At 40.3% G+C, this 243,793-nt stretch overlaps 3 protein-coding genes and 1 long non-coding RNA gene across 6 annotated transcripts; 2 read left to right on the forward strand and 2 right to left on the reverse strand.

Annotated features, from left to right (window-relative positions):
- Nucleotides 1–21,960: 21,960 nt before the first annotated feature.
- On the reverse strand, nucleotides 21,961–32,302 carry LOC137150150 (uncharacterized). 2 transcript variants are annotated; one of them, XR_010918931.1, is made up of 4 exons: nucleotides 32,155–32,302; nucleotides 29,428–29,569; nucleotides 25,881–25,982; nucleotides 21,961–22,303 (listed from the first exon to the last, which is right to left on the reverse strand). It is a non-coding gene; the product is annotated as an uncharacterized lncRNA (long non-coding RNA). The 2 variants fall into 2 exon arrangements; XR_010918927.1 differs by lacking the exons at nucleotides 21,961–22,303; nucleotides 25,881–25,982 and adding an exon at nucleotides 24,765–25,842.
- On the forward strand, nucleotides 31,578–203,100 carry PPM1L (protein phosphatase, Mg2+/Mn2+ dependent 1L). The gene is made up of 4 exons (XM_067543622.1): nucleotides 31,578–32,988; nucleotides 140,995–141,169; nucleotides 195,790–195,951; nucleotides 201,675–203,100. Exons 1-4 carry the CDS (start codon nucleotides 32,590–32,592, stop codon nucleotides 202,016–202,018), a joined length of 1,080 nt encoding a protein of 359 aa, XP_067399723.1. The 5' UTR covers nucleotides 31,578–32,589; the 3' UTR covers nucleotides 202,019–203,100.
- A 7,968-nt stretch (nucleotides 203,101–211,068) lies between these two features.
- On the reverse strand, nucleotides 211,069–227,389 carry B3GALNT1 (beta-1,3-N-acetylgalactosaminyltransferase 1 (Globoside blood group)). Of its 2 annotated transcripts, none has more exons than XM_067543721.1 (4): nucleotides 227,238–227,389; nucleotides 221,497–221,595; nucleotides 221,019–221,161; nucleotides 211,069–215,651 (listed from the first exon to the last, which is right to left on the reverse strand). In XM_067543721.1, the coding sequence occupies exon 4, from the start codon at nucleotides 215,556–215,558 to the stop codon at nucleotides 214,593–214,595; it is 966 nt and encodes a 321-aa protein (XP_067399822.1). In that variant the 5' UTR covers nucleotides 215,559–215,651; nucleotides 221,019–221,161; nucleotides 221,497–221,595; nucleotides 227,238–227,389; the 3' UTR covers nucleotides 211,069–214,592. The 2 variants fall into 2 exon arrangements, with proteins under 2 accessions (XP_067399822.1, XP_067399899.1); XM_067543798.1 differs by having other exon boundaries at nucleotides 227,190–227,389.
- An 8,653-nt stretch (nucleotides 227,390–236,042) lies between these two features.
- ARL14 (ADP ribosylation factor like GTPase 14) lies at nucleotides 236,043–236,746 on the forward strand. The gene has a single exon (XM_067569036.1). It carries the CDS (start codon nucleotides 236,043–236,045, stop codon nucleotides 236,628–236,630), a length of 588 nt encoding a protein of 195 aa, XP_067425137.1. The 3' UTR covers nucleotides 236,631–236,746.
- The last annotated feature ends 7,047 nt before the right edge of the window (nucleotides 236,747–243,793 follow it).

Raw genomic sequence — 243,793 nt, forward strand, 5'->3', positions numbered from 1 at the left:
TTAAGGATCACATAGGAGAGCAGAATGCCTGAGACAATTAGTGATAACAGAAGTAATTAGTTCTGGGAAAGCATTTGGAGAATTAGGTGGTTGCATGAAAGTCACTTTTTACTTTTTTAGTTATTTCTGTACCGTCTCCTCTTTAGTCCAACCCCCATTGGTGTTGCTGAGCCCCAGCCCACACCCCTCCCTAACTAACAAAGGATACTCCAGGCAGTTTGCGTTCATTATTCTGGACGCAGAGAGAACCCCGCTCCTGGCAGCCCGGAGCTCTCCCTAACCAAACAACCGCCTACAGTAAAGCATGTGGACGCCGCACGAATTCTCTCCGCTTCCTCCCAGGCCCCAAACGTAGCGCTACCCCCGCAAGCCTAGGAACTCCCTGTTGGGGCTCTTGAGCTCCAAGGTCTGGGAGAGCCGCTTCAGGCGGGCTCACTGACCCGGGAACAGCCCACCTTGGTGCTAGAAGTGACCAAAGGAGAGCAGGGCTGCCAGCGATTCCTGAGAGAGACGGTTGGCCCCCACCAACGGCATCACAGGCCTCTGGTCTCCCAGCGCTATGTATCCTTCGGGCCACGCCCCCACCTGCCTGGAGCTCACGTCACGCCAGCACCGCCTCACACGGCGCTCTCCCGCCTCGCCTCGCCTCACCCCTGACCAGCCCAGCCCAGCCTCCGCGCGCTGCTAACCGCCTCTCGCCCCCCACGCCTTGTTCCGAATCCTCCCCCGGCCGGGCGGGCAGGGCTCGGTCGCTTCGCCCCCTCCTCGCCAGAGCCGTCTACAAGCCCCAAGAGTCTTTGCGCTTCCGCCTCTCTTGTGATTGGCATGAACCAGCCCTGAGCCCAACCGCAGGGCACCTGTCGGCGGGGCAGGCTGAGAGTCTAGGATTGAACCTGCCGGGCTCCGCTAAGCAGCATGCTGCGGCTGGACCTAGACAGGGTCTGTGCCCTGATGGGTGATTGGGCCCAACCCGCAGCCTCCCTCCCACTTTCACAGCTCCTTCAGCAGACAGTGCAGGGACTCAGGCCCAGCGCTCCGCTGTGCAAGGCTCCCTGCAGCTCACTCTCCAGGTGTAAGTGTCCACCTGCTCAGTGCTTAATTTTTGCCAGGGCTCAGCCCTGGCACCTCTTAGCTTGGCACTTCATAGCCACTGCAGCTCTGGGCTTGCTGCATCAGTTATGATTGTCAAACAATTGCTTGAGCCCCAGAAGCTCTTTCATTACAAATTAAGGACTGCACATGGTGCTCCCAGAGGTCACCTCCAGCAAGACTCTTTGGCCATTAATCCACAGCCTGCAGTCACACACAGCCTCCCTCCTCACATGGGTGTGGGAGTCAAGCCATTCTGGGCTTTTTGACCTTTGCTGTAGCGGGCTGGTCAGAGGGTATCACAGATGTAAAGTAGGCTGGTGCTGTCACCGTGGCAGGGGGTGCCATTGTTTGGTATGGGGTAGGCAAGGCTTCTGGAAATGCAGAGTGCTAGGCAGCTGCATGGGATGCACAGGCCTAAGTCTGCAACCAAAGCAAGTAGTGCTGGGGGAGACAGCATTTGAAAGCCCTAGATCTATCCTTCACCTGTCCGTGGCAACTGGCGTGAGTCTGTATTTTAGTTTAATCATGTTTTGCTGCTGTAATATGAAAAATAGATTGACTTCCCCTTCCTCACTCTCCTGCCCCACACACCTCAGGAACATGGATCACTAGAGCCCTGCAAATCTGCGGATATCTGCAGACTTTTTTTTCAGATTGCGGATGAATGCATATTCAAATGTAATATTTAAAGCCCTGCAAATCTGCAGCTATCCGCTTTATAGCCACAGATCATTTTTGTGGATCATGGATTAGATGTCAATACAAATTTTATATCTACACGGGGCTCTATGGATCAGGCTCTGCTGTGAGAGGGTTCGCTAATTTTCTCCTTTTTTCTAATCATGCCCCACAGCTGGTTCCATATTACTAACTGTCAGGAAGAAAGAGAGAGAGAGGGTGTGGGTGTGGAGAAAGAGGCATAAAGGGGAGCATGGGTCATGGTAGCTACCAGCTGCCCAGGAACAGATAACAGCTACAGTTTTGATACCCCCACTTATCCTTGGTATATGTAAAATGACAGAAGTTACAGTTTCTATGCTGCATATTTCTCACAATCTCTCTCATTACAGCAGCAAGTAGCATAAGAAAAATACATTAGTGGCAGCATAATTATAAGGTTTCACTAATTTATGAGCTATTCAAGGTGGGATCATTGCCTTCTTTGGTGTTTGTACAGGTCTCAATACATTTGTGTAGGCTGCTGAGAACAAATAATTTAAAAACCCTGATGACTAGCACCATGGTAGCAATACTACATGTTATCATATTGACTTAGAGTCTAATGAAAATTAAAAAATAAAATAAAATATTAAGCGATTCCAAATGAACCACTGTACAAATGGAACAGGGCAAGATTTCCAGTTTCCAAAGAATAAAATCCATTTTAAACTAGTATAAGCAAAAACTATCAAGTAGAAGTTGTATAGGAAAGTGGTTTGTGACTGGAAGAAAGATGATAGCTATATATTATTTCAGCTGCAAATTATGTGGTATGATTTTCTGACTCTTAGCAGATCTATGGTAGGATCTGACTACCAACTTTAAGGAGTTATCAACCAACTTTAAGAAGTATACTGCTTCACCTAACAATTTACAAACCATATACTGTAAGTCTAGATGAAAAGTGTATTGTGGAACTTCTAGAAATATACTGATAATATAGCTGACAAGCAATGCTGGAGATACACCAACCATTTTTTTTTTCTAAAAGCAATATCTTGCACTTGTCTCTCAACTCCATCAGAAAAGTCCCCTTCGACATATGTTTGTAATCCACAAGGATGTATCTAAGGAAGAGGAAACTTTCTTGGCTAGTTCTGCAAAGATCAGCATACACATATCGACCTAAGGAAAATCAGATGAGTCCCCACTCAGTGTGTGGGTGAGCTCATGCACAAGTGTGCATCCAAACAGCAGGAAGTTAATGACTAATGTTAGGTATAATGATGATACTACACTGCACTTATATAGCACCTTTCACCTGAGAATCCCAAACCGCTATACAAAAAAAAATATTATCCTGTTTTTACAGATGGGGAAAATGAAGCTTTAAAAGGTCAAGTGACTTGCTCAAGGTCACTGTTCAGAAACAGAATACAGGTCACTTTGACTCCAAATCCTATGTATAGCTAGCTGAGGGTATAGCCAATCTGCAAAAAGGAACAATGTTGATCCATGCTGCGATCCATGCTGCCTTGACCAAAAAGGGCTGCTTTCTTGACTCTGGCCACTAGGCCTTCCCACCCTGCACACCAGGGACACACCACCCTGAGGGAAAGGCAGCCACATGGACTCTGGCCATTAAGCTTCACCCCCTTAAGCTAAACTGATCAGGGCACACAGCTGTGGGACTATAGTGACCCCTACCCACAAGTGGAGGATGGTCATGCTTGCCCCATGACCAACTCTCAGAATGTACAAAGTCACCAACGTATGTTTTTAAAATGTCCAAGAGAAATGAGGGCACTCCCAGTGCTGCAAGATAGGGCCTTTAAAATGTCACCTACTTGTCCAAGTGACCCTGCCTTGTTAGTCTCCTGTACTGTGCCATGCCCATCAGTGACACTATGTAGCAGTCATGAATAAATTATGGTGTCTACAATTTGATAGTGTTTTTAAGTAAGTAACCACTGCTTCTGACAGAGCCCAGAAAGCAGTGCAATTGGCAATAGCCAACCTATTTAAGCAAGATGACTCCTGCAGTTTCTGCTGTCACACTCATTTGTATTGACACAAAGATTTCAGTTTACAGCAGTAAGTTATATGTGTGCACTGTGTGTGGATCATGTCCTTTACTTTGACCCCCTGAACCTACTGTATTACATATTAGATCTCGCTGTTGGAATGTGAGACTCTAACTCCAATACTTAAGGAAAAGACCAATACACACTGAAGATACAGCTAAGTCACAACATATTGCTGTCATGTCTAATACTAAGGAACTAATAATACTCCTGTTTTACAGTTGTCGCACCTCAGCCAGCAACTTTTACCAGCCCTTTTGAATTGGATGCTTTAGGAGTCTACACTTGCCCTATCACCTCTCCTTGTCACAACACTGATTATCCTCTTCACAGTGAAACTGCACAGCAGAGATACATGCTGTCCATGCTGCTGCTGCTATTGCTCTTTCTGTATCCACTAAACTGACTCTGATTTCTTCCCCAGGACACTGAAAAGAGCACAGTAACTGCCTCTATTGGCTGCACTGCAGGCAGAGCTGACAGCCAGGATTTATTCTGGCCGGAATCTTGACCTCTGTAGAAAATGGACACAGACTGTGCTCATCTCTCTCTCTCTCTCTTCTGAAGTGGCAGTACAAAAGAACATTTTTTTCATGCTCTCTACTGGCTCCTATAATGCTTTGTGGTCTCTTTGTTAAATATCATGAATGAACATTGCGACCTAATTAAGAAGTCTACACAAAAATTTAATTTCCCACTAAAACTAATGGTGTAAAAAAAGAGAACCTCAAATCCAACCCCTGTTTTTTGATTCAGGGCAGTGGAGAAGCATAAGTAGGTGAGGTGTCTAACTGCAAGCTTTGGTGTATAACAGATGCATTGTCCTGGGGATATCCCTGCAAGATTCCTAAACAGAACTTTACAAAACTACAGGAGGGACTGTCCCCAGAGATTTCCTCCCAGATTTTACACTGAGCACAGTGGCTGCCAGGAAAGGACTTTGCGAGTATGGTCAGTCCTATGTGAATACTCATATAGCACAACACAGCCTATAGTTTATGTACCTCGCTATCAAGTCTCATTGCCTTGATTTAAGGAGCTGCCCAGTAATCTAGAATACAAAAGTTTTCAGGTTCTAGTTTGCATGGGAAGGCATTATTGGAAGAACAGGTTCTAGAAGTATTTTCCTCACATCAAGGAATGAAGCGCCTAGCCAGCTCACTCCCTAATGACACACTCCAATCCATAGGGTCACTCAGAACAGCAGTAACTTGCAATGGAAATGGCATCCCAAGTTACTATGCATTTCCAAGAAGACGTACTACAGGAGGCTGTGGATCCTCCCCACTCCTCCATCAGGCGTCATGGACACTAACTCACACATAGTAGCTATAGATGTGTCGAAAGTGGCTACACTGGGAATGTATCCTTTAGCTACCTTTCCCTTCCATACAGCCCACTTGCCTTTTCCTGTATGATCAGTAACTTGCTTTTTGCATCACAGTGGAGAGCAGAAAAGAGATCATAAGGATATAAAAGCTAAAAATCAATATCTTGTTTCAATAACAATGAAGGGTTGGAATAATAGCCCTCAAGTATCTGAAAGGTGTAAACACAAACGGGGGAGGGTATTTAAGATAGTATATAACTAGGAAAAGGAGGATAAAATTAAGAAAGAGGGAATTTATACTTAATATCAGGAAAATTGTCCTGACTATTCCACCATAAAAATATTATAGAATAATCTCCCAAGGGAATGGTGGAAAACCACTCATTTGAAATTTTTATAAGTAGACTAGAAAAAGCACTAGAAAACATACTGCCTGGAACAATCCTGCATAGGCCTTTTTCAGGTGATAGGCTTATTTTCATCTTTATTTTCTAGGATAATACTTTGCTCTTATAGAGTAGTCCTCAGACAACCCTAAAGCACTTTATAAACATGAATCAAGCCTCTGACTAAAGCTCCAAGTCCCATTCGTTCCACAATTCTGTGGTCAAAGAATATGATAGAATCTACCCTTTTCTGAAAAATTATTTTAGCTGAAATGAAGTGGCCACAAAATATTTTTCATCATATCTAATATAAGTGTTCTTGTTAGCCATATAAATGTACAATCCTTTTCTGAATCCTAATAAATTCTTGGTCTTTATCTTCTGGCATTGAATTCTACAGCTTAATTATATGCAATACTTAAAATGTATTTCCTTTTAGAAGTTTTAAATTTTTTGCCTTTAAATTCCGTTGAATATCCCTTTGTAGGAAGCCACCGTGGCCTCCCACGGAGCCAGAGCCTGGGGAAGGACCCGAGAGCTCTGATTGGCCCAACGCACACCCTGCCCCAGAGTCTGCCCGGCAACAGGAGACCCGGGCCGTGATAGGGCCACCCGGGCAGGCCAATTGGCAGCCGCGGGGCGGAGCCCCAACAGGAAGGGGAAGGATAAAAGCCTGGCCCCTGAGCTCCGTAGGGCCCAGACTGCTGCTGGAGGCAGATGTGCTGCCCCGCCAGCAGAGGCCTAGGCCAGAGCCTAACCACCGCCGACAAACCCCGGCCCCATCTGGGCCTGGGGATTGGATAGGGCCCTCAAGGAGCTGGACTAGGCAACCCGGCCAGGACGACTGGGCCGAGTTACCCCGACCTTGAGCCCGGGGCCGTGCTCGGGAACTGCCAGTCTGGGCTGAGACCCCAGAGCCGCCCGAGTGGCGGGCACCCCCGGAGGCTGGACCAGATTTGGAGGAACTGCCGGCCGCCGAGCCACTCCCTGCAGCGGGGCAGGACTTGGAGGAGCTGCCCGAGGCCGAGCCGCTTGCTCCAACCTACAACGACCTGGAGGAGCTGCCCCCTGAAGAGGAGTTTCCTGCCTTACCCCTGGTCGACAAGGAAGGACTAGCAGCGCTAACAAAGGTGGACTATCCTTGGGACACGGAGGCAACAGGTACTAGGGTCAGTGGGGAGGAAGTAGCCCAGGGACAGCCACGACCTGTGGCTGAAGCCGCCGTATTGCTGGTGTGTTGCGGCGGGAGCCCTGCCGGCACAGTGGCAGCCGCTTCTGCCACTGCTAGGGCCCTGGGCTGGGACGCAGTGGAGATGGGTGGGCCTGCGTCCCCCTCCCCTTCCCCCGTTCCCTAGCCACCCCAGGAGAATTGCTCTCCTGACCCCGCCTGAAGCTGTTGCCTCCTCTGCTCACCCTGCCTAGGGGTTGGAGCACTAGACTCCTGGTTCGCTCGCCTTGCCTGAGGCCTGAGCGATCTGCCTGCTCCCCCTGCTAGGGGTTAGAGCAATAGACTCCTGCTCACTCGCCCTGTCTGAGGGCCTGAGCGATCCACCTGCTCACCCTGCCTAGGGGTTGAGCAATAGACTCCTGGTTTGCTCGCCTTGCCTGAGGCCTGAGCGATCTGCCTGCTCACCCTGCTAGGGGTTGGAGCAATAGACTCCTGCTCGCTCGCCCTGCCTGAGGGCGAATTACCAAGACTGATCTCTCGCCAAGAGCGAGCTATTCCCCATGTAGGAAGCCACCGTGGCCTCCCATGGAACCCGAATCGCCTACACCCTTGTTCACATGAGGTGCTTTATCTATTTTTGTATGATTTAGTATTGATTTATCATGTCACCTCTGATTCCTCTCCTTTCTAAAATAAATAGTCCCAATTGTTTCTCTCTTCAAATGGAAGAGACTATAATTTCCTTGCTCGTCACTGATCCCCACTTCTATTTCTGCAAAAATTGTGTGATAACTTTTTTTCAAAAAGGAAAAAAATCACTTTAAAGACAGTAAAATTACTAAATATTTTACTATTACCTTTCCACTATGTACCATATACAATATTGCTAAGCGATCATGAATGGCAAGGGACTTGGTCTGGGTAATTATGAATGTGAGTGCAAGTGGTCTATGAGTCACTCTATTATGGTATGGTTCACCATGTGAAAATGTTTGTTTGAGAACCCCTGATTTAATTAAAAGAGCATCAGGACATACTGGTTCAGATAACTACCATCTATAAGCACATTAGCAGGATGTTTCTGAAGTAATATTAGTATTTAAATAGTATTAATGAGTTTTCAAAGTTGATGTACTTCTGAGACAGATGAGAGTTCACATTTCCTTCTGTGATGCTTTTTAATCCTTCTGGAGGCAAACTCATAAAAGCCAGACTATGCAAATTTTGGATAATCAAGGCCTTGGATGGTTTATTTAAAGCCTGCAGAGCATGTATTCCTGTGCCCTTGCCAAAGGCCTGCTGGTGTCAGAAGTGATGATGGGAGGAACCAGGAAGAGAAGTTGAAGCTGCCTGAAGCACTCTTCCTCTTCCCCGCTACTCTGTCTGGTACAAATTTCTATGCAGAAGCCCTATGCAGAAGACTTTCTCTAGCTCCTGTCCCTTTCCTGCCCCCTTTCTGTTCCTCACTGCAATGAGCCAATTGGCTATTTCCATTGTCCAGGCCACACTTTTTTCTGAAATCAGGGTCCAAGACCACGTGAATGACAGGGGCTTTTTGATAATTTAAGATACTCTACCACAGTAGTTATATTGCAGTGGATATACTGTACTGCATTGGTTTACACTCTGCAAGTGGTTTTCACTGGCAGATAGAGAAACTGATTTTTCAAGTGAAAGCTTAGAAGCTGAGAAAAATCATTCATTCATTGGAACACCCTAAATCTGCAGAACTTGTAGATTCTTTGCGTGCTTATATTTCAGTACTACTTCTGTCTCTTTCCTTTATCTATATCTGTATATCTGAAAGGCTAATTAAAGCAGATCAATAAAACTCTTCATAAGTAGAATATACTGCATCCTACATTAATTGCTGCTTAAAAGATGGGACATTATTCATTCAGCTAGTTACCTTCCCCAGTGTATGGCAGCTCAAAGCTTTTCAAAGAGTTTTCTTCAACAAAAGTTGGTGCTGTCCATCCATAGTAATTACTAATATCTTAAAGAGAAGGGACTCTTCCTTTGTATATTATTCTTGTAATGATTAAGACAAAATAAGATTAATTGTGAAGGAAAATTTGAGAAGGGTTTTTCTTTATCTTCATAAATTATCTACCAGCAACTTTCAACAAGTCTTTGAACAAGTATTTCTGCACTGCCAATATAACCTGTAGTGTTGCTTTTTCTTTTCAACTGATGTAACAGAAGTTCAGCTTCCCCTCCCCCATATGAATCTTGAACTCATTCATTATTCAGATATCTTACTATATCTGTCCTAGTTTCACTAATCCTACAGAATAATAGAAGTAGAAAACTAGTTTTGAACAGTAAAGTCAAAATTTAAGACTGATCATCTGACAGCTCTGAGGAATTTTATATAAAAATATGAAACAAAAAGGCACACTCATTATTGTGTACATTTTAATCTCTTTCTAGCTCTTCAAAGAGACTCATTTACTATCTTTACATGAATCTGTTCCTTTCCTACAGGGAGAATGAGAGGTCATCTATACTGCTGCGAAACTGTCTAATTAACCGTAACTTTACCTTCACAGCTTTACCATAAAGATCCCAGGTTACAGCTGTATACCATTTCTACAATGCATGTAAACTGGACACGAGTCTCTACAAGTTGTCAGTGCCACAGGATGCCAGTCTTAAAGGAGGACTCACTGGTGAGCAGTGCAGGCACTCACTCCTTCAATGTGAGCAGCTGCTGGTCAATGAGTGAACTTCTCTATAGCAACACAAAATATTATCACTTGGCAAGCCATGAATTGATGGTGTCTTTTGTGTAGGTCGAAACAGATATGAATTATTTTCACACACCAGCTTTAACACTTTATTTGTTATAAGTGTAAGCCCTTTGGCTAGACACTTCAGAGGGAAAGTGCTCTCAACACCATCCATTGATGAAAAAGGAAAAGTGCTGCCTTACAGTGCTTCATTTGCATGGGCTACTTACCTACAATCCTCTAGTGATATTTGGGGAGTCACCATACTGTACAAAAGCCTGCATTTTGGGAAGTAATAGGTTCCCATAGTGCATTCTTATTTTGTGGTAAGAAGCCTGTTTCCAGACAGTCAGGACTGTACTCAAGGGTCATAAGCATGACTAGTTTCCTGCCCAGGGGAACTTTACTTCAAGAGATAATATAGATTGAGGACTTTGTTGCAAGAAATGATGCAGAGGACAGGAGCTGAGTGGACTCTGGTGAAGCTATGCCTACCCACCACATTAATAAAGCTGAATTGCTAAACTGGGTTAGGTGATGGTGCATCCAGGTGGGGGATCAGGCAAACAGTTCCTTTGGAACTGAAGATAAATCTGCAAAGAGATAGTTGGACTTCTGCTACTTACTGATCCAAAATATGAGTGGGGTTTGGTGAGGTGGTGCAGTCAAGGGACATTCTTGTTGTTGAGTGGGAAGAGAATTAGTGGAGTTACCTTCTTCTAGTAACTTTGGTAGTATCTGAACATCTTACTCTGTTGCAGGCTTTCCCAAGTTCAACTGCATTCCCTTTAACCTAATAAAGATTTTATTGTTTGTATACAGTCTCAGAATGCTTGTGATGGGGAAGTTCTGCCTATTCAGAGCACCTAAAGAGGGTGCTTTTAATTTTCCCAGATTTCTGGATGGGAGGTAGATCTTCTTTATTTTTCAATATGAACCCTAGATATATTGAAGCTGGCCCTTCTTGCCGCCTTTAAGCAGTTGGCAGAAGGGTTACATAAATTTAATCTTTTCAGCATAGCTCTTGCCATGGCTATTTTGGAGGAGGTGGTAATCCATGCGCTCTCACATACTGTGATATCTTAGTCAATGATGATCAATTAATGCTCAGCATTCAAACTAGAGTTGAGATGGGATGGGAGTCTGGGAGACCCTTTGGGAGTGTTCTGTGATTTACAGAACTAAGTTTCTACAAATTATGGCCCCACTCCAGCAAAACACGTAAACACATGAATAGTCCTTCTGACTTCAAGCATGTGCTCTGGTAGATGGGCCTCTCTGGCACTTGTCCTGTAATGTAGACAGGTGTCACCTGAGTAGTCCTATTGATGTCAATGGGACTACTCACATGAGTAAAGCTACACTGGTGCTTAAGTGTTTACAGGCTCAGGACCTGTTTAGCTTCCAAGCTAAGAGCCTCCAGATTATCTGCAAATGTAAAACATCAATAGTATACTAAACACAATAAACACTAAAATGGAAAGATCACTTACTGCAGAAATAGAAAATGTAAATACTGTACAGTGTTATAAGACAGCCACTGAGAGCCTTTCTGTGTTGCTGTGAACTATCTGACCAATGTTTATGCTGATCTTACTGCTTGCTCACTCGTTTTATTTAAATCAAATATAACTTGTTTTAATAGTTCCAGTGTCTGAGTCACACAGGTCCACACAATGGATGTTAAAAACCAAGAAAATAAAATACTAGTCCTATCAGGCATAATTTTTCTGTGATGCTGCTGAACAGTAATATGCATCATTCACTTTTTTCTCTTAAATAGCCCTCTACCTCACAGATTCTCAACCCACGTAGGCTGAGAACTGATGCAGAAGGGCATAATCACCTTCTTTGTTTATATGGACAGATGTTGGTCCTGAAGCTTTTTTAAATTGTAACCTGGGGTCAACATGGAAAAAGTTGAGAACCATTGAGCTTTTATTTATTTTTTTGTATTACAGTAGTTCCTAGAAGCACTAACTGAGATCAGGACCCTATTGTGCATGGTACTGTACAGATAATTAGTACCAGTCTCTTTCCCAAAGAACTTACATTCTAAATAGACAATACTGAAGAGTTAAGGCAATTTTATACTACAAGACAGGGGTTTCAGGTAGCCACCTGTTTCAAGCAGGCTTGTATTTGGCACAGCTCAGCTGTGCCTCCCCTGCTACTACCCATACTACCTCAGCTATACTGCTATTTGTACTTACACTAGCTTGAGTATCACAGGAGCAGAGAGGTGAAGTGACTTGCCTAAGGTCATGCAGCAAGTCAGTGGCAGAGCTAGGAATAGAACCTACATCTCCTGCTTCCCTATCTGGGTCACTAACTATTAGATTACACTGCCTCTAAAGCTGAATCCTAGTGAAGGGCTGCAATTATGCAGATGAGAACTTTTAGGGTTGTTTTATTTTTTAAATCACCACATTCTGACTGATTGAGGGTTGTTTATGTCACACTGGCTGGATGGGGGGGGGGGCATTTATTATATTTAACATCAATATGTCAAAATCATAATTAATATGAGATATGCCATGTCAGGTACTGTTAGAAAGGCTATAATGTGCTAAGTAAGATGATATTTATGTTCATGTGTTGTGTGTGTAATGGAAGTTATGGATATATTTGATATATCTGTATTTCAAATTGTGCTGAGTCTGGGCGACACCCCTGACAGGATGGCTGCAGCACTAGCCTGCTTAATGGCCCATTAAGAAATTCACAGGTACAAGGGGCCGAAGGGGAAAAGCCAGGGATATACCTGATGAGTCACCAGGACGTACTCATGTACTCTGGACTCCATTTTATTCCTGTAAAATTCCACATGCAGCATGGCCAAGGCCAAAGGACATAAAAGGGAGCTGCACCACATCCATTTTATCTTTAGTTTATCTTTAGTTTCCAGCCTACCTCTGAATCAACTCATCTACAACTGAACTGAAGCTGTGAAACAAAGGACTGAGACCCATCCAGGTACTGGATGTACACCAGAGGGATTATACAAGCCTGCAAACTCCACAATTCTTCTAGAAACCTGATATATTTGGACTTTCAAATCATTTGTATGATCTGATTGCTTGAATCCTTTAACATTTCTCTTATTGTTTGTTTCTTTTTATAATAAACCTTTAGTTTTAGTTACTAAAGGATTGGCTGGCAGCGTGGTATTTTGGGTAAGATCCAAACTTATACTGATCTGGTACTGTGGCTGACCCCTTGGGGTCAGGAGGAACCTTTTTAGTAAAGAGCATAGAGTTTAAATAACTGATCTCTTTACTGGACCTAGTGCTGATTGGGAGCTGGAGACTGAAATGCAGTAAAAGGGGGCTGTGTATATTTTTATTTTGGCTTCTTGATAACCAGTGTGGGGAATCAGAAGCACTGTTTGTGGCTGGTTGGGAAGTCTGACTTCAGTGTCACCCAACAGTGCTGGGAGAATCTGCTCTCCTTTTACAGCCTGCCCTGACCTTGGCATTTTCAGGTAGCTACCTTAGGCACGGACGGGTCACAGTTTAAAGCCATCTTTTTACCTTTACTTGGGTTGGATTAAGCTTCTTTTCCTCTTTACCACTTTAAAAGCAAAACAGCAAGTTAGCATTTCAATTACTAGATTGAATAGTGAGGGCAATCCCTCACTACTAAGATAAGATATAGGTTATTTAAAATAAAGGAAAACTGCAAGGAACCACAGAAGGACTTTACAAAATTCCACACTGGAAGACTTCCACTGAAGGAGCGGAATATCCAGATAATCTTCCCTATACATTGAGTGAGAGAAGAAAAAAAGCAGAAGATACTGGAGGTGAAAAGCTGACTAGGTAAACAGTATAGGGGAGAAGGTTTTGGTTCTATGGAACACTGAGGAAACTTCTATGAAAAGAAGGGATTGTTCTGATGACCTCCATGTCAGTAGTTGGGGTACCAATCTCCTGAGTGATTAGCCAGTAGAGTCAGAAGGGTGGTAATGGGGCAACCATGGTACAAAAATGCAAATATGTGTAACAGCTTCATGGTATCATGCATATTACTAATCCAAGCACAGGCATGTAAAGAATACATTTTTAAATTGTCTATATACTAATCCTAGGACCTAAGGTATTAAACAAGGAGTTGGAGATGCTCATATATGAGAACACCTGTGACATGGTTGTATGCAGTATTGTTGTAGCCATGTTGGTCCCAGGATATTAGAGACAAGGTGGGTGAGGGAATATCTTTTAAAACCCCCTCCAACTGCACGCCCCTAGTTGTCACCTACCACCCTACATCGTAACCCATACAGGGTATCATTGAACAACTGCAACCCATATTTCATAGGGACCCTATCCTGAAATAAGTCTTTCCTGAACCCCCTCTTCTAGCCTTCAAACAACCCCCCACCCTCAGCAGAAGCAAGCTCCTGACAGACTAGGAGACACCAACTCAAAGCAGCACCAGACACTACCAGAACAGATTAAAACCTGCAGACATATCTCCACTGCTTCATTGATCAACACCCCACTCAACACACCTTTCAAGATACATGGGTCCCACACATGCCATACACCTATCACAACATGTGGTCTCATCCAGTGCACCAGCAACTACGTGGACAAAACCAAACAATCACCATGCTCTTGGATGAACTCCCAAAGGAATATAAGACAAAATAACACCTGTGGGTGAACACTTTTCACAAAGCAATCACTCTATATCTGACCTATCAGTCCTTATACTGAAAGGAAACCTGCATAACACTTTCAAAAGCTGAGCCTGGGAGCTTAAATTCATAACTTTGCTAGACACTAAAAATCATAGACTAAATAGAGATACTGGATTTATGGTTTATTAACAATCTGTAAATCACTCACCACCATCTTCCTATCCTCCCTGTGACTGGAGAGGTGTTAACAGGCCACTTCATCTGGAATGGTCCCTTGAAATATGTATTAACTACTTATGCTAAACACTCTGTTCAAATCTTGTACTTAGCAATGACACTGAGTAAGTTTCCCAGACATTAAGAGCTCTTTGTGAGCTTGTAAGCTTGTCTCTCTCACCAACAGAAGTCGGTCCAGTAAAATATATTACTTCACCCACCTTGTCTCTGATACGATATATGGTGATATAGGTCTGTCACAGGATTCTTACTCGCTGTTGTATGATGCCCTCCTTTGGGCAATTCTGGGAATTAGCTCCACCCAGTTCAGCACCTCCTTCTCTTCTCCTCTATTGTTGCACTCCTCACTCATGGAGTCAGAATACAACTGCTTCGTGACTCAGCCCTCCAGCCAGGTCACATGGTCATTTCTCTTTCAGAGGGAATCTTTCAAAGTCTCTCTCCACTAGCACCATCAGGCCATCCTCACACCTACTGCCCTGACTATTTCACTCTTGTAGTTACTCAGGTTATTCACTACCCTACATAATATCACTCTGCAGTGGATGGTAGGGGAATCCAGGCCCGCCCTCTTCTCTAGGTTCCAATCCAGGGGCCACTATTGAGCATTTAAGGTCCACATCCCCACCAATCTTACTGCTCTGCCCCAGACACCTTCCTACCATGTTGCTTCTCCCCCTTCTTCCTCTTTTACCACAGGGAATACAAACTGCCCCCCATTGCCAGCCTCCTGACTTTATAGAAGTCCCATGTGTTCCCCCACAGGTGAGCTTCCTCCTATGTAGCAAACTCTACACAGTCTAAATCTCCCAATTTTGCAACTTAATTGGCTGGTTAGGCTCATCTGGCCTAAGTCAGCTCTTGCAGGGGTAGTGTGGGGAGTACACAGGAACATATGACTGGAATGTTAAAATCGATGGTTACAACATGAACCATAAGGAGAGGATGGGAAAAAGAGGATGGGGTGGTACTTTATATCAAAGACACTGTTGCTATAACAGAGTCATGGATGATTCAGAATCATATGACCTTGAATGTTTATGGATTAAAGTTCTAACTAGTAAAATTAAGGCTATCTGTTACAGATCACCTAATATCATTAGAGAACAGAACAAACTGCTCTTAAAGTATCTTTCTGTAATGTGTAGGAAGAAAACTGTGTTATGAGGGATGACTTCAGTCCTATATTATTGTGCCGGGGAACATTTGCTGGGAACCTCAGATGGCCCGTCACAAAATTCCTTAGTTTCTAAAAGGATTAGATCATTCTCCCCAATTCTCTTGTCACCTTCAAGGGATATATTCAAGAGAGGCTCTCTCTGGCTATATCAGGAGTGATGAAGAATGGATGGCTGAGTAAAGAGATTTCATTTGTCTTTAAAATAAGATCTGGTATGCCAATCATATAGGAAGACAAGTCAGGGACAAATGTTTGATATAAAAATTTATGAAACATAAAATGGGTTCTAACAGTAAGTCTATTATACATCTGAAACAATAAGTCTCGCTGAAGTGTCAGGGTCCTGAATAATTTTATGGTACTCTGTAGCTGTAAAATGATGAAGTACTGTATGTGAGAAAAAAATTAAAAAGATAATTGAATACTGGTTCATAAATCCATGAAGATTCAAATGCCACACTATGGGTATTAAACAATTCTTGCTGAGAAATATTTTTGCCTAGTTAGATTGTAAAGGTTAATAATAAGTAAAATCTTCTGCCTAAGATCTCTGGTTTATATTTCTTATAAGACATGACACCATTGACCCTCAGTTATGTCATTTGATGATGATGCCTGCATTTGCCAGTAAAGGTTGTTCTTCACTCTTTGATTAAATTAGAACATGATCTCAGACTTTGATTAATCTAGAGTAGAAATATCTCATTTCCATTGATGAGAATATGTCCTAATTTAGGATCAGGCCAGAAAGTGGAGTGAATGTGCTTCTATAAGTTTTGAAAGGAGTCAGACTTAGAAGACCACTTGTGATATTTGCATTATTAATCGTAAAGGTGGATATTGCATATGTATAAGAGAAGGTATTTTTAAACTAGCAACAAGTTCTACAATAACTAATGGCCACTAACAAGAAAAGGGTACAGTCACAGGATGATTGGCCTCTGTAACTGAAGTAGATCTTGCACCCCTGTGCCAAAACAGGTGCTCCCAGTTGGGCCAATTAAGGAGGGAGGGCTGCACCAGAGGCTATAAAAAGTCAGAGAGAGACCTAGTGAGTCACAGCTGATTGAGAGAAAGCAGTACCACTGTCACCAGGGTCCCTGGGGAGAAAGGCAGTGAGAATGTGCAATGTAAAGGGTGAGCTCAGGAACTGTGTGCTTAAGTTTGGACAATAAAACTGCCTAAGAGATGGAGTAAGGCAATAAGTGAGTCCTTATTAACCTGGCAAGAACCCCTACCTCATAACAGATACAAAAGATGTGTATAAAATGGTACTTTCTTTCAGATATTATCATATTTGGTGACAAAAGAAACAGTTGATTGCTTTTACTCCTGATATACCTGTAGAGCCAACACAGCTAAAACTAAATGCCCTCCAGAGTCTGTTGTGTCTTGTGTGTCATCAGTGAAATAGCTTCCTAAATTCCAACAAGTTATGAAATGGGGCTATTTCTGCAGACCCACCTTTGAGACCAACTCTTGACTAAACATTATGTAAATGCAAAGCATGATTAACAACTAAATAGCACCCAGTAGACATAACACTCAGTCTCCAGTTTAACCATCAGATCACATTCCCCTTCCAGAGCCAGGAATAAAACCTAAGAGACCTGATTCCCAGTATTCTATTATTGTCTAGCAAATAGTTATGGCTCTCAAGTGCAAAGTATGTCTCTGCTGGTTCCCACCAAAGATAGCAGCCTACTACTGCTATCAGCTAATGGAGCTGTTCCTTTAGCTCCAGTGGTAGGGCTTTCAGATCCACCCCATGGAGTTCTAACTTCAAATGATTCTGATGACCCATCCAGGAATTTATTACAGTTTCATACAATAATTTTTTTCCAGTTTTCTTTTTACAAAAAAACAAACAAATATGTTACATTAGAGGAACACTTAAAAGTAAAACATTCAAAATTTGGAAATTCCAGAATTAAAGCTCCCTGTGCACTGTCAATTCTGCCCCCTTGTGCAACTACAGTCTTCAATTATGGAATCACATACTATTTGTGCACAGTTTGACATTACGAAGCGTGTGCTTTTTAGCTGAACATCACGTTTTTATATACATTTTCAGAATGCTTCTAGTTATTCAGTTTTTATTTTTGTCTTAACTTTGATTTGGCATTGATGCTGAAAGCCAATTTCCTGTTTTCATTATTCAACAGTATTAGTGAAACTAGGATATGTGATAAAAGGAATATCTGAATAAAAGGAGCTTAAGATCCATGCATAGGGAAAAGACTGAACATCTGTCAAGTTCACATGAAAAAGCACCATTATAGATTATCTTGGCAGTGCAGAGATGCAGAAGACTTGTTGCTGAAAGTCGCAGTTAGAAAAATTAGAAGATAAAAGAAAAATTCTTCACAATTTTATTTAATGTCAATCATTACAAGAATAAAATATGAAGGAACATCTATAAGATATTACTAATTAGTATGGATGGACAGCATCAGCTTTTGTTTAAGAAAACTCTTTGAAAAGCATTGAGCTGACATACATTGGAGAGAAGCAGGCTGTCCCCTCTTTTAAGTAGCAGTTAATGTAGGGATGCAGGATATTCTACTTCTAAAAAGATTTATCATTCTGTTTTTATTAGACTTCCAAAATTGAAAATATGGGCAAAGGAAAGAGATAAGCATGGTCATAGAAATTCATGCACAGAGAAGATACACAAATTCTGCAGATTTAGCATCTCTACAGAGGATTTTAATATTTTTCTAAGGACTACTACCTTTCAGAATGGTAATTAACACCTATAAACAATTGGGGGTAGGAGAAAAAGGGATGGGGAGAGATAACAATAAACAATGGGACAAAATTGCAGCATTTGGTCTGTTCTTCCCCCCCCTCCCGTTTCCTGTTTAAGATTTGTGGGGGGTTTTGTATGGTCAGGCATACAGTGAAATAGGCAGTCCCAAAGTATCTCTTAAGGTGGAAAGTCAGCTGAGAGTAGAGTGCAGGAGTGATTGGCTATTAATAAAGCAGTTCACAGCATCTGGTTGCAGCCTTCGAAAGAGGGGCTCCAAGAGCAAACTGCACTCCCAGGAATGAATCTGACTCCCTCTTACTCTTTGCTTTACTCTGTGTCATCATGGATTGCCTCAGATAATGTGATTGTGGCAAACTTGCAGACAGTTGGGGTCATGTGAATGCTGAGAACAGTCACCATTGCAGGGAGGAAATCTGGATTTAGTATTATCTTGATACCACCTACTCTTAACGTATGGTTGATCAGAACTGAATATGGGTTAGTAAGATGCGATGGTAGGGAAGTTTGCAACCGTTGCAAATCCATTTCCTGAGCTGGAATCCCCTTCACAGTGTGGTGCCTCAGGAGACCTCGTATAGATATGGAATTAGAAAGAGAAAATAATGGCAATAGAAAGAAAATTAAAACAAAGACATAAAATTTTATTCTGCTCAGATGATTTTTGCCATTAAAAATATTGCTGCTGTGCTGCAAATCTTCCGTGGGGTTAAGCCTATGGTGCTGTAGTCTCTTAACTTCATAAAACAGGCAAGGTTGAGAAACAGCTGAAGATACCAATCATGCAATTATTTCAGTTTAAGCCATTCAGTTCAGATCTCCCTGTACACATTACCTTGGATCCATAAACCCATGAGAAGGCCAGGAAAAAATAAAAGAAGAAAATCTGTCACAGATAGTCATCTAAGGCACACGCTCACAACATACACATTTAAAACATTTTTGAGTGGGAGTGGTGGTCCCCAGAGTTCCCCACTCTGCTTTCTTTACCTCCTATCTAATCTAATCACTACTGAACCTGCCATTCTAGTATCTATAAAGGTATATCTACACTGACGGCGGCAAAGTCGCTGCCATCAGATTGACCTATCTGGATCGGTTGAGCGGTCAGTGAAGACTCGCTCAATCGATCCAGAAGTTGACGCAGTAAAACCACCCCCTCAAGTGGCGTAGCGCTGCATTGACAGGAACGCGGTTCCTGTCAGCGCAGTGCAGTGAAGATACCATGCAGAAGGGAAGTACAGCAGTCAATGGGAGTTACGCAAGGTACTCTGCTTAGCTTGCGTAACTCCTGTCAACTGCTGCCGAATCGCCAGGTAAGTGTAGACCAGGGCTAAGTGCTTAGCAGAGCAATTAAAAGATAACTCAACTCAATCCTCTCCCAGTTAGGTTGTTTCTGTGGGTTGTCCCAAAAACTCTCCTTTTAGTGAGGAGGACTGAATGTTCCAGAGACCATCAGTGGTACTCCCTTAGTGAGCCTCAGGCAATCTAGACAGAAATGCACATCCATTCCACCCTCCCCCTTTATGTTATTTATAATTTACAGTCCCAACTGCTTTACTCCTCACTTTCCCCCTCCATATTATTTATAATTTACTGGCCAAACTGATTTATTTACTGATTCATTTTGATTTCTCAAATGTGTCCATCTCATGCATGGGGCATGACTACAAATATTTCACAACTAAAACAACTATGCAAGCAAAGTCTTAAAACAGTAGTAAATTCTCCAAAATCCCCAAAAATAAGTTCTCCCATGACTCTTAAACATCTATCTGTCTGCACCAACAAAAGTCTTGCATAATAAATAAGCCTTTCAGCTTGGGCTTTGATCAAACAAAATAGAAAATGAAATCCACAGTTGACAACCCCCTTCCCTGAAAATACTCTGCCTGCAGCCCCTTTGCAATTACACTGGAGAGTGTTAGCTTGAGCACTTCAGATGAGTCCATCTGTTACCATGACACATGGAAAGGGAGGCAGTCAATGAGAGCTGCCCACACACTTCCATAGGGCCCTCATGCTGCCTGCTTTGTGCCACTCAGGAATTGTAAAATAGCCAAAGAAAGAAACTTGACATTCTCCTAGACTTGGGGAAATCTCCAAAGTTGCAGAGAGCTGTGTCAGCTCTATACCACCCCTGTCCCAGTGCAACCCAAGAACCCCTTAATGACAACTGACAAGGGGGTTACAGGGTTATATCCTGACTCCGGTGTGTTGTATTCTAGTTCATCAAAGAATGTCATGTGAGATCTCAAATGAAAGCTGCTGTCACTCTGGGGCTTAATATTATAGCGAAATATATGTACATATACTTTTTAAGGAGTCGTGTGTATATACACTTAAATATGATTTAAAATCTGTATCAAAGTAATAGTCACCAGCAAAGATGGAAAAACAGGTTGACCTCCAGATAGGAGGCAAAAAGTGTATCTCTCTGTTGTTGTAGCTATGTTCATCCCACAACATGAAAGAGGCAAGGTGGGTGAGGTAATATCATTCATCTTGTCTCTTGGGATGTAAATTAAGCATTGTAAGCTAACAAAATGGCTGTCCATTTACATACGAAATTAACAAGAAAGGAACTCACAGGAAAAAACAAGCTATGGAAGGTTATCCTGCCTGTATGCCAACATGATGAACATTGTGGGTGACGTTTTTCTAGAAGGCAAGAAGACACCCCTTCTTCCTGCCTTACAAAGTAACTGGACAGTGCATTTACATTAATGAAAACAGGGTCTCAGCCAATCCTGGCTGAAAATGCTGCAGAGGACTTTTGGTGAGATTAACTTCTTTAGGCAGGAAGTTAAATTTAGTTTCTAGGAAGCATTTTTGTTTTATATGTAACCATTTGTTTCTGATGTTCTTACTCACTATCACTTGAATCTTGAATTTTTGATAAACTTATTCTTGTTCTCACTATAACTATCTCAGCATTGTGATAAGCAACGTGCTGATGCTCAGTTGATGTGTTCTGTTCTTTTAGGAACAGTGGACCTAGTAGCTCTGTGAGTAGCCAGTGTTAGGGGATGGATATCACAAGAGAATGCTTCAAAAAGACTTTGGGGACTGAAGTGTACCTATTGTTAAACTGCAAGGCAAAGTAAAGGCTGACATAGCCCAGAAGAGAGTGCTTGAGTGGCTAACAGGCTAGTTGGTAATGATAGAAAGCTAACACCCTGCACAAGCAAGTCTCCCTCACACTAGAGACAGAGCGTAACAAGGTGACTCATAATCCTGGGTGCTCCAAGAACCATCACACCCAGGCCTCACCATGTGAGGTATGTTGGGAGCATGGTAAAGTGAAGGTGGCATGGATGGAGTGCTGCTTCAGTCCCTTCAGGCCTGTTGCAATAGAAGATTCCTGAGGTAGCCCAGCCAGCCTTAGCATTGGAGGGGGGGAGAGTATAAAGGTGGCATCAAGTCACGTTGGTCTCACTCTCACCTCAGATCTGATACCAAGCAGAGCTCAGCCAGACTAAAAATCTAGCCCAGAACATAGCCCATAATATTTTACACAGAATGTATTTGAAGGAATTAAAGGTTTAAGGAATTAAAGCTTGTAAATCAAAGTTGTGCATGTTGCATAATGCAAATTAAACTATGTAGTGTGCTGTACAGGAAACATCTGCTAAACCAAGTAAAAATTAATGATGAAAATTAAGATTTTGTTGTTGATTTCTATCTATTTGTGCACATATCTGAGAAAGATGTAATAAGAAAGCTACCAGTTCACTGACAATTTAAAATGACTCTAGTCTAAACAAATATTTTTGCTTACACTTCATTGATTTTTTCATATAATTGGTAAAAATATGATTCATTATTCCACCAGCCATTGCTTTGACACATTTCCAAATATATCTTCACTTTGTAGCAATGCAAAGATAGTGCTTTATAAATATTTAATGAGATAATGCATTAGCACAAGGCTTTGGCAGTCAAGATAATCTTCTGATTCACCCATTGAGTTGTTTTGTGATATCCCAGTCATGCACCAATCTCTGGTGAATTTATATCTGGAAAATAATTATAAGAAAAATACACACGTTGAATAATTGCAACATCAAGGGCCTAATAATGGAAGCCTGTGGGAAATGAAAGGGCATTTTGAAATTAGAGGGCTTAGAGGTTATGACCATGATCAGAGAAGCAGACTGGAAATCAGGACTTCCAGAGTGAAATTCTGGTCCTTTTGGGGTCCATGGCAAACCTCCTACTGATTTCAATGGAAGCAGAATTTCATCCCTGGTTTCTTATTCCACTTTTGCCACTGTGTAACCTTGAGTAAATAGCTTAACCTCTCTGTGTTCCAGTTTATCTGGAAGTATCTGTTATAAATCTGAATAGATTTGTAACTACCTCTGACTACTGAGACTACAGTAACTCTTCTTGTCCTCCCTTCTAACTTCTTCCTCCCTATTTCTCTATTTCCTGTCTATATCATGGACTGTGGTCTCTTAGGGACAGGGATGCTATTTGTTATCTCTTTGTACAATAACTAATACAATGAGACCCTAATTCCTCTTTGGGATCCTATGGTGCTATCACAATAATTAATAATTAATTCCTTGGTGCCTTGGATCGTATATGCTAGAGGGTGGTGAATTTCACAAACTATCTGTTATACAAATACCGGGCTAAATTCTGCCTTAAAACAACTGCATGCATCTTTCCTTGACTTGAGTGTTTCTCAGGACAAAATTTGGCCAGGTGTGAAGGGGTGCCCGCCCCACACAGAATTGGAAGGGGTTAACATGGCTAGGCAGACCAATTAACTCCACAGGCTGCACCTGGAGGAGGAATCAGGTTCAGCTGTGCAGGAACAAAAAAAGGGCTGGGGCCTGTATAAAGCCCAGGAGGAGTTGGAAGCAAGAAAGGGACTGCTGGGAAAGAAGAATATGACACAGTCCAGGAAAAGAGGGAATCCTAGAGCTGCTGAGTTGAGGGTTCCTGGAGTGGAATACAGAGTATAGAGTGGGCCTAGGTTCCTTTACCAACCCCTGAGGGAGTGGCACCAGGCGGCAGTGGGAGGGAGGACTGCTAGGGAGAAGAGACTTTGTGTTGTCCCCTTCTGGGATAGCAGAGTGACTTGGCCAGAGGGCTGAGTCACAAAGATGACACAGTGGTTTCTGGAGTGGGAGAGGGGCTGCTGACCAGAGGAAGAGACAGAGTGATGGCATGCAAACTGTAGAAGGGGGGGACATCAACCCAAGAGCAAATCTCTAGAGTGACCCGGAGGAGTCACCAGACCCAGTGCTGAGTGGTGTGCCATGTGACACTGTTATATGATGAATGAAAATCATGTGTTGCATTTTTTCAGAATCAAAAATGTTTTTAACTGAATTCCTAAGGCTCAAAATTACTCTATCATCTATGCAATATATATATATATATAATCTCTCTGCTACCCATCACCATAGTTTCTGAATCGTGTATTTATGTTAACAACTAATTTTCTGTTACAACTAACACCTAAAACAAACAATCAACAAACTTAGTAATTCATGGTACATGTAAGCAGTAGAAGGAGCTGTTGAGCAAGAAATGCCTTTAAATTTTCAAAGGTCATTATGCAATGACTATTACTATCAGTGTAGTGGAGACAATTCAATTATGATTCATGTTCAGAAACAAACAAAATGCAAAAAAAAACCAAAAACCCAAAATTTTCAAATTCATTATCAATTTGCAGCATTGGTATGGGTAGGATAGGATCCTGTCAGTGTCTTTCCACTTACCCCACTGCTATAGGAAGGTGCCTTGCCTGAGTGAGCAGTGCAGAACTGAACCCAGAGCATGCATTATAAAACACTTAGATGTTCAGTTATTCATGTTGGATGAGATCATTGGACTGACTGAACATTCCTTCTGAATTCCTATAGCATTGCATGTAAAGTGCCTTGCTGTGGAACTTGTGCTTAGATTGTTCCATTTTAACTATTGGACACTTCCATTTGAAGTTGTGCTGAATGGGAAGAAGACAGGGCCCTGTAATACTTGTACAGCATTCTCTGAAGATGTCTCTGTTTTTATTGCAACTACTTTCCCAAACTTTTCAATTGTACCAATTTAGCAGATTCAGGTCTGGTCTGTACTCTGTAGTTTCCCTTGCCTCGCATTCAGTTCTACATGCTCTAATCCACAGTTTGGGTTCCAGAGCATTAGAATCTCATAACCCAGATGAGTTTGTAACAACCCAAGTTCTATGGCAGGTTAGAAGATGCACAATTCAGTATGAGGCAAGTAACAATGTCTTGCTATCAATGGCCAGATTCAGCATGATGTGGAGCACCTTCTACTTCCATAGGACCTAATGCAGGGTCGGATTAAGGTTATGAGAAGCCTGAGGCTAATGAAAGGGAAGGGCCTAAGTATGAATTATATATTGCAAAAAAAAAAAAAAAAAAAGAAGAAGTAATCAAACATTTATTTACATACATATTTACATATTTATTTATGTAAAATTAACACATTTATTTTACTCTCACTCCACTCAATTCTTCAAACAAACAAATTCTTTTTCCTACCTTTAGCTATGGCAAAGTCATGAATGATGTTCTCATAATTCAAAGACCTGATGATTTCAATCTCAGTGCTCAAGAGGGACAAAGCACTGAGATGCTCTTGTGTTATGGTGGATCCGAGGACGTTTTTGACCCTTGTTAGAAGAGAGAAGGAACGTTCTCCGCTACCATTAGTGATCATTAGTGACAAATACTGCCATAATTGCAGTTTCAACATTTGGGGAACAGTCTATCACATTGGATTCAGTGATAACTCGGTACATTCAAATAGATTTGCTTTTGTCATCTTTTCTCTATATATCTGAGAGTGATGTGAATTCAACAAATTGAAGAAATTCTTTAGTAAAATCTACTGGGAGATCGTCTGAGTACTTCTGACACAGACGTATGGTACCTTCATTGACTTCAAAACTTGAAATGTTAGGCAGAAAATTTGTCAGTACATTAAAGGTTTTGTCAATATTTTCATAAGCCTTGATCTGATGGTCTAATGAACTCTTCAGTTTGTCGATGATTGTGAAGAAGGTATTTATTAACTCTGATGGCCTTCTTGTCACTGAATGAGTGGGCATACTCATCAAAACTATCTCACATTTGTTGAAGAACAGTTCCAAGACCCCTCATTAGATTTATAGCAGTGGAAAGTTCAATTTGAGCACATAGACGGCACCTGCTGAATGGCTGAAATATATCATTCCAGACCTCACACAGAATACCAGTTTCCAAAATTGCATCACTCAGGATCCTTGCATCTTTTCTTGTTGCTGCTTTTTAGATTAAGCATCCTTGATGCTCTCTAGTGCTTCAAGGATGTTGGGGTATCCCAGAACAACTTAATTCACATCTTCAGCATTGGCACTCCACTAATAGTGACATTATCCCTGATAGTGATTTGGGCACTGGGCATCCCTTTTGTAGTGAATCTCTAAGAATGACTGATTGATGAACTACACATCTGAGAACGTTCTTCCAATAAGCATGAGCTTCTAAAAACTAAGTTTTCCATCTGAGTATTCGCCTGCACTTCCTCACTGCCAGAGAGGAGAAAAAAACATTAGGAGAGGAGTACCTTTTAGCACTGCATCTTGTCTTTGCTGTCTTTCTTTGGCTTCCTTCAATTTCTGCCATCCTCCTTCCTTCAACATGTTTTCTGTTGTCCAGTGTAGGCCTACTGTGTACAAAGTTCAATATTGCCTGGGCCCATATACATTTACTTAGCCCACAAACACAAAATCACAACCACCATAAATTGAATTCACTATCTTGATGGATTAATTTGTACAAAACACTATCTAATGAGACAAAACAATTTCCAATGGCCCCGCTACCATCACTCAGCTGTTACTTCAATATGGAATGGAGGGCCTAAAGTAGGGCCTAAAAATAGGAGGGCCTAAAGCTATAGCCTTATTAGCCTACGGGTTAATCCGGCCCTGACCTAATGGGAGATAAGGGTACTCAGCCCTCATTGAATGAGGCCTCTAGATAAGTGTATAGAATACCAGTCACCCAAACCCGACATACCAATTCTGGGACACATACTGGTGGCTGGGACCACTACGCAAGACGTATGATTCGTGTATCCTCCAGGATGGAACCATTTTGGTTCACTTTGCAAATCCTACTATAGCCTGAATTACATCTGTCATGGAATGCAACTTTTATACAAGCAGTGGTACCTGCAGAGTACCATATATATTTTTATTTTATTTTATTACAATGAAAATTAAATGTGCAATGACTTATTTGGGTTATAGTGAACATTATTCTCTGCATTTTTTAATTTATTTTGTTAAACCGTTAACACAAAAATAAACATAATTATATGTCAAAAAGAGAAGCAGTAATTGAGCAGTTATTAAAAACAAACATTACGGGTGTTGCTGTAGCAGACACAGGAATCTTTCTCTTAACGCTATCCAGCTAATATAATAAAACAATTCAGAAGGGAGTTACTGCAGCAGATACAGCAAAAAGCCAGGAAGAAACAATTGGCTCTCTAAGGGCCCATCAACACAGGCAAATTGACCCTGTCAGGGGATTGTGTTATAAAACTTTTCCATCTTACCTATTTAAATGGGACTAAACTGGGGTCTGGTTTACACTTAAAAATTTTGCTGGCATAGGGTGTGATTCCCCTCCCCCCCCATCCTAATAGATACAGCTGACACAGCTGTATGGGCAAAAGCCTCATTGTAGATGCAATTATACCTGCAAAAGTCCTTTTGCTAGCTTAGCTTATTTTGGTTTGGAGTCTATTACAGAAGTGGGTGGGTGAGATTCTGTGGCCTTCAATGTGCAGGAGGGTCAGACTAGATGATTATGATGGTCCTTTCTGACAAAGTTTGAGTCTTCTGGTAGAGCTAAACAAGGCCTGTATTACAATCATGTTGCAAAGCATGGGCCTAAATCTTGGGCTGCTCCAGCTAAAGAGCTTTTCGCCCAATGCAGTGAGGGAGGTTTAACAGGATATATGAAGTAGATGACCCTCCTAAAAGAAATTCTGCTTACTTCCTATAATTGCTTTTATCATGAGACTATACATATGAACAGAACTGTATTGGTTGTGTCAACAGCCATGAAATGTAGTTTTTGTTTATATACATTGGAAGACTTATAAAAAGGGCGAAAGAGAGAGGTTAATATCCGTTCTTGCTGAGACAAAAGAACACCTTAATTTGGAAAATTGTTTAGTTTCCTTTTGTTCCTGAGCTGAAGGTAAATAAAGTTCAAAGCAATTCTTGGGGACACTTTATGTAAATATAGTGGTGATATTGCTGTAATAAATGAAAGTCATGTCATATGTAATGAAAAAGGACTTAGTTTCTTGTCTATATATTCTCCTGATGCGAGTTTTGAAATATTTGATGTTTTTACAAAGTCCTGGCACCTATAGGGAAGTGATTACATGAGAATCTCAACTTGTTTGTTTCTAGCCCTTGTGATTGTAGAGAAAATCCTGAAAATGTGAACCGAGTGCACTTCAAAAGGCTCAGAAACCAGAAGGCTGGGACAGTGTGGGGGAAATTTGGGAGGGGGTGGAGGGGATAGAAGGTGAGATATCTTTATCACTGCGAAGTTACATTACAACATTGGTAAAATCTGCAACATGCCTTTTTATCTGGTCAGCACTAAAACAATATAATTTGATCAGCTGCTTAACTGTCATCCCAGTACCATATGGGTTGTGCTCTCTGTAGGGAAGCTGCATAGACTAGTGATTAAAGAATGGCATCAGGTAACCTCGGTTCTGTTACTGATGCTATTCTGTCAAGAGTCTACTAATTTTGGGTGCCCAACTTGAGAGATACCTAGGGCCTGACTTTGAGGTGATGAGCATCCTTAACTCTCATAAACTTCAGTAGGAGTTGCAGGTGCTCAGCACCTCTGAAAATTAGCGGCCTGATTTACCACTGCATTTCTCCACTTAAACAGCGTTGTAACTCCATTGAACTCACTAAGTGTCACCAGTTGAGGCACCCAAAATGTAATAGAGGTGCATGAAAATTTAGGCTGAAAGGATTTCTCAAGGTTACACAGCAATCCAGTGTGGTTCAATTTCCCATGTATATAATACCAAACTTTGTATAGTGCTTTGAGATTCTTGACTCAAAAGTGCTGTATGAATGTTAGAATTCAATATTTTTATACCCAGCAGTAGACCTTAACTTTCCTGCTTCTGATCCCTATATGTGAATCAGATATATACAGCTAGGAGTTGCTGGTTACTACTAGATTAAGCTGTTTGACATAACATGCTTAAACTGATCTTTGCAAAATAAACTAAGAAAGCTAGTGCTTGGATACCTCATTCTAACTGACAAAGAAGTGTGAGGAAGGGAAGGCTGCTTGCAGGCTTGGAAGGCATGGTCCTAAACAGCGGGTATTAGCCAAAAGACATTCTGTGATGTTTTTCAGTTTGAATTGTTGACTGGTTTTCCTGTCTCTTGTAATTCTGATTAATTTTCCAGTCACACTTAACCCCCCAACTAACACATATATTGGCTATCATACTCCTTTAAGCTTGGTTGATAAATCTGGTCAGTTTCTAAAAGCACCATCAGTCAGCTGGCTGGAAATCCACTGCAAGAGAAACAATATACAGTGTCATTTTTCTTCCAGCAACGTTCTCTGAAATATGGTCACCACTTGGTAACTTTTACTGGTTTCTAATTGATAGACACCTCTACTGGCTAAAGTTGGTCAGAAAATAAAATAAATGCTTTGAAAATGATGTGTTTTTCACTGAAAAGTCACCTAGATGGAAATTTTCTAACCAGCTCTACTAGTAGTTTAATCATTAGAAAACTGAAAATCTGCTACCTTTATTCTTCTTTCACCTGTCTGTGAGTATGATAATTAGGGACCCATTATTAGGCTCATCCAACAATATTAATACTAATAAACTCTCTTCACCTCCAGGCATCTTTTGGCTTTTAACTTAACTAGATCTTGAGCCAGTAAGATCCAGCTAGGAGTTGCTGCCATTTGAAATATTCATAATCAGTCACAGCTGAGATTATGCTTCCACTGCCATGTTCCTCTGATGCCACTTCCTACTGAGATGAGGATGAGTCTGAAGAATCTGCAATATTGAAACTGTAGTATAGTCTTACCTAGCATTTTGCATCCATTTTCACTTCCATGTCCCTCTTTCTTTTAAATGCATTAAAAATATGCTTTTTTGGCCTCTGCCAGACATGCAAAGAGCTGACCACTTGTCTGACAGTATGTCTTCTCCCCTGTGAACAGAGGTGGCTGCAGATGACAAGATAAATCACAAAGTCACAGAAGTGTTCGGAAACAAAATTTGATCCACCTTTTAAAACTAATTTTCTTCTCTTTACTAAGATGTTATACCAGAACTACTTAGAGTACTACTACTAGTACAGATTAGTAGAGTCAGTGGTGTTTATGACCAAGCCTGGTGATTAAAATCTGAACAGTTTATCCATTTATTTTGAGGGTTTTTTTCTGAGTGAGTCCTTGCTACATTGGGTGTGTTTTGGGATTTTGAAGATGTTCATGATGGGCTTTTTAATCACTGTGAAATTTGTGCTAGCCTTTATACTTGCCATTTTCATAAGCATTATGAAACCATTCTCACCCACCCCCCCACATTAAGGGATTCACAGAGAGGGGTGCATATCACTTAACCTATCAATGCCTAAATGTGTAACAAAGATCCAAATGAAGAACAAAAAAAAAAAAAAAAAAGCTCAATGAAGAAACTCAGTGTTGGGATTCCTTCCTGTAGCATTAATGACTTTCTATAACTTTTGTTTGATTCTTTAATTCTGATGTAAAGAGTTTTCAATAGTAAAAGTGAAGGGACATCAATATTGGGTGGAATGAAGGTATCTGTGGAGGACAATGGATAAGATCCTCCAAAATAAAGGCCATGTGGGGGGTCCTGGAGGGATGGGGAACCCAGCCTTAGCTAGATGGACCCTCGCAAAGCCTCCTGTGAGGCTTGGTGCCTGGTCCTGTCTGCTGAAGGAGCTGTGGATGGGAGGCTGGAACTAGAACAGGTTGGGAATTTTTCAACCAAACATTTTTTCATCAGAAATTTCAATTAGTTGAAAGCTAAACTTTTCAGTTTTGATAAAATTTCTGTTGTGTAGATTTTTCAGCTTGGGGATAGAATTTCTGATCAGAAAGAGTCCGAGATGCCCCAATTAAGCTCAGCATACCCATGTAGGGGAGATGGAGGCTGAAGTCCCTGCTCTGAAGCAGGCAGGACAGAGATGTGAACCCGTCCAAGGCAAGCTGATTGCCCGAAGCCTTGGCTGTCTTGGGCTGAGCTCTCACATTTTCCTGTGAAAAATGGGAGTTAGAGGTCTCAATTTCCTTCTGACAGGAATGGAAACTGATTTTAAAACCACCTCCCCATCATTTTCTGACCAGCCCAGGGTAAGTCCACAGCGCAGTCACCCCATCGTCAGGCTCCAGGCCAGTGATCTTCACTGTTTTTCAAGCAGGGGCCACTTTGGTAAAAACCCTTCAATGTGAGAGCGACATCAACTACTAAATTAACACATTAATCTTATGGCTTTATTGTGGCTGCTACTTTCTCCAGCTGCCTTGTTTTCTGTAGTTGTTGTAGATCTGATTTTGTTCGGTTAGTTAATATCCACAGTTATGTTCTTATCTGCTTTATCTCCTGTTTTACTTTCCGATTTTCTCCTCAACGGAATTAAGAATCTATCCTTTCTTTCCAGTAACTGAGGGGGACCAAACAATAATATATGACACAAACAGCTGAACACTCCCCCTTCTTCATTGGTTGCTATGGTAATATTATGGTTATTATACAACAGATAGATGTACTTATTGGGGCATAGCATACCATGTGGTCAATGTGACATGTAAAAAAGGCAGACTTTGATAGGTTCCCTGCATGTGCTAATGTGAAAAATAAAATAAATTGGAATATACACAATTAGTCAGGGAGCCACATTTAGGGTCGATGGGAGCTGCCACTGGATCACAGGCCTTGCAACGAACACTCCTCTAGGCCCACCCCAGCCTGCTACTAGGCCCGGCTCAATCCCCTCTCAGACTGCTCCCCAGACTACAGGGCCCAGCAGCCTTTGGGCTGGTTCCTGCCAATCACAAGAGATGCGGAAGCGCAAAGGCTGCTGGGGCTTGTAGGCGGCAGGTTCCCCCCGGTGCGCTGGGAGGAGGCGGTCGAGCCCCGCCCCGGCCGGGGGAGGAACTGGCGCAAGGCGTGGGCTCTCCGCGACTGAGGCAGGTACATGCGCGCAGCCGTTGCTGTGCCATCGCCGCTGCAGGCGCCAGACCTGGACCGCTGGCGCCGCGGCCGGGCAGGGGTGAGAGCGGCGTCTGCGGCCGAACCGCCCGCAAGTGGGGCTGAGGCCTGAGGGAGCTGGCGCCCGCGTGACCTCTAGGCGCGCAGAAACGGGGGGCGGCTACGCAAGTGGGACCCGGCCCCTGGCTTTGCAGCCCCCGCGGATGAGCCCCGCAGCGCCAATGCCACGCCGGGGAGCCGGCCCTTGCGGGACGTGCAGCGTTAGCAGAGCGTGCCCTGCTCCGGGCGTTAGACCCGTCCCTGCCGTCTGAGTGCCGGAGCCCCGCTGCCGCTGTGTTTGCATGGTGCGCTGTTCTCGGCTGCCTTGCGCTTCCTCCGTCCTAGCCCCCGGGCTGGGCGGCCCCCACGGAAGCTGCAGCGGCGTAGGTGGCCCTGGCTGACCCGCATTAGTAGAACACGAGTTGATGTGCTGCCCTGCATCGAAGCTGGTTGCAGCCATACCTGTGTCAGGCCCTTGAGCAGCGGCCGCCGGAGGAGCCCGACCCTGCCTGTGCAATAGCGGAGTATGTACCTTGTTCTCGGCTCCCTGGCGTTAGCTCTCGCCCGGCCATCGGCCGCTGTCGCATCAGAACAACCCTGCCCTGGTGGGCTCTGTTTGGAGCACTAACAGAGCGAACGGTTGGTCTTTGCTATCTCACATCAGATCTGTCCCCAGCTATCTGTGGGAGCTGGCTGGAGGAGGAGGAGGCGGCAGCTAAGCAGCCTTGCCCTGGTTGGGTTATTTTGTAGCACCAGCATGCACTGATCTCTGCTGTTTTGCGTCAGACCCATCCCAGAGTGAGTGAGCCCCTACTTGAAGAAGCAGCAGGACGAGGCTGCGGCTAGCCCTGCCCTCGCTGGGCTTGCATTAGCAGAGCATGCATTGATTTGCTGCCTTGTTTTAGACCCATCCCAGCCATCGGGGTGCGTGGTGCATGGTGTGAGAGATATACACTCTCTTTAATAAATGATAGAGGATACAATGACTTTGCTGTCTCTGTTGGGCCGGATCATGCGTTACTTCTTGCTAAGACCAGAGACCCTGTTCCTGTTGTGCATCAGCCTGGCCCTCTGGAGTTACTTTTTCCACACAGATGAGGTGAAAACCATCGTTAAGTCCAGCAGGGATGCCGTGAAGATGGTCAAGGGCAAGGTGGCTGAAATCATGCAGAATGACCGGTTTGGAGGGCTGGATGTCCTGGATGCGGAGTTCTCAAAGACCTGGGAGTTCAAGAGCCACAACGTGGCTGTCTACTCCATCCAAGGGCGGAGGGACCACATGGAGGACAGATTCGAAGTGATCACTGACCTGGTCAACAGGAGCCACCCCTCTATCTTCGGGATATTTGATGGGCATGGAGGAGAGGTAAGTTTGTGGGGTTACTAATGCTCAGAAGGGAGAATGTATGGATGAGTCCCCATTTCTGAGGGTTCTTTTGAGCTGGGCGTTCACATAATATTTTTTATTTTAGCAGAGAGTTCCTAGGCTGTGGGGCAGGGCTAAGTTTGGGGTCTCTTTCTCCACCAGTACCAGAGATCTTGGAGGAAGTGGGGAGAATCTGTGCATCAACACGCTTTGCAACAGGGAATTGTTTGGTCAGTAAAAGCTCTGCACAGCATAATTAATACAAACTGTCTGGAGTAATCTTTTTTGTTAAGGAATGGTGTGGGCTGGGGAAGGGGCTGGGCTCTCCATTCTGTGAGAGACTGCGGCTCAGCAACAGGAGTTAGAGGGGAGACAACACAGAATAAACTTTTTTTGAGTGAATATGAACAACTCTTAAGTTTTCGTGCATAGGAAGAAGGCTATTCTCAGTAACCCACCCTCCTAATCAAGGCAAGATAAGCCTACAAAGCTCATCCTCCTCATCTCTAACACTTCTCCTGTTAATGACTTGCTTCTCTTTTCCTTTCGTCACTGAAATTTTCTGCTTGCTGGTGCTAAACCTTTGACTTCCCAGCCAAGGACACTTTTCCTTTTTCTCATTGTTTTCTGTGACTTGTATTATTACTTGATGAGATGCCTCTTTACCTCACAGGTAGCTTTGAAAACCTTTAGCTTTTTCCCCATCTAGGAACACGCAGCTGCCATTTAGCTGGTTTGTGTTGCACACAAAGAGCAATTTCTTGTAACTGTGGCTTATTTCAGAATGGAAAGGAAATGTAGAAGGATGGTCCCTTTGTGACATCCTGGTTCCAGCCTCTGTTACCTATATCCAGTTTGTGTATGATAGGGGTAGGAGTTTTTTTTGGAGGAGTTGCAGAAGAGATGCATGTTAACATTTCATTTAAAAACATTTCTCACCAGTTGAAGAGCTCTGTGGGTGTTTGTTACTGTGTTATGACATGAGAGCTTTGGATTTTCTTCAGCTGCTCTGAAATATCAAGCAGCCAAGGTATCTTACTGGAAAAGCTCTGACAGAGATCAGGCACTCACAGAGCACACAAGGACAGCAGCTGCTGTCCCTCTAAACCTAAATGTGCTGTTTCTAAACCCCATGCATGGGACAGATGGGAGAAAACTGCCTTTATCTCCCTGCAGGCAACATGATTGAAGTCTGCATTACTCCTGTCTTGCCTTTGTTAGGATTTTGTCACCTAAGTAATAACTTACTGTAGGGGTAAACTTAAAACTTTGGTTATTAAAAGCTTTTGTCAGGTTTTTATTTTTGGTTGTGACAGATCCCATATTTTTCCTCTTGAGTTGAAAGTGGGGGTGCCTGGTAGTGCCAGTTTCCTAGCCATCCTCCAAGGAGTGGCAGTTAATCGATATAGAGCACAAATTCATGCCTGCTCTTCCCTCCCCAAGCCGGATATAGATCATCTCTGAACTGCACTGCCTTCTGAGCTATGTCTGAAAATAGAATGTGGAGTAAATATGAAATTTTTAAAGTGTGTTTTTTTGTTTTTTTTGAAAACTCTAAACAATTTTCTTTGTTTATAGCAGCCAGTCAAATCATGTGTGGAACATCATTGAATTTGGTTTAAAAAGCCTAGGGTAGACAAATGCATAGTACAAGCATTTAGCCCTTGGCATAGTACACAGTAGTGATTCTCTTGTTCAGTTGTATCATATATATTTGGTCCCTCTCCTCTATGAGGACTGGAGGTGCTGGAGGAAAACTAAACACTTGTTTCCAAAGCTGAAGATGTCTTATTTAATAAGATAGGAAAGTGCAGCTAAATGGCATGTATATTAACATAAGTACTTAGACTCTTAATGGGCATAGGTCTAACCTCAGGTTCTAATAGTATGTACATATAATATATTTAACTATTAACTTTAGATCTCTGCAAACCTCATTTACCTTCTTTACTACTATCCACCTGCTGCTGGTGCCTCTGGGAATTTGTTCTACTTGATTAACTGTGTTTTGGTGGGGGAGGTTTCAAAAGAAAAAGTTCTAATTTTGAGGGCTTTGTTTAAAGATCTCTCCAAATTTCACTCCAAGCTAGTACAGGTTCCAGTTCCTGTTATCTAGCTTTCAAATTAAAGTCTCAGATACTTATGTGGGTTCTTATTTACTACTTTTCTTAAAAAGCACGTGTCTAAATGCTTTGTACATAAAGTTTTCTGTTTCTGTGGTGTTGCATAAAAGAAAATAACTTATCAGAGCATGAAGTGCCTGGCAGGCTTGCATTGCATTAAAAACCTTGTTTGCATAAGTTAGTTTTATCTACATATGCCTTATTGATTTGAACAGAGTTGCACAGTGCTTGCTTTGAGTGCAAAATATTTGTCTCATTTTTGAGTCTTATGTTTAAAGCATTTTTCTGGATGTCTGGGCTGGGGAGGGCAAATCCTAAAATGAAGTTCATGGCTTCTTGGAACAGGGTATCTAAACATGTAGCAAAGCTTTTATAATGACTATATTTCCCTATGTTTTTGTTTTTTGCCAAGTAGCTGCTGTAAAGCCTCTTGTCTTGCATGCAAAGGACAAATGAATGGCAATCCCTGGATTATATGTGGAACAATACATAAGGCACATTTTGCTTTTCTTAACAAAGAGCACTGAAAATATAAAATGCTGAATTAATTCTTCCCTGCCATTATGTCATCTCTTGCCAAATCAGGTGAAGGGTTGAAGGACACAGAAGCATCAGCCAAGTAATATTAATTGCTAGATAGAGTTAACTTTATTCAAACGTTTAAAATTTAATATTGTTAGTTTTGTATAAGCAATGCTTTTCTATTAGTAGTGTGGGTGATTACAAGACAAGAGAGACAATCTGAATGATTAGTAGCCACCCACTGCAAATTTTGGTGGCTGCCTTAACAGTAAGTAGACCAATACGAATATATATTAGTGCCATTTGTTATAGTTAAGGATCTGGTTTGCTCCTGCAGTTATAAAAGTTAAAAGGAAAACTTCTTTGGGGAATGAAACTTGATATGTTGTGTGTAGTGCAGACTTTTCCTGGGTAAAAATGGATTGGCTTTTCCTTGAAGAGCAATATGAACTGCTTCTACAGTATGTGTAGAGTAGTGATAGTGTATTAATGGTTAGGGGAGGTAACTTGGCAGAAGAAGATATGAAATCAGTTTCCCTGACACTATGATGTGACTGGACAGTTCTCTTTAAGGTGATCTACAAATGGAAAAACAACGTGGTTGGTGCCCTTTTTAATTTCTTTATGGAACATAGAGAAGGCCTGAGGGCTGTTCATGTTTTTTTTTTTTTTTTTTTTTTTTTTTAAATTCAGGTCCTATCTAGGCTGGAAGACTGTGGAATAGCAAACCAGTTAAATGGTGTGAAAAAAACACTCCCCTGAGTTGACATAAGATTTGCTGGGATAAGGGAGAGACCCTCCTCCTCTCTCTCTCTCTCTCCTTTCTCCCCCCCCCCCCCCCCCCCCCCCCACACACACACACACACACACACACACACACACACACAGCTACTGCTATGGTTTTATTATGTTGGCAGGAGAGCTTTTGCCAGCATAAGTGCTAGTGCAGACAAGACCTTATTTAAAATACTTGCAAACTACCCAATAAACCTTTTTATGTCAGAAAACCTAGAAATTAGTGTCCAAAGTAATCAATAGGAGATGCTGGTAATTGATTAACTTAGTTGGTGCTGCAATGTGTAAATTGGGTGGTGGGGAGGAGAGTGGTGGCCAACAGATAATGTTGTAGAGTCCTTACTAATATTCTCTGAAATGTACTGTGTATAGGTCACACTGCCCTTCCAGCCTTTCGCAAATAATAGAAAAACTTCCTTAAATTCTATGCCCAGTAAACCAACTAGCAATGACTGACTGCTAGAAGGAAAATAATGTTCTCTTTTGCCTTTTTGACAACAAACAGGAATTTTTCTTAAAGTATTAGTTTTTATCCTAGTAATGAGAGCTTTTGGTGCAGTGTAGTGTAAGAAAGACACGGGGCTGATCAGTTGTTTTGCCCTTACTGGTATCTATTGAACACAGAGCTTGTCAAAAGTTTCCCCTGACACAGAGATAATTGTCCACTTCCTGTAACACTGAAGATAGTTTCATGGCTAACATTAAAAAAAAATTAGCTTACCTTGGCTGATTTGATTGACATTCAAGGTTCCTGTTCGCAGACTTTATTCTTGCATTTTAAAATTTTTTAACTTGAGTTATGTCTGAAAGAAGTAAACGAAATATGCGCTTTGATTTTATTTGCCAATAACATTATATCCCATTTTTAATGTAAATTTTCCAAGTCAGAGTTCATATTAGTACAAGGAATTGTTGAGGTAACTAATGGTTTTCTTTTATGGTAACTTCCTTCATTTTCAATCTGGGATCCTTTGCAAAGCACTTAGTATTTCAAATAAATATTTACATTGATGGGGTTATGTTGATACATGTGACAAATCTCTATTGTCCCCAAAAAAAATGAAATATAGCAAAATTTCTATTGTTGGATAGTAAAACAGTCTTAGCTCATGAATATGTCAGAGAGCTATACTTCCCACACTGCAAAATAACTTACATCATTTCTAACTACACTTACCGTCAAATTCAGCATCTCTTACGTCAACTTCCTAAAGTCCGCTCTGAGCGCCATCTTCACTAGGCTGTGCCAATGGGACATGCATTCCTGTCAACACAGCATTACTCTTTTTCTGGGGGTGGCTTTATTAAGTTGATTTCTAGATCGATTGAACAGATTTTCACTTCCGCTCAATCAATCCCGATAAATCAATCTGACAGTGGTGAATTTGCCGCCATCAGTGTAGACCATATCCTAAGACTTGCTGTGTCCCATACTTGCAGTAGTTGAACTAAAGATATTTAAGCCTGTTTAGTTAAAGTGGTGCAAAACCTAATGTGTAGAAATTTACTTTGATTTTTAAACCAGGTTTATCTGTTCAGTTTGCACTAGTAAACTTACAGGTGAAAGCCAAACTGAGAGAAACTATTTTAATCCAATAAGTGAGTCCATACAGGGGCTTGCATTGGTTTAACTAAATCAGTTTAAACATACACCTTTAGTTAAATCCATGCTAATTGGTATGTAGGCCTAATGACTTGTCTACACTGGGAAATGAATGGCATATTAATATGTTAGTTAACATAAATTGATGTTTTCAAATAGTTGACACCTAGTGGTAGAAATGTTAGCTGGTCATGGTTAACCCTACTTTTTACTACTCATTTCCCCAGTCCAGATAAGCCGTAAAGCAGGGGTTCTCAAAATTTTTTTTGCTGGGACCCCCTTTGGAAAATATTTCCGGCTGTGATGACCACCCCCCCCCCTCACAAAAGTGATGAGCCCCTCCATGCCATACCATCCTTACCCACATGCATGGGGACTGATAGCTTGTGACCCCCCCCCCAATAATCTCACGATCCCCTGAGGGGTCGTGACCCCCAGTTTGAGAACCCCTGCCTTAAAGGGATTGCAGTAGAATTGATGATTGGTATTGGAATAGTGATGGGAGTTAATTCAGCAGTTCAAAACATTTTAAACTTTTAATCTGTTTTCAATAGAACTCTTAAGTTTTTCTAAAAACAACGAGAGTTCTGTAGCACTTTAAAGACTAACAAATTTAATTTCAGCAGGCATAAGCTTTCATGGGCTTCAGCCCACTTCCTCAGATGCAGTTGGTAGCCTGGTAGTTAAGTATTTTTACATGGTTTAAGCAAGATTTGTTTTGTTCTCTAAGTGGTAAAAATTTGTGTCCATTAACGGACTGTTTTTTAGTAGCATGGGGGAATCTCTCATGAAGGAGCTAAGGTTTTTGTGGGTGGGAGAGGGATAAAAATGCAAGAAACAGTGCGGGAGTGGGTACTGCAGGGCGGGATGGCAGTGAGATTAAAAAAATAGTCCCGTGCAGGACTCTAGTGTTCTGCTTCTAGATATTGAGTAAGGAGAAGAGGCTTCATCTTTTCTATCTCTTCCAGTATTTCCTGGCTGTTACAAGACAGATGATTTTCTACTCAGTTTTTTCCAGCCTTTTTCTAGTGGCTTTGCTCCTCCATAAATTAGCTCAAACAGCAGCAAGAAATTGACATGATTCTTAACAGTTTCATTGCTGCCCATAAATTCCTAGTAGTAGCTAGTGAACCTGACCAGTGTCCTGTTAATTTCACTCAATTGACTGGTAAACTTATGTGCCATTAGAGACACTAAAGCTGTAGGAAGGCAGCGCAGTATCATCAGTTTACATTAGTTTTTGTTATCAAGACCCTTTGGATCTAGAATGGCTAATAACTTAGAAATTTTAAAAATGAAAGTTTTTAAATTTGTTAAACTGATGATTTAGGTCCCCACGCTTGCCAGTGAAAGCTTCCCCTATTCTTTGAGTGGATTTTTCAAGCCCTTTGAGCAAATGCACTGAGTGTGTTGTATGAGCACCCTTCTGATTTTTACATCCTTTAGATTGTTGTTAAAGGATTTTAAGACTTACTGTCAAATGTAAAGACTTGATCAGAAAAGTGTAGAAAATTTTAAAATCTGACATAACTTGCAGGAAAATGTGTCTGTAGGTATCAGAATATTAGCAAATAGTTCAGCTTATTCAATGAACGGGTGGAAAGGGATGGTACTTTTTTTAATAGCAGTTGGTAAGCTGTCCATTTATAACATAATGCATTGTAAAATGTTATAGCTCTTCTTGGACCTGTATAGATTATACTATTGCAAACTGCCTATCTGTTCAGTAAGTTAGTTCACAAAATAATAAAACAGAAATACTTGTTATGACTGGTAGGATTTCAGGTCTAGAATAACAGAACCCATAAAATATTCTGACTGAATTTTCTTCGAAACAATGAATTTTCATTCTAGGAAAGTAGCTCAAGGTTGAGAGGATGCTCAGGTGGGACAAAGGCTCTAACTGAGTAGAGAAACCCCAGGATTGTCAAGTACTACAATGAAGTGGGGGTAAAAGGGGAAGAAGCAGCAGCATAATTCTTTTTGTTGGGTGTCTTAATGAACTTCAGTGAGAGAGCTGCATGACAGTGTGGAGTACCAATCATACCGTTGATACAAATTGATTATTATGATGCTGAAACATTGCCGGCTCTCATCATCTCCGACCTTGTCTGATTCACAGCTGTGTGAGCAGCTGACATCTCCAGCCAGACAATCAAAGTACGTGTTGTAACTGCTAAACCACAATGTAATTATTCACTGCACCTCATGTCGGCAAACCTCAAAGCTCCCCTGGAGAAATGAGCATTTATTTGCATTTACTTTCAGTGTTAAAATTTGTTACTACTTGCACATTTTCTAGTCGTCATAAATTTTGGTAAATCTTTTTTTAAATCCCCTTTAGGGGTAAACATTAATTTTATTAAGCTCTGTTTGTAATAGCAGAGACTGTCAATCAATACTGCATTCAACCAGTACACTTTTTAATGAAATAAATCTCTTTACCTTTTCATCCTCTACCAGTTATAAAACTGCTGGAGGGCATTAAGCATTTCATCTGATAAGGGGAAGTGCATGTCCCATAATATAGTTCTCTGATCCATTACAGGTCACACACCTTTTTAAAAAAATAAAAACAAAAACCTCTAATTTACATGAGACTGTGTTTGTTTGCTGGTATTCTAGATGGCTCTCTGAACTGAAATTGCCTAAATCTTCTCTCCCAAATCGCAGTGAGGTTATTGTATTGGGATAGCTGGTTGTGATTAAATGTTACGTAAAATATAAATCCTGGGTTCTGTGCATGTAGCGTAGAAACTTAGGCGAATTTAAAATTTTTTTTTGAGTAAGATATGCTTTTTAGACTTGAATTTTAATTAAAATATTATAATTTGACAAGACCTCTGGATTCTCTGTCTGGTTTAAAAAGTTGTTTTATAGGACATTGAACAACGCTGTGAGGGATGTGGGAGATGCTTGAAATGTTTTATGAATATTATGTTCATCTGTTTGACTATTGTTGTCTTGTTTGCTGTATGACTCCCATTGACATAAAGTGGCTACCTGAGAGTTCTTACAGTGGTGCAGCTACGCAGCTGGGCCCCTGTATGCTCTCTAGTGTAGACATAACCAAAGCTATTTTCATTACTGGCTAGGCACAATTCCCAAAGGTGTCAAACCCAATCAGACCTGCTGAGTAATCAGTACACATGCAGACATGAAATAGTAGTGCCTACCGAAGTGCTTCACCGTAACTCCTCCATGTGGATGCTATAGGTGCAAAACAGGTTCCGAGTTCAAATTAAGGTAAACCTCTTCAAAGAGGGCTATAGTAACGTGAATTTAGGAACTTTTTAGTTCACACCCGCAGCTCCACGTGGGGGAGTTACAGGGCAACACTTCGGTATGCGCTGCTGTTCAGTCTTAGTATGAACATTGTAGACAAGCTGTAAGAGTGGGAGAAACACAAGCTGTGCCCCAGGACAGGTGAAGACAAGAGGTCTAATATGTGGAGGAAGGGGTTCCGAGACCAGGGAAAGGTCTACGGTGCAGCTAGCTCTGAACTGTGACACAAATGATGAGCCACATTTTGTCAAGTGCATGAAAAGTGATGTAGCCACTTTCTTTTCCTCCATAAGTGGATGTGTATGCTACTGCAAGCTGTTTTTAACATGCACCTGCTAGTGCACCTACTAGCAAGCTTGCCATACTACCATTATATTTCAATAGAGGCAGGGTAGTCGAGGAAGGTGTTTGCATAGCAGCCATTACTGAGTCAGGGAGCATTTGTCTGTTGACTTGCAGACCATGCCCCAGACACCTTGGCTGCATTCCTGCCTAAAAGGCCTGTGGAGCAGCATTTCCAGTGTCAGCTTTCATGATTCTGGACACTAACTTCTGACCTGTGATCCTACTGCTGGCCATAAGTTTGCTGTCATGTGCCTATACACATTACTCAGGACTTGGCTCAGTATTTTGTTTTCCATTTGCAGTTGACTGTCACAATTCCCAGGACTGTGTCGCACTTAATGCTGCTTCTCTTTCAGAAAGAAATGGGAAGACAAGATGCTATGTAGATTTATAAACAAAGATGGGCATGTTTTCTTTTCCTTTTTGGAAGAGAGGTAAATAAGTGTTCTAAACATGGACTTTTGCAAGAGTCTTATACGCAAGAGGGAGAAAACAAAACCATGCAAAAAGATGTTTTTAATACACATGAAGCCAACACATGTGGGTAATGTAATACAGTTCAGTTTCTCAATGCGATCGCTATGTAACATATTGAAAATGACTGTTGTAATCTCTCATTTGTACAAACAAGATGTACTATGGCTATTGAATAGAACTTGCCTTAAAACTACTAATTACAGCTGTGATATTGGAAGAAATAGTAGACCATTCAGAATGATTGATTCTCCTTTGGATGAACATTGCAGGGAAGAGCCAAATACTATAGTGGGTTGGAATAATTTTTTAAAGATAGTAGTGGTATTTTTAAAGCTATGGGGAAGAAGCAATTTCCCTATCCTGCTGACTTCCCAAGAAACATTTGATGGTCTGCTTAAATATAAAATAGTTGTTTAAATATCAATTAAGATGGTGGTTGCATGCTGGATGTGGAGCTCCATCTGGATTGTGTTCAAAACCAGCTTTACTCTTGCATCATCTTTGAATTACTTCACTGGGAGAATATGCAGAGTGAACCTGAAGTCTTCATTATAATGGGTCTTTCCTTTTTATTTTTTTAGTTGCTTGGGTTGAAGTTTAACTTATGTTTAAGTATTTGTAATGTAAACTAGTGTCTGAACTAGATTGGGAATTCCTATAGCTGGTTCAGATACACTAAACAGCGTTTTCAGTTAATACCATGAGAGAAGAACCAAATGAAAATACATCCAGAGTAACAGCAATTTCTTAAGAGGCTGGCCTTGACCTGCACTGGTTTTTCCAAAGAAGCTTAAAAGCTTTTTTGGCAGGTGGAGTATGCATCTCTTCCTTCATAGACAGGTATTTTAAAACCATGTTGCTGAACAACATGAAAAGGCATATCCTAAACGCCATTATGATTAAAACACAAATGAAAGAGAGAGAGCTGAAAATAAGATCTAGTTGTTACTAGAAATGTTGAAACTAAGTTCATGAGCATTTTTTAAATTACCCAACATTCCATTCCTTGGCAAGTTAATCAAGAAAGTGGTAGCATCTAAGATCCAGCATCACTTGTCCTCCATCAGCATTGTGTATCCTTCACAATAATTTTTCAGGGCAGAATATGATACAGAAATGGTTGTACTGGGGCTGATGTATCTAATGGCCACAGATGAGAAACAATGCTGGATGTCTTTGCTGGACCACTGTAGAGTAGGTGCCTGGATCCCTTGGAGTCATGAAGGACATTTTGCTTCTAAGCAAGCAGTCATCTGTTTTGTGGCTCCCCATAATACACAATATTCATTCCTCTCTAAATATCTACGCGAGACCTCTCAGGATGTGCAATACCATGGACTCATGCTACCAGTACTTTTGATATGAAGATGATGGTTAACTACTTTGCCAGGTATGCACTTCTTGCTTATCACCAAATATCCTAATATCTGGAATTGATAAATGGAAGGATAAAGAGCAGGGGGCTAACACTCAACTGGAGAAAGACATAATTACTTATAATAATTGGAGTTATGAACTTTGATGGCTATGTCTAAAATACAGCACCTCTAAGTTGTGAATTGTGTGGAATGTTCAAAAACGTGGGGTATTGTTTGTTAATCCAAGCTAGTTACTTAGTTTTAAAGATTTGTAACTGCATTGTGCTTACAGAGATGTAATAACAGAAAGGTGGACTTCATCTTACATACAGTAGTCTAATCTCACAAACAATAGACAGCATCAGACCAGATCGTCAAATTAGTATGAAGTTCAAGTCATGCAGGAGTTCTCCGTCCTACTCCCATAAGGATTTCTCACAATGGATTTCTTTCTTATCTGACTGGCCAGGCAGGCTGAAACACTGTACCCCATATACACCCTTAAGGTGTGATTTGTGTATCATTCATGTACACCCTTACAGTGTAACTGTATGGTCTGATGCAAAATATGTCATGTAAGGTGTTCTTGGAATGCTCATGATGTACTAGACATTGTTGTGGTAGCATGTTCCCTGCAATGTCATACATGTGTACAGATATGAAATCCTGCTATATCATTTCCCCAAATGTGTCTCACATGGCTTGAATAGAGGCAGACAAGCACAAAGCTGTGTTTCCACGGCCAGCAGAGGCATGCATACAAGAACAATCAACTGGCCTAAGCACCTTTTGAGCACTTTGGCTCAAGAGGGAAATATCACACCCATTGCTGGACATGGATGATCATCTGACCCCAGGGGATGTCGAGGAAACCTGTTGAAAACAAAGAGGCATCTTTGTCTTGAGACTTTCCCCTGGAATCTATCTTTCAAGCAACATCAAAGACAGCCTGTGTGGTAAGCTAATGTCATAGAATGAAAGAGACTGGAATATTAATCTTAGTTTAGGATATGAGTTATCTTTTAATTGATTGTGACTAACTCCTTGATTTATGTTAAACTGACTTGGATTCACTTAAAATCCTGCTGTAATCATTAAACTTGTTTGTTTGTATCTAAAACAGTGCATGTGGATTCAGTGTGTATAGAGACTTCACTTGGAGGGACAGAGCTGATGCATATCAATTTCTTTGATAAATTGACGGACAAATGTAGATGAGCTTGCAAGGTGCAGTGTACAGCACTGAACCCTGCAAGATGGCAGTTCCCGGGGTTGCATCTGGGATTGAGGGTGTCTGCTGGGGGTCTGTTCCATGAGTGGCTGGCCAGAAGTGCTCCTTCACCAGTTACTTGCAGGGGGTTGGGTGTGGGCTGACCCAGGAGTGGGTGGTTCATGCAGTAAAGCGGGGTAAATTGGGGCCCAGGAGTGAAGAATTGGGGTGACACAGCTACGCACCAGACCAGATTGTAGAAAGTCACATTGCAGGACTTCTCAATTCTACTCCCACAGGGAAGAAATCCATTGTGAGAAATCCTTATCTGACTGGCCAGATAGGCAACTACACTTTCCACATTGGACTACTGTTTTTCATGAAACAGAAGCCACAGTCTCCTTATAACTCTTCACATCTGAACTCTGTCTTCCCTGTTCACTTCTGTACAGAATTTAAAGTACTGACCCTAATCTACAGAACTGTGAGGGGCAAGGGGGGACCTGGCTCCTGGGCAAACTGCCTCCACTTCCAAGGCTTTCCAAAGCAGTTGCACTCTAGAGTACAGTTGATGTAGCTACAATGATCTAAATTTAGGCTCTCGGTTGCTGGGGACAGAACTTTCCTACTAGGACCCTGGCTATAGAGTTTTTTGCTTTAATAGACTGGATAGATCCCAACCCTCGCTTTGTTTATATTGAAAAGTAACATTTAGTCTCCTGTAAAAAGTCTCTTCTGTGGGACTGATGCTAATAAATAAATAATTTGCCCCTTAAAGTGACTCTACTCTGTTTATTATAAGCATATGAAGCTGAAATGTAGTTACAGGGTGTGGTGGCTTGCAAGAAAAATACCTGTGACCTTCCTCCCCCCATCTCTCTCTCACACTCACACACACACACGTCTAAACTGATTATTGCTCTTGTACGCTGTAACTTTCTGAATCAGGCTGAAAACCCCAGATGCAGCAAGGAACCAGAAGCATAGGTTGTTGATGAAGAATGTGCTTCTACTTCAAGTTATTTAATACCATAGAAGACCAATGAACAACAAGGAGTTTGCCTCTAGCAGTTCCAAGAGCCTCAAGTCTATAGTGAGCTTAACTCCTTATGACTTCCGTGGATTTAACCAGCTTTGGCTTCCAGTTTCTCTCTTGGCTGTTCTGGTCAGATAGAAACTGAGCTAAGTCTTGTGCCAGTTCTTAGGTATATCTTCCCCCACAAAAACCCTTTACTCCTTCCTCAGGGTAGGGGATTTAGTATCTCCCTCCCTGAGGTAACAAGGATCTTTGGCCATAAGGAGATGAAGGAATGACAATATAAAGGAGGATGAAAGGCCATTGCTGGCTAATTCACTATGGGGCTAGCAAGGTAAACCAGCTACAACTCAGGTTTTCCAGAGCTGCCAGACACAGCTTCCTTCCTTCTCTCCATCTGCCTGCTGCCGTACTGATGAGTTCAGTAAATATAATGATCTTGTGGAGGCAGTAATCCTCAATAGTAGCTTCTGCTTGCTTCTTCCACAGGACTCCGAAAACCTGCAGCCAGTACTGAAAATGACTGCCTGCGGCCAGGGGTCGGGTATCCTCAGCATGAATCAGGAAATAAAGGTGATGAGTCAGATTAGGGATTAGTATAATCCATTGTAAGGCCTTTATTAAAAGGAAATAGACCAAAAGAAGGTGATGTCAATGCATTTTACCCCCACAGTTTTTAAAAGTACAAAATTAAGAGTGAAAACCTGCTTTATGTGGGTTTGGTTCATTGGGATATTACATCACTGATGGGAATTGCACCAATTAATGAAGGTGATTGCCGGGTGAGAAAGGAAAATTGAAGTGAACAGTATATGGAAGTTAAATGGATTTGAAATAAGGATAGAGGAAAAGTGTGGGAGGCTGCAAAACTCCCCATCTGTGGAGAGAAACCCAATGAACTGAATAAAAGAGTGCTGAACATGTCCATTATCTTCATAATAGGGATGTTGGCATTGGTGAAAGCTAATAGTTCAGGGAACTCCATGGTTTACTGGAGAGAATCCTGTGTGTGAGAGACAGAGCATATGCTATACAGTACATCAACGCTGTATATTACTGTAAAGCTTCTGGTAAAGAGGAAGAGTGCTAAAAGTGGTCAAGTTTTTGTAGAGAAAAGTAATTCAAGAAACACTCAGAATAAACTTACTGAGTAAGGCTATGAGGGTTTCAACCATTGGAGAAATTGTGCTCTTCAATATACAGTTTCAGGGATGCAAATTTATGCAGCACATCTGAACCCAAATCATTAACCATTAAGCCTTCATAGCCAAATATCAAATAATTAGCAGAACTAATTTAAATATCAAAGTGTGGAGATCCGTGTCATGAAAGTCAGCTGTACAGGCTAAAGAGGAGACAGATTAAACACCCCTGAGTTCAGCTAGCTTGATCACCTTCAGGAACAAAAAAAGCATCATATTTTCTTCCTATCTTTGTGGATTCTTGCATGGTGGTACTGTCAGGGCTAGCAAAGGTAATATCAGGCAAGACTTCCTAGACATAGAGTGGAAACTTATTTACTGTATGACCTTTTGATAGGTATAGTAGAGAATGCCTTCAAATGATAAAACAGAAGTTACTTATCTCACCTAAAACGTGCTAGGCACTTTACAGGCTTTTGGAGAGAGAAATTATTTTTGTGAGGAGCTTAAAACTGTAGTGCAGACATAACACACACAAACAAGGGAGTTGGGAGGTCTGAGGAACTAGGAAGGAGAAGGGTGGAACTAAGCAGCCAAAAGAAGGGAAGAGGAAGCAAAGTGAGGGTTTAGGTGATGGTAGGGAGGAGTGGGGTTTGTGCAATCGCAGAATTAATGTTCCCTGCAGAAGACACTTTTCACCTACCAGGGACTGATATGCCTCCAGAACAGAGGGCAGCTGGATCACGGGCCAGAATAGTTAGCCATGGAGAGGAGGGGGCAGAGGCTGCCTTCCTCACAGCACCCTGCCCATGGGGCTAGATGAGGAGGCACAGGTTGTGGGCAGATGGACAGACTGGGGCTGCTTGGGTGTCAGACGGGGGTTCAGAAGGATTAGTGGGGTGGGGTAGGGACATAGGCACAGGAGCTAGTGAAGAGACAACACTGAGCCACAGGGTATCGGGGAGAGGAGGGTGCAGGAACACATGGGGATAGAGGCAGATGTCTGACTGAATAGGAAAGGCTGGGGTCACCCAGGGTCTGCATGAGGGAGGTTCCCCAACTTCCTAATAGTCCCTCTGTTTCCTCCACTCCTCCTTGTCACTCCTCCCCCCCAACAAAAACAAAACAAAACATGTTTCATCTTTCTCCCGTCCACATCCAACAATTCTCCAGGTTCACTCCCAGGCCCTTCCCAGCAATTCAAATGAATTATTACTCAAAGTTCTATATTAAATACATCTAGTAAAGAATCTATTTGCTACAAAACATTTCCTGAATCTCTTTTGTTCTCTGTGTTGTTACAGACATACTTGCTGATAGGTATTTGAAAATAAATTACCAAAATAAATATGGTGTGCAGAATTTTTAATTTTTTGGTCCAGAATTCTTCCAGGAATATTAGGTGGAGGGAGCAACTAGCAAGTGAGATAGCTTTAGCAAAGCTAAAGCACTTTTGGAGTGGGAGGAGCCCTGTTGCAACATGTGTTAGCAGGCTTAAGCCTGAGTTTAGTTGAAATACAGTTCTGCTCTGTATAAATAGCACTGTGGAGTTCCACACTTGTGTGGAACTTTCAGAAGCACTGAAGTCACTTAGGAACATAACTCCCACTGTATTTGTGCTCCAAAGTCACATAAGTGCTCTTTAAAATAACAGCCATTTTTTCTCACTGGATTGTAGATCAAACTGCTTCAAGCCAAGCCTCTCAAAATGGGTGCCTAACATTATGTTCCTAAAGCCATATGCAGACACCTAAATAAGTGGCCTAAAATTGTTGAGCACTCATTATCTTCAATAGGAGATGCTAGGTACACTCCATTCCTGAAAATCAGGCCAAACTAAGGATTTAAGACTATAGGCATCCATTTTGGAAAAGCTTGGCCTCAATTTATAAGTAGAAAGATGTTTTTTCAGACAGCTACATCTGTAAAAACTCAGCCTAGTATCTGAAACCTAACCTGGGTACTTTCTGGATTGGGCTTCACGAACAGTAAAGAAATGTTGAAGTTTTCTCCTCAATTCTCTCCTCAATTACTCCTGCAGCTCCATTGTCCTCACTCAGGTATATCTAGTGGCAGAACAGGAATTGGAATTTAGTTAACAATCTTTGGTGCATGAGCCAAGGTTTAATTGGATTAGCTGTGTTGACTCAGAAGTACTAGCAGGAGTAAAAAACCATAATTTCTGTCACTAAACTTAGAATAGTCTTCAGATATTCAGGGTTAGATTTTTATGTGATTGCTTTTTCAGATTAGAATTGCATTTACATTCTGGCCTTTTTGGCACTTTAAAGTGAGAGCCAGATACCTTAAATTAAGGGGGGTTAGAATAAAGTGACAAAGAGAAACTGTTGTTCAAACAAAACATTTTAACATGAACTGATATTTTTTTTTTAAATAAACATGGTCTGTAGGATGTCATTTAAATCTGGTTGTATTTTATACCCTCTCTTTTTCCTGAAGAACCTGAATTAAAATGTCATACAAGATTGTAACCTGAATAGAATGTACTTCCCTCTGCAATCACCAACTGAATGGCTGATATAGGATAATGATTCTCAGATTGTCTAATTAGCGTCTCTTCATTTCATTAGCAGAGGTTACAGCCTTGTGTGATACTACTACTTTTTAAAAAAAGAGATCAGTTTTATCCACCTTAATGAAACACTAAAAGGTAAAAATAAATGTTTACGTCACATTTCATTTCACTACAAGTAAAAGATCTCCAGATTTGTAGGCATCGCAGCCTGTTTTGTTAGTATGATTCCCAAAGAATTAGGATTTATTTTCTTTTAGAAATAGAAGATCAAATTGCCTTTCAGTTTTTAAGTGACCCTGGAAAGACTTGTTGATTGAATTGAGTAAGATATGGAAGTCAGTGTTGTGTTGGAAGGCTTTTTTAATAGGATGTTTAGGGGAAAAAGCAGCTCAAATGCCAGATAAGTGATTGCTATAAACCAAATCTTTTTTTAAAACAAAACCAAACCTGCTTAAAGCTCATCATGGGCCAATTGAAGTTCATATGTACCTGGGAAATTGTTGCAGTAACAGTCAGTGTTTTCTGTCTGGAGGGTTATTCATTGTGTTGCCTGCATCCTGTGTACGTTAATGGTCCTACACTGGCTACAAGTGATGGAGCTGCAACCATAGGGAAATTTTTAGGAAAAAATGTACAGCAGACTTGACCTTAGATCCTAACCTTTTACTTACAATTTATATGGAATTCTCAGTTCATTAAGAAATAATTCTAAACACTGAAATGAAAATGAGTGATAAACTAACAGAAAAGTCACATCCTTTGACAAAGTTATAGGGGCAACAAGGAAGAAGAAACTGGAAGTCCTGGTACTTGCATTGCTAATTCAAGCTATAATCATGGCTGTAGGGCATAAAATCGGTACTACATGACAATTTGAACTATTATACAAAATACTAAATGAAGCCGTTATGCTTAGCAGCCTCATGCAGCTTCAATTACTGTTGACCTTCTAACATTTGCCACGTAATGCATGACTGCAGTGACTATAAGTATCATCAGTTGTAACCTGTGAAAGGTGCTAGTGTATAACAAAAACATAAACTGTATTGTAATTTGCAAGTATTGTACTTTATCTAGCTGAACTGTTGTACAGTGTTTAACACAGTGTTCAAGCATTAGAGTTTGTGTGGCAGGTTTCAGCAGACCAGCTGTAGCTTTTCACCAGCAGATGTTCTCCAAGGAAGTTCCTGAGTTTTCTGGTGTCTTCATCAGTTCCAGTTTTTTACAAAACCTATCAATTTGTGTATTAGTTGTTTAGAGAATGCTAACGAAAAAGAGTAGCAATCCATTTTGAGAGTTGCAGGTGCTCTCTGGATATCTTTTGGATGCACTTCATAGTATCAGGGTATTATGATGCCATAATTGACATGGTTTAAGAATTTAGATGGATGGCAGATGCAAAAATACAATACAGATGCAGTTTCAAAGGTCTGTTGCCAATACAGCCATATTAGAGATGAACAGGTTGCACATTAATTGCAATGCACTTTGATATTGATAATTTGCTTAAAGGTTTGGAAAGAGCCAAGTCTTGCTCTGTGATGTAACACCTAATCAGGGGAAAAAGGCAAACTTCCCAAAAAGGCAATGTAACCATACTGCGCCCCTGAAAATCTAAAATAATATGAATTGTATCAGTATAATTAATCTAGACATTAAAATACTGGCAAAAATAATTATTGTAAATTAGCTACTTCTAACCCCATAATTACTTATTCACATTGACTAAGCTGGATTTATTCTAGGGAAAGCCATAAATCATAATACTTAATGAACATTAAACATTCTTCACGTTAAACAAACAAAGCTAGCTGCCTTCCAGCATTGGATGCAAAAAGGCATCCAGTAGAGTGCTTTTGGATCTATATTTGTAGTACTGGAGATGTTTATTTATCTGACATCAGTTTATAACCTCCATCAAACTATTCTAAAATTCTCCATGTGCACTGGTTTATTTGAAAGCGTCCATTACAGACTTTTTCCTTTGAATATGTAACTAGGAATGCTGGGTGGCTCACAAATGAAGTTTATTGCAAGCTACTTTTGGCATTTTTTTCTTCCTCATTCCCTCTTTGCATGCCCCCCCTCCTCCCGCACACTTTCCTTGCACTGAATTATGCTCTTGACTATGTATTGTCCTTGTTGTAGTCTGTTTGTAGTTGAGATAATAATTGAAAATATCTTATTGTAAGATTCCCGTTGATGAGTGATTTGATTCTGCATTCAGCTCTTTGTCTTCAGGAGACTGGAAAATATAGCTCTCTCATAAACCGAAAAAAAAAGGGCTCCCTGGGACTTTATTGCAAGAAACAGAAATTCTCTCAAACAGAAAAGCTTCTCTCTTTGGTTCTTTTGCTGTGCCTCAGCTAACCTAAATTTATGTATAAAATTAAGAAAACGCTTCTTCTGGTCCCATTGAGCATAAATATATGGAAAAATCTTAATTTGAATAATTTCCACCTGTCAAGGAACATGTTTGGGTTTTTTGGGAGGAGGAGATTGGTTTTATTTTGCCATATCACAAATTCCATGTTCCTTTCACTGCTAAGGAGCACAGATATCTGCAACCTAATCCACTTTCTCTGGAGGGCAGTGTGCCTGAGACTATCTTATTTCCATTAAAATTACAAATGTAGTTTATAGAAAGATTCTAACCCTATACGCTGATTCAGTGGCTACAGACTTAAGAGAAATCTCAACTAGTTACCAATACATTTTGCGAGTGTTTGATTTGCTTCAGTAATTGGTTGCAGCTGCATATGTGTGATATACAGACTTTCTTATTTGAATACTCATTTTTAAGTACAGAATTAAAAATTCTGTGTGATGTGTTGCAATGTCTTACATAAATGTTACTTTTTGTAGTGCCAATATGCTAGACAAAGATGCATTGCAAATTTGTCGTAACTTCAGCTCTGATTATGGCAGCAACAATAAACCATTGACATGACAGCTTGGATTTTGCACTATAAGTATATAAGGTTGAGTCTCTTCAAAAATAACGAGTACCACGTTGAACAGTTTGCCTTTGGTTTGACAGCAGTTGGTTTTATCAGCAGACATCTCATAGACAGTCTCATCTTCATTAACTCTATGGATGAAATCATTTTTCATCTTAGGAGGTAGTCTAAATGGTCACTGCAGTCTTTGACTCATATTGTTTTGCAAGCAAAACTAAGTTACTTAGTCTCCTTACCTGTTTATGTTTGTGCACATCAGAAAAAAAAATTCAGTGCAGAGCTTCAGCTGCTACTAAAGAGGCTCTCAAGTGTAAAAGACGTGTGTGTGGTTCAAGTCAGCACCAATGTGCAGTGGCAGCATTGTGTGAAGAAATGTGAAAAATAGTTTATTGTATGCTTCTCTGAAGCTATTCCCTAACTTTGTGAAATAGAATTTTTAATAAGTAGATTTTTTTTAAATATTAGTGAAAAAGCTGAAACTCTTCTTATAAACTTTAGATGAAAACATTTGTCTGAAGAATCTTGGAAAACTTGTCATATAATAAATATATTTACTTAATATATTAACTGAGCACCCAAAACAAGTATGACTTGTCTCTTCCAAAAAACCAAAAACAATTACCGAGAGAACACTTTAATAACTGAAGACAGCATAAGTGCTTAATCCATGGTAAGTAATGTTACAATATAATGCACTGCAGGTTTTTGTAATTTAGACTGGATATTGTGTAGAAATTTGGCATTTTTGCACCTTGCTGCATTTTGATTTGAAATTGTCGTAGACCGTTTTTTGCAAATTACACTTTGCACCCTGCTTAGGGCTTGTCTTCACAAGAACGTTCTATTGGATTAACTTTAATTTGTTCACACTAAAGTTCCGTGTGTCCACACATGCACATTTTTAAACTGAGTTATTTGGAGTCTTAAGTCACAGTAATGAATCCTCCTTGAAACAGGAATAATTCCACTTTGTAGTGAGTTTATTTACTTTAAAGTTTGTGTGGATGCATTCCGAACTACTCTTCTGGCAGTCTTCCCGCTGCTATCCCACACTGTATTGCTTCACTCCTGAACTGGTGTGTCTGTGTGCCCTCCATTGTTTTGACATGCGGGCACTCCTGGAGCTGCTCTCAGTGCTGAGTCAAAGCAAAACAGTTCTAGCAGAAGTAACTGAAGGCAAGGCACAAGATCATTCCAGTAATGCTCCGTATGAACAATTGGTCTGCATTTTTTTCAAGCTGTGCCACCACCACACCCAAGAATGGTGTAGTGGACAGTTTTCCACAAAGCACAGCAGCGTCAGGCATCCAGAAAATGATGGAAAGCACCCTTGACCTCACATATACCATGGTATCTGATCAGGAGGAGATTTTTCTAGGATAATCAAGAATTGTACAACATGGAAAATATTGGAGATTATACAAGAACTCCATGCAGACAGCCATACTGAAACTGTTGTGAAAGAGAGCTCTACCAGCAGCCAGCCTGAAAATGCTGTGGTTGATCTTGCCTAACTACATCACATTAAAAATATGTGCCTTGTCTCAGTATGATGTTTCACCCAGATAACCAACTCACATGATTATCTTGCTGTTTTAACACCCGCCTGCCACACAAAAACCAAAACCCCTTTTTTTTTTATACAGAAGATGTAGACTTCAATTTAGTGTGCTAACTGGTGCAGACTATGAGCTGCCTATCTTCACTGAGTTATTTGGAGTCTTAAGTCGCAGTAACGAATCCTCCTTGAAACAGGAATAATTCCACTTTGTAGTGAGTTTATTTACTTTAAAGTTTGTGTGGTTAACTTGAGTTAAGAATGCACCTATTTTATATAGTGAAGACAAGCTTAAGCTTCATATCTCCTTTAAGTCTCTACAAAAGTCTTGGCCTCACCTACATCTCTGCTGGTGTTTCCTGCTCCACCTTTTGACTCTTTTGATGTTATACCATATGCTTGGAATAGCAATCCTAATCACTTTCAACCTACTCATTATCTCACTATTTTAGTTAGAGAGACAAGATGGGTAAGGTAATGTCTTTTATTGGATCAACTTCTGCTAGTGAGAGACACAAGTTTTCAAGCCATAAAGAGCTCTTCTTCAGGTCTGGTAAAGGAACTCCCAGCATCACAGCAAAATGCAAGGAAAGGTTGGAAAAGATAGGGACCATGTAGCACTGACTCTAAGCAAGCTTTTATGGGGCTTTGTAAACTTAGCCTGCAGATTCTCTCCTTCATGAAATGTGTGTCATATTAAACTGGATTCTCTATGTTGAAGCTGTTGCGATAGTTGCAGGAAAGCTGTTTTTGTTCTTTATACTTAGTTAAAATATACTTAGTTAAGAAATATATTGTTCTTAAGGTTGAACACAGTTTACAAACTTTTTTCCTCCCAACGCTTTTGTGAAATAAGTAGTAGTATTCCTATTTTCAGATGGGCAAATGAGTCTGAGAGTGAAGTGACTTGTCAATGGAAACGTGTCAATGGAACTAGAAGTAAGGATTTTCTGAGTACCAGACTCCATAGTTAGACCCAGGGTTGTTGAATGGTTTATAGGATGTTTACCATACCATTTAATATTTGGACGGTTATCACCAGGGATGATGATACATACATTCCAGCCTTTGTGATGGTGGGGCACTACTAAGAAATATTATCATTTTAGAAATAAAATATGGTGTGCCAAGGCTTGCTGAGAAGGGAGAGCAATGAACCAGTCTTACAGTAGTGCTCTGCAGTGCTATGAGGAAAATGGACACTCTGGGAGAGGCAATTTATTATTTGTAGTACAGTAGTATCTAGGACCATCAATGAGGGTTGAAGCAAGGATTGTTCTAGGGGCAGTGCAGACACATAAGAGATTGTACAAATTAGGAAGTAATGTTGTGTTCCTCATAGAAAATGGGATGGCAAGTGAGTGCAGCAAAAGAGGAGCTCTGGTTAGTCTTCAATAGGAAGGATGGTGGATTCAACACATTTCTTCATCGTGTGACTGTCCACAGATCCATTACAGTGGGTATTACTTGTCCCACCCCCTTGAAGTTCTCCATCAGTTTTCTCTGCCTGCCTCCCCAGAGCTTTCCTGAGGTGAAGTTCCAAATGTTGTTTCACATTTCTGACTAGCAAATCAGCTAAGTAACGTGTCTGTCTAATTCCCAGCCGTGTCCCAGGGCTGTGTTTGCCTTTTGGCAACTCTGATTCCCCTTCTGTGACATTGCGGTGGCTGTTTTCCTTGTAGGCAGAGTGCACTTTACCTTTAATTTGACTGATGTCATCTTGGCCCTCTGGCAGGGGAGGAGGCAGGATTGGACTTGGCAAGATGCAGGCACTGTCTTAGCAGCATAGGCCAGACAGGGGCATCTGGGCACACCTCCCCCAGCCAGAAAGTAGGTGTACAGGGACAAACTCCAAAAGGAGAAATAGATAAAAACTGTTCCTGGTTCCCCTGCTCTGTTTCACAGAATGCATTATTCCTCTAGGAAGTAGTGGGGGCCATTTTTGGAAATTACTGACTTCCCACAATGCCCCATGTGCCCAAAAGCATAAATAAATTTTCTCACAATTTACTGGGAAAGAAGCTAACTGCAGCACAAAGGAGCATAGGCTATGTTCCAAGAAGTCCTAGAGACACATAGATGAGTGAAGCACCAGCAAGGACACAGTAATTCATATATGGCTTTGCAGAGTGGCTGATTACTCCTGGACTAAGCTAAATTAGGTGCACAGACCCTGGTGCAAATCACCTGAGATAACTTTCCAATGAAGACATCTTTGGAGAGTAACTTTTATTTGTTAAGGAAACAATTTACGCATTAGTAGTTTGTGCCTCTCGTTATCTTATTCTTTTCACTGCACTTTTCACTATATTACATTTTCCTTTCCAAACTTGCTTTTTATGATCTTGTGCTTATTGTTGAACATCTTACAATTTTTATTATGGTTCATTTTCATAATGTAGTCAAAAGTGTCCATTTGCCCAAATTAGCTTTCATGCATCTTGACAGCTTGAATTGTTTCATTTCAACCATCTTTTAAATTATAAAGAATCTAGTCTTTAATAAACCATTCCAAAAGTAGGTCTACTTTTGATGTTAGCTATCGTTTTCTTTCCATATGACTTTCCCCTAACCTTTAAGTTAGAGGTTATCAAATCATATTTGTAAACTTAAAAAATGTTCACCCTCCCTTATCCCGTATAGGAATTGAAGGTGGTTAATATTCCTTGTACTCTACACAAGTAACTGGCTGGTAGGCTGTTACTTAACTGTGTTTTGACACCATTTGGCCTGAGTGGCCAAGACTGTAGAAAATTTTTTTTTTTAAATAAACAAAAGGAACCCTCTTAGGTGAGACTAAATTCTAGGGTTATTTGTTTGTTTTTTAATCTCATTATAAATCTTCCCCTTTGATGTAATCAGTCTGAGCTTAAAGTTGGGCAGCAAACAGCTCTCCAGTTGTTACTAAACTCAGTTGATTGCTTAGTATGGTTGGGAGCTCTGTTTTAAAGAGATACAGAACATAAAATGAAAGGAAAACCCTTTTAATTATGAAATTGCAAAAAAAAAAAAAAAAGGTGATTTGAAATTAGCTTAATTGACAGTTTCTGTTTTGGAAAATTTATAGTACTGGTTCAGGTCTTTAAAATCTTCATGATGGTAGCATTTTTGTTAGCTTTTCTTGGAGAAAAATACAAATTGACTTGCTTTTTATTGCTTCTCAATTTGTGCTTTAATGTTTTTAACGAGATTTTTTTCAAATGAAAGTGTGATGTCAGAAATTGGCTGAACAGGAAAAATATTTGAAAATCATTTTAAATGTGCTCTTTATTTTAATGATAGATGAATATTCATACTTTTCTATCATTTGTCTCCAAGTATAGAATCATATTAAGATTATTGTGGTTGAAGAAATATCACTCTATTGATAGTCTCAGACTGTAGTCAGAGACAGTGGCAACCTTCCAAGCTATTGGTTTGGAATTAAGATTTGTCTGCAGAAGTGTTTGTCTACTTGGTATTTTCAGCTCAAGGATCCAGTCAGGAAAATAAATAAAGTAACACACTCTTAGCCTGGCAAGATCATTTGAAAACCCTTATGAATTACAGAGCCACTTAATACTGATTTTTAGTTTGTCTTATTTCAGCTGTGTGGTTTATAAGGCCATTAAGGTATGGTAAAACTGAATGGTGACAAACAGTAGCAATATAAAAAGGTGGACAATTCAATATATGGTCATCTTAGAAGACTTCTTTGAGCTCTGTTTGGAGCGTGTCTTCTGTGAACCTAATATGTGTAATCTGCCTCCTGAAGAAGCATTACTGTTTATTGACTTTTGTAAGAAAAAAAAAACAGGTGATGGCAGGTGAATCTGACCAGCTGAAAATAAATATTTTCATGTTTTTTAAAAACTGACAGTGTATTTATTTTAATAAAAGTACCTGTGGTGCGCTAGATGCTTTATGGATATATCTGAAGACAGAAGTCCTGTCCCCAAAAGTGTACAGGAGTATTAACATGTTAACTTCTCATCATTTTGCTTTAACATATTGAAGAGCCTTGGAAAGCACAGAGATCAGACTAGAAATGACTTTCTACTCCCATTTGTTGATTACCGTAGTCACAAATGAGCTGGCTTTGTTGAATTCATGTTGTGTGACATAAGGTGGTCCAGCTGTTAGACAGGAAGAAATGGATAAATAAGATGATAGAAATCTCTTGTATGCATTGAAAGCTGTTTTAAGAGGCTATTTTATTGGCTAAAAATCTACAGATATTACAGATATAAATACTCCCAAAGTGATATTTTTAAATAAAGCATCTATTTTGTTAGCATACGTTCAAAGTTACATAGAAAGCGTTTTTAAATGATAAAATTAGCTAGTGAAATAATGACACTAATTTTACTATTGATTCTTCTTTTGCACATTTCCCCTTTTTTAAAGTTTGAAAGACTAGTGAGTTCATGGTGAGTACAATTTTATTGTGGATTTTCTAGGTTTTCCTTTTCATAATCTAAAGATAGTTGGTTTCCTTCTCAGCTATGACTACTAGAAATATGATCCTATTTTTTATTACTTGCTCATAAATAGAGATTTAGGTAGCACATGTATTATAAATGGCATCATTTTATAAACCTTTCAGAGAATTAAAGAGAATTCTCTCTGGAGAATTAAACTAAACTGTTTCAATTCATACTCAAGCAGTGAAATACAGTGAAGTACAAAATAGGAACAAAACTTGAGGACCAGAAACAGTTACTTTAGAAGACCTCTTAATTGCTATAAGAAGTGTGAAGGAAAATTAGATCTGCTTAATACATACATAAATGTTTCTTTTTAAAAGTTTGCCAGAGAAAAGAAGCTCTTCTTAATCCTGTAATTAATTAAATATCTGTTTGTATCAAAAACTGTAATTACTGTTTTATGTGTCAGCATGTAGCACAGTCTCCTCTGGCATAGGTACACATTTTTAATGCATAGAGTTTCAGCAAGGTGATTTGCTAGGGAAGCTACTTCAAAAAACCAGTTGGTTTATTCAGTTCCAGTCTACACTATAACTTTAATGTATTGGAGGACCAGGCTATAACTAGGTAGTGACCTGATGATTAAGAGTTCATTTATAAGTGTAGATGAGATTAAACAAACTTAAGTGTTTCTTTCCAAATTGTACTACAGCCCTGCAAATTGTGTGGTTTGTCTCTTAAACAATTTGGTCCATTTTACACTGGCAAGACTGAACTTTAAGTGTAAGAACAGTACTTTTTGTAACCAAGCCATCTAAGTGGTAGCATTATAGTATGTTATTGCTTCCATGTTAATACTTTTACCTCTTTGCAGGGCTCCTTTGAGGCTGCCCCTTCTTGGACATACAGAAACCATCAGCATCCTTGTTTCTTTCTCTGCCTGGGATGCTGTGTTCCTTGTTTCTCCTCATTTCTGGGAAATCAGCCTGCATTCCAAATGCTCCGTTCCCCCTTTCCTTCTTAAAGGAGAAGCTACATTTTTGCTCAAATCATAATGGCATTTTGGCAGGGAGGAGATTTGCAGTGTTTATTCACAGTGGTTCTGGGCTGTCATAGAGTCAGCACACTAGCCAGAATTTGATATGAAAGTAGTTACTTGACAGCAATAAAAGAAGCCACATCAGAACATTTTCAGATATTTTCCTTTCTTTGTTAGTTTTGCATATTAACTTCTCATGATTATAGTTACATCCCTTACCTGATTGTGCTTATCAAGTCCTGATTTCCCTTAGTGGCAGAATCTTTATTCAGTGCCTAATTAGAATTACTGTATTGCTTTATCACTTAAGAATACAAATCTGAAACACGGTCTGGAAAAAAAAGTATAGTTAAATTTGTCACTTGTAAATGTTGAATGAGTAGTTTACCTGTAAAATTCCATGATTGCAGACACCTAAAATGAACATTTTTGCATCATGGTTGAACCTCTTACAATTAAACAGCTGACTGTAGTACAATTCAGTTGAGAAAAAAACAAAGTTGAATCTGACAATGCTGTATCAGTGTATGGGTTTCTCATTTTGATCACTCATACAGAATTAGCAGCTATAAATTGAGAGATGCTAATTTGATTAAGAGGCTGTGGTTCTGCAGATAATTGAAAAAATATATCACTCTACTAAAAACACAACTTCCCTCCGACCCAATCCCCAAGAGACAACAATTGTGCTGTTGGTAAGAAATAAAGGAAAAGAAAATAGAGAAGAACAATGATGGATTGTGTATAAAAAAATCTCCCTATTTAGCATGCTTTTCTAATAGAAGGCAATTGTTCCTTTGAAAGCTTTCTGCTCTGTTAGCTTCCTTATTCTCTTGCAGTAATGGCAGTGCCTACTCTGAAGCAGGGTATGCTGCTTTGATGAAAGAAAGGGCTTTTTTTGTTTGTTTGCATTCACAAGTGTTTTTGGTTGTCAGGTCTTTTTAAAACTAATTTTTACCTTTAATATTTGGAGTGAATTCTTCCTAACATCACTTATTTTTGTCTTTTAAATCACAGTAAATTAATTCAGTGTTATCTTTTTAGTTCTGATTCTTATACAGACAGCAGTTTTTGAGAGAGTGACAGAATGTAAACAGAGAGAAAAAGCTGTGTAGTGCTGGGTGACGATATATATTTAAATATTAAACCTGTGTTGGATGACTTTGGTGGGTTCCCTATGCCTGAGCTACCCCTAGCCCCCTCTTTTTCATCAGTTCTTTACTCCTGCTTTAAAGTTTGCCTATTGTGGCAGCCATTCTTTCAGGATGCTGCACTTTGCAGCTAAGCACAGTACTTCTTATGGGGCTCCATCAGTGCTTTTCATAAGGTGTCTCACCCAAAGTTTTGTTAAAATAATGGAAAGGCTTTCATTGACTTCAGTGGGTTTTGGATTAGGCCCTAACTGCTTTGTGGCAGACAGACATGATTAGATACTCTCACATAAATAGTAAAATGTTAGGGCCAGCAAATCATATAGTGACTTCTAATTGTGTGTAAATGGCTGCAGGATGTGAATTGCAAACACTTTGCAGCTTGTCTAGGACAGCAGAACCCTTAGAGCAGGTTATAACAAAACATTTCTGTATTTGCTCCCTCAGCACTGCTTAGGGATGGTTGTTCATTCTTTTTCAGCATTCCAGTAGGTGGATGTGCATACTTAGAGAAAATAAAATCAGATGCTGAGATGTAGGCATGTGAACAGCTCCCTGGGACTCAGTATTAAAAATGAAATACTTAAAGGTTTTCAAACTTAAAGCAAGTGATCATAGACCTATGTCTATCTAATTTAAATGCTTCCACAGTTGTATCCTTCAATTTTCATTTTTTATTAAGAGCTATGCTACGAGCATGAAACACTTCCTGTTTAACTTCTAGACCATTAGGTTTTAAATATCATGTAACCACAGTTGGTTAGCTCCTGAAAGTCTGATCCTGGAAAGCTAGGGGAGCAGATTCAAGATCATGAAGAGGATTAAACTAATATATATATGTTTGAAAAAATGACACTGTTCATATAGTGAACTTCTGGGGCCTGATTTAATTATCATTTCATGAAGAACTGCTTTTTTTTTTTTTTTTTTATTAGCTTTACTATCTTTGCTAGTTTGGTGTATGTTACACATAAATGTCTCGATACTCATGGTATTTAAATAGGAAGAGGTATAATCCTACTTTCCGATTCGTAATTTTGTATTGGGTTGATAATACAAATGACATACAGAGGCTGTCTGTGCTGCTTTTTTGTTTTTTTCACATGCCTTCAGTGATTTTTAATGAGATTTTATTTTCTTAAAATTGGTGAAGCTGATATTGGGTGATTGATGTCCTAAAGTGAAGAATTAAAAAAAAAAAATTGTTACCGCATATTTATGCCTTCCAGACATAAAGAATTGTAAAAACCTTTGGCTCACCCTTCTCTGTCCACAATTCTTTAAAACTGGGAATTCTGTGGTAGCCATATGCCCGGGTATCTGGAGCCCATCTCCTTACATACCAGATGGGACTCCTTCCCGAACATATGGGGGGTTTAAGGCACCCATCTATTGGTATTACACTGCTCCCCTTTTCTATTGTACTTGCTGGCTCATCAGTTCCAATGCAAATAAGTACATAGCTGCATATTCTAATCAGCGTGCATATAATCCAGATGTTTCAATTGTAGTGAAAATATTGAGTTATCCAAGTCCGAAAAATAACGTAGTAGGCAGATTATATCAATCAGTAAAAAAAAAAAAAAAAAAATAGAACACTAAGTGCTATATTTTAGATTTATGTTAAGTTAAAATAAACAGGTAACTCTTGTATGTCCAAAATAGCAAAATTGTCATACAAATACATTATCAGATATGAAAATGACAGTTGCATAAATCAATCTAAATGTATTGAATTTTAAAATGAGATGGTATTCTCAGGGAGGTACCATAAGAAATTGAGAAATACAGCTTTCTGCGTACGCATTGGGCAGAGTCCTAAGAGATTATTTTCACCTCCCTTCTTTTCACAGCCCACTGCATATATTGTGATCATGTTTTCTTTACAGGAAGAATAGAAATCTAGTTGCAGATATTAAACCTATTGCTTCTCCTCCAGTGAATGTGAAAGTCTTTTAGAAGACCTGAACAAGCACAATTGAGCATATATTTTGCTTTGTCTTGCACAAAAAGGAATGTAATGCATATAATATATGGAGAATTGGTGGAAATAAAATTCAGAGTACAAAGTCTGAAGGTTTACATGGGGTCTCTTTGTGTAGGTTATACTCTTGCTCTAGATCTTTGAATTTCTGGCTTCAAATTTGACATACAGGATTCAAGTGAAAGTAGTTTGTTCTGTAGTAGGTGTTGTTCCCTTCATGAAATGACCACACAATTCAGCACAAATGGCAGTACACATTTGGGAAATGTACAGCACTGAAAGAACGGAAATGTTGCAGGTCAGATTTCTGTTTGTAATTGTGGTAGGAAAAGTTGACACAGAGTCCTCCTGCTGTGTGCTTGGCACAAGCTTATGCTAAGGGCTTCTTATTTTCAGGAATAGTAATGTTTTATTAAATGCACCCCAAAATGGGGGGAAAAATCTTGTAAAGGAAAGTATAATTGGAATTGTCTAGAGGAAAGCTTTCAAAAGAGCTCTACACTGTCCCTGCCTGCATCCAGCCCACAGCCTAGTAGTGAGCCTATCGGGGGCATACCAGAGTGCACTTCTCTGGGGCTGTGGGAATAGAGTATAAATCGGAACAGTTCTGAGGCTAAGCTAACTTGTGCCTGGAGAGGAGCAAACCCCTACATTGCCCTAACATACAGGGAATACAAAAGTGTCTTAGTCATCTTTTCCCCTCCCCCTATCATCATTACCTGAAGTGCAGGAACTGAGTAAAAATCAGGCCCTGTGTATCTTTACAAGACTTTAAGTCAACATCAATGTAAATAAAATTGCCTGTCTGCTTTTCCTAGCCAAATAAATAAAAATTGGCTTCAGTGTAACAGTATCCAAATAATTGCCTGTGCCTGAAATTCTGATTGTTTAAAAATATTATTTTTACAGTATACTCATTATACAGTTTCATTAGAGTGACTTTTTGAACATTGGGTTGGAGGTGGGAACATATAGCAAGTCACACCTCACTAATAGGAATATAAATCTTCCATGTGTGTTTGTTTTCCCTGACTTCATTTCCATAGACAAAAATTTTCAGAAAATGATACTTAGTTTTTCTTTCCTAAAGAACATCTTTTCTCTCAACATAGTTGTTCAAAATACATCTCTTCTCTGTATTACGTGTATATGTCCATGTATTTTCCTCATGATTCTAAAATAAAAATCAGGTGCTTTTGGATGTCTGCTGTAGATCACGTTTTCTTTGAAATGTTTCCTGTTAGTCAGCAGTGGCTAGTAAGCCACCTCTAGATATTAAATATCTCTGGATTCCTGATTCTTGGACATAGCATAGCCTCTATAAGTTTTCAAAGTGGTGCAGAGAAATTTAGCCATTGATAGGCTCTCGATAATAAAGGGTGTATTCATGGCTAAACCCTACTTTAGGCCTCTGGGCCAGATTCTCAGTTCTCTATGCTGCTCAGGTGGCACAAAATGAGTGGTAACTGACTACAAACCCCTAGTTGATGATTCCCCAGGCATGGAGCAGTTTGCAGGAAGTGTGGAGCGAGCTTCTGTGCCATCTTCTCTATATTCCTCAGCAAGTGCAGCTCTGTGGCAAGGACGGAGAATGCTCCAGCAATTTCCAGCTGGCAGATAGTACTTCATGAAGTTGGGGGGTTAGCCCATAGCATAGGTGAGGCCAGACAGAGAACCAGAACCAAAATGATCCTGGGTGCAGGAGAGAATCTAGCCTGGTGTCTCTAAGTGACATCATCACTGATCTTAATGTAGCTTTACTGGAACTTTCTACAAGGGTCTCATGTTTCTATTTTGAATAAAACAACAATGTAATGGATTTCTGCATGTCACTGTACCACTGAGCTGTAGGAGATAATCCAAATGATTACTGCATTTTCCATGTTGCCTGTGACTGTCAGTGAAGAGTCCTCTACAGCACAGAAGGCAGCAGATTTAGCTAAATAGATACCGATTTTATCTCTTGCTCCAGGATGTCATCAGTATGAAACTGACTGCAAGTTCAGGACTTGGTTGCTATCTGTACAGAGTAAATTTACTCCCACTATATGAAACTATTCCGATGGGATTAGAATGATTTTTGATGGACAACTAATTACAGAACTCTCCAAGTTCCAGTGTTTAAGAAACACTCAGTTTTAAATGTGTTATAAATGTAGACTGTTCTCAGTTTCTCTCACAGGGTCAAACTCTAAATGCTGGAAGTAACTGAAGATTAGTTAGGATGTTTTTTGAGTAATGAATGACACTTTTAGAATGTATGACAAGTGTTTCAAAAAGCAAGACATCAGATGATAGGTTACGCACCACAGTTAGCATATAATTTAAATCACCTTCTGTAACAGATAATTGGAGGATAGCTAATGTGATGCCAATTTTTAAAACAATGCTCCAGAGGTGATCCCAGCAATTACAGGCTGGTAAGCCTAATTTAAATACCAGGCAAATTGGTTGAAACTATAGTAAAGAACAGAATTATCAGACTCATAGATGAACACAATTTATTGGGGAAGAGCAACATGGTTTTTGTAAAGGAAAATCATGCCTCACCAATAAACTAGAATTCTTTGAGGGGGTCAGCAAGCATGTGGACAAGGGTAATCCAGTGGATATAATGTATTTAGATTTTCAGAAAGCCTTTGACAAGGTCCCTCACCCAAGGCTCTTAAGCAGAGTAAGATGTCATGGGATAAGGGAGAAGGTCCTCTCCTGGATCAGTAACTGGTTAAAAGGTAGGAAGCAAAGGGTAGGAATAAATAGTTTTCAGAATGGAGAGAGGTAAATAGTGGTGTCCACCAGGGGGTCTGTACTGGGACCAGTAATGTTCAACATATTCATAAATGATCTGGAAAAAGGGGTAAACAGTAAAGTGGCAAAACTTGCAGATGATGCAAAACTACTCAAGATAGGTAAGTCCAAAGGAGACTGCGAAGAATTACAAAGGGATCTCACAAAACTGGATGGCTGGGCAACATAATGATAATGACAGATGAACTTCAGTATATAAATACAAAATAGTGCACACTGAAAAACATAATCCCAACTATATATATATAAAATGATGGGGTCTAAATTAGCTGTTACCACTCAAGAAAGAGCTCTAGGAGTTATTGTGAATAGTTCTCTGAAAACAATCACTCAATGTGTAGTGGCAGTCAAAAAAGCCAACAGAATGTTGGAAATCGTTAGGAAAGGGATAGGTAATAAGACAGAAAATATCATGTTGTCTCTATATAAATCCATGGTAATCCCACATCTTGAATACTGCGTACAGATCTGGTCGCCCCATCTCAAAAAAGGAATTGGAAAAGGTACAGAATAGGGCAGAAAAGGTACAGAATAGGGCAACAAAAATTATTAGGGGTATGGAACATCTTCCCTATGAGGAAAGATTAATATAACTGGGACTTCTCTGCTTGGAAAAGAGACAACTAAGGGGAGGGATATGATAACAGTCTATAAAATTATGACTGGTATGGAGAAAATAAATAAGGAACTGTTATTTACTCCTCCTTATAACACAAGAACTAGGGGGTCACCAAATGAAATTAATAGGCAGAATGTTTAAAATGAACAAAAGGAAGTATTTCTTCACACAATGCACAGTCAACTTGTGGAACTCCTTGCCAGAGGATGTTGTGAAGGTCAAGACTATAACAGGGTTCAAAAAAGAACTAGATAAGTTCCTGGAGGATAGGGCCATTACTGGCTATTAGTCAGGATGGACAGGAATGCAAAACCATGCTCTCAAGTGTCCCTGGCCTCTGTTTGCCAGAAGCTGGGAATGGGCACCACGGGATGGATCAGTTGGTAATTACCTGTTCGGTTCATTCCCACTGAAGCACCTGGCATTTGTCACTGTCAGAAGACAGAATATGGGGCTAGATGGACCATTAGTCTGACCCAATGTGGCTGTTCTTATGCTAATGCGGTAGGAATCAGCTGGAAATAAACAGTGCTGAGGAGGAAAGATTTATAATCTAATCTGAAACCAGATAAAACCAGGACAGCCGAGAATCCAGAAGTGTAAAAGAACCGGTATTTTAAAAAAAAATTTCTTCTGTATGTTTTATACATTAATTTTGCATTTTTAAAAAAACTTAATATTTTGCAAATGCTGTAAGAAATATGCAAAGAATTCTTGTTCCCTCCTTTCCCAAAAAGCAATGATCTATGATGATGTTTAAAAAAAAAAAAATTGCAGCTATAACAGCTGCTGTGTATTTTAGGTATAATAAAAGTAATAGTTTGGAGGAAGACAATTATTTCCATCCATTTTCTTTTAAAGGTGTTTCAGTAAGAGTGTTTTAGATAGCAGTGAGCTATTTTTATTTTAGTAGAATTCTGCTCTAAGGAGAGGGGATGGATCTTTTACTGCACCTATTCAATGAAAAGAACACAGAAGCAAACATCTGAAAAAGCAGTGAGGCTTATGGCATTTTCTTGGCTTTTGAAGGAGCAGTTGTGCCTGTTTTGCCCAACTAGTCTGAACAGGCCTTTTATTCAATATGCTTTGTAGTAGTTGTCAGAAGATTAGAGAAAGTGAGACCCAGTCTGGATTTAAATTGGTTAAATCAGTCCAAGTACCAGAAATTCAAAATAATTCTTGGGCACTACTACTGGGTCTGCAATTGGCCAAGGGCACTTCCTGGGCACACCTCTAAGTAGAGAGGAAAGGAATGTCTCCCTTCACACCAAAAATCCCAAGAGTTGCAACTGGCCTGCTATATTTCCAGATATAACCAGTGAAAAGTAGTAATCCTATAAACACATCATTATTTATTATCCAGTAACTTGAAGCCCCCACTTCCTTCTGAATGCCTTCTAAATGGTGCCACACTATATCATTACTATTGGAAACTGTTGGCACATGTTCTAGCTTAACATACTTCTCTTGTAAGGATATGTTATCCTCTCATAAATGTGGCTAACAAGGAAAAATATCTTCTCAAGGAAAATGTATGTTGTTTAATCATTATGACTGATTGTAAGCGTTGTGATTCATTCATTTCTGAAGCAGTTTTGAAACCTCCTTGCATTAGAAACGATGCAGCACTTCATACGTCTCATGTATTCTTGTGTATTAATTTTCAAATCTGACTTTTGGTGTGTTTGCTGCTATTGATTCCCATTGATCAATACAAATCTACCTTTCCTCCTGACACATTTCAGTTGTTTGTTTTTTCTGTCTCTATCAGATAATCTCCTCTTGTATTAAAAAACGGAAGGAACTGGATTCCCACTGTAATATTCCCACATTTTAACCAATGGTGTAATTTCAGACTCATTTAACCTCCTCAGAGGCAACAAACAGGGTTGTCCACTGTCTTCTTTCTTGTTCAGTCTGCCCCCTTGAGCCCAGGGTGATTGGTATGCACACTCACCCAGATAGTCTGGATATCAAGGTTGGCCGATCTGAGTACTGATTGATACTATATTCTAATAATGTGCTGTTTATTTATAATGATCCCTAAAACTACAGTCCCTGACCTGTTAGCCTTAAACCTTGGCTTAACACTATAGAATGAACTGGAAAAATCTGAACTATTTGTGATCTCCTGGCTGCCTTGTAGTGGGATTTTTTTCCAGGGGAACTTTTTTGTAGGCAGACTAAGGTAATTAATACTTGAGAATAAAAATACCACAAAATCTTGAAAAACTTGCAAAAAGTGAATTTAGAACCAACCCTTCTTGCAGAAGACATCAGTTGGTGGCAAACATCTTTTCTGAGCCTCTAAGGAAAAATCAACACAGTGAAGATGAATGTCTTACCACCTTTTTTTACTTTTTGAGTGGTTTACCTCACCATTCTATTTAAAAGATTTAATACGTTTTATCAAGACCTATATATGGGACCCAAGAGAACTTCCCAGCCTATCTTAAAGGAAGCTTGAGCTTCCCATTGATACAGATGGTTTCAGACTCTAGAACCTTGAGAACTTTCATGTTGCCTCCCATGTCCCAGGCCTCTCACTAGTTCCAACACACAAATTATAAAACCCCCTTATGGGTAGGGACCAAAAAAAACCCTAATGAAAACCATCAACCTATCTAGGTTCTTGGGATCCTCATCCTGCCGAGTACCCTCAGGAGTGGCCATCAGGAGTGTATGGACTACTTTGGCAAAGAGATTCCCTTTTCACCACCAATACCATAAAAATACGTCAATATGAGGTAATTCTGATTTACAGGAATATAACTAACCAGTCATATGGATACAGAGTGTTGGGGGAATAGTTCCATTCCAGGTCCTTCAACATTAATATGACTTCCTGGCCTCAGCAATATGGCAGCATATACAGCTGGAACCTGTATTTACCTATCACTTTGGCCCAGATGATTTGTGGCTGCCTGACACCTCTGAAGTACAGAATGTAGTAGAGATGCTGCACAAACTTTCCAGACCCATGTATGCCTTTTTTAATGAAAAGGACTGAGTCTTGAAAATATTGCTAAAAACTGGGATAAACAGCTGGAGCATCCTTTGAAAACTCCACAATGGTCAATTGTATTATGTAATGCAAAAGTTGCTTCTATAGACCTATGTTTACAGTTAGTCCACTGAGACTTTATTTAGAATGTATTGGATGCTGCAAAGACAACATAATTACAACTCTTCCTTTGGATACATGTTCGTGTTGTGGTAAAGATAAGGGTATGCTTCTGCATACATTGTAGGAAAGTCCTCTGATTAAATCTGCAGAAAGAAGTTGACACTAGAATTAGAATGATTTGGGGGTTTTAACAATCTAACATTGGTTGAGAATGTTAAGGTATTTACCCATGAATTTGAGCTTCTCAGTAAGCACAACATTCCTGGTTTCTGAGAGCAGCAATGATCATAAAATGAATGATTTTACGGAGGTGGAAAAGTTAAATCAATGCACAGAATAGAACAATGGTATTCTGACCTAGCACGACCCTAGAGAAAGGGTCATTTTCTGCCACAAGTCTGAAGAAATCTGGGTTCCATTCTTAGTCAACAGTTCCTAAGACTTAGTCTACACTACAAACTCAAGTTGGTAAAAATGCGTTGCTCAGGGCTATGGACTCTTTCCCACCTTTCTTTTTCCCCTGCTTGCACACTTCTCCCCCCTTCCAACCATACCAATACTTTACAACTAACGGGGGTGGGGAGGACAACACAGACAAGGTAGGGAGTGGAAGTGTGTAAGCAGGGGGAAAGGAAAGGTGGGAAAGAGTCCATAGCCCTGAGCAATGTAGTTATACCAGCCTAGCACTTTGTCAACAAAAGGGCTTCTCCTGTTGACATAGCTACTGCCTCTCAGGAAGGTGGAGTACCTACACAGGTAGCATCTTCGCTAAGCACTACAGCGGTGCAGAGTTGCGCTGCTGCAGCGTTGTAAGTGTAGATAAGCCCTTAGGAATGCTCAAGGGCCTAGTGGTGATCCAGACCTCCTTCCCCTTCCTCTTTCCTATCTTTCTTTTTCCCCTGCTTGTACACTTCTCCTCTCTGTGTTGTCCCCCCCTTAGTTGTAAAGTATTGGATTATTTGATTTGATAGTTGAATATTAAAGTTGTTAAAATGGTTTTTGAGTATGTATGTTAATGCTGCGCAGTATGTTACAGATGGTAATTTTAAGTTTAAATCTCATTTTTGTATGTGACGTTTGTGATGAAAAGTAAAAAGAAATAACCTGACAAGATGTACTATGAATAACTTTTAGCTGTAGTTGTACTTACCAGTTATTTTTTGGGCTGATCTAGTTATGTTCATTGATGTAGGCATGTACAGTTCTGGTTTTTTTACTTTGTATATATGAATGATAAATATAGTCTTGAAGAGCAGCATTTCAATTTTTCATTTACAAATTTCTAGGGAATCACATGTAGGATTGTTGCAATAATTATGGCTTTTGGGAGGAGGGAACGAACAAAAAGATTTAAGACTGTCATTGTCTAAAGGCTGGAAAGCAACATTACTATTACAGTTCTTTCGGATGCATCCATTACAGAAATGTTCAACATTCATCTTTAATCTGTCACAGATCAGTATGGTTCTTTAATGCTTGTTAAGGGCTGGAATATTCAGTAATGCAGTGCCTGGAAAAGATATCACTAACTTTGACCTGGATAATCTTTCTATACAGATATAGAAATTATGATTGAGTTTATTTTGGCCTCTCAAATCCAGAATTAGATGTCTTCAGTTAGCGCTCCTGTGATACATAGTTAAGCAATTTTCTTGCTTAAATTTTACCTGATCATGTTCTGTTATCTTTTGAGAATTTATAATTTGTGCCTGCTTTCTCTTTAAAATAATTTTTTTATACTTCAATTGAAAGTTATCTATCTAACTGCACCTTCCAACTAGTGGCCAAATGGTGGAAGGTACAGGACATGCAGAATTTCTTAAGAAAGGACTTGTTTAGCCCATAGCTGCATTCTGTAAGAACTCAACATTATTTGTTGTGTACATTTTAGATATTTAAAAATAATATTTAAAAATTGCAGACCCACAATTTAATAGAAAACTGCTGGGGTGGGTGTGGGTGTGTATATGGATTTTTTTGGTTGATTGGTTTTTGGTCATGTAAAATAGAGCACCTGTATTTCTTTTTGTTTATGGGCCCTTTTAAGCTGTGTTCTTTCAGCCCTAAAGTCATAGTGTAAATGCCACACAAGCTCACTATCTGATTGAAAAACTGTACTTGGAGTAGTTATCAGTGATTCACTGTCAAACTGGAGAATTTATCTAATGGTGTTCAGGAGGGGTCAGTCCTGGATCTAGTATTATTCAATATTTTCATTAATGATTTAGATAATGGAGTGGAGAGTATGCTTGTGAAATTTAAAAATAACACCATGCTGGGAGGCGTTGCTAGCACTTTGGAGGACAGGATTAGATGATTTTGACAAATTGGAGAATTAGTCTGAAATCAACAAGATAAATTTGATTAAAGACAAGCAAAGTATTTCACCTGGGAAGAAATAATCAATGACAGAATTACAAAATAGGGAATAAGTGGCTAGGCAATACTACTGCGGAAAAGGAGCTAGAGATTGTAGTGGATCACAAATTGAATATGAGGCAACAATATGGTGCAGTTGTTACTCCTGGGAGAATTCTGTGCCAAAAAATTCTGAGCACAGTATTTTAAAATTGTGCAAAATTCTTCATACTTTGTCAAAATAAAACAATATAATCATGCCAGTTTCACTTATTTTGGTAATTTATTTAAAAATACCTGTCAGCAAGTAGTCTGTAATAATTCAGATAACAGAAAAGATTCAAGAACTGTTCTTTGACAAATAGATTCCTTACTAAACATATTAATACAGAACATGGAGAAATAATTATTTTAAACTGCAATACAGACATGTATTTCCTGCAGCCCTCAGAAGCAGTGCAAAGGTTTGGGGCAGTCAGTGGTAACAGAGGAGCTGAGGGAAAGGGAAATAATTGCTGGAAAGGAGCCTGGGGGTGAACCTGGAAGGTAATTAGGTGTGGGTGGGAGAAGTATGGAACGGGTTTTTTTGAGAGGGGTGGGGGAGGAGGGATTGTTCGGGAGTTGGGAAGCCTCCCCCATACACATCCTGGATGACCCCTAGCCTCTCCCATTCAGTCAGGCACATCTGCTCCTGTCCCCGTGTGTCCCTGCACCCCCACTTCCCATTCATCCAGGCATATCTCCACATGTCCTGATGTGTCCCTGCACCTCCAATCTCTGTCCCCATGTCTCCCTGCACCCCTACTCCCAATGCTCAGTGTTTGCTCAATGTTGTCACCCCACTAGCTCCTGTGCCCTTGCCACAGTCTGTCCTCTCTACTAGCTATTCTGAATCCCAGTCTGTGTGACCCCCTCCGGCAGCCCAACATGCCCTGCTCTTTCTCCCTCCATATCCTGTGCTGCTTCTTTGAGGAGTGTCCCTGTGAGTGCTCCACTTTAGGTGTCGGAGCGCCCTGCACGTGAGATCAGAGATTTATGGTACCAGTGCCCGGTTTGGTCGCATGTGCGTTGTCACTGTCTCGCGCTGTTTTCGGCGGTTACATAGCACTGTGTGAACAACCGTCCCTCAGTTCCTTCTCTACTGTGGAGTGCAATTTGTATCTACATACTCCGAAGTAGAGGGGAGGAGGGAAGGTAATGGAGCACCCACAGGGACAACCATCTCGAAGAACCTCAGTTACTGCACAGGGTGAGTAACCTTATCTTCCTCACCTGGCCCCACAGGCAGGACACTGGAGGAAGACAGCCTCTGCCTCTTCCATCTCTGCAGTTGGCTGTTTTGGCCTATGAGTAGAGCCCTTCAAATCTGCGGATATTCATGGACCATTTCTTGCGGACCTCTGTGACTTCTGGGGCAGTGCTGGAGCAGCTGCCAGTCAGGGGTGCAGCGAACAGCTGGTCAGTTGTTAGGCTGCTGGCAGGGCTCAAGAGATGATCAGCTGTTAGGCTGAAGAGTGGGGTTAACCAGCTGTTAGGCAGGAGGGGCAGCTGAAAGGGCTGATCAGCTGTTAGGCAGGATGGTGGGGCCCAAATAGGGGTGGCAGGAGCTCAGCTGATGTGTCATGAGGATGGGGGTAAGTCTAAAAGAGGGAGAGCGGATTGCAGTCGGGTATAAATTTACTCCTGCGGATGCAGATCGGATGTGGATGGACATATTTGTATCTGCCCAGGGCACTACCCATGAGCCAGTTGCCCTCTCTTCTGGTGCCACATTTGCCCCGGTGAGGAAAAGGTGTAACTGCAGCGTGACTTCTCTTGGGACTTCCCTTTGCTTTCCCATCTGAATCAATTATTCTGTGGGGACACCGGGGGGAAATCTGTGGGGGACATTAATTCTGCACTTGTGCAGTGGCGTAGAATGCCTGCAGGAGTAAGTTATGAAAAAGGCTAATACCATTCTGGAGTGTATTAACAGGTGCGTCATAAGACACTGGAAATAATTGTCCACCTCCACTTGGTCACTCTTGTATTGTGTTCAGCTAGAGTACTGCATCAGGGTTTGAGTGCCACATTTTAGGAAAGATGTGGACAAATTGGAGAAGGTCCAGAGGAGGTTTACAAAAATTAGAAATGGTTTAGAAAACCTGACCTATAAGGAAAGGTCAAACTAACTGGGTATCTTTAATCTTGAGAAAAGAGGGACGGGGCGGAGGGGAAAGAAAGTCTGATAACAGTCTTCAAATACGCTAAGGACAGTTATAAGGAGGACTGTGATCAATTGTTCTCCATGTTCTCTGAAGATAGGACAAGAAGTAATGGGCTTAATTTTATCAAGAGCGATTTAGGTTAAATATTGGTAAAAACTGTCTAACTATAAGAATAGTTAATCTTTGGTATAGCTTCCAAAGGGGGTTATGTAATCCCTGTAATTGGGGGGTTTTAGGAACAGGTTAGACAAACCCCTGTCAGGGATGGTCTAGGTTTACTTGTTCCTGCCTCAGTATGGAGGCTTGCGCTAGATAACCTCTCAAAGTTCCTTCCTGCTCTACATTTCTATGATTTTGCAAGTTAGTGATTTTTTTTCTTTCCAATTTAAATTGTAGCCTTCTTCCATATCCTTTCATTGCTAAAGTGCAGTGGCATTTTCACATGTATTGAAGCCATCAATTCATCAGTCATAAACCTGTTAATTAAATGACATATATTCATTCTGCTTTAGTTCTATTTTTTTTATGATGAGTAGATATGAACCCAGCGTGTTTGTCAAAACAAGTATTCAGCTAATAGCGCCTGAGCTTTGTCTTAAGAAGGCATTTGTTTTGACAGCAGTCAGCCTTATGAAAGATAAATGATATGGTTATTACTGTTTCATGCTTAAAAGCACCTCTCAAACTTCTTCATCAAGAGTAAGGACTATAATCAATATGCAGCTGTTGCAAGTAAAACAAATTCCTAATTAACTATATGAATAAAGTAAATTTCTTGATTTCTTCCCACCTCCTTTAAATTTGACAAAGACTTTCAAGTATAGATTTATTTCTACCATACACTAAAATCATGATTTCTAATTAGTAGCATTATAAAATAATACTTTCCTCATCTGTAATGTGTACTTATGTAGCACCTTTCATCCAGAGATCTCAAAGCATTTTATAAACAGTAATTAAGCCTAAAAAATTGTGCAAAGTGCTAAATTTTCTTACTGGTTTTATAGATGGGCATATGGAAATGCACAGAGGTTAAGGTCTCAGTTTTTGGCTGTCCAGCTAAAATATCTAAGGGCCAATATTCACAGTTCCTGTTGATTTGAGAGAGTTGTGCTCAGCACCTCGTCAAAACAGGCTTTAGGTGTCTCAAGTTGAACACCTATAGAACAGAGGCATGCAGAATTAGTGGGCACTTCAAAAAATTCAGGCCCAGGTCACTTACCAAAGGTTTCACAGTGACCAGTGAAGGAGTCTGTAAAAGAAACCAGGGGTCCTGACTCCCAATTTTTACTTTAGCCAATAGAAAATACTACCTCCTGTTGTCTGATGTACTTTGTGAAACTTGGAGAAGATAAACAGTACTATTTGATTGTGTTCTAGAAGATTATGCAATGTGAACAAGCTTCTTGTACAGTTAATGGCCATTTCAAAGAGCATAAAGTCATTTACATACTTAGAGAAAAGATTGGCATCATGGAATGATTGTTCTCTGCTGACCCAGGGTTGTGTAATGGTCATGTAGAAATATGTGTTATGAGAGGAAAGCATCCCATCGGTGCTCCCTAGGTGTATGTATGTAAAATCCTACATCAATGAAGGCCAATTACAGGAAAATGGAGCACTGGCAACTACACCATTAAAGGGGAAATTATATTAGGATATTCTTTCTAAGAGAGGAGCACCTGCAGCAAAATAATTTGCCCAAATTGCAGATTTGCAGTATAAAATTAAATAGGCACGTCAGTATCCATAAACGGAGGAATTATTCATAGCATAATATACATATGAATCATATTTAGAATGTGCAAACTCAAAGCTCCATTCATTTTGATTTTACTCATGGATTTTTGTCATATTTTATATTATGTTATCATGTATCTTGGAGTTGGGTAGGCATGAGTGGATTTCTTCTGTGAAATGTTAAGTTTTGTCAGCCCAGAGGAGGAGGAATGCAGAAACAGAGTTTTGCTTTTAAATTATATAGTCGTTGAAAGTACAGCATAGGATTGGAAGGGATCTTCTGAGTTTAGAAAACAAGTCAAACTTAAAAACCTTTAATCCATAAGAAAATACAACCTCAGTAGTGATGTATAGTACGTGTGGTATTGCTGTAATCAGACTGCTTGATACTCCTGGATCTAATATCAAGTCTTTTGTATGATTCTTATTACTTTTCTTAGTAAAAACACATACATATTTTTTGTAAGTAGACACCTAGCGGAATTGGGCTGTGAATAATTTCTTTTATATCTCCAGTACAAGCACATACAACTTGTTGCCATTGTAAATGCTGTTCAAGGAGAAGAGGACTACATTGGTCAAAATACAAATTAGAATGAGATGACAGGTTTTTCATTCCTGATAGAGTGGCGCAGCGGGAGTGTGCTGGGCCCATAACCCAGAGGTCGATGGATCGAAACTATCCTCTGCTACCACATGTGACGGAGTCCCGCAGGGATTGTGCCCTTGAACCTCTCGGGCGCCAGCCAGTCAGGACTCTAGTGCTGCAGAATCTGCCTCTCAGGTCTCCACGCACGAGTGCTACAGCCTCCTGACTCTGGCCCCGCAGCGCCAATCAGCACTCCTACTTATTAAAAATATATGTAGTAGAAGTGGAAAAGATGTAATTGAACCATTCTAGTCATGATAGACCTGTTACTTGTCTGTTGTCCGAATTAATTATGCAGCTATATAAAACCACTTCAGGTTGGTAGTAACAAAGAGTAGTTACTCTCGGATGCCTGAACACTCTGCTAAGTGAAATGAAACAATCATTCTGAGCCCAGTTACACTTGGGCACATCTTTCCCTTTCAAAATTGCTGCCATCACCACATAGACACTAACTGGCAACTTTATGATCAGTCTCAGAAGAGTGTCTAAGGATGGAATGAGCATGGAGACAGAATTATCTTCACCCCTAGAGGGGAGTTCTCCAGGTGAGGGTTGAGGCAAATTGTCAGGGCTTTGGGAAACTTGCAGTGTCATTGCCCATGCTTGTACATATCCCTTAAATAAACAGAACTTCAACTTCCAAAGCTGTTAGCTTTTCTCAAGTATAAAGTCCCATTTAAAAAGAGGAATTAAAATATATTCCAAGAGAATTTAGGGGAGTGGAGGGAACCCCTTCCCCCCCCCCAAAAAAAAAAAAAAAAAGAAAAAAAAAAGAAAAAGGATCATTCAGAAAGAAAATATTTGATGAAAAATAAAACATTCATTCTTCCACATTTAGACTAAAATATTTTCAGACAAGCCATCTGAGTATTGGAAATGGTACCAAATTATCTTGGAGCTATGGCGGAGAAGAAAAGCTTTTTAGTAACAGTTCATGAAGTTGAGGCACAAGAACAACTGAAAGCTCTTGGTGACCATACAAAATGCTTTCAGTGTTGTTGCAGCCATGTTTGTCCCAGGATATTAGAGAGACAAGGTGGGTCAGATAAATATTGGACCAACTTCTGTTGGTGCAAGAGATAAGATTTTGAGTTTATACAGAGCTCTTCTTTGGGTCTGAGGAAGGTACTCAGAAGCAGGGCCAGATTTAGGGGCAGGTGACCGAGGCTACCGCCTGATGTGCCAGGTTCATGGGGTACCAGGCTCAGGGTGCTGCTTTTGTTGTTAGCAACAAAAGGGAAAATAGAACGTTAGAAGTAATATGTTTCAGGTATTCTGTATGTACATTTCAATTATCCTTAACATTTTAAAGTTTCTATAAGCTTAGAGAAAACATTTTTTTTGTATTTACTTATATATGGACAAATACAGATTTATAGATCCTAGTGTGCATATTTATTGTCATGATAGGGATAAATCATGCATGCAAACTGTAGATCAAAGTCATGACATGGGCTACAAATGCAATACAAAAAAAAGTATTCAAAAGTTTATACAAATGGAGGGGGGGTGCTGAAGACGGCCCTTGCCTGGAGCGTCATTTGGTCTAGGGCCAGCCCTGCTCAGAAGTGTCAGCTAAATACACAAGGTGGAACAGGTTGTTTAGCATAAGTAGTTTAAAAATATTGTAAGAGATTATGCATGATGAAGCAGCCAGTTAACACCTCTGCAGTTATAGGAGAAAAAAGGGGGGGTTTAGTGGGTTCCAGATTGTTGTAATAAACTATAAATCCAGTGTCTGTACTAAGTCCATGATTTTTAGTGTCCAGCAAAATTATGAATTTAAACTTAAGTTTCATCTTTTGAAGGCATTGTGCAGGTTTTCTTTGTGGACAATGACTGAGAGGTCAGATATGGAGTGATTATTTTGTGCAAAGTATTCACCCATGGGTGATATGGTGTTTGTCTTTTATCATTTTTCTGTGTGAGTTAATTTGAGGGAGAAATGATAGTCTTGTTTCACCCACATAGTTGTTATTGGAAAATTAGTGCCCTAGAAATAGGTACACCACATGTTATGATAGGCAGGTATAGGACCAATGGGTCTTGAAAAATGTGTTGAGGGGCGTAGTGAGAGTGTTTAATTTTCAGTAATAGAAATATGATTAATTTTTTGCTCTTTTGAAGAAGTTTGTCTTAATGATTTTCACTGTAATGAAAGCAAGGGTATGGTTTCCATTCCATTCAGTGGCAGTTTGTGGGCAGACTTTCAAAAAGAGCTGAGAACCCACAGCTCTCATAAATATGTGGCCAGATTTTTCTACTGAAAATCTAGCCCCAATTATAGATACTGAGCACTACTGAAATTCTGGCATGGGAACAATCCTGTGCTATAATCAATAACTAGGACACAAATTGTGATGAATGTCATGGCTGATTTCACAACCAACGGATCTTTATTTGACATCTGTCAGTATCTTTGAGTATAAATTGGATTAGATAATTTAACTATGGTGAATCTTGCTCACATGCACAGAGCTGAGCTAACTGCTAGATTTTGAGTGCTGGAGGAATTTTCCCCTATGTTTTATTGACAAAGACATTGAGTAGGGGTCAGAGATTCTTCATCAACACTCAGCAGACAACATCTGTTAAGATATGATGTTATGTATTCCTTGGGCTCCATCTCCTATTAAATGAGCATGTGCACTAACAAATGTTGGTCCATCCCATGCTGTGTTGTTCATGGGTTTGGGGTTTTTTATTTTGTTTCTAAATTTCAGAAATATTGTGTTCTTAGGATTTATAGATTCCAAGCATGCCTTGCATTCACAACTAAAGCCAGCATATTTCTCTTTTAGCTTGACCTAAAATATTCAACTCTTCGGAGTATAGGAACTACATTATTAAAATAGTATTCAGGAGTGGCATCCACAATATCATGTAACCAGATGTATGTACCTTTTATGCACACTTCTGGGAAAAATATGCCCAGCTAGGTTGCCTATGAAGCATGTGAGATGATTACATCATGCTAGGTAGAATGTAGCAGTAAATTAGAATATATACAAGTAAGTTTATGTGGGTAGCAAATGCAAGCTGGTACACTCAATATCACAGTATTGTCAAACTGAAAAGTTAAAAAGTCATGTTTTTTGTTTTTTAAAAAAGATTATATTGTGTTTTTGGAGAGAACTGCTTGCACTGACATAGGTACTCAGTAGTGCTGGAACTAGGAGTGCTGGGGGTTCTGTTGCACCCCCTGCCTTGAAGTAGTAATAACAAACACCAAATACATGGTTTCCATTATCAGCACCCTCACTATAAAAATTGTTCCAGCTCCCCTGCAGTTACCGTGCACAAGTAAGAACTATAGTGTATTGGTTGGTATCCCTGATGTATAGTGCAGTGCTCTCAACTTTCCTCAGTTAGACTATGTATATGGCCATTCTCTTCTTGTTGCCATAGACCTGGTACTGGTGTTGGCTCTGCCCACACCAGTCATCTTTTAACCTATGGACGAGGGTTTGAGACCAGAGTTTTCCTTGTACTTGATAGGCTGCCCTCCTGTGCTAAAGGACTTCACCTGAGCGATATGGTTATCTTAAAGGCACCAGATACCCACCTTTCACACCCCCACTTTTAGTAAAAAAACCCACAAAAACCCACCTCTGTTAAGTAAAGGCAAGTGAGCGGGAATTTAGTAGCCTTTGACAGCCATAAACACTACCATTTTATAAGTGTTGGGTGCTTAGCCCCAAATCCATCCTGGCCATAACACTTTTTGGAAAGTGTCCTATGTAGATCACCTAAAACAGTGATCTGAACATGTTTGGAATGATAAGTTCCTTTGAAGGGAAAGTTGGACTGCACCAAGGATCGGCCTGAAGTCAGCTGCTCTTTATTACATTGATGGACTATGTCAGCAGGAAGATCCCAGTGAGGAAAGGTGCTGTATGCAGATTAAAGCAATAAGGGCATCCTCCAAAGAGGACCTAGAAGAAATAGTAAACCCGTGGTATAAACAGCTAAAATGGCATGGGATGAAAATGAACATGACTAAGACTGAGGACATGTTGCTTAGTTGAGGTGCCACAGAGGGAAATTGGACACAGAGATTAATGGATTGAGACTAAACAAGACTGACCAGTTCAAGTACCAAGAGTGACCAGTTCAAGTACCTTGGTGGCTGAGTCATGGAAGACAGCGAGCTTGAAAGAGAGATGTAGTGCAAATGGGGGAGTGCTGGAAGAGTGTGCAGTAACATCTCAGGTTTGTGTATAACAATAGTATGCCACTGGGACTAAAAGCCCAACTGTATAGAACGTCGGTGTGCCCCGCAGTGTTGTACGTGCGGAAACATGGCTGATAAAGAGATGGCAGTTTCAATGCCTACAGGTGCTTGAGATGAGACGGCATCACACCAAAGAGGATTGCACCAACAGACAGATTTTGAAATGACAGTATTAGGGTGGAATTAAAATCTGTGATGTGGCTGACAAAATCCAGGAAGGGCAACTTTGCTGGTTCAGACTCATGCAAAGGATAAATGAAGAGGACCTGGTGAAGATAACATGGCAGCACACAAATATTTTATCAGAATGAATTTGGCATGGGTCCATTATTCACAAGTCACAAAGCCACAAGTATATGAGTTCATCTCAAGTGATTGGAGGAAGTCTTTTATCCCACACTATCTAATAATGATTCTGAGTGTTTGAGATATAAGTATATAGATCAAATCAAGATTTTTATATAAATATAATGTGCATATACAATTGTAATTTGTATAGAGACTCAGTATATCAGTTATCATCCCAGCATCATTTAAAAAAATATTTTAAACCCATTTTTTGTTGTTGCGTGCACAGCCTGCAAAGAATAAAGTTATTTAAAGAGCCTTAAACAGATTTGTTAAATCTTACTGTGTGTATGGTGCCTCTCTTGATCACTGTGGAGGAATTTCTGTCCATCAATTATTTTCTCTGTGGTGAAAGATTTATTGTAAATTTAAACTATATAACCAAAAATGAAATTCGTATTACAGTGATGCTGAGAACATTTTAATCATGTTATTTTGCGCTTGTGATTACAAATCAGATCTTCTCTGCAATCATTGTGGGTTTTATATATCTGCATAAGCCTATTAGTAAATGCAAGATACCAAGCCTTCTTTAGAAACAAGTTTTGTTATTTCCTTTTAAACATGTTGCCATGCAAATGAAAAACATTCAGATTCTTAATAAAACATGGGGCTCCTCCTCTCGCCTTCACAACACTCAAGTAGGTACATATGAGGTGACTTATCTTTAAACTGCACAACTAAAACACTTCATCTGAGATGGATTTTAAAGCTAAAGAAGGCAATGCCTTTTCCATAAATTGATGTTGGATAAAGTTTGTTGCGGTATGTATAAGGCAAAGGGCTAATACCGGGAAATGCCTAAAATAAATATATGTTATCTTTATTTATAGCAATGTAATGGTGTTAAAAGGATCAAATTCTTTAGAGTCTACTGTTAGCTTTCAGTGAAGCTTATCAAACACTATTTTGCTATTCTTGTTAAATGATGTCCTTGGAACAAGTACCAAATATAATTTAATATTTAATTCTCATCTGTTATATTTCTGTGATGGATTTTCAGCCCAATATAAGTCCAAATGTCAGAGGGAAACTATAATCAAATTAAATCCTTCTTTGTGATTTAAGGATTCATTATAAATGCAAACAAAAAAGGTAACATTTTTATTCTATTTCTTCACCTCTTCTTGTGGGTTTAAAAGGAAAAATTATACTCTTTGAATGTTTCTTTCATAGACTGAAAAGAAGGGACTTCAGTGGGAGTTGTATGTGAAAATTGAATGGAGAATTTGGAACTTAATTTTCTTATTTTGAACAGTTTTGCTTTTTTGGAGCAAAAGAGCAGAAAGCCCTAAGAAGGGAGGGGACTTCTTCATTTCTTTTTATTAAGGTAATAAGATTCAGAGGTAGAATGTGTGTTGTATTGGGGTATATTCTTGAAACTCTTTAAGTTGTGTTACGAAAAAACATGGAATCAAATTGTTCATAGCAGGAACATTCAGTGGATGTCACAAGAGATGTTGATAAACATCCCCAGAATGAACATCTTTGTAAAAACTTTAGTAGGGAATATTCAATAAAATAGCTTCTGGCTTAGAAACTGGGGTGATCTGTGCCTGAAACCCAGAAGAAAAGTTACAATACACTTTATAAAACTTTGGAAAGCGCTGTTTATTATGGAAATACTGAAATAGCCATCGTTGTAGTGATACTAGTAGGTATCACTTCATTTTGGTCTTATCAGGACATGTCTAAGTGTTAGACACTTCATTTCTGAGATGATAAAAAATAGGTTTTTAGCAATTTAACAGTGTGGCAAAAGATGTTTTTTCTTTTAGCATCGATGATCCTTTGCCTGCCAGAAATGCCTTCATATCTAATCTGTGAAATGCATGATTGAATATGAACTGCACCAGTTTTACTGCATGAACCCATTAGAAGAGACTCCTCCCCACTTCCCTAACTGTGGTGATTGAGTACCAAACAGATGACAGTCAGTAGACTAGGGTCTTCTTTTATTCCAAAGAATGCGCTTGAGTAGACAAGGCAGTTACAAAATTTTGCGTTTGTAAGAGAGGAATTCTACTTAACTTGTTTTGTTCTAAATCCTCTGAATCAGATTCCATAGTCTGCATTCATCCTTCTGGAGTGTCATTTTTCAGATGTTATCTTCAGAGTTTATAGAGAACAATAGTACAAAATTACCTTCTGAGTCAGTGTTCTGTTATATGTTGGTCCCTCTTGTCTTGTCTTATGACACGTTGGTCCCTATGGGAGCCATGCTGAGATAGCTTAATTAGGGCAAAACTGCGAAGAATGGGACAGGCAATTCTCAAATACTGGTGGTTATTTCTAAAAATTAGATTCACCAAGACCGCAACAAACAACTTCTCAATACCTCACTGATTATCCAGAAGCCAAAAATGCAGTTTCCTTAAAGCTATCTAGCCCTCTAGCTTCCACCTAGATATCAAAGTCAGATATGATAGGGATTAATGAAAATCTTGTCCATCATATGAAAAAGTTCTACTAATCCCAAAATACCAGACGCATTACACTGCAGGTCAATTAATATTTCAGATCTTACCCAAATACATGCTTACAGCCAATTCTTGTTAACTAAACTAATATTTATTTAAAAAGGGAAAAGAGAGCATATTGGTTAAAAGATCATTATACAAATAGATGAGTTGGTCAGTTGCATAGAGATGGTAAGATGAGTTGCAAAAGTTCTTTCCAGAAACCAGTACATAGGTTATAATCCAGTAGACTGTGCATGTATAGAGTCTGTATAATTTCTTCCATAAGAAATGGCATGGAGATCCAGACAAAAGCTGGTGACCTCAGTGTTACAACTCAAACTTTCCCTGTCAAAGTTTAAGCAGATCTGAGATGACAAAATTGGGGCCATAGGGACCTTTTATAGATCCTTGGTAGGCTTATCAATATCTTCTTGATAGCAGGTATCTCCTTGGATGGAGGATAGATAGCTTTGAAGTAAATCCCTACTTTCTAGGCACACACTGCTAATTAGTTGCATTGATTAGCATCAGGTTATTAGCCATAAAAAGATAGTTATTACTCAAACGTCAAAGAGAAACAAAAACAGTGGCATTAACTCAAGTTCCATATAAATGTTAATATCTTCTTTTGGTCTCTAAATAAATAGAACAGTAATAGACAGGAAAAGCAGTTGATCTATCAAGTTATATTTAAACAGACAACTAGATACCTAACAATCCAAGTCTACATTTCAAAGCTGTAGCCTATAGGACATGACTTAGTTAGCTATTGATAAGGAATGGCCCTAATTACCATCTCAGTACTTTCCTAACATGTCCCAAAGGTTGGGTTTGGGTTATTCAACCTGTTAATGGCTTAACCCTTCCTGGCTCAGTGTCACATTAGCACTAGCATCACTTTCCTTATGTGAATTGGATTTTAACAACGTTCAGAAGATGTGTAGTAGGAGTCTCCCATTCTTCCACATCTCCCTTTGGATTTTATTGGTGATAATGTATCTCCATCTCTATTTTTATTTGTTCTTCGTTTCTTCGGTTCTGAATTCGTACCTTTTTAAAAACCCATATCACAACTTCTCCTGCACTTTTTATGTGTAATACATTTTTCTAGTTTGTTTATTTTTGTTGTTAGTAAAAGATGCCAGATAAACAGCTCTAGAGCCTGAGGTACAGAACAGGTGCAGCACAGGATGATAAATCCATATATACAGGTTACTATACATATAAATCATACACATATCCTCTGTTGAGGTGAGACTAGAACCGTGATTCTTTTGCTCTGAAAAGGGGCTTCTACTACGTGAGCTGGCACTACTAAAAAGTCCTTTTTATCCTCTCCATGAGCTAGACACTGACTGTTAACAGTTACACTGATGTTTTTTCCTTCCCTTGACTCATACCTTGCCATTTACAAGCAGTGTATATTATCATGGGTAGCAGCTGTTTACTTCTCTGACCTACTTCTCCAGTTACTTGTAGGGATCAGCTTCAGGGGACAGGGGTTTACTTTGAATTTCTGTACACTTGGAGTTATTCAGGAATAATTATTGAAGATTCCAGGTATAGACATTCTTATTCCGGAACATGTGTTTTGTTCCAGTTTAGCTTAATCCACTTTGAAAGTGTTAGAGTTATTCAGGAATAGCTATTGTGCTTTAAATTTACACCCTACCTTAATCTGAATTAATTTTTGAATGTACATAAATCTCTCAAGGTTGCCAATTCCTTGATGTCTCTGCTGCGTCCACCACCTAGAGTGCCAGTTGTAGAGGTGATTTTATGATGAGCACACCTGTCTAGTAATAGATGAACAAAGACCACCAATTCATTTAATGTAGATCACTGAACAGCAGTAAACTGGCAGCTTTGACAGTACCAACCTGAATTGTGTGTCAGCTTCTCTGGGCTACCCAGTATCCATTCCAGCTGTACTTTATTTTCAAAACAGGGCCCTAATCAGTGCTACTGCTGTGTTGTATGATTTCCAAAATGGGCTTCAGAAGGCCAATACACAATTTGAACCTTTCGTCTGATGTGTAAATCAATTTCACTATAACTAATAAACCGTGACATTGTGATCGTGAAGTAATTGGAGTTTCTTTAGCATGAAGGATTTCCAAAGCAGAAACAAATCCTTTTGAACTTTTTAAAACAACTGTGCATGTTATCAGCAACTGAAACGTTTAAATTTCAGACTCTTCATCACTCTGTGCATATCACTATATAAGTAAAGCTGAAATATAAGGCACATGCTGGAGACTGTTTGGCCACTTAATAATCATAGGATTTAAAAAAGAATTTACAGGTTTTGCATACTTTCTAGTATTATAACTGGAGCTCTCTACAATTTTAATTACAAGAAGTCCAAACCAAGTGAACCTTGCCAGAATCAATTTGGCTTTTGCTTTTAATTTTCATTAAAATTCAAACCCAAACCTGAAAATAAAACTAGGTAGTTGATGTTGTTGAACCTGTATGAACCAGACCAAAATCAAAGACTCACCTTTAGATTGTCACATTGAAGTTTCATGGTACTGGTAAAGGTGTGTGTGCGCCCCACCCCAGCGCTGATTGGGTTAATGAGGGCCTGAGAGGCCATTTAGGTCACCTGGCTTCACCTGAGAGCAGGAGGGCCAGGATTAATTGAGATTGAAACCCAGCTGGAGTAAGGCTGGGCCAGCACTAACCACACTTGCCTACTACACCATGTTCCAGCTCAGGAACCCTACAAGCAGCAATTCATGTGTGCTGGTATCCAGTTTCTGTTGCTGTTTCCCTGGGTTCCTTCTTAACCAGCCTCTCTATCTTCCCTTGCCTACTTCTGGAGCCTATTCTACTTCTCTTGGCTACTTCATCCTTGCTTACTAGACTCCATACTCCAGGGCAGGATCCCAATATTTACTGTCCCCCTGGACTTCCTCTCTGCTCCTGATGGCAGTGATTACAAACTCTTTCTCCTGCAGTCTCAGGGCTGGTATGGGCTCACACCCTATCACAGTATCTCTTCAGAAAGAGTTAGTGCTCTGTTTTCTTGATCAAGAGTTCAGCTTTCTTTACCTTTTTTTAAACAAAGTACCTACTTGTGGCATTGAGAGGAATCATTCTTCTGTCAAATAAACAGTGTGGCTTGTGTACAGAAATATATGGGCTTACAAATACCCTGGGCATGATTTAAGGGAGCTTCTTGGTTCCATATTTTCAAAGGAATGTAACTCAACATCGAAGTTGTGAATAAGAGATTAAAACTATCCCTAGACCTTAATGTTTTGCTCCTAAGCCCCATAGGGATCTCTAGCCAATGAGTGAGTTATGTGTAATCTCTCTCTCACACACACACACGTGCATGCGCACACCCCCAGTCACCCTCCCTCTGTATTCAAAGATTATTAAGGTTGCAAGGTCAAGCACACAAAAGTTTAAAAAATGTGAGAATTAAGGATACCTGTACAACCTTAATTTAGCCCCCCTGTGTGAGTGCATTATGATATAGTCTTTAATTTCATGATCACATACTAGTTTTCCCCCACAGGATTCCTGCTTACGGGATGGATGGCGCTCACTCAATGAGCATTATTCAGTATTGTTTTATATTCTTTGTTCAGTGTGTGGCTCCATGCCTTATTTACTGCACGCTATTCAAACCATGCTCTGAAGGCAAATTGATTTCCTCATGGGCTTTTCTATGGTGCACATCGCTATTGTATTTGAGTGCTCCAATAATATTAATTGGTTTGCTTTCGTAACACCCCTGTCAAGTGAGGAGTGATATCATCCCCATTTTACAGATGTGAAGCTGAGGCACAAGATTAAGGTAAAAAACTTCCACTGATTTGGGTGCTCAATTTGAGACACGCAGATTCTGATTTTTGTGAGTTCTTAGCACTATAAAACACTTTATATGCTCACTGCGCATCTCCCATTGACTACAGTTGCAGCTGAGAGTGCTCAGCATTTGTGCAAGTCAGACCCCAGGTCTCCAGTCAGGCACACTTAAAATGAGGAACACACTAGTGACCACCAGTGGAAAGTTTAAGTGAAAATGACTTGACTTAGACTAGAAATACAAGAACTCTGACAGAGTTGACAGAGGCAGGGGTAAAGTCAGATTCTCCAGGACGGCATTCAACTGCACAAAGCAAGAGATCATCCTTTCAAAGCAAGAGATCACCTTCTTCCTGTAATCCCCTGCCTCATTCACATCATTTTGGGACTGAAATGAGATTGCACAGGAAATCTTAATTCTGGTAAATCCTAACTGCTGTGTGCTTGATTTTGTATCTCTAATGTTCTTTTAGTGTAGATTGTTTCCTACTTTTTAAAAAATGCAAACTGAAAAAACAAATTCCATTATAAGGCATCTTATTGACACTCACATTGTTCATTAGTGAGGTAGGAACCTTTATATCCACCATAATGACCACTGCAACTTAATCTAACAGAGTGATTTAGAAATAAGTTATCCACTATGTGGATCACCACTAGAGGGAGATAAGACCTACTTTGCCAGTGGGTTTCAAAGATATTTACTCAGAGCAGAGGACAGGTAAGACTCAGGAATCTTAGGCTCCATTTCAGACACTGGAGGGGAGTGTGCTCCATCCCCTCCAACCGGTCCCTGTCCTGTCTCTTCCCCAAGGCTGGCTTCTTGTCCCACTGTCATTCTCCCTTCCTGCTCAGTCTCAGTCCCAGTCTCCACTCCTCAGGTCAATCCCAATTCTCACCCCATCCCTGCAATTCTTTGTCCCCAGTCAACTTGCCCAGTCACTCCCAGTTCCCCTTCCTGGCTCCTTGTATGATCTTCCTATTCCTCCCTTTCCCCTCCTTTCACCAGTCTCCCTATTCTCTGGCTCCTTGTCCCAGTCCCTTTGCTCAGTGAAACCCAATTCTCCACCTAGAGACCAGCTCCATGTCAAATCTGTCTCCCCTCCCTACCGGCCCCTGGTTCCTAGTCCTAATCTCCTTGTTCAACTAGTTCTAGGTTCTCTTCCTCTTCCCTCCCACCTAGTCCCAGATTCCCGCTGTCTCCCAGTCCCATTTTTGTTTCCCAGATGTGCCCAGTTTCTCCCCTACCTTCAATCCCAATCTCACCAGACTTCTTATCCGACTCTACTCCTATCCTTCCCCCCAGTCTAGCTTTTGTCCCCATAGAATTCAAATCAGATGGCTTCTTCCTTTAAGCTGCCTGGGTACCAGCAGGGGTGGGTAACTGAAAACACAGAAAAGATGGGTTTCCTGATTTGGCCCAGGCAGCCATTACAGAGAGAGTAGGGTGACCAGATGTCCTGATCTTATTGGGACCATCCTATTATTAGGGGCTTTGTCTTACATAGGCATCCTATCCCCCTTCTGCCCCATCTGATTTTTCACACTTGCTATCTGGTCACCCCAAGAGAGAGTCTGTCTGAGCCCTTGTAGCCCTGGGCTGGTTCATGCACAATCACTTTGTGGGGATGGAGCTCATGCAGTCAAGTCATACGTAAATGCTGTGATGAGTTGGAACAGTCAGATTTTAGCTGCTAAAATCAGTCTCTACTGAGCATATGCATACTGATTTTTCAAAGGCATAAAGATTGGCCAGATTTGAACAGAATTGCATGCCCGTGCTCCAGGTAGGGAGTGCTACATAGCTTGTTCAAAGAAAAAGTCGTCAAAAGTTTTTAACATGGACCAAATAATTTATTTGCAAATACTAATCCTCACAACACCCAATGAGGTAGTTAATATTAACTCCATTTTTACAGATGAAGCACAGAAAGGCTAAATAATTTGCCCAGTGCCATAGATGGAGTCTCTGTCAAAGCTGAAATTGGCTCACTGGAGTTCAATTTATATTTCAGTCCCCTCTCAGACTTAGTACAATTCCTGTGGACCATTTTGTGAGTTAACTACAGTTTCAGAATTAACTGTCTCATTTTTTTTCCTATCGGTTTAAATAAAATCTTGATATTAATTTAACACTAGAAGTCAGATGATTCCTTAAAAACCCTAAAGAGCATGAAATAATTTATTTTCTAGGTAATTTAAAAGTGTGTACGGAGTCTTTTATCTTTATTTCTATGTTCCTGAAGGAAATCTAAGTTCCTGACTTGTTTAATAATTGGGAGAATGGATACACTTTGTGAGTTGTTCACAATACACAGAGTTCCAGTTTGCCCTCCATTAAAACAGTCTTCCCTCTCTTAATCTGCAATCCTCTCCAACAGAAAAACTGTAATCTGAATGCACAGAATATTTGTGTATCCCATACTACAATTTGTTAAATGCAGGTTGTTAGATCCTGTGTTCCCTTCACTAGTTAGTGTGTCTGTCTAATTTTTACAGCATTAAAATGTAATGGACTTGTTTTCTGTGACAGTGCAAACTGGAAATATGATCATATTTAGCTGAGAGAGGCAGCATGATCTTTTAGTTGGGTTAAGTGACTGGGAGTTAGAGGACCTGGTTTATATTCTTTATTCTGCCACTGGCTTGTAGTGTGACCTTTGTCCAAGTGATGTACTTTCTTTGTGCCTTAGTTTATACAGGTGTAGAGCAGTTTGAGATCTGATGCCAGCACTGCACACAAGCAAATTATTTAGATTGCAATCTTAATTTATTAGACTGTAAGCAAGCTCTAATTTATTATATATTTGCTCCACATCTAGCAAAGGGAGGCCCGGCCTGGTTGGAGCATTTAGGCATGACTGCAGTATAAATGTTTAATAATAATAATAATAATAATAATCTTTGCCCATATGTATATTTTAGGCCAAACAGGTTTTACTTTGCTCCTTTTCATTTTCTTGGCTCTTCTGTGGTTGTTATTTATTGTTTGTATTATTTTAGCACCGAGGAGTTCTAGTCATGGACCAAGATCCCATTGAGCTATGTGCTTTACAAACACAAAACAAAAAGACAGTCAGCCCCTGCCCTCAAGACTTTCACAATCTTTGTATAAGATGAGACATAACAGATGGATACAGCAGACCAGCTGACAGCAGTACAAGGAAACAATGAGATAATATTGGTCAGCATAATGGGTTGTGGTCTTAGCATACGAGCAGCTAAACTGTTGTCAATTTTTTGTGGGTATCATGGCAAAGGAGAGTATTAAGAAAGAATTTGAAGGACAACAATGACGTGGTTTTGGGGATGTTTACAGGAAATACCTCCCAAGCATGAGGCAGCTAGTAACTTCTGCTGTGAAGGCTGGTGTTAAAATTGATGTTAATGGTGCTTGTACTGAAGGTTGTTTTCTTTTGATTATAGCTCTTATTAAATAAAGTACAGGATAAGGAATAAGAGCCACAATTTTGCTTGTGCAGATTTTGTTTCCTGAGGTCAGAAGAGAGGATAGTTCCCCAAAGTACTACAGTTGCCCTGACTAGCTTGGAAAAGTGTATGGGACCGATCTGAATAATTCACAATGTGATCAGGAGGGGAGACCAGAGCAAATATGTTAGTACTTCTGTAATCTAAACATGTCACTTACTTCTGTGACCAACCTACATGTGTTCAAACTGGACCCTACATCAGTTTTAAGATTTGTATTTCCTAGCTGACACCACAGTACGCATGAATGTAAGAGAGCTCTGTTGATTCTTTACAATTAAACAGCTATTTAATTTAAGCAAGTGTGAACTGCTAATATGTTCAAAATTCTTTTCATGCAAGTCAGATCATTAACTGGAACCAGAGCAATCTCTAGAAAGCCTTAAGCATGTTTCTCCCTTCATTAATATAAATTAAATTTTCTTTGTAGATGTTGTGGGCCTGTAGTATATTTAAGGGCGATGTTGCATGGATTCTAAAGCTGGTAAACAGTTTCATGTTTATTGGATTAACCTCCAACCTTTCTAGTCTTAAAAAATATCTCCAAACTTTAGATGTAAAGAAGTTATTTTTTGGTTTATGGCTACATGTTGGATGTAATCTGTTTCATTTCTCATTTTCAGTAATTATTTTTCCAACATTTTTTCTACAGCAAAGACAATATATGAATTTCAATAAACTGTGAAAGGGACTGCATGAGGGGAATAACAATTTTGAGATGTGGGGATAGATTACTTGTCTAGATATCTTTTTAAACAGAAGTTTCTCTCTCCTCTTTATTTTCCAAAGAATAGTCCCTTATTAATTATGTTGCAGTAGGGCCCAAAATATATTAGATGCAGTGGGATTTTTCCAGACCATATAAGTAATTTAGGAGGACAAATCCCAATGAAAATCAGTGGGACTGATCTACAGAGTACTGGTCTACACACAGTTTTTGTACTGATTTTAGTTATTTCAGTTAGGGGGTTGATTTATTTTTACTAAAATAATTAAAGTGGTGCAATCTCTATTGTGGATGCAGTTATACTGATAGAAAGATGCCATTTAGTTGGTTAATTTTTGCTTTAAAATGTTATTACTATTTAACTTTACCACCTTACTTGGAAGTCCATTCTGCGTACTTGCACTCTGTGTTTAAATTGTATATCACCTGATTGCTTGGCTTTTGCTCTCTGTGTGCTTGTGATATCATCATAATTTCCCAATTTCTCCACCATAGTCTTTCCAGTTAGTCAAGATCTGAATTTCTAATAAAACATGAGCATGTATTTAGTCTTTTAGGCCCTCTATCAGAAGTATGGATTGAGTGGGAAAGAAGACAAGCCCAGTTTTTAGAAAAACCTTTACAGAATATCTTTAAAAAGGTGTAGCTAATTCTGTTAATTTACTAATGTAGTGCAGCATGTGTATGGATTTTTTCTCATAAGAACAGTGACTGCATCTAAAGAATGTTGTTAAATCATGTACAAAAGACACCTATTTGTCTTCAGTTTCTTATGACCCTTTTTCAATTGGATCATTTCGAAAGAATTTGGTGGAAGATGCAAATAAGAGACTTATATGGTACAATTTCTGTTTGTAGCTGGTGATTCGTAGCTTCTTCAGCTGCTATGTATGGTAACATTACTCAAAGCTGATACACAGAGCACAAAATATTCAGTTGGGTGTGTGTGCTCTGTAAAGTGCCTAGAGTGTTTTGGTGTATTCTGTAAATAAAATAATAATCTGATAGGATTAGTACACCTCATAGCCAATGACAAAATATTTTTCCTTTTAAATGTACTTATCCCGAAAGAGGACTGTGAGCCCATCTGTCATCTGTAGAAATGTTTTGAAAGCATCTCCTCAGGCATTGAGGGCTGGGCAAGAAAAGTTGTATAAAATTGTGGAGGATTAAGAAGAAGAATGTGGAGGAGTTCTTAGGTATAAATTCCTGCAGGCCAGCTCCTTTGAAACAGAAGTCAAATGCTGCTGCTAGTGGGTTAACCCAAGGCCTGAATGCTTAAAGAACCAATATCCCTAGCTTTCTGTAAGTACGTGGTCCAGAAAGGGTTGTGTACTATTTTCAGAATAAATCTGGAAATGACTGAATAGGTACACTGTCAGTGAAGAACTATTAATGTTAGGGAGGTCAAGACAGATCAGAGCATTTTTATGACTTATCAGGAATTATGTGGTGGATCTTCTTATTTAAAGAAATAAATAAAAAATACCTTTTTCTATGGACTGAGTGCTGTCATGTGCAGCTTGTAATTGTCTTATCTTCATATTAATTGCCTGTTGGTACAAGGGGCTCCAGGTCCCTTTTTTCCCTCTCCCTTTGCCCTCTAGCTGCTTGAGAAACAATCTGTTCCCTGATTTTTAACACCCCTCCCCCTAATGAATGGTTGCTTAAAGGACAAATAGTAGGACAATAAAGGACATAAACTGGAACTTGTAGTAATCTGAAGAGTGTGTTGCCCTTGATTTTAAACAGTACTGCCTGTGTCCATGTCAGAGCTCCGTGATAACTCCTCTTCCCATTTGCTTCTGGAAGTGTCACTTTAAATCTTGCCCCTCCTTTGATCACATCCTTCACAGGAATCATGTCCTATTTAAACTGTTTATAGCATTAGTGTAATAATGTTCTTTTAAAAAAAAAAAAAAGAGAGAAACTATCCTAAAGGTGTTCCTCAATATCCCACTCCCAGAATAGTTTTAGGAAACAGAACTGATCTCTTTTGTAATTCTAGAAACCCAGCCTCCCAGAGGTTTATTACAGATGTCCAAGATTCTTTTTATAGGTGTGTTGTTCAGAGGAGGTAGGGAAAATGCTATAGGTTATTGTAAATAAGTGTGTGTGCGCTTCCTTTCAGGTAACTTGTTTTCACAGTCTTTGTGAGTTTTGGGTATGAGCATTGTGCCTGTGACTTGTAATGCCTCACACTGACCTCTAAATATCATCCTTTCCTTATTGCACTCAAATAAAAACTTGCAAAATGTTTACAGCCATGGATTGTTAAAAGGTATTGCAGAAAAACCTGGGGATGTTGAATATAATATTTTTTTGCGAGAGTGCAGTTTCAACAGATGTAAAATAATGTCAGGTGGTGCAGTTTTCTACTGCCCCTGCCACCTGTTGGAAATTTCCTTCCAAAAACACAGTTGTTTTCCTGAAGTGTTTCTGTTGAAGGAGCTTTGTCTTTTATGTCTTTTCTGTCTCAAACTATGGTCATGAAATCTCTCTATTCTCATCTTTTATTGCTCTGCTTGACCTTGAACATGTTAAAAAATAGAGGTGTGTTTTTGTGCAGTTTTTGGAGCTATGCTAGGGAGATGCTTCAGCAGTCACATAAACAGAAAATCTCTTGTCAGCATCCAACAATTTCCTTATCTCTTTTTATGGAGGTTCATAAACTTTTAGAAGTCTACCCTGCCAAGTTCAGGACATAAACATACAAATTGTTAGCAAACCTTAAATCCAGATGGCAGAATCTAACCTGTTATTGCCCTAGTTTGTGATAATATGGAGATGTGAAAAGAGGACATGCTTTTCAGGCTTGTAGTAAATATTTCCAGAAGACACTGAAGTATCTATATATTTCTCTATGTAATTTCCAGATTACTCAGGGGTAGATTCATATGTTTGGTTTAAAAATATTGTCTTATTTTGACCAGATATCAACTATTGAGTTAAAATTAAAAAATGTGTATTTAAAATACTACAAGTAACATGCCGTGCTGTCTGTTTAGCATACACTGAGCTTAGTTTTCAATTGGGAGCAACCTAATAGGTCATCCACATCCACTGTGTGGGTGCTCAGATCAGCACTCAAGTATATGAATGTCAATTTTAATTTCTGTCCATCCTACTTTTATGGGCCTGTCATGGGGTAAGTACACTCTGTTTCTCCTTGGGATGGGGCAAGGGTGTGATGACCCATAGGCTAGAGACCCCCAGACTACTACCAGGCTCAGGGGAGCATGTCCTGGTGTGTAAAAGTCTCTAAAATTGCCCCTTCAAGTCTATGCGGCCCAAAGGCCAGAGTCAATATGACTGCCTTCGTGTTCAGGGCTGCACGGCCTAATGGCCAGAGTTAGGTGGGCTGCCACCCCAGGGGAGGTGAAGGCTGGGATAGGGGACAAGGGCCCTCCCTGTTCCGCCAGTTCCCAACCCAGGGCCTTGTCAGTGGCAATTGTGTGCCACTGAGACATCAGGATCCTGCCACAACATAGTAACTTCTCCTGGGGCTATTGCTAGCTCCTCTCCTTCCCCGGGCAACCTACCCACTCTCCTAAAGTCTCGGTCTGTATGTCATCAGGGTTCCCAGGTCCCTCAGCGAGGGTGGTTCCCTGAGGCTCCAACTTCCTTTGGGCATCTGAGGGTTCCAGGATCTCCGCCTGTTTCTCAGTGTCTCCGGTACCCCCAGTCTGGGGCTGCAGCAGCGCCTGGGCTGGAGCTTTGTCACACGTCTTCTTTGATGGTCAGCTTAGAGTGATCTGGGTGCTCGCTTTTATACTGGGGCAGCAGTTGGAGCATGCCCAGCCCGGCTGGACAGGTTGGACTCCCTCTGCCCATAGCGTGAGATGAACCCCTTCCTGACCAGTGCGAGGTAAGTACACCCCATCACATGGCCCATCACTGTAGTATCTGTGTGCCTCACAGTCTTTAGTGGTTTTATCCTCACAACACCCCTCTGAGGTAGGAAAGTGCTAATTATTTCCATTTTACAGATGGGAACTGAGGCTCAGAAAGGCTAGGAGACTTGCCTAAGGTCACAAAGGAAATCTGTGGTGGAGCAGGAATTTGAACCCAGGTCTCCCAATCTCTAGGCTAGCACTCTTATCAATGGACCATCCTTCCTCTGTACAGCTACAGTATTTGGATATCTTATTATGGTGCTCACATCTGGAAAATGGGCTAAGTGTTTCCTGAAAATGCTTATCATGGACAAGCCAAAAATAAGTCATGTTATATTAATAGACCAGTACCAAACTGTAGGACCTTTCATCCTGGGGCCTTCATAAAATACACACATTGGAATGTCTTCACCTGTCAGTGAAATATAGGCTGGCCATTTATATGGTTGTAAGCTGGACTGCTTTTCTAAGGTTTGTCCCCCATATGATTCTGAGACAAAACGGTATATGCTTTGTCTAGTGTCAGATGGGGACACCGTTTTGAAGAATATGCCATCCCGCCCACACTGGCATGACTGCATGCAAGGTCACACTGGTGCGGGTAGGGTGGCATGCTCTTCAAAATGGCATCCCCATGTGCAGGTGAGGTCATGCTGGTGGGGGTAGGCCCATGCTATTCCCAGAAGTACTGGAATGTCCCGTGTTCTGGGGATGCATGAGTGGCCGTCCTAGTGAAAAGTAGTCTCCCCCCAAGTGGAAAGTAGCAGTTCTTGTAACAAGTATACAATAATTCTGCATATCACCCCAGGCAGAAAGAGAGAAGTATACTGTATCAAGTTAAAACAGATAGGTAATTCAGATGTAACTACCCAAAGAAATTTGCCCAGGATACAAGGGATAACACTGCTGTGAAAAATCCCATGGTTTTTTCAGTGACTACAGATAGTTAGGACCTAGATTTGTATTACATCCAAAAGATGGCACTTTCTCTAGAAAGCTAATGACCTTTAATATCATAATTCCTACACAGTTTGGAGGATAGAGTGCCATCCTGGTTCCCCCAAACACCAGTTCCTGCAGCATCCAGTGTTTGTCTTTGGAGGTCTATCATCTAAATATTGTCTGTGCCTAATCCTTCATAGTTTGGAAGTTGGACCGTAGCAACCCATAGAGTTATGACTGCAAATATAGTATGAATGTTACCTCATATACTCTAGTATGAGAAATCACTCACCAACATAGAGTTAAGGCATTATTCTTTCTCCAAATACATTGACTGAAGTTTGCATACTTTTTCAAAACAACTATGACACCTCAAAAAGGATTTGTGATAATTTAGTTAGCAGATACCTGCTTTCCATAGCTTTTGTATTTGTCAGATTGATGTGACATTTACTAAAAGCTCAACAATAAGAGATTTCTGCATGTGTTATATTTGAAACTATTTTGAGCTTTGGCCATTTCTGCCAGCCACTTGGGAATGATGTCTAAATGAGCTTTTTAACATATGGGATTTCAGCACAGTTATTGGAAAATATTTTTAATTAGATCATGTGGAATGAGCCATTGTGGTTAGTGCTTAGTTATAATTTTATGTGCTATAATGTAGTTAAATTAATGTAGATGTTACAAAACCTAGTTGCATGGTTTTTAATACTTATAAACAATAACATTTTGCTATTTAAAATCTGTAATTCTCTTTCAAGCTCTCTTTTAAAGAATTCATCTTTAGTATGATCACTCCCTCTCAGCTTTCCCTGTGAAGAATTTGGAATCTCCTGTTGTTTACTATTTCTCTTTAGAATTTTTCTGTTAATAACAAATTGTTGTTTGATTTAGTGCTCATGAAAGTAAAGTACTAATTACTCTGCTGGTTTGTGTCCCTTGCAGCAAGCTTAGAATTTCAAAATTCATCTCTGATATGTGATGCTCTTATTATTCCTGTTTTGTATCTGTCGTTAATGTAGAATGTCAGTCATCACAGACTGTGTCTTTGTTTAGTGTAATGCACAAATTAAGAATATGATGAGACTATCAAACACATGTTCATTTGTAATATAAACAAGGATTGGATTTTGGATTCCTGTGGTGAAAGATTAATGTTTTCAACACTGTTTAAAGTCCTGCTCCCTCTACTGTAGTTCAGCTGGTGGACCCCTAAGTATTGCAGTAACAGTTGAGGCCTGTAGAGAGAACAGCAGCAGTTAACAGAAACTTAGAACTAGAGCAAGGTTCTGGTTTCATTTAGGAATATGAGTGAGGAATCTCCTGTGAAAGAGTGTTTTAAAGAAAAACCTATTCACAAATGCTGTAAAGTTTAGCTTAACTATATACTAACAGCTTAGTTTAACATAGACATTTTCAGGCTCTTTCATGCATCAATAATCCAATAGTATGGTAGTTCCAGAAAATACTTGAGCTTTACAAGCTAAGATTTTCACTCTTAACTTTTCCAGATGTAAATAACTTCCTTACCTGATGAATAAATGATGGTCAAGCATTAAAATATCATTTTTTACTCGCTGAATCTTCTGTTTAATTTTTAAAAATATATACAAAAAGTGGGTTATGATGCTACAAAAATGTTTTAGTAGGTTTCTGCTGCAGTCAGCAGAGGTACGTAATCCACCTTTACAAAGTCAGAAAAGTGCTATGATTTGATTAGTCCAAATATTGAGATGTTTTCTAAAACAACATTTTTTAAAGTTATTCCTGAACTAACATGCGAAGAATTTGTTGTTTTTATGTTGTGACATTTCTCCAGCCCAGCTCCGGCTCTTGTGCTGTTGGTGATTTACGTGACTTCCTCTTCAAGGTATTTTTTTATATAGATAGTTTATTATGGGAAGAAATTTTTTAAATGGTTTCTGCATATATGAGGTGGTAGTTTTGACTTGTAACAGAATGTTCAGCTAGGAAAATTGTGGATTCAGTGAGCTTTCTTTTTCCTTATTGAATAATTTATGTTTTGTAGTAAATTAATCCTTACTGTGGCTTCCCATTTTCCACATCAGATTTAAAGATTTTGTCCTTGTCTTCAAGGCCCTACAAATCCTCTCCAGCCTACACCTCTGTTCCTGTCTCTCCATGCACTGCCAACAGAGCCTTGTTCACCTTTTTCTTTGACTTTTTCTGGATCTCCATCTATGCATAAAACATCTTCCCAGTTGACTAAGCAACAACGCTCCTCACTTTCAAGTCCCTCCTACAAATCTTTTCCATGGTGCTTCACCAAGTGAAAGGTATCACCGTCTTAAGCCTGCCCCTTCCCCGCCCACCATATTGCCTTTGCCACACACGTTGTTGAGGGACTAAGTCTTATTTACATTGTCATAATCTTATGTCTTGCACAGAGCATGGTTGGTGTTTAACAAATAATAGACATAATTAATTGTTGTTTGCATAACAAAATGGCTTTGGAAAATTCTGTAGTCTGAGCATGCTCAGATAGAGGTAATGGTATCTTGGAACACTACTAAAGATCAGATATAATTTCCTATCTATTTAATTTCCATTGATGAGCTCCTTCTGAATAGTGCTAACACGAGTGGTGTTGATGAAAGGTTTAAAGTGTTATAAATCACAAGATGGTTAGATAGAAATATTAAGACGTTTAAAAGCTAGCATATTGATTACCTATAAATGTTAATATTATTAGAGAGAACTCTTGATTGTTGGATTTCTGATTCTAGTGATGAGAAATGAATCTGAAAAGAACACTTCTAAAGACTTGTAGACGTGCCATCATAAGAAAAGCAAGATAATACAGAACTTAATACAGCATACAGTTATAAAGATAAAGAAATTGATTCTTATTCTCAATTTGTTAATAAAATGTGCTCCTTAAAATATACTCCTTAAGGTTCATAATAAATGTATATTAATAAGATAGACGATTTGAATCTAGCCAGGATCCGTAACTAAATCTGTTGCACAGTAGGAAAGCAATCTTTTACACATTATCTTGTCAATTATTCAAATATTACAGCCTATCACCCTCATTTCCTTTCCCTCCATTACTACCCACATGCAGTAGGAACTTGGGAGTTGCTAGGATTCAGCGTTAATGAGGGATATGTTGTTCCTTTCAGTTCTGTATTCTGTAGATGGCCACAATTATAGTGGTGTTCTTCCAGCTTTCAAGAGAGACTCTAATGCTGCCCATTAAATTAGTCACAAAGAGATCTTTGTGTAAGCTGAGAGAAAGCCTTCTAACCTGTGTAGACAGACTCACACTAGTAGGGCTCTGTTAGCATGCTAAAAAAAGCAGTGAGGGCATTGTGGCTTGGGTTGCGGCTTGGGCTTTCAAGCTCACCCAGCCACCTGGGTCCAACCTCAGGTGGCTAGCCCAAATCTTTGGTAGAGCCGCAAGGTCCACACTGCTGTTTTTAGCATGCTACCTCAAGCAAATCTGTCTACCTCTCCGGAGAAGCTTACTTTCAGCTGCAGTCTACACATACCTCAAGTGACTATCCCTCAACATCACTTCCCTGGTAGCCCAATATTACCTCCTTCATGACTTGATTGAGCTCCACCGGAAAGAGGAGTGAGTGATCTGTGATTACTCAAAAAACCTCCAAACAATCGTGTGTGTCTCACTGCAGCCTGTGGTGCTTCCACAAAGCCCCTGGGTTGACCAGAATTTTCTGTTTTTAAATCCAAAACAAGAAAACTTGTATTCAAAACTGGAGAAAGCAGTAGGATCAACAGAAAGTGTCCTCTTTATGTGCCAGATCTCCAAGCTGTGGATTTTTCCAGTCTTCCTTTTGCAGAAATAGGGTAACCGTGTTTCCCCATGGAGAACTATGTTCACAGCTAAGAGTTATCTGCATTGTTGCAGCTCCTGTCTTTCAGAAATCAGAGGTTGGGTTCTTATTTTTTTTTAAATGAGAGGAATGGGTTAACTCTACAAAATAGTCACTAACTAGGAATGCAAAGTTGTTTCCATGTATTACAGTATATAATTTTTCAAAATTCTAACAAGTGGCACACTTGTTTAGTTCCCGTTGGCATAGTCCATAGAAGAAAATTTGATCTCATTGTTATGGTCAGCACTTGGAGAAAACTACCCAATTCCACCCTGTCACTTCATTATAACACAGAACTTTTAGTTCCACCTTGCAAAACCCAATATATGCAAACCTGCATTCTTCTGTTTGTCATATGTCATTTGTGATCCAAACGAAGTTGATCACTCAAAGCACTGCAAGGGGTGGAAATCTTCAGAACACGAATAAATTAAACTAAATAATTGTGGAAATAATTTCAGACAGGCTTTTATTTAACAATAGCATTTGGTATTTTATTAAAAATGCAAAGTGCCAAATCTGACATGTGTTTTTTATGCTACACTTCTTTAATAGACAGTGAAGAGAAAACCAGTCACAGAATTGCTTGAGAGCCAATCATTAAAAAAAAACAATTTACCCTGAACTCCTTTCCGTATTTCCACATCAGAATAGTTTCTGAATGAATATTTTATCAGTCTGACAGAGCTCCTTGGAAATCGTTTAATATTTGGTTTTCTTTAGAAAGAGTTTTAAAATAAGCATCAGTTACTTTGCTTAAGAAGGTAACAATCTGCACCTTATTAGGCAATATTTTGTAAGTGCAGCATAGAGTGCACGTTTTTCTTGGTCTATATTAAAAAAACCGAGAGTCCTGTAACACTTTAAAGACTTACAAATTTCTGCGAGCATAAGCTTTCGTGGGCTGCAACCCACTTCGTCAGATGGGGTTACAGCCCATGAAAGCTTATGCCCGCAGAAATTTGTTAGTCTTTAAGGTGCTACAAGACTCTCATTGTTTTTGCTGTATACAGACTCAGGGCTTGTTCACACTTGCCCGGAAATATGGCGGCAGTCGATGGGAGTTACGCAAACCACGCAGAGTAGTTTGCGTAACTCCCATCGACTGCTTCTGCACGCTGTTCACATTACGGTGAACATTGTGGGAACAGCGTTTCTGTTGGCTCAGCACTACGCTAGTTGAGCGGGTGGACTTATTCAGTCGATTCCCTCATTGATTGAGCAGGTCTCACTGACCGCTCAATTGATCGTGAAAGATCGATCTGGCAGCGGCAAATTTGCCGCCACCAGTGTAAACATAGCCTAAGACGGCTACACCTCTGGAACTTTTGGTTTATATTGTTAAACATAGACAATACAAACAGTGAAGGTACTCTGCAAATGATGACATCTAGATATCGGATTTCATAATTTAGTTTTCAAGTGAAAACGAATATTTCTTGAAATCATAACTGAAAAAGTATTGAAACTCCTTAAGTGCTTGCTGCTTGACATTGTAAGTGTACATTACATTTACTTACTTAATGCCTGTGATGCAAAGGAGTGAGAAGGGGTAATAGGACATAGCAATAAACAAACACAATAACCTGTAATAAAAACAAAGATGACAACTAGCTGTACTGAGTCTACACAAAACACTGGACCAATTCCTTGGCTCAGAGTAGAAACTTGTAGCACTAGTTACGGGTGCAAAGGTGGCATAAAGCTCATCTTTGTGCTTTCAGGATCCTTAGGCTGCTTGGTGCAAAGTCAGTGCCTTTAGTATGACCATTAACAACATAAAGGGTCTGAACAGCAGTTAAGGATCTGTGAGACTTAGATGTGTCCCAGCATCCACCCTTTACTCTAAACATATCCCCTAACTGGCAACAGGGAGCGTGTGGGAGCCTGTACATCACTGGAGGATCTCTCTTGCACTGGGGTGATCAATCCTCTCATGTCTGGTTACGTCAACTATACAGCCAGATTCCACTGGTGGTGTAGCATAAAGTGATTGCACTACACTGGTGGATATAGCCCATTGGTCTTACAAGAAAGGTGATGGGGGGAAATTATTGGAACAAATGGCATTAAGAAGACAAAGAGAGAAGCTTGAGAATGGATTTAAAGTAACTGAAAATTTAGGAAAGATATGGGGGGAGGAAGAGATTTCAATGACAAGGACAAAACCGTGACATTTAGAAATAGCAATAGAAGAATGATGAATGTAAAATATCAAGAAAATAGATAATGTCTTATAGTTCTTCAATTACAAGTGGAAGCTTGTGTAAAGCTTTAAACAATTTCGATAACCTTTACAAAAGAAGAAGTCTGTTAATGATACAATGTAATGATGAATTTCCAGTTGATAGCTTTTATCCAGTGGAATAAATCAGATCATATATGTTTGCTTTTGTCACTGTATTTCTATAACTACTGGGTGGTAAGTACTACATTTTCCCATGATGCTATGGAACAGTAATCTCATATTCACATAGTTTATTCTGTTTAGTATATAGATTTTATATGTCATATGCCTATACCATAATTTGGTGTAGTCATGCAGTTCATTTGATTTTTCTTTGTCCTTTCTTTTGAATTTCTTGGTCACGTTCATCCCTCATCTATGACTTGTAGTTCAAGTTCAGACAAATTGTTTAATACAAAACTCAGAAAAAACAGTAAGAATCCTCAATAATAAAATGTTTTTATGGTTTTAATTACCAATGTGCATCAAAATGAGGCTTTTTATTACCATCTCCTACAGCAATTGCTCTGCAAATTTGATTTACCACTTCACTAATATCTTCTGTTTGTAAGTGTTGCATATACATGTTTCAAAAGGGGGCTTTATGGACAACATAAATTGAAATGAGAAATTCAGAAGTAGACGTGATTAAATTTTCTCAAGCTTTTTTACTTATTTATTTGGTACTGACATTTTGCAGAGCATCTTAAAAGGAAAATAAAATTGGGTTTCTTTAAAGTATAACTTTTGTAGACAGACAATGCTTAAATTAAATTTACCATGTCATGCTGACTTGTTCTTAGTTAATAAGGTTTGATTCACTTTCCTTCCAGAACACTTGTTACAATGTGTTTTAATAGCTGTTACTCTCGAGGATGAGGATCATGCAACTCAGTATTTATTTTGTAGAAGATTTTGTTGTTGTTTTTTCTGTAATGGGGTGGATTAAAAGTACTCAAGATTCAGTCAAAAAGGCCAAGCAAGGCAAAGTGATCTGGCTTTGCAGTACTGGCATATACGCTGTGAGATGGATTGGCATAGTGTTTTGTTTTGTTCTGTAGCTTGCACAGCTACCTTCCATCGCTTTCAAGTGCAAAGTTCCTGTTTCTGATGGGAGTCTGTCTTAGCACTTCTTGCTAGCACTCACCCCAACCAAAGAGGCTTTCTCAGAACAATTGGTTTTTGAAAATGGGTTAATCTCTGTTAAGAGAGAATCAATAGGTTTATGCAGTGCCCTAATATCGAGCAGTACACTATATAATGTCAGAAACCGGTGGATTTGCCTGCAGAAAACCTCCATAATTTTCTTTCTCTTTGCGGAAGATTGTGTGCAGCTAGTCTGGTGCACTGGACATCCAATGTATTGAGGGTACAGGAAGGATTTGGGGCAGCGGGATTATCTTTTGTGTGCTTAACTACAGTATCAGAGATTTTAAAAATGAGTGCCTATATTTGGGCACCTAAATAAGCAGTCTGACCACCAAAAGCATTGAGCACCAGCAACTCTGATTTACTTTAGTGAAAGCTGCCTTTCATAGCCTGGATCACTCCCTCTCCCTTTACATATTATCAGGAAGGATAAAATTGATGATTTTTTTTTAAAAGGATGTTTTATTTAAATTGGATTTTCTTGATTTAACCAGGTTTTATATTTAAATTAAATATATTTTTCTTTTTAAAATAAACCATTCAAAATTAAATTTAAAATTGACAACCTATGATAAGGCCTAAATGTACTATAATTATGAAAGCCATTTAAATTAAATTAAAAAAAAATATTCATGCAGTACATGTGTGCTGAAGCTTTAAAGAAAGTCAGGCCCTAACCTGGTGGAAGTCACTGGCTAAGCCTCTGGAGCATGAGTTTGATGAGATGTTAAACCAGCTTTTGACAGCAGTCTCTCCTGCAGGTTCAGAGAGAACATTTTCTTCAGTTCCATTGTTAACTGTTTCAGTACAGTGAATAGCTCATTGGAAGTGGAAAGAACAGGAAAGCTTGTTTTCCTTTTCTAATCTATGACTAAAAATGTGGATGGGATCTATTAGTTCTAAAGTCTCGAAGGACATGGTGACCAGAAATAATCAATTCCTTTCCTTAATTACAGATAATACTTCCCTTTTTAATAAATCAGTTAATATTATATGCAACAATGTCTTGGTAAACTTATTTTTTTTTAAAAATACCAAGCAAATTTAGGGTAGTTTTGTTTTTTTACAAATAAGAATTTTAAAATGCTGTTTTTGTACATTTTAAATTTAATTCAAATTTCTATCCAAATGCACCTTGACACAAATCTGAAGTAAAAAAAACTGATCATCATCTAGTAAATAAAAGAGTCTATAATTTCTAACATAATAAAGTAAATAATAAATTAATAATCTGCGTTGTGACACTGGCACGCTGGATGCCAGCTCTTACCCAGGCTTCAGGCATTAGCTAAGAATTGACAGGCTTGTAGCTGGAGACCAGACCAGGTCACACATGTATGTTAGTTTTGCTCAAAATAGGTATTAGTCTTATAAGACTGTATTTAGAGTTTAGACTCTATCAAATGTTGTAAATTGCTGCATGCATTGATCTCACTTGTAATGTCTGTATTCCATGCTATAAGATACTGTATAACTTTGAAAATGTTTGCTGTGAACTTGTGAACTCAGGAATGGGGATCATCCCCCCTGCCCATCCAGAAGAACTATCAAAATCAGATGGGCAGTCAACGATCATTGCAATACAAAGAATTGGTTAATGGCCTTATTGCACTTATGCAGGAGTATATGCAGGAGGCCTCATCTTGTTGCTTTGAATACTGGAAAAGAGACATAATTGTTGATGTGAAGATTTTTCATATTTTTGGCTGTTTGAACTCTGAAAGACCAGAGACTCTAAACTGAAGCCAGAGATCCCTGGGGCTGCCCTGAAAGACCCTTTGAATTGACAGATCACTTCAACTTACTCTTATTCCTTGTCACTTTTAGGATTTAGATGGTAATTCATTTGTGTGTATATATTTGCTTGCTTTAACCTTTAAATAACCCTTACTCCCTTTTCCTAGTTAACCTTTAAATAGTTTATTAGAGGATTGGCTACGGGTGATGTCTTTGATGTAAGATCTGGGGTAAGTCTCTTGGGACTAGAAGCAACCTGACTGAATGTGGTGTGAATTTTTGGTGTAAGTAACCATTTATTACTAAGTCCAGTTTGTCTGGGTGGTAAGATGGACTGGAGAGGCTAAGGGAACTGTTTATGACTCCATAGTAAGACTGTTTAGTGATCCAGGAATTCATATTTGTTGTTGACTTGGTGAAATCTAATTATAGAACACACCACCACTTTGGGGTGTCTGTCCCTTTTTTTTCATAGTCTGTCCTGAGGGTAGGCACTTATGTTCGTGAGCCACTCTAGACAGCATGACATAAATAAATGTATGTTAAGTCAGAGGTTCCCAAACTGTGGGCTGTGGACCTCAGATGGTCCACTGCTACAACTGCATTCTCCGGTCAACCTCTTAGTAAATCTTTAACTCCACATGACTCATATAATCTAAGTAAAAGCTATATAAATGTAATGTTTTGAACTGTATAGAAAAAAATAATTTATTTAATTAAAAAAACCCAAGCTGCAACATGTCAAATAAATTCTCTCAAGTACAACACTGCCTTTCACTACAAGCTAACCTAGCAACGTACACACAGTCCGCCATTTATAACTATAAAAAATGGCAAGCAGTGTTTAATCTGACATGGATCAATTTATATTTTGAAAATAGAAGGGTGCACTGGTCGAGAAGGTAATGAAAATCCTGGACCATCTACAGCTACAGAAAATGAGCCACCCAAAACACTAAAGAAAGTGGTAAAAAAATATTATATCACATATTTGAAGTTTGGATTCTCCTTTACCAGATTGGATGAGTACTCGTTGCCTCAGTGTGTTTATAATATAACTGTTATTTTATATTTTTATTTACAATATTCAATTATTTTCTAATTAGTAGAGAGTAGGGTTGGGTCTTTACTTACACAGCACAGAAATTCAGAAATTACACTGAAAACAAAATTGAAACCAATAGAGTGTCCAAAGTTAGGCAACTATTTTGTTTTAAAAATCAACAAATAATAACAATGTGTTTTTTTTAACAATTTTGTTAATGTTGTGTTGCTTATTGTTCAGTTTTATACATTGTACATTTATACATTGTGTTTTCCCTGTCTAAATATCATCTTTTGCTCTCAACGTTTTGTAAAGTGTAATTTTAGTAAAACTGTTTGGTTTCAATGATCATTGAAGCATTTCTTTGAGTGTGTATTGCTAGGGATTTCTGTTATTACAATTGTTTACATTAAAATTAAAAGGAAACCTTTACATTGTTTATTTACAGTGTTATAGTTTGTATTTAATAATTAAAATGAATAATTGTCCTTGAGAACTGTTAATCGTGGGCTGCAGTGCCTATTGCAGCTGCACAGGTGTGCCTCAGAGAAAAATGTTTTGGAACCCGTTAAGCTATATAATTGCTTTAAAATGTCTACAATGTATCCTCCTGGTTAGCAAAAAGAAGTATCAAATGTAGTGTAAAAGCAACCTGTGATCAGGTCTAGATGTACTATAATTATAAAAAACAAATTACATTTAAAAAATAATATTCATGCAGTATATGTGTGTCCTGTTAAAGTTTTAAAGAAGGTCAAACCACTAAACTGGTGGACATCACTGGCTAAGCATCTGGAGCTAGAGCTGCAAATGAACAGGTTGATATCCATTAAAACATTTCTTTAGGAAAATTACTAAAAAAATTACTAAAAAGTACAAATATAAAAGAAGATTAAAATTTATTATTTAAACCAAGGTTTCCTGATTGCTGATTTAAATCTCTTTGATTTAAATTAATCCACCGTCCACATTATCATCTCTGGGGTTCTGTGGCTATGAGCTATCTTGGTTCTCCTCATACTTTTTTGACCGTCTGTCAACCCATTTTGAGGTTGCACCTTCTACCTCCCTTCTGCCCACTCCTCACTTCAAATTCATCCCCCAAGTGATCTTTTACTCTGTGACTTCCACTGCTGCTTCAATGCTAGTGGCTGCAAAAACATTTTCTCCCTTCAACCCTCCATCTAGTCACGTGTCTAATACTTTCCAACATCTCCTGTGGATGTTTCACTTGTTGTGTTCAAAACTAAGGTTTTCTTTCTCCCCCCCACTCCCAACACCCAAAGGTCCTGTCCTTTATTATCCCTTCTCCATAAAAATCAACATTCCTGTCAACCATACCCACAATTCCAAGGTCGTCTTAGACTCTCCTGTCTCATTGCCTTGTAAAAATGTAATGTGCCTTCCTCTACAGCAGGGGTCGGCAATCTGTGGCACACGGATGGCACGCACAATGATTTTGAGTGGCATGCCACACCGCTCCCAGCCTTAAGCAGGACTGTGTGGTGGCCGCTCCCCCATTCCAGCGCCGCCCCTCTCCCACGTGGGCCCAGCAGTGCCCTGGCCGGAGCCGGGACAAAGCGGGGGAAGGGGAGCGGCTCCTGGCCAGAGCCAGTGGTGCGCCGAACCAGCCAGCCCCTCAGCCTCCTGTCTTTCTGGGACCTCCTCCGCCCCTCTGCTGGGAGGGGACCGTGAGGACCCTGGACGCACAGGGACCAGGCAGCCTTCCTCCCTCTCACCCCTTTTCTATGCCCCCCCCTTGCAGCGGGGGGGGGGGAGGAGAGCAAGAAATGGGTCCGTAGACACCCCCTCTCCCCCGCTGCCGCCACGGCCATACAACATCTGGTAAGTTAGGGTGCTGGGCCCATGGCACATGGGAGAGGAGCGGGGGGAAGACTTGTTGCCTATTTGCTTGACACCAGCAGCCTTCTACTCTCAAAACCCTTTCTTCCATATCCATCATTTCTGTCCATGCAGATACAGCAACCAAAATTATATTCTTTTCCATCCTTTTTGTTCTGAGCACAAATCATCCCTGCTTGAATACTTACTGTGTTTCCAACTCCTGTAAAGTTCAAGCTTCCCTGGCCCTCAACTTCAAAACTCTGTCCTGGGTTATACTACTGATTAGTCTATTATTATTATTTAATTTTATTATTTGTATTGCAGTAGCACCTAGGAGTCCCAGATATGGGCCAGTACCCCAATGTGTTAGGTACTCTGCAAACACAGGACATAAAGATGGTCCCTGCCTCAAAGAGCTTACATTACAAGACACAACAAGAGGATATCAGTAGTTATCAATGCTTGACAGTCCAGCTGGAAAGGCATATTGAGTGGGGTCCTGCAGGGATCTGTCCTAGGTTCAGTTCTATTCAATATCTTAATAAATTATTTGGATAATGGCATAGAGAGTATATTTTTAAGTTTGTGGACTACCAAACTGCGATGGGTTGCTAATGTTTTGGAGGACAAGACCAGAATGATCTTGGCAAACAAGAGAAATGGTCTGAAATATGTAGGATGAAATTCAGTAAGGACAAATGCAAAGTACTACACATAGGAAGGAATAATCAACTGCACAAATACACAACGGGAAATGACTGCCTAGGAAGGAGTACTGTAGAGAAAGATCTGGGAATTTATAATGGATCACAAACTAAATATGAGTCAATAATGTAATACTGTTGCAAAAATAGCAAACATAATTCTGGCACATAATAGCAGGAATGTTGTTAGTAAGATATGAGAAGTAAATTCTTCCACTGTACTTAGTACTGATAAGGCCTGAACTGGAGAACTACAGTAGAACCTCAGAGTTAAGAATATCTTGGGGATGAAGGTTGTTTGTAATCATGAAATGTTCGTTACTCTGATCAAAACTTTATGGTTGTTCTTTCAAAAGTTTACAGCTAAACACTGACTTAATACAGCTTTGAAACTTTACTATGCAGAAGAAAAATGCTGCTTTTAACCACCTTAATTTAAATGAAACAAGCACAGAAAGTTTCCTTACCTTGTCAAATCTTTTTTTTAACTTCCTTTTATTTATTCATTTATTTATCTTTTGTAGTGCACGGTTAACACATTACTGTGCTTTACAGTATTTGCTTTTTTTGTGTTTGTCTACTGCTGGATTACATATTTCTGGTTCCATATGATGTGTGTGGTTGACTTGTCAGTTCGTAACTCTGGTGTTTGTAACTCTGAGGTTCTACTATCTGTCTGATTCTGAGCACCACACTTTGGGAAAAATGTGGAGAAAGTCCAGAGGAGAGCAACAGAAATTATTAAAAGATCTAGAAAACATGACCTATGAGGAAAGATTGAAAAATTGGGTTTATTTCTTCTGGAGAAGAGAAGACTGAGGGGGGACATAGTCTTCAAGTACATAAAAGGTTGTGTTATAAAGAGGAGGGTGATGTATTGTTCTCCTTATCCATTTAGGACGGGACAAGAAGTAATGGGCTTAAATTGCAACAAGGAAGATTTAGGAAAAACTTTTTAACTGTAAGGGTAGTTTAGCACTGGAACAAATTACCTAGGGAGATTGTGGAGTTGCTATCATTGGAGATGTTTAAGAACAGGTTAGACAAACACCTGTCCTAGATGGTCTAGTCTAAATAATACGTAGATCTGCCTCAGTGCAGGGGACTGGACTAGAAGACCTATCAAGGTCCCTTCCAGTCCTACATTTCTCTGATGCAAACAGGCAGATGAGGGCAGTATGATGAAACAATAATAGTACTGGTTAGCATGCTTAGTCAGTGGTTTCAGCACACCAGCTGCTGAATAATAACAAAGTTTTTTGTAGGCATCACAACAAATGAGTTTTAAAGAGGAATTTGAAAGAGAACAGTAATAGAATCATAGAAATGTAGGTCTGCAAGGGACCTCAAGAGGTCCTCTAGTCTAGCCCCCTGCACTGAGCCGGGACCATGTATACTTAAACCATCCCTGACAAGGATTTGTCTAACCTATTCTTAAAAATCTCCAATGATTGGTATTCCAGAAATTCCCTTGGTAACCTCTTCTAGTACTGAACTATCCTTATAGGTAGAAAGTTTTTCTTAATATCCAGTGTAAATCTTTCTTGCTGCAGGTTGATATTACTTATTGCCTTACCTTCAGTGCACATGGAGAACAATTGAGCGCTATCCTCTTTATAACAGCCCTTAACATATTTGAAGACTATTATCAGGTGTCCTCCCCCTCATCGTCTTTTCTAAAGACTAAATATGCTCAGTTTTTTAACCTTTCCTCATAGATCATGTTTTCTAAACCTTTTGTAATTTTGTAAACCTTTTATAATCTCTCTAATTTCATAGGGAAGAAAGTGGTGGTGGCTGTGGTGAGGGAGAGAGGAGGACTTTTTGTGAGACGATTAAGATCTGTTTTTTACCATTTTGGGCTCAAGCTGATGGCTGGACACCAAATGTAAAAAAAATGTAAGACAGGCATACTGGCTGAGATTTTAGTTTGGACAGAAAGATAAGAGTCTGGAGTGGAGCGGTAGATCTGTGAGTCATCAGAGAGATAATCATTGAATTTGTGTTTGCAAATGAGATTGCCAAGAGCCAATGTGTTGCGGGATCAAGGACTGAGCCCTGTGGCACCCCCACAAAAAGTTGGGGATGGGATTGAGGAGGATATCCTGAATGGCATGCTAACAGAGTGATTAGAGACATAGGAGGAAACCAGGAGAGCAGTGAGCTTAGAGAAGGCAAGGTTTCAAAAAGAAATGCATGGTTGACCACATCACAGTCAGCCAACAAGACCAGGAGGATGAGGATGGAGTACTGGTTCTGAGCTCTGGCTAGGAAGATGTTATTTGAGATTTCTGTGTTCCCGCACTCTATTCACTTTACTCCTGGTCATTCTTTTCATCTCTTTTCCTCACTCCCAGTTTTGACTCCATGGCACCTGTATCACTGGAACAACCTTTTTCTGTCTTCAGAAACCTTCTTGAAATGGTGTGACATTTTTCAGAAAAATATATTTCCATTACTTAGTTTATATATTATATTGTCTTGTCTGCACAGTACTGTACCAGATACGTCTCTAGAATGTAAGTTCTTAATGCCAGGAACATGTTGTTATTCATCTAACATACAGTCCTGGAACATTAGCATTCTGCAGGAAAGGAATGTTTTTTATTTTGTTTTATAGGGACTCAGTATTATTCAGTGGAAAAGAAATCCCCCACCAGGACAAGTGGAATTATAAGGCTTTAGGACTACAGATCTGCAGCATTCAGTGCCATGTGTGCTTACAGTATGACACTGTACAAATAATGGACCATCCTCAGTTAGTGTAGACCATTGTAGTTCCCTTGTCTGGATGTATTAAGTACTTAAGTACAAAATGTATTAAGTACTTAAGAGTATGGATTCTGTTTTTGTCTGAATGCAATATATAGTAAGGCAAAGACTCAGTGCCAACCAGCAAAGAAAACATTTGCTCCCAACCTCTCTTGTTCAGAAAATGATCTGCTTAATTTAACTGACTCACCACTACCATATACCTTGGAGATTGTCACCTTACCTTATTTAAAGAATCATAAAAACATCAGTGATTGATTCAAAAGAGGCAGGTATTTCAATGGATTTTTGAATGGAAAAAGCTGTGAGATAGGTAATTTGGTAGTGTCATTAATCTGGCTCCTAAGGAACAGCCTTATACTTTGCTGCTCTTGATAAAAATATGTGCAGTATTATTGTTCCCACAAGTTACACCCATATACTAGAATACTGAACAGAGATAAGATGAAAGATTATGGACTTCCATCAAAGCAAAGAATGCACAATTGGCTCTTAGAGGATGATTGAAGCACATGTACGAGATACTAAGTAAGAGTAACCTGTACAAAGGCATTAAATTTTGTTTTTTCTCAGTTGACCAAAAGACATGAAGTGGGAAAGTTTTCAATGTTTTTAAAAAGAATTTTTAACATTGTCTGAATTTTAAATGATTAAATTATTGCCTAATATTTAGTTTTTGAAGATGAGATGGAATAGAAGGGAAAGGTCAGGGGTCAGGAGTTGGTTGACAGATGGGAAGTGTGGGGGGCAGTTAGTCGGAGAGAACTGTGTTCAGTTTTCCTGTTTTTAATCGAGGCTAATAAAAGGGTAGGATAGATCCTTCCAATTAATTGGGAGGCTGTATAGTCCACTGGCTAGGCCTCTGGGTTGGGAGACCTGAATTGTGATCTCAGCTCTGTCTCTAACTTTCTGTATGATCTAGGGCAAGCCACTTCTTTCAGTGACTCAGTTTCCCATCTGTAAAATGAAGATAATGTCTCCTCACCTTCAGCTACACAGATATCATGGTAATGTGTCTGGCAAGCGAATTGAATAGAATTTACTTCCACAAAGTGCACATAAAGCAGTGCTGTGGGAGTGGTATCCTTACACCCTTTCCTTCACTCACACCACCAGTTTCAAAACAGATTGCTTCTGCTATGCATGCATAGGCTCCAGAGATTAAAAAGATGGCAATTCTGAGGTCACTGACCGCACTTACTTTACTAGAAAGGTAGGCAATACCCTATTCTGCTGCCTAATCACTAGACAAAGCAGGTTCTACATTTTATTGGGCTCTCTGAATGCCAACCTATTTTTCTTATTTATAAATATTGGCTTAGCCCTATTTAAATTCCTGTTCAAACTTTTAGAAGCTAAAGATTAAATATTTGTGGAAACTTTCCAAAATGTTAAGTTCTGTTTCATCAGTTACTTTGCTACATGTTTCCAATAATGGTACGGGCATTCCATCATCTTGAGACTCACTATGAAATCTGAAAACTTCTGACTGTGTCACTTTAATATACAAACATACTGAGCAATACAAAAGGCTTGAAATCAAAGCTGGGCTATTATCTTTTCAGACCAGGAGCTCTTTCAGGGAGGTTCTACTGCAAAGGCAGAATGATTTCCAGTTGTGTCTTTGAAGTTTTCTGGTGTGATATCATGGACATTTAATGCACACTGTGGCTTCTCTTAAAATAGTGAGAAATTGCAAAATGAAGTGATAACACAAAGACACTGTTTGAACATTTAATGACTCACTTTTTAGAGTTTGCTTGTTCAGTTTCAATATGAAGCAAACCCAGTCATTTCAGTATCTTTTAGTCTCATACTGATGAAATTACTTAAGTTAGGTATAGTATAGAAGAGTGTTGTGGTATGATATACAAAGTACAAACTACTGAATGTGATGATTACATCATACACTATTGGTATTACTGCAAGGTTCATAGTATGTGTCTGTTAATACAGTTCTTGGGGTACCTAAGAATTTATTCAGTTCATTCATTACTGTATATTACAGTGCAATGGAACTGATTGTTTCATTCACCCAAATGAAATAGTTCCACTCTAATTGTCTCTGGTTTATTCACAATTTTTTAAATAACATAGGAATGATGTTTCTATGGCTAAAGCTCAGGACCAAGAGTTTTCTGGAGTACTAAAGCCTAATATTAGCACTGCCATAGAGTGTCTGCATAACCTTGGATAAATCACTTAATTTCTTAGCCTCAGTTGCCCCATCTATTAAATCAGGACTTGAAAAATGTACCCGACCCTCTATATTTTTAAGGATCAAACCTACCAACAGGTGAAAATACCTATGTTGCCACATCCATTTGATATAAAGAAATAAAACAGTTATGTACTGTGTTGTCTACTGTATTTAATTATAACATATTTCAATCAAATGTAATTTTTTGGAAGTGTAACTTTCATCTCCCCTGCTTTCATTACTCCTTTCTCTCCTTGCCTTTATTCCACCCCATTTTTAATTTCTTTTTGTTTTTCTGTGTTTCTTTTTGATGATGTCCTCAGTGTCTGTTTCCTCTTTCCCTTCTCTTCCATTATTTCCGCTAATCCCTTTCTTTTCCTGTGGCAAATTACTTAATCTCACTGTGCCTCAACCATTTGGATACTAAAGTGATAGTGGAGATATAACTATCTAGAAGATAGGCAAAATACTGTTTTCACTCCTACTTCCCAAGGTGTGAACATATAGCTAAGACATCCCAATTACAACCTGATATTCATGGCGTCTGGGGAAGTAATGGGGAGGACAAACAGTCCCCTCACAAACAAACAAACAAAAAAATGCCACTGATTGGAGCGTAAAATTGAAGGCTATGGAGAACCTCAGATGATTTCACTGCAGCTAGCAGTCATTCTCCTAGGCTTTGGTTTTCCCAGATCTCTTTGCTGCGGACAAGACCTCCTTACTGATCTGTTCCCAGCTGTGAGATAGATATCCATGTAGAAAGGAGGAATGTGGCCAGCCTTATTCTGTCTCTGTTCCCAGTCTCTGTTCTTTCCTTTAGGGGATGGAGGAAAGAATCCCCCAGAGAAGTGCTGGCATGGCATACCCCGTACCTTCTATCCCTTACACCAACTCAGGCAGAACCTACATACAGGTTAAAAAAAACCAACCCAAAAACCTATGGCCAAATTCTACACTCAGATGTGCATGTGGAATTGCTGTTTTCTTAAGTGGGGGTTGTATATATATTAATGAGGACAAAACGTGGCCCTTATCTGTTTAAATGCCTTTGGATTCAATAATCTAAGGAGGTATTGGTAACACAGGCAAGAAAATCTTTTTAATATGACTTAATTTGACTATGTATAACATGAGATCATAAAACATAGTTATGCAATGTGTCTTAGTTTTTCCTGTCTAGAGACCTGACTTACGCTTTATGCCTTGCCTTCCCCTAAGGATGCTGATTTACAGTGTTTCTGCATACTGAAATGGTGATGATAATGGCTCCAGAAGATGAGGGTACATTGGGGACTTTATCTTTTTCTGTTTATGGATTTTAATTTGCTGCTTTTCAATTTGATAAAAGTGCCTGTCTTTGAGTTTGTTTAATGGAGTTTATATGCTGTTATAGCTATTTCAGTTAATAATGCAATTACTATTTGTCATTAATCCTGCCCACACTGGAAGGTCATGTGTTTCTTACTAGAGGGTATATTTTGAGGGTGTTTTTGTATTATTCATATTTAATGCAAGTTGACAAGTACTGTAACTTGGGAGACCAAAAAAAAAAAAAAAGGAATCCTAAGCTGAAGACATTTTCATGGCAATGATTGAGGCTGTGTGTGTTTTGTATAGATATCCCTCTAGGTTTTTTCTTTAGTCTTGTCTTGTTGATCTTTTTGGGGGCACCATGTTGTCTCCCATGTGGATTACTGACAGATTGGAACCTTTTGATCCAGCACACAGAACTCTGCCACTTGAGCTAATGGAGGACCTGACAACAATAATAGATTGCCATCCTCTGTGGCCCACCAATAGAAGGGGGACAACACACACTTTGCCAGTAGCTTTTATACATATTTGGTGACAGCAGAGCAATAGTGAGACTTAGGAATTTTGGGTTCCGTTTCAGGCTCTGGAAAGGAGTGTAGGCACAGACTCTTCTGCCTGTTCCCCAAGATTTATCCCCTTCTGCCCTGTTCCCTCTAACCTGTCCCAATTTTGTCTTTTTCCCATCCCTGGATTCTTGTCCTAGGATGCAGTTCCATTCTTCTTGCCTAACCAGTCCCAGTCACCACTACTCAGGTTCTTTCCCAGTCTCCTTGCCCAACCAATCCTAGTTCCTCTCCTGTCCCAGCTCCTCTTCCAGTCTCTCCCATTCCTGCCCCGCAACTCCCAGTGCTAGTCAACTCACTGTCACTGTCCCAGTTCTTCTTTGAGTGCTTGCTCATGTCCATTTTGAATTAGGTGTGTGTGCACGCCACATACATCGGTGCCAGAAATGTTTCCTCTAGTGGAATCTGTAGGGCTGGCTCTAGCGCCCTTTGTAGCGGTGCGTGTTTGTGCCCGTGTATAGGGCACCACCGGTCCCCCTCCCTCTCACTTTCATCTTACCACCTCTGCTGGTGCTGGAATGTTCTCTTGCTTCTGCAAGTCTTTCGTCAACCTAGTGGTTTGCTCATTCTGCAGTGTATATAGTTAGTCTTGTTGTTAAGTTTAAATCTTAGAGTTAGTTTTTAATTGTGTTTGACTCAGGGTCGGGGCATGACCTGGTCCCCAGGGTTTAAACCCTGTGCTTCATGTAAGAAGTTGATGCCACTGAGTGATCTGCATCAGAGCTGTCTGAAGTGCTTAGGGGAAGCTCACATGCAGGAAAAATGCAAAATTTGTAAAAGTTTCTGCCCATGAACCAAAAATGATCAGGACGTCAGGCTCAGGGCCATCCTGATGTAATTGGCGCTTACACCGGCATCGACATGGAGGTCAGATTTGGTGCCGAGCACTTGAGCATCAGTGCGGAGCACCCCTTCAGTGCCGTTGTCTTCCTGGCACTGCACGGCATCCCCGGTGCCAAAGAAACAGCAAAAGAAGATGCACGCCAAACAGGGACGCTCCCCGGCACCGAAGCCTGTGAAGAAAAGAGTGAGGGTTTCAGTGAGACCCATATTGGAAAGGAGACCTGCACACTGAGAAACAGCTACCACCCTCGGCAGGCTTGTCAAGGGGAATACCTGCTTTACGACTGCTGCAGCATTCCCCATCATCGAGGCTCCGCTCTCCAGTCTGCCAGCGGTCACTGAACCTCTGATGCCAGTCCCCAGAATCACACTGTGAGAGGTCGGGATCCCATCTCCGGACGATAAGTGCCACTCCCCAGATCAACAGTGCCGATTCCCAGAACATTACTATTCCCCGAGATCTTGGTACCGATTCGCAGACTCCAGAAGCAGATCACCGGAGCCCCAGTATTGTTCACCAAGTCCTTATTAAACACCTAAGACAAAAATATGGTCGTGGAGCTCACAGCACTCAGGCTCCCAGCATTGCTCCCTGGCACCGGAACACAGGCATACAAAATGTGGGGCAGAGGGACATTTGGTATCAGCACCCCGTTGGTTATCCTGGAGTGCCTCCTCAAACTCAGAGGGAGAGGACATAGCCCTTCTGAGAGGACAGCCTTCAGGCCAGACAGCTGGGTTCCCTACATTGCCACCAATGGGTGTCTGATCTCAGGGACAGTGGCCCAGTCCATGGCATTTTTGGAACCCATGGGAGTTCCCCCAGACTGTGATCCCACAGGCTCACTCGCTCACGGGATTCTCAGTATCGAGATCCTCGCTAGCTCCAGGCATGGGACTGAACCTGGATGTGAATCTGACGAGGAAGCGACTCTCTCAGCTACCCCAACCAGGGAAGAGGACTCGTCATGGATCACGGCCTGCATTCAAGCCTGTTACGAGCAGGCGGAGGGCACACCCCCAGCATCCATGTCAGCCCATTCCATGAGGGCTGAGGATTCTTCGGCAGCCTTCCTGGTGCATGTACCTATACAGGATGTCTGCAGAGCCTTAACTTGGTCTTCAGTACAGACCTTCGTGTCCCAGTATGCCATCATGCAGCAGGCTCGGGACGATATTGACTTTGGCAGAGCAGTGTTACAATTGTCATGTCCATGAACTCCTTCCCCCTCCGCAGGTACTGCTGGTAAGTCAACTAATTTAGAATGGACATGAGCAAGCACTTGAAGAAGAAAGAACAGTTACTTACCTCATGACTGTTGTTCTTCGAGATGTGTTGCTCATGTCCATTCCACAATCCATCCTCTTTCCCTTCAGTCGGAGTTCTGGCAAGAAAGAACTGGGGGGGGAAGAGGGAGGGGGCTGGCGGCGTGCTGTATACGGGTGCATATGTGCGCCGCTTCTGAGGCGCACGCACACCTAATGCAGAATAGACTTGAGCAACACATCTCAAAGAACAACAGTTATGTGGTAAGTAACTGTTCTTTCTCCCCGCATAACACAGCTCCTTTTTGTCAGATCTGTTCCTCCTTCCTTGTTTTCTTCCCAAGTTCAAGTCTCCTCGTCTAACCAGTTCCACTCTCCTCTTTTGCCCAACTTCTCACTCAATCTATGTTCCCTGTACCACCAAACTGGCTCCTAGTCTTCCCTTCCCTCATGGTATCCCATTCCCTTTCTCCTGTGCCATGCTGTCTCCCAGTCCCAGTCTCCTTACTTACTCACTCACAGGCACAACTTTCTTTCCTCCCCTTCAGTCCCAATCTCAGCAGAGTCCTTGTCCTCGTCTATCCCTTTCTGTGCTGCCTGGTCCAGTTTTGTTCTCTTCTGTCTTTTAATAAGATGGCTTCCTCTCCTCCACACTGCCTGGGTGTTAGTGGTGGTGTGGGAGCACTGATTGCACAGAAGAAAGAGACTCCCTGTTCTCCCTTCCAATACCTGGCCCTATCCAAGCCCAGAGCAGGTGGGGAGCAGTCATTACAGGGGGGAAACAATGTATTTTCCCTAGCCTCGTTCTTGGAAACAACGAAACCATTTCTGGCTGAAATAAATAAATAAATAAAAATCAGCCTGAAGCAGACCCCTGATGTGAAAAATTTCAGCCCAAATGGTTAAAGTTTGGCACAGTTACAAGCAACTGAAAACAGAGTCATATAATGGGACGTGTTAAACAACCTTAATAATAGGGACCATTGGCTGTAATACACAGATGTACATACACACACATTTCTATGGTCTCTCAGGTCACGCTAAAGCATTCTAATTGTCTTGGATTCAACCAACTAAACATGCTTTCAGATTAACTGGATGTGCTGAAAGAGATGATTTCTTTAAGTCATTGATCCAGAAGTAGCTATTTAGATGAAATGATCACAGTATAATCACTCATTTGTTGTTTGGAAGGAAGAAAATGTAAAAAGGAAAAACACCGTTCTTGCTATTTCATTGTGCTTTATAGTAATTTATAAGTACATCTTTCCCTAAATTGAATTAGCACAGTGAAAGGCTCCTTCTAAATCTATTTCCTCCCATTGGTATTCTAATTCAAAAGTATTACATATAAAATTATCCATGAAACTGTACTGGACTAATTTAAATGCACCTTAATTGCTGGTGACATCTGTTGTTCTAAGATCTGTATTGATACAGACTGCACTTATAAAGTATTATACAGCATACATTTTTCCAGAGGTTGTACTGTATGATACTCATTTCACAAACATAAATTCTTTCACTTCCCTGTTCAGTCTATTTGCACTGTAAAATACAGAATGTTTAGTGACATTTATCTACACCGCATAAAGGGTACAAGCTTGTAGTGCTAACGTAGAAGAGTACAGCTCTTTTAGAAGTAGCTATTGATATGATCTTAACCAAAACTTATCCATCTTTTTTCTATTTCTCTTCCGCCTGTGTGCTGAAATAAATAATTTGATTCCTCATTGTTTAAAGATGGCTATAGTGATGATAAAAAAAAAATCCGTCTGATTTAAGTTCTTCCTGCCTGGGTGAAGGTTTATTGAGGAAAACTATAGGTGCCCAGCAAATAGACTTTATCATTGTTTTTGTGTGTTAATACCGTAGCAATCACTTGAGACTACAGTGCTCACAATTTGAGGCATAATAATGACCTTGCACTGTCAGTTGCTAATGTGCAAGTCCTTAAACTGTTTTACAAAATTAGTGAAAGCTTTTGATCTAATGATTCATTAAATTGTTTGCATGTATTTATCTCATTACTGTAAGCTGATTCAAATACAGTAGCTTCTGTCACTGGTTGACCACAGTCAATTAATTATACTTCAAAGGAATTTTCTTAGTAAATTATTAGTAAAACTGGGATTAATCTTGATATTCCTATTTTTCTTTCTTTTGTTGACTCTTTCCAACATTTTCCTTATGTTCCATTAGGTATAAATCATACATTTTAACAAAGGGCTGTACATGTGTTTACTACCAGAATGTTAGTCTCATCTTGATACATTCAACCATGCTTATATCTGCAAGGTCTGTTCTGGCTTCCAAAGGTCTCTAATTGTTTGTTTTTTTGTACTTCATGGCAAAATACGGAGGCTCGATCTGCAGATTTACCAGGATTTTGAAAATATTTATTACCGTAATTATAATAAGCTTTTATTTTATAGTTATTGGGGCTAGCTGGGACATCATAAATTACCTGTTCTCTCAATGTGTCTCTTGGCTACGTAGTTTTTAAAAGTAATCTAGTCATGTTATTTTTAGTCTGGTCATCAATGATCCTTGGCTCAGATGTACAATTAGTTTTTGATTCACAGTTCATCTATGTGTCTATGAAATCTGAATATTAATGGATACATTTACTTCTGTCAAAATTTGTGAGTTCAAAATTCACATTAATCTGTTTTTCTGCTATCTCTCTTTCTAATTTATTTACTGGTATTTGCTTAAATTCCATATCGGTATGTATCAATAAAACTGCTATAATAAGATAAAAATTAACATGAATCATCAATGACAAACTCATATTGACTCCACTGGGGCCAGGATTTCACCCTATGTTTGTATAAAGTTGAACATCTAAATATTCATCCATAGTGGGCAATTCTGATACTTTTTTTGTTTTTAATAAATTCTGGCTAAAAGTTAACAAATTCTGTTTTTCACCTATGGTCTGTGAGCCGGAGTATAAATTTAGGAGTGTATACTATCCTCAATCCATAGCAGATCTGCCACTAATATCAAAAAGAAGTTTGCCCGGAGACCAAGTGTAGAAAATATCCTTTATGCAGTAACTATCCTTATAGTTCATATAATTATTTGAGCAGCAGTACGGCCCTCACTTTGCTATGTGTTCAGTGCCTAATTGTCATGTTCTGCATCATTCATTGGGAAAACATGCTTATCTCTAGAATTGCTTTTTCTGCCTTTCTCCCCTCTTCCTTTCCCATCTGCCTTTCTCTGTTCTCTCCTCCTTTCCTGTCTTTGTGAGTCTCTCCCTTTATTCCATATGCACTTTCTTCCATGTATCAACTCCCGATTCCTTCCTCTGTGGACTTCACTTCCACCTCTTCCCAGGATATAGTTAATGCTAAACATTTGGCAAGTTGTTGTTAGGCTCTAGAGTAAATCAACTTAAAAGGAGTAGAGGTGTTCCCCGCTGGTTGCAGAATCAGGAAAACAATGTCACTTTACATGCAGTTCATATCTTTGCAGCCAAAAAGGCTATAAAACTTTAACGAGTGCTTAGGTGGTACAGAATCTCAACATGGCATTCGGGCCACAAAATACACTAAGTGGGGGAGGAATTCAGCACCTAGGCTGGGTGGTTGACATAGCTATTATGACCAGTGGAAAAAATGCAAATAACACATGTCTGCTCTGTTGCACTTCACCACTTCGTTGCATCTGATCCAGGTCTTCTGTCCTTGCATACAGTGACCCTTCTTAAATTCGGTATAAATTCATGACAAACTTGTTTGTTTTTTTTTAATGTCAGGGGCAGGAAATGGAGGCGTTGCAAATATTTTTCCAGTGTATGGTTTTAATGGGATGCAATATACAGAGAGCACATTTTTGCAATACGGGATGAAGATGACATAAAACAGTAGCTATTAAAGTTAGACATTTTCAGATCAGCAGGTCCAGATAACTTGCATTCTGGAGTTTTGAAAGAGTTGACTGAGGAGTTTTCTGGACCATTCATGTTGATTTTTCAGAACACTGGGGAAGTTCCAAAGGACTAGAAGAAAGCTAATGAATGTACCAATATTTAAACAGAATAAATGATTAATTACCTGGATAATTATAGGCCTGTCACCTTGACATTAACTCTGGGCTGGCTGTTATGGGACTCAAAGAAGTAAAGGAGGGTAATATAATTAATGCCAATCAGCCTGGATTTATGGAAAATAGATGTTATTAAACTAACTTGATATCATTTTTGGTGAGATTACAAGTTTGGATGATAAAGATAATGGTATTGATTTAATATATTTAGACTTCTGTAAGGCATTTGATTTGGTACTACATATTTTGATTAAGATCTAGAATGATACAAAATCAACATGGCATACATTAAATGGATTAAAAATTGGCTGACTGATAGGTCTCAAGAAGTAATTGTAAATGGGGAATCATCACTGAGTAGGTGTGTTTCCAGGGGAGTCCTGTTCTTAGCCCTATGCTATTTAACATTTTTTTTAATCGATGAACTGGTAGAAAACATAAAATCACTATTGATAAATTTCACAGATGACACAGATTAGGGGAGTGGTAAATAATTAAGAGAACAGGTCACTGATACAGAGTGATCTGGATTGTTTGGTAAGCTGGTTTCAGTATGGTCACTTGGGAAGTCAGACATCTAAGAACAAAGAATGCAGGCCATTTTTGCAGGTTAAGGGATCCTATCCTGGGAAGCAGTGATTCTGAAAAAGTCTTGGGGATGCTAAGTGGATATGCTAATGTATGATGCTGTGTCCAGGGGTGCTAATGTGATCTTTCGATGCACAAACGGGAATATTGAGGAGGAGTAAACAGGTTATATTACATCTGTATTTGGCACTCGTGCGATTGTTACTGGACTACTGTGTCCAATTCTGGTTTCCACCATACAAGGAGAATATTGATAAATTGGAGAGGGTTCAGGGAAGAGCCATAAGAATGATTAAAGGATTTAAAAAAACCATGCCCTATTAGTGAGACACACAAAGAACTCAATCTATCTAGTTGATTGAAGAGACATTTAAGGTGTAACTTGATCACAATTTAGAGGTACCTTTGTGGGGAACAAATTTGATAATAGAGGCCTTTTCAATCTACTACACAAGGTACAACAAGTTCCAGTGCCTGGAAGTTGAAGCTAGAGAGGTCTAACTGGAAATAAAGCACACATGTTTAACAATGAGGGTAATTAACTGTTGGAACCGTTTAGCTTATGGCTGTGGTGGATTTTTCATCACTGGAAATTTTTTTATCAAGTTTTGATGTTTTTCTGAAAGATTTACTCTCATTCATATAGGAATTAATTCAGGGAAGTCCTTTGGCCTGTGTTATGCAGAAGGTCAGAATATATTATCACAATGGTCCCTTCTGGTTTTATAATCTCTAAATTATAAATCAAGATTTGAGGTTCTGCTGCACCTTACATCAGGCAAATCAGTTAACCTCTCTTTGCCTCAATTTTTGCATTTGTAAAATGGGCTTTTCTCAGGGTTGCCAGGTGGCTGGTTTTCGAGTGGAAAATCCTGTGGGGATGATGGGGGAAGAGCCTGGAGGAGGTGCTCCCTTTAGCAGCTGTTGCTCTTCCCTTCCCCCAGCCTGACGGAGACAAATGGCTGGCTCCCAGTCGGGGATGGGAGATCCTGTTTCCCCCACACTTCCACCCTGCTGTGCCCTGATTTCCCCAACCATCCCCTCACTCCAGGGTTGGACCCCCTACCACTCTGCTGTGCCCCGATTGCCCAGCCCTGGCCCTGGTATTCGGTTTTCAGCAATTAGAAAGTTGGCAACCCTATATGGAGTTTGTGTGTTAATTCATTAATCTTTGTAAAATGAGATATTTAGAGGAAAGGTGGTATAGAAGTATATCCTTAGTGCACGATGCAAAATATTATATTTACTTCCATCTTTTCTGCTCCATGTCTTGGAGCAGAGGCAGATATTTTTTGCTTCATAAATACCATACAACTGTTCTGCTATGAGCCTGATATTATATAACACATTTTTGTATGACTAATATTTGGGAGAGAGGGAGAGACAGAGCATGTAATTTTTACATTACAAATTATGTTGACTTTACTTACTTATTATCCTAGGACATTTAAATAAAAAACCTATTTAAAGAAAGAGTGACAAGTGCCATCTTGGGGAAATAACTAAAATGCAGAATTTAGAACCATAAATCATCAAAATTCATTTGTTAATTTTACCTTTTCCATTTTGTGGTGTCATTATTTGGAAGTGCTTGTAGCCATACATCCACATATAGACTAAGTCAAGGAAGCATAAAATCAGAGCAAAGCTTTATAACAGATGGCCTTTTCTTTCCACTTCATGGACACCAGTTCTCACTGGGCAATTCATTGTTTTCTACAATTGAAGCAGCTGTGGATTACTGTAATTATGGACTTAATATATCCCTGACTACCCAGTGTGAATACTAATTCAAACTTCACGCATTTCCTTGGAACCAGGTTAATTTTCTCATGATTATGGGACTTCTGATTGACTGAAGACTTTGTGAAGCTAACATTGTTTAAATTTTTCTTGTTGCAGAATCATGTGTGCACTGTTTGCAGGATGATAGTGTTGTTGTTAGTGCTCAATATTGTGAGTGTCATAAAACAGAATTTCTGAACTCTGGACACCTTCCATGCATCATCCTTTTACTGTGAATTACTATTAATCTGAAACACTGAAAACAGTTTTTGACTTTTTTTTAAAATTATACAATTATCAACAGTAAGTGGTATAATCCTTATGCACATATTGTACTGTGTTCTTGAATGTTCTCTTATGGGAAAAGTACTACTTTTTTTATAACAGCAAAAGTATACCACGTATGCCAAAAACTTAATGCACTAAGGGAATGATCTTACTAAAGTGTTTCTTGGCACATAACTATTTTTAAACATGTTTCTTTGCTTTAAGGGGCAAATTCCTTACACTTCTCCTAATGTCATGTAGAGGTTTTGTATTAGGGTTTCAGCTGCCTAAGGAGGGTGCAGCTGCCTGGACCAGGAAAGAAGTCCAGGTTCCCCTGGGCCTGTGGGGAGAAGGGGCAGCATAAACCCAAATGTGGGATAACCATGGGAATAAGGACATCTATGTCTATGTGGACACGCAAAGATAGTGCAAGAGCTAGACTATGAAAAGAAGGAAAAGGAGTGCTGGGCGAAGACAAAGGAGCTACGGCAGTCATACCAGCAGGTGAGAGAGGCCAACAGAAAATCTGGGGCCATGCCTTCCATACTTGCTGCTTCTTTGGTGAGCTCCATGCTATATTTTGCAGATACCCCACCATCACACTGCGTCATGCTCCTTCTCTGACCAGCCAGTGTTAGTGTCAGTGAAACGTCCTCGGTGATCCACCAGCGCTTGCATAACCATGGAAAAATACCCCTTTCCATTAATGTATGGAGGTCTTGTCTACATAGGACATTAGTGCACAGCAAGCTAGAATATGATTCTACAGCACACTGGTTTGTCGTGCAGTAATGTCCCATGTGGACACTTCAACAGCTCATTGAGCGTTCCGTGATGCACTTTGACATACTCCTGTTTCAGATGGCAAAGCACTCTATGGAACTTTTAGTGCCCTGTAGCAGTGTGCATGGAACGTTACTGCATGGCAAACTGGTGTGCTGTAGATTCATGTGCTGACTTGCTGTGCACTAAGCCTTTGGAGGCCAGGTGTGTGAGCGTGATGCTGAATTTGGGTATGTGTCCTGTTTACCACTCTATCACAGTTCATGAAACCTGTTGCTACAAATCTCTGTTACTTCCTGAACATTGCTGAGAGTCACACTGCTGTGCAGCAGGAGATGCTTAATGGCCTTTCGCACCTGGCTGACAGCTGCCCCCACCGCAGATTTTTCAGCACCAAATTGATTGCCCACTGACTGATTGGAAGCATGCAGCCTGGATTTCTTAGCATGATCACTGTCTACTTTTCCACTGTTGAAGCAGCTCTCCTAATGGTGTCCCTGTGGAGCAAACTTGACACACAACTCCAGAAATTTGACCTTCTGCAACCAAAAGTTCTGCAGCCATTGCTGATTGTCCCAAATGTGCAATATGATCCCCCTACTAAGTACTCATTATGTGATTTCAGAAGTGCTTCTCCACCATGTGAAGCTGGTCAACAAATGCTTACAGCATCTTGTGGTTTATATGCATTGTTCGCATCAATCATTCTTCCTCCTTGGTTGTCTTATCTTCAGCACAGCTCTAGGCCACTGTGGGCAGTGGTAGTTGTTGAAGTTTGGCAAATACAGAAGAATTGTGTGCTCTGTCTCTAAAACCGACATAAGAACGCTGCTGATCTGTGCAGAATCTACATTTCTGCTGCAAAATGCTGGGATTGAAAAATGGCATGTGAAACTTTTTAAAGATGGCACAAAAATTATGGGATGTATGGGATGAAAGAAAGGGAATAATGGGAACATGATCTAAAGTAGCCCATAATTCCCTGAGTTTATTTCCAACCTGGGAAAACCCGCTGGCTTTCTCATGAACAATCCTTGGCTGTTGTCTTAAAATTACTGCAACCGTTATTACTGGCTTTTGGAAGTATCTACCAAGATGGGACAGATCTATGTGGTGAGGCTAGTGCACTGCTTTTACTACTATGTTCAGGGAAGACAATCACCATTCTCTCTCTTCTAAGTCTACTGTTGAAACCACTTGGGTCATTAAACAATGCCATCAGGCATCTGCTACAACAATAGTAGATCTTTGTCCAGCAATAGAAGCTACACTTGGATCAATCAGTGAGATGAAGGCATTTATATTGAATCCTTAAGTGAAGAGGACAAGAAGTATTTGTTAAACCCACTGAAAAGGTACACAGACTTGATTCTTAGAAATCTACAAGAGCGACTTCTGGATTCTACTCAACCTCTACATAGCTTTTTATAGGTATCTGTCTTACAAAGCACCAACAGTTGAGTGGATTGAGGCATTTCCAGCAGTGGGGCTGTCATGTGATCTGGACAGACAAGAGAATTTGAAAACAGAATGGAATGTCATACAACGAATGACTCGTAGACTATAAGGTCAGAAGGGACCATTGTGCTCATCTAGTTTGATCTCCTGCACAGTGCAGGCCACAGAACTTCACCCACCCACTCCTGTAATGGACCCCAACCTAAGACTGAGTTATTGAAGTCCTCAAATATTGATTTAAAGACTTCAAGGTTCAGAGAATCCACAAGCAAGTGCCCTATGCTGCAGAAGAAGGCAAAAAACTCCCAGGGCCTATGCCAATCTGCCCCAGGGGAAAATTCTTTCTTGACCCCAAATATGGTGATCAATTAAACCCTGAGAATGTGGGCAAGACCCACCAGCCAGACACCTGGAAGGAATTATCTGCATTAACTTAGAACCCACCCCATCTAAATCCCATCACAGGCCACTGGGCATATTTACTGCTAGTAGTCAAAGATCAGTCAATTGCCAAATTAGGCTGTCCCATCCTACCATCCCCTCCATAAATTTATCACGCTCAGTCTTGAAGCCAGATAGGTTTCTTGCCCCCACTGCTCCCCTTGGAAGGCTGCTTCAGAACTTTACTCCCTTGATGGTTAGAAACCTTCATCTAATTTCAAGTCTAAACTTCCTGATGGCCAGTTTATATCCGTTTGTTCTTGTGTCCACATTGGTGCTGAACTTAAATAACTCCTCTACCTCCTTGGTAGTTATCCCTCTGTTGTATTTATAGAGAGCAATCGTATCTCTCCTCAGCCTTCTTTTGGTTAGGCTAAACAAGCCAAACTCTTTGAGTCTCCTGTCATAAGGCAGGTTTTCCATTCCGTGGATCATCCTAGTAGCCCTTCTCTGCACCTGTTCCAGTTTGAATTCATCTTTCTTAAACATGGGAGACCAGAACGGCATACAGTATTCTAGATGAAGTCTGACCAACGCCTTGTGTAACGGTACTAAAACCTTTCTATCTCTACTGGAAATACCTCCCCTGATTCATCCTAGGACCGCATTAGTTTTATTCACGGGCACATCACATTGGTGGCCCATAGTCATCCTGTGATGAACCAATACACCCAGATCCTTCTCTTCCTCTGTCACTTCCAACTGATGTGTCCCCAGCTTATAGCAAAAGTTCTTGTTATTAGTCTCTAAGTGCATGACCTTGAATTTTCCACTATTAAATTTCATCCCATTTCTATTACTCCAGTTTACAAGGTCATCTAGATCTTGTTGTATGTTATCCTGGTCTTTCTCTGTATTAGCAATACCTCCCAACTTTGTGTCATCCGCAAACTTTATTAGCACATTCCCACTTTTTGTCCAAGGTCAGTCATAAAAAGGTTAAATAACATCGGTCCCAAGATCAATCCCTGACAAACTCCACTAGTAATCTCCCTCCAGTCTGACAGTTCACCTTTTAGTATAACTCATTGTAGTCTCCCCTTTTAACCAGTTCCTTATCCATCTTACAATTTTCATATTAATCCCCATCTTTTCCAATTTAACTGATAATTCACCATTTATCAAATGCCTTACACAGATCTAGGTAAATTAGATCCACTGCATTCCCTTTGTTTAAAAAAATCTGTTATCTTCTCAAAAAAGGAGATCAGGTTGGTCTGGCACAATCTACCTTTTGTAAAACCATGTTGTATTGTGTCCCAATTACCGTTAACCTCGATGTCCTTAACTACTTTCTCGTTTAAAATTTTTTCCAACATCTTGCATATTACTGAGATCAAACTAACAGACTTGTAAATGAATGAAGATTTGACTTCAACTTCTTTTTTATCATTGCTAGTAGCTCGGCCCGATCTTTTTTCTTTGTTTTCTGGGATGAAAGAAGTAGGAATTCATCTCTTGCTACTTCCAGTCACAACAGCTACTGTTAAGTGTTCTTTTTAGTCATTGAATAGAATGTTGTGTTCTGAAAGAAGTTGCTTTCTTCCTGATCATATGAATGAACTAATGAGCATATCAAATGAAGGACTGGAAGTACTGGACACATAAGAAGCCACCAAATATGAACACACTGCATTTGAGAAGTTCATTAACAGAGTTGTGCAAAATTACAAGAAGAAACCAAGAAGGATGTAGATGTAGTGCTTCATAGAAGGCTTGAGTAACCAACTTTAATTTGTGTGATTTTAAAACATGAGTTAAATCTAATAAAATGGTTGGGAAACATTTTTCAGTTTTTACTATGATGCCGTGCACCCCATCTTCGCCCTCATAGTCTCACCCCTGGGTCCTCACCCCTCTGTAAATTAACACACACACACCCTAATTTCAGTTCCTGGGGAAAATACTGCACCCCTGTATGGGAGGAGTTTGAAGTTGACGATCTGTAACAAATTTCTCTTCCCCTTTGATCACGTGAGCTTCTTGGGGCTAATATTGTCTCTTAGAGTTAAACTGAGAGTTTTCCAAATGCTTAATGTAGTTGGTGAAGTTACAGCTCAAAAAAGGTACTAGACTGATAGCAGTGAAAACAGAAGTCCTCCTAGGAAAAAACTAGCTTTGGTGTGGACCAGGGGGAATGGGCGCCCGAGGATCCTTTTACAGAGAGAAACATATACGGAAAGAAGAGGAGGCCAAAAGGTGTAGGGAGAAAATTTGGTTATGTTTTTAAGTCATTCATTTAAAGGTGCATAATTAGGCTGTAGCAGAAGAAATTTCAGAAATAAAACCCTCCCCTGCCCTCACCCCACTCAACACAAGCTGCTAGGACAGATGTCTAAAAAGTACAAAAGTGATCAGTTTGTGGTATTGCTTTGTTTTCTGCAAATCACTGGATGGGGATTTTTCATTCTGCCAGTTCCCTACGTTGGAAATCTGTTTTTATAAATGATGACCTCCTTTCCAGGTAATTAGATTCTTCAGTTGCCTTATGAGCAAGCTTATCATAACTGTTGTCTGTTGTAGTAAAAATGGTGCACTCGTTTTTCAGAAGCTTTGAAAGGTCGCTTAGCATTTGCCTTAATAAACACAGTTTGTAATAAAGTATTGTGGTCAGTTCTTGTACATGAAACCATTTACAAGTGTTCCCATGAATGTGTCTTTTCTGTTTATGAGTATTATCCTATTCATGGTTTTGATGTTGAAACTACTCTGATTTTTTGAAAAGAGGCTTTCTCAACTGTGCATGGAAAATTATGTAATTCAGTACATGAGAGAAATGTTGTATTCCTCCTACCCAATTGCTCTGTATATTTAGCATTCACATTACCATCTGTCAATGGTGATGGAGGATAGCAAATAAGAGTTTGCAATGAGCAGGTCCCCAGATCATTGTCAGTTTGAGATTTGCCACAGATGAATTTTTATTCTGATATATGTGGTTTAATGAGACTTGCTTGATTGTTCCGTGTGTGAGCAATATTCAAGGTCAATGAATTTGCCTCAGTGAAAGGTTTTGAATTTTAAAGGTTGAACAGATCGGTGTTCTAGGCTGTAAACATTTTTGAGCTGTATCAATCTGTGTAGAATACGATAAAAATGAAGAAGCATGTAACTTTCCTACACATAAGAAGTTGTCTTTCACATGTCAGATGCTCTCCTCATCTTTTATGTAATGTCTCTGCCTGCCTCCATTTTAAAATGATTTTTAGTCACCGTTTGGACAGTACCAAGATCCATTCACCTACCATTTGCAGTATTAGGTATTGCCCAAACAGCTCACAAGAGCAATTTATAGTACTAGCAAGAGGCAGGTAGGAAAGCCCCCATAAATATATGAAAGATGAGTACAGTGTCTGAAATGTGAACTATGAGGATATATGGTATATAAGATATGCTGTCCTTTTCCTAAATGCCTCACTACCAATGTTTGAAAATCTATTTGAAACGACCTATTATAGTAAATCAGAGTGACTTTTCTCTGATCTAGCCACCACTTGCCTTTTGGAATAGATTCATGAAGAAACCTGTTAATTAACTGTTTCAGACTTTCACTTATCCACATACAATGAGACTCTCAAACAGTTACACTACAGAAAATCAGACCAATCTTCAGCAATGAGTTAGTATGGATTTTTAAGCACTTTCAGTTTGAATATAGATTATTCATCAAGTAAATAGACATGACATGAAAAAAGCTGGAGCTGGGGGGACACTAATTACTTACTCTTGGGATTCAGGTTATTACACAGTGTGACATTTCCTAGTGTGATTTTAATCTAGGTTTATTCAAAGTGAATGGAAGGAAAATATATGATTTTGTGAATAACCTCTGCTTTCTTTATTGCATGATTTTTTTTAAATTGACAAGTTTTATCTATAAAACATTTATATATATATAAATATAAAAGATACTTTAAAATCAGTTAGGCACCTTTTGAGTGAAATTGGAGTAGAGGCATTTTGAAGTGAAGGTAAACTCAGTGAGAATTCAAGCTGCTGCATTTTTGATTATTGGGAGTAAATGGATAGAAACATCATCTTCCCCAAGCAAATAATGGGTTACTATAGTTGATCCTAGAAATGAGTCATTAAACTACATTTCTCAGTTGTTCCTTTGAAGCAGTGATCTGTTTTAGGAAGGAATTAAAGTGGATTTCTCCAAAATACATTACCAGGAAGTTAATAGAATTCAACAGCTTGCTTCGTTCAATCAATAAGAATTTCCTAAACATGTCACAATGTTGAATGTCATGGGGGCAGTCAAAATAGGATCAATACTTCTATGTGTTTTGGGGACAGAATTAAACAAATCCATGTAGCAGTGACAATTGAGGATGTATTAATCAAAGTATAATGGATCAGTGCTAGGTACTGCAGGTTTCCTGTGTCCACAGTTCTCTCAAGCAGTGTGTGCTTGGATAGGGGATTTGACCTTTACAGGATTATTCTGATAGATGTGTAGCTTCCTCGACTTCAGACAAACAAATCACAAAGTTTCATCCCAAGGCTCTTCCTGATCATAATTTTTCTTGTTTCTCTAGCTTTCTATTAAATGAGAAGTGAAGATGCTATAAACAGTGGACTGTAGAGAGTAGATATAGAATGGAAAGCTGTCTGTGAACAAGACTACCATTGTTTACATATGCCCAGTGGCTTCCAATCATTTTATAGACATAGGTAAGGAATCTGTCATGTTTCATAGACAATGGCGAAAGAAATTGTCTAGTATTATATATCACATCTGCAAAGATTTGACCTTTCACAGAAAATATTTTCTCAGATCACTTTCAGTGCAGAATGTTATTTCACCTGATTTATACCCTTAGGTTGTATAGGAACTTCTTAGAAGCTTCTATAAATTCAGCATATATCTACTTGTGCAGCTGTGTCACTGAACAACTTGAGCTTCCCTCAAGATCAAGCCTTAATGCCTCAGTCAGCATAGAGGCAAAATTTGTAAAGTTGCTAGAGAGTTGTTTTAGTAAAACCCACAAGAATTTGAATTATTTATTGCATTTAACCCACAGTACAACTGATTAAAACGTGTTATGTTACACATAATCAGAATTAGAAAGTATTTAGTTTTTTATGGATGCATTTGTTTGAATCAAGGCATGGTACAGAACCATTTCTTTCTGTTGCAAGGACTAATTTTGCCTCATGTGCGCACAGACTCCCACTGAAGTCATTTGGAATGTAGGACTGAATTATAACATTTTCTGGTGACAAACAAGTTTATTGTTCCTTTTTTACAAGGCACAACATCAAGGACTACAGTGCACAGAGACAGGAAACCAGTTTTGAAGGAATCTAGAAGGATTGAATTGGATTAGCTGTTCTCTAGAGACCTGAGTTCAAATCATAATATAAATGGAAATATGTTCTGTGGTTGCATCATAGTCTTATAGACTTGCCTACATCACAGAACTGTCTGAAAAGTCTGTCTTGTCTTGTCTGGTCTCTTTACCTAGGACTAGATTACCAGGGGTGTGTCTGGTCAGGATTAAACTGCATTAGCAGAACTGTCTGTATGGTAGTTTACACAGTTGCTAACCATACTGTGTCTGGTTTTAGCTAGTAGTATTTATTCTCCCTCAATTTCATGAGCACCATATTGTCTCACATTTTTAACTCTTCAGGGACTGAAAATGACTCCTCCCTTCTTTTAATAAGAATTTAAGCATAAAATTGCACATACTGCTGTTGTCAGTACTAGTAAAAATTCCACTAAAAGCTTGCCTGTCACAGTGTAACAGACTATAACCCAACCCAGATTTTAATGTTCTGTAATTGAACACCTTACAGCACCTTCCTACTGGGCAAGGATATGCATTCTGATATTGTTTTTCCAAGGAGCCTGGAGCCTAAGAGCAGCTATCAGAAATTTAATGATATGCTACTGTAACAAAGATGAATTCCAAGGTAGACAGAAGTAAATTAAAGTATGTGCTGCTGCTGTTACTGTTGCCAGATTGTCATGTGCATCCAGCTTCCGGCAAGGTCAATGAAACCTTGACTGTGCTAAAAGTATGACAGAATATTAGCCCTCTGAAATACCCTTTCATGCAACAGTAAGGTGCTGACAAAGTTTCAGGAGGCTTTTGTTAAACCCTCTTGGGTTTAAATTATATATATAGTAGAAGAACCTGCAGATCTGATCTAACTTATTTTGCAACATAATTCAGCCTTATTTCTCATTATTTTTAAAATATCTCTTCTCTTTTCATTGCTGCACTCTTGACTCATCTTACTTCTGTTGCTATCATGCACTCCTCTAGCTAAAATGGTAGTTGAAAATTGCCTTTTGAGCTGAAACTCTTCAGCTGGTGGTTGTTATGGGAGCATGCAGTTGGCTTAGTACTTTCCTATGCTTAAAAGGCAAACGCTGAGCTTCCATCAATTTCAAGACCTGTGTTCTGTAGAAACTTAACACCATTTCTGATTTGTAGGCTCCCAAATGGTAACACAAAGATTTATTGTTTTGCCACTGAGGAAGCCAGTTATTTCCCTCCTCCCCCCAGCTTAATAAAAAACGAAATGCTGCTGTTTTAGCAGAGCTTGGAAAAACATTATTTGTCCTATTCAGTTCAATGAAGCATGAAGATATTTTTTTGCTCAAATGACGGTATTTTAAATGTTTTTGCAGTGAGTAGGAAATGTGATTTAATGAAATCAAAAGAATTTGAGAAATAAAGATTCTAGAATTGACTTTTTAGGAAAAACAGCCCTAAAATCTTTTTATAGTTTTCCATGGGAAATCATGTTTTTCACAGTTAAATATTATTCTGTTCTATATGGGGTTCTTATACCATGCTCATCACCCATAACTGAGTGCCTTCCAGTCATACGTTGAGCAATGTCTGTCACATATTTTGTTCTCATCATGTCCCCAGAGGGAGAAGCGTGTACAGAAGAGTGATTTGTGTTGGTAGGGTGTGGGTTTTTCTTTATAAATATGTCTATTGCTATGTGTGTGTTAGAGAAGGCAAGGTCAAAGACATGCACCTTACACTTGGAGTAGAAGAGGTGAAATTTGTGAATATCTTTAATTCCTGTGGATTTCATTCCATCCTCTTGGAGCACTATGATAGTCTGTACTCCTATGTTCATCCCTTTTTATAGGACTATGATCAAACTTGTACAAAGTATGCCTTTTAAGCTATCATTTGAAAACTCGTAATTTGCTGATCATTATTGTCCTGTTAAAATATGTGTGCTAACATTGTATGCAAAGTTATAATAAGGTTCTACTGTATTATATTACTAAAACATGTTCCAAGTCTGGAGAGCAGTCACAAATAAGTTCCCCAGAGACAAAAGTCTAGCCAACACCTCAGCCAGGTATCAACAAAACCAAATGGACCATCACCTGGTTAACTGGCCAGTCTTTGGCAGGGAAGAGTATGTGGGCAAAAATCTACATCTTGGCAAAGAAATAACTGGGGAATTCCCATCAACACAGACTTTGTCTCTGAATCTCAGATGGAGATGATTCTCAAAGAAGAGAAAGAACTATAAGAAGGGAGAAGAGATGCCCCAAATTATCTCTCCCTTTCTCTCTACTCATGGTATCGACAACACCTTAAAAACAAGAGAAGCAGCATAGGTTTGGGGGAGGGATCCCAAATGAAAGAAATTCTGCCAGTAAAACTGTTGAAACGTGGTGAGAGAGACTTTGGTTTGAATTCACATAGCTTGTTAAGTTAGGCATTAGCTGCATTTTACTTTTATTTTCTTGTAACCAATTCTGACTTTTATGCCTCACTACTTGTAATCACTTAAAATCTTTCTTTTGTAGTTAATCAACTTATTTTAATGTTTTATCTAAACCAGTGCGTTTGGATTGAAGTTTTTGGAAAACTCCATTTGGGATAACAGTATTTGTGCACCTCATTTCCTATTAATAAAATGACAGACTTTACATGAACTTTTATTGTCCAGGAGAGAGTGAGACAGTACAAGATATGCATTTCTGGGGGAAAGTCAGGGACTGAGATTTGCTGATGTTATTCTGCAGTGTAATTCAAAAGTGGCTGGCTATAGCACTCCTACAATATACTGGGAATAACTTGCATGCTGGAGGCTGTATGAGAGCAGACCAGGAGTGGTGGCTCTCACAGCGAAGCAATGTAGAAGGCACACGAGGTTGGAGGATTGAGGGGACACAGCTGTTCATCAGTCCAGACTGTATCCTGGGTAATGTCACAGCCACCTCCAGAGAAAGTTCTGTCTCTCCTGCACAGATGAGTTTTACACTTATTGTTGAGAGTTCCATTATGCCAGAGAGCATAGCTGTTGATCACAGTCTTTGTCCCAGAGCTTTAGACAGTCTTTTAGATACCCAGGGCCAAGGATCTGGAGTGCTTGGAAGATGAGGCCCAAGACCTTGATATGTATTTAAAATTCTGTGGGAGGCCAGCATAGAGAGCAGAGACAGGGTTGATGTGTTCACAGGAGCCTGTGTTGCGCTTTAGCATTCTGTACTAGTTGGAGTTTCCTAAGTTCTGCCGGCTTCATGCCAAGTAATATTGCATTGCTGTAGTCCAGGCAAGAGGTGATGAAAGCAAGAATAACTGAGACCAGGTCTTCATCGTTCAGGATGGGATGGAGTCTCCTAGCCAACTGGAGATGGCAATAGGCGTGCACAGCACATTTAATTAGGGTGTGCACCCAGGGAATTTTTAATTAGGGTGTGCACCCAGGGGAAAACTCAATTTCACCAGCAGGCCACATTTGAATTACCCGCCGGCAGAATTCTCGCAGCGTTCTAGTCTCCGCCGCAAAACCTCACAGCTCTTTTTTTTCGGTGGCAGCTTATTGTGTCCGCCGAGAAATCACGCACCCTCCACTCTTTCGGTGGCACAGCGAGATGGCACTGCAGGAAACACAGAAAAGGTACATGAGCTGGATAAAAAAGGTGCACGAGACGAATCCGGCCCGCGGGCCATATCTTTGGCACACCCGGCACACCCCGTGCACACGCCTATGGAGATGGCTGAAAATGTTACTCATGGATGCTGAGAGAGCTCAGCTCAGTTAGGGATCCAAGCGTACTCCTACAGACTGAATTGATCAACTGTGAGTGCGTACCTTCAAACAAAGCAGACTGCACAGTGGCTGCATTTTCTTCAAAATGCTTTCCTCTGCCCACCAGCATCATTTCTCTTGTTCAGTTTCAGCCAGGTATGTGGTGAAGGATGGGTAGAGCTGTGTGTCATCTGCATATTGCTGGCACTTGAGTCTATGTTATCTGACCAGTTCACTTAGTGGTTGCATGTAGATGTTTTAAAGGACCAGAGAGAGAGAGAGTTGATCCTTGTGGAATCCCACAAGTGAGGGTTCTAGTGATGGAGGTGCAGTTTCCCATCACTACTTGTTTGATGCATCCCTCCAGGAAGGCCTCAATCCATTTTAGTGCAATACCTTCACTCACCTTAATCAGGGCCCTGGGTTTTCTCGTATTCTGCACCCATGGGATTGGATGTTGAATCCCCACCCTATGACTTAAAATTGTGCTTGAGAAATTTTTTTGCTTGTTTTTAACACTTGCAGACCCTGTCTTGAGGGTAAAAAAAAGTGGTTTTCAATCATGTTACTTCAGTCAAGTTAGCTTAATATATTTGGAAAGCCTTCTTCTTATTCCTGAAGATGCAAGCTAACATGTTTGAAGTTGTTAGCTGGCTTTTTTGAATAGTAGGTTCTAACACAGCTGGTTAGGACACCTTCAAACAAGTAATTTCCCTCTAGCCTCAAAGCCTCAATCATGTTTAAATATAGGTGTTGCTAAACCTTTTTCAATTGTATGCACAGGGTCTTATTGCCTCCCACTCCCCAACAGCTGGAGATTAGTTTGCTTTACATCAGAAAAGTTCCAGCTCATGGTTTGTAGAGAAGAAAATTACTTATTTTGTAATCAGTTGGCTTAGGATATCCAGCTGTTGAAGTTGGGGAATTTCCCTGGAAATATGAACTGTAGACCTAGAAGCAGATACAAAGAAACTACATGATAGAGACATGAATAACAGAGAACAGAAGGATGTTGGCAGTGACTGTCCAGCAACTCACTGTTTTCAGTATGTTACCATTCTGAAGACTGTGCAGGGGAAAGAGGCAGTAGATATGGGTGATGGTAGCAGATCACCTATACTGACCAGAGATTTGACATATGTAACATTTGCATTTGGCTCAAGTTTAAGGCATTTCTTTTTTCTTGTACTGATGTAAAAATTGTATCAATTGAAAACATGCTAGATTTTCACTGGCTAGTTGCAAACGGAGACTGGTTTTTGGCTGGGAGTAAGGGAGCTTTGATAGTGGATCTTCATGTCACAAAGAACTCTAAAGCCTCAGCAGAAGTCCCCATAAATGTACTGTCACTGCCAGGGACTGCTTTTGAGGTAGGGCTTGAAGAACTGCTGAGGACGAATAGGGTTGAACTCTGGATAAAAAGCTACATCAATCACATTTCACATTAGTATTAACCTCTTCTTCCAGTAGTTATATTCTCAGCCACTAATTTCTGAATGTAAAATACATTTACCTGGCTTCCTTCTCTGGTAAACAAGATTGATTGATTGATTACTAAGGATTAGAACAAAATTTTAACTTATGCTCTTTTTTTTTTTATATTTAGTGTGTCAAAGAACCTCATCACTGGGTTTTCTGCTTGGTTTTGGTCAATTAAGATGCTTTGTCTCTTGATGCATTAAATGGCATATTCAGATTTACTGCAGGTGCTTAGTTGTCACATTAAAATAATTTTTTAGTCTGGTCACAGTTGTACTCAGTTTTTAAAACCTATAGAGATTATCTCTCAGACTTCATTATTTAATTTAGTTTATGTCTACCATAGATGTAATATGTAAAGGCTGCATGATCTGTATGAGTTTCTTATTCTTTAAGAAAACTGTATTGTACATAAGAGAGTGCATGGAATTTTTTCAACAATGTTTCAATTTCTATTTTAGGCTGCCCTTCAGATTTTGTTTTTAGGTCACCCTATATGTTGTCTTCCATGTGTTCATGTCCTTGCTTGTTTAAATAACTAAGTGGTGTCTGTCTGCCTATCTTGGCTTATAAAGTTAAAAAACAGTCTAAATTCTATCCTGTTAAGAATAACACCTCAGCCTGACAGTGGTTTCTTAACAAATATTTGGAAATATAAATCACAATGTTTTCCTGTACCTTTCAAAAAATGTACCCAGTTTAAGGTAAAATGCTGAAGTATTATGTAATCTTCAAATTATAATGACATACACTGAAATGGCATATCTCAATTTGGTCAGTTTTGAAGGGATTGTACAATCATCTTGATAAGAATTATGCATTTACTGTATAATGGTTGAATGTTGTAATGAGGGTTTTCTGGCCAAAATTCAGTTATTTTGTCTTCTTTTTTAGAATTGTCCCTATAGGGATAATGCAAAAATATCTATAGAAAACATATACTATTTTCCAAGGAGGAATTAAATGTAAATTCCTGAACTTGACACCAATATAGGAAGAGACCAATTACTTTACGGTGTAGCTTTTGGACTTCCAGTGCTATGAGAAATTACTATAGCATTTAATATGTTGTACTCATACAGTGAGTTCTTTTACATTTTGTTCAATAATTTCTTTCATTCTGCACAGCCTAGTTCGCAGAAAAATTGGATGCAACTTCAGTGATATTTTAAGATGTAATTTAATCATCTTAGGAACTTAGGGATACTAAATATAAACCTGGGAAGTGTGTATGTGCAGAACTAAAGAGGTAACTTCTGGTCAGTCTCAGGCCAGATGGATTTTATTTTTTCTTCTTTTTTTGATACTGGCAGTGAAGCCCAAGCACTGAGCAATGGCCTTTGCCCCATCTTTCCTTTCAGCTGTGTTAGTATGAAAGGAGCAAAAAAATACATGCCAAGAGAGGAGAAGGATTTTCTGTTTGAGTGAGTGTGGCTTAAAAGGTGCCAGCACTGAAGAACAGAAAGCTAGCCTGTATTTCTCCACAGAAGAGAGTACCAGAGCAGCCTTCCCCCACACTGACTCCCCAGAGTATCTCATCCTTCATCTGAAGGAATCGCCTCTAATAGTAAGAGGGTAACTGAGACTCTCTGCTGACACCAGTGATAAGAGTACCTATTAGTTTTAATATTGATAGTGATTTTAGTGATGTGGACACAAATTCAGTCATTACAGACTGCCAGTTAAATTTTAGCTCAAAGCCCCCTAATTTTGTACAACCATGCCACCTTGTGTTAATTTGTTTCTTTCTGGCTTTGATTGGACATACTGAAGTATTCTTTTATTTTTTTTTACTTTCTATTGTATAGTGTTTCTGGATGCTATTAATCAGCTACAACTACCGTCCCTCCCAGAGCTGAGTGCATTTCAGCAGTGGGAAAAGTGATTGCTTTGTGAAATTTGAAGTTTAAGTTCATATAACATAGTACTTTAAGTTCATATAATACACTAATTACTCATTGTTGTGTGACATAATATTTTAAATCTATATAGAAATAGCAAATTTAGCTGTTACTGTAAATGACTGCTCAAGCATGGGTAATGGTAACTGAAATACCAAAACTTAATTTTACATCATAAACTTCCTGCTGATGAATATAAATATGCCTCAACTAGAGATTAATTTAGTCTCGTCAATAGATCTCTGATTCACTACAGTTCTCTAGTGGGTATAGTCCTTCCATCAATGAATGTGTTTAACTCCCAGTTACACTAAGTGTTGTTATAGCTAATTCCAACTTTATTGTATTCAGACTACACTTTGTGTAAGATGTATCATTTAAATATAGTGTTTTCTGGCTCTTATTGTGGCTGAGTCAAAGCAGGTCCATGGTTAAGGTTGAGATTTGCCATTATTTATTTATTTATATATTTATTGATCTATTGTTTCTATTACATTAGCACCAAAGAGCCCCAGCCATGAATCAATATCACATTGTATTAGGTACTGTACACACACAAACAAAAAGATGGTCCAGGAACTAAATCTATATATATAGAGATGATATAGGCCACTCTGTTTTGGAAGGAGCTTGCCAAATTATGAGATTTAGAAATCCACATTAACAGAGTGTGGCTGTGTGTCACCCTCTAGTGGCTAAAGCACATACAGAGATTTATGATAGCTGCTGCAATCATGCTGGTAAGACCCAGTTCTGTAGTTCAGTTAGCAGAGGCTCACACTTTTGCTCTCAAAGGTCCCAGGTTCACTCCCTGCATATTACTCAAATAGTAGAGGTAAAAGACTGTTATAAGCTAATCCATGTTTGGTGGCCCTTATAGGTAGTTAGTTTTGGTCCCAATTCCAGCTCTGATGGGTATCTCTACACAGCAAAGAAAAGCCTGTGCCTGGCCCTTGCCAGTTGGGCTCACGGGGCTTGGGCTGCAGGGATGTTTCATTGCTGTGTACGTTTCCGGGCTTGAGCTGGAGTCCGAACTCTGGGACCCTCCGACTTCACTGGGTCCGAGAGCCCAGGCTCCAGCCTGAGCCAGAAAGTCTACACAGTAATGAAAGAGCCCCGTACGTGGAGTTGTCCGGCATGGGCCAGCCGTAGGTTTTTCTTTGCTGTGTAGACATACCCTGTGTCTCAAACTCTCTGCTATGCTTTGCACAAGATTGTAAGTTATTTGGATCAGAGACTCTGTCTTACTATGTATATAGTGCCTAGAACCATGGAATCCTGATCTCAGTTGAATTCTATATCAAATGCTATGGCAGCAGAGGCCAAAAATCACATTAGTCGCAATAAATCTGTGAAAGTTAGCAACAGTATAGTGCTGACTTTCACATTGGGGTTGGCAGAGAGAGCTTAAAATCAGAAGATAGACCAAAAACTATGATTTAATATATAATATTAAAAACACCATGATTTTTAGGGATCTGACTCATGGTTCTGGCACTTTTCGGGGATGGCAGTGCCAAGTATGAATGTTATCTTAACTAATTTCCTTCTTTTTTGTTTAACTGTTTGTGGTATGAAGAAATATATGGAGGAACCTTAATTCTTAAATTTTAAAAGATTTTGTGTGGTGGGGAGGGGGATGGAATATAGGGGGAATATAGATAGGGCTGTCCAGAAAAAGTATGAACTAAGAGCTAATTGAGGCATTTTCTTCTTTTCTGTATAGTCAGCAGCAGAATATGTGAAGTCCCGCTTGCCTGAAGTCCTGAAACAACATCTTCAAGACTATGAGAAAGACAAAGAGAATAGTGTATTGTCTTACCAAACCATCCTGGAACAGCAAATTCTGTCAATTGACCAAGAAATGCTGGAAAAATTGACTGTATCCTATGATGAAGCAGGTATATTCACATTTCTTTTTATGTTGCAACTAATGGAAAAAATGAATCAGCTTTCCTTCTGTCTTTCTTGAAATTATTTTAAGCTGCTAGTGGTTGTGTTGGAAAATTTAAACTTTGGCCTCAAAGTTATGAAGTGACTCAATAACACATTTCTTCTGCTAAAATTAAGAAAATGCCCCAATCCAAGGGTTGAATACTAAATAGCTGGAAAAACAGCTATTTTGCTAAGGATGGTTTTGTCTTTTTTAACGTACTGTTGTTGATTGATCTATTCTTACTTTTGTAACGTAGCTCCAAATTTTGCTACCTAGTAGCGAAGATTGTAGCCTGGGGGACCTACCTTCTGGAACCCTAATGTTAGCTAGAGAGAGGGGCCTACCCTCTGGAACCCTAACCCTACCAGGGGAGCCTTAACCTGTGGTAACCTAATCCTAGTCTAGGAAACTCTAAACTCTGGAGCCCTAACCCTAGCTCCGGGAGCCCCTACCCTCTGGAACCTTAGCGCAGAATTAGGACCATAGTGTGCATTTTTTGTGTATATTACAATCCTAAACCTATCCTCTGGAGCCGTACTCTCTGGATCTCTAATCCTAGTCCAGGGTGCATTGACGCTGTTTCAGGGAGCCCTAGTCTCTGGAACCCTAACCATATTCCGGTGAGCCATAACCTCTGGAACTTTAACCTCCACCCGGAGAGTCAGGCCCTCTGGAACCCTAATCCTAGTCCAGGAAATTGAGGGATAGGCCCTGAGGATATTATCTGAGTTTAGGAATGTTTTATATCCAGACCTCTTATCTCCCGGTTTTTCTTATCAAAACCATCTATGATCTTTTTTGTAAACTATCAAAAAAATCTTATTTAATTATGCTTGTTTTAACAGTTATTAACTGACATAGTTAGTCTGACATCGTTAATGATGCTACTTGCAAGCAAGGAATCAAACAAAATGCTATTGAAATAGTTGGGGCTGTCAATGTACATATGTACTTAAATGCAAATATTTTAGAATACACTGACTCTACAGTTGACTCTACAAGGATGGACCATTGCACCTGTGCAGAGCCCCACTCATATCATTGGGAATCTGCCAGGACATAAGGGTCTGTCCATAACGATATAATGGCAGAATTAGGACCATAGTGTGCATTTTTTGTGTATATTACAATTTGGTGTTGCACATTTTGTGGGGATCGGTTTTATTCAACATGTGTGTTTCCATATGTGTGTGTGTTAAAAATATACCATATATTTCTACAAACCCAAATGTATGTTGATGGCATTAATAGTAAATAATACATTATGTAAAAATAGCTTAACCTCAATAACTATTTATAGCTTGCATAATACTAATCAAGAATGTTTATGCAAAGCAATTTAAATGCTAAACAAAATACATTAATGAAAACTGCTTTTACAGATGCTACTAAATGCAGTCAGTCACTGAAGAAATAGCAAACTTCTTGATCATATTTATCCTCCATCTTCATTTCAGTGAGGAAATTAATAGTTTGCACCCTGTTTCACACAGGGTTGTGTGCTACAATTTTTAATAACTGGTTTAAAAAAAAGAAGAAGAAGAAGAAGCAGCACTGATACAGAAGATTCACACACAAATATCCTTCCTTGGATGCAGTAATTTTCCTTCCTTTATGAACAAAGCTATTTAATGTGTATTCTATAGTGTTACTTTTGTATCAAGTCAGTAAGCATATATTGCTTACGCTTTTCAATTTTTTTAGCTGTCTTAGTTTAGATGGACATGATTGGGGAAAATAATTAGAAATTTTCTTTTAATTCTGTGACTTCTTGAATGTTTGACCATTGCTAGTGTAGTGTAGGAGGTGTAATTAGTACATGAATTATGAATAAAATGTGCGTGTCTTCTTAGATCAGGCTGCAGTAGGAATTTGGAGATATTCACATGTTCAGCATTAATCAATAGCTGGTCACAGTTTTAGAGTTCTATTATTCATATGCTTTTTATTCAGTTACCCTGTTTCTGCTGACTTAAATCCCTTTGTTCCCCTCTACCAGAGAGTATTATGTATTTCCACATAAATAACTTTATGCCCATCATGACAGGTCCACCTAAACTGATTTGTTGTTGTTTCTTATATAGCCTAGGAGAGTAGACAGATGAAGCAATAGAACCACAAGCTTCAGGTGGTCTAGCTGCCCAAAAACCTCTGAAATAAATGTTTTGTCACATAGTTAGTGGTGAGGAAGTTCTAGCACGTGGTAATGCAGAAGAAACTTTTAGAGAAAACACATTAAAATAACCCCAGAAGTGGAGTCAAACATAGAAATGCCATTGAGGAAGGACTCTTCATAGTGTGACACACAATTCTTAATGAGCAGCTTCCTGAACTATCACCGTGATTCCTATATTGTTTTTCTCTCAGGACTCTTCCACTATAGGTCTTCTGTCTACAGTATTTATATGGTTTCTGTTACCATACTATCTGAGCAACACACATACACAACACCCCTGTAAGATAGTGTCTATTATTCCCCATTTTACAGATAGTGTCTCTGTCCTTAAGTGATTTCTGCAAAGTCACACAGGAATGTTGTGGCAGATACCCAGTCAAGCACTCTAGCTCCCTGGACCATCTTTCCTTTCAATGTCTAGTCCTCTATCCTCTCACAAAAAGAATAGCTAGGAAGAAGTTGCTGCATCTATCAACAGCATCTGCAGAATTAGACTAAAAGATAATAGAAAATGTGAAGAACATAGTCCTGACTTTCTAACTGTAGATCTTCTTAGAATCATTTCTAAACCCCTCTCTCCCATTTGTTAGAGGATACCCTTAACCGTAACCTAGAATAGAGACCTGAAATCTTGAATCCCAACTCGGGGGAGGAGGAGAAATTAATCTTTTAATTCTATCCTTCTTGTAGAAAGATTAGCATAAATGCTAACTGTAGGGATTGAAACACTTTTCCCCCCTGAATTTAAATCTAGGCCTTACACTGTAAAGTCCAATTTTTGGCAGGTGTCAACCAATGCATCTTCTCATTTTGCAGAGCCCATTGTTTGCTCATATGAGCAAAGTAGGGTGTAGTTGGTGCAAATGAATGCCAGGTGCATTGGTCGAGGCATTGTGAAAATGTCATACAACATTTTTGGTAAATTATAGAAACTTTGATTATATCACAGTAAGAAATTTGAATGACTTAGTTTTTCTAGTTTTTCCGTCACCATCCATCATTTGTTATTCCAGATATTTGTAAATTCTTTTTTGCATGCACATCAGTGTATGGGGACATAATTTACTGGAAAATATGTTGACTCCAGATAGGCAAGTCCACAGTTGATTTTGACCCAGTAATTATCACTACTTGAATAATCTCCTAAAAATTACCATTATCCGAGGTTCTCTTCATTAAATCAATTTTGGAAAACCAAATACTGTAGTGACATTCGTATTATTTTTCTTACAACTTTGTACTTACGTTTTAGTGGTCAGAAATATTTACTTTATCTGCTTTGTTTATACTCTTACCCATCATTTCAGCCTGATTCTGTTTAACTACTTTGGTCTCAGAAACTCTAGTTACAATACCATTTGCAGATTATACATACTGTGTACTAAAAAGACATATAGGTTCTTGAAGGTCAAAATACTTAACATGATCAGCAAAGAATTTTTTAAAAATTGGGCCTTTAATTCTGCTTGTGCTTTACCTTAAAAATATCAAGAAGGCCGAGTTTGGTGGTCTTTGATTTCTCTGAAGGAGCTTGGATATCTCAGGATGTGTATTATGAAGTCTTGATAGGGACTTCCAGTCTCCAAAATGTTAATTTTGTTGAAATTAAACAGTTTAGAACCAAAAAAAAAAAAAACCCCAAAAAACCCCACAGGTAGCAATCCCACAGTCATATTTTTAGTCACTTTAATTCATAGAGGTTAGTTAGGAAGAAAAAAGTAGTTGAGAAACCTGACAATTCTTGTTGGATGCATGAAAAGAAAAACAATGTTTTCCTTATTGAAAAATACATGTTTGTTCAATGGAAATGTAGAACAAAATCACTCAATTCACATATTGGAGGATTTAAATGTTGAAGTGAAGCAATTATGAAGAGTGACTATATACATAACTAAGTTAGAAAAATCTCTCACTATATAATACATTTAAAAAAAAATACCTAGAGCAGCACACTGTAAAGCAAGAGCCAATATTTAGAACCATAATCGGGAAAAGATACCTCTAATGGTTAAAACACTGAGCTGAAGTTCGCTTAGTATTCTAATCAAGCCAGTTGTTTACTACAAAAGAAGTAAATGATGCTACCTGTTCCTGAAGTGAGATCTGATTACAAGTACAGTGCAAAATGTGTACACTTAAAAATAATTGCTGCAGATATTCACAATTCCAAGTCCTTCAGCTACTTAGTGATATAGCAATGGTATTGGCAACACCACCTTCTCCTGTTGTGAATAAAAGAAAAAAAACCCTGCGGTATATTTGCCATGTCAGACTCCTTTTAAAGTAATGAGATGGTCAGACTATTTCCAGTATATATGGAATGCAGAAATAGGGCAACAAAAATACAGTAATTTAAAATAGAGCAGATTGTTATAATTTCACATGAAAGTACAGTTGTGTCTTTTTACACCAGCAGGAGACTATGCTGGATGTCAACAAAATGTATCTTGTGGCTGACTTTCCAGTGTCTAATATCTGTAATCACAAGCAGCTGGGGTTCTGTTAAGTGTCAGCTAGGAATACTGAAAAGTTAAAAAATGTGAAGTACCTGATACACTGAAACTTCATTTTGGAAATTGGCTTTAACTAGGCTCTACCCTTAATGGTGTTGCACTCAAAGACAAAAAAGGTAGATAAGCATCTAAATTAGTACTTTATGTGGATTAAGTAAATGTTGGTTGTCATTCTTATGTTGAGAGTGTTGGAAAAAGATTCCAAATGAGGTTCGTTTACCCTGCACCAGATAGAAAAGAGATCCACTCAGGTAGTTGGGCAGTCTCCAAGTTTTATTTCTGCAGAGGTCAGACACTTCCCAGCAAGTGGTCAGTGTGAGACCCCGAAGGCACACTCTTTTGCATATTTATACAAACATAGACAAAGAAATTATATATGCATAAATTCTTAATACTTAATGCTTATAGGTACATTCAAATTATCTCTATTATTATTGGCCTACTTCTTCTAAAGGTATTCATAACAAAAAACATGCTAACAGAAGATTCAGCTTATCTCTCTGGGCTGCTTGGTCTCTCTCAAGGCTATATAACTAGTTAAAACCAGTTGAGGCTATCTCCTTGCTTCTTCTAGGAACGCTTTCTCTGACCCTGGTACAAGACAAGCACTGTAAGAACAAAAAAGGAGGGGGCTGGCAATCTCTACAAAATAGCAGAACACTAAAAAGAACTAAAATGGAGTAACTGTGGTCAAGCAAACAATTATTTTCTTTCAAGAGCAAAAAACTGAACTAATATGGAGCTTCTGCCTACTGCTCAGGAGCAAGTACATTTCAGGCTCCACTTGCCTTTACAGTATATCAGTAAACTCCTTGAAGGAGAAGTACATTGATATTTGCACTTTGATGGCATAGTTATAGATGTCTTAAAAAAAACCAATATAGATGGTTGTAAAAATCTGTTTATATTAACTGTTCCTTCCTTATTACTTCTCCCCTAAGTCCATCATCTCCTATGATTTCCAATATTTTTCTCCTTGCAGAATTCAGATATTTATAAACAACAAATTGTTTGATGCCAAGTACAACTGTATTTGGAAGATATCCTGCTAATAGTCTTGGGTTTATCATACAATTTTCCATGTCAATTTTGCCTTTCTGCCAAGCATGCAGTATTAATAATTTCAGCTTCAGTGGAGTCAACATTCCTAATGCCTCTGCTTGTAAATCTTTCCCTTTAGGAAGACAGTACATCAAAGCCAGCATATAAAATGAGATCACCTAAAAATAGTCATATAGTCATATGTTGACAAGCTTTTTTAGGGAAGTTTTGCTAAGAAAGCTTCACAAAATGAAACCAGGCCAAATGTGACAGATGGGTTCAAATCCTCTCATAATCTTTAAATCCCTTAGTGTAAAAAAGGTATTTTTGACTAGCTAAGGTTGAGTAAATTTTGTTCAAGGGTATTTTTTTGCTTTGGAACCTTATTGAATATTTCTTATATTTACTGCATCTATAAATGTCTGGTACAGTCAACATCTATTCTATACGAATAAAGGATTAGGATACTTCTAAGGCATCATGGTGCTGAATTCCTGAGTATGTTTTTAGAAACTTCTCAAAGACTGATATGGGATTCTTGAGATATTCTCTGCCCCTAACCCATTCCAGATACTTGATTTCTCCTTGCCATCAAGTGATGACAGAAAATGTTGAAACTTGGATGATGTTATTTCCCCCTACAAAAAGTGTCCATCAGACCAGAGATCAGCAGTGGTTTTTAGATCTGTGGTAGGTAAAAGGCACCTATGTAGCCAGCCGTTGGCATGGGATCATGTGAGATCTGAGGGAGCTGGCAATCTTAAAGCCTGATGGCTGCTACTGTGCATGTATACTCTGCCTTCTCAAAGGTCATTGGAAATATTATAATTGTCTGAGACAATAACTAGATTGTTAGTGTGCTGAAACTGCTGGTTATTGTTATTCATAGCTTCTGTGTTACCTTGTCCTCCTCCTTCCTCCCTCCCTATTTGTTTGTTATTCATTTATTGTCTCATCATATGCCAAGATTTTAAGTTCTTTTTCTATTATATGTTTGTACAGTGTCTAGCACATAGGAGTCCTGAACTGGAACTGCTAGGTGCTAGCACAAAACCAATAATAATAAGGCAGAGTTACCTCTCACTCCCCACACCTGGAACACATTACTGCAGAAAGGCGATTGCTGAATCTCCACATTTCTACAAATCACTTTCTGTGTATTTGCCTGAACTGATACCCTATTTGAGGGAAACCGGTGACTTTATCTTATTACAGTTGCTCACACTGTTAGCCTGCAAGCCAGCTGCTCCTATATAGAGTTCTTTGTTTACAAATCATCCTTTTTAGGTTATTTGCTCACCTTTTTCCTTTCTAATCCCCTTTCAGTATGGCTGGCTAAATGAAACCAATCACATCTGAGATTTATTTTCTCACCTGTGTGCATTTGTACCCTAGCTACTCAGATCCCTAGCTGTCCGAAAACTCTGATCTTAGGAACAGAAGTCACTTTCAGATGAGGAACAACACACGATATGTCTATGCTGCAATCGGATTCTGATTGCAGCATGTGCAGACATACCCTAGCTAGCTTTCATCTAGCTAGCTCTAATAACAATAGCAGTGAAGCCTTGGCAGCACGGCCAAAATAAGCCCACCCAGGATCCTGGGTATGTCCTGGAGTGTTGCCACCCTTGCTGCCATGCGTTCACTACGTGTTGTTTGAGCTAGCTAGATTAAAGCCAGCTGGTGGTATATCTACATGTGCTGCAGTCACACTTCTGATTGCAATGGAGACATACCCTCCACCATTAGTATTACAGTACATCTTACACTGTCTCTAAGTGAAATGGGGCTTTTCACACCATGGTCCTGCAGTCTCATCAGTGGATTATCTTCTCATTAAGAGTCACAAAACTCCTCAAAGCATCCTAGTTTCTCCTCCACCCATGCAGGATTAGATGATGAATAGGCCTTGTCAAATGGATTCTCCTTACCCGACCCAGTGCTGATTAAACTGCATACCTTATGTAAGATTGTTTTAGGACTCTCTGTTCTGCGAACTTCGTTTGAGCCCAAATTTAGAATTACTGGATTTACCTCTAATTTCAGGATTGGAGACTGATGGCACTCTGCCCAGGTCCAATGCCTTGGGTCTTTGAAAAGCCACTATACAACATTCTGACTGAAATTCAGAAGGGCAAAACCAGCCAAGATTAAATGTAAGTCTGATAGGTTGGCAAGTCTGTCTAGCTCAGAAAAAGAGACCCTGGTAATGTGGTTGCTCTTGGAAGAAGGTCTGTATTAATTAGCAAGGGACCTGGAAGTGTAGCTAGCCCTCTTATTTTCAGAGCTCCACTAAGGTCAGATCAATCTGGTTCTACTTGGACAAACTGACTCTAGTAATTTATGCAAACAAGGAGAAAAATTGAAGCAGGGGCATGAAAACAAAAGTATGAGGTATATTTGAGGAAGATAAATTTTTCAAAGTCCTCATGGCAGATCATGTTGTCTGGATAAGCCACAAGAGGTTGGTTTTTAAGGGATAAAAACTCTATCCTTGAAAGTTCAATAGGAACTGGAAAGTGGAAAGATTCTTCAGAAGTTGCAAAGATTTAGATACAGACACACACATTCTTTTCATTTTATAGTGCCTTCCATCCAAGAGTCTGAAGCATTTTATAAACATTAATGAATTATAGAAAGAACAGATGTTACATACATTTTATATATTTAGAAACTGAGGCAGAGACCCAAGTGACTCCTTCCCACGCAAAAAATAATACAAAAAATTAAGCCCCAGCCACACTTTGATTTCTCATGTATATCCTTACCTTGGCCAATCTTTAGCCAATCATTGCAAAAGATAAAATAGTACAAATCAAGGATGATGATTACACTGCTGCATACTAATCCAGGAAATAGAAGTTATATTTTACTTCCCCAATCCCAAGTTTTGTCTTCATGGCTAGGAAAGGTGCTTTTATTTTATTTTTTTTACTTCGGGGTAACTAACAGATGTATTAGTAAATTTTATAGTCAAGTGCTTGACCACACTTAGGTTCATTATGAAATATACTTAAGATACCAAATAACCAATATCAATCAGGTTTATGGCTAAAAATCAATAATAGTATAGTATAGGAAAAGATTCAATATGATACCAATTTCTGGGAAGCCGTCTTCATACAGCGTTGTTAAATTCACCTGATTCAGAAGGTGTGCTTCCAAAGTTACATATTTTAGCTAGGAGTATTTATAGGATGAGTTACAAGTTACAAAATTCTTTTACACATCACTAAAATCCAGCCCACCAGTTCATCCCCGTTTTTTAACTTGTTCTGGATCTTCCTTATCTTTGTTCTGGAATGGTAGTTTCCAGGTACTCATCCAGGAAGACACCTTCTCTGCTTGTAATAGGGCTGAATATTAATGTATTTTCCTTTGAAAAGTTCCCTATTTTCTAATGCCAAAGTTGACTTCAACTTTGAAAAGTGTTATGGGATACTTATGTGATACTTATAGAAAGACATAGGCCGTGTGCGCATGCACGCGCGTGCACACACACACAATAATATCATTGATAGTGTGCTTAATGTATATTTAATATAAGTTGTGTGAATAATACCTGTTGATAATGTGAGATATATGCTGGGGTAATATAAATATATTGATCAACAGGCACGAGTTACTATGAGGTAAAGACAAAGTGAAGACCAGACACTTTATTTTTACAGTGAGTAAAGTAGCCAAAGTCAGCACAATACCTCTGCCTGGAGTTGGTCTCACCTTGTTTACCACCTGGTAAAATTAAAGTGTCCTTTCTTCCTTGTGGTTTTTACCTTGAGATAGCTCGCACATGTTAGTAAAGGTAAAAAGGTAAAAAGCACACCTTTATTAGCAGTAAAGATAAGGCCCCATGTGGATGTTGTTTCCAGCATTTGTCTCTAGTCTTAAACTTAGATGGTAAACTCCCTAGGGCGTGGATCATCTTTTTGTTGTAGGTTTGAACAGTACTTAACACAGTGGGTTCAGACCTCTTCACATTATTGTAATATAACTAATAATGACTCATCAAGAGTTTAAACTAATGTCCTGATGAGTTCTTTTTATGGAATTTCTCTAGCTCACCACAGAAAAAAATGTTGAATACTAACCATAATAGTCTAAACTGCACACATCAGAAATAGGGCTGTGATCTGAGCTCCCATACAATCTTCTACTTGGTAGAATGAAAGACTGTGTTAATTCTGTGATACCCTGCAGGAACTAAATACAAAGTGTTTGAAGTTTTTGGGATATTTCCATTTCTGTCCTAGAGGAGGTTTGGATGCCTTCTCCCCCTGATTGTGGCACCTACAATAGCAATTTGTTAGGGCACAAGAGGTAGGCAAGATCCAAGCCTTGTACACCCAGTATATTCTGTACAGAATTATAAGGATGCATTGACCTCTGTAGGGAGTCCTAAGCCTCCCTAGGGTGGTACTTAAGCTTCAGAAAAAGTCCTAGGACTATGAAATAGTCTAAGCCACATTGATTCACATTTATAGTCCAAACAGAACTAAGTGAGAGACTGTATTAATTATGCATTGCATCGACAAAGAGAAGTTAATGCAAGCAGAAAGAACAAGACCCTTTTAAGACCACTTAAACCTCCGATAGAACCAGGATTGTAGTACCTCCTCTTGAGAGTCTGCTTCCTGGAGCATCACAAATATCATTGTCGTCATCAGAGCTAGTTGTGCAGCCACAGCTGACATGGAATCTCCCTGTTTTTCCACTTGCAGCTACTTGTGATGGGGTATACAAACCTACACTGGGCCCAAATGGGTTATAAGGCAATACTGGGCCCATTCAGACCTGCTGAAAATGCTATGACTGGAGGAGTAGGTTAAAAGGATCTCCGAAGCTCAGGCAAACGGATATGGACAGACTATTGGAGAGGGGAGTCCTTCTCCAAGAAGCCAGACAGAAGAGTGAGCCTGAGAAGAGACATCTGAGTGGGTAAGGCTCTCAGGCAGAGCCTTCTCTGAACAATACCCTTTGAGAATTGGCAAGGCCCTGCTCCTTTGGACTCTTTTGTAGTAAGGTGATAGACTGGACTATAGGAGCTATGCCCCAAATTGAAGGGATCTATAGGCAGGTAGCTCAGGGAAGAAACTTAGACAAACTACAGGGAGGACCCTGCTCTTGTTGCTTCCCACAGGGCTCTGTGCTGGGACCCGATGGAGAGTAGGACCCCTACTGCACTCCCTTAAGGGTTTAGATGCAGCTGTGGATGGAAAGCTGAAGATCCCTGGTTTAAGGTCAGGAGCAGGTAGCTCTAGTGCCCTGACAGAGAGGCAAGTTTGGCGCAAGTCAGGTGCACTAACCACCAGACTGCCTGGCCTTCCAACCTCCCTATCACACTACTATTAATATGCTCTAACCTGGAGGCAGAAACCTACTGTGTAGAAACTTTGTTGTGAATAGCTTTTGAGCAGTGCTACTTCTGAGGTCTTGAATTGTGTTCTGAATCACTACTCTTCAGTCTCCTTTCAGTATTCCTTTATTTAATGTAGTTGAAATGAGTCAATGTGGTTCTTAAGCATATATGAAGTATTTTTTACTAAAATTTCAGGGACCCACTATATACAATACAGAAGTGTATTATTTGTGTGTTGTCACATAGGTAGGTGCTTTACAATCATAAGGCAGGATGCCAAATTTAGACCTGGTGTGAGAAGCTGCAGCTTCACTGACATTAATGGAGTTGCACCTGCTTACTCTAGGTCTCTGGTCCAAAGAAATTACAATATGTGGGCCTAATCCTGCAAACACAACCATGCTTAATTTTATGCATGTGAGTAGTTACAGTGGGTGATATACTGAAGTCAGTGACAAAACTCCCCTTGACTTCCATAGGGCCAGGATTTCACCCATTGACTCACAAAGTTAAACGTGAAAATGTGCAGAATCAGGGTCTAGTTCAGACATGATAGACACAGTCCAGGCACCTAATAATACTCAGGTAACAGCTTGAACTCGAAGCCATTCAAATATCTTGAAAAGAGAATGGTTGAAAGACTTTGTGGAGTAAGTAAAGAGGGATTGAAAGGAAGAGAAGGGAGGCCATGCAACCAGAAAAAGAAGCAGTTGCAGTTAAGGATTGTACAGAAAATGCAAAGAAGAGAATGGGTGCAGAGCTCCAAAGAAGCAGTTAAGAAGAGCAAAGGTAGCAATATCCACCCATGTAGCTTCCAAGATATTTTCTGTATTATACAGACACAGGCAAAATATGTACTTTTAAAGTATTCATAAGTAAGCATGCCACTTATCCAAAGAAATACTGCTTGGCTGAATTTTGTGTATAGCCATTCTAAGGAAGCACCCACATAATAATAATTTGTAGAAAATACAGTACTTAATACATTCTGTTGATTTATTTGTCACAAACACACCCACTGGCAAAGCAGATTTATAAAACTAGTATCACCTTAATCTATCAGTGGCAATATTTACTGCTGTGCTAGAAACTTTATTGTAGTAAACATAAAAACATCGTGGTCACTACGTCAGTATAAAACTCACTTGTTCTCCCTGAAGCTCAAGCTAGATTTTAGGATGATTTAATTTCAGGAACATGATCTAAAACAACTTTATTCTGTTAATTTGCTAACAAGAATTCAGTGTAGTAATTATCCTGAATAACACAGTAAGTGGTGTTATTTGCTATTTATAGCCAAATGAATACTATTAATATTCTCACTATAATACTAGAGTGCTGGCACATCAGCACAGAATAACTTCAACTACCCATTAAATATGTGCATCGATTAATGTTTTTAAAATATGGTATAAACATTACTAATTAAACATTTTATCTGACACTGTATCCTATGTTCCAAAGCCTTTTCAGTTTATGTAATTTGTATTCCTTTTACTGATTTAAGCCATACAGTAAACTTGATCATTTTGAAAACAATTCTGTATTTTTCTAGTCAATTAGCCGCTCTAACAAAAAGAAAATAAATCAGTAAGGATGTCTGTCTGCAACTGTACACATAGAATTAGTTATTTGTACCATAGTCACTGCATTAAATCTGTCTTTATTAGTAAGAAACCATCCTGATCATTTATGATATAAACACTTTAAAAATAATATTGCTCAATATTTTTTCATGATGTACATGATATCTGGTGACTTTTCTGCATCTTTAGAGACACTTGTTGAAAATGAAGCCTGGTGGTCTTCCAATTTTTTTAGAACCTTGGCATTATTGACTGTTAGTATATGATAGAATTGTATTTAAATCTTGTGGGGTGAGTTTTATTCTTTCACTAATGTAGTGCCCCTCGCCACCCTGTTACCTTCTTTAATGCAATCTGCTTATAGGTTTTGATGGACAGGCCTGGGTTCTTATGGATCCCGCCACCCACACAGCAGGACGTATCTGCTTTATTTTTTCCCCCTCTGAATTTAATTGGCGTTGCCTCCACCCTCCTCGCTCCTTCCTGGCAGGATCACCAGGGCAGCTTGAGAAGAAAATGTTAAGTAGGATAACTCCTACTTACTTGCCAGAATAACCCAAGGAGACTCCTAAGGAATAACGCAAACACATACAATATATCCCACACAAGAAATAAATATAACATAACAGAATAAAACACAATACTTAGGATCACCAGTCACATGACCTGATGTAGCAATTGTAAAATTAGTGTCCCCTTGGTACGTGTACTTTGATGGGGCCCTTGATGACCTGTGGCCACAGTATCTTCTGGACAGCGGTTTAGCAGTGTGGCTGACTGGGTTCAGCACAGCTCAAAAGGCTCACAATTGGGATAATGTGGTCAGTCCCTCTGCAGGTTTAATAGGCAGCAGATTATCAAAATCCCCAAATCCTTACTCCCTGGCTTGAGGACGCAGTTCAGGGAGTAGGGGTTCCCCAAACAATTTCCCTGACTAACTAACAGGCAGTGCACTCACAAACTCCAGGATGGATCCTCAGGTTCAGAGATGACTCTGGACTCCTCAGTCCCTGCAGAAGGGCTGGTCTCTGCTGGCAGGGATCCTCTTCATGCAGGCGTCAGGCTGCTTCTGGTCCCAGGATTTCGCCTCAGCACCAAGGGGTGCAGTGCTCAAGGTGCAGATTAAAAAACTATACCACAAATCCAAACTTCAGTCTCCTGCCTCAGCACACTCTCAGCAGGCCGTGGCCCTAGACTAGCAGCCAGAGCAGAGCTTGCCATGCGGTGACTCTCCCACGTAGGGAGCTGGAAGGCTAACTCAGCCTGCTGGGGGAACTTTTCCCAACAATGCTCTACAAACTGGGAGATACCTTGCAGTGGGAAAGGCTCAAGCTGAGGGATCCTGTTTTCCAGTCCCCAGAGCCAGTTCTCAGGGGAACCTTGTATGCAGGCCTGGGCTCACCAACTCCCCACACAGCCAGTCCTGCCCCTTTCTCCCCTGGCTCCAGACTGCCCCAAAATGGTCTCTCCCCTCACCTGAGATCCCTAGGAGGGGCATCTCCATCCCTGTTGGTTGCCGGGCAGACTCTGAGTCTGCCTTGACTCCCTCTCCCTGAGTTACCAGCACACAGAGCCCCAGGAATCTAGATAATTTCCTTGCAGGTTACACTAAATTAACATTTTATTATTCCATGTCATCAAAGCTTCCACTAGAAACTCAAGACAAAAATAACATTTTGACATTCAGTTCAAGTGCCTACTTGCGTATGAAGTATTCCTAACTTTCTGATCTGGCCTTTAAATGGATGATTGGCTATTTCATTTTGCTAGTCAGCAACAGATCTCGCAGACAGTTGAGATTAATACATTTCTTAACCCAATACCTATTTGGCATCTAGTGGTTTTAAAACATGTGAAAGGCATTTTAATGAATCATAGTTCTGAGAGATTGTCAATAAGAAATTCAGTATCTGTGAAGCTTTGTTCAATCCTGGCATATAACTGCTATATATCATTCATCCTTGCTGTGTATAACATATTTATTTAAATCTTAAAACAACAAAAATAACATTACCCTTACCAAAAAATCCTGCAATTCAGTAATGAAACGGATAGTGTTCTGCAGAGATTACGCTAAAACTCGCTAAATTTAAAAGAAAATTATATTTATCTATAGGTTGTTTTAAACTATTTTATAAAATTGTATATCAGGAATATGATTCTCTGTTAAATTTCTCTAAATTTTTTAAAACATCCTTTGAAAAATTACAATTTTCTATTAAATTCAGTAAACTTTTCCATAAAGAGAATCTATGCATTAGTGTTTTTGGATTTTGCTATGAATCGTTTCCCTGGATGAAGAAAAATATGAATTTCAGGTACAATTGAACCTAGACTCTTGATTCAAAGTTTTAATGAAGAAATCAAGAGAAAAGTAGTGATGTGTTACTGCTTGAATGTATATACTTATTGATGAATGTCTGAACAGCATCTTTGATTCAAGGCATTGTTTTTAGAGACTTATTTAGTTCAATGCTAAATTTTGATAAAGATAGCTTTTACTTCTGTGTCAGCCTGGATGAAAGAATTCCTGTTCCAAGCTTCTGATAGAAAGCCATCCATCTGTGTTTTGGAGACCTGTTGTTGTCTGGTGACTGATGTGGAGATTAATGCCTGGAGGGGGTCTAGTGAACTATAAAGTGGGGTGTGGGAAGATTGCTCTGCCTAGAAACTTCATATACCATTTAGACTTAGAGTTCCTTCTGTATGAGAAGTTCTCCTGCAGCATAACCCAGAATGGACAAAAAATTGTGCCAATATAAACAGAATGCTGAAGTAGGATGCAGCAGCATGGAATCACCATCAGATATGCCTTTGTAACATTCTTCTCTCCCCTTCCCCCCACAGCAGTGGTACCCTGCTACATGTGTGGTATTAAAGGACTTTGCTGCTTCTTAGGACTTCATACTGCCACAAGTCATGCAGGAGACTTAATATCTAGGCTGCCTCTGAAAACATTTTAATGCTAATGCCAGTATGCAAAAAAGTACACTGCATCTATATACATCTATATGTGTGTGCCACCCATCTGTAGGCATCACTCTGCTTGTACTCATAATCTCTGCTTTATATACATGCAGCATGTCAAACCACGCTAAATCATTGGTTGCATGTTTGTCATCTCCTTCCCATTTGGAACCCATCTTGGATTGCACATGGCTGGGGGAGGAAGCGAGGTAGAGGGTGCAGGAAAAATGAAAGTTTCAAAGTCCACCCTACATTACATAAAATCCCCCATTAAAGTAGTGACAGTGGCCATAAACAGGCAAAGCCATCCCCCTTATGTTGTAATATCCCCCATAACATTAACATATAGGATGGCCTACATATTACCCAAGTACAGCATGGCTGGTTCCTCTTCCACATCCTCTCTGGTCTGTTCCCAAATTTTCTCCCCAAAGAGATCCTGCGACTCGAGCCAGGGGCTGTTCTAACTGAGCCCTAAAACAGTCAGCATCTGCTCAATCTCTTCTAGTCCCAAAAGCCCAATGAGCAGGAAAGGAAGCTGCAGTGCTGAGCACCTGGTCAAACTCATCGTAGAACAGGCCCCTTAGCAGTGACTTACCGGACTGGCCGTTGTGATCTTTGGGTCCTGGTATCAAAAATGTTGAGAAACATTGGTCTAGAGAGCCCTCACCTCTGGCAGCTTCTTGGAGATGTTTTCATAGCACTGCTGATTTCAGGTACATCTCCCCAAATTTTGGGTCTTACTTATCTTACACCAGATCCTTGATGGTCCACCAGATCCTTGGTGTCAGCATCTGGCCAGCAGGCAGCATACTGGTAGGCAGATTTCTTGGATGGCACCTCTGTTCAAGTGCTGTGAAAGCGCAGTAGAAATGTATCCAGGTGTGTGCAATGTGGGGATTAAACATTATAGAAACTGGAAGGTGACTTCTGGTGCAGAAGAAGGAAGTAGATAGAGGATAAGAAAATATGATCCACATGGAATTGTGGGAAGGCATTGGAGGACCATCAGAACCTGTGCTTGATTAGCCCGTGTCCTCCCTGCAAAGTATGTAGGTTACCAGCCTGGTCTCAAACCTATATGTCCAGTCTGGCCAGCTAGCCCAGGTTTAAATCACCACCAAACCCATGTCAGAAGCTTTTGTGTGTGGACGGTAGGATGGTTGGGGTTAGTGAAGACTTATCCATAGTGGGACCATCAAGATGTGCCAGAAACAAACTTAGGTAACTACTTAAAACTGTTGTACCCTCAACCTCTCTTTTCCCTTATCTCTCCAGCATCCTTTATTCTTTCCATTGCACAATGTCCAAAGGTGGATTGTAAACTCTTTGGGCAAGGTCCATCTTTTCTGTTTGTTTTTAAAGAGACCGCTTTGGGTACCGAATAAATAATTCTTAAATTCCTACCTACTGTAAAACCCCATTTATATGCTAATACATTTTGTTTGTTTAGGAGTTAATGCAAGTTATTTCTCACTTAAGCATCTTTAAGACAGCAGAAAAGCATTGCAGTTAGTTATTTACAGTGGTCGTCAATGAAATTAGCTGCATTCTGATGTATGGTTGCGCTACTGATATTTCTTAGTTCTTCATAAAACCTGATTGTCGGAGCCTAGGGATAATGCACTTGTCGTAAAAACAGTTTGTCAAATGTGATCTCCAATCCTGAAGGGGATTTTTGAACAGATGTGTCCTGTTAATGCTGGTGCTGACTAAGCAATCAAGAGATGTTCACAGCATCTATAAACTAGCTGTTATTTATACTGATTGTGATGGATTTGCTAATTAAATCCCTTAAATTGATTTTAGCACCTACCAGCTGAGACCTCACTCACAGCTGATGCTTATTAAAGTAGATAGCCCAGAAAATCGAGGTTCACTTTTTGTTTCAGATTAAATATTTTGTTCCTGATTCTCCGCTTACTCTCAACAGTGTAAATTAAGAGTAACTCCTTGGAACTCAGTACAGTTACACTGGTATAAACCTGGGGCAAATCAAAGGAGAGTAAGATCCTTCTTCTGTTTTCAGCTTTTCAACCAGTTTTCCCTATTCATTGATTAGTCTGTTTAACTTTCAGTCTTGTTTTGATTGCCAGACTAGTCACTCCAGCTAACTAACATCTGTTAAAGATGTTATATGTGTTATTCTAACCAGTTACTACTGTAGGTCACAGAACTCTAATTCAAAGTTTAACCTTTGGCACAGGTGACGTGTGGTTTTGTCCAGCCTCTCTATTCACATAGCTTTATAGCCAAAATCACTTGAAAAAGGATACAAAGTTGTACATTCGCCTGTTTGCAAGAGAAAAGAGCACATACTGGAATATTGAAGGTCAGAGCTGGCTGTAGGCTATTTTTGCTGTTCTGAGAAATGTATGCACTTCACAGCAAAACTCACAATCACTAAGCATTTTGCTGCCCCTATACTGCCATAGGCAGTCTGTACTGCTTAAAATGTAGACCCTGATTCTGCTGCAGGTCATTGTCTAACGTACTTCCGCAAAGCAAATTAGTGTCACAAATATAAATCTTGAAATGTTACTGGCTTTGAGGTTATGGCATCTTCCATTTGTCTGAAAACACTAAAACGATGGTAACTCCAACAGATACCTCTGTAGATTCTGTTTTACATTGATGTTTGGGTTATTTTCATACTTGATATAATCTTTGGCTCAGTGAAATTCTTTGGTTTGTTGGCTGTTTGGTGATGTTGCTGTAGCTGTGTGCCAGAGCTTTGATTTTTTTTAACTGATGTTTCATATCCACACATAACTTTATTTTTATTTAATGTTTTCATTAAAGCTTAGCAGCTGATTGTCTTCCAGTTTACTCCCAGTTAATATGTTGCCTGAAAAATATTCAGTTCTTCGTTGATTATTTTTATGGAGCAGATAAAGATGACAGTTTCTAAGGTACTTGGGAGATGTGGTCTAGTGACCAGCCTAATGCCTGAAGAACATGGAATGAATTTCACATACTCATCCACCCTTATTTTAAGTGCGTGCATGTGTGTGTGTGTGTGTGTGTGTTGTTTTAAATCAAACATACGTCTTAAACAATAATCTTTTTCTCTTGCTGCAGTGCATGGAAAACACTAACGGTGCTAAACTTTTGACAGTGATGTAGCTCCTAGTGGATCAATTGGCACAATGTACCCACAATGTTACATCAGCCTTATGAAGACATTTAATTGAGTCTGGGGTCTCTCTCAACCCAGAAGGCACTGAATGCTATCTTCCTGTAGGACCTGCATTAATTTTAGCATCTTCCTTTAAATTCTGTCCATTTTTCCCTAGAAGAGATAAGTTGCTATGATTCTCGTTGAATCACCCTATTTTTTCATTCTATTCTATATAGGTTTTAATACCACACTTGTCACTGTAGTATTTGAGTGACTTCTGGTAATCATTTAAGCGACATGACTAACATTTGTCACAAGTTGTTTGCTCTTTCACCCTCTTTCCAGAGGGAGAAGCTTGTGCAGTGGAGCATCTTGTTTTGGAAGTGTTATTTTATATGTGGAAAAATATATACATCTGTTGTTATTTATATTTATGACAGAGGAAGGCAAGGTCAAAGAAATGCTCCTTGCACTTGGAGCAGAAGGTGGTGACATTTGTTCTTCTTTGAGTGCTTGCTCATGTCGATTCTATTCTAGGTGTGTGCGCGCCCTTGTGCACAGTTACCAGAAATTTTTTTTCCCCTTAGCAGTACCTGTAGGGCCAGTTCTGTCACCCTTTGGAGTCCCGCGCACATGCCGCAGTATATGAGACGTCATCGGGCTACGCCCCCTCAGTTCCTTCTTTCCGTCACTGATGGTTGCTGGAACTTTGCTTCACTTGTGATCACAAGTACTCCAGTTCCCCTGTTCTATTGTAGTTAGTAATTAGGTTAAGTAGTTCTTCGTTAAGTTGAGTGCTGTTAGCAATTAGTTAGTGTTAAGTATTAGTCCTGTTAAGGACTTCGACTTGGGAGTGGGGCATACCCTGCTCTCCGGGCTTCAAGCCCTGCAGTTTGTGGCAAGCCCTTCCCACTCAGTGACTCCCACGAGAGCTGTTTGAAGTGCATGGGGGAGTCACACCGCAAGGACAAGTGTAAGATCTGCAAGGGCTTCAGGTCGAGGACTCAGAAAGAAAGGGAGATCTGCCTGAAAGCCATTCTCATGGAGAAGGGCTCGGGCCTGCCACGTTCTGCCTCAGTGCTGAGCACATCATCGGTGCAGAGTGCCTCGCCAGCACCGGAAGCATCATGGCACCGGCCTTCTCCTCCTCCGCGAAAGAGGCAGAAGAAACAGTGCCTGGACAAGGATCGCTCCCCTGCACCGAAAAAGAGCAGAGATGCAGGGTCAAGCGAGAGCAAGGGCATCACTTCGTTTCAACCGGCTGTGTTCAGACATTTGGAACAGGACTCGACCTTTAGGGCTCCAGGCCTTCCAAGTGAGCCACCCCTGACTCCAGGGAGCAGAAGGGGATCCCTCCAGCTCACAGCGCCATCGACGCCGGAGGCGCTCCAGGCAGTAAGGGATTTGATGGCTCTCCCCCTGCTGCCCATGCCTAATCCCACCCCGGTGCCAGGGAGAGATAAGGTGCCAGTTTCAAAGGGAAAGCCCACAATGGGACCCCCTGGGCCTCAGCTGGTCACCTGGGCCCCAGCGGGCATTGTCTTGGGACAGGTCACCAAGGCGAAGATCCCTACCATTGAGATGCAAGTCCCTGGGGTCCTATTCCCTGTCACTGGGTCATCGCCGACAGTTGAGTGGCACCACATTCGTCGGTCTCCGGTGAGAGAATGCAGCAGACCCAGATCACGGGCACAGAGGGACTCGTGGTACGGAACCCACTCTTCGACGCTGAGGTCCCAATGAGAGCAGCACCTTTCCACCTCCCCGGCACCGAGAATCTCCCCCGCAACAACCAGGTGCCAAAGCCGGTCACCGCCGGCACTGGGTTCACCTGAATGCAGCCGGCACTGCCACAGCCACAGTTGCCCAGCACTGGGGTGCTCTTCAACCTCCTGATGGGAGTCCCCGTGGTGTCGCACTATTCATTCCCAGCACCAGTTCTTGAGGTTGCGTTCTCCAATATCCTGTGCCAGCCGCCATAGTGCTGACCGTAATAGATTCAAGGGGCTGAGGCACTGGTTACCATCCCCCAGATGCCAGCATGAATCGCCACGGGACGATAAGAAGAGGCGGAAGGAGCCCCTCTGTGGTCCTCGGCTAGTGACTCTTATTCCTCAGAGGACAGATCTGCCGCCCACTCCAGCCATCGCCGTGTCCTAAAGACCCTCACCTTCAGGTTGGCCCCAGGAGCAATGGCCTGCGCAGTGGCCATATTGGAACCCATGAGGGTTCCCTGTGGTGGCAGGACCTCATTCCATCCACTCGTCGGAAAAGAGGTCAGCAGCCCCACCAGTGCCAGAAGGGGCCCAGGACCCAGGGTGAGACACCATGCCCATCTAAAGCTCCGACTGCTCTAGTCCTGGCTGCATGCCCCAAGGAAGCAGTTTCTGGACAGAGTGGTCACAGTGCCCCACAAGTCCTCTCCTCCCTAGACCGGTGGTCATGCGTGGGATACCATTCGAAGACCTGGTTCCCTCAGTTACACTCATACCGAACGCCTCGGACCTGGGGTGGAGGGCGCATATCAGCTCCAACCACAATACACAAGGGACCTGGTCGAAGAGGGAACGGGGATACATAAACATCACATCACATGACCAGAAGCGGGAAGTTCAGGAAGCAACCAGCCAAGAATCACTAAGCTGCCCGATGCTACAACCTTGGCAACTGGAGCATTTATTATTTTGTTTTTAGAGAGAATTTTGGTAGGATCAGAGTGATGTAACACATTTTTTGCTGTAAACCAATTATACAGTTGTTGTTTCCACTTATTAATTAAGATTTCAAACTTCAGCCAAGGCGGGGAGAATTTCTCAATTATATTTTAATTAGTGTAGTACTTCTTATCATATGAAAAGAAAAACACAGTAGCTTGTGGTTCAAGACTTTTGCATGCTACACAGTAACTTTCCTTTCTGTTTTTTGCATAATATTTTTCAGGTTTCTTCTTTATAATGTTGGTTCTTTGGTTTAGTTTATGCTGTTGACTTGTGGTGGTTTGGAGAAGGAATATTTTAAGTCACATGGAAAGTAGTTATTGCCCAGGCACATTAGCTGTTTACCTCTTTAAAAATGAAATAGAAAGTTTGGGAGCTTATTGTGTCTTATGGTAAGCAGAGTAGATTCCTTATATGAAACTAAGATTGTTTTGTGTTAGTGTACTGTGATCTGATAGCTCTTTGAAACTAGTGATATCACAATGTAAAAAGCTGGAATTTATGGTTGTGGTATAAAATTTCAGCCTTGTAAAATTGTCATGAAAATGCACCAGTGAAGGCACAGTTCCTACAGAGAGTGCCTTTTCAAAGTCCTTCACAAATATGAATGAATTTAGTCTCACATCACCCTGCAAGGTAGGCATAATCTCACTCTTTTGGATGGGAAAAACAGAGGCACAGAGAGGCTAAGTGACTTCCCCACATTCACACAAAATATATGAGAGCGCTCAAAATGGAACCTAGGTCTCCTGGTCCTCTGGTTTAACCATTTGAACATACACAACACAAGATTTCTTTTCCTCCTCCCAAGCAGTCCTGGCTGAGACGGTTGCCCTGGTCTCAGGGCAATTAGATTCCTGTGATTGGCCCATACCATCTGACTTGGGTCGGAGGGCTCAAGCTAAGGGGTTATTTAATTGCAGTGTAGACGTCCAGGTTTGGGCTCCAGCCTGAGCTCTGGAATTGTCCCACTTTGCAGCCAGCTGCAGGTTTTTCATTGCAGTGTAGACAGACATACCCATGGTCTACCCTGTAGGAGCCTTTGCTCACTTACTGTAGACTCTGCCACAGCTTCTTGGCTTCCCTCTTCATTGCAGCCACCTGCTGCACTTTATAGGGAATTACCTGTTTTATCTCAGGTGTACCTTTTTCTGTAATCAGAGTTGGCTTTCCCCAGCCTTTCATGGGCAAGTCAACTGTGTTACAATCCAGCTCACACTTTCTTAGTTCAGTTAACTCAGCAGTACTAAAAGTAAACAGCAATAAAAACTTACTTTTGTCACTAGAGTCAATAGAAATGGGAATGAAAGAGACAGAAAGATGCTGGGTTTTTGTTTGGTTTGTTTTTTTGCTTAACTACTTTTTAAATTTCTTTCTAACCTGGACCCTTCATGTTACTATAAAGATGGTTTCTTTTGTTTGTTTGTTTTTGTTTTCAGTGGCTTGGGTTATTTAACAATCAATAAGAGACCATTTTACATTTCTGAGCAACAGTGGTGACATATATAGCTAATGTGAATGCTGTATATACAAAGTTATTTTTGTTGCTAGTGCTTGGAAGGATTTTATAATTATAGCCATTTAGATTTGTGGCACTTATATAAGTAGTTGTATTAAACTGATGATTAATATTACTTCTTCAGTGTCTAGATAAATAAGGCTCACCAGGAAGCCTTAGGAAGAGATTTAATTTTCTTTCATGTGCAAACCTTGCCAACTCCATCCCCTCCTTTGATATTTGCAAATTAGAGTGCTGCAACACGGCACAGTGAAGGCCGCTTGGAGGTAGGGCTGGCCAGAAAACAAGAATTCCATTTTGCAAAAATGTCAGGGTTTTAACATTTGTTTCCATTCCACATCAATATATGAAAAAATGAGTGTGTTCCAGAATAGCCAGTAGCCGTGGGTAAAGTTCTTAACCGGTTCTATTTGGGAGATTCTGCTAAAAAGTTGCCCATCTGTTGAAATATATTTTGCCTATGTTCTGAATTAGCAGTTAGTCAATTTTCTATATGAAATTCAAATTGCTGATTAATAACTAAAGAGCCTTTTTAATGGCCTTGGATTAAGCTGTCACAGAGCCCACCTCACCTTCTCTGATCCACCACGACACCTGCATCCTGAATACTTCAGCTAACTGTACCAAAAATGAGACTCTCAGCATGTTCTCAGTACCAGGGGGGGAAAAAAAAGAATATTCAGCTGCAAAATATTTTCCTATCCAGTAAACTAAACTGCTGTGAAACTAAATTTAGGAGAGATGCCAAGAAAAGGATTTCTGCACTGACATGGTTTCCTTCTGTACTCAGATTATCTTTTATAAGAGAGAAATTAATCACATTGGTTTTGACTGGTGTGAAGATCAAAGTACCGGAGTGCTATCCATTTTTGTGTTGTGAGAGCTGGACTGTATTGATGAGGCAATATGGTGAACAGTCTAGAAGATGGAGAGGCTGTTCAAAGTAGTTCCATTTTTTCAGTAATTAACTTTCCTTGATACACACAACTTAGGAAGTGTCGACACTCAAAACGCAACAGCAGTGCAGCTGCACTGCTGCAGCGCTTCAGTGAAGTTTTCCGTTCCGACAGGTTAATGATCCCCGAGAGTTAATAATGAGTTGGTTAGTAATTAACTGGATTTTATTATAAGACAACAGAAATAATATAGAATTTTAACTATTTATACACATTTAAACAAACAATTAACTACAATACACAAGCTAATACGATGGAATGTTAAACAGACAGTTAACTGGAAGACACAGACTGATTTTAAAGAGACAACAGACAGTTAACTGCGAGTCTCAGACTGATACAAAGGAATGTTAAACAGGCAGCTAGCTGCAGAACACGGGCTGATAATTAACTCCTTACCATCCAGACGAGAAAGACACAAAGCATAGTAAACGCAAAAACTCGAACTCGGCCAGCTAACAAACGATTCATGCTCGGAGGGGGACACGGGAGCGGGAGAGTATGGACCAGGTGATCAGGCTGGTAGTTCGGGAAGGCTCTCAACCAGGGGCTTGGATAAGACACCTTTTATGGGCTTCGTGCCAGCACCAGATTGGCCGGGGGATACTTGCAATAGGTTTTGTTTCCTGGTTGGTGTTAGGTTTCGTTTCCCATATAATGGTCAGTTAAGTTTCATTTCCCATATATGATGTGGGAGCCGAAGGCACAGCCGATCGCATAGGCATACCCTAATAAGATCAGGTCGTGGGTTGACTGTTAGCACCGAATGGGGGGGGGGGGCGCGAGGCGAGGGGTGGTCATGCATGAAGATACTAACTACACCAACAGGAAGGGTTCTTTCATTGGCCTAGGTACTCCACCTCCCTGAGAGGCTGTAGCTAGGTTGACAAGAGAATTCTTCCGTCGACCTAGGGCTGTCTACTCTGGGAGTTAGGTCAGTTTAACTGCATCGCTCAGGGGTGTGGATTTTTCACACCCTTGAGTGCTGCAGTTATACCAACCTAATTTTCTAGTGCAGACCAGGTCTTAATGTCCCCAGAAGGGTTTTGTTACTTGCTAACTGTTTTCATACCTGAGAAACAGCTATTTTTAGATTCTTTCCTTGCCCCACTGAGGGCATGTCTCTATGGTGCGGCAATGCACACTACTGGAGTGGGATTTTTAAAGTTCACTAGAGTATTGTCCCTAATTGGCCCATATAGACCCTCCTGGTGAGCGCTAAAGGTTCCCTAATGAGCTTTAACATAGTACCATTTGAAATTGAATAAATCCAGTGTCTACTTTCAGAAGTGTCCCACAGGAGCAGATTGCCTCATCACATGCACCTCTGCTCACAGGGCCAGTGGACTAGGCTGGCACTGAATAAATTCAGTGTCTGCTTCAAAGATTGTTTTGCAAGAGTGGGTTTGGCCACCTCCCATGCCCTTGCATGGGGATGTCATCTCAGGCTAGTCACTGCCAAGGTCGCTGGCTCAGTCATGGTTGACCAAGAAGACCTAGCTATGTGCATAAACTGGATCTGGCTCTGGCTCTCTGGTTGTTAAATCCATTTTCCAAAGGATCTGGATCCACAGAATTCAGATCCAGCAGCCTAGCTTGGATCTGGGGCTGCAAACCTGGATCCACAACAGAACACAGATCCAGAGCTACAAAAGATAAACCCCCAAAAAACTGTGCACTGCTGCGTATGGGTTTGGATCTATTTGGTTGCACAGTCAGAGCCTGAATCCAGATTCCACAGTCAAACATGAAGGATTGCCCACAGTTGCCAAGAATGGATCTCATTTACTTGGCATTCAGCCAGCATAAGAATCTGATATCTGGCTGTTGAGTGACTTCTCTAATGGCTCTGTTCCACTGAGGCCCTGGATCCATCCAGGTTAGTGGACTTCAGTACTACATTTATTACACCATGATCATTGTAGAACAGCTTGCTTTACTGATTCTGCAACCAACATAGGGACGTAAGCAAGTAGATCAGTTTGGAGGTCCTCGCAGCACTGAAAAAGGGAAATGCATCACAAGCTTCTGATCAGATCTGGAATGGCGGATCTCTTAGTTACAGGATAGTGTTTTCATATTGTGCTTTCTGTTAAGCCATTTTCAAATGCACACAATCCGTGTCCTGCTTGTTCAGGAGAAGATTTTCCTTTTCCAATGCTCCATCCATTTAAACCCTCACCCTGAAGGCAAGAAAAGGGGAACTGATCCATTCTTAGACTCTTTTACTATCAGAAATTGTAAAAGTGAATTAATATGATCCTGGAACTGTCAGTTGCCTTGTAAACTGAAAGTTGTAAGGTCTCTTGGAAGATCTGAAAAAGGTCTTTTTGTATACCTTGAATGCAGAGGCAAAAAAAGAGATACCTGGAATCCCCTTTTTTCTCTAGGGAATTAAAAGGCTCATTGCCAAGGTTCAGCAGAGAAGATAGAGCGCTGTAGGTCCTATTCTAGATTTAGAGATTTATATGAGGGGCTAAAAGAACTACTGTGATATTCCTTGAATCTGACGACATAAATATTTCGATCTCGCATAGAAAGAAATGTTGTTAAAACATTATTGGTCTTTGGGCTACCTACAATCAGTTATAAATAATTCCTGATTCTAAGCCAGGAAGGAACTTTTCAGGTCTCCTTCTGGCTCCACGATGGCGTACACAGTGTCTAGGATTGGGTAGTGTCTTTGGTAGCACCTTGTATGGGCAATAGAAACACATAGGGACAGCCATCCTTAATTTTACCAAGCCTTCCTTGGCATCAGTAGAGTACATAGGTCCAACAGAGCAATCGGTCCAGCATTTCAGAAGGTTTCATTGATCATAGCTTTGATTCCTCCTATTTTGGAAGAAACAGTTGCACCTAAGGGTTTTGATCCAACACCTACACTTAATGGTGTATGAAGTTTGTTTCCTGATCACAGTGTGACTGAGATTTGCCACCTATCATATAGTGTGGTCAATAGGACTGTATGGCATGGGGTAAAATGCTGTCTGGTCATACTAACGCCCTGACATTCATTGTATTTGTCTCTGGGTTTCAGAAACAGAACTCTTCTAATTTCAGGAAGTGTTCAGAGGCATTCCCCCTTCTGTGCCATGGTCACATATCTGATACTGAAGTTAAAGAAGACATCTAGCTATAAAACTGTACTGTATGCCTTGGCCTTTCTGTTGCAGCAAGCGTTCTGTTAAATGTCTGGCTGTCGTGACTATTTTCCCTGAATGGTTGGATGTCTGTTTGTGTATAGACTTGACCCTCAATCCCCCATTTAGAGGGTGTGTAGTCACTCAAACTTCGCTATATTTCAGATCTGCAAACTTTCTTGTAGTGGATAGCTTCCTTACTGGCACAGTTACATGATAGTTTTAATACCAGGCTATATCTGAGGTCTCAGCAAGGCTCTTCATGACTCTACCACCTTTTCTTGACATTAGGAAAACTTAGCCACAATGACTCAGTACTTTCCAGAAGCTGTATTTCTTAAGACAGCGGAAGAACATGCCATTCAGGAAGTTCCCTTATCTCCTTCCTGTTATCTGTGATAAACCGCTAGAGGATGTAAGAGACCCTTCACCTTGATTTCCATCCATTCCAACCTTTGTGATCTCAGTGGAAGATATGATTCCACGTAAAGGTACCAGAGCTGAAAACTATTTTTCTGACTTTCTGTCCTTCATACAGAATCTGTCTAAATTCTGATGGGTAGCATTATGGAATGCATTACACAGACCACCACTAAAATAGTGGTTTGCTCTAACCAGTTTTGTCAGGGAAATTTCTTGTTCATAAAATTAAGTATCCTCAATGGATGGGTCCAGTATCTCACCTACCAGGGAAGGACGATGTATTGGCAGATTCTTTGGGAAGAGTTTTTCACACAACAGTACAAGCTCTCTAGCAAGGGCCCCATCTTATAGTATCTTGTTCTTTAAGTGTGATAAATAGCAATTAAGTCCTTTTCCAACAGGGATACAGAGCTTTTGTATGTTTCTGATCCAAAGATAAGCAAGCCCTGAAATCAGTATACTTTCCTGCAAGAGTAGGAACTGCTCTATATGTTGCCTCTGATTCTATTGAATTAAGAGATTTGTTTTTAATATTGGTCCAGTTAGTACCAAGTTGCTGTCATTAGCCAAAGTTAGGGATAGATAGGTTAGGGATAGATAATTGTCTTTGATATCAAGAGTATGATATTAATATCTATAAAGTCCTGCTTTCCATACTACTAGGTCTCCTGCCATTGAGATGAGGGAGTCTCTACCTGGGTCGAAGTTTTCTGATCGACTTCTTGAATCCAGATTGTTTGATTATGAGAGAGATACTGAGGTCTAAGACTCTACTGAAAAATAGGAGTTTTTTGATGTGTCAGACCTACTTTTTGGCATGAAGATCACTTGTCTCAGCAGCTCCTAAATGTCTGGATCTGAGAAGGTCCTCCTTAACTATTATTTTAGACTGTTTAAATGAAGATGCCATTCTTCATAGCTCAGATAGTGATTAGGCTTGTATCTCAATAACAGTTTCCTTCAAGTTGCGTTCTTACAGAACAGATAGTCTTGCCCACCTCTCATTCACAACAGTCTAAAATGTGTGAGATTTCCATCTCTTTCAGACCACTAAAATGTCTGTATGTCCCTGGGCCTCCTCTACATTCAGGGAAACAGGTATTGTACTTCTGCATATGCAGAAAACTTAGGCATTATTTATGTTAGACCAGGTTCCCCAATCCTTTGGAGAAATAGAGCTGTCATGAGAAGCCAATCCATCATGGTCCAAAGGTTCTCCATCTATCGCACAGTTTCACATTTATCATAACCTGACAGGGCTTCAGCTTCCTGGATTTGTCAGGTCTCATTCAGGATAAAGACAGCAGCCATGGCATGCCCTCACACTATTTTCATCTATTCATGTTGTATGACTAATAGTGCCGCTGTGTGTGTGTGTGTGTGTGTGTGTGTGTGTATAAATATATATATATAAATATATTTTTTTTAGCAAAAATATTCCTTCTTTAAGACTTGCTTTGGGAGAATAAAATAGATTGCTTCTATTCACTCATGATCTGGCATCCAGAGCTGATACTTTTTTGGCAGTTCTGCTGTCCTCAATTATCTATAGCTCATCTTCCGGGGGATTTTACTGCTTGTTAAATCTCACAAGTCAGATTATGCAGAGGCCACTCAAAGAAGATAGGAAGGTTACTTAGCTATATACTCTGCATATTCACACTCCTCGACCATCTCCCCCACTTCTTTGGAGTTTCAGGTTAGGAATTTCTGAATTAGTGGTAAGAAGATGATTGGAGCCACTCTCCCTTTCATATTCTTGGAACATTCCAGGATGGGAGGGGGGAGAGGAGCAAGTGACCACAAGGGGGACTACTTTCCTGAGGCTTCCAGGAGCTTGCAGTGCAGGTAGCTTGATTCCACAAGTATGAATATACAGAGGCTGATCTGAAAGAACTCTGGTTACAGGTAAGTAACCTTCATTTGTTTTGGGTTTCATAGAAATTTTCTGTGCAAAAAAAAAAAAAATCCATTTTTCAGACCAGTTCTAAAAAAGATGTGTCCAACTACTGCTGTGCTGAAAGAAGTTAAAGGAGAGGGATTCAACCTATATCAAACGGGGAGCCACTTTATCTTCAAATGGACTTGCTGCTTTGTGATGTTTGTGGCATGACATGCAGTGTTGTGTCATATTGACTATGGAAAAATATTATCCCTTTTCTACCCCAGATTCTTCCTAGATATTGGGAAGCAGCCGCAGGTGATTCTTTTCATTCCCTCATACACTGCTTTGCTCAGTGCTTCTTGTTCTACATGCTGTGATCTGCATTTTGTTCACATTGCCTGAGGCCCATGCAGAGCATGTAGAGCACCATTCTAGTAGCTACATAGCAAGAGCTGCATGGCAAGCGTAAGAGGCTGAGTTAAAGGGAGATGAAGATAAGAACTACAGCAAAAATGAGAAAATTACATATCTTGACCCAGAAGCTACTCTACATATATTAGTTATGACCTAAAATCCTTCCAAGTTAAAATATGTGTCTTATTAATAAGATGGGAAACGACATGTACTGTGGTTTGGCACTAGAGTGTAAAATGTACATATACATTTGTTTCAATTTTTCCACTTCTTGGATTGCTCTGAATAATTGTATAATCTTTGGGAGATTATTGAAACTTGAAAATATTAGACCTTGCTTAATTATGGTATGAATTCATGCCTGAGCAACACTGAATAAAAAGCAGGAAAAGTTCATTTTTAGTCCAGCAAAACAAATATCTTTTTGAATTCCAGTCTCTCTGTGCATTTACACTCAATGGATATGATGGACTTGAATTCTTCTTGTGCTAAAATTCATGGAAGCAGTGAGGAAATGGGATTCATACTTTCCAAAAGTAGCTGATGTTTTTTTCTTTCCGTTAAGCCTAGTCACTAATATTACAGTATTGATCAGTCAAACAAGATGGGTGATAGAAAATGTGTTTGGATAAAGGACTGATTTGGTTACAGGTCAAAGCAAAAGCACATCAGTATTTTGTGGACAAAATTTTCAAATTTTGGGTGCCTAAAATTAGGCACTAATTAAATAAGTGACCTGATTTCCAGAGGTGCAGAGCACCTGATAGAACCATGTAAGTCAGGAGAATACTCTGGAGCTACACGGATGAAGCTGGGAGCAGAAATTTAGTCCACTATATTCAGCCACTGTCTGTCATTATTGAAGTGTGCAGAAACAAGCTGCATGTTTGTTTCTAGTGGAATGCAGACTGAGAAGTTGTGACCTTTTGTAATTGTCTGCCTGGTTCTTGAGCCAAAGCAGGCATGTTTCAAAGCAATGTATCTATATTTGTTTCTGCATCCATATCTCCAATCTCATCCTCAGCAGATTGGTTATATTGGTCATGGTTATTCTTTCATTACCAGATCAAAAACTCCTTCATTTAATACCACAAATACTGGCAGGTCTCTATTTTCGAACAGTCCCCAGTATTCCTGGGCCTTAACTGAAAGAGTTAAAAGTCTAAAAGAAATAAAATAGTTGTAGGTATAGAAAAGTAGTATTTTTGCTATATGCATATATTAACTTAGAAGTTACGTAATCAGCTTTAAGCTTGAAAAATGCTTGAGAAAGAAAGGAGAAGGGGGGGGGGGCTAATAGATAAAGAAGAAGTTGAAGGCCAAGCAGACATCAAGTGTCTGGATACAGATAAAGGGCAAACCACAAGATGAAGAAACTAAGGTCTACCCCCTTCCTGCTTTTGCTAAGGTTATGTGCCAACTTAGCTAATTAACGGGCCCAGTAGTTGGGAGTTGCCTTCCTTGAAAGAAAACCCCTAATTAAACAATCCCGTTAGAAGAAGGTCAAAAAGGCACCCTAAAAGACGCATGCGTAATGAGGTGTTAGAATATTATCGCACACCCTGCATAGAAAATTGGTTCATTAGCATGAACATGTAATGATGTTTGTATAAAAAAGACCATGTATGTAGTAGGCGGTCGCGAAAGGTGTAAACCTTTTAGTACCCAGCCAATGGGGAACGAAGGGAGGGATTCTTTCGGCCGGGATAGGAAATATATACTGCTGAATAATAAAGGAGGCGCGCTCCTTACAGATTTTTATTCTGGAGTTGTGCCCAGCTTTGCAAATCTGTTAAAGAAATAAAAAGTAGTTTTCTTTTTACTCTTTACCTGTATCTGATGTTCTTTATTAAAAACCTTTTTAGTTAAAGGTATTTCTAACAATGAGAATCTGCTTGACTTGTTACAGTCTCTGCCACAGACCATTCTTCTTGTTCATGTTTTTTTTAAAGCTGCCTTCTGAGCTGCTTTTTGCATGCATGCTGCTTATTCCGGTGAGGAATGTCCTCTGAAGCATTTTTAAATCTCCCAATCTATTGCCAATTTTAAAATTAAATGCCACTATTTTGCTATGATCATGTGAAAATACAACATGTGCCCTGCTGGTCTGCCACCCCCTAATTCTCTGCAAAGTAAATTAACTAACACTGTGCTGCAAGGAGTTTTTCTTATCTAGCTAGTACATGGCTGGATTCCCTTTTGGGACGATCTGGTTAGCCTACACTTTTTAAATTCACTTGCTAGTAATTTCATGGAGGGATTTTGTTCCTTTTCACAGAAAAAGGGGCTATATTCTTTTTATTTTACTGTGGCAAATTGCATTTGGTGGATATTGTGGCTTAGCCATTTCCTTTCCCAAGTGCCTTTGCTCTGAAAAGTAAATTTTTGGAGCTTGGTGGATTCCCTTGTTCACTCTTCCTCCATTTCTAGAGTTTTATCCCATTCCTATCACCATGGAGGAATCTTCAGGCAAGACTGAACTGCTGTATTTTCCATTTATGTTTCTTTACCCTTACCTGACTAAATGGTGACATGCAGAATATCTTCTTTGTATAACTTGACAAAAACCCATGGAAGGTAACATATATAAAAGTAATGTAACCAATGAGTACATTGGTAGATATAAGCTACACGTTTGTTTTATCTTCTTCTCAATCTTTTGTCTCCTCTCACTAAAAAAAACAACAACCCTTCAGATTGTCTTTTTAACCCCATCATAATTATCTGTACCTCTTCTCTTGAGCAGCCCTAGGCAAAAAGCTCAGGCAGTATGAACTGGCTGTGATTCTCTAACGATACCATCAGTGCCATCTCTTTTTATGCTCAAACACTGAAAAAGGTAGGTTTCCAGAAGTCTTTCTTGGGCTTCCCAAAAATCAGGGCTTGGTGCTGGCAAGCAGAGGTGCATAGGAACAGTTCAGCTTCTACATGTCCTCCTCCTCCTCCTGCCTCCTCAGGTCAACGTATTTGGTGCCAATGCAACTGGTTAGCACATAGCATGACCCCAGTGCCTCTTCACGTTTGGGTAGTCCTCTATCAGTAGGTCAGACAGGATTTAACATTTTGAGCCCCTCACTATAGATCCCCTCGTGTCTTGGTTTGTTAATGTGTTCCTGTTAGAGCTGTTGAAAGGTGTTTCTTGTCCTACTTAATACTTGTGAGCTCATGTGCTTTTATGTACAAGATGATTGTCCAGGCAGCAGTGACTTCCACCAGTAGAGCAGAGTGAGTGTCAAGTTATAGTGTCTGATCCACCTTATAGCATATATTACAAGAATATGGTGGTGCTATGGACCCACCTGAGATTTCAAGATGGTGACAAGATTTGATCGTTATGAGCTTATCATCCTGTCAACCTTCTTCCTACACCTGCATGCCCACCCTGAGGCCTTTCCTTATGCACTCAAGTTGAATAGTCCATGGGGCCCCACTGGCGTGTACTAGAAAGCTGAGAAAGTCAGGTCACCATTCTGTTTCTTTAGAACCTATTTTTTCTCTCATGCCATCACTGATGAGATATGTCTTAATGGCTGCCTCATAGCATTTCTCACTCTTATGATCTAGCTGACCTGAGACTTGGGAACAATGTCAATGCTCATTCAGTCCAAAGCAGGGAAACTTCCATTGCTTGCCCAGGAACGTTTCTGTCATAGTTATATGAAGAGCAACCACATGGCCCTTGCTCCATGTATTTATAAAGCACTATTGCATGGCTTCAGTCTCAAAGAAGAATTTCACTTAAGTCTCTTCTACAGAGCCTGTTCCTAGAGTATGGTGAACCCAAACCGTTCCTCCTTCCAGAGTAGTTGTCATTTCAGGATGTCGTTTATTATAGCTGATTGTTGTCTGGATGGACCTTTCAGGCTTATTCTATTTAACCCTCATACCTGAGGAGGTATCTTATCCCTTTCTAACTTAAATAAGAAAAAACAGCCCCTTTTAACAATTGTTTGGATTTGTTCTTTATACTGCCTACTGTTGCATTTATTATCACACCGTTTACTGCAACATTATTTGTGTTACAAACTCTCCAGGAGTGAGAATCCTTCACTGATGGTATCTCTAGAGAAGGGGAAATTACTTGCCTTGTAATTCTGCTTCTGAAGATGATACTGTGCAGAACTCTCTCTCTTCTACCCACTTCCCCTCAGAGTTAGGGGATTTAAATGGGATGAGGTTGTGTATCAGATGTCTCTTTTGGGGACTCATTTCTCCATTGCCCATTCCCTTTTCTGGGACCCCTTTCTCATTTAGGAGTGAGGAGAGAAGGGGAAAATGGTTGCATTTTTTAATATATAATTAGAAGTTAGGGGAGCTGTTGTTTCCTGCTTCTGAAAGATCCTGACTAGAACGTAATAAAGCATCTGAAGTTAAAACAAGTTTTGTGGGGGCAAATCTCTCAACTCAATCTACAGGTGCTTCACATGGTCAAAATTCTTGAGTTCTAGGAAAGCTTTATACTTGAAGACACAGAAGTAAGAATGTTGCATGATGATCTTCAGAGGAGCAGAACTATAAACCAAATAATTTTCCATTCCTGCAGTGCATTGTAGATTTTATGTTTTTTTAAATATCAATTATATATTATGTAACATAGCCATGGGCATTCAGGTACCTGTGATAATGAAGAATCTGAAGTGGCAGTAAAGTAACACACAGTAATTTAGTGTTAGCAGCTTTTATTAATATTCAGGCTTAGCAACCAATGGAGTAAATGCAATTCTCATTTTGCCTCTTTAAGCCTCTAGGCAGCCTAGAACAGCAATGAAAGAGACAAGTAACAGCAAAAGACAAGTGAATAGAATGTCAGATAATGAAATGTAGGCAACAAGGTATAATTTTCTTTTAAATAGATCCCTTCCTTCCTTAATTGAAGATGTGCTTCTATCTATTCCAAGTCCAGTTCTTGGACTTCTAGATTTGTCCCACAGATGTAGATTTAGGACTTTTACCTACTTCAGTTGAAAATGTAGTTCTGTAAACTATTTGCCTTGAGAAATTCTTCTCATGAAAAATGGTTCTCTACTGTAAACAGATTTCAAGCTCAGCAAACACATTTTTATGGTGTCATTTAGATGCTAATAACATTTTAAGAAGTTAGGTCTTGTTCCTATTCTAGCAATATAAACTCTCTGCTCCAGTTTTAACCCCATATCCTTATTGTCCCATTTATCTCCCTGCTTTTCACCTTTCATACATATTCCAGTTTGCCTTGTCTCTTCTTATATCTCAAACTTCACACCCTGTAGCACCATAATCAACAGCTACTGGTGTATTTTTCATGTGCTTTCAAAGCTTCTGCCAGCACCTTACTTCTCCGAAATTCTTCCCTCAGACAGCTTCTTCCTCATGGGCCACTCTCCCATCTCCAACCCTCCTTGTTTTTAGGAAAATCTTGAGAAGTCCTCTCATATTCAGCCATCTCTCCCAAATGAACTTCAGTGATTTATCCCCCCACCCATTTGCAGTATTGGAATCTCCCTTTGTCGACAGGGGCGGGGCGGGAGTGTCATCAATGCTTATTTTTAGTTTTCACTTCTAACCCTGGCATCCCCAATCCCCTTGTCCATCTTGGGGCCAAAGCTGTGTTTTGTACTATCTATGATTTAAATCCTCCTGGACAGGCTGGCACAGTTGCCTTGTAGTCTTGTTGCCTTGCTGCCCTCATTATTATTTGTATTATCAGAGTGCCTAGGAGCCCTAGTCATGGAACACAACCCTGTTGTGCTAGGTGCTGTGCAAACATAGAACAAGATGATCCTTGCCCCAAAGAGGTTACAATCAAAATATAAGATAAGAGACAACAGATGAGTACAGACAGACCGACAGGAAAGTATAAGAAACAATTAAACAATATTGGTAGGAGTGTTAGATAGTGGTTTCAGCACACCAGCAGCGTAACCGGTGTCAAGATTTTTATTGGCATTACAGAAAGAGTTTTAAGGAGGTATCTGAAGGAGGATAATGAAGTAGATTTGTGAATGTATATGTGGAGCTCTTCCCAACTGTAAGGGGCAGCATGGGAGAAAGCATGAAGGTGCTTGTTTGAAAATTCAACAAATGGATGATGGAATCTGGCAGCATGGGCTAATCAGAGGCATGAGTTGACATCTCAGTAGTGAGTGAGAAATGATGCGGGGAGGAGGTTATGAAGAGCCTTTAAAGTGAAGATAAACAGCTTATGTCTGATGCAATAGAGAAGGAGAAGCTGGTCAAAGGGAAGGGGCACATGGTCAAAGCGACAGGCTAGGAAAATGATCTTTGAAAAAGTATTCTGAATGGTTATGAGTGGGGTAAGATTGCATATGTCAAGGCCAGAAAAAGGTTGTTGAGGTAATTGTGAGATGATGAGAGTTTTAGCTGTGTGGATGATCTTTCCTGTTGTGTAATTATCAATGGACGATTGCCTTTTCCACTGTTTTATTCACTAAATTCCAGCCCTTTGCTGCTCCTTTTGAACTGAGCCTTTGGAATTACTTTTGTGTATATGTTGGTCCAAAATCTCCCCTCCAATTTTGTCACTTTCTGCCTGAATCAGCCATATCATCTCTTAGCTGTCCCCATAACATCCCTTCAGTGAATATATTCAAACATGAAATCCTGTCAACAAGAGGGAGACCTTCAACTGTTTTTACAGATTCACTCTATGCTCTTCTCCATAGTTATCTATGTCCATCCTCTTCTGCTTTATTCTTTCCCATGTAGTTCAATTGTTGTTTTCTTTCTTTAATTTTTTTTACCTCCACTAAACAATGGTGAATGTTGCTCCTCCTCCTTTTCAGTTTTGGAAATTAAAAGGACAGTTCGGAGCATCAGGGAATATAAAGCAAACTGTAGAAAAACTGTTCAGAAATTAATACCAGTAACATTTATTTGATTATAGCAATTTATGGAACATTAGTTGCCATAACAATAAAATAAGTTCTTAGTTTGTCAGTATCTTTGTAAAGTGAATAGCCCATGGGGAAAAAAGTTACAGGGACATCTCTTGTGAATAAAGTCCTCTTTTTAGCCATAGAAATCATATAGACCAGGCAGTGGCAGTGCAAAGATATATATAATTAGGGTGTATAACTTCTGTGCTTAAAAAAGGACTTTGTTCCCGAGAAATGTCATTGGTGCATTCTCCTCTGTCATGCCTAAAGCTGAACCTAGTGCTGAGAGGAAATCTACAGAACCAGTCAAACCTTAGCCTTTCTGATGAGACTTCTAATCATTGTGCCAGTTGGGACTGGTGGTTGATTTTATTTATTTAGTTGTATGAATGCTTGTCCAATAGATATTGGACTTAAAACACCACTCCATTTTTCATAGCCCACTGAACAGCCTTCAGCTGGTAATGACTACCCATCATCAGAACTGAGACTGAACCGATGATCTGATGCAGATGGAAGTCATTGTATCCAGTTGCAAATACCTTTAACCAATTAGTACACCCATATAGGGTTGGACCCAACTCCCAAGGAAGTAAGTTGGAATCCTTCAGTTGACTATAAAGGGAGTTGGATCTTGCCTGTAGTATGCTAAAGGCACACTTAACCAAATACAGAGAGTTGGTAGGTAAGATCTGTTGGGAAGCAACTCTAAGAAGAAAACAGTTTAAAAGAGTGGGCAGTTTTTCAGAGAGACATTAAGGGGCACAAGAGCAATCTCACTGCGTAAGAAAGCTAGGAATATGGCAAGACCACTCTAGCTTAACAAGGAGACTTTCAATGATCTGAAACTCAAAAAAGAATCCTACAGAAAGTGAAAACTAGGTAAAATTACAAAAGATTGATGTAAACAAATAACACAAGTATGTAGGGACAGAATTAGAAAGGCAAAGGCACAAAATGAAATTAAACTAGCTAGACAAATAAAGGGTAACAAGAAAACGTTCTACAAATACATTAGAAGCAAGAGGAAGACCAAGGACAGGGTAGACCCATTATTCAATGAGGGGGAAAAACAATAACAGGAAATGTGGAAATGGCAGAAGTGTTAAATAACTTTCTTCTTCGAGTGATTGCTCATGTCCATTCCACTATAGGTGAGTGCATGCCACCGTGCACGATTCCCGGAACATTTTTCCCCTTAGCAGACCCAATACGGCCAGCTCTGGTGTTCCCTGGAGTCCTGTGCACATGCCGCGGTATATGAGGCACTGCCGGCCCTACGCCTGCTCAGTTCCTTCTTTCTGCCCCTGATGGATGCAGGAACTAGCTTTGCTCTCTTCAAGTACCATTCCCCTTCTTCAAACTCTTTGTTATTTGAAGTACGTTAGTTTGTTTTAAGTAGTTGTTAAGTAGTGTTAAGTGAAGTTAGATAAGAAGTCCCTGAGGGACTTAGAGCGGCCGGGGCCCGGTCGCCTGGATTTAAGTCGTGTGCGTCCTGCGGGAAGGCTTTCCCACTCAGCGACCCCCATGATTGGTGCCTTGAGTGCCTGGGGGAGGAGCACAGGAAAGATAAATGCAAGATTTGCAGGGCTTTTAAACCACGGACTCAGAAAGAACAAGCGATCTGCTCATGGAGGCAGCGCTCTGCCTGGTGTCCAAGCCGTCCCGCTCCACCTCAGCACCAAGTGTCACCTCGGTGCAGAGTGCACCGCTGGCACCGGCCTCGACTCGGCAGCGAGCAACATCCCTGGTGCTGAAGAAGAAGAAACAGCGCATGGAACGCGGACGTTCCCCTGCACCGTCGGTATGGGTGGGGTTGAGTGCGGAGATGCACTGGCCATGGCCCGTTGAGTCTTCTCTGGTGCCTGCATCTCCGAGCAGGGAGCCTCCCCTGACTCCTGGGAGTGGGAGAGTGCCCTTGCCGACGCCGTTGACACCAGAGGCTTTTCAGGCGGCAAAAGCCTGCTCCCCTCCTCCTCCGAGGGAGAAGGGGCCGGTGTCCCGGGGCACCCCCGAAGGGTGGTGGAGATCCCCGGTACGGGGAGGAAGATCTCCCGCCAGATGGCCATCAGGGGTAGAGCGAGGACGCTCCCCCAGCAGTCGCTCCAGGTCGGTGTCGTCGAGCCGGCCTGCTTCGACTCAGGATGCGGAGTCTCCCTCTCGGCGCCGACATCAGTCCCCGGCACTGGAGGCAGTGCAGGCCAAGAGGTGGCACTGGTTGAGGTCTGCCAGGCAGCGTTCACCCGCACTGAGGCAGCACAGAACCTGGTCACTGTTGGAAGACTCGACACCGAGGAATTCGCTGACACCAAGGTGGCGCAGAATCCAGTCGCCATCCGAGGACCCCCGCACCACACAGTCCCCAACGCGGAACCCAGTCGCCGGAGTCCAGAGCAGCGCTGCTCTTGGTCACCGAAGGGCAAGCAACGCCGCAAGTCCTCGGTACTGAGATGGCGCTCCGGTACCGAGAGCTCTTCGGAGCACGCCTCCATTCACCAGCACCATTCACGGTGACGGAGGCAGTGCTCGTCATCCTTCACGTCAGAGGCGTCGAGAGGACGGTCCCCGGCACGGCACCCAAGACCGAGGCCATGCACAGCACCGCTGGTCTAGTGACTCGGGGTCCCACAGGGGGGACAGTCGTTGGGACAGCTGATGCCCCCACAAGGCGTTGCAGCAGGTGGCGCAGTCGGCCCCAGTTTGGCCCCAGGGTCAATGGCCGTAACAATGGCCTTATTGGGCCCCATGGGGCATCCAGATGGGACTGGGGTCCCAATCCACCCTGTCAGCGGGGTTCAGTCCATGCCCCCGGCACAGGAGAAGGCCCGTAGACACCACTCCTTGGACGAGGAGTGAGACCCTCTACAGGTGCATCCCTTTGTCAGGTGGGGGAGCACCCGCAGGATGCACCTTGGCAGTTCTCTTCCTCCTCCCCAGATGAGGCAGTCTCCCATGACCACATGGCGGCACTGGAGGATTTCAGGACACACCAGGAGCTGCTCAAGAGGGTGGCCTGTAACTTGGGGCTGGAGTTCAAAGAGTTAGTGGAGGCCAATGATACCCTCTTCAATGTGCTGGTGGCAGCTGCCCCAACAAGAGTGGCCCTACCAATCCACGATAGAGTCCTCAAAATTGTAAAGGTCCTGTGGCAAATCCCTTCGTTGGTCGCCCCTACATCAAAGGTGGCTGAGAAGAGGTACTATGTCCCGGCCAAAGGGTTCGAATATTTGTTCACTCATCCAGCCCCAGAAACTCTGGTGGTAGACGTAGCCAACCAGCGGGACAGGCAAGGTCAGCCTGGTTCCACTCCCAAGAACAAAGACAACAAAAAGCTGGATTTGTTTGGAGAAAAATTTATTCTACAGCAGCCCTGCAGTTCAGAATTGCCAACCATCAGGCCCTCCTGGGTAGATATAATTTTAATTTGTGGGACTCCCTCAGGCGGTTTGCTGAGGCTCTGCCTCAGGACCAGGCCACAGACTTCACCGCTAGCCTGGACGAAGAAATCACAGTGGCTAGGGCAGCACTCCAAAAGTCCAGTGACGCTGCTGACTCGGCGGGTAGGGCCATAGCCTCTGCCATTTCCATGAGGAGGTGCTCATGGCTGCAGTCCTCAGGCCTGTCCCAGGAGGTGCAGCAATCGATCCAGGATCTCTCCTTCAATGGGTCAGCCCAGTTCTCCGATCAGACCAATGCAAAGCTGCACGGTCTGCAGGACTCCAGGGCCACGCTTCGCTCCCTAGGCCTGTACATGCCCGAGACTTCCAGGTGGCAGTCACGGTCCCAGGCTCAGCAGCAACCAAGGCCTCTGCCTGGGCCCTTTCAACCCTACAGAAATAGGGGGTTTAGAAGATGAAATCAGCCCTCCAGCTCGTCCTCAGACCCCCAGCAGGGCCCCCTAGGGGGTCGGGTAATTGGAGGAGGCAGTTTTGATGGTGTGCCTGAGGGTGGCGCCCCATTGCTCTCCTGGTTCTGCCCTGCCCCTTCCTAAATAGGTTAAGGCCCTTCTATCCCAAATGGGCAAAGATTACATCGGACCATTGGGTCCTCAACATAGTCTCAGGGGGCTATGCCTACAGTTTACTTCTACACCCCCCAGCAATCTCCCCCTGCATCCTTCTTCAGGGACCCCTCTCACAAGCAATTCCTCTTGCAGGAGGTGGACACCCTCCTCAACATGGGGGGCAGAAGGGCGAAGGGGTTCTCAAGGGGTTCTCTTCCTGCAGGGGGAAGGGGTTCTATTCGAGGTACTTCCTCATCCCCAAGGCAAGGGGGGGGGCCTGAGACCCATATTAGACCAGTGTCGTCTAAACAAATATGTCAAATGACTCAGGTTTCGCATGATTTCCCTAACCTCCATAATCCCATCCCTAGATCCAGGAGACTGGTATGCCGCCTTCAGCCTCAAGGATGCATACTTCCATGTGTCTATCCTCCTCAGCCACAGGCGCTTCCTCCGCTTCACGGTAGCTGGCTCCCACTGCCAATTTACAGCCCGGCACTTTGGTCTATATTCGGCTCCAAGGGTATTCACCAAATGCATGGCGGTAGTGGCAGCCCACCTGAGGTGAAAGGGTGTGCAAATATTCCCTTACCTGGACGATTGGCTGATCAGGGGCAGGTCCAGGTCCCAAGTGCAGGAGAGCGTGACTGTCACTTGCTCCACGTGCAGCAGGCTGGGACTGCTCATAAACTAGCAGAAATCCACACTAACCCCAGTGCAAGGTATAGAATTCACTGGGGCCACCCTGGACGCTTCCCAAGCCAGAGCTTTCTTGCCTCATCCATGTTTCAAGGTGATGGTCTCTATCATCTCCCAGCTGCGCCGATGCCCCACGACAACAACCAGGCATTGCCTACAGCTGTTAGGCCACATGGCGGCCTGCACGTACGTAGTGAGACTAGCTCGCCTGAGGCTCAGACCGCTTTAGGCGTGGTTGGTCTCAGTATATGTGCCGCTGGATTGGTGGTCACAGTTCCCCTGTCCGTCCTAGCCTCCCTAGGCTGGTGGAAGTCTCCCAAGGCAGTGTTGAAGGGCGTTCCATTCAGGTAACTGGTCCTGTCGGTCACCCTAATCTCCAACGCCATGGATGGGGGATGGGGAGCCCACATCAGTGCCAACCTGAGCACCCAGGGGCTCTGGTCGGGGGAGGAGAAGCGCCTGCACATCAACGTGAAGGAGCTAAGGACTATTCATCTAGCGTGCAGGGTGTTCTTCCGATTCCTGATAGGCAGAGTGGTGTAGGTGCTGACGGACAACAGCGCAGCTATGTTTTATATAAAGAGGCAGGGAGGGGCACGCTCCTCGGCTCTCTGCGAGGAAGCTACCCGTCTGTGGGACTTTGCCGTGAGGCACAACTTCCACTTGACTGCCTCTCACCTCCTGGGAGTGGGGAACGACAAGGCGGATCGCCTCAGCAGGTCGTTTCTACCCCACCACAACTGGTTGCACCCGGAGGTAGTGACTATGATCTTTCAGAAGTGGGTGTTCCCTAACTGGACCTTTTTGCGTCGGCTTGGAACGCAAAGTGCCCGAGGTTCTGCTCGCTCCAGGGTCGTGAGACTGGGTCGATTTCTGACGTGTTCCTCATCGACTAGACGGGGACCCTCATGTACACATTTCTGTCCGTTCTGCTCCTGCCCAAGGTCCTGCTGAAAATAAAGAGGGACAGGGCGGATGTTATACTCATCGCTCCGGCCTGGCCAAGACAGCACTGGTTCAGCATGTTGCTGGACCTCTCAGTCGCCCCGCCCATGGAGCTCCCGAGGCGGCACAACCTTCTCTCCCAGGACCATGGTCGCCTGTTGCGCCTGGACCTAGATTCCCTGCACCTCACGGCCTGGAGGCTCTGTGGCTGATGGAGGGAGAGAGAGCCTGCTCGGTGCAGGTCCAACAAGTCCTGCTTAGCAGCAGGAAACCTTCTGTAGTGGGCTAAGTGGAGGCGGTTTACCTGTTGGGCGGAGTCCCAGGGTATTCCACCCAGCCTCTTGCCTATACAGGCAATCCTGGAGTACCTGCTCCAGCTAAAGCTCCAGGGTCTGGCACTGGCCTCATTGAGGATTCACCTCGTGACCATTTCGGCCTTCCATCAGCCGCTAGAGGGGAGATCCCTGTTCTCCCATCCCATGTCGGTCAGGTTCCTCAAGGGGGTGGAGAGGCTTTATCCACAGGTCTGTGACCCAGTGCATCCCTGGGATCTCAACCTGGTCCTCTCGAGACTCATGGGGTCCCCCTTTGAACCCATGGCTTCATGCCCCCTGCTCATGCTTTCATGAAAGGTAGCCTTCCTGGTGGCCATTACCTCAGCAAGGAGGGTCTCTGAGATTAGGGCCTTGACCTCGGAGCCCCCTTATACAATATTCTATAAGGATAAGGTGCAGTTGAGGCTGCATCCAGCCTTCCTGTCCAAGGTGGTTTCCCAATTTTATTGTAACCAAGATATTTTTGTCCCCGTGTTTTTTCCCAAACCGCACGGTTCGGAGGAGGAGAGGAGATGGCATTCACTGGACATGAGACGAGCCCTGGCCTTCTACATCAAGCATACAAAACTGTTCCGGAAATTGACGCAGCTCTTTGTTGCAGTGGCGGACCAGATGAAAGGCTCACCTGTCTCCACCCAGTGCATCTCCTCGTGGATTACATTGTGCATCAATTTCTGCTATGAGCAGATGAGGGTGCCGCTTCCAGGAACCATCACAGCACACCAGAGCTCAAGCCTCATCTACAGCCTTCCTGGAGAGAGTGCCCCTGCAGGACATCTGCAAAGCCGCCACCTGGTCGTCAGTGCATACCTTCACGTCTCACTACCCCATCGTCCAGCAGGCGAGAGAGGACGCAGGATTCGGCAGAGCCGTGCTCAGGGTAGCTCACCGGTAACTCCTACCCATCTTCAAGATATTGCTTGTTAGTCACCTGTAGTGGAATGGACATGAGCAATCACTCGAAGAAGAAAACAAGGTTACTTACCAGTAACTGATGTTTTTTGAGATGTGTTGCTCATGTCCATTCCACCCACCCCCCCGTCCCCACTGCCGGAGTTGGCGGAAGGAAGGGACTGAGGAGGGCATAGGGCCGGCAGTGCCTCATATACTGCTGCATGCGCGCGGGACTCCAGGGGGCACCAGAGCCGGCTCTACTGGGTCTGCTAAGGGGAAAAAAGTTCCGGGATCTGTGCACGGTGGTGTGCACACACTTATAATAGAATGGACGTGAGCAACACATCTCGAAGGACATCAGTTACTGGTAAGTAACCTTGTTTTTTTGTTACAGTTTTCACCAAAAAGTTTAGTAGCAATTGGACTTCTAACTAAGTGAATGTCAATGAAAATAAGGTAGGATCAGAAACTAAAATTGGGAAAGAACAAATTAAAAATTACTTAGACAAATTAAATGTTTTCAAGTCACGGGGCCTGATGAAATACAGCCTTGAATACTCAAGGAGATATCTGAGCCATTGGTGATTATCTTCAAAAAGTCATGGAAGATGGGAGAGATTCCAGAGGACTGGAAAATGGCAGTATATTTGCCCATCTATAAAAAGTGATATAAGCACAAACCGGGGGAATTACAGACCAGTCACCTTAACTTCACTACCTGGAAAGATGATAAAGCATATAATTAAGCAATCTATTTGCAGACACCTAGAGGATAATAAGGTGATACATAATAGTCAGCATGGATTTGTCAAGAGCAAATCATGTCAAACCAACCTAATAGCTTTCTTTGACAGGGTAACAAACCTTTAGGATGGGGGGAAGTGGTAGATGTGGTATATCTTGATTTTAGTAAGGCTTTTGATACTGTCTCGCATGACCTTCTCATAAATAAACTAGGGCAGAGGTCTTCAAACTGTGGGGCGTGCCCCCCTAAGGGGGCACGGAGGAATGTTCGGGGGAGCATGGCCAGGCTTAGGGCCAGCACCCATGGGGGGGCGGGGAGGAAGTACCACTCAGCCACGCTCTGCTCCGAGCTCAGCTTCGGCCCCTGTTCAAAATGCATGCCCTTGGCCTCTGCTTGCGGCATGTGCACCCATACCTTGTCCCTTTGCCCACCGTGGCCCCTAGTCCTGACCACAGGCCCCTGACTGTGGCCTGCTCCCACCTGCAGCCCCCGGCCCTGACTCTGGCCCTGCTCCCAGCCCCAGCTGGGTGGGGGCAGAGGGGCATGGACAGGGATAAGGGAGGGCATGGATTAAAAGTTTGAGGACCACTGAACTAGGGAAATACAACCTAGATGGAGCTACTATAAGGTGGGTGCATAATTGGTTGGAAAACCATTCCCAGAGAGTAGTTATCAGTGTTTCAGTCGAGCTGGAAGGGCATATCAGATTCATTCTAGGTCCGGTTCTGTTCAATATCTTCATCAATTATTTAGATAATGGCATAGAGAGTACACATATAAAGTTTGCAGACGATACCAAGCTGGGAGTGGTTGCAAGTGCTTTGGAGGATAGGATTAAAATTCAAAATGATCTGGACAAACTGGAGAAATGGTCTGAAGTAAGTAGGGTGTAATTCAATAAGGACAAACACAACATACTCCACGTAGGAAGGAACAATCAATTGCACACATACAAAATGGGAACTGACTGCCTAGGAATGAGTACTGTAGAAAGATATCTGGGGATCATAGTAGATCACAAACTAAATATGCATCAACAGTGTAACATTGTTGCAAAAAAAGCAAACATAATTCTGGGATGTACTAGCAGGAGTATTGTAAGCAAGACATGAGAAGTAATTCTTCCACTCTACTCTATGCTGATATGGCCTCAGCTGGAGTATTGTGTCCAGTAATGGGTGCCACATTTCAGGAAAGATGTGGATAAATTGGAGAAAGCCCAGAGAAGAGCAACAAAAATGATTAAAGGTCTTGAAAACATGACCTATGAAGAAAGATTGAAAGAATTGGATTCATTTAGTCTGGAGAAGAAAAGACTGAGGGGGATCATGGTAACAGTTTTCAAGTACATTAGAGGAGGAGGGAGAAAATTGTTCTCTGAAACCTCTGAGAATAGGACAAGAAACAATGGGCTTAAATTGCAGCAAGGGTAGTTTAGGTAGGACATTAGGAAAAATTTCCTGACTATCAGGGTGGTTAAGCACTGGAATAAATTGACTAGGGAGGTTATGGAATCTCCATCATTGGAGATCTTTAAGAGCAGGTTAAAAAACTCCTGTCAGGAATGGTCTAGATATTATTTAGTCCTGCCTTGAATACAGGAGACTAGACTAGAAGCTCTCTCGAGGTCCCTATGAACCTACGATTCTATGTAATTACTTTAAATCTGGTTTCTCTTATTTTCTAGTGAATTTTTCTATAGACAAAATGATTATGTAAAACCCAGTAGAGCCAATGAATCCTTGACTTTTACCATTTGGAGTGTTTAACTCTAAATTCTAATTCCAATAATCTTATCCCATTTTTAAAAAAATCTGTCTATGCAGCCGTACTGCAGGTTTCAATTTCCTGGTGATTTCTTTTTAAACTGCTCAGCAGGGTATTATTCAGTTGGCTGCAACTAGGGACTAATACAACATGTGTTCTCAATTTCAGACCCTTTATGTTGGGAATTTTCCACTGTGCAATTACATTAAATCTGGAGGCAACTGACAAGAGCACAATGTTTTCTAACTCTATAGGAGGTTAAACGAATGAAATAAAAATAGATGGAAAAGAAAACCAAGTAAAATAAGTTTGTGTTCTCATGCAATGGCAGGGTACATGGTAAGGTCAGGGATTCAGCCGTCATTCAGGCACTGTAATAAAGATTGAAACTACAGAACTTTTATAAATCACATTGGAAATTATCTTCTGTCTTCAGTTCTTTTCTTTTCACTCACATAGCAATACAGTAAGGTGATATTCAGTTACATCCATAATTACAAACACTAAACAAAAATTACATTTATGAAATATTTCTCTTTGTAAGTGTATGATCTCCAGAGTGTCATATGTAATATTTTTCTTACCAACGCGTATACCTGATGGTATTTTTACCTTATCTACACAGCCTATGGGAAAAATATATGTTCTGTTAGCATCACTAGAAAAGGAGATGGTTATTTGCTGAGCACCAGGATAAACTTGTTCACATAAGAGACAGTGGATTTAGTTAGATATCAAATTAAGACATCAACTAAGATTAAAAACTGAGGTATTATGCTATCCACCTACTTTCCAATTACTGTATTTTTCTAGAGTTACTCTAGAAACTCTAAAAGTAAAAATAATTGTAAAAGCGTGGTACATCTGGTTGCCATTTTGGATTTCACTCCTGAGATCAGTGAATCCTTTTCAGCTTTATTTTCACTTCAAACAGGTTATTTGACCTTTACCTTTGCTCCACCATATTTGATTTGAAAACAAAGCTTTTAAAAATTTAAAATAATCTATTTTGTTTCGTTTTAGGAGCAGATATACAAAGGCAGTCTGGATTCAGCAGATTTCAGGATTCTGACAGCACTTTCCTATTTGTACCTCTGTTATAGGAAACTTAGTAAATGAGGGCACATGAGGATGCAGTCTCCTGCCTTAATATTCTTATTCAGAAGGAGCTCTGTGCAGTTGAAATACTGGTGAACTGTTGTTCAGGCAGAAAGAATCCAGTGACCTCAAAGTTGCTGTATAATGTTTCTTAGTTTAAAAGAACAACTGCCTGTGCCAATATAGTTTGCATCCTTCATTTTGAGCTGCAGACTAACACGCTTGCTACCTAGGGTTTTGAAAGGTCACAGAGTAGGATTTTCATCTATTTATGCTACAGTCATCTGAATTCTTGATGTTCATTTTGTGCACATTTCAGAAGACATCTGCAGTGGTAAGTGCTTATTTTTAATATTGTCTTTTCAGTTTTTATAGCACTTAAAACGTACAAAGTAAGGTCTGTATTCTGTCCTTGACCTTTTGATTGAACTCCCATTGAAGTCAATGGGCATGCACAAAATGAAGGGAGAATATAACTCAACTCAAATCTTATCCTGTGAATCCTATACTAGGGGCCAGCTCCAGCTGGCAAATCCCTGTCATCTTAACCAGTAATAGCAGTAATATTTAACAGGAACACTTATCCATAGACTTCAAATAACTTCACAAATATGGGTCAGGGTCATCATCCTAGTTTACAAATGAAAGTAAATGAGTCATTAAGACAGTACACACACTAGGCTCTAAAAAAAACAAAACGAAACACTCTGCCATTGGGAGTGAGCCATTTCAGGTGGGTTGTTGTGGGTGTCCACGGCTGAAGGATGGAGTTGCAAGCGCTGGGGCCGCCCCGTGGGGCTAACGTCTGGAGCTGTGGGGCTGAAACTGCAAGTTCCATTGCCGCTGTGGGGCTCAAGCAAGGGTGCCCCCCACAGGACTAAAGCCGGAAGCTACATGGCTGAAGCACGGAGCCCTGAGCCCCAGAGACCGCCGCACGGCTGAAGCCAAGAACAGAGTGGTGGGGCTGAAGCATGGAGCCCATGGGTGGAGTTGGGGGGGGGGCACAGAGGGCATTGCCCCTCCCCCCCACTGCAGTGCCTTAGCCAGAGTGGGGCAGTTCCGCCGGCAGCTCCACACCTCTTCCTCCTCCTTCTCTCCCACAGTCACCCTCACTCTCCCATTCCTTGGCCAGGTTGGAGGCTGGAAACAAGCCGGGCAGTGCGCAGCAGCTGTTGCTCTACCTGGCACTATGGAACAGGCAGCCGCGGCGTTCCCCCATTTCCTGTTGCTGGTGCCCAGGGTTGCAGCTGCTCCTCAGCTCCCAGCCCCCTTTGACTCCTTGCACAGCCAGTAAGAGCTGCCTGGGCAGGGAGACTTGGGGCCAGCAGCGCTCCTAGCTACCTCTCTGCCTGCACACAGCCCCTAGCTACTTCCTGTCTGCATCCTGAGCATTTTTCAAAGTTTCTGAGCTGAGCTCCGGCTTTGAGTTACAATTTTTGGTTGCTCCCTCTCCCACACCACGCACACAATCCTGACAGGCAGGTGGCCTGCTGAAGTGAGTCAAGGGTGGAGCTGACCTGAGCCCCTCCAGACTCTGCACCTCCCCAAAACAGAAGTCAAACTATGCCTATGCCTGAGGGCCCTGCCTGGTGGGCTGGAGCTCAGAATTCCCCCTCCTTTCCCCCCACTGAGCCCTTCAGTTTTTATAGCATGTTGGGGGCGGCTCAGAAAAAGCTTGAGAACCCCTGGTACAGACAGTGCTCTAAGCAGATGCTTGTGTTTAAACCAGATCATATCTGTTAAATCTGTTCATATCAGGTCTGTACAACACAGTAATACTAGTAGCCACTGGTGCCTTGTCTGTGCTAGTGCTCTCAGCATTGCAACCACCAATGTAGCTGCACAGTGGGAAATTTTTCATACCTGTTTGCAGATAAGATCAGAGAAGTTAAAGTCATGCAGTGAGCGTGTGGCAGAACCCAGGTTGTATGGTGCTCAATCCAGTAGATTACTGCAAGTCCTTTTAAAGCAACCATTTAAAATAAACTCAATGCCTTCAGTACAATTTTGTTTGACCTTTAGTTGAAGAATGTTTCTGCCAGACAACTGATTGTCGTTGGCGCCTTGGATTGTTACGTTTCTCTGTATATACTGTACTTAGGTGAGCCTTTAAAAGCTAAAGTTAATATTTTTTTCTTAGCAACAAACTGGAAGCTGTTCCCACTTAGTTAAATAACCTTTTAGTCAATTGCAAAAAATTACATAACCAAATGTATAGTGAAAAATATTTCCATCTTGCAGCTGTGCAAAGCAGACCCTTATTTTAAAAATCAACCTTGAGAACCAATACACTGCATCTGAACAGAATATTTTATTTATACCAGTCTTGACATTTTCAAGTATGAACACAGGGATTGCAACACTGTAATTCTGGATTTGGACAGCTGTGCAGCAAGTCATTGACATTATAAGGATTTAGATTTTAGACCTCCAGAACATAGGCTCAAATCCTAATTCATCTCTGCAGGAGCCAAGGCATGAGGCCTGAAGTCACTGCTAATAGTTGGATGTATAGGACTTCTAGCTTGATGAATTATCTGAATCTTTGGTTTAAAAAGGAGCAAGTGAGGGGATCCTGCTTTGAAAGCACTCCATATGATCCTGAGAAGCCATCATATGAGCCCTTGGTGAAGCAGGCTTGCTGGTATTGCTAAATCTATGATCTCGAATTCCCAGTTAGGCCAACATTTGTAGGACTTGCCATCAGGAACCTCTTGCAGAACTCCATCCTAACCCACCTGCTGTCTTCATGCATCTCCCATGATCCCCTCCCTGCACTAGCAGCATGGCTAGATCATCCTGTTGCCCTCTGCTCACAAGAAGCTGCTTCCCTGCTACTAGCTGGCTGCATGTGACTGCTTGTCAGTGCAGCAGTAACACATAGTTTTATGTTCTAAGTAGTGGTTTCTCAGCGGAACATGCTATGTAGAGTGGCTGCTACCTGGCAGTTCCTTCTTTTGGCTGCATAGTGGTTCGGCATCGTAAGCTATCTACCTTAAGTAGCCCTAGGAACTACAGGCAATTTCCAGAATTGCAGGTGCATTCTTCTTACATAAAGCCCTGCTGTTTGCCTACCCCATTTCTGTGAGGGTTTGGTTTATTGATTTTCCTGTGATCCATGTAAGCGCTATAAAAGTGGTATGTGTTTTCTGAGATCCTTTTTTATCAAGGTCCCTTTATGCCACTGTACTTCTAATAAGTACATGTCAAAAGTTATGAAATATTTTGGATACTGTCCATCTTTTGCCCAGCTGATGCTATTTTTTCTTGTCAGTCTCTATTATATGGAAAGGTGAAAACCTCTCTTATGAATAATCAGATGTCAATTAGCTAACTGAGGTGAAAATTCACCTTGTACTTTTCTGACCTATGTAAAAAGAAAAGAAAAAGCAACCATGAAATTTAATTTTATTTACTGTTAAATGACACTGGAATATGGGTTGTATTGATGTGAAATTAAATTAATTTTAGCAGTACTCTGCAATCCAAGCTAAATGTCAGGAACATTCTTTGGAAGTATGTAAATGAACATTTAAAAGGCTTGTTTGCCTGCTTGCTTCTTTAAAACATTCATTAAATTATTATATTAGATCTAAAGTCCCCTAAAGCAGGACAATATTTTTAAAAAGCAAGAGTTCTAATGTATATGACCATTGATGTATTGTACTTTTGAACAAAAAGAAGGTGTCTTCTGTGTTGGTTTTAGTTTTGTGCAGCTTTCTAATCTGTATCAATTAAACATTGGAGATGAAGAATATTTCATTTTTTAAAAAGATGATGGAACTGGGATGACACATCAGTATTGACCACTATCCTCTGTGTGAGTGGATGAGAAATATTAAGGGCCCACTGGGCCTGATGTGAGTACTTTGAAGGTGTTTAGCCATGCCTTCCAGGATTTCTTTGTTGCATCTTTGAGTTCCCTGCTGGCAGTTTGCATTGCTGGCCTTTGTTTTGATGGGTGTTCCAGCCATATAATCACTCTCTCCAGCAATTTATGAAGCACAAATTGTGGAAGGCTTGAAGTGGCACGGTTTTTACTGCCATGTCCATTGGATATTTTGCTTGTTGATTTTCACTTAACAGTATAGTAGGGTCCTTAATCAAGAGTTAAAACAATACTCAAGAACATGCTTTTCTCCCTCAGAAAAGCTGATTTGTTTAGAGATGTTTAATGTTTATCTAGTCTTGTTTTTTCATTGTTAGTTTTTGATGGAGTAATTTTATTTATATTGATAAATCACTGTACTAAAAATAATCCAGTCTTCTGATATGTTTATAAATGTCAGGCATCTGAAAGAGGTAAATACTTTTCTGTAATTCCAGGAAATTCTCTTTACCTTGAGCAGTTTGGCTGGAAGTATTCTGTAAAATATATCTTGCCTGAAACAGAGCTTGCTGGTACATGAGTATGTCTCATATTGTCCAGAGATGAAGACACAGTAGGTGTCTATAAGAGAGGCATATATCCTTGCCAGTTACACTGAAATAGTGCAGAAAGGAAAGTAGGGAAGGGATTATCAATAATTGTCATGCAGAGAAGTATGTTTTGTAGTTAGGATGGCTTACAAGATATCAGTGTGTGGTTTTTTTTTCTGATCCCCATATTCAAGAGACTAAGGAGTTTAGGGTGAAGGGACAGAAATGCAGGAAACATGAGCTTTTAAAATGTTTGAACCCACCTGGCTTCCCCTTTGCATCCCACAATTCACAGCAAAAACAATCTTATGATGCACTCTGTTCAGCCGCCAAGAAAAGGACCATGGGATACCCCTGAGAATGTAACTCCCTCACAGTTCTCAGGAAACTGCCAGTGTGTGTTTACACAACGCAAATTTAAAACGGAACAGGCACTCCAAGTGCACGCTACTAGTGCAACTGACAGACTGCTAGTTACCGCTAACCCCCGTGTGTAGACATACTCTTAAATTTCATGCTGTCACAGGCAGCAAAGAACCAGGAATTATTCAAAATAAATAATATAGAAATGTTACTGTGGAGTATCAGAGGGAACAATGCTGGTATCTTTTAAACATTTTGGAGGTGTAACAGCTGTTTCGCTTCTGCTGTCTCCACCTCATGCTTTCTTTCTGGGCAGGCTAGGACCATTTTCAGTTGCTGTCTGCAGCATATACCCAGAAATGCACTGCACAACCACGGTTGCACATGCGAATATGTAGAGGCTGCGTTGCTGTATTACAGCATTCAAAACTGGATGCATTTGTCCTTGCCTGCAACACCACTGAAGAGATGGTGCTGGGTGCAGGAGAATATTCATCAGCAGCTGGAGAACTCTCTGAAGCTGTTGAAGCAGGACGAGGACACACAGCTGTTGGAACTGAAGGATTGGTTCCTTACTGTTACACAGCATTCAGCACTGTTTCTAGACCCAGCAGACCAGATGGATAGGTGGAAAAGGATTGTTCTGCAGAGCTGAGGTGACCAGCAGTTGTAAGAAAATTTCAGGATGGGGAGGGCCATCTTTTTTCTAGATCTGTGCAGAACTGATCCTGGAGCTCCAGTTGTAGTGGATATAAGGTACGGTCTAGCTGGGTTGTAAAGCTTTCTCTAAGGAGATTATTGATGGCTTTGCACATATAGGGTTCCCAAACTGTATTGGGGCAATTGATGGAACCCATTTGCCTATCGTTTCTCCCCTTCACTCCCTAGGGCCACAGCATAGCATTTATAAATAGAAAGAGGTCTCCATCATGCTCCAAGAACCATTGATCACCATGGCAGGCTTACAGACATCAATGTTGGGTGATCTGGAAGGGTCTGCAATGTGAGCATCTTTCGGAACTTAGTTTTATTTAAATTAATGAATAAAGGACCACTGTGGATATTAATGGTGTGGAGGGTGATCCAGTTACTCTGGGAGGCCCCACTTACTCTCTGATGCCTTGATTGATGAAGCTATTCACAGGCTGCTTGGACAGAAGGAAGGAACTTTTTAACTATTGTTTGAGTAGCTGCAGAACTATAGTTAGGTGTGCATTTGACTGTTTGAAAGGCAGATTGCACTGCTTATGCAATCATTTGGAAGCAACAGGGGAAAAAAAATCCCGACCATTATAACTGCATGCTGTACTCTGCACAATATTTGTGGTGCACAATATTTGTGAGATTGAGAGAGAGCCTTAACAACGGGTGGGAGGCTGGGGCACAGAGACTTGGTGAATTGAGCAGCCAGCAAGGTGTCCCATAGTGAATGCTCAGACACTGCAGAATATTGTCAGGGATGCCTATTGTTCATATTCTGAGTCTCTGTCCTTGAACATGCTCATCTGTGAAGGGGGAGATGGGGATAGACTTTGAGTAGTGCAGTACTGTTTACGGATGGTGGAAGTGGGACATTGCTTATATATTTTTGTAATACATGAAATAGTAGCTTAATTAAACTGGGCCTTTTTTCTTTTTCATTTCTACTAAATGGGCAAATGAGCCACAATAGCTGGGCATCCTTATTTCTTTGAGATGACAACTAACATACCATATCCTTCAGACAAATCTCTTACTAACAGTGACCTTATCCACTTTGCTCTTGCCTTGCCATAGAATAAATGGCGCAACGTATCCTCAAGTTCTCCCTTACCCCAGGGGCACTATCTTAAAACATACTTTATACCATGATATCTGCCCTGCAGAGGACATATGACCTATTTGCATCAAATGCTGGGGTTTGGCATAGCCAGATGTACATAGGCTCCCAATTTTGACAGCAGTTCTTTCTGTAAGGGCACACAGAAAGTTATTCTCTGACCAGATTTATTTTATTCATGCATTTTTTAAAAAGTAGTATCTGCCATTAGACTGTTGTGCCAAGAGAACTTTTCTCTCCTATTACTTTCCTTGACCAGCAGAAGAAGACAGCTATTAGGCCTAGACTGGGAACTAATTTTTCCCATTCCAACCTCTCTTTGCCTTCCTTAATTTGGAACCCATTCTCTTGCTAGTGAATTTTATCAAAATTGAGCAACAGACGGCGTGGGTTTTTTTAACAGTTATTTTACCCATCATCCCTTGAGAGAAAAATACAAGCTGTATCATGGAAGAAGTTTCTGTTTCCAAGCAGGTTTATGCTGTAGAATCATTTTTAAAATGTCTACATGACAAAGCAGATGAGAGATGCTGTGCTGGGGGAATGACCCTGTAATCCCAGCCTATCAGAGTTAAAATACGATAGACTTAAAAATATTGTTAGAAGAAATTGACTGTCACTTTTGATCAATGCCATTAAATTGACTGTCATCAGAGTACTAGATATTTCAGACAGATACAAGTGGTGCTGCTGTTCCCTCTGGGTGCTGAATACAGATAGCAACTGGATGAAACTGCACTGTAATTAGTGGTGATTTTTATTTCATTGTCTTGCCTCTTTTTCTCCTCCTTCTTTTCCAGGTACTACCTGTTTGATTGCATTGCTGTCAGATAAAGAACTTACAGTGGCCAATGTTGGTGATTCACGGGGAGTCTTGTGTGATAAGGATGGAAATGCTATCCCTTTGTCACATGATCACAAACCTTATCAACTGAAGGAGAGAAAGAGGATTAAAAGAGCTGGTAAGATTATAAACTTGTATTTTCAGTTTAAACAATGCATTCTTTAGTACTTTATTCTATAGATAATACACAATTATTTTTTTCATATGTGATGCTTGCTCCTGATAGGTGCCAGGTTGACAGTCTTGGAGAATGAAGTTTTCATGGTATAGAATATTTAGCACTTGTAAAGCACTTCTCAGCCATAGCTCTCAAAGTACACATGGGGAAACAGAGGCACAGAAAGTAAGTGATTTGTCCAGGGTTCCTTAGCAAGTCAGTGGCAAAGCTGGCAATGGATCCCAAGTCTCCTGATGCCCCATTGAGTGTCCTATCCACTGCCCCCTCTTGCTTACTTCCACAGAATAGGTACAGTGGCAGCAGCAATGAAAGCTTCTTCATACAACACCAACAACTTTGGCTGCAAGAGATCACCTCTAAGAAGAGGGCAGCTTGAGTTTGCATGACTTATTCAAACTTCACTACCGCTGCTGAAGCTGACGCTGGTTGGATCAAGGATGTCAGTTGGAACTGAGGTTTCAGAACATAACACTTGTATGATAAGTTGAATTCTGAACAACAGTCATGAAGGGTTTAGGAAGAGGCTTCCTATTTAGTGAGTGGTATATATTGTATTCCTTTAGGTAGATATGTAGTTTGAGGCAAAAAATGTAGTAAGATTGAGGATTTGGACATTTGTATGGATAACAAGAATATCCAGTTACAATAGTTAATGCTAACAAAGAGTATTGGAATGGAGATAAAACCATATGCTTCAAGGTTTAAATCAATCTAACTATTAGAATTAGAGTGAGACCTTCAGAGGGTCAGATTATCTCATATCTGCCTATTGCAGGGTTTCTTCCAATCCCATACTCTGTGGGTCCCTGAACCTCTGATATCTAGAAGCTGGCAACAGGCAGATGGATCACTCAATAATTGCCCTGTCCGGTTCATTCCCTCTGAAAGATCTGGCACTGGCCACCATCGAAAGACAGGATACTGGGCTAGATGGACCACTGGTCTGATCCAGTGCGGCCATTCTTATGTTCTCCTGAAGCATCTGGTGCTGGCCATTGTCAGAGACACAATCCTGAACTAGAGGGACCTTGGGCCTGATCCAGTATGGCAATTCCTCTATTCCTATGTAAATGAGCACGTGCATATATATACATTTAGTTGGGGGTTGGTCCTGCTTTGAGCAGGGTGTTAGACTAGATGACCTCCTGAGGTACCTTCTGACCCTAATCTCTGATTCTGTGAAATAGTCCTGAGGCATGAAAAACTTGCAGAAGCTCTTTATAATTCTGCAATCTCATGAGTATTCACAAAGATAATGTAGACATGCTTGTTTTAAACATTGTAATCCCTTCTTGAAACTTCTCATCCCCCACCTGAGAAGACTGGACAAACAAATTGCCGAAAAGAAATTTGAAGGCAGAAAAGTGCTTCCCCCATCCTTGTCATCCATTCATCTAACATCTATCTTGGAATATCATGATCATCCTGTATGAGAGAGGCATCTTCCCAGTGGTGGTTTTTTTCATGGTGGCGTCTCACCTCTTGAAAGACCTCCAGTCACGTTGACCCCATGACAACATTCTCTGTCTCTAGCGCTTGTGCTGCTCAAATCCACCTTTTCTATCTTCCTTAACCTTTGTCTTTCTTTTTTTTTAAATAAGCCTTAGAGCCTCATTCTGATGAATTTTTGCTCTCAGACATCACTCATCATTTAACGATCATCATTGTCCTAGTTTAAGCCAACAGCACCTTATTCGCCCTCCATGGTCTCTCAAGGGCACCCACTGTAGGCTCCTGGATCCTCATCTGTCATTTCTCTTGCGTAGAAATCCACATCTCTCCCTCCTGACCAGGGATTTTTCCAGGCTGCACAGTTCCCTGCCTACACTGTGATACTCCTAGTAAACCACACTGCCTAAAGAGGCCAGCGTCTGCACTTTACAGTCTCTCGGAAAGCTATGCACAGCTGTAATTGCCCGCAGCTACAGGCTACCATACAGCTCTCCCTAAGCAAGCACATTTATTCTTTAGGTTGATGCATTACAGAGAAAACATTAAGAACCTACACATATGCTAATAAACTTATCAGAGATCACCCCAACATCAGGAAGGGCTCTGCTAAGAGTCAGTCCTTCAGACCCTGCAAAGAGGTTTTTCTGTGATTACAAATTGATAACAGCCTTAGCTTGGAACTAGCACCCCCATGAATAACTCAGTCTTTCCTTTATACAGCTGGGCCTTTGAACTTGAGACTCTGGGAATGGGTAATCAGCAGACATTGGTCCCCTCTTCAGGGCGTAGCTGCAAAATGTTAGGCTTTTGCATAAACAGAGGTGAGGAACTTGCATTCACCTCCCCCCTAGAGATTCCCCAAGCAAAACACGTGTCCATTCTTGTCTGGCACATTATACAATACAGTCATTTGAAGTTCATAATACTTCACATCACATTCCCCCCTAGAGAGGTTACATACAGTCCCCCCGGCCAACAGTAATACATAAATCATTAGTTTAATACAATGGACTTCAAGGATACTTAAACTTAACTTCAGTAAGGTTTTTCAAGGATGTTGCAGGAACTTACCATACCTGTCACTCTCATATCTTAAACTGGCAGCCAATCACACTTTGTTATGGTGGCCCTGGGAGGCAGGAACTTCCTGCGAGCTAAACCCCCCGGTATTCCCTATCAAACATACAAATCTCCATATTTTCCTGTCAAGTCCTCCATTGCTGCTGTTCATTGTCAGAACAAAACTTGCAGCAGTTTGACAGGACAAATTTTGGGGCCTGTCTAAAATAAATTAAATCTAATATCAAAGTAAATAACACAAGACTTATGGGAGTAGGAGAGGGGAGAACAGGGCTTTTGGGAGTGAGATGCCACGTAATGCTGGGATCTCTGCCACATATTTTAGAATTAATGTGTTGCATGAATCACAGGAATTTGATCATAATTTAGGATATGTCTACATTATGGAGATATCAGCATAGCCCTATAGTGTAAATACAGACTACAACCACTACAGCCTGATAGAAGGGGATTTTCGGTTAGTATAGGAACACCACCTCCCTGAATTACATTAGCTATGTCAATAGAAGCACTCTTCCATCAACTTAGCTGTATCTATACCAAGGCTTATGTCAGCATATCTACCTCAGTCAGGGTTGTGTTTTTTTCACATTACTGACTTACATAGTTATGCCAATGTAATTTTCAAACGTAGACCAAGCCTTATTGTTGGAACAAGATGGTGCATTGTTGTCTGCTGTATTCTATCTTTCCATGGCTGCTGAATGGAAGAAGGAATTCCACCACTCTGACCTGCTACAGGAGATCTTTGGCCCCTTTCTTTTTTGCTTGTGGCGGCAAGGGAAACTCAGTACTACCGTGTTATCAAACTGTTTGCCCTACACCACATGTGGAATGCCTCTCTGATCAGAGACCCAAGTGGGGCTGAGAAGCATCGAATTAGACATTTGCCTTAAAAGAACCCCAATTAGGGTTGTGAAGAGCCACATGCAATTTTAGAGCCACACATTGACTGCTTGATGTAAATGCAAGTTATTCACCTTGAACATTCAGCCTTTGAGCTGAAGTGTCTAAAAAGCAAAATTTTGTATTGTTGCCAAAATCTTTTTTTCCTGTAAATAGGGATTCTTCCTCTTCAGTAACAGCTGGAGATACAGAATGTTTGGTTTTAATGAGAATTTAAGTATTCTGTTTGCACGATTGAAAATAGAAAACATTAAAAACACAAAAAATACTTTTTCATCCAGCCCTGTAGCATACAACACGTGCCATAGAAAAACTTCAGACATGGCTTTACAAAGACAGCAAAAAAATAACTTTATATCCATCAGTTCCAGCTGTAAAGATTAGAATAAGTAGATCCAGTGAGTCAGTTGCATCAGATGTCTCCTCTGTAAGCATGATAAAAGATGCAGACAATGCTTTCCTTAAATTACAGGTTGTATGGTACGCTCTAAAATTAACTTCTGTGTATTGCAATTTATGCTTTTCCTATCATCCCAAAACACACAGAAGACTACATTCGGAATATTTGTTCTCCTCTAGTCATGTTTTTTCCCCCCAATTTGTCCTTGTGGTTCTTCTGCATAGGCAATAAATGCACGGGCTGCACGAAGTTCAGACAAGAGGCCACTCAAAAATGTACAATTGCATGCAGCCTCTCTGCCCAAGTCAAGGTTTGCTTGACTGCATGTTTGAAAAGGTGTTTCAGTTATAGTCTCGGGAATTGTGCATGTCTTAATATTGAGACTTCATTTTATACGGTCTTCAATAGAGGTGGGCAGATATTGAGAAATATGCACAAATACTTGACATCTGAACAAATTTTCCTGCATGCCCTTCTTTATTCACTTTGCAGACATTCAGGAAAAAATGTTATGCTCATACTTATGTTCACATAAGTTGAGTTTCAGGTTTTAAGCAAGAATCAATTAATCATTAACTGAAATACAGTTTCAAGTTAGGTCATCCAACTAAGGAACAGGGAATCATGTGACTTAGGTGATCTGTCACACAAATTCCAGTAATCAGTTGTGAACATAGTTGCAGTGAATAGTTTGCAAGCAATAATAGGCTGAAATTTATCTGCAAGGCAAAAACCATAATTCTAAATAGCAAACAAATTTGTTAAAAAAATCTTTTAATGGACAATTTACAAATCAGGAATAATGAGTGCATTTACCAATGGTGAATTTTCCATGCACCTGCAGTCCACAGTGAAGATAAAGTGACAATTTTACTGATTTTTTTTTTTTTTTCCTTTTTGGATTAAGAACTTTCATAATGCTCATATTTTAAAGGGAGCATGATTGGGAACCCACTGCAAATAGTGTCTCAAAAATAAACAAATCTTGGTCTGTTAATTCTATGCTTTGTCCTTAAGCGTTCTACAATTACCTAACACACAAAACTGCCTTTTTAAATCTTACTGCCTAAGGACCAAAGCCCAGCCACAGTACAGTCAGAAATGGAATTTTGTCATTGACTTCAGTGTGACCATATTTGCCCCTCCCCACCTTCCATTCACCATGAAATATGTTTAGCTCTGAGGATGATGCTACTATTTGCACCACACAATCAGCTCCCTTACTCATATTTTTCTGTGCTGAATGAGAATTGTTTTCAGAACAAGAGTTTTCTAGGTCATCATCATTATAGCTCCCCCAAGACAACTCAATGGAGGTGTCCATAAATGTGTTAGTATATGTGCCTTATAGTGAAATTTTGACCTTTCTGTATGTATGTATGTCCTTTATACATCCTCCCAAATAAGAGAAAACCTGTTGTTGAAATGTACAAAAGGAGAAGTAGACCTTTATTAAAAACCAAATACAGAGATTCACTTTCAGTGTATTGTCTTAGCACTGACACAAGGCTCTCATTGGAAGGTAAACTGCTTAAAATAAAGGAGACATCAGACTCATTTGAGGAGTAAAAAACACAAAGCTTTGCTTCATTTTGAAAGGAGGGCCATTAGTGATGTTGTGTTTCAGCCATTTCAATAGCATTGGCACACACACAGACCCAATCCAACTCTTTTACTTCATTATTTTGATGTTCATCTTACTTCAGGCATCTTCTGCTTTTTGAGATATGTAATGGTTATCTGTTGGAATATCATAAAACAGATTTTCAGTGAACCTGATAGTAAGTCAGAGATGCAATTTAACAGAGTTTGTGTTTCATTGCAGGTGGCTTTATCAGCTTTAATGGCTCCTGGCGTGTTCAGGGGATTCTGGCCATGTCCCGCTCACTAGGAGATTATCCACTGAAAAATCTGAATGTTGTTATCCCTGACCCAGATATTCTGTCCTTTGATCTGGACAAACTGCAGCCGGAGTTCATGATCTTAGCGTCAGATGGCCTGTGGGATGCTTTCAGCAATGAAGAGGCTGTTCGATTCATCAAGGAACGCCTGGATGAACCACATTTTGGTGCAAAAAGTATAGTTCTTCAGTCATTTTACAGAGGATGTCCTGATAACATAACAGTTATGGTGGTGAAGTTCAGGAATAGCAGCAAAACAGAAGAATAGTGAATTTATAATAGCTCTCTCCCTCTTCTCTGATGAACTTAAGAGAAACTCTTATATTTTAATGTAGTAGAAAGTTCTAGTAATTATCATTAAGATTGTATGTAAAAGGAATGGGAAAGATCCCTGTTCTGTTCTTTGCTGAACAAAAGAAGCAACACGGCAAGAATGTTTTGGATGCTTATAATAATTAAGTTCTCCACATTGTCCTGCCTCCTGTGAGCTGCCCTTCCTTTGAAATGGGATTTTTGTTATCGTTAATTTCTAAAGTTTAAAATTCCTGCCTATGATTTTTCAGACACTGATGATTTAACTTTCTTTTCTAATAGCTGAAGCTGCATTCAGGCTGGCACTAACGGGGCAAGCCAGTGATAACGAGTGATAAGAATGACACTGCTTTTCATTCATAGATGTAACTAACATCACAACTGCACTCTTCAATGCTTCATACCCTTGTTTTTCAGCAGTGATAGATTGAAAAGGATTTGTAATTATTGGTCTGTCTTTTACATGAAGAAAAAAGAGAAGCCAAATGTTGGCCTCTGCCAATCCACAGCTGGTCATCCTTTTCATTATTTTTATAGTTAAATATGTCCTTTCTACTACAAGATTAGGTAAATGATTAAGTTCCCTGCATCCATATGGCTATCCAATCTGTGCATGACTTTCATTACACTTCACCTGTGCCATACTGTATTCAAATGAATTGATAAACTCCATCACCAAACTCTGACGTTTGATCCTTCAGTCACCAAGGAACTAGATCTGATTGTTGAAGAATGCCTAGCATTCATTCACATTCACTGCTTTTTATCAAAGAATTTTCATAGACAAAGCTGCTTTCAAGCAAAGCAGAGCTTTTATATGATCCAGGTAGTTTCAGTAACACTGAAGCCTAATTCAAAATATTTGTCAAGGAAGAAAAAGCTAGAACAATGTTTATGAGGCTTAGTGTTCAACTCTGTACACCATCATTGCACTGTAAATTACTGGAAATATGGTTTAGTGATAAAACATTCTCATAACTGTAACTGTGAGAAACTTTTAAGTTCTGATTTTCAACAATAATTGTCATTTGGAATCTGTGAATGATGTAAATTTTATTATAGACGGCAACCTTCCAGATCTGGAAGTTAGGCATCACCAGCTGCTTTATCATATAGTAATCTGGAACAGTAACAGAGAATAGGTAGCGTCTTAGCAGAAACCTTGGATTCTCTTTGTGAATAGTGGGTCATACACACTAATGAAAACCAGTGAATCTAAAAGAGAAAAACAGGCTTTTTACCTCATTTTGAGACCTTCATGGAATCGATTCTTTAATTGAAAGACTTAAGTAAAAGGTACAACTGCTGTGTTGAGGGGGGGAAAATCAAATGTAGTGGATTTGTAATGGTAGCTTTGCAATCAAACTGAAGTGGTAAGAGGAATTATTAAAGATCACAAATCAGTTCCACTACACCAATCTCACTTCTAAAGAGTTTCCAGGTTAGAGTGCTCTGAAATGTGAATGTTGTGCAGAGGTTTCATGACAGTTCTGTTAAGTGCAAAATCCTGTACAATGTTAGAGCAGCAGTTCTCAATGTGGGCTCCAGGGAGCACTTGCTGGTCACAGGGTAATGCTTTTGCCTTCCTCTTTCCAGCGGTTGAGAGAGGCAGACAGGTCCTTCCTTGCAGGAATGGTTGTGGAAACAGCTGCTTAGGGAAAAAAGAATAAAGCTTGCAGCCTACTAAGGGACCACTACACGTTTAGAGGAGGAACCTGCAGACAAACAGCGAAATTAGCCATGGAGCTATTTCAATCAAGTACTTCAGCAGAAAGCTGAATCACTTTAGCCGATAGCTACAATCTTGCTCTAACAAATCTATGTAGTGAAGAGGAAAGACACTGTTATCAGTTAAATCTTCCATACATGCACAGGTGGGGAGTTGAAACCAAAACTATGGTCCTTCAGCTACCACAAATAACCTCTCTTTATGCCTCTACCACATGAGCTAAAGGAAATCTCTCATCGCAGGTAGTAAGATTAGGCCATCTATCCTCCCTGTAGCTCAGCCAGTAGGTCTGAGTAGGGAGCTCCAGAGCTCTACAGGAGTGCAACTAGAGCCACTCCACCTACTGTGGAGCAGCTTGACTTGAGTCAGGAGTCCAGGAAAAGAGATTTGACTGTATTGTTAGCTGTACATGGACAAATTCACGTACCATAGTTGCCACAGGTAAGGTGTGGAATGGTGATTGGATAGGCAAGTAGGTGATCCCTGCGACAGGGTACTTTAGGAGTGAGCCACAGTCCAGAGGCCTGTGAGGGATTATTCTTTAATTCCGCTCCCACTATTATGGCAGCAGGACCTGCGGGATCCCAGTCCTGCTGCAGAGCTCTACCACAGTCTAGAAGCATTTGAGAAACCCAGTACTGGAGCACAGAACAGCTTTGTGGTTGGTAGTGACCTAGATATTTATTCCAGGTTCAATTCATTGTCTATACTTGATTCAGAATTTACTCTTCTTCTTCTTCGAGTGCTTGCTCATGTCCATTCCCAATTGTGTGTGTGTGTGTGCGCGCCAGTGCCAGTGCCCAGAAATTTCCCCTAGTGGTATTCGTGGGGCCAGCTCTAGTGCCCTCTGCAGCGGCACATAAATGCACCAGTATATAGGGCGCTGTCGGCCCCCTCCTTCTCGGTTCCTTAGCACCCGTGACCGTGCTGTAACGCTGTCTTGCTATGGCAAGCTCTTCCAACTAGTGGTTTTCACTGTTTCTTAGTGTACATAGTTCAATTGTCTCTAGAGAAACGGCACCAGTCCCTGGAACGCCACTGGTCTCCTGAGCCCTGGCACTGATCTTCATATAGCCAGCACAGATCTCCGGTATCCCAACCCCCATCACCAAGCCCCTACAAGAAACCCAAGGACAAGAGCCGGTCGCAAGAGGAGCGATGTTCAAGCTCCTGGCACCGTTCCCCGGTACCAAAGCGTCCACACTCCCACTACATGTCGGATGCCTTGGAGCTAGGATGAGGAACCCACCTGGGTTCCCTCAGGACTCAGGTCCTCTTGACCAGAGATGAGCTAAAACTGTATACCAATATCCGGGAACTCAGGGCAATTCATCTGGCCTGCAAAGTGTTCCTGCCCCAGCTCACCAGCAGGGTGGTTCAGGTACTCACAGACCTCAATGTATTACATCAACAGACCCGGGGAGGGGTGGTATTCCTAGCCCTTTTTCAAGAGGCAATACATCTCTGGAAATTCTGTGTGAATCACAGAATTCACCTGGAACCTGTGCACCTCCCAGGCGTCAGAAACGTATCAGTGGATCACCTCAGCAGATCCTTTTGCTCTCACTACGAGTGGTTGTTGCACCCAGATGTAGCCAGGTTCATCTTCCAGAGGTGGCACGCTCCCAAGTGGTCCGATTCACCCCCAGGTGGAACAGGAAGTACAGTCAGTTCTGTTCCTTGCAGGGACGTGAGAACGGCTCACTGTCAAGGTGCTTTTCTTCTGTCATGGTTGGGCGATCTCATGTATGCCTTCCCACCAATACCGCTGGTTCACAAAGTCCTCATAAAAATCAAGAGAGACAGGGCATGGATCATCCTGGTGGCTCCTGCGGGGCCATGCCTGCATTGTTGCGTGATGGTCTTCATTTTGTCCGTAGCCCAACCCTGGGCATTCCCACCACGACCAGCTCTTCTCTCCCAGGTTCACGGCTGGCTGCTTCATCCGAACTTCACCTTCCTGCACCTGATGGCATGCTCCATGGCTGAGCCTGGACGAGTGGTCCTGCTCAGTGCAAGTCCAACAGATCCTGTTGGGAAGCAGGAAACCTTCCACCAGAGTGTCATACCTGGCCAAGTGGAACTGCTTCACTTGCTGTGCAGCTCTTCACAACATCCATCCCCATCTAAGTCATCCATCCAAGCTATTTTGGATTACCTGCTCCATCTAAAACAAGAAGGTTTGGCCTTGTCGTCAATCAAGGTACACCTAGCAGCCATATCGGCCTTTCCTCTCCCTATACAGGATAGACAGGTCTTTTCGTACGAGATGACAGCTAGATTCCTCAAGGGCCTAGAAAGGCTTTTTCTGCAGGTGTGAGAACCAATTCCCCAATGGGAACTGAACTTTCCTCTCCAGGTTTATGAGTCCTCCCCCTTTGAGCCCCTGGCTTCCTGCTCTCTCCTGCTTCTATCATGGAAAGTGGCCTTCTTGGTGGCTATCACGTTGGCAAGAAGTGTCTCAGAGATTAGGGCTTTGACCTCTGAACCTCCTTACAGTTTTCTACAAGGATAAGGTACAACTGCGTCAAGACCCAGCTTTCATGCCAAAGGTAGTGTCCCATTGCCATGTAAATCAGGATATTTTCCTGCCGGTTTTCTTTCCAAAGCCCCACAATTCTACTGAGAAGAGGCGCCTCCACACTCCTGATGTTAGGAGGGCTCTAGCATTCTACATCGACAGGACCAAACGTTTCTGTAGATCCACACAACTCTTTGTTGCGATTGCCAAATAGATGAAAGGGCTGCTGGTATCATCCCAGAAAATTTCATCCTGGATCACCACGTGCATCCGAACATGCTATGAGCAAGTGGGAGTTGCACCTCCAGCCTCCTTGACGGCCCACTCGACAAGAGTGCAGGTGTTGTCAGTGGCTTTCCTGGCTCAGGTTCCAATCCAGGACATCTGTAGAGCCGCGACCTGATTTTCAGTGCATACTTTTGCGTCCCACTACGCCATTACGCAGCAGGGTCGGGATGACGTCAGCTTTGGCAGAGCAATGTTGCAATCAGTAAACTCCAGCCCACTTTCAGAGGTACTGCTGGTAAGTCACCTAATTGGGAATAGACATGAGCGAGCAAGCACTCGAAAAATAAAGAACAGTTACTTACCTTCGTAACTGTTCTTCGAGATGTGTTGCTCATGTCCATTCCACAACTCACCCTCCTTCCCCTCTGTCGGAGTTCTGGTAAGAAGGAACTGAGATGGAGGGGAGCGCCCTATATACTGGTGCATTCACATGCTACTACAGAGGGCACTAGAGCCAGCCCCCATTAGGGGAAAAATGTATAGCACTGGCGCACGTGGCATGTACACACACCTAATTGGGAATGGACATGAACAACACATCTCAAAGAACAACAGTTAACCAAGGTAAGTAAATTTATTTGTCTGATAACTAACACAGCCATTTCAGCTTGTTAAACATTTGCATTTGTGAAAGCATTATTTTTCTACCTTTTCCTGAATTTTCCTTTTATTTTGTTCCTTGGCCGTTAACTCCTTTACTATGCACAGTGTATGTAACCTGTAGCTCTACCAGTCTGCCACAGCACTATCAATAATTGCAGTAATTCTTTGCCAAAGAAATTCACTTCCACTGTCTGTTTGCAGTGGCTGGTGTATTTTATTCTTTAAAAAATGAGAGACAGACAGAGAGATTCACTTTAGGGATAAAGAAAGGGCTACACTAAAGATGGTGGGAGCTGTGCAAATTTTGCCCACACACTCTGTCACTGCATCTATCTTAGCTGTTACAAACCTACTTTCCTAGGGCTCTCATAAGTAAACCCTGCCAGTCATACTGATTCATACCAAAGTCTATAGTGATTTTGTGAGGTGGACAGCTACCCACTAGTGACAAGATTAAGAAGAAGATAGAACACTCACCTGGGATGTGGGAAACCAGGGCTCACAGCCCTGCTCCACATCAGACAGAGTGGGGATTTGAAAACGTCTCAGATGCCTGCCCAAATCACTGGGCTATTGTATATTCTTGGGGGGAATGGAGACATTGCTTTTTCTCTCAAAAAAAAAATCTGAACTGGTTGCTCCAACCTGTCTTTAAGGGGGTTAGGCGTACTCAGCGCATACCTATGGGATCAGGCACCACAGGCAGTGAATGTCTCATTTGCACTGCATTAGATGTTTTTATGCATGCCCAGCAGCAGAAACTTAGACACCTACGGAGTCTAGGTGGGTAAAGGGTTAGGCAGCATCTGAGCAGGGGTTTTGAGGATTTCAGTGGCACCTAATTGTTGGACTTAGGCACCTACGTGAATTTTATACTAGTGCAGAGGATCTCAGATTTAGTCTTCACTGATGACTGTGGTGTCTGGACATATGCATCCAAGAGCAGAATTTAGGCACCAAAAAAGTTTGAGGACCTTTTTGGCATTAGAGCCATGTCATCAACTTGCCCTGCATTACTTGCCAAGATCTCTCCCAACAACATGGTTGTCTTAGTTTATTGCATTAGTGAATGCATTTGAAGCAACTTAACTGTTTGTTTCTGGCATCCAAAAGTTTGGCAAGAGTCCAGGTTGTTCAGGCCACCGTGGTCAAGCATGCAGGTTCTGAAATTCACAGATTGTATCTGGGTTGGCAGCATCTGCTATTTTGTTCTGTTTGTCACTTCTTTTTCTGTAACACTTTAGTATTAAGCACAGGATTTGAAATGAAAGTTTCTAGTCAGTGAACTACTCCATAAAATGATTTTAAAAAACATAGGGCAAGAGGTGGTGATCCTGCTCCCATTGAAGCTAGTGGAAGATTTGTCATTGATTTAAATGAAATGATCAATAGTAAAACCAGTATTAGGTTCTTGTGTGTATATTGACAACATTTGTTTTATGGTAACCTACTTGTGGTAGATAAGGGATTTAGTGTTCACTCTATAATAGCTATCTGAAAGTGCTTTTACTTGGTTAGAAATTCAGAAAAAATTCTTTGCTTTAGAGCAGTTAGGCCATCTTGAAGTAACAATGTATTTGCTAATTCAGTTCTAACTCTGTATTTTGAAAATATAAAAAGCTTTAAAAAAAAAAACTAGCCGCCTTTTAGCATACAAGGTATTGCTGCACTAAACAGTAAGAAGATACTGGTGATACATTAGTGTTTATTTCACATGTATAGGAAAAAAATTTGAGTATTTGTCTGTATTTTTCTTTTAATAACCTCAGCCTTCCATTTTCTAAAACAGATTTTAGGTCTCAGTTTTGAAGGTTGTTATGCAGGGGTCTACCAGTCTAGAGTAACTTCCCGGATCATGACCTAAAAAAAATAGTCTTGGAAAATGGAAGGTTCAGGTTTTTATTAAAGCTACAGGCAATTAATTTTACTACTAGCTTGATATTTAGCAGACATGTAATATAGCTGCTAATCTTTATTAGTTATTAATAAGTTTGTAATTAATTATCTTTCCAAATCTAAAGACTGGAACCTCATAAGATATTTATATTTTAAATTAAGTATATCGAATTACTAGGTTTATTTGTTTAGCACTCAAGGACTTAGTTCTGCTGTTTCATATACAAAAGTTTCATTGAGCAGGAGCTCTGAACGTGGCGTATTCATAGAATCAGCTATTACATAAGTATCTTAGGTACAGTAAAATGTATACACTGAAAGCAACTGAACCTTATCTAAAACTATAAATAAGATGAACACTACATTAGAGGCCTTCTGAAGGAAAAAGGTTTGTATGCTAATTTTAGAAGAGGCTAATTCTTGCATCTTCCTAAGGTCAAGAGGGGGGAAATGTCCATATGCCTTGAACCACAGAGGGAAAGGGGGACAGTATTTCCCTGCATTTACAAGTCCTAGGTTCCAAAAGCCCTGTCCCATGAACCTTTGGAAGTACATTAGTTTATAGGGAACCAGCTGCTCAGAAATCCAGTTCAATGTGTTATCTATATAGGTAATTCACAATAAATTATTGATTAGTTATGGTTAGATGCTTTATAAATCTAAACACAGAATCTGTGCAGCCATAACACATTGGTTTCAGTTAGTGGTCAAATAACATCAGTCCCAGAACAGACAACCATGTGTCTGTCTGTCTGTGTAGAATCTCATTTTTAAAAAGATTATCACATAGGGAACATCCACTTTGAGCATCAGTGGTGTTTAAAACAAATTTCTTAAGTAGTTTTTGTTCTATATTGAATCAATTAAACTCTCCTTGACAAACTACTCAGATTATACAAGTGTGAGATGTGAAATATAGACCATGGTTTATCAAGGCTGATTTTACCAGTAAGACTTCGTTCTTGTCTAGTTTCATGACCATTCCCTTTTTAATGTATTATAATCACTTATGGGATCCCCATGACTCTGCTGCTAAAGTGCAATAAGGAGCAGGGGCTGGGGGGTGGATGGGGGGAACTTTAGAAGTAATACTACAAGGAATAGTATTGCAGTTAGATTGTAGAACCACATCTGGCTCTGGTAGATGGAAAAAAGCTTACACTTTTTTATGATTTGCTGTTTCTGTGTTGTTAGAAACCTATAAGATCAGTGCAGTGTTTTTTAACCTTTTGGGGCATTGTAAGAGCAAAGCGCGAGGCATGTGTGACAGTACCTGAACAACACTGTTGAAACGGGTAGTGTAGTTCAAATACAATTTTACTTTGCTACATCATCATATCCAAGATCCTCTTTATGCTTTACAAAGTTTGCAGGTGCTTTTCATTCAAAAGCACTTGAAGCTTGCTTTTTTATTTCAGAAATCTAAACTGTGAGAGAAAGGTCTTCACTAAAGCTTTAAGGCAGGCCCGCAGATTAAATTTTTCTTATCTTGGATAGTGAGTCAGAATGTATGTACTATTGACCCTCCAAACATTTAAAAGTCTGACGATTAAGCATCAGTTAGATTAACATGGATTGCTGTAACGTAATAAGTAACTATGGTCACAAGGCTAGAGATACAGTGAGGTGTTAGCTATAAACCACAACACTTATGCTCAGTTGAGTTTAACTCATTCTGCATATTTTCAATATGTTGCAGCAGTTGCTTGTTTTAAGGATGCAAAATGAAGCCTCATAACTGATGGTGAGATAAACCATAATAGCAGCACAGGTTATATTCTCTCTGAAATTAGAAAGATACTTTCTTAGCAGGCATCTACAGAAAATCAAACTAAAACCACATGACCCTGTTAGGGAATCTCTTTGATTGTCAGAGGCCCAATATGTAATTATAGACTAGCTTACAGTTTTCGTATTTTAGAAAACATGGACCCAACTACACAAGGAAATAAGACAAGAACCTTGTGGGAAGTATTTGATTCCTTTCATCACATATTAACTCTGGTATACAAACAGTTTTCAACCTTCAAAGTGTAATATAGATATTTTACAAATTGCATCAACTAGATCACTTTAACAAGCAGCACACAGAGACATTTCAAATCCCTCCCAAATCATATATTCTATTTCAAGAATAGGAAGAGCTACAATTTTCTAATAAGGGTACAAAACATCACTCAGCCACAATTCTCTTGACATCAATGAGAATTTTGCCTGAGCAAGGAGTGCAGCACTGAGTCCCACATTTGCAGCTTCTAGGTTTTACAGTTTAAGCAACATACATGTCTAATATATACAGAAGACTAGGAACTCAGTATTCACATCCTATTTAGTTTACCCTCAATCAGTTTCTAGTTCAAGTTTGAGAGTGGCACATTACGTACACTGTGTATCCAGACTTCAAAAGTTAATTAAATTCAGTTTAAATTGCTAAAACTTTTAAAGAGACTAACTATACCAAGATAAACAGGTGATTTTAATACAATTTGCTGTAAATACTACTGTACATTCTCTCGTTTTAGTACTGTACTAATGGCAGACATAAAACAATGCCAAAACAGTGTATAAGCAAAGAATATATGTAGTCTGTGGTCTTTGTTAAAATGGCTAATCCTGCAATGCACCTACTCAATCTAAGCATTTATTATTTGTATTTAAAGATATGCAGTCAGTTAATCCCGATAAGAATGTCTAGACACTTCAGTATGCAAACACTACTGAAAAAATATACAGGTGATAAGATACAGTGGTAATTTTACATTGTGAATGCTATTTTCTATACACTAAGTACCAAACACTGAGGCATTTCTGTAGATATCACCTCTTTGTGAGAATATGCTAGTTATTTGTATGGTGCTGAAGGATGTTTGATCTGCGTAATTTGCAAGGTCAATATGTAGATAAACAAGGCCATAAAAAAATCTTAGGCTGAAGTTTACACTTCATTTTTATCAGAACATGTTAAGGGAACACAATTGTTTGGGTCCAAATTGTTGCCTATATTGAAATTATGACTGTGAGGGTGTAAATTCACAGGGTGATTTTTCAATCCCCCTCTTACAGTCAGGTTGTGTGTGTTTGTTTTAAAAATAGCCAACATTTCCACTGAAGTAACATGGCAAACTATTTTTATGCTTCTAGTAATAAGTAAGTTCAAATCTGTTTGGAAACAGGGAAGCCAGAAAAATGTCTAAGTTATTAAGAGGCTGTTTCAAATTAAAACATCAGTTTAAGTAATTGTTACTTTCAGTTACAATTTCAGGTTGAATAAACTATAAATCTACGTTTTTTAAAGGCAAAAGCCCTGCAATCAATTATGAGTGTTTCTTAGTCTATGTCATAGAACCTTGTCAGGCACAAGAGTATCCTGTGGAAAGTTACTTTTCTCTTATTGTCATACTTATCTCCTATTTTCTCAGCTGCGGCAGTCTGCTTATATCAGCTTTGTGAAGATTGCAAAGTCTTTTGTGATTCCACTAAAGTATTTTTAAGAAAAGCAATACCAACTATTGTCTGAATATACTGAATATCAATGTTCATGTGGCAAACACTCACTACTATTACAATAAACAAATGTTCAAGTCATGGTAGGTTTAAAATAAAAAGCTGTTTTTGGAAGTGAGAATTTTTCAGTGCATTCCCACTCATAGTACAAGATGATATATACAAACTGAACATGTTCCCTCTCACCCAAGACCTAACCACAGTAATAAACTCAATCAAATCATAAATGGATCCCAAAAATTTAGCTGTTGTAGTTGTGCAGTAACGTCTAATTTTAGAATTACAATAGCACTCCCTCCCCACCATATTTAAATAAGACTATTGCCTATCTTTAGAATTTAGTTAAACTAAACAAGCTAGTTTAAAAAATAACACAATCTTGTCTGTTGGCACTGAATCACAGTGTGTGCCCCACTAGCATAAACTCCTCAAAATATTGGGGTCTATAATTTGTGGTGGTGAACGCAATTTTCTCCCCTCAGACTCTTAAGATTCCACTTTCATATTTAAATTAATCCATGAGTACATCATGTTACTGTTATGTTATCAAAATTCAACATTGATCATAGTGCACATTAAAAAATACTAATGAAACCTCATTCTTGGTGGTGATAGTTTTTTTTATACCTATTCTACATTTGTCTCTAAGAGACTATTTGAAAGTCAAATTAAATGTAAATATCATAACATTAGCTATAGTACAACTAAAAGTAAAGTGGCAGTGCTCTGTCATTCTAGATGTACAGGATGGAACTGTTGTATCTTTGGTATGTGGTAGATTGTAGATGTGTTAAGAATAATAACTGTGTTAAAGCAACTGCAGATTCTGTACTATTGTCTACCAGAAGTGCAGACTACTGGAAACATGGCCTTGCTGACAATAAAATGTCCATCTTTACATACAAAATCGCATTTGTTTTCTTTTGTTAGGATTCCTCTTAGAAAAAAGTCTATAAAAGTTATTTCCAAAATTATAAACTCTGAAGCAAACAGATCATTTTGCAAATGGAAGCTGATCTCAGCATTTGACAGACATTTAAACTGGTAAGTTTTACAGCAAGCTTCATCGCTTATTCTCTCTGTGTGGATTCTGATAGGTCTGGAGACAGGCCTATTATAAATTGTTCTGTGCTATATTGTAGAGTAATTACATTACTCTGGTGTAGATCCACTATAACTTCATCTGGCCCTTTATTTTAATATACTGAGAACACAATCATCATTACATAAAACAATTCAGATGTCTGAAGCCATTAAAGCAATTCTATAAAATAAATATGTAGGCATCTAAAAAAGCAGCCAGATTTTCAGAAGTACCTAAAAAATTCTACTGACTTCAAAATTAGTAGCCTAAAGTTAAACAGCCATGTTTTCATTAAAATCTTGGCACAATATTTCTAAAGGAGTCATTGGGGCTGACTAAACAAGCAGCTTTGAGCTTCATGATCTGCAAAAGAGGAGTTCGTGTGTTGACAGGGGCACGCATCCCTAGAGTTGGCTGGGTACCCATATGAAGGAAAACAGACAGGAGTTTGCTCCAAGGTCTAGGTTTGTGGGACAATCAGTTCTTTAAGGAAAAAGAGGAACTGTGGTTGCTGCTGCAGTTCCATAAATCCCAGGAGGGCAGATTCCTGGGGAGGTGGCAGGAAGCGCAGACAACAGTACCCCAATTTTCCAGCAGACTGTTCAGAAATGAACCAAGGGGGTGGAGTACTGTTACTATATAATCTAAATAATTCAGGGATAAAAAAGGTGCTACAAAGTCTCATTCTCAATTTTAAAATTCCATATTGAAAACCCACTACAAACATTTTGCTGTTTCAATTGTGCCTACTAATCAGTGTAGTCCCCTAAACCTGAGTGATCCTTTCTAAAACGCCATTTCCTTGTTCTGCAAAACTCAGTTTAAAACACTTTCTACACTGTAATTCAAACCAAGAGGCCAGGATAAAAGTGGTCAGTTTTTGACAGACATATATTAACATGGGATCAGGGACAAGTGAGTGAAGTGTCTGTCAGTAAAACCTGCCAAAATCTGATGATTTCGCTTGAAGATAGGCCATGTACTGCAATCAAGTGTCTATACTTACAGATGTTAAAGTTAATTTTGTATAAAAAGAAGAGTTCTGTATCTTCTAGAATATGGATGTTTACATTTAGTATATTCAAGCAAATTCCAACATAAACATCTTCAAATTTTATAGGTTTGATATGACTCATCATTTCATAAATCTTCAAAGCCAATTTTCCATCAAGTATATACCCCATTCCACTACAGTATGGAGGATATACCTTAAATGGATATTCGTCAAAAGAAATGTATGTTTTTGAGTAAGGCCCTCTGTAGGAAAAGTTATCAGTTAGAAGGTAACCAGTAAAGAAATTGTCTGAAGAATTTACATTTTGAAGAAATGTTATTAAGTTGCCAGAGTTGATGAATACATCAGAATCAGTCTTCATAACATATTTAGTATTTGAACAAAACTCAGACACCCATCTGAATGCCATGATTGTTTTCAAGGTAAGATTGTTGTAAGTGTCCATAAAATCTTGGCGAATTATGTCACCATACAGAATGCTTTCATCTTCTACTGATAACGCAGCTAAGCTCTCTTCGCCTTCAGCTCCGTGTCCTAATAAGAACAGTATTAGAACCTGATGCCCCCCCCAGGATTTTTTAGAACCCCATGTTATTCTAATGGCCTGCCTTGCCTCCACTTCCACAGGTCGTGAAGACACCAAGATGACCAGAAACGGATTTGTGTCTTTGCATTTCAAACGCTCCCGCAGTGTGAATAGAAAGTTCTGCTTGTAAACTGGTTCATATTCATAAAAATACATTACGTTTGGATGCTGTATCACAGCATGGGAAGGAAATGTCATATACCATGTCATTATTATGACAGAAAGCAGGGAGAGTACCAAAAAACTCCATTTTAAGTATTTCATAGACATATTCACCAGAAGCAGCTACAAGATAGATGAGTGTGCATCAGAACTCAAGAGCCTTACAAAATCTTGGGTCAAATTTTGGGAGCAGGCTTCTTGCTGAAAGAAATGCAAATGGAAAAGGAGTTAGTACATTAAGAATGACACTGTACTCTATCTGCCTAAAATGGCAACTACAAAACATGGCTTGATATCATGATGGCAGAAAAGGAAAACTACACTAGCCTAACTCAACACTTTCTTAGCCAGAACATATACTTTGAACCCCATGTTCTGATTATGACTAAAGTTGTTTGCTGGTTACTGGAGGAGTGGTGACTGATCTTATTCATGGACAGCTTTCTCCCTGGGAGTCTCATCTATTAAAGGACCAAATATAGCACCCTCAATTCCAGAGACCGTTGTAGGCTCTCAGCACATCAGCCCAGTGTCTTAGGCTCATGTAAAGCTTGATGCTGGAGGCAAGGTGGCACACAAAAACAGATGACTAAAGTGTTCTTTTAAAATACCGTATTTCCCCATGTATAAGACGCACCTTAATTTTGGGGCCTGAAATTTGAAAATAAATGTATTACGGTACATCACCGGTAAGTACCACTGTATAAGACGCACCCAGTTTTTAGACCCCAAATTTTTTCGAAAAAAGGTGCGTCTTATACATGGGGAAATACGGTACTGCTCAAAACCCGCAACAGTGGGCACTTTCTTTTGATGGAAAGGAGATAAATAATCCCATTACATTTGTAGTCAAGTTTTTTTTAATATATGAAGAACGTGACCAAGAGGATATAAAAACAAACAAAATAAAAAGACAAACAAGTGCACACAAAAATGCTGTTCATCCTATTTTTAGACCCAGCACAGCCTCATATCCTCATGAACAGCTTGCTCTTGGCTGTATGTGCTAGTGAAGAGTCAACTTCTATACAAGCAAACTACATCAAATTATATTAGTTACAAGCCTACATGCATAACTATTTGAGTGACAGACAAACCAAGCCATTTATAAAATGCTGAACACTCAAAGAAATGGCTGTTTCCTACAACACAAAATAGGTATACAATAAAAAACAATTTGTTTAGCTATGCACATGTTGAACTAGCCAACTACATAAAGCAACAATCTACCCAATCCTGCCAGAGAGCTTTTTCATTGACTTAAATGGGAGCAGGACTAAGGCCATTGTAAAGCAGATCAGGTTCAAAACTTAGGGTGTGTGCCAGAAAGGTTTGCAAACTTATTTAAACACACAAACCTTTACAAAAATATTCCTGTCCTCATAAAATAGATTTAAGTTTCAATGAAGGAATGTTTTGTTCATATTCAAATATTTCCCTGCAGTGTCTCTAACCCCAATATTGTAAGATTGTGCCAGTGCATGAGAGCCAGAAACTAAAATGGACTAGTCCTTTTTCATAGTTTAAACTGCATGAAATGCAAATAATAAACAATTGGCATAAATAGTGAAGGCTTATACAAGTCTTCCAGCTGGTGACCTAGTTACTGGTGCTGCAGTCAAATCTATGCAGGCATAATGGAGCCCTGTGGACTCCACCCACATAAATCTGACTGCAGAATCAGGGCCCTAAGGTGATAACAGGAACATGTTTAAGGATCGTGTTTAAAAATAATTTTCTTAATCTAATACTGCACCCGAAAACAACAGTATTTGTCTTTTACCATCTTCATTTTAATAATAAATTAGCTGTAAACAGACATTACACTGTCAAGTAAGGACAATCATTATTCCCCATGAAAGGAACAGAAACCCACATGAGATATAGTTTCAAACAATTCCTGTTGCTCTTCGTGGGAGTTCAAAGTTTAAGCTAATGCTCAACACACCAAAATCTACTCCTGCACTGTAATGTGTTCATAATAACAAAAAACAAACGTGTATTGGGGGAGGGGAGGGTTAATTTCACAGCATGATTACGTTTTAACTGACTTTAAAAGTTCACTTCAGAAAAAAAAATTTAAGCACCAAAAAAAGAAAAAAAAAATAATATGTGATTGTGTGAACTTGGTCTTCCAACAGTCTGACTGCTTTGGAGTCCTGCAGATGTGAGAAAAGATTTGGACTTAAGTTAGCTGATTCTTTACTGGGTATTTTTTAACCTTATCTCATCAATGTGGCATAATGGATTCCCTGCAAAGAAATAAAGCAATTTTGTGCTTGGCAGTTATTTACAGGAGAGACATCATGACCCATAACTGGAAAAATACTATCATTTCATAAATCACATATTATTGGCATGAAATCCTATCGTCCCTCTGCAGTATCTTTGATTTACTGCATATTTTCGGAATTGTTTGCTTCCCCTTTTCCCTTCCTCCCTCCCTCCCTCCCAAAACAGCCATATGGCAAAAGCTGTTTAACTTGGCAGTTAAGAGCCCAGTCCTTACCATCTACCTTTGAACTCAGCAGGAGTTTTGCCTATAAGGAGAATGCAGGATCAGACCCCATGACTAACCCTTTTGAAAATGGATATTTTTCATTCACCTGTCTAAACTGTTCTCTCCAACTTGGATTTTTCCCACATGAAATAGTTTAGATCAGATTTAATTTCTTTATTTTGAAAGCCTGTAAGTTCATTAATAGAAAAAATACAATTAAATTGGATTTAAAGTAAATCTTTCACTATATAAAGGGAGACGTTTTCTGTATTGGATAATTTAGTTAAGATCTCGGGGAATACGTAGAAGTTATCCTGGTCACTAGATGCAACCCATATTATTCTATTTAATGGAAAGAGAGAAAATTGGAAAAAGAAAAATTCCCTAAGAAGACTGAATATGAGGTTCTTTCTCTGGCTCACACTAACACCTAGAAGCAGGGGAAGTTTAATGAAAAATCCACTTAATTTACTGTATTTGCTCACTGCTGAGAAGTGAGAATATTTTAAAAGTGAATCTGGAGCTGAAGATTGGCAGGGGGAGGAAGAAGCAATGGCAGAGATACAGGAGAAAATATAGGAGCCTGTCCATACTGTAAACTAGTTAGGGTTCCCAATTACAACATTGATGGAAGATTCCCGCCCCCACTCCTCTATACATACAGTCAATTTAGAGAAGAAAAAAAAAAAAACCAGTTTCTCTCAATTCCCTAATTCTGTATAGCTGCTTGTTGGATGTCAGATCTTCAGATCATCTAATAAAAACCTCACCTTTTGTTTATACACTGCTAATGTTAAGTAAATAGCACGCCATACTTTACATCTCACAGTGCTTAACAATTAAAGTTTACAAAACAAAACAAAAACCACAGACTGTTTTCCCTATTCCTGATGTGAAAGGGAACAAGTTCTTCCAAGGAATATCCCTACTTACTTAAAAGGGCACAGGCCATGATTCCAAACTTTAAACAATAGGTTGGAGAACAATGTGCTCCAAGGACTGAGGAGAACTCTGGGAAAGAGACAGAAGTAACACGGAACCACTAATTAATAGAAGCCAATGTATGTGAAGAATCTAAAACATTACAAGCATTATGAGCCAGTTAACTAGCACTAGACTAGCACTTCAGAAATGTGGGTCTTGTACAAATCTGGCTCACATCTTTCTCTGTCTCAGTCCCAAACACAAAGACTAGAAATGAAAATACTTTTTTTTAACCCATCCTTATCTGCCTTTTATGACTTCCTGCCCTGACAAGCTTGCACTGTGTTTATACAATGCATAGCACTATGTAGTTTCAATCTCAACTGAGGCCGCTAGGGGCTGCTCTAATACAATAGTAAAGAAACACCTGGTCACCTCTAGGGAGGATGCAGTGTTCACAATATACTAATCACTAGAATGTCCTCTATGTTGTTTTTAGGAATACTTAACACATTCCACCATAGTGGTTTTGGTTTAGTATAGCCACATTTTTGACAGAGAAAGATGGAAAATTATCATAGTCGTCAGATGATAAAGTGACCCAGGGCACAATGAACAGGTCAGTTTAAAGACAAAAAAAAAAAAAAATTCTCTCCAGAAGTTCATAACCCATGTTCTTCAAACCTAGATGTTTACAAATACCACAGGAAAAAAATCCAATCTTCTTCTACCTAACAGGCACAAATTATCTGAAAATACAATGTATCATTTCTCCTCTTCTGCTTGTTTTCCTGAAGGACACAGATCACCAGTAAAATGTGTATAAGGCATCCTTTGCAAGATGCCAGTCCATAATGATTTCTAGAGACACAAGGTGGGTGAGGTAAGCTTTTATTAGATAAACTTCTGATGGCTAAAGAGACAAACTTCTGAGCTACAAAGAGTTCTTTCTCACATTTCTAATTCAAGGCTATTATAACAAGACTTTTAAAAACTACTTATATTTTGAAAACGTCTGAACAATCTTGAGTAATTTTTTTTCAAACAGCATTCCATGTATTTATGGACTTAAAAAGAAAGTTTAAAATTTGAGCTTACTGAAGAAATCTACTGCCCCCTGCTGAAATTAAACCAAAACAGAAATAGACCACTTTATTTAAAAAACAACAACTGTAGTACAAAGATTTTAATCACTATGCACTGCACTTTACCCTCATCACTCAAATGAGAGCATATACAGTACGTCATGCATTCTGGGCTAACTGGACACCTAACTAGCTTTCAGCTCAACATGTATTTTTTTTTAAATAAATAAATAAATACAATGTTAAAACTCAAAGAAAAATATTAAAATAAACTGATAGGTCTTTAAAATCAGCTTACTCTAACCTGAGACTATAAACACTAAAATACTATTAATCATAATCACAGTGTTATTGTGCAGCCTTGCTACACGGTACAGTTAAGGTTGTTTGCATGCTTTAACTATGCATTTTCATACCTTAACATATTTGGATTTCTCTTAAGAGTAACCTTAAATCTGAATTCCTGGGTTTGTAATAGCTACAACACCCCTGAAGTGTTTTTTACTTAAGTTACTGATATGTACTTTCAACTTTACCTCCATTTCAACATATTTTTGTCTTGTAACTTCCTTTAATGCCAGTGCCCCAACCTACTTCAGCATACTCCATTCTTGCAATTGTACCACAGTTCTGCTTACAGCGAAGTTATTGGGGGTGAGGGATGGGACACTACTTCACTATTAAAAGAATTCTAGAATATTGACTTTTTAATACATGTTTTTGTTTACTATGACTTTTAGGATAGTCTGGTCAAATGAGAATTATTAATATCCTAAAAACTGCATGAAATATTATTAGGCTTCATTCTTCACATGCAAAACTGTGTCACTGCAATTTAGCATGTGCTTCTGTGCACATTATTTAGGTGCTTGCATAACATGAATATTTTTAGAAGAAATTCTCAGACTTATGGAAAGATATTTTGAATCTCTAGTTTTGCAAATTAGAAATTGTCTATGTATACGTTGCTTTCATATTACAGCAGTCTCTAACTATCCATATAAGAATTACTTTGGTATAATGATATGTTTCAAAGCCCCATGGAGACAGAATATTTACCTGCTCAACTACATCGCTGCTGTTTAGTAGTATTTCTTCATCCTCTTATTCAGCTGCTACACAGGAAAAGTTTCTATGAACCTCTCTCTTCTGAAAGCATCCTGGAGCTAATGTCAAAGTGTGTTGCTCTTAGACCTAACTGTCTAAAAGATTTAAAATGTTTTACTTCGTTATGAAAGAGGAAAATATTAAATTCCATTGAAGACCTAAAAAAAAAAAAACCCCACCAAAAAACGAAAAACAACCACTAAAAGCCAACACATTAATCAGATACAGCAGGAGAATGCAGTGGACAGCACTAAGTATCCTGATCTCCTTACTCAAAACTACAATAAAGTTGATGAGATTTTTGACCAAGCAAGAAAAACAGGGATTAGCTGTAAGAAGCAGAATAAACTGAGTAAGCTATGGTGAAAAAGGCAGTTTACCAAAGTCATTTTTTTATGTAGACAAATTTATTAATAAGAGATGCACTTACTTCTGGGCCTCAGAGGACAGCATGAGACCTCTGAGGGGATGTCATATCCCAACTAGCAATTCCCACTTCTACAGACAGGAAGAACAAGCATGTTTTATCCTGAAAGGAAAGACTAGAGTCAGTCAGTAAAGTAAGTAAAGCTTACTCCCTGACATCACAAACTATCAAGCAGCATGTCACTCAAGCTATCGGAGCAACACACCGTCATGCACATCAATGCCATTCAACAAAAAATACATATTAAGCCCATTCCAGAATACAGGCTACAGGTCTGATCCTACTCTCACTGTAGTCAAGGAGAGTCTTGCCATCAACTACAATGGGAGTAGGACTAAGCCTATCAGTCCTGTTTCTACTGTTTGTTTAAGAGATAATGTAAGAATTGGCAGGTGACAACTGAGGAAGATAGCAGCACAGAGAGTAAAAGATACGAGCTAGCAATCTGAAATATATACCCACACACACATCTCAGTTGATCCATTTTCTCTCTCACTGTAGTCTCCCAAAGTTGACATGGCATTGCACACAATATAATCATTAACATAATGAGTGCTGGTAGTTATGCTACAGCAGTGGCAGTGTTAATAAAAAACCCAATGTGCAAAAATCCCTACCCCTATATGAATAGAAATTGTATCCTTGGAAAGCACTTAAAATAAAAAGGTGAAATGTGCCCATCTGCACCATGCAAGAGACTAGGTATTCCCAAATAAACAGGTTGTAATGTGTTTAGTTTTCAGCTATTGCTAATAAGCAGGGATCCTAGAAATCCATTTGCGATGGAAAAATGTGGAACATTTGCCACTGAAAAACATAGAATTTGTGTTTTTACAGAGAACCTTTAGTTTTATATTTTGTGAAAAAATAAAAACACATACAGTGGAACCCTGATTATCCAATCTAATTGGGACCAGAGCCAGATTGGATAATCAAAAATTTGGATAATCAGAATGGGCAAAAAGGTTTCTATCCCTTATTTTAAGATTGGGGAGTGCTCGGGCAGTCAGCTCTCGGTGGCTGGTGGTTTGGTTAATATGGAGAGCTGGATAATGGAGGCTCAGATAAACGGTGTTCTACTGTGTATCAATAAAACATTATGTTCAACTGATATCTATATATATTGTGGCTAGGGAAACTAAAGTTCAGCATTTCATGTTATTCATGGAAAAACACAGGTCTTTATGTTTTTTTAATCAGCTAATTTTGTTTTGTTTTTTCCCCATGAAAAACTAGGATCCTTGCTAGTAAGTTATGGTATGGCATTACCAAACTAATCAGATTCACTACATCTTGTGATCTTTATAAGTTCAGTCACTCTTTCTCTTTAAGGCAAGATAGCATCCAGTCTTCTCTTATATGGACATTACAGTTCCTGTAGTATTTCCTCTTGGCCACCTCAGAAGGTGGGCTGTGTGCCTGGCTGTTCCCTTTCCCTTCAGAGGTGGCTGCTTTTCACTGACAATCTGTGTATATCGTTTAATGCAATTATAAGACATGTAAAACCATATTTCAGAGGGAAAACCTGGTTTATTCCCCTATCTAAAAGAAGATCCAGACTCAGGATGCTGCAAATGCATGCACCCTTCTCCTCTTAAAAAATGCAAACAGGGCCTCCAGCATAGGACTGATATATTGAGTATTATGTGATCATGACAGTTATTTGGACCCTCACCTTAAACTGGCACAACAGTATTGGCAATTTCAAGTGTTCAAAAATCATGAGGTTTTAAAAAAATTAAATGTACAGTTCTATGTTTGCCTTCTAGTTTTTGTTCACTACATGTTTGAGCTTTTGTTCATAAGGGCAAGAAATTTATTTTTTAAATGACAGTTGAGAGTCTCATGTAATCACATGACCCTAGGTACTAGGGCTTTAAGAAAAACACCAAATATCACAAGCTTGTGTAAGAGACAACAGTTAACTAGACTGTGGATTCCTATTAATTCTCCCAGGAACATATATGGAGCACAGAACACATCCCCAAACATACCACGATGATGTTAATTCAGGATTACTCTTAACACCAGTGTCAAATGGGGAGGAAAAGTCAGTTTCCATGGGCTAGCAAGGGAGTTATCCTCTGCTGCTTTTGGTAATGGCATAGTGAAGGATGAAGAGGCTCCAACTCCATCTCCTCCTCTTCCTTAAGGGAAGAGAAATGCAGAAGTAGAGCATCTACACAAACACCTTCACTTGTTTCCTCTTCACACCCTATCCTGGCTTAAATACAAGCCATCCAGAAGCCACAAAGATTATTAACCCTGTAATCAAATCTATGCAGCCCTCTGAGACTCTTCCTTTCTTTCCCTCTTCATAAAGCTAGGAGAGGACACCATGGAATGTGCTTGCTTCAGGACAAAGGAAGAGCTGCAACAGAGCTACAGGTCTCTCTATATATTAGCAATCTGGAAACTATCTCATGTGTGTGCACACCTTTCATAGGCAAAACCATACGAGAGCTGAAAAACGTTATCCACGCTAAAATTAAATCCCACCTATGCTCGAGGGCACACAGCCCCTACGGCAAAGCTAAGGGCCAGCAGCACTCAAGGGCAGGTGTCATGTCAGAAAAAGCTGACACAAGGCAAAGTTTGCTATCTTCACCTTTCTCCTTCCTCAGGTCCAGAAGCAGCAAATTATAATAGAAGGGTTGTCCTTGTCAGAATTTGCTGCTCCTCTCTCTTCCCCATCCTTGTAATGTCAACTTTGAATAAAATTTGACTTAATGCTGCTCCATGAAGCTATCAATAGGCACTGGCAATGGATCAATATATATAGTGCTGCCGGTGTTGCCATTGTTTGAGTTGTGCTCTACAGGTTCTGTGAGCTACTGATTCAAATTCCACCACTTATCTGCATGTACGCCAGCTGCCATTAACAGTGTTATATTGAACTTTATTGAACTGCAGAGATGTCACTGTGATACAAGGAGAGATGCATATAAGGGATCAAATACGTCTCGTTTCAGCACTGAGTTCTCTATGTTTTATCAGTCTAGAGTGGTTTGTGTGGAGCAGGCTCAGTGTCTGAATGTAGGTAGCTTCTGTTTGCTTAGTTAGACCTAAACCCAAGTTTTGCTGTAGCAAAGAGGAAGAGTTAGACTTTGTTATATAATGCTCTGCTGTGTGCTATAGTATTTCTAAGGATAAAGTGGTAATTTGTGTGTTATTGGTGCATTGCTCAAAGGGAGGAAAGTTAAGGTCATGCTGTGGGAATGGCACGTACTTTAACTTTGTACTTCATGTATTTTAGTTTAAGTTTAAGTTTTTAGTTTAAGTTTAACTACTCTCCACATTCTGGAAGGGAATGAAGCAGTACTGGTCAATCTTCATTCTGCATTAACAAAGTTTTTAGGCAGTTAATTTCCTTGGGGGCTTTTTTGTTTTCTTTTGAAATATGTCATTTCTGAGCATCTCTACAACCCAGCTCTTCCCCTCCACTGCCTCTGGCTCCTTGGCAATGATTACCCCAGCCACAGAAGACTATATTGCATGTTAATCCCATTACTGCCCAACAGCATCTCCCCAGCTCAGGGTCTTCCTGTCTCTGCCTGTCCAGCACAGCTTGGTCCTACCTGCTCCCCATGCCACAACAGTCATCATCAGAAGTCCTGCAAGTTAGGAAGCTGGGGAGAGGATGCAGGAATAGTGCAGGAACTGACATGGAGTCATAAAGCCTATTTTTTAAGGGAAACAATTAGGGTCACAGATGATCCCCTCCCTATTTCTCCAATACTTCCCTGCACAGCTCTGACCTCCCCACTTTCCTTTAGCAACAACAGCAGAGGGAAAAGTGACTCTGGAGCACCTTCCTCATTTCAGGAGGCAGCATGATTTAACCTTAATGACTTTTCCCCCTTACATTGAAACCTGTAACATGAAGTTGCTGTAAGACAACAGTTCCCAAACTTTTTGCACTGCACCCCCCCTTATTCCTGTCCATGTTCTCCTCTTCCCCCCCAGGGCATTGGGCTGGGAACAAGATTGGGGCCGGAACTGAGGTTGGGGCCAGAGATCAAGGCTGGGTCAGGTCCATGGGTGGGGGCAGGTCTGGGGCCGGGAACAGGACCAGAAGCAGAACTGCAGCCGATCTGTGGTGCAGGGCCAAGGTTGCGCCAGGAGCCAAGCCAGGGCTGGGAGCGGAGCTGCGGCAGAGCGGGGCTGGGTGGTGCTCCCTCCCCGTCCCCCATGGGGGCTGGCCCCAACCTCACCAAGCCCTGCCCCCCAATTCCTTCTAGGAGGCAGCACGCCCCACAGTTTGGGGACCTCTAATTTAAGACAATTATTCATTGGAAACATCCAGTCTGTTATTTATATGGTCAAATAGATAGGAAATATATAAAATCTTCATCTGTAATGTGTAGCAATTTTGGCAAAGGCAGAATAAGTTCCTATAATTTTAAATCATTGGTTGACAACTTGTTCACCTCAAAGGATTCATTATTTAGCTTAATTTTTCCACACTATCACCTTGTTATGGTGCAGCTATACTGTTGCAGCGCCAATAAAATATTAATCTTCTCTAATCACTCAGTTAGTAAGCCTAAGGGTACATCTACACTGACGGCAGCAAAGTGAAGTTCCACTCAACTGATCCAGAAGTCGACACAGTAAAACCATAGCGCTGCGTCGACAGCAGTGCAGTAAAGATGCCTCGCAGAAGGGAAGCACACCAGTTGACGGGAGTTACACAAGCCACTCTGCGTAGCTTGCGTAACTCCCGTCGACTGCCACCGAATCGCCAGGTAAGTGTAGATTGGGCCTATGTTTTTTGGACGTATGTTTCATACACCGCAGTAGACACATCAGTGAAAACCCCCAGTAAAGACATGTCACAGCAGTGTAATCTTGATCTGCTGTAGTTCAGCCTGCCTGTTAAAGGTCACGATTAGCAATAGTGCAGTACAAAGAAACGAAGTTTGCAACGTTGCTGCTACACTGATTGGCACAGATAAACCATTTGAATCAGAAAAAGAAGTGGGACCACAGCTACGATGTTGTGATACGGTGCATAACTTAGTTATGGGTGAACCATGACACCCATCTGTAGAGTGTTTACACAGGTAAGTGGTGATGTGCTAAGGGCAGTGAAGAATTAAAAGACCATTTTAAAAGAAATAAGTCAAATAAATGGTAAGATCCAACATTTACAGCGGGTAACAGGAAACGGGAGTCCCACGCAGGCCCTTGAAAGGCAGGTAAGCCAAACCTGGCACTGCGGTAAGGCTCGGCGCAGACGAGGCATGCTGGTGGCACACACCTAGGCAAGTTCGGACCCGTTTCCTTGGGTGTGTCAGCACTTCCAGAACCAGACTGACAAGAGCTGCCACACCTAGGCAGGGGCTCCGCTGTGCCGCTAAGGCCCCAGCCCGCCAGGCGCGCCAGCCCCTCCGCCACCCACACCCTGTTCTGCAGGTGACTCACCCCATCTCTGGTAGCATCTGCCCCCCCACCCCCATCCCTCTTCTGCAGCTCCTGCTTCCTTCTTCCACGCTCGGGACACGCTGCATCCACCCCCCTCTCCTCCCCTTCGCCCCCCTCGATGGCAGGACAGGAGCTGCTCCGGGGGCCAGTAAAGGCGAGGCGTCGGCAACTGAGCATGCTCAATAACCGTTGAAGGAAAAGCAGCCCTTCCTGTCCTGCTATATCTAGAACAGGGCGCTCACCCCCCTCCATGGCGGGCGCGCCCCTACCTAATCCCGCCAGCGGGCCAGCCCTCCTCAGAAGCTGACGTCCGGTACCTTCTGCCGCTCGCCAGGCTCCCGCCCGCCTGATCCGCCGCTGCCCTGACACCAAACGTTCTTCGCAGCCCCGCTGAGCTGCGGCCTGCAGGCCCACGCCGCCCCCGTCTAGCCAAGCCGCCCGAGACGAAGCGCAGGGGGGTTGGCTGGTGCACCGCTAATTGCCTTCCGAATCCCTTCCCAGCGCCACGCAAGGTTCCTAAAAAGAGAAGCAGCAGAACAAGCCCGGATCTACCCCGCTGCTTGCACTGCGAAGCCGGAGAAGAGAGGGGCAGCTCTCCAATGGGTGTGTGGAAAAGTGAGACATGTTAGCAAGAAAGAAACGATTCCTCCTACGTAGAGATGATGGCCAATAATTGGGGGAGGGAAAGGGAGTCCTTTCTAAAATTAACAGACTCAAAATATGGTGGGCTCTGACTCCAGAACAGATGGCTGAAGTTCGGCTTGGCTCTGGTGAAAGGTGAGTTGTAGGATGCTACGTAGATATATGTTATTGCTATGGCAGTCTGAGTAGCAAGTTAATAACTTTCAAAAAAGAATCCCATGCTACTTGTGTAATATTGGCTGCCAGGTGAAATGTTAAAGAATCACAGAGTCACTTTCTTCTAACAGTGAACAAGAAACTTTTTATTATAAGAAAGATATTATTATTCCTAAAGCTACACACTTTCTGCTTAATTTTCATACTACTATATCAGTTTCTATAGTGATAAAGTGGTACAGCCACTTATACCAGTATAAAGATGCTTATATTGGTGTGGTTTATTCCCCTAATTTTATGGGAATAAAGTATACATATAAGTATTTTTATATTGGGGTAGTAGTCCAAAAACATTAGTAGAGTTCAAATTGCAGGGACAAGTTTTAGTTTACATAGCAATTATGCAATCCTACTTAAGGTGTGTAGCCTGTATGTATTGGTATTTGCTAGATAAGACATATCAAGGCACAAGGTCCAAAAAGCCGTAGCATAACTAATTTACAAGGAATAACCATAGATTATAAAATATAACAAGATAGAATGCTTTAATGTCTAAACTGCTGACTGGGAAACCACAGGGTGCCAGTTTATATCCCTTTGGGATTTTTTTAAGATTAGGAACATCAGCAGCATTCTGACCACAAGAATGTCACTGTAACTCATTGATGTATATGCTAATAAGCTTGAGATAAATGTACTAGTAACCTATGGGAGAAGGCACCCCAATATTAGTGGGGTGAGATAATATAAATAAGGAAAAGAGGAAGAAACACCTACTGAATATGCATTAAGCATAGGGGCATCAGTATAGCACATTATAAAAGCTGTCTCTCAGCCTTTGTGCCTTGAGGAGATGTAGCTCTTGGGAGATGTCAGGATGATGACCACTAGTGATAACAACAAGCAAGATGAGGAGGAGGAGGAAGATAATGACTAACACTTCAGGTTATTCTGCAAGGGATGCTCAGTATATGGATGCTCAGATATACATTTTGTATTATCTGTACCTTGTTGGGCTGCAGTGTTTGTACCTTTGCGAACTGTATTAATAAAACTATTACAAATGCAAAAGACTTTTCCGAAGTACGAGTGTTGCGGCCTTATATATCATAGTTCACAAATGAACAGTAATTCTAATAATAGTGGGCCTGATCTTGGGACAAAAGCCAATCTAACCTCAGTGTTCACTGGGAATTCTTGAGTAATCAATATAATTTACACACAATCCATAGATCAGGCAACAGGTGATTAATTACAAATGTGCATTCAGCCGATCAATAGCATGGTGATGTACCACTAAAAATCTAATCCTTCTAAGCCTATATATAATATAAACTTTACAAAGGTGCCTGAAATGCAATAGGTGACTTCAATATGTAAAAAATTCTGGTGCAGATACACAATGATTACAGCTTGGTATTGGCTTTCTTAGTTAAGAATCTAACCCTGATCCCATACAAGTCAATGACAAAACTCCCATTAACTTCAATATGGAATAGGATTCAATCCTAAATCTGCTGGGAAACAAAGCAGCTTGACTTTTAGATCCTAAGATGAATTAGCAGTTTGGGGAGGAAAAAGACATTTTTATTTGCAAACTGAGCATATTAGATATGAGAAATATGGACCCCATAACTATATTTTTGCAGTCATTTTTTAAAATATTGTGCTTTAAATTAGCATTATCTCAGATGTAGTAAACAAAAGCCTAGCCTATGATAAAAGGCAGTACGTTAAGCCTCCTTAACTAGAGATAGAGTTTGGCCTAACAACCGTATAAACATTAATCTAAATTCTATCATCCTTTCTTGTTGTCAGTTACAAATTTTACAACCAGACTGTACATCCTGGTACCATGGTAAAAATATCCTTTCTCTGATAAAGGACACAGGAACCATTGATGTAGCTCTGTTGCTTACAACATTTTGAAAATCATATTTTATTAAAAAGTCCTAAAAACTGGCCCAGTTCTTCACACACTGACTGTCAGGCATAGGCCTGAAATCACAAACACGATTTGTGCTCCTACGTGCCCTGTCACACAGTGGAATTAACAGCCCTGAGTTAGGTGCCTAGGCATTGTATGGGGAAATGTTAGGTCACTAAGAAAGAGATTCACAGAAGCCAGCAAGCTGAGTGAGGAATCACTAACCTAGCATGTAGGAAATGCTGAGGAGAGGCATCTATGTATGAAAAGGATTCGCAGCCTGGATATAGGCACCTAAGCCAACTGGTCAGCACCGTCTGTTATTTTTTTACAAGAGAGAGAGAGACACTACACTCCACTATAACCAATAGCCCAGTAGTTCAGGCACCCACCTGGAATGTAGGAGACCCGTCTTAAGTCCCCACTGTGCCTGATTTGAAGCAGGGACTTAAGACAGTCTCCTACATTTTGGGAGAGTGTCTTAATCACCAGACTATTTGGTATTCTGGGGTGGGACTCTCTGAATCTTCCCTGTTGAAGATGTTCAGCCGTGTATAAATAATTAAATATTCATTGGGCCAGAGAGCCAGAACAAGCGAGTGATGCTGTAGCATGGTGGTAAAAGCACTCACTTTGGATGTGGGAGCATCAGATCCAGGTCCCTGCACTAACGAATATTTAATTTTTTTATTCAAAGTGGACTGCAGAGATTGAGAGAGACCCATCCCAGAATACCAATAGACTAGTTTTCACTGGAAGCCATACAGTGGATGATAAACTTGAATGTCAACCTTTAATGTTTTTCAAGTTGCCAAACAAAAGACAATTGGTGGTTAGGGCACTTGCCTGGGCTACAGGAGACCTGGATTCCAGTCCTTGCTCCACATGAAGCTGATGGGGGGCTTCAAACCTACATTCATCACAGCCTAGTTAAGTTTTCAAGCCACAGAGCTATCGGGGGACATAAATACAGCCCTAAAAATTGCTACCTGCTTGCTCCCAGCTGCCTTTTTGGGGGTGGTGACCGATTCAGTACATATGTATCCTGAGAATCCTGCCATTGCTTACATGACAACTATGATACCGAGCAGCTTGTTAGCTGTGCAGTGGTTAGGAGTTAAACAATTTTGGCCACCAACTTAAGTATGTAAGGAATTTAAATGCCTACATGGTTAGGTGGCAGCTACATGAAGAGTATGAGAATCTAAGTGGCACTTAAGTGTTGGACCTAGGCACCTAACAGCCCTGTTAGGTGCCTATGTTCCTTGATGGATCTATCCCCTGGTGCTTACTAGCCTAAATAGCTCCATTGACTTTATTTCCAGGTCTGACTTAATATGAATAGTCCCATTGACTTCAAATTGACTATTCATATTAGTAAGCACTCCTCTTGAGAGTAATATGTGTTTGAGGGATTAATCCCAAAGTTAGAATTTAGAGTACTAACAATTGTGTCTTAAACTAAATGTGTTGCTTTCTTCAAGAAAAGCATTGGCTCTCGTTTACCAAAATCCCACAATTCACTACTAAAAGGTAATAGAGAGGTCTGAACAAAGCCGCAGATCCAAACATGGAGTCAGTTGGATCCAGTTTGGATCTCAATTTGCAACTGTCTCCTGTCTCTTTCTCAGCACTATCCCTTTAATGGACTTAATCAAATTTCTGAATATGAACACCCTCAAACTCGATGGAAATTTGGACCCAAGCCAAACTTTACATCTTGGACCCATATGTAGCTAAAAGGACAACATGAAGGTATTTGTCGTCTTTTAATAAATGTTGCCTATAGAGGCAATTAAATAGACCTAAAAAGCCCTAAGTGGCCTAGGAACTGTGGGCGAGATTCACAAAAGGACCTACATGCTTACATTCCAGAATCAGTCCCCACTGGTATTCTGCCTCTGCAGCATCATTCCAGGTGTCTGGATGCCTAAGCTCCAGTGCAGTGTATAAATCGCGGGAAAATAGGTGCTCCTTCACCTAACTTGGCTGTGGGGGGCAATATGGTAAGCAGCCTCAAAGCTTGCTTGTGGGATTGGGCCCGGCACACAAGCTCACACAAAATAGCTGTGATGGGCTCATAACTTTTAGACCAGTGGTTAGGGCACTCAATCTTGTTCAAGTTTCCCCTTTGTCTGAGTGGGAGAAGAGATTTGAACAGAGATCTGCCATCTCTTAGGAAAATGGCCTAACCACTAGGTTTTGGGATAGTTGGATGTGTTGAAGCTGTTCCATTGTGGATAAATAATTAAAGTCATTGGAGTAGGGAAACCAGGTCCTGAGTCTCCCACATGGTGGCTAAGTGCTTTGACCACCAGGCTATAGTCATTCTCTCTTGCCGGCCCAATGATTCTTCCCACTCCCCACCACCCAAATGGTGTAGGTACCTAACTCCAAGAGACAGTTTTGTACTGAGAATCCTAAACAGAAGGAGGTATCTCTCTCCAAATTTCCTGAGAAGGATGGGACTTAGGACATCCCCCGTTCTCCTTGGCTTCTCCCATTGGTTAGCTAAAGTGGGTAGCTGCCTAGCATGCTGCCTTGTGTGAATCCTATTCTTAGGTGCCTAACTCGCTGCATTCATTGTATAGGAAATCTGAGCTCCTAACTCAGGTGTTGTGAATCCCAGTGATTTTTAAGGCACCTAAAAGGTGGGTGTAGCGATGCTTAGCATCACCATGCCTACGTTCCTGTCTCACTATGCCTTACTGAATTCTCCTTTGCTGGAGTATATTTTTTTTAATGATTTTAAATTCACTGCCCATCTACAAGCCTCTCTATTCTCTCTAGGTTTTGAAGATGAATGAGCATTATGACAGTGGTTAGTGGTGGGAAAGGGAGCAATTTCTTTCCATCTTTATTTTGGCTGCCTGTTGATAGGGGTCTGGCATAATTAATGGAATAAGGATAATAATAAAAGGAACTGTAATAAGAGTATTTAGAATTATGTCTAGAGCAATGGATAGGTCCTTTTCATGTTAATTAATCAAAATAAATTAAATCATAGGTAACATTTTAGGACTATCACATGCGTGGCCCCCTTAAGTCAAAGGAATTATGAGGAAAAACTAGGACTTTCTTTGTCTATTAGGACCTGAGTTTTATTTATTTGAAAGCAGTAAGGCATCACAAAATTTTATAATTCTAAGTGGAAACATAGGCCTGAACCTCTGAGGTGCTGACACTTCCTGAAACGTACTGGGAATCCTAACACCGCCCACAGACTTCAGAACTGAGGGTGCTCAGCACATTGCATATCAGGCTTAGAGTTATTTGAAAAGGGTGTAGCCCAATTTTAGGAATTTTCTATGTGAGCAATAATTAACCACAGGCCAAGGAAGTGGTGTTTGGATTGAACATAGGCTACTGGTCAATGGGCAGCCACCCTATAGCTAGGATTTGGGTTTACATTTGATAGCACCAAAATCTCACAAGCTGTTCTTGAGATATTTCTGTCACCTTGGCCTGCGTCTGAACCAGATTTGGAAAATAGGCTCCATCCAGTTTTGAGTTTCCAGCTGAATCCCAACTTCACTGATAATGAAAATACTGAATGTTTGTAAAAGAAAACTAGAGATTATGTATTGTATGTTACTTAGGTGGAGATAAATGGTAACCCTAATTAATAATACATCTGGATGTTCTATATAGTTTTATATTATTGCTACTTTTAAAAGAGCACCAGGAAAGATCCCTGAAGTCAATGAGAATTACACTAGGCTTGATTCCTATGTAGATTCACTGAAAGTTCTGGAAAGCTATAAGTGTCATACTGCTTAGAAACTATTAGTCTCTCTTGATTCCCCACACCCCCTCCAACATACCTTATTCCATAACTTAGCATATTGGTGCAAAAACAAAATCTTTATTTATCTACTCCTGCTTGTTCCCTACTTGAAGGGAATCATTTTGGTTGTAACATAACAACTTGTTGCTGTGGGCGTGATTATATAGAAACAAACAGAAGATTATGATTTCAGGCAAAGTTACATTTTATCAAGGCCATATCACTAAGTATGTATGCTGGCTCTGAGAGGCAGAGCCCTTTTATAAACAATTAGACACAAACATAACAAATTTGCTGTTCATGACTGTAAGTTCCTCAGCAACCAACTCTGTTGTCGCAGTCAAAGATGATACCCTGCCCTCAAGTAATGAATAAGCAGGAGGAGCAAATGACTCAGAACTAAAGATATGTTTCTTTTGGCTAGACAGTCTTGGAACGTAGTTCTGTTATGGTTTGAATTGATCTACATAGTCAGATAAATTATATTAGAAACAAATTTAGATGAAACAGTGTGTAAAAAAAGTTCACACACATCCATACTGGTTTTAAAGGCCAGTGCAGTTAGAGCCTGAAAATCCTCTATAAAGTGCTTTTCTTGTAATAATATAATTATAGCATGGATATAGCACTTTATGGCTCTTCTTTTGAGTTGTCAAGTACCTACAGTTCCTGTTAACATTAATGAGAGCTGTGAGTGCTGAGCACTCCAGAAAATCAAGCTGTATACATTCAATGTGCCAGACAAACATTAACTAGTCAATCAATGTATTTGTTGTACTTATAACCCTCATTGTCTGTGGTTATCACTCATTGTGTTGTGTCTTATTCTAGGTCATGGGACAACTCACATAAGGAGGGTTTGCAGGATCAGACCAGGGTCCTTGTCATCTTGTACTTTTGTAATGATCAAAAATCTATGAAACACTCCCACCCTCCCATGAGGTAAGTAAGAATTATTATCCCTGTTTCACAGAAAGGGAAATTGAGGCTGAGTGGTTAAGTGATTTTTTTTCCCCTATGGCCATACAGTGAGTCAGTGGTAGAGTTGGGATTAGAATTCTGTAGTTGGTGATTTCCAAGCCCATGCCCTGTGTGTTGTTACAAATCCACTGCCAGTTCAGTGTCCAGAGCACTGTTATATGTGTTTATATTATTTTATAATGTATAAATAGTCTGTTGGTCTGGTTATATGGGGGGAGAATTTAACATACGGTTTAACATCAATATGTCAAAATCATAATAATTCATGTGAGATATGCCATATCAGATACTGTTAGAAAAGTTGTAATATGCTAAGTAAGATGATAATACTTATGGTCATGTATTATATGTGAAATGGAAGTTATGGATGTATTTGATATTTCTGTATGTCAATTTGGGCTGGCTGGGAAATACCTCTGACAGAGGGGCGGCAGAACAATGGCCCGCTTAATGACCCATTGAAACTTTCACAGATGCAAGGGGCCTAGGAAAAAACTAAAGGCATACCTGAATAGTTACCAGGATTGGCCCATGTGACTCTGGACTCCATTTTAGTTCTTGTAATATTCCACAAGACAGCATGGCCAAGGCCAGAGGGTACATAAGGCCAGCCCACAGAATCCATTTTGTCTTTTGTTCCTGTTCAGCTACAGACACATACCTGCCTCTGAATCAATTCACTTGCAACTGAACCGAAGGACTAAGACGCATCCAAATACTGGATGTATGCCAGTGGAACTGTACAAGCCTGGAACTCCACAATTCTCTCAGAAACTTGGTGTATATGGACTTTCAATCATTTGTATGTATCTGATTTGCTTTGACTCTTTAACATTTCTCTTATGGTTTCTTTCTGTTTACAATAAACCTTTAGTTTTAGTTACTAAAGGATTGGCTAGCAGCGTGATATTTTGGGTAAGATCCAAACTTATACTGATCTGGTGCTGTGGCTGACCCTTTGGGATCAGAGGGAACCTTTTTAGTAAAGAGCATAGAGTTTAAATAACTGATCTCTTTACTGGACCTAGTGCTGATTGGGAGCCAGAGGCTGAAATGCAGTAAAGGGGGCTGTGTGTATTTGGGTACTGGCTTCTTGATAACCGGTTTGGGGGAATCAGAAGCAAGGTCTGAGGCTGGTTGGGAATTCTGACTTCAGTGTCACCCACCAGTGCTGGGAGAATCTGCTCTCCTTTTACAGCCTGCCCTGACCTTGGCATTATCAGGTGGCTATCCTGGGCATGGGATGGGTCACATAGCCCACAAACTACAACAGCAGAATTTTTATGTAAGTAGGGCATTGCCACTGTTCAGCATGTTCAGAAATACTGTAACCTTTGGGCTTCATGATTAATTGTTGTATTCTTTTGTCTGCTCCACCCCTACCCTAGGCAGTGAACATTATACCTTCATAAAATACTGTTTGCCTATATCAAGTTGATAAGGACTCCATATAAATACACAAAGGTTTATTGTTTCTTCATAGCACAAAGCCTCTTCTTTCACTTCCTCTTCTTTTATTCTTTGTGCTTCATCTCATGGAGAAAGAAGGGCTTTCTGACAAAAATCATCCTGAGAGAAGATAGAAAAAAATAGCATCTTTAAGATATAATACAGATAATTACAGCAAGAATGGGCCTGCTGGGTTCCAAACACTCCAGTGTCAAACAAGCTCGGATATTAATGTTGGGACTCGATTCATCTGGGAAATCTACTCTATTGTACAAGTTAAAGTTTAATGATATTTTCCTAACAATCCCAACAATCGGTTTTAACGTGGAGATGTTTGAAACAGGGCAAAATGTTGCTTTAACTGTCTGGGATGTTGGAGGGCAACAGAAAATGAGGACATTGTGGTGCAATTACTTTGAAAATGCAGATGGCCTGTTGTACGTTGTGGACAGCACGGATAAGCAACGTCTGGAAGATTCAAAGAAAGAATTTGAACTCATCTTAAAGAATGAATTCATGCAGAATGTACCTGTGGTTTTGCTAGCAAACAAGCAGGATCTTCCTGGAGCTTCGAGCGCTGAGGAAATAACCAGGAAATTCAACATGAAGAAAAACTGCAGTGATAGAAATTGGTATGTACAGCCTTGTTGTGCCATCACTGGGGAAGGTGTGTCAGAAGCATTCCAGAGAGTAATAGCATTTGCAAAGAACTTCAAAAAATCCAAGGAAGAAGCTTTCACAATTTTCAAGCAAAATGAAAAGCTGTAAGAGTTTTCATCATCCCAACCTCAGGAAAGCTAAAATTTATTATGGGAATTAAATCTGCAAATTGATTATTTGATTCTGTAGAACCTTTTAAAGACTATTATAAAGCAAAACTTAGTTACAGCAAGCTAAATTACCATGTTGTTACATTTGCATACTCTTTCAGAGCTACTGTTTTACAGCATGTTAATTAAATGACATATTTGCAGCCAACGTCCAGATATTTGGCAGTGTTAAACTGCATGATGTATCAGTAAAAAGGTGCATTTAAACATTTTAACTGTTCTACAGTCATTTTATTTCTGCTTGCTTAATTACACAACATGTACAAGAGCTGAGATAAATGGCTCATTGAGCAAGCAAAGGAAAAGTAAAAACTATTTTATATTTCATAACATACTGTATATGTAAGTGCTTTGTGTCATGTTTATTACACTGTTATATATAAATTATGTTTAATTAAATTACAATAGAAAGTCATTTTGATAGCTAATTTATTTTAACTGTTATATCATTTTACCAATATTTAAAAGAAAAAGGCTTTCTCTCTTTCAATTAGGCCCAAGAGAAACTGCGCACTTGGAATAGAAACATTAATATTACTGCTTTCTTAGGAACTATCTTGTTCACATTGATTTTAGTTCGAGCAGGATCAGGTCCTCAAGCCTCATAGAATGATTAGACCAAGCTGATTCTGTCTTTTGTAGGTTTTGTGTGTATTTTATATTATTTTTAGTCAAGGGCCAAGTGTTTTCCGGAAACTGCCAATATTGTCCACGGTTTTCCCCCAAAGTTACCTTTCATTTCCAGAATTGCTGATTCTAGAGGTGACACGGGGGGAGGAAGGGAGACGAGTCATGTGCCCCTCCAGATTTCTGCTACAGTTTATATCCACTGGAGACATCTAACTCCTCCTCAGAGTACAGGTCAGAGCTGGGGGTTGGCTGCTGTATGAGACTCACCACCAACTTCTCCTCTCCTCACACAAGCCTGGGCTCCGCAAAACTGCCATGGAGCTTCCCCTAAGTGGGCAGGGCACTTGGCAGCAGGGCACCAGGCTCCCTTGCCATGCTGCAGAGCGGACGGCACTTGCACCTGCTCTTGGCAGCATGCACAGCACATCTCCACTCGCCAACCCCACCTACAGCTGGCTCGTGACTTCTTCCCCCAGTACACAGCTGTCTCTAGCCCTTAGTGCCCAGCTTCTGTCCCTCACCTCCCCTGCACAACTGTCTCTAGCCCTCAGTGCCCAGTGTCTGTTCCCCCCCACACACACACACTTTCCCTGCATAGCTGGCTCCTGCCCTCTCCCTCCTGCACACAGCTGGCCTGGCTCTAGCCCTCAGTGCCCAGTGTCTGTCCCCTGCCTCCCCTGCACAGTGGGCTCTTCCCTTCTGCACACAGCTCAGTGCGGTTCCCTCACAGCTAGAGCCTCTCCCTGACCTTCTTACATGCAGATGGCTCTAAGCTTTTATTGCCAGCCCCTAACTTTCCCCCTGTAACACACCTAGTGTTGGGCTCTCTCTGTTGCACAACAGCCGTGTGGTGCCTGCCTACCCCAGAAAGCGATTCAAATGCAGCAGACTCTCTCCCTTCTCCCCCAGGCATTGGCTTCCTTACCTGCCCAGAGCCCTCCTTGACACCAGCTGTGGCTGCCTTTCCCTTGGATCCTAAAGCCTGACAAGTCTCAAGCTGCCACAGGGAGTTTCCAAGCTTGCAATCCCAGTCGGCTGTAAACTTCAGGAGTTACTCTCTTCTAAAACAGTCTCTATCATAAAACATGACATCAGGAGTAGCTCTAGAAATAAAAACTCCTTTGTCTCTTGAGAACCTGCCCTGAACCCCACTGCATACTACCAGAACCTTTAAATTGTGCCCTCCCCCCATAAATAGTTACGCGTTGCCTCTGGCTGATTCCTCTGATTTTCTACCTTGTGCTTCAGCCATTCAAACCCATTTACTACCAATGCCTAAAATGGTTAAGCCTGAGGATAGAGTTAAAGAATTTGAAAAAGATGTGCTCCATGTGGATGGAGGGAAGTTATTTTGTAAAATTTGCAGCAGAGTTCTTGACCATGTTAAAAATGGCCGCATAGTTGACCACATGAAAGATCCATGTCATGTTGCAGCAATGGAAAAAAGAAGATGAAGGGCAAAGGGCGGCAACATGACCGCAGCAGAGCAACAGCTCACAATTATTGGTGTGCTTACATGACAAAAGGAAAATCAGAAATACAGGGAAAAGATAGTACAAGATTGGGTGGAGGCCTGTTGCAGTACAAACATCCCGCTAGAAAAAACAGACAATCCAAAAATGCGAGAATTCCTAAATGAGCACGTACAAAATGGAAGCTATATCCTGCAAGACGAGTCCATCTTCCCCGTGTCTTTGAACTAAACAAGCAACAACTGATCACTGAATTGAAGAATCAGCTCGTGGCTGTAATTGTGGATGAATATACAGACAGCCTACACTGGTATGTTGCAAATATTCTAATATAGCAGATGCAGATTTCAGAAGATTGCCCACTGCTGCCAAGCTCATAGAAACGGTGAAGTTAGAATGTGTTAACTACTCTACAGTTGCACAAGCTGTTATAAAGACCCTTATACAATATGAAATTGACTTTTCAAAAGTAGTGGCTTATATGACAGATAATGCAAAGTACAAGCAAAAGCCATTCAAAGACAGTGTCACTGGCATTTTAACCAACTGCATTAATGTGACCTGCTGGGCACATATTACAGCTTCTAGGTGAGTGCTGGCGCTGTTTGTGTACAGATATGGACCATCTGTGTGCTCTAATGAAAAAGCTGTTCTGCAAACCCCTATTAAGAATTGCTCGTTTCAGAGACTACCTTATTGATCATGGAGTTGAAAGCCTGACATTACCTTTGAAACCAGTTGTAAAAGAAGGAATACTTGGTTTAAAGCAGTAGACTATCACTGCCATCATGTGGAGTACTACAAGGGGTTAATTGCTTGGGAAATCGAAGTAGATGACTGCCATTTTAGAGGAGCTAAGTGTTTTACTGCCGAGTGAATTGCTTGTGGTAGATTTAATTTTTATCTAAGCAGAAGCAACTCCACTTGTTCAGACACTACTTAAGTTTGAATCATAGTTGACATTACCAACAGAAGTGTACAACATTTTATCTGATCCGCTGGTAATACTTCAGTACAAAGGACAAAATGCACTGGATAATCTCAAGCATCAGGTTTTTCAAAGCTGTGCAGAAAAATTGGAGGAATACTTAAATACAGACATACAACCAACATATAGTCTGTGTACTCTCCCACAACTTCAGTGACTATGAACAGAGTATTCCGCTGCTGAGTTCTGTACCTGAGGGTGGGTGGGCAGTTTACTGAAACATTGTAAATGAGCTTCCTAGTACCAATGACATTTCCCTCCCCAGTTTTTGGAAAAGCGTGGACAAACATTTGCCAAGACTTAGCCAGATTGCTCGTATTCTTTTGGTTATTCTATGCAATTCATTTCATGCTGAACGCAGTTTCTCCAAACTTGGGCAACTGTTAACCCTACAACATTACTGTATGTGATTGCAAAGTATGAAGACGTATGTCCAAATGAATTTGAATGTGTCCTAAGTATGTTTCAATGAATATTTGTATGCTGATAGAGGTGATATACAGATATTTGTATTAAAACGTTACTTTACTCTAAGCAAAAATGTTATTATTCCAAATTTCCCTGTGCTGTTAGATCATTCCATAAAACAATAATCCAACTTTTATTTTAATTGTATAATCTTGTGCAGCAAGAATTTTGTTTTGTTTTTATAATGATGATCACTTAATACATTTTTTTATGTTCTAAAATTGAAAATTTCAGTTATAAAAATGTTTTTAAATGTTTGTAAACATTATAATGTTTACAATTACATTTTTGTGCAGTAAAGGATTACATATTGCTCATGTTTGTCGGTAGTTATTTTTTGTATTAACAAAATGCATATCCGAAATTTTCAAAATATAAAGCTTTGAAAATCTGAAACTACTCTGTTTTCATTGCCAGAAAGCACTAGCCCTAGTCATGGATATCCTTGTAGTGTGCATAATTTTTGCTTTGTGTATTGCTGCTCTGGTATTGTAGGTCATATTCTATTAATTTAGGTAGAATAAAGGGGCCCAAAGAGTCAAGGGTGTTAACTTGACCCTGAAACAGTCCACCATAAAACAAAATTCAGGGTTTGTTATACAGACTTCAAGCATGTTATTAAAAATCTTTTAAACTTTTTATTAAAGATACGGAAAAGACAGGAAAAACAATTGAAGCATTTGAAATGTAAAGTATTAAGTAAGGCTTTTATAACCATTGTTTCTTTCTGTTTAGCTGTAGAGAATTTTTAATAAGGAAAACCCCTTGTTTGACAGTCTTTGAGATGGTAGTAAAGATGGCAATAATTTCCCCCTTTTTGGGGAAAAAAGAAGTTAGTATGGATGGGGTGGTGCTGTTGTTAAAATCTGATGCCATTTCCTAAAAAACAAAATGCACATGGGGAGAGAGCACAACAGCAAAGACAGAAAAATGCGGTTTCTGTCTGTGGTTTTGAGGCCATACTGCTGGAGAAACAAAGGCACAGCCCGTGGTCTTATTAAACACTTCAAGACCCAGAAGTCTTGCTCTGAGCAGCCTAATACTGGTACATGGTTTTTATTTGTGTCCTGTCATGGGCTTGCAGCAGTGTTGCAAACTATATCATCTTGTGTGGCTGAGCCAAACTCTTACTAAACAGAGGCAAAAGAAGAGGGATAGGAAAGAAAAGAAATAAGGTGGTAAAAGAAAAAGACACATGGGGTGAGGTGTGTTGACAAAGTATCACATCCCAGATGGTGTTTGGGATTTTGCCAGAGCTGATGGAGGTGTCAATGTCATCAGGGTCTCTTTCTTTGGCCCAGTCTGGTCAGGTCATTTCTTGGAATTAGGACACTGAATGCCCAGTGATGTCACAGTAGGTCCTAGGAGACAGTAGGGAAATAGGAATGAGGGTGAAGCTCACTCCTTTCCCTTTTCTTGCCTTTTAGTTAGCCATGTCCACACCCATCCTCCAATTTTTACCAAAGTCTTTGAAAACAAACAAATTCAAAAGGGAGCAATGGGTGGAATAGCCCATTCCCTCATTATTTTGTTAGCCAATTAGGCCTAATTTCTGACACAGCAATTTTGATCCATTGATTTACGGCCCCACACTTTTTGTTTACAACATGATCTTAACACATTCCTTGAGTTATATTAGTAAGCCTTTTTGTTTAGACTAATTCATGTTTTTTGGCTTCCTTTTGCACCTTTTCACATTAACATTTATTGTTACAGGTTACCGTAACACTTTTACTTGCTTTTCCACAGTTAGGTTTACTGTTGGGGTAAATTTGTAGGCCCAATTATTAGAAGTCAATGCTGGAACTGGCTATGGATTAACCTATGGCCCAATTCTGCAAAATGCTGATCTTCTTCAGCTTTCTTTAAAATCAGTGGGCCCAATCCTGTTTCCATTCAAGCCAACTCAAGTTTTGTCATTGACTTGGGGTCTTATCCTGCAACTAGTGCTGGTTGAGAAAAAATTGACAGAACAGTTTCCCACCAAAAAATGCTATTATCAAAATATTTCACAGGAACACGTTAACTTTGACAACATTTTTTATTAAAAAAATTTTTTTTGAAAGGATTAAAATTTGAAATGGAATATTTAGTTTTGACTTTCTCATGTGTTCCAACTTTGTATCATTTCCACTTTTACGTTATAATTTTAATATATTTAATATTTTATGTTTTGACATTATCAAAACATTTTGATTTGATACAGTTGTTTTGATACTTCCAAAAAAATTATTTCACAGTAGTTCATTGCACAGAATATTTCAAGATTTCAATTTTTCATCCAGATTCAGGACAAAAACAAATTTTGAAATGTTGGAATGTCTTGCATGACAGAAATTCAGTTTTCTGACCATCTCTAGCTACTACCACTAATCAGATCTGAAAGTGATCATTACATGGGAGGATGAGGCACCAAAACCTTAAATAGTAGAAATGTGACTAGACTGTGACATTTGGATTTAGATCCTAACTTCCAAAAAGTTTGGAGGTATTTAGAGCTTGGGATTTATGAGGACCCATCTATACACTGTAGCATATTATATAATGATGCTTCTTCAGGACACATTTATAATCTGGTATCGGACTCAAACAAGACCTAATTTTTTTTAAATGCCCAGTGACTGAAAAATGTTATGATTTTTCTATATAAATATTTTATTACAGCATAATTTTGTTGTATACATACACTCACAAAATGTATAAAATGCTAACTGTTGATACAATCTCCCATTCATGCTTTCTTGGAATACATAGCAAGAATCCTCACTGCAGACATAGATAACATAATAAAGAACACAAGCACAGTAAAATATATTTTTCTTATGTACTTTTACTATTGGGAATTCCAGTAAGGGAATGTTAACAATTTGATAACTGGAGAAAAGTTAAGCTTGATTCTTTTTCCCACTGTATCTATCATCCTCCATGGCCAAACTAGTAAAAATTAAAGGTACTCAATTAAAACAATAAGAACTGAAAGCTCCTTTTCCCCAGTGTTGTGAATTTAACATAATTTAATTCTAAGGCTAAAACAATGAATGGGGCCTGTGACAGATGTAACTTATTATTATTTTACATGGGTAAGTTGCCTTGTCAGCAGGGAGAAGAGGAGTAATGAGTTTGTTATTCCTATATTTCCAGCAACCCCAGCCCACTTATAGGAATGTTACATTCCCAGCCCCTGCAGCCCAGTCTCAGGAAAGGAAGGATGGTCCAGTGATTATGGTGCTTGCTTTGGATCCAGGAGAGGTGAGTTCATTTCCCTGTTTCTACCATAGGCTTCTCAGACCATGGGCAAATCAGTCTCTCTGTGCTTCTGTTCCCCATTGATAAAAGGTACTTCCCTGCAGCCCCTTCTGAGAATTTGTTGCAAATTTCAATGTGCCTATTTTCCCCAGTGGCAAAATGTATGCACTAAGTAATTAATGTGAAAAAGATTAATTCAGTTATTCCTTTGTGTAAGTTACCATTAAAACAGGAAGAAACTACAGGGCCTTTAGAATATCAGATTTCACGAGTGTTAAGCAAGAAGAAAAGCATCCA

This window comes from Emydura macquarii, unplaced genomic scaffold (genome assembly GCF_026122565.2).
Source record: "Emydura macquarii macquarii isolate MOO-44397 ecotype Brisbane River unplaced genomic scaffold, CSIRO-AGI_Emac_v2 contig_18, whole genome shotgun sequence".
Classification (NCBI taxonomy): Eukaryota; Metazoa; Chordata; order Testudines; family Chelidae; genus Emydura; species Emydura macquarii.

Coding starts and splice junctions, on each gene's coding strand:
- PPM1L (XM_067543622.1), top strand. CDS start 32,590: ATGATAGAGGATACAATGACTTTGCTGTCTCTGTTGGGCCGGATCATG. Junction 141,170..195,789: donor TGTATCCTATGATGAAGCAG/GTATATTCACAT, acceptor CTTCTTTTCCAG/GTACTACCTGTTTGATTGCA. Junction 195,952..201,674: donor AAAGAGGATTAAAAGAGCTG/GTAAGATTATAA, acceptor GTTTCATTGCAG/GTGGCTTTATCAGCTTTAAT.
- B3GALNT1 (XM_067543721.1), bottom strand. CDS start 215,558: ATGTCTATGAAATACTTAAAATGGAGTTTTTTGGTACTCTCCCTGCTT.
- ARL14 (XM_067569036.1), top strand. CDS start 236,043: ATGGGCCTGCTGGGTTCCAAACACTCCAGTGTCAAACAAGCTCGGATA.